The sequence below is a fragment of the Rhinoraja longicauda genome, chromosome 42 (genome assembly GCF_053455715.1).
Source record: "Rhinoraja longicauda isolate Sanriku21f chromosome 42, sRhiLon1.1, whole genome shotgun sequence".
NCBI lineage: Eukaryota > Metazoa > Chordata > Chondrichthyes > Rajiformes > Arhynchobatidae > Rhinoraja > Rhinoraja longicauda.
Window position 1 is genome coordinate 7513505 of NC_135994.1, and position 247310 is coordinate 7760814.

General features: G+C 42.3%; 2 protein-coding genes across 2 annotated transcripts; both read left to right on the forward strand.

The window, feature by feature from the left end:
- Positions 1 to 51455: 51455 nt before the first annotated feature.
- Positions 51456 to 223600, forward strand: LOC144611910 (vitamin D3 receptor B-like). The gene is made up of 10 exons (XM_078431231.1): positions 51456 to 51679; positions 108284 to 108380; positions 151315 to 151483; positions 160145 to 160275; positions 176190 to 176374; positions 179169 to 179304; positions 180690 to 180858; positions 206947 to 207095; positions 211709 to 211825; positions 215022 to 223600. The coding sequence occupies exons 3-10, from the start codon at positions 151332 to 151334 to the stop codon at positions 215285 to 215287; spliced, it is 1305 nt and encodes a 434-aa protein (XP_078287357.1). The 5' UTR covers positions 51456 to 51679; positions 108284 to 108380; positions 151315 to 151331; the 3' UTR covers positions 215288 to 223600.
- A 13990-nt stretch (positions 223601 to 237590) lies between these two features.
- Positions 237591 to 242221, forward strand: spryd4 (SPRY domain containing 4). Its single transcript, XM_078431363.1, has 2 exons — positions 237591 to 237681; positions 240973 to 242221. Exons 1-2 carry the CDS (start codon positions 237591 to 237593, stop codon positions 241509 to 241511), a joined length of 630 nt encoding a protein of 209 aa, XP_078287489.1. The 3' UTR covers positions 241512 to 242221.
- Positions 242222 to 247310: the final 5089 nt, after the last annotated feature.

Here is a 247310-nt window from a genome sequence, read left to right on the forward strand (position 1 = left end):
GACCCTTTGCTATGACACTCAAAATTGAGCTTATGTTCATTCTGTTCCCATTGATTATCCTTGAGAGGTTTCTACAACTTGATTGGAGTCCACCAGTGGTAAATTAAATTGATTGGACATGATTTGGAAAGGCATACACCCATTTATATAAGGTCCCACAGTGCACGTCAGAGCACAAACCAAGCCATGAAGATGACGGAATTGACCGGAGACCTCCGAGACAGGATTGTGTCGAGACACAGATCTGGGGAAGGGTATAAAACAATTTTTGCACCATTGCAGGTCCCGAAGAGCACAGTGGCCTCTGTCATTCTTAAATGGAAGAACTTTGGAACCACCAGGACTCTTCATAGAGCTGACCGCCCGGCAAAACTGAGCGATCGGGGGAGCAGGGCTTTGGTCAGGGAGGTGACCAAGAACCCGATGCTCACTCTGACAGAGCTCCAGAGTTCCTATGTGAAGATGGGAGAACCTTCCAGAAGGACAACTATATCTGCAGCACTCCACCAATCAGGCCTTTATGGTAGAGTGGCCAGATGGAAGCCACTCCTCAGTAAAAGGCACATGACAGTCTGCTTGAAGTTTGCCAAAAGGCACCTAAAGGACTCTCAGACCATGAGAAACAAGATTCTCTGGTCTGATGAAACAAAGATTGAACTCTTTGGCCTGAATGCCAAGCGGCACCGCTCATCATCTGGCCAATATCATACCCACGGTGAAGCATGGTGGTGGCAGCATCATGCTGTGTGGATGTTTTTCAGCGGCAGGAACTGGGAGATTAGTCAGGATCGAGGGAAAGATGAACGGAGCAAAGTACAGAGAGATCCTTGATGAAAACCTGCTGCAGAGCGTTCTGAACCTCAGACTGGGGCGGAGGTTCACCTTCCAACAGGACAACGACCCTAAGCACACAGCCAAGAAAACGCAGGAGTGGCTTCGTGACAAGTCTGTGAATGTCCTTGAGTGGCCCAGCCAGAGCCCGGACTTGAACCCAATCGAACATCTCTGGAGGGACCTGAAAATAGCTGTGTATCGACGCTCCCCATCCAACCTGACAGAGCTTGAGAGGATCTGCAGAGAAGAATGGGAGAAATTACCCAAATACAGGTGTGCCAAGCTTGTAGCGTCATACCCAACAAGACGTGAGGCTGTAATCGCTGTCAAAGGTGCCTCAACAAAGTACTGAGTAAAGGGTCTGAATACTTATGTAAATGTGATATTTCAGTTATTTCTTTTTAATTACTTTGCAAAAATTTCTAAACACCTGTTTTCATTTTTTTATTATTGGGTATTGTGTGTAGATTGATGATTAAAAAAAAAGAATTTAATCCATTTTAAAATAAGGCTGTAACGTAGCAAAGTGTGGAAAAGGTGAAGGGGTCTGAATACTTTCTGAATGCACTGTATAAAGCAGTGGTAGTCAATATCAATACTTCAGAGGGAGGACATAGAGGCAGTGGTGGAAGAGGTTTAATCAGCTAACATGTGGTCAAGGTCAGTAAACGCATCCACAAACCCGTCTCCCAACAACTCAGCCACTCACCTTACATGCCGTTCTGTACGATACATGACCATCACTCACGAAAGAGCAATTTCTATCAACCACATGTCTACTATATCATTGAAATGCGCCACCACACCCTCACACACTCACAAATACCCTCACAATAGTTCACAGTTGTTCGAGCATCATTCTCACACATAGCAAGACACTGACGTACTTCATTCCCCTCTCACACAGAGCTGTCTATTTGTCCCACTGGCAAAACTGGTCAACAAGAGACAGTAGCATGGTGGTACTCAGCTGGGAAGGAATGGCCCAGGGACAACTCAATGTTAACTCCAGACCTCGGGGAGTCTCATGGCATTTGTTTCGCTGCAGTCTCTCTTGCAATTCATGGATTTATGAATAGTGAAAGGCCTGGATAGAGTGGATGTGGAGAGGATGTTTCCACTAGTGGGAGTGTTTAGGACCAGAGGTCACAGCCTCAGAATTAAAGGATGTTCTTTTAGGAAGGAGATGAGGAGGAAGTTCTTTCATCAGAGGGTGATGAATTTGTGGAATTCTTTGCCACAGAAGGTGGTGGAGACCAAGTCAGTGGATATTTTTAAGGTAGAGATAGATAGATTCTTGATTAGTATGGGTGTCAGGGGTTATGGGGAGAAGGCAGGAGAATGGGGTTGGGAGGGAGACTTGATGGGCCGAATGGCCTAATTCTGCTCCTGTCACTTATGACCTTATGATCTACAGTTGACCTACTTGTCTGTTTGGAACTGAGTCCAGGCCATTCACAACCACAGTGTGCATCTGATGGTAGTCAGTTCCAGTGTTGGAGGCTCTGTGCTGTGTCTCAATTGTCTCTGAAAGCATTATCTCCTCTTCAGTGGTAACGGGGCATCAACTATGGAACAGGTAGCTGCTTTAATCATTCTAATCCCTTTGACTACTAAAATATTATCCATTTACAAAATCTTTCACAGCAGTTAGATGAAAAAACGTCTGTCAAATTAACATTTAGGCTGCAGGAAAATGACAATTATATTCTCAAAGCAGGGCCTGTAAGAAGTCGTCAAAGCCATATCTTTTGAGTTCTTTCAGCTTTTGAGTGAGTGAATGTTTTTTTAATGCTTTCAATGCATTTGTATGCAGAGAATCCACTGATCTTTCAGAACCAGCTAAGTAATGGAGCAAACAAAACAATATTTTGTATTATTGTTATTGAATGTCATTGAAAATTTAAAGGTGTAATATGAATTAATTTGTTCACAGAGTTTGCTGCCGTACAAGGTAGTTTATAGTAAACAGGAGAAAGAAGTTGGTAATTTACGAATAAGCAACTTTAGCTTCGCATGATCCAAAACGTGTTAATTGCACCAAATTTCAAAATCAGGGTTCAATACTATACTGAGCATGTAGCAATAAAAGAGGAACATTTACCCCTACATTCTCTCCTCTGCTGTTAGAATTCCTTTTCTCTATGGTCCAGAAATAGCAGGTTAAAAAGCATTACCAACTAACTCCATTATATTAAAAAAATTCTTGAGACATCTGGCTTTTTAATATTTGCCCTTTTAAACCTTTGGTTATTCCATTGCAGATCGGAAGATAAAATGACAGATATTCAACTTCCTTAACATTGCCACAATACCAAATAGAAAATGACTTCAAATTCAGATAGATATTTTTTGTTTAGTTTAGTTTAGTTTGGTTGAGATTCAGTACAGCATGGAAACAGACCCTTTGGCCCACCGAGTCCACGCCAACCATCGATCACCTGCACCCTAGTTTTATGTTATCCCATTTTCACATCCTGCACACGAGGGGCAATTTACAGAAGCCAATTAACCTACGTCTTCGGAGTGTGGGAGGAAACTGGAGCACCCAGGGGAACCCATGCAGTCGCGGGGAGAACATATAAACTCCACACAGACAGCACCCGAGGTCAGGATCGAACCCAGGTCTCTGGCGCTGTGAGGCAGCGGCTCTACTGCTGCGCCACCGTGCCGCCCTTGTATTTTGTTTTCCAGTGTTTGGTTCAAATACAAGTCATGTCCAAAAATTCTGATCAATACCTGGAGTTGTTTAGATTGTTCAAATGCTTTCTATACTTTCTATTATCTCAACATTTATCAAATTTATTATCTCAACATTTATCATTTTGTTATGAGATAATCGGCTCTGACGCCAATGTGGCTGCAAGTGACATTAAAAGCTACAGGTAGTGTAAGAAAATAACTGCAGATGCTGGTACAAATCGAAGGTATTTATTTCACAGAGTGCTGGAGTAACTCAGCAGGTCAGGCAGCATCTCAGGAGAGAAGGAATGGGTGACGTTTCGGGTCGAGACCCTTCTTCAGATGTGAAAAGACAAATATCTCAACAGCCTGCAACACAAATAGTGTATACATTTTATGTTAAATGTGCAATGAAAAAGCTTTGCACATTCTTCTTATTTGTTGCATAATTTTTCTATGCTGTATTTTGTTTCTGTGCCTAGAGATTACTTTCAAATAGTTTTGTTTTATTTGTTCATTTTTTTGGGACATGGCTTCACCGGCAGTGGCAGCATTTATTGCCTATCTCCAATTGAGAAGGTGGTGGTGAATAATCTTTTTGAACCACTGCACTCCTGATGAAAGCGCTTATTGTTGTTTAGCAGGGAGATTCAGAATTTAGACTTGGTGACATGAAAAACGTGAATATATTTCCAAGTCAGGAAGGTTCCCGTGTGCTGCTTGGAGGGGGACCCGCAGATAATGGTCTTCCCATGTATCTCTGGCCGTGCTCTTCTTGGTGTTCAAAGCCATGGGTTTGGGTGGTACCATCAGAACAGACCACTAGCTTTTGTTTTTAGAGATACAGCGCGGAAACAGGCCCTTCAACCCACCGAGTCCACACCGACCAGCGATCCCCGCACATTAACACTATCCTACATACACGAGGGACAATTTACATTTATACCAAGCCAATTAACCTGCAAACATGTACGTCTTTGGAGTGTGGGAGGAAACCAAAGGTCTCGGAGAAAACCCACACAGGTCACGAGGAGAACGTACAAACTCTGTACAGATAAGCACCGTAGTCAGGATGGAACCCCGGTCTCTGGCGCTGCAAGCACTGTAAGGCAGCAACTCTACCGCTGCGCCATTGCGCCGGCCTCTCTGTAGGGTTTATTTATAAATTATAAACAAAAGCAAACCTGATTAGTCTACATTGGTGCTCACACAGCATATAGCTTGAAAACAATGTGCCTCCTCACACAAAACCATTACACAAACCAACCTCCCTTCCATTGATTCCATCTACACCTCACGCTGCCTCGGCAAGGCCAGCAGCATATTCAAGGACCAGTCGCACGCTGGCCACTCCCACTTCTCCCCTCTCCCATCAGGCAAGAGGTACAGAAGTGTGAAAACGCACACCTCCAGATTCAGGGACAGTTTCTTCCCAGCTGTTATCAGGCAACTGAACCGTCCTACCACAACCAGAGAGCAGTGCTGAACTACTATCTACCTCATTGGTGACCCTCGGACCATCATTGATGGAACCTTACCGGCTTTATCTTGCACTAAACGTTATTCACGTTATTCCATTTTTGATGTATCTGTACACTGTGGGCGGCTCAATTGTAATCATGTATTGTCTTTCCATTGATTGGTTAGCACGTGACAATAAACTAACCTCAAATCAATTTCCAAATCCCTTGTTTTCATTTCCTTTCCATTGATTCATAAAAATTGCCAGGGCTCTGGGAATTTTGGAGCACTCTCCAAGTCATCCAGTGAAGTCCAGCACGCCAGTACCACAGCTGTTTGTGTGCCCAATTGGAACCTGCAGCCTGCAGGCTGTAAGTTCTCAAGGTCACTAATCCAACAGTTCATATCTGCACACTTTGCATTTACCGAGAAATGCTCATAGCCTGGCAACCTGCTAATGGAGTACTGTGTAACTCAGTTTGCAGCAGAACATGAAGGCCGTCCCATCCAAAAGGGGCAAGTGGACATCTCCCCTCACATGACAGTAATGTAGTCCATTATGATCCACTGCTTTCATCCTCTTTCTCCTCCTCCCCACTCCCCCTTTCATCCTCTGACCCCCTTCTTCCTTGTTCTCCCTCCCATCAGTCGCTCAAATGCTCCTGCCTTCCTTGCAGCTCGCTCTCCGAAGGCAGCTCGTCAGACCACCATGAGTACAATGGATTTCTGAGGCAACTGAAAGCTACGACCACAACACAACTTCTTGAATGCTGGCAAAGTGAAGTTTCCAGGGTCAGAAACTACAGCAGAACGCCCAGAAATAAACTAGCTCTCTGAAATGAGAAACCAATAACTGAGCTGTGAGTTGTGCTTGAATCCTTTAATTAGCAGTGGTGAAAATATTTACTTGCAGTTAGTGCTATGTTATGCCGTGAGAGCTCAGTGTAGTATATGACAATCAAAGTGTAAGCATAACATACAAATTAGAAACAGAGCCAGCCATTCAGCCCAGGTAGACATCTTGGCCAGCATGAACAAGTTGGGCCGAAGGGCCTGTTCCACACTGTAAACTATGCCATTTCATCAAATGTTTACTTCAAGATGCAACCCTGGTAGAGAAGCTAAAACTTAATGAGTTTCAGCAAACATTGAAGGCAGCAATCAGTCTTTTGCCCAATGGATTAAGGGATCTAAACAATGCTTGCCAAAGCTCATTAAAGGGGTGGTGCATCAATTTGGTGGATAGCAATTGACTTAACAACCCTGACCAAACTAGTTGTTGCATAGGTTTTCAATACAAATTACAGGTTTATCTTCCTGGAAACATGATTGAGCAGCACCATATTATCATGCACTACATAATCCACTTTCTGTGAAAAACAAAATCCTGTTGGAAGTCAGGGACTTTCTGTGTGGGTCATTAAGCCCCCTGTTTTCAATCCAGGTCCTCCATGTACATGGCAGACTAAGACACTGAGGAACCCAAACATATGTAGCATTATTCAACAGCATTCACTGGACATCAGTGTCCTTTGCAACCCCTAATTTGATGACTCTCAACCTTGACTGCTGACCTCAACATTCCCCAAACAGTCAACTGGACCCTCTGAGTACCACTCCCCAACCCCACATACCCATCATAACCTCCTTCTCAATTCAACTGGCAACCTTCTCCTGACTACTGACACCCCAACATCAGGTAATCTTCATTCTGACCATCATAATCTTTGTCCTGGACAGCACGGTGGTGCAGCGGTAGAGCTGCTGCCTCACAGCGCCAGTGACTCGGGTTCGATCCTGACTATGGATGCTGCCTGTACGGAGTTTGTACGTTCTCCCCGTGACCTGCGTGGGTTTTCTCCGGGTGCTCCGGTTTCCTCCCACACTCCAAAAACGTACAGGTTTTGTAGACTAGTTGGCTTTGTTAAATTGTAAATTGTCCCCAGTGTGTGTGTAGGATTGTGTTAGTGTGTGGGGATCGCTGGTCGGCGCGGACTCGGTGGGCCGAAGGGCCTGTTTCCGCGCTGTATCTCTAAACTAAGCTAAACTAAACTGACCTCTGCATGATTGGTGCCAACCCAATCGCTAAGTACTGGCCTGCTCTTCACTGGTCACAGCCCTGGCCCCAGACTTAACTGATTCCTACGTGTAAAGTTGATTCAGTAGCAAGTCCATGGGTATGGCTGTCTAAAGGTCGCACAGGTTTGTAGGCTAATTGGCTTGGTAAAATTCTAAATTATCCCTAGTGTGTGTAGGGTAGTGTGCGGGGATCGCATGGCCTTACTGGTGTGACCCAATTCCCAGCCATGATCTTTAACTAAACCTTTCAAGGTAATGGGAGTGTTTCTATGACACTTTTTCAAGACTTACCGACACCCTAGCAACAGTTATGCTGAAACCTCTCCGAGCACAACATCAAAAATACATAATTGCTGTGGCATAATTGCATAATTGCTGTGCCTTTATATGAGTCATCTGGAAAAAGGAACAAGGACATTAAAATAAGTGTTCTCCATGGTTCAGGTGTGAAACAGGATGAGGACACAAGGCCAGGTAAAGCAGCGCTGGCTGCCACAGGAGAGGTGGACAGGAGGGCAAAGAGACATCCCTCTTCCCACCCCATCTCACAGGTATATCTTTCCTCGACTGAACATTCTCCACCAAAGTTGCATTGCTGTGTTACGAAACACGTTGCCCCTCCCTCACCCCCTGAGTTATCCTTCAATATGCCACCCTGTGACACCCATAATGTTAGTGCAAGAACTCTGCATGTACTGCTCCACAAAAATTGGGTCTAATTGGCACTTGAGTGCTAAACCTGTTTTAACAACTCAAGACAAATTCAAACGATGATAATCAGTAATTAACTTGTATGTTCAATGAGGACTTTCAACATAATATTCCTTCAACACAATATTTCACAATATTCCAGCACCAATTTTCAACCTTTCACCAGAATAACCCCCAAGATATTCTCGAATGACTGACTCCCCATAGCCGCTCCACAAGACACGTCAGCACTGTGCTGGAATACATCCCAAGATGCGTTGAGTGAACACAAAATCTGCCATGAACTGTGAGCCACTGGTTTCCAGTGTGAGTTTCTTGCTCGTTGCTGCAAGTATAGAAAAGCTTCAAATTCCAACCCTGTTTCCCTGAAAACCTTATTCTTTGGTGAGCTTTGTCACAACCCAGTGAAAGTTTGATCTTCTACTTTAGCAGAACTGGGCACGGTTCTTCGTTGTGGCACGACTCTCTGCTGCATCCCTCACGTTGGACAATTTCCCAGCCTGAGGGTTATTCAATTACTTTTGGCAGTGAAATGGGATGGATATTAATTGCATACCTCAACAGAGTGCTGCCAATAGTCTGTGTTTCTGCTTAAAGACTGCTTTAACATAACAAAAACAATGCCAAAGTTCAGTTATTTGTGGTTGACATGACACTAATGACATGTCCTCCCTGAAAGACTGCACATAAAGGTTATAGGTGCATGGTTGCAGTGGAACACTGGAAGAGAGGCCTGTTAAAAACAAATACTTTGCTGAGATATGGCTGAACAGAATAGCATAAACAAATAGAGGGAGCAGATAGCAATAAAAAAGATGCAAATTCAAAAGCAAGATACTGCAAGCTCGTCTTCAAATTTCCAACACAAATCCAACATTTTGAATTTAGCCATAGTTGGCCAGGCCAGTGGAGTGCTGCTTTTCCATTTTATATTAGATCAGTTAGTTAAACTATACAGAAGAATGTGCAAGTACCATAACTAACATATGGCAATAAGACTACAATTGGTCACCAATGGAATCTCCCCTTCCTCACAGATTTTCTTATTCCACAACGTGTGGCGTGCTGTCAATTGTAATCACATGCCTTCATCCCGATTCTCTGATCTACACTTGCCAGCAGCTATGGCTTACAAAATCAGATCCATTTTATACCTAAAATGCCTGCCAGTGAACAGCTCCATTTCCAAAATCTTGAGGTTAGACAAAATATAGAACACATTTGGCTGTACTGGATAAGTTATTTGTGCGAATGATGAGCTACATTGTAAAGGAAAAGCTAGTTATTCCTTATTCCAGGCAGAAGAAAAAGTGCAAGGGCCGCAACAGGCTAGATTGGGAATTCAACTGTAGCAGCTGTTCAAAAGTCTGATAACGGGGAAGAAGGCGTACTTGAATCTGATGGTACATGCTTTTGCATTTTTGTATCTTCTGCCTGACGGGGAAGGGGAGAAGGGAGAATGTCCAGGATGTGAGTGGTCCTTGATTATGTTGGCTGCTTTCAGAATGAGCCTCAGTATCTCAAAGAGAGAACCAACCAAGATCCTCTCTATTGATCTCTGTTCATTGAAGCTTATTGAAAGGTGTACAGACACAAGCACGAGATAAGGTAAACGTTAGGCCTGACATTCAGCAACTTCAGAGGAAGTGAGGAGAAAAGTACAAAACTGAGTCGTGGGTAAAAATGGACGGCATGGTGGCGCGGCGGTAGAGTTGCTGCCTTACAGAACTTTCAGCGCCAGAGACCCGGGTTCCATCCTGACTACGGGTGCTGTCTGTACGGAGTTTGTACGTTATCCCTGTGATCACGTGGGTTTTCAGTTTCCTCCCACACTCCAAAGACGTACAAGTTTGTAGGTTGATTGGCTTGGTATAAATGTAAATTGTCCTGAGTGTGTGTAGGACAGTGTTAATGTGCAGGGATCGCTGGTCGGCATAGACTCGGTGGGCCAAAGGGCCTGTTTCCATGATGTATCTCTAAACTAATGTTAAAAAGTAGTGAATAATTCTTCACTCGGCTAGCGATCTAAACGTTTCCCAAGTATTAAAAACAGAAAGCAGTTTCCAAGGAAATGACAATGAGACTTTGAACTGCTCTCTGGGTGTGAGCCACGTCAGCTCCAGCCATTGACCTTTATTCCCAGGAAGTAGGCTGCTGCCGACAAGCATCTTGCTAGCACAAGGGTAGGATCCTAATGTGACAACCAGTTCCGATTAATTAATTACAATTAAAACAGACTCTCATGGAGAATCTCTTGAATTGAATTTTATTTTAACACTTGCATGGACAGCTGAGAAAGGGTAACAGGGTAGGAGTGGGGAAATCTGAGAGCAGATTACTACTGTTCTGTAAGGTAGACACAAAATGCTGGAGTAACTCAGCGGGTCAGGTAGCATCTCAGGAGAGACGGAATGGGTGACGTTTCGGGTCGAGACCCTTCTGCAGACTGTATCTGTACACTGTGGACGGCTCGATTGTAATCATGTATTGTCTTTCCGCTGACTGGATAGCACGCAACAAAAAAGCTTTTTGCTGTACTTTGGTACACGTGACAATAAACTAGGGATGCCAACTGTCCCGTGTTAGCTGGGACATCCTGTATTTTGGGCTAAATTGGTTTGTCCCGTAAGGGACCGCCCTTGTCCCGTATTCGTCCCGTGGGCCGCTTTCGGCCGGGACAGTGTTGGCTAACGGAGTGTGTTCGGGGAGCGGGCCCGAGTGTGTTCACCTAACGGAGGTTGCGTAGCAAGCCACCTCCCGGCCCAGGCGGCTGCCATTGGTGGAGAGGGAGCACGTGGCTGTTGGCTGGGTGAGGTCACGTGGGGCACGGGGCGGTGACGTCACCTTGCCCCGTATTTGGGAGTGAGATAGTTGGCAACCCTACAATAAACTGAACTAAACTAAACTCAGCAAATGCATTTGGGAGGATCAATGAACCTTATCCGTCACCCATTCCTTCTCTCCCGAGATGCTGCCTGACCTGCTGAGTTACTCCAGCATTTTGTGAATAAAAACCTTATGGAATCAATTGGTTTTAGCTTTCCCCACATACCATACTCGCATGTGGCGAGGTTAAAGTTAATCATATTTATCTTTCTGAAAAGGTGGTTTAAATTTTTCAGATACTTCCAACTTTGTAACCTGAATTGTTGTTTAAATCTCTTGGGTGTGGAATCTTAGCTTATGTGATCTGAATATCCAAGCAGTCGAAAGGGATAATTGTATAAACTCTTATGGGGTTTTAGACCTCTGTTCTACCTTCTCTTTAATTCTGATCTCTCTACTGGGATTACCATTATGTCCACGACAATAAAATCATTAAACTCCCTTGTCAAATAGTTTTAGCAATGGCAAAGACATTGTCTGTTACTTCACAAATCATACTGCAGGGCTTTTGAATTCTTCAGATAGACATTAATAATATTGTATATTATTTACTCAATCTTTTTTTCCCACAGTTGATGTTTGGTCAACAGGTCTATGAGTTCTATTGATTTCCATAGTCCCAAATGATATCATGCAGAATTTCAACAGTGAATAATACAGTTGGTGTAAATATTGATAAAACGATTTCATTAATTCTTTGAATTTGTTCACGCAACATTCTTTACTGATGTCTATATGTTTGAATTCCTGAGCTCCCATCACTGTATCTAAAAATTTTAAAAACAGTTTGATTTGAAGAATTCATTTCCTCATCCTCTACAATATTTTTTAAAGGGATGATCTACCTTTTTAATACATGACCTAGTGCTCTCAAATCTAAACAACGTACTTGGCTTTCTCTTATTGTTATCACCAGTCTACCTTCCCCATTAGTTTAGTTTAGTTTAGTTTAGTTTAGTTTAGTTTAGTTTAGTTTAGTTTAGAGATACAGCGCTGAAACATGTCCTTTGGCCGACCAGTGATCCCCAGCACACTAACACTATCCTACGCACTACGGACAATTTACAATTTTACCAAGCCAATTAACCTAGAGACCTGTACGTCTTTGGAGTCTTGGATGAAAATGGAGATCCCGGAGAAAACCCACGCAGGTCACGGGGAGAACGTACAAACTCCGTACAGACAACACTCGTAGTCAGGATCAAACCCGGGTTTCTGTTGCTGTAAGGCAGCGACTCTACCGCTGTTCCACCGTGCTGCCTCAAGCTTTGCTTTCTTATCTCTTTCAACATTTTTATCACGAGATTTTGTCATTTCCAGGATTTGGGTGTCACTCGCAAGGCCAGTGTTTATTGCCCAATCCCTAACTGCCCTTGAGAAGGTGGAAGTGAGCCAGCCCTTTGAGCAGCTTCAGTCTATGTGGTGACTGTGTTGGTGGGGAGGGAGTTCCAGGATTTACAGCCATGACAACGGCACATTTCCAAATCAAGATGTTGTGTTTCTTGGAGGGGAATTTACAGGTGGCGGGATTCCAATTCTTTTCATGAGGAAAGGCACCCTTTCTCCATATTCCTGAAAATTGTTTTTAAAATAATCCTTTTTACTATAGTTTTATTTCCTACCTCAATTTCCTTCTCCACATGCAACAGTGACTAAACTTCAAAAGAAATATTTGGCTATCAACCTCTGTGGAACATCCTGAACTTCCAAAAAGTGCTATAGAAATACAAGACTTTCATTGTTCTTTTCAATCCTCTCTGGTCTTTTCATGGACTCAGCATTTACTCTTACAAAGTCCTGTACAAATGTTTCTCATGATCAACTACAATCCCCAGATCACCAACCAGTTCTGAGTGACTGCTCAGTATTAAATAATTCCTTTGTTAGCAGGAAACAGGTGGTGCAAGCAAAGTATTTATTGTGCAGGATGCCAGTGTCCTTTCCCTCTTGATACCATTGCCCATGTTACACATGCAAGCCAATGGGTTTATTGTACGATCCTTCACGTTGTTTTCCCTCCTTGGACTATTTCAACCTTCACTTGGCAGTTTCCTCCAGGCAGAGCCAAACTCCCACTTAATTCACCCTTCTCCCATTAAATTTAATGTAATAAAGTAATAAATTTAATATCCCTGTTGTTTGCTCCATCGTTGGTTACCATGCCTTTGGTCTCTAAGCCTCATCCTCTGCTTCACAAAACCCCTCAGCACCATTCCCTGACCACGGAGCTACACCTTTGGAGAAAGTGAATGGCACTCGAGGAGAAGTTCTTCCTCATGAGAACAAGTTCAGTCAGAACGAGTGTGTTGCTGGACCTCTGCTCCCAGAAAAAGCAGAGAGCCCTCAAACCATCCTGATGTGGAATGGAGTTGTAAAGAAGGTGTACGTCCATGGTAAAGCTGAATCTGTGTAGGAAGGAACTGCAGATGCTGGTTTACATTGATGATAGAAACAAAAATCTGAAGTAACTCAATGGTTCAGGCAGCATTTCTGGAGAAAAGGAATTGGTGATGTTTTGGGTCAAGACCCTTCTTCAGAGAAGGTGGTTGTGATTCCTTTGAAGTGGTATAGTCTGTCTGGTGATGATATTCCATTACTGGCACTTGGGCAGTGCGGACAAGGCTGGCATTTGGTGCCCATTCTTGATCGCTCTGAGAACCTGGTGATGAGCTTTCTTCTTGAGCTGCTAAGTTCTGTGGGGTGAAGCTGTTATGCAATTTATTATCAACCACAGAAAACGCTGGGGGGGAAAAAACTCAGCAGGTCAGGCAGCATCCGTGGAAAGACAAACAGAAAACGTTTAAGTTTTGCAACCCTTCGTCAGAATTTGGAAACATTTCTTGTACTCAATGCCACGTCCAATGAAGGCAAGCATGCCTTGCGGCTTCTTCATCACCCTGTGTATCTATGTCATCACTTCCAGGTAACTATGTATATGTACTCTGAGGTCCCTCTGTTCAACAACACCCATCAGGGTCTTGCCACTCACTGTGTATGTCCTGGCCTGGTTTAACTTCCTTAAATGCACCACCCAACAGTGGTTTAAGTAAAATTCTATCTAACATTACTTTGTCTATTTTCGCAGCTGATCAATACTCTGCTGTAACTTTCGACATCCTTCTTCACTGTCCACTAATTTTGCTGTCATCTGCAAACTTCCCAACCATTCCACCTCCTTCTCATGCAAAATCATTAATAAATATGTCAACCAACAGGGGACCCAGCACTGACCCCTGCGGCACACTGCTGATCACAGGCCTCCAATCTTATAAACAACCCTCAATACTGCCCTCTGCCTCCTACCACCAAGCCATTTTGTTTCCAATTGGCCAGCTAACACTGGATCCTCTGTGACCTAACCTTCCAGATCAGTCTACTCTGTGGGACCTTGTCAAAGGGGTTGCTGAAGTCCATGTAACAACATCCATTGCCCTGTCCTTGTCAATCCTTTTGGTCATCCCTTCAAAAATAAACTCAATCAAATTTCCCAACTACGAAGTCACACAGACTGACCTTTATCAGTCATAAAGTGCTGGAGTAACTCAGCAGGTTAGGCAGCATTCTCCAGAGATGCTGTCATACCCGCTGAGTTACTCCAGCACTAAGGGTCTTTTTTTGTAAACCAACATCTGCAGTTTGACATTTCTACAACCATCATCAGTCCTTGCCTTTCCAAATCCAAATAAATCCTGTCCCTCAGAATCCCTTCCAGTAACTTTTCCATTACTGCTGGAAGCATCACCTTCTCAAAGAATTAGGTAGCATCATAGGTAGTTCTTCAGATGGTTGCTTTATTAGTTGGAGGGGAGGAGAGGAAGATAGAGAGTAAATCTGCAGCATCTTCCCTCATGAGAATAAGGTGCTGTGTAGAATCCTTTAGGGGACATATTCTACATAGTTAACAGAGGGCTTGATAATTGCAGCACTTTTATCATTTCATAATTCCCAACCTGTTTATATAATTAAAGGCTGGTTTAACTGGATTAATCTGCTATAATCTCTTCCTGTTCTATCGAGCTCATTGAATGTGAACCTGATCTGCTGAAAATCCTCACATTTTCTTACCTTTTCCTCCGCATTAGTGAAAACATAAAAACTTGCCTAAGTTTAGGTAGGAATTCTAAATGTACTTATTTCTTACATCCAATTTATGATTTGTCTGTACACTTCAAGACTATGGATATACACTTGTTCAATTGCAGTGGCAAAGTGTAAAGGTTAATCCTGCCAGTCACCACTAACCAGAAAAATCAATCCAAATTATTAATTAATTGCAAAGTAGACCTAACTTCCATATGTATGGGCACCATCCTTTACGAGGTGAGGATTTAAAGAGAAACCGATCATGGTTCATCATTTTTAATCCTTCGCTGCCCCTATATAACTTATCTCACTGCAGTTTATTTGTAAGTGAGAGTTTGTTTCATGGCCTCAATCACTGAAAAATGCTTACTGAGATTTGTATAGACGATGAAGTGCTGTGTTTTTCAATATTGTGTTCTTGAATTTTTGTGTTTTTAGATGTAAATTGTGGAAATGCAGTTGGTTATTATGAACTGCATATTCACAAAACAACACATCCTAGCCTTGAGAACCTGGATTCCTACACAAATCACAAAAGCTATTCATGGTCTGAGTATAAAATGTGTGTGACATGCGTCTTGTGTCAGGTCAGAGGTCCTGAACTTCTAAAAACCCTCTTCCTCATTTCACTAATCATACATTGAAAGTGGTGGTGAATTTCATCATCAATGTTTGCCTTTGCTGAGAGGTTGTCCCCGAGGTATGGGATGTAAACCATACTCTTCTGGGTCTCGCAGTGAACCTTTGTAGCCAGAGCTTAGTGTGGTGTAGCAGGGGAAGGGAGGGCCTTGGCTTACATACTTTAAATGCAAGGCTGGAATATGGTTCTGTATCACTAAAGCTAGGTGCATGCTCCCTCATGTTGCACATTTTCATTGCAGTTATTTGAACTGTGCACACCACAGAAACCTCCACAGAACTGTGCTTCAGTTGTCTCGTGTCCTTTAAGACTTAGAGCCATGATGTCAATTAGCACAGGAAATCATTGTGCGGTGGTAAACCATAATGATTGCTAACTGTGCTTTCACAAGGGAAATAAAGGATTGTGTGTGTAAGATTGTGTGTGTACAGAGATATTCGCACCAGTAATGCCACTGAGTATTGTATCTCAGCTGCACTGGTATTAAAGGCACATGTTAATCGTATAGTGTGATTTCAACACTCCTATTCAGGGGAAAATGAATTTGCTGGGCATAATATTTGATGCTGGAAGTTGTCCTATATCTAAATATGATTGCACCTCAAAGCAATAGTATGTGAGGTACTTTGAAAAAATTCAGAGTCACAGGATACGACACTATACAAATACTAGTGTTTTATATTTTTCTAGAAAAAACACATACACATACGCGCGCACACACAAAACAATACACTTTGCAATGTAAACCTGTCCAATGAGCTGCATAAAACGTTCTCAACTCCATTGCAACATTCCAATTGCATGTTATATGCCAATGAATTACATGGATTTAGGGGCGCTTGTCAAAAGCTACAGCCAACAAATGCATCTCAAAGCCAAGATGTAAACATACCCACAAAGAAGTCGGAACACTACCAAAAATAGTATTGTAGAAGGCACCATTTAAGTGGTTCAAAATCTGCAATGTTTTAACAGACCAAAATTGTACTCCATTATATTTCTGGTTTGCAAATGTTTCTCATCATTGACCCTTTCCTGTGACAACTCAGAAGCTCTCTTCTTTTTCAAGCATGTAATTAATGTTAGCCTGTACTCTTTCCCCCCCTGGAAGAGTTTATATACCCCAAGGAATGTGTTATGAGCATTTCTGTACAATTAAGATTTTGTCATGTTTTTGTTAAACCTTGACCCCCTCTGCTTCTGCTTTCCTGCTTGTGCTTTTCCAAAACATCTCGAAAAAATGATGTCGCATTTTTGCTGCGGTTAACAAAAAATGCTTTTTCGATACATAAACTGCCGCTTGCTATAATTTCATTCTTTTTCACTGCTTAAAATGAATGAATTCCTTCTTATACTTTTAAACCAGTTTCACTTGTAGTAAATTAATGCGATATGTTTGATTAGTAGGACTAGATGTTACAATCCCTAAGGTTTGCACTACAATTGACTGGTGTTGTTCTTGGGGGTGACCACTAGGTAATGTTGCTACCATTCCGACACATCTTCAGTTGTGTACCTCAACGTCACTGGGTGTTTCGGCCTTTTATCACAAGACACCGTCAGTCGAGGTAGGCCCACTGCAGGGTGATCAGACCTGGGTGTGTGTCTTATGGTTAGCCTCAAGATGGTCACGTGGCAGCCCAGACAGTATATTTTCTTCTCAGCCACAGCCAGTGACTGCTCCGTTCGGCGGCATTTGCAAGTTCTTTGATTGCCCTCCTTTGGGCCTCCCCTCTGACTCCAACTTCCCTCAGGAGCCTTGCAGTGAAACTGGCTACAAAGTACATTTTGAATGAAGTGCATTTTGTTTCTCATTAATTTCCTGTGAACTCTGCACCTCTCTCTCTCTCATCTTTTAGATGCTCTTGAAGCTTACATCTTTGACCAAGATTTTAATCACCTATTTTAATATGTAGCTTGGTGCCATATTTGGTCTTTGACTGCTCTGGTAAAATGCCTGGGAACAGTTTCCTGCATTAAAGGTGCTCTATTAATTAAGATGTTGTTAATGCAGAGAAGTGTGAGTTAATCTTGGAAGTCAAAACAAGGACAGGCATAATCAAATGTAAGAAGTTTAAATGGAGGGCAGGAACTAAGATATCTGGGGTTTATGTACACACATTTTTGAAGGTGGCAGGTCAAGTTAATAAGCGTGTTAAAAAAAGTATACTGGATCCTTGCCTTTATAAATAGAGGCATGTGTATTAAAGTAAAAACGTTCTGCTAAACTTTTACAAATAACTGGTTTGGACTCAGATTGTTGTATTCATTCCTGAACACCACATTTTGGAAGGACATCAAGGCTTGTGGAGAGTGCAGAGGAGATTCAGCGGAATTATACCAGGGATGAGGGATTTCAATTATGTGGAGAAACCGGAGAATCTGGGATTTTTCATCTTAGAACAGGGAGGTTTAAGAGGAGACATGATGCAAAGATGTGAAAGATGCTCCATTGTGGTTCTGCTTGTCAAAAGGGAACAGCTTTAACAACTGAAGGTATTTATTCACAAAATGCTGGAGTAACTCAGCAGGTCAGGCAGCATCTCGGGAGAGAAGGAATGGGTGACGTTTCGGGTCGAGACCCTTCTTCAGACTTTAGCTTTAACAACTGTGTCTGCGGCTCTTTCATGCAAGGGATATTTTTTAAGAGATAATGAATCAGCCTAATTTCCACTACCATCTTGAAAGATTTATTTAGTTAGTCATATTCCCTTCCCCTTTCCCCAAAGCCAAGCAATTTTTTTTCCTTTCCAAAATTATGATTAAATGTGCTTTTCAAGATGGCGGCGGCGGTGGACGCAATAGAACAATGGTGCCAGGAAGCGGGCAGAGTTCTTAACTCCCACACCCTCAGTGGCAATCCAGGTGTTTGAGTTTGGCTGCAGGAGGCACCCTTGGGCACAGAGGCTGAAGATTCTAAGATTCTATCACCAATGAAAGAACCATGAATACCAAGTCAGTCAATTAATGTAAGCATCACAATTTTAGATATCTGGGTAAAGGTGGCTAAACACTTGACACACACTGTTGTTGAACTTTAATGCAGAACCCTTCTTATGAGGCAGTTCCTCAGGATTGAGGATGACTTGCTTCCACTTCAGTACAGTGAGTTCTGAGGTGGTTGATGAGGCCAAAGCGGGAACCACAGACTCTGCCATAGATGCGCTTGATGGGGTTGGTGACGGTTAGTTTGTGAGATGGTGCACCCTTTTCCTGCTTATCCCGGGCTTCTAGTTCTCAATATCATCCCAAATGCTTGTCCTCTACTTTGAACGGTCATGGGCCAGCTATTCCCAGAGCTTGGCTTCATGGAAGCTTTGATCACATCCTGGAATCTGTTTACTGCCCCCTGTAATATCCTTCCATAACTGAGCTCAGAAAAGAGTGTCTGTTTCAGAAGATAGACGAAAAATGCTGGAGTAACTCAGCGGGATAGGCAGCATCTTTGGATAGAAGGAATGGGTACGTTTCTGTACGAGACCCTTGAGCCTGGTATCAGGTGTATGAGTGATTTGGCCTTACTCTAACCATCTGAGAGTAAACAGAGTCTCAGTTCTGGGGGGTTGTTGGCCTGGTAGAGAATGCTGACATCGATTAGCTTATCCTTCCATTGACTTAATGGCATTTTTTCATTGTCTTGGGATTCCTCCTATGTGGTCCAGTAGAGACTGGATTCCAGATCACTGGTGCTCAGTAGACTGTAAGGTTTGTATCAAGTGTGAGATGTTGATCTTCAAATATCCTTTTCCTCAATTGACCAAAACCTGTGCTGATGCCTTGAAGACAGTGGTGGATTTCATCATTAGTATTTCCCTTCGCTCAGAGGTGGCTCCTGAGATATACTGGGATGGTTTTAACATAGAAAGCAAATTACATTCTTTTACTCTTTCCAATGTCCATGTCACAACGAGCCGTTCCTTAACTCTTCATATTAGTTTCTGAATTTAACGAAGGAAAGAGAACACCTTTTTTGGTTGATAGACACAAAATGCTGGAGTAACTCTGTGGGTCAGGCAGCACGGTAGCGCAGCGGTAGAGTTGCTGCTTTACAGCGAATGCAGCGCCGGAGACTCAGGTTCGATCCTGACTACGGGTGCTGCACTGTAAGGAGTTTGTACGTTCTCCCCGTGACCTGCGTGGGTTTTCTCCGAGATCTTCGGTTTCCTCCCACACTCCAAAGACGTACAGGTATGTAGGTTAATTGGCTGGGTAAATGTAAATGTAAAAATTGTCCCTAGTGGGTGTAGGATAGTGTTAATGTACGGGGATCGCTGGGCGGCACGGACTTGGTGGGCCGAAAAGGCCTGTTTCCGGCTGTATATACATGATATGATATGATATGAAAAGGAATCGGTGATGTTTCGGGTTGAAATCTTATTTCAGGCTGAAAGTCATGGGGGAGGGAAAATGAGGAATGAAAAGGTTCAGAACAAATCAGAGCTGGCACTGGTGACCCAACCCAGCGGTATGAATGTTGATTTCTCCAATTTCAAATAACCCCTGCATTCCTTCTTTCCCCACCCCTCTCCCACCCTAGTCGCCCTGTTAGTTCTCCTGTTCGCATCCATATATCCCTTCATTATCACCTCTTCCACAGCCAACAATGGACCATTGTGGGCTCCACTGTTCCTTGGTCATTGGTGCTGGCTCTGATTTGTCCTGAATCTTTTCATACCTCTAGTTTCCCTCGCCCCTGACCCTGAGTCTGAAGAAGGGTTTCGACCCAAAATGTCACCTATTCCTTTTCTCCAGAGATGCTACCTGACCCACTGAGTTACTCCAGCACTTTGTGTCTACATTTGTTTACTCTTTTCAATATCTATGATCCTTTCCTTAGCTCTTCATGTTGGTTTCTGAATTTAACAATGGAAAGAGAACACCTTTTTGGTTTAAATGTTTCCAAGTGAATGACGCAATGAAACATTCCAGTGAACCACTGCACCTTCCATTCAGGACACATGGTTTTGAGCCTCCCACTCACACCTAGTGGGATCTCTGGTGGAGGGAGCAGATTTGTCACAACAGAAGTGGCGTTATACATTTCTTTCCCTACCTGAATCTCGCTGTATGCAATTTTAACTTGAAGATTAAAATCATCCAGCTAGTTTGAATCTACCACAGACAGAAGCCAGGGCTGGAGGAACTGTAGTTAGGTAAGTTCAATATTTTGTTTTGCGGATTTTCTTGTATGTAAAGGGGGCCAGAAGTGAAAAGTGAAACATTTTATATTTGTATCATTTCCTAAATCCTGTGACGCCAAAAATAGATTAATCTGGGGAGACATTTTGAAATTTGAGAATTACACTCTGATAGTTTGTACCTTTGGATGAGAGTAAAATTCATCTGCATTAACTGGAATGGTCTAGTTTTCTGGAAGAGCAAACAAGCAAGATGTCTGTGACAAAAATTGAGCACTTTTCCCTGTACCTTATGGGTTTCCCTCTTCACGACACTTTTGTTTAAAGTTGCTCTCTCCAAAAGTAGCATTGGAAGTGTTTCTTGATTTCAGGCATTTATTAAGTCAGGACACTGTTGGGAGTAAAGTGTTACAGTTTTGAGAACAAATGGCATTGACTTAATCCAAGTAGGCAGTTTCTTTCTTTGAAGTGAGCAGTCCCGGAATTACAGCAGCAGTCTGTGCTTCTAATATAGGAAAATAAGAACAGGAATAGGTTGTTTGGCCCTTGAACATTCTGCCATTCAATGAGATTATGGCTGATTTGTGAGCTATCCCCATAAGCTTGCCCCTTCTCCCATGTTCCTGAATACCTTTAGTTAACAAAATACCTCCTAATTTCAGATTTAAAATTGACATAATATTTCAAACTTCTCCCATATAAAACTGGTGCCTAATTTTACATAAAAGGCTTAGTCGCAATGGTTGGACTCTGTCCCTAGATTTAGACTCTCCAAATAGTAGAAATAGTTCTATCTACCCTATCATTTCCCATTAACACCTTGAAAACTTCAATCATTAACTGCCTGGAAAAACAACTCCAGTTTGGGTAATTGCTTCTCAAAATGTGAACTTTGAAGTCCTGGTAAATGTATAATGCACTCCCTCCCCTCCAAGGCTAACACGTCCCTTTCAAAGGTGTGGCACCCACAATATTCCAGATGTGATCTAACCAAATGCTTTGTACATTTACAATCTCTATTTACATTTCTTATCAAAAACCTGCAAATTTCCACCTTCGGGCTTTCAAAATTGTTTGTAGTGAGTCTGAGCAGAATTATACTGCTGTTAATCTTTATTTCAAAGATTAATTTTCAAAACAAAGTCAGACTCCTTTCTAAATTCTCATCTTTGGAGAATATTTTGCCCATTTATGAGAACAAAACATACTTGACAGCTGTCAAGTTACTCATAATTGCCCATTTCCCCCTATCCCAATATACGCTCAGCACTTTCCTCATTTGTTTAAGACTGCCACTAAGATGGATCAATGTTATCCTGTTAAAAGCAGACACACGACTAAACTTTATGTAATCAAATTGGAAACAGCAATATCCAGCTAAAAGTTCAACAATCATTCAGCCACCACAGCTACATCCTTTCACAGATTATTCTTTGCATCATCTAACTTCTTACTGTTTCTAGTCCAGTACTACTGTGAAGTTCTCTCTGAATGTGAAGCGATTGAACTGGGGAGGCTGGGGCTGGGGCTGGGTGGGGCTGGTTTGATTCAAGTCTCAGAGGCCCGAGGTGACACTCTTCTCAGGGTAGCTTCAGCTTTAGCAACTGTGTCTGAGGCTCTGTCATGCAAGGGTGTTTTAAAGAGAAAATCGATCAGGCTAATTACCACTATCCAGAAAGACAGAGAGGAAGGTAAGGAGGGGGAGGAGAACCAACTTCAACGTTGAAAAGTGTACAAGTTTAGAGGTTTAGTTTAGTTTAGTTTAGAGATACAGCGTGGAAACAGGCCCTTTGGCCCACTGATGCAGAAGTTATATAAGAGCTGTAATAATGTTCAAGTCACAATGTTATGTAGCTTGCAGAGAAATTTGGATTTGATGGTGTTCCCAAGTGCTGCTACCCACAACCTTCTCGGTGATGGAGGCAGGAGATATTGAGAGTACTGTCAAAGAAGCCACAGTGAGTTGTCAGAGTGCATCTTGTAGATGGTGCACTTTGCAGCCACGGTGTGTTGGTAGTAAAGGAAATCCATTATAAGGCGGCGGCAGATGAGATCAATGGTTCAATGGTTTCTTTATTGTCACGTGTACCAGGGTAGAGTGAAATACATTTTCTGCATGCAGCTCAGCAAGACTATCCCCGTACATAAGCACAATCCCCCGGTTAGTACCAAGTTTGACCAAACAGATTGCTTTGTCCTAGAAGGTGCCAAATTCTTGTTTAGGAAAGAACTGCAGATGCTGGTTTAAATCGAAGGTAGACACAAAATGCTGGAGTAGCTCAGCGGGACAGGCAGCATCTCTGGAGAGGAGGAATGGGTGACGTTTCGGGAAATGTCACCCATTCCTTCTCTCCAGAGATGCTGCCTGTCCCGCTGAGTTACTCCAGCATTTTGTGTCTGCCAAAATCTCATTGTCAGGGCTACACTCGTGTTGAGAAGTGGAGCATGTTCCGTTACACTCTGTGCTTCACAGATGGTCGAAAGGCTTTGAGATATCAGGAAGTGAGTTATTTGCCACAAACCTCATGGTCTCTGACCTGCTTGTTGTATGTGATGGTACTGTTAGGTTTCTGATTAAGGGCAACTTCAGGATGTTGAAAAAGGAGGGTTTTACTTTTCATAGAAAAGATTTTTCTGGTAATGGGAGAGTCTATTGTCTGTTTTTTTGTGTGTATGAATGTGTGCGTGTATGTGTATATATATATATATAAATGAGAGAGAAAAAAAAGGTTCAGTGTGTATATATGCACATACTCACATATATATATATATATGAGTGTGTGTGTACTTGTATGTGTGTGTGTGTGTGTGTGTGTGTGTGAACTTTTTTTTCTCTCTCGTTTATCATATTGTTTACAGAGTACTATGTTTACATATTCTGTTGTGCTGCTGCAAGTAAGAATGTCTTTGTTCTATCTGGGACATATGACAATAAGACACTCTTGACTCTCTTGACTCTAGAACCGGAGGGCACAGCCTCAGAATAAAAGGACATACCTTTAAAATGAAGACAAAGAGGAATTTCTTTAACTAGAGGGTGGTGAATCTGTGGAATTCATTGCCACAGAAGGCTGCGGAGGCCAAGTCATTGGGTATTTTTAAAGTGGAGATTAATAGGTTCTTGATCAGGAAGGGCGCCATAGGTTATGCGGAGAATGCAAGAAAACGGGGTTGAGAGGGAAAAATAGATCAGCCATGATTGAATGGTTGAGTAGACTCGATGGGCTGAATGTCCTAATTCTGCTCCTATGTCTAATGGTCTTAGGCATGCCATGGGCAGGTAGTTTGACTTATTGAGTAGAGGTGATCATTGCCTGGCATTTGCATGACGTGAATGATTTTTGCTACTGATCAGCCCATGGATGAATTTTCGGATTTGCTGCATGTGATACGGACTGATCCATTTTCTGAGGAATATCGAGTAGATTTGAACATTGTGCAATCATGAGCAAACATCCCCATGTCTGACCTTGATGAGACAACTGAAGATGGTTGGACCTCTGACATTGCTCTGAGGAACTCCTGCAGTGCTATCCTGCAGCTGGGATGATTGACCTCCAGTTCCTCTTTCAAAAGTCTGGAGCATCATTTGGCTGAGTGTGGGAACAAGTAGATTTCTCATTGAGCGCATTTTCAACTGTGCCCCAGGAGATCAGCAGCAAATACATTGTGACACAGCTCAGGTTGGAGTGATAAATGATTTAGGCTGGTCTACGCAAAGTATGTAGGAAGGAACTGCAGATGCTGGTTTAAACCAAAGACAGACACAAAAAGCTGGAGTAACTCAGCGGTCAGGCAGCATTTCTGCAGAGAAGGAATAGGTGACGTTTCGGGTCGGCATTTTGCGTCATCTGAAGAAGGGTCTCGACCCAAAATTTCACCTATTCCTTTACAAAATTCAAAATATAAAAACAAATAAGGAATGCAGTGCAAAGATAAAAACATTGCCCCCAAAGACCCAAGTGCAATCGCTCGGCAGTTTACAGTTGGAGTTCGTAGTGTTCAATAGCCTGATGGTTGTTGGGAAGCACCTTTCCTGAACCTGGATGTTACAGTTTTCAGACTCCTGTACCTTCTTCCTGATGGTAGGAGTGAAATGAGAATATGGGTGGTATGGTCTCACGGTAAAGATGGGTCAAATATAGAACAGTACAGCACAGGAATGGACCCTTCCACCCACAATGTCTGTGCCGAACATGATGCCAAATTAAACTGATCACTTCTGCCTGCACATGATCCATATCCCTCTATTCCCTGCACTTCCATGTGCCCATCTAAAAGCCTCTTAAATGGCACTATCTGCCTCCACCTCCACTCTCTGTGTTGAAACAAAAAATGCTCCGTACATCTTCATTAAACTTCTACCCTATCTATGCCTCTCGTAGTTACCCGGGTAAGATTAGCAGGATTTAGACTCATCGGTAATGGAATGACAGTGTTTTTCTAAGTCAAGATGCAGTGTGGCTTGGAGAGGTATCTGCATTTGGTGGTTTTCCAAAGTACCTGTTGCCTTTGCCCTTTTGGGCGGTGGGGATCGTGGATTTGAAGGGGTGCTATTATTATAGTTGGGGAACTATAGTGCATTTGTAAATGGCACACAGTGCACTAATATTGCTGCATTGGTGGGGGGCTGCATATTTAGGGTGGGGGGCATGGATGTAAATGAGCAGGCTGCCTTGTTCTGGATGACATTGCACAGTTGGAGTTGCATTCATTTGGCTGAATGTGGAGTGTTCCATCGTGCTCCTGACATCTGCCTTGTAGGTGATGGAAGGATTTGGGGCGTCTGGAAGTGAATCACTCACCTCAGGTTATCCATCCGTTGTGTAGTGAACTGGAATGAGATATTCAACCAGTTGAATATCTCATTCCAGTTGAGTATCTGGTCAGTGCTGGCCCCTAAGAGATTGTCTGAATATCAAAATTAAATAGAAAGATAAGGGCAGCACAGTGTGCAGCTGGTAGAAACATTGTCTCACAGCACCGGAGACCCGGGTTCAATCCCAACTTTGGCTGCTATCTGTGCAGAGTTTGCAAGTTCTCCCTGTGACAACGTGGGTTTCCTCCAGGTGCTCCGGTTTCCTCCCACATCCCAAAGATGTGCAGGTTTGTAGGTTAATTGGGCCTCTGTATATTGCCCCTGGTGTGTAGGGAGTGGATGAGAAAGTGGGTTAACTAGAGTGGATGGGTGATGATGGAGCGTGGACTTGGTGGGCTGAAGGTATCTAATCTATCTATCTATCTATCTATCTATCTATCTATCTATCTATCTATCTATCTATCTATCTATCTATCTATCTATCTATCTGTCTGTCTGTCTGTCTGTCTGTCTGTCTGTCTGTCTGTCTGTCTGTCTGTCTGTCTGTCTGTCTGTCTGTCTGTCTATCTATCTATCTATCTATCTATCTATCTATCTATCTAGCTATCTATCTATCTATCTATCTATCTATCTATCTATCTATCTATCTATCTCTCCCCCACCCCCCCCCCCAACCCCCCAACCCATTTGCAAAGCCCAAATGACACAAGTTCATGCTCACCAGTTATAGGAGTAGAATTAGGCCATTCAGCCCATCGAGTCTACTCCGCCATTCAATCATGGCTGATTTTTGCCTCCTAATCCCATTTTCCTGCCTTCTCCCCATAACCCTTGACATCCATTCGAATCAAGAATTTGTCTATCTCTGCCTTAAAAATATCCACTGACTTGGCTCCACAGCCCTCTGTAGCAATGAGTTCCACAGATTAACTACCCTCTGACTAAAAATGTTCCTCCTCGCCTCCTTTCTAAAAGAGCACCCTTTAATTCTGAGGTTATGACCTCTGGTCCTAGACTCTCCCACCCGTGAAAACATCCTCTCCACATCCACTCTATCTATGCCTTTCATTATTCTGTATGTTTCAATGAGGTCCCCCCTCAAACTTCTAAACTCCAGCGAGTACAGGCCCAGTGCTGTTAAGCGCTCAGCATATGCTAATCCACTCATTCCTGGGATCGTTCTTGTAAACCTCCTCTGGACCCTCTCCAGTGCCAGCACATCCTTCCTCAGATATGGGATCCAAATTTGCTCACAGTGCTCCAAATGCAACCTGACCAACGCATTATAGAGCCTCAGCATTACATCCCTGTTTTTGTATTCCAGTCCTCTTGATATAAATGCTAGCATTGAATATGCCGCCTTATTACTGATTTAACTTGCAAATGAACTTTTTGGGAGTCCTGCACCAGTACTCCCAAGTCCCCAAGTCCCTTTGCACCTCCGATTTCTGGATTCTCTCTCCACTTAGAAAATAATCTATGCCTTTAATCTTATTGCCAAAATGCATGACTCCGCACTTTGCTACACTGAATTTCAACTGCCACTTCTCTGCCCGCTCTCCCAACCTGTCCAAGCCCTTCTGCAAAGTCCTCGCTTCTTCTACACTGCCTGCCCCTCCACCTATCTTAGCGTCAACTGCAAACTTGGCCACAAAGCCTTCAATCCCCTTTTCCAAATTATTAATATGCAAACTCCCCTGTGAAACTGCCTTACTGATTCCCTGCATTCACTGGGGAGCAGATCAAAACAGTGGATACAAATCCTCCACCTGGATTATTCAGACAACATTAATTACAGGTTTGTTGGAGCACCTGCAAGTTACATTCAAAAGATCTGAAGACTGCCATTCAAGGCTTGTTGCAAGTCGGGATGACAGCCTTTTGCGGCTGTATATTAATGGCTCAAGGAATAACGGGTAACCGCAAAGCTTTACGACAACTATCTTTCCTGAATGTACAGATGGAATGCAAACACCAAAAAAATGTAATGGTTCATGCCATGCACCCAGGAAACACCTGGCATGCTGAGACAAGCTACTGTTCCCACCAATTTTGCTCACCACACCAAATGACTGGAAGTCTCTTGGGGGTGGGTGTGGTTGGAGTAGTGGGGAGGGGGAACAAGGTTTATCCCCTCAATCCATGGCTTCTCACTTTGATCCAGCTTCCTGCTCATACCATAATGACATCAGGAAGAGGAGACATTTCATGTGCTGTCAGAGCACACATTATAGCTCTGCGATTCATGTGACACCTCTCCACTAGCTCAAGCCATGAACTGAAAGGCTACCCATGTTTAATTGCATCTTTACCACTGTTGAAACTCAGAATACTAAGTAGCAAGTCACCGTGACACCAGTGCCTGGCAATGTCCATCTGCATCATCAGGAACTCTCACCATTTACCCTGATCATCAGCAACATTATCAATTGCCCTTTATCTCTAACAGAACAGGCGTTACTGCAGTGGGCGTCTCCGTTTTTATTTTACAAAAATGTTGTACAGCATTCAGGGTTTGCAGGGAAGTTAGCTCTGGCTCCAAAGATAATGAAAAAAAGCATTCAATGTACCTGTATGAGGGCAGCCCTCACGAGGCTGAACAACAATATCTCATTCGGCATGAAGAAGCTGCTGACCCCATGAGCCACCCTGGTCTCGCACTGTATTCTAACACTGTGCGTCATTTTCCAGTGATAGCTATCTTCCTGTCACAAGGGATATCCTTGACTTGTACCATTTAGAAAAGCATTCACCAGGGTATTTTAACATAATGTGCCACATGACACCCATCCTTAGAACATACCTTTCTTTTCCCATATGCTTATTTATTCTCTCTGTTAGAGCAACCTCCTTAACAGCACTCCAGGGAGACGATTAGGCAGTACCACTCCATCTTCAATAGGAAATGGGGATGAGCACCAAATGTTGACGTCCCACTGATGCCGACTAACTGTGAAGTACAATGAAGAACGAGATATTCCAAACCCCATGGTGACACAATTCCCTTGTTGCCGTCACTTTGGTACTGATCATCTCAGTATCGCGTTCTGTACGTCAGGAAAGTTAGAAGCAAGCAATTTAATATGCCAGCCATTTTTACATATACAATCAAGAGCAAAACTACAGTGCCCTCCATAATGTTTGGGATAAAGACCCATCATTTATTTATTTGCCTCCGTACTCCACAATTTGAGATTTGTAACAGAAAAAATCACATGTGGTTAAAGTGCACATTTTCAGATTTTAATAAAGGCCATTTTTATACATTTGGTTTCACCATATCGAAATTACAGCAGTGTTTATGCATAGTCCCCCCATTTCAGGACACTATAATGTTTGGGACACGTGGCTTCACGGGTGTTTGTAATTGCTCAGGTGTGTTTAAATGCCTCCTCAATGCAGGTATAAGAGAGCTCTCAGCACCTAGTCTTTCCTCCAGTCTTTCCATCACCTTTGGAAACTTTTATTGCTGTTTATCAACATGAGGACCAAAGTTGTGCCAATGAAAGTCAAAGAAGCCATTATGAGACTGAGAATCAAGAATAAAACTATTAGACTCATCAGCCAAACCTTAGGCTTACCAAAATAAACTGTTTGGAACATCATTAAGAAGAAAGAGAGCACTGGTGAGCTTACTAATCGCAAAGGGACTGGCAGGCCAAGGAAGACCTCCACAGCTGATGACAGAAGAATTCTCTCTAAAATAAACAAAAATCCCCAAACACCTGTCCGACAGATCAGAGACACTCTTCAGGAGTCAGGTGTAGATTTGTCAATGATCACTGTCCGCAGATGACTTAATGAACAGAAATACAGAGGCTACACTGCAAGATGCAAACCACTGGTTAGCCGCAAAAATAGGATGGCCAGTTTACAGTTTGCCAAGAAGTAATTAAAAGAGGAACCACAGTTCTGGAAAAAGGTCTTGTGGACAGATGAGACGAAGATTAATTTATATCAGAGTGATGGCAAGAGCAAAGTATGGAGGAGAGAAGGAACTGCCCAAGACCCAAAGCATACCACCTCATCTGTGAAACGCAGTGGTGTGGGTGATATGGCCTGGGCATGTATGGCTGCTGAAGGTACTGGCTCACTTATCTTCATTGATGATACAATTGCTGTTGGTAGTAGCATAATGAATTCTGAAGTGTATAGACACATCCTATCTGCTCAAGTTCAAACTCAAGCCAGCGATTCATTCAACAGCATGACTATGATCCCAAACATACTGCTAAAGCAACAAAGGAGTTTTTCAAAGCTAAAAAATGATCAATTCTTGAGTGGCCAAGTCAATCACCCGATCTGAACCCAATTGAACATGCCTTTTATATGCTGAAGAGAAAACTGAAGGGGACTAGCCCCCAAAACAAGCATAAGCTAAATATGGCTGCAATACAGGCCTGGCAGAGCATCACCAGAGAAGACACCCAGCAACTGGTGATGTCCATGAATCACAGACTTCAAGCAGACATTGCATGCAAAGGATATGCAACAAAATACTAAACATGACTACTTTCATTTTCATGACATTGCTTTGTCCCAAACATCATGGTGCCCTGAAATGGGGGGAATATGTATAAACACAGCTGTAATTTCTACATGGTGAATCCAAAATGTATAAAAATGTGCTTTATTAAAATCTGACAATGTGCACTTTAACCACTGTGAGATGCAAATGTGAGTGCTCACAATCACGATGCTCGAGACAATCTAGAGAAACATGTATAGTTTATTTGCAAGTCTGCAGAGTTCGGTGCCTCCCCTGTCGAGACACACCGAGGTCGGGAAAATCCCTTCTTTTTATTCACTTCATTTTACAATTGTTACACCTTTAATTCCTCCCCTTCGGGCTCCTTCCAATCGGAGCACTGAGGTGCACAATCTACCGGCACCGCCCCTGTTGCCTTCCACATCATACAGTAATATTCATTTATTTCATTAGGCAAGCGCAGTACAGAGTAGTTCATGCCCTCCCTCTCCCCTAGTTCTCTGATTATTTTGCCCTTCCTCCCAGTTCTCTGATTATCTTCTAACACTTGTCCTTGGACTGTCACCATTTGTTCTTGCGGTTTTTTTCTCTAGCCGAGCACTGTCTGGTCAGTTATTTCTCAGGGTCCCTTTTTTTTAGTCAAGCATGGTCGAGTCAGCTATTTCTCAGGATCCTTAGTCTAAATCAATTATCCCTTTTTACCCCTTTCTCACAACCACGTATGATTTTTTTCTATTACAAATCTCAAATTGTGGAGTACAGAGGCAACTAAATAAATGATGGGTCTTTATCCCAAATATTATGGAGGGCACGTATCTATAAGAAATGGTTCAATGTGCAGTCCCTTTGTCCCTGTTTTTTCCTCAGCAACTGCTTCTACACAGTGCTTCCTCTGCAACAGGTGCCAAGTTTCTCTCTTGAAGTGGATGAAGTTGAAAAGAGCCATAAAGTGCGATCTTGAGCTTGGCAGTCAAAACTCCAATCAGTCTGAAGAATGGTCCCGACCCGAAATGTCATCTGTAAATTTCCCTCCAAGGATGCTACCTAATCCATTGAATTCATCCAGCAGTTTTGTTTTTTTTCTCGAGATTGCAGCATCTACAGTCTCTTATGTCTTGCGATTTTCAGGATGTCAGGACCTAGATGGCCTGGCTTTGAGCTTCACCTTTTCACTACGAGTGGCCCAGGCTGGCTAGCTGATGGCAATGGTCTCAGGCACTGTCAGAGTGGCCGTGGTGGGAGCATGAATGCTGACATCCATGGTTTTGATCCATCACCATAAATTGTTTTATTCCATGAAACCACTGATATTCCCCCAGGCTGGGGGATCAGTTGGCAATCTACAGTTCATAAGCTCAAAAGACACAGGAGCAGAATTAGGCCATTTGGTCCATCGAGTCTATTCCGCCTTTCAATCATGACTGATCAATCTTTTCCTCTCAACCCCATTCTCCTGCCTTCTCCCTATAACCTTTGACACCATTACTAATCAAGAACCTGTCAATCTCTGCTTTAAAAAACCCCAATGGTGTCCACAGCCGTCTGTGGCAATGAATTCCACAGATTCACCACCCTCTACCTAAAGAAATTCCTCATCCCTTTTCTAAAGGTACATCCTTTTATTCTAAGGCTGTGCCCTTTGGTCCTAAACTCTCGCACTAGTGGAAACATCCTCTCCACATCCACTCTGTTTAGGACTGCACAGTAGGACTGTCACCATCTTAACGCCGTGCAATCCAGGACCAGAGATATGAGTTTGCATGACCACAAGTTGAAGTCAAAACTCCAGAGCTTCCGCTGCAGCACTTATACATTCGTTGGGCAGTTTCTGCTGTATGACTTCAGCCTCAAGGGAAATTACGCATGGTCAATCCTTTCCAAGATAAAGGTTTAGTTTGTGAGGCCTCACACGAATGTGACCAAAAGTGAGGAATGTATTTACATTTGGCTTCTTCCTGACACGATATCCTCCCTCATTTAAAGCAGGGTATGAAAGGACAGGTGAAGGCTGCGACTCACATAACAACTTCTACCAACAATCGTTATTGTCCAACCACCACCCCCGCCCCCCCTCCCCATTTTCCCCATCCCTCGAAGAAGTTGGCATCTTCTTTTTAATCGGATGGTGGTCTTTGATTTTGATGCACTTCTTGCACCAGATTCTTCAACTGTTTACCATCAAATGGAGCTGTGCAGTTTACATATTTCTACTGTGTCATTGAAAGCAATTGGGTGCATTTCACTGTCATTGCTGCAACTCCTCCTCCAACAGCTGCATTGGTATCAGACCTGAAACACAACTGTTTAATGCTGCCCACCCTGGTGACATTATCAAGGTACATATTTCATGAAACAGTGGTCAATTGAAAATGAGGAAGAAATTACCATTCCAAAATTTGGCAAAATCTGGGGGTTTTTTGTGCAAAATTGGAGCTACTCCATCAATATTCCTGGGTGTGTTATGAATGGGTTTAGTGTTGAGTAAGGTTCACATGACCAGGTGAAACTTTGGCAGAATACAACAAGACATGATAGGGTTAAAACTCCATATTTGATATTTGGGGATTTGTTAAACAGAGCAGTTTTTGTGTTTAAAATGTTGAAAAGCCAGATGGCCAAATACTGAAAGGCCAGAGCAGTAAATCAAGCCTAAACCTTCCTGTGTTTATGAATATTCCTGGGAAATCTTTTTAACAATAGATGGTTACAGTATGAGACAGACTTTGTGGCTCCAAAAATCCTTAAGATAAAACTTTGTCAGATGGAAACATCCCAACCATGAAATTGAGGTTCTCCATAATTTGCTACTTTGAAACTTAAAGAAGGCAAATATACTTCGATGTGGTAAAAAGCAAAAGCCATATTTGAAGTCAGAGATGTAGTTCGTTTTGATGGTCAGGTGTAAGAGACCCCATCTTTTCAGAGAAAGAAGCAAGAAATATATCGAGAAATGATGACCAGGAAAATAACTAATGAGAGAAAACCATCTATGACCAAACTGAAGTATGTGCCAGCCCAAAAATTGGAAGAAGACTTACAAGAATAGATTTTCAACAGTTGTGACGAGTTACCTTGGCAGTAGAATTATAATGGTTGATAATCTAGTTGGTCTGTACAAACAAAGTACCACATCAAGGCATGAAATCCTGGAGGTCAACCCTTTGCCTCCTGTACTTTTTAATGCCAGAAGACATATGGCACTTCTGTACCGTGCACTCAAGGCTTGTCAATGCTCCATTTACAGCAAATAATGTAAAAACGCTAGCCAAGAAGGATGTCGGTGTCACGATTCCCACACTTCAAAGGGAACCTGGTTCTGTGTACAGGCAATTCCCAGTTACAAACTCATAACTTATGGACACCCCTATATACAATCAAGCTCATATAATGTACATACTAAATGTGTTCCTATGAATGTCAGAACTATATATATATTTTTTCCTCTCTCTCTCTTTCCTCTCTCTCTCTTTTTCCTCTCTCTCTCTTTTTCCTCTCTCTCTCTCTTTTTCTTCTCTCTCTCTTTTTCTTCCTCTCTCTCTCTCTCTCTCTCTCTCGCTCTCTCTCTCTCTCTCTCACAAAACTGTGGAGGTATGAGGTATAGTTACCTTACTAAGTGACTTCTGTGTATTTTTTTAATTACAGTCAACATCTATTTATAGACGTCTGTAAAAACAACCCATTTCATATCTTGTATTTTATCTCAAAAATCTTTTTTATCCTTGACCCTCCACAACCTATACTCTCCACCCCAAATATAGCTCAGTTTACAGCATTGATAGACTGCACAAAATATTCTGCCTCTGTAAACTAGGTCCAGTGTACTGTTAGCTGCATTAGCTCTTCACAACAGCCACACTCCTTTTGTGAGTTCTAATTTTCGTAAGTAAGAAAGGAATTGTCCTATGCACAATTTGAGATGTCTTTGGGTGTGTGACTGACGCTGGGAGAAGGTCAGGTAAACTGTGCATGAAAGTACCTGAGGCAATTTCTCAATATCCACAATTTGACTAGAAACGGTCACGAGTGTGATCTAATCAGGGTTAAATCACTCTTTAATGCAAAGCTGATCCAATTGCTATGCTGGTGCATAATGATATTCAAATGAAAATTTCAGTAATTCAGGCACAGAGTAAGCAAGAAAATGTAGCAACATAGCTAGAAAGTTGGAAGACTGACAGGAAGCAAAGGGTTATGGGTTAATGGATATTGCTAGAACTGATTAACTAAAACAAATGTTGCTGGAACTGACTCTTGGAGTCAATGTTGGGTCCAGTTTATTCTCGCTAAATACAAATGATTTGGAGTTGGTCATAACGAATCCCAATTTCAAATTATGTTGAGGAGGATAATAAAACTAAGACAAGGATTAGCAACATGGCAGGAAGAAACGTCACCCATGACCCGAAACGTCACGCATTCCTTCTCTCCAGAGATGCTGCCTATCCTGCTGAGTTACTCCAGCTTTTTGTGTCTATGGCAGGAATTTGACTTTTTCAATTTAACATGAAGTTAGGAAGGGAATCTGTAATGATTTAAATGTTTCTTAAGGGTGCAGAAGAGAGTGAACCAGAGTTTCAAATAGATAATTCCCTGAAAATGTGAGTAGAGATGAGTATTGGGTTGCATGGTGGCACAGCGGTAGAGTTGTGATCAGTTCGTTCCTGGTTTGATCCTGATAACAAGTGCTGTCTGTGTTGAGTTTGCACATTCTCCCTGTGACCTGCATGGGTTTTCTCCAGGTGCTCTGGTTTCCTCCCAGACTCCAAAGACCTACAGGTTTGTAGGCTAGTAGGCTAATTGGCTTGGTAAAATTGTGAATTGTCCCGAGTGTGTGTAGGATAGTATTAGTGTGTGGTACTGCTGGTCGGCGCAGACTTGGTGGGCCGCAGGGCCTGTTTCCATGTTGTATCTCTAAACTAAATGATGCTGTATCACTGAACTAAAGGTGGATAATGTAAATACCTGAATAGTATTTTAGATTTTAGAAATTGGGGCTTTTGCACTTCAAGAGCAAAAATGTAATGATAAATTCAAACGTCGCATAGCAAACAGCAAATAAAGTACAATGTGCACTTTTGAAACCCGCCTCCCCCCGACCACCATCAAAACCCCTTATAAAAGGGGCATTGAAGTCATAATGAACGTGGAGCATAGATTCACCAAGATGACACCGGGGAGTGAAAACTTTGAGGAGAGAGAACAAATACTGGGACTGTTAAATGCAAGTTCAGTAGATTTAAGATTATTGAGCATTTTGATACGTCGAACAAGAGAAAAACTGTTCCTTCCAGTTGGGAAGGACACATCATTAATTTAAGGAAGATACAAATAATCTCCCAGATGTTCTAGTGGCCAGAGATCCTAGGGTGACGGAGGAACTAAAGGAAATCCACATTAGGCAGGAAATTGTGTTGGGTAGACTGATGGGACTGAAGGCTGATAAATCCCCAGGGCCTGATGGTCTGCATCCCAGGGTACTTAAGGAGGTGGCTCCAGAAATTGTGGACGCAGTGGTGATCATTTTCCAATGTTCTATTGATTCAGGATCAGTTCCTGTGGATTGGAGGGTAGCTAATGTTATCCCCCTTTTTAAGAAAGGAGGGAGAGAGAAAACGGGAAATTATAGACCAGTTAGTCTGACATCAGTGGTGGGGAAGATGCTGGAGTCAATTATAAAAAACGAAATTGCGGAGCATTTGGATAGCAGTAACAGGATTGTTCCATGTCAGCATAGATTTATAAAGGGGAAATCATGCTTGACTAATCTTCTGGAATTTTTTGAGGATGTAACTAGGAAAATTGACAGGGGAGAACTGGTGGATGTGGTGTACCTCGACTTTCAGAAAGCCTTTGACAAGGTCCCACATAGGAGATTAGTGGGCAAAATTAGAGCACATGGTATTGGGGGTAGGGTACTGACATGGATAGAAAATTGGTTGGCAGACAGAAAGCAAAGAGTGGGGATAAATGGGTCTCTTTCAGAATGGCAGGCAGTGACTAGTGGGGTACCACAAGGCTCGGTGCTCAGCAGGCAGAGAAGAAAGCCAATGGAATGTTGACCTTCATAACAAGAGGAGTTGAGTATAGGAGCAAAGAGGTCCTTCTACAGTTGTACAGGGCCCTAGTTAGACCACACCTGGAGTACTGTGTGCAGTTTTGGTCTCCAAATTTGAGGAAGGATATTCTTGCTATTGAGAGCGTGCAGCATAGGTTTACTAGGTTAATCCCCGAAATGGCGGGACTGTCATATGTTGAAAGACTGGAGCGGCTAGGCTTGTATACACTGGAATTTAGAAGAATGAGAGGGGATCTTATCGAAACATATAAGATTATTAAGGGGTTGGACACGTTAAAGGCAGGAAACATGTTCCCAATGTTGGGGGAGTTCAGAACCAGGGGCCACAGTTTAAGAGTAAGGGGTAGGCCATTTAGAACGGAGGTGAGGATAAACCTTTTCAGTCAGAGCGTTGTGAATCTGTGGAATTTCTCTGCCTCAGAAGGCAGTGGAGGCCAATTCTCCGAATGCATTCAAGAGAGAGCTAGATAGAGCTCTTAAGGATTGCGGAGTCAGGGGGTATGGGGAGAAGGCAGGAACGGGGTACTGATTGAGAATGATCAGCCATGATCACATTGAATGGTGGTGCTGGCTCGAAGGGCCGAATGGCCTGCTCCTGCACCTATTGTCTATTGTCTATTGTCTATCACTGAAACAGGTAGTGGGAAATTCTTTGCGAAAAGGGCTGTTAAAAAATGCTTATTTCTCATTGACAGTTTGAACTTCAAAATTCAGTGCTAAATTAGTGTGCATCTGAAGATGCATCAGGCTAAACTCTTTATCCTTGTGTAATTTAAAAAGTTTGAGGAAACTGTAGTGGTGATTTCAGCAGGCATAAGCAAGAAGGCACAGTGCAAGTGAATCAGGAAAGCAAGTTATGCAGGTGATTATGTACCTTGTATTGAAACGGTTTCACATGCTGTTTATAAAGGGAGCATCATTGGAAGACTGAGTGCGACTAAGAACATCCTACACAGAGGTTAAAAGTGCAGATCTCTGTCAATTTATTGGCAGGCTTTCATGATATTAATGAAATCCCAGACCTGGACTGTCATTGGCACGATGAGACACATACTGCAGCTGAGAGATTTTACAGATATATCTGCTGTTGCCTGCAAAAGCATTTAGAGCAACAGAAAACCTGGCAGCATTTGTGGAGCAGTCCCTGTCCTTAAAATGGTACAAAGATTGTGATGACCACAGATTCTGTTGAGGTTCTGAAAATCAGAGCTCTCGTGATCAGCAGGCACAGATTCAAGAGCTGTTAACAAGGTTAAAGTTGATTTTGTGATGAGATCATACAAATAACTGTATAAACTAACAAGTCATTTGGTTAAATGGCAGCATCTGACAACAACTGACCTTATTTGATGCCCCTGTGTAGAACTGAGATTGTGTTGGACATGAGCTTCTATGCCCACACCTTTCCTCTCCATTTCACTTCCCGTTTCTCATCAGTTTCTGGCACAGCGGCATGCAAGCTGAGCCGATGTCTTTTGTAAAGTACAGACAAGTATTCACGACCTATGAGTATGCAGATCAGAGAACCTATAATGGACCTATAATGAATTCAATTACAAATACTAATATCCCAGTTAGCTCTAACTCTGGGTTAACGCTAACTGGGATACTAGTATTTGTAATTGAATTTCTTCCTTCGTCTTTGCAACTTGCTGTACTTTGCCTCAACCTTTTATGCTTTTTTGTATTGCCACCCAGAAATTCATCCAAGATCGTTTACACAAAATATACATTTATAGTTGTGGCTACTTATCATACTAGTTCCATGGGTTTCACTGGAGAAGGGGTCTGAAGAAGGTCTCAACCCGAAACGTCACCCATTCCTTCTGTCCAGAGATGCTGCCTGACCTGCTGGTATCACAAAATGCTGGAGTAACTCAGCAGGTCAGGCAGCATCCAGGAGAGAAGAGTTACTCCAGTATTTTGTGTCTATCTTCGAGCCAAATCTAGGTTGGGTAGAACACGCAGCTATTATTAAATTTGCATGTAGAACTTCTACACTCAATGCCTATGCCCTTTCTGATCAGTCCGCCTCGGCCTACGTGACCTCTTGATTGCCAAACACTTTAACTCCCCTTCCCATTCCCATACTTTCTGTCCTGGGCCTCCTCCACTGTCAGAGTAACAATGTAAATTGGAGGAACAGCGCCTTATATTTTGCTTGAGCAGCTTACAACCCAGCGGTATGAATATTGATTTCTCTAACTTCAAGTAACCCTTGCATCCCCTCTCTCTCCGTCCCTCCCCCACCCTAGTTGTTGTACTAGTTTCACTGTCGTCCTGTTGAGTTTCATTGTCTCTATAACTCGTAATCACCTATCCCACAGCCGACAATGGACCATTGTGGGCTCCACCTTTCCTTGATTTTTTTGTTGCTTTTTGCATATCTTCCAATCATTTGTCCTAAGTACCACCTATATCTTTGGTTCCCCTTTCCCCTGACTCTCAGTCTGAAGAAGGGGATCGACCTGAAACGTCACCTATTCCTTTTCTCCAAAGATGCTGTCTGACCCGTTGAATTACTCCAGCTTTTTGTGTCTGTCTTCCCTTTATCTTAAGCTAGGAAAAAGGTAATTGAAAAAAGGTACACTGGGTGACATGTCCTACATTACAGAACATCAATTAAAGCCTTGACTACCCCCACCCTGTTTCTATTATGTACAAAATTGGGATGATTCACTCTATTATTGCAGTTAACTATAATTTAGCTTAATTGCATGTTTCGTGCAGTAATTTTGCTTCTGAAACTCTTTATTATCATCTTGTGCAAAAGTGCTAATCTATATTTGGCATCTCTCCAAAGTGAAACGATCAAAATCAGAGGTTCATTGTGTTGAAGCATTTCCAAGAGGAGATCTCAAATGGGACAAGAAGTCCATTTGTGGACCTCAACAATAAAGTTAGTGAATACCAATGACCTCCACAAGAACAAAGACTAGCCATTGCATTCACTTCTCGTGAGATAACCTTGCTTTACAAGTAATGATCTCCCAAGTATTATCGAATCACATGATGTGAAAGCAGAATCTTGACTTTTGCCAAAACTCCCCACAAGCAAAACCTACAGCAAAAAAAGTCAAATTTGGTTTGGTTTATTTATTGTCACATGTACAGAGGTGCAGTGAAAAGCTCGTTCTGCATGCAATCCAGTCAAATCATACTATACATGAGTACAATAGATCTTCTTCTGGAACATCTTGGCACCTTAATGTAGAAAAATATTTCAAAGATTTTTGGAGAGGAAAAAGCCTCTTTGCACTCCCTAATTCAACTATCAGTCATTCTGAAAGCAAACTATTTCAGATGCTGGAAAACCCCCCAGAAAATTCTGGAAGCACACAGCAGGTCAGACAGCATCTTTGGGCCGAGAAACAGAGTTAATATTTCAGGTTGATGACCTTTCATTGGAATTGGCCTTTCATGATGTAAGGTCATCAACCTGAATTGTTAACTTTGTTTTCCCCCTTTTTTCTGTTTGCAATTTCTTTATTTCTTTCTCTCTTTCTCTTTCTCTCTTTCTCTCTTTCTCTCTTTCTCTCTTTCTCTCTTTCTCTCTTTCTCTCTTTCTCTCTTTCTCTCTTTCTATCTCTCTCTCTTTTTCTCTTTTTGTCATTTTGCATCTCCATTTATCTGGGAGAAAATAAAATTAAACTGCAGTAAAGAAAAATAGAAAATGCTGGAAACAGTCAGGTCAGGCAGCACCATGAAAGGAGAAACTGAATAAATATAAACCTTTCATGAGAATTGGGCAGTTCTGACAAATGGGCTTTGATCTGAAACATTACCTCTCTCCACAGATGTTGCTCGATCTGATTAGTATTTCTAGTATTTTCTGTTTCTATTTCATTTCTCTAGGTTCATTTCAGGTGTGGATTGTTTACTGGATGCTGGGATAATATATACTTGGAAAAAGGAAAGAAAGAATTGAATGGAAACAGTGCCTTTCATATTCTCCAGGTATTCAGCCATTTGCAATTTGAAACAAAAGTTATCCACTAACTTTAATTTAGGTTATCAATATACAAGTTAATAAGTTGACAAAATATTAGGAAAGACAATGGACTGGGACTGTGGAATGTGATTCCTATGGACTGCAAGACAGCAAATTTGCACATCTGTAAAAAATAACTCTCCCTTGCCACTCCAGCTCAGTCACATTCCAAAGCACAGGTTTCAGGAATAATAATAATAATAATAATATTCATTTATTGTCATTGCAACGAGTACAACGAAATTAAAAAATAGCCAATCCTGACGGTGCGTACAAACATATATGCAATAAATGCAAAAACAAATAAATACATAAATACAATTAAATACAATTATATTAAGTACAAGATTTTTTAACGGTGTTGCCTAGTGCAAAGGTAGTGTTCAGTTCTCGTATGGCCCTGGGGTAAAAACTGTTCTTAAGTCTGTTTGTTCGGGATTTGATCGACCTGAAACGTCGACCAGAGGGCAGATGAACAAACAGACGGTGGCCGGGGTGGGATGGATCTTTTATTATTTTGCCTGCTCTACTGAGGCAGCGTAGGCTGAACAGGTGCTCCAGGGAGGGCAGTGAGCAGCCGATGATCTTCTGGGCCGTCGTGATGGCCCTCTGAAGGGCCTTCCTGTCCTTTTCTGAGCAGCTGGCATACCATGTGGTTATACAGTATGCCAGCACACTCTCGATGGAGCAGCGATAGAAGGACAACATGAGCTTCTCCTGCAGGTTGGTTTTCCTGAGGATCCTCAGGAAGTGGAGTCTCTGCTGTGCCTTCTTTACTGTGGTGATGGTGTTGGTAGACCAGGTAAGATCCTCTGCGATGTGCGTACCCAGGAACCTGAAAGCTGGTACCCTTTCCACACAGACCCCATTGATGTAGAGTGGGTCGTAATCTACACTGGTTTTTCTAAAGTCAATTATAAGTTCCTTTGTTTTGGAGGAGTTCAGGACCAGATTGTTCACTGAACACCATGCTGCCAGCCTTTGGATTTCATCCCTATAGGCTGTCTCATCTCCTTCTGAGATGAGTCCAACCACAGTCGTGTCATCCGCGAACTTGATGATGGTGTTGGTGGGATGGGTGGGGGCGCAGTCGTGAGTGTAGAGGGAGTAAAGGATGGGGCTCAACACACAGCCCTGTGGTGAGCCGGTGCTCAGTGTAATGGTGGAGGAGAGGTGAGGGCCTATTTTGACGGTCTGGGGGCGGTTGGTCAGGAAGTCCTTGATCCATTGGCAGATGGTTTGGGAAAATCCAAGGTCGGAAAGTTTGGTGACCAGTCTGCTCGGGATGACCGTGTTAAAGGCAGAGCTGAAGTCGAGGAAGAGCATCCTCACATAGCTCCCCTGGTGTTCAAGGTGGGTCAGTGCAGTGTGAAGAGCAGTGTCGATGGCATCCCCTGTAGACCTATTTGCTCTGTAGGCAAACTGGTGTGGGTCGAAGGTGGGTGGGAGGCTGGCTTTGATGTGCTGCAGGACCAGTCTCTCGAAGCACTTTGTGATGACCGGTGTGAGTGCTACCGGACGGTAGTCGTTAAGACCGCTGATGACAGACTTTTTCGGCAGTGGGATGATTGTGGCGGACTTCAGGCAGGGTGACTGAGATGGAGTCAGGTGGAAGAGAATTACTGGAAGTTGAGAAGACATCCCAAATACACTGGGGTAACGGGTGCAATATGCATGACATTTAGAAGCACAGGGATGATCATAATGTTGACCAAAGCATCATGACACAGATGCATTTCAAGCAAGGGAAGAATATAATGGAACGGTGAAGGAGATGAGAGATTTTACCAGGAAAAAAAACTGCAGATGCAAATCGAAGGTAGACCCACAGTGCTGGAGTAACTCAGCGGGTCAGGCAGCATCTCGGGAGAGAAGGAATGGGTGACGTTTCAGGTCGAGACCCTTCTTCAGACTGATTTTGCCATTAAGGAGCTAGATAGTGTTCTCTACACACATAAACACAATTCCCCAAAGTGTGCGTTGCTTACTCAGTTCCAGGGTAAGTGATTTCCTGAGGTGGCTAGAGAGGAAGTGGGAAAGATGGAGTAAGTCTTTTGTCATGGTATATGTTGAAGTAAATAATGTAGGTGGGAAGAGGGATGACATCCTGTTGGGCGAGTATAATGATTTAGGAATTAAATTTAAAACCAAAAGCCATGTGTAAATTGGCAGAGAGACAGACACGTCAGGCTAGTTGATATGTAGCTTAAGAACTGATGTGGGACACAGGCACCATACTGGAACTGGCTAGTGTGGATCTCACCTGATTCGGACTAAAACCAAAGTCCAAGCAGAAACAGTAGATGGAAAAGTAATAAAGGGTTTGATTAGGAAAGCCCCTGTCCCACTTCGGCGATTTTGTAGGCGACTACAGGTGACTAGGCTGACGCCACACGATCGCTGGGGTGTCGCTTGCACGGTCGTGAGTCGTCTCCAAAGAGTCGTAGCGTTTTTCTGGTCGCCGCTGGATTTTGCGAATGTTTAAACATTTTCGGCGACTGTTGGTTTGACGCCAATGAGCGTAGCTTGACGTCTCCTGACGTGGGCACTGTCGTAGGTTGTCGCCAGGTGACGTAGGTTGTCGTCGGTGCTGACTTCGGTGAATTCCAAGTGTGGACTTGATCTGATCATCTATCAGTGTAATGTGTCCATAAATGATGTTAGGTTTTGTATGTTTTTGCACTTGTATTCTGTTTAAAGTTTAAAGTTTAAAGTTTGGAGTTTATTGAAATTTATTGAGGTTTATTACAATATTTTTGTATGCACTGTTGTATGTTCTTATCAACCTTTAAAAAAATGTTGTTTGAATATCAATAAAGGAAATTCTTGACATTTTGACAGAAAATTGATGTATGAAGTTATTGTATTTCAGAGTAGTTTCTCATGGCATCACTTTCAAATAGTCATGATGCAGAATGGTTGGAAACCCGACCGTACACCCCTTTTTATAGGGAAACTGGGTGAAACGTGAGTTGTCTTCAGTTGTCTTAAGTCTTCAGGGTCGTAGCTTGTTGTAGCTTGTCGCGGGTGGACGTAGGTTGACTTCGGTTGTCGTAGGTTGTCGCCTCTGTGGTGGTAGGTTGTCGTAGGTGTGGTCATAGGTTGCCGTAGGTGTGGTCGTAGGTTGTCGTAGGTGCGGTCGTAGGTGGACGTTCTACTTGCGACGATTGGGTCGCCGGTTGTCGGTGGCTTGCTGTAGCTTGACGTCGACTAGGTGGTAGGTTGTTGTAGCTTGTCGTAGACATTGTCGTAGGGGGGGTCCAGTTGTCGGTTTTTCGGCGACCTGCTAGGACAATGAAAGTCGCCGGCAGTCGCCTTAAAAAACGCCTAACTGGGACAGGGCCTGAAGACATGAGGAAGGAACCACAAGAGATGTAGTCTTCGAAAACCTTTCTGGAGCATTGGATGGTGAGGGGTGCCCTGGTAGAAGTTTATAAAATTATGAGAGGCATAGATAGGGTAGACACTCACAGTCTACCAGGGTTGAAATGTCAAATACTATAGCGCAGAGGTTTAAGGTGAGAGGAGGAAAGTTTAAAGGAGATTTGTGAGGCGGGTTTTCCACAGGGAGTAATAAAAAGGAACTGCAGATGTTGGTTTAAAACAATGATATACACAAAATGCTGGAGTAACTCATGCTGGAGAACATGGATAGGTTATGTTTCGGGTCGGGACCCTTCTTCAGACCAAAGTCTTCAGACAGTCTGAAGGAGGGTCTCGGCCCAAAATGTCACCTATCCATGGTCTCCAGAGATGTTGCCTGACCCGCTTAGTTACTCCAGAGTTTATACAGAGATTGGTAGGTGCCTGGAATACACTGCCAGGGAAACTGGTGAAAATAGATCCAATCGTGGCATTTAAGAGGCAATTTGACATGCACGTGAACTTGCAGCGAGTGGAGGGATATGGGTCATGTGCAGTCAGATGGGATTAGTTAGATTTGGCATCATGATCAGCACAGACATTGTGGGCCAAAGGGCCTGTTCCCGTGCTATACTATTCCATGTTGCAGTAAGCGTAACTATAAATAAAAAGGAGAATATGGGACAGATGGAGAACAGAAAATGTCAGGGAATAAACAGATTTCCAGAACAATGGAGTGAAAAGATGGTTGGAAAATAAGTGAAAGAAACTGCTATTAAAAATTAGTTCAACTCTGTAAAGCAATGAATACAGTGGCTGTAATAAAGTCGGAAAACTGTTGTAATGAACCAGATTTGGTTACAGAAAAAATTAGGACTGGAAATGTAACATTGTACGGCACAGCATATTTAGAAACAAATTAGGAAAGGGGGGGGGGGGGGCACAATAGTGGTGCTTTAAAATTAAAAATAGCACCATGAGAGTGGACCCAGGCAGCACGGCCAAAAGTGAGACCGAAATAGAATGTACTTGGATAGCGGTAAGAGATACAGAATAAAGCAGTTAATGGAAACCTGAAATAAAGGAGAATGCTGGAAAAGCCCAGCAGGTCAGGCAGCATCTGTGAAGAGAAATAAAATGCCATGACATCACAATGGCCAATGATAAAAGACCAAAAAAACTGCTGATGCTGAAAATCTCAAACACAAATACTCAGTGGGCCTTGTCGTATCTGTGCTGAAAGAATCAGAGCTCATGCCCGAGATTCATGACACCCCACACCACCAAGATTTGTTGTTGACATGATATGTCAAGTAAAAAAGCAACTGCAAGTTGGCATTCAATTTCTCAAAAGCTGATGAAAAGTCATCGATCTGAAACATTAATTCTGTTCCTCTCTCTACAGATGCTTCTCATTAGCTTCTGGAACTCACGGCAGATTGAACGCATTTCCCACAGACGGCTCAATAACAACTTGGCTTTGTGATACTCACAGAAGATTACAATTTATAATGACCTGGGATTCTCCATCGTGGTCCTTGGTGGTCTTGACCCACATGAGGTATCAATACAATGGTACACTGTTACAATGGTACAATGGTCCTTAACATTGATTGCAGTTCACATGGCATTGGATAAGGAAACTTCCTCCTGAACCAGGGGCCACACAGTCTAAGAATAAAGGGGAGGCCATTTAAAACTGAGATGAGAAAAAACTTTTTCACCCAGAGAGTTGTGAATTTGTGGAATTCTCTGCCACAGAAGGCAGGAGAGGCCAATTCACCGAATGAATTTAAAAGAGAGTTGGATAGAGCTCTAGGGGCTAGCGGAATCAAGGGATATGGGGAGAAGGCAGGCATGGGTTACTGATTGTGGATGATCAGCCATGATCACAATGAATGGTGGTGCTGGCTCGAAGGGCCAAATAACCTCCTCCTGCACCTATTTTCTACGTTTAATGCAAACTACCGTCTTCCCTCAGCTGGTGAGTCAATGTTCCTCCTCGTTGAACAACAATTGGAAGCACTGGAAGTAGCAAGGGCACAGGATATACAGTGCATTCAGAAAGTATTCAGACCCCTTCACTTTTTCCACATTTTGATAAGTTACAACCTTATTTTAAAATGGATTAAATTCATTTTTTTAATCATCAATCTACACACAATACCCCATAATAAAAAAAGCGAAAACAGGTGTTTAGAAATTTTTGCAAAGTAATTAAAAAGAAATAACTGAAATATAAGTATTCCATAAGTATTCAGACCCTTCCCAGCAATCTGTCACAATTTCGTGCCCACTGCACAATCACTGTAGAGATGAAGTTCTGCCTTCACAATGGGGACACCCTCCACTGTTTTGTATGGCACTAGCTATTGACTGTAGACAAGGAACTGAAGATGCTGGTTTACAAAAAAAAGTGCTTGATTAACTCAGCAGGTCAAGCAGCATCTCTGAAGCACACAAATAGGCAGCTTCTCGGGTTGGGGCCCTTCTTCACTGTATTTCGGTACATATGATAATAATAGACCTAAACAACCAAGCCAATGGACCAACTCCTGATTCACTGAGGAGTGCTGAAGAGCATTCAAGGAGTACCATCAAAATGTTGTGTCTCTCTTTGGTAAACCAGCATCTGCATTCCTTGTTTTTATACTTTGATCATAAATGGCTTTGGATATTAATTGAGAAGTATATAAGCATGACAACAATATTGGCAAACAATGATTGGAACAACAATGACAAACATTTTAAACAGTACAACAAAGTCCCCTTAACATTCTGCTTAAAAAACGACAATGAGCTAGATGCTAGTGAATCATATAGCTACAGAAAAACGGTGACTAGGATTTCAACATGGATAAATAAAATTTGAAGATAAGGAATACAACATTCATGAAGTACAGAGGAGACCATTCAAAGGAAAAATTTCAAGAGATTAGTGAATGTCAAAAATTGAACAATTAAATTAAATTATTTAAAAACATAAATCAATAGCATGAAAAAATTCCAAGAGCTCATCAATGAAAAAGGCAAGTCCAGATAGAAGCAGGATCATGAATTGGCAGGGAAAATGAAGCAGCAGAAGTATTACATCATTATTTTGATTTTCTATTTACCAAGGAGACACAAGAGACTGTGGATGCAGGAATCTTGAGCAAAAAACAAACTGCTGGAGGAATTCAGCAGGTCAGGCAGCATCTGTGGGCAGCATCTGTGGGGGGAAGTGGACAGATGCCATTTTGGGTCAGGACCCTTCTTCAGACTACAGAAGGTGAAGGTAGACTAATATGCAATATTTGTATTTGAAATAAATACATGAGAACTATTATATGAACTAATCCATCTCAATAAGCATGAATGACAGTTGCACAGATTATATATGTGCAGTGAAAAAGTAACAAAGGCACCATTACACATGTTAAACGATTTGATAGAAGGAAGTATTGTGTCAGGGAACTGGTGAATGGCCAATGTTATACCTACATTTATGAAGGAAAATAGAACATGTCCAGGGAACTATAGATCAGTCTGCTTCATATTAAAAAAAATATGGAATATGCATTTAAGGAGAAAAGCATCTTGAACTAAAAATATAATTATGAATCATGAATATGGATTTTAAAATACAAAGCTTTGCTTGGCCAATCTCATTGAATTCTTTAGAGGTAACACAAAAGAAAAGACGCAGCAATAGATGCAAAATATCTAATTTTCAAAAGATCTCCAATAAACCACCACATATTAATTTATGAATGTCAGGACGTACAGAATCAGGAGACATGTTGAATAATAATGCATAGTTCACTGACCACAAGACAGACAGCAGATTAAATGGTAACTATTCAGAGTGGTATTAGATGGTAAGGATCAGTGCTAAGACCACTTCTGTTTACAATTTATATTAACAATTTATGCTTTGGAATAAAAATTAAAATAACAAAATTTTGAAAAAATGCCACATTGAAAAGAAAGAAGAAAATTGAATATATTTTGGTCAGCATTGAGCACTGTTAGCTTGCACTAACCTTAAAACATGTCATACTTACCTTAGACACTTATCCCAGCAGAAACATGCAAAAACTGTGATGAGGATTCTTCATAGTGAGGCCCTGCACGGCAAAAGGGCCTTCCACATTATACGAGGCAGGATGTGGAACAGCCAAAACAAATCCTGCCCTGAAAATAAATAGAGCTGTCAAACTCTAAATAACATTACATTTCTGATACATTCAATGATATTAAAAAACGTTAAAATTAAAAAACAAAGAACTTCAATAAGTTAAAAATCAATTGATGATTAAAATTTAAATGAAATGATACTGAATTAAAAATTTTAAATAAGTTTTTCTATTAAAGTAATAACTTATGTGAAAATCTTTCATGTTATCAAACTCCCACGGTGGCTCCGTTCTCTCCAATAGAGGAGGAGACCCTTTCCACTTGCATGGAACTGAGTTTTATGACCAGAAGAATAAGGGTGGCTAATATTCAGCTTTTATTTAAGAAGGGCTGTGAGGAAAAGCTAATGAACCTTACAACAGTGGTGGGAAAGTTAGTGGAGGGTATTCTGAGACAGGGTCTATCTGCACTTGGAAATGCAAGGACTGATGAGGGATAGTCAGCATGACTTAGTGTGTGGAAAATTATGTTTCATGAATCTTTTGAGTTTTTGATGAGGTGACTCAAGGGCAAGGTGGTAGATGTTGTCTACATGGACTTTAGCAAGGCTTTTGACATTGTCCTGCATGGTAGACTGGTCGGAAGGTTAGAGCACATGGGATCCAGGTTGAGGGAAGGAGTCAGAGGGTGGTAGTAGGGGTTGTTTTCCAGATTGGAGGCCTGTGACCAGTGGTGTGCTGCAGGGATGGGCGCTTGGTCCCCAGTTGATTGTTATATATTTTAACGATTTGGATGAGAATGTAGGTGGCATGATTAGTAAATTTGCAGACAACGCCAACATTGGTGGTGTGGTGGACAGTAAAGATGGCTGTCTAATAGTACAACAGAATCTCGATCAACTGAGATAGTGGGTCAAGGAATGGTAGATGGAATTTAACTCAGGCAAGTGTAGAGTGATGGATGATGGGATTTTTAACTAGGCCAGGACATAAACAGTAAATGACAGGGCCCTGGGGAATGCTGTAGAACAGAGAGACCAAAGAGTATAGGTACATAGTTTCTTTAAAGTGGCAACATAAACTAGGTAGACAGGGTGGTGGACAAGGCGTGCGGCACACGGTCTTCATCTGTCAGGGCATTGAGTACAGGTGTTGGGACATCATGTTACAGCTGCACAAGACGTTGGTGAGATTGCACTTAGATACTGTGCACAATTCTAGTCGCTATGCTACAGGATGTATACAATGAAGCTAGAGAGGGTGCAGGAGGCTCACAAGGATGTTGCTGGGACTGGAGGATGTGTTATGAAGAGAGATTGGTTAGGTTGAGTCTCTCTTCTCTGGAGCAAAGGAGGCTGATGGGTAACCTTATAGAGAGGCATAGAAAATAAGGATTATCATAGTGTTTTCCCCAAAGCAGGGGAGTCTAAATTAGAGGGCTAACGTTTAAGTGAAGGGGAAAGATTTAAAGTTTTGCACACAGGACATGAGAGGAAACGAGAGAGTGGGTACACTTACACCATTTAAAAGCCATTTGGTCAGGAGGGGTTGAGGGATATGGACCAAAAGCAGGCAAATGGGATTAGCCCAGGATGACACCTTGGTCAGCATGGACAGGTTTGGCCGAAGGGCCTGTTTCGATATTATATATTATTATACATGACTGCAAAAATTTAACTGTGAGAAGTTCAGTGTCAGAGTGCAACCTGTTGTCCAGCTACAAGCTCCTGCTGGAATCCTCAGAATTTCCCCATGAATATAAGCAACCATGAAAATCAAAATGTTGCTTTCAATTATGCCAGGTAATGATGATGTAATCTGACAACTTCACCATCATTACCCTGAAAAAAACAAGCCAATCGTAAATGTGAAGAATGGGCGTCAAGTTGGCAAATGAATTTCAATGTTAAAAAATGCAACGTATTTTGGTCAGAAAAATAAGTTACATATCACTTAAAAAATAAGAATCTAATTAGGGGCAAAGAAGGGAAACTCTCTATAAGTAACAAAGGAGATCAAACCCATATAGCCACAGGGAGAACATACCATCTACACACAGCATCCGAGGTCTGGATTGAAATGGGTTGCTGGAGCTGTGAGGCAGCAGCTCCAATAGCTGCACCATGAAGAGTGTTGGGATGTTTGTTTTGATAGGTTAGAAAAATTACATAACAAGGTTTTTGTTGTTTTTGTTGTCCTTTGTATCTTAAAACACATTATAGTCAATTGCAATATAGTGAATAATGAAACGTAGGATAGTCCTTTGCTACAGGAGAGGGGAATCTGAAGAGGAGAAAACTTATTTTCATTCATGAGCTCAGCAACATTAAAATGTTGTAATATAATTAACTGCAGAATTCCCTTTCATGGGACAGTCCAGCACAAGAACAGGCCCTTTGGGCAACAATTTCTAAATCCCTCTGTTTTTCTTTCTTTTAACAGGCTCCATTAAACCCCCATCTATGACTAAGCTTTTGATCACCTGTCCTAGTACCTCTTTATGTGGTTCGGAATCAAAATTTAATTTGATAACTATCAAATGAAAAGCGCAGAGGTGTTTCACTATGTTTACGATGCTATATAACTGCAATATTTTTGTTAGATGAGCTGAGCTCTATAATGTAAACCAACTGAGAAAAACACAAAAAACGTGTATACATGCTATTTTTTTTCATAAAACGTGTCTTTAAATAATTTATAAACAACACCATCTGTCCACAACCTGAGTTTGGTTCGAGACTAGGCATTTTGCCTGTATATTTCTGTACGATTTTTAAAAGTGGCTATTGCAAAAGGGTTGACCAATGTTCCATTTTCATGGTGGTAAATCGCACTGTAGTTTCTAAAATAGTGTCGCCACCTGTACGATTACAATTATAATTACGATTACCTGTACCAAATAATTTTTGGTTCATGGCATCTGAAAAGCTTAGGATAGCCAGCCAGCTGAAATATCTAAATTTACACCAAAATTTACACCAATTCCCCGCAGTGTATAAATATTATATAATTGTCACATTTAATCAATTATGATCACATCGACAAAGGAAGAAGTAACCGTGATTACCCTCTATTGTAATGCTATCCAACTATAATGTTGTACTGCCAAACGTGCGAATTCCAGTTCTTAATTATGCATCTTGGCTTGTCGTTTGCCAGCACTCTCTTTAGGAACAGCAGAAGCATATTTATAAACAGTTTATGACTGGTTTTGAGAGTGGGCGTAGATTTTGTTGTTGGAGGCAAGGGGGTTGGACTTGCACGCCGCTTCTCTTGGAAACCCTCTTTTGATCTTGCTGGGTCATCTCCCACCAGTTTCTGAGCAGTTGACATGCAGTTGCAAAAAGCTGGCGTGGGAGAAACCGCCCCGCGATTGCAGACAAAATGATGTGGGAACTGGAGATGCTGGCTTGCACCGAAGATAGACACAAAGCTGGAGTAACTCAGCGGGACAGGCAGCATCTCTGGAGAGAATGAATGGGTGATGTTTCGGGTCGAGACCCTTCTTCAGACCCTGATCTGGTCTTCATGTCTGAAGAAGGGTCTCGACCCGAAACTTCAACCCATTCCTTCTCTCCAGAGATTTTTGTGTCTGTCCGCGCTTGCAAGACATACGCCTTTTGAGACGAAAACTACAACTCCCAGCTTGCAGAGTTGGAACTCCAACCAACTGTTTGCAAGCTGAAACCGACCCCCCAAAAAAACAAGAATGAGCGTTCGAATTCACATTTAAGGATGGAAAGTTGTGTTCTATGAAGTAAACACGCGGTTTCGATGAACTTTAAACGATGAGAAATGCCCAATTTGGTCAATTGTCTACTTTTTCTGGCGGCTCCCTTCTCGCACATACACACCCCTTCCCAGCGGGTCACGTGGACAGCCAGGCCCGCTCCGCCTGATTGACGTGGGGGGAGGCCAATAGAAACGCTGCGGCTGCGTGACGCATGCTTCCATTGGACGTGCCCCATGAGAATTGACGAATGGGAGGAGAGGTGGGCGGGTCCAGCGCTGCGGATTCTGAAGCGCTCCAGGGAAAGGAGTTTGAGGCAGTCAATCCCGGCGCGGAGGGCAAGGGGCGACCGGACTTCAGGTACCGGTGCAGACAGTGGGAGACTCGAAGGCGAACAGAAAACTCGGCAACACACACACGCACACTCCCTTCTCGACAGCTTCAACTAAGTCAGCGCTCTCGTTGCGAGTGAAGAGCGACGGTGTCAGTGGCTATCACTCGCCTCTGACAGGCTGACACTGCACCAGCAGACGGAGAACAAGGTCATGTGTACAGGGCCTGTCCACGGCAGCAACTGAGGTGAGTGCCTGGGGCTGAGCCAGGCTGGGGGCGGGTTAGAGGAAGGGTAGGGGGCCTGGGAATATAAAGACTGCGAGAAGGAACTTTCAGGAGACCGAGTGTAGAAGGGGCTGCATGTTTGGGGAGCGTTGCAAGGTTAAACGAAAAAGATCCGAACCATAGTGGCAGTGTAGGAAGAATAATTTTCTGAAGTAGTTGTGATTTTTCGTGTGATAAGTATTTAGTTAAGTTTATCTCGCTTGGTAAATAAATACCTTTGTGAAATTCTTCATTGCTCACCCGAATGTTAATGTTTACAGTTTTGATAATCTGCCTCCTGCAGAAGAATCAACAGGTGACGACCCAGCCATGTCACCTGTAGGGTTAAAATAACATGCATCGAAGTATTTTATACTCGGGCCACGTCGTTTTCAAAATCCTTTATCTGTGAAGCGTTTCAACAAGTTTATGCTTTGAACACCAATCACTTCAGTTGTACTACTAGAACAAGATTGGTATAGGCAATAATCTTCGTATATGTCTAGTGTGTATCATACAGTAATTACATTTTGAATGACGATGATTGGAAGTATATAAGAACATGACATCAGGAGTGGGACATTCCGTCTTTTGCCTACTCTGCCATTCAATAAAATCGACTAATCTTTCCTGCACTAACTCTATTTCTTTCCCTTAATATTTGGTGGTGCTGGCTCAAAGGGCCAAATGGCCTCCTCCTGCACCTATTTTCTATTAATAAATCTATAACTCGTATCTTGGACGTACTCTGTGACTGAGCCTCCACAGCCCTCCTGGGTAGAAATTTCCAAAGGTTTACTATCCTTTAGATGAAGAATTTCCCTCTCATCTCAGTCCTGAATGCTGATAACCTAATTCCAACTGCGAGCCCAGGTTCTAGACACCATGGCCAAGGGAGACATTATCCCCACATTTACCCTATAAACTTGTCAAGCCCCACCTATCACCTATTTTTCTAAACTTGAGGATATCGACCCAGATTGTATATTTTTTCTCACATGGCAAACTACCCCCCCCCCCATTCCAGGAATCGGTCTGGTGAACCCTGTTTGCACTCTCTCTATTGTAAGTATATCTTTGCTTAAGTAGAGGGATCAGACAGTATTCCAGATTCAGTCTCACAAGGGCCTTCTATGATTTCAGTTAGACATGTCTACTCTTGTACTTAAAACCTCTTGCACCAAACTCACCATTTACCTCCTTAATTGTTTGCTGTCACTCCTCATTAACTTGAAGTGATCCATATGCAAGGATGCCCAGGTCCCTCTGAACACTATCATCTTTTAATATGCCCTGATTTAAATAATATTTCTGCTTTTCTATTTTTTTCTACCATTTTCCATTTGATAATCTCACCAATTAGTGCAGACTATCCATTTCCCCCAAAGTCTCTCTGCATCCTCTTCACAAAACTCACACCAGCTTTGTATTATCAATTAATACAAATGTAGTTCTACATCACTTTAGGAATGGAAAAAATATTTGAAAGTTTAACTTCCAGTGATTAAAACCAGATTGTTATTGGATTAGGTGTCAAACCAGCTTCCTATTTGCCTAATTTTTGTTGGTATTTCTTTATAATGTATGAGTTCTGCAGTATGATCCTTGTGTTGGATCTCCAAGATTTGTGAATGAAACGCCGATCCAAAGCACATAAATCATTCCCTTGAATTATTATTTGTAATTTTTGCCAAATCTGTTTTTTACTGTATTTTACAAATTTGCCGAGAGCCAATTATGACAGTGCAAGTTTTCCAAATAGCAGTCTGTGTTTATCTGTATCCAGTGTCATTGGAGTGGGTTCGAAAGAGCTACTGTTATTTGTCTCACTTAATTTTTGTTTTTACTGTAAAGTCTTGCTCAAATAGAATTTGTTGTGGTGAATCCTGTTATTGTTCAGTGAAAGCAGCAACTATTAACAGTATAATGGTCTAGACTCAGTTGATATAGGTGTGATGCAAGGCCTGTATAAAAGTGCTTAAATGAAAGGTAGAAATAAATTGATCCATTATATAACGGGGTTGTATCCTGACTAGTGGGTATTTCGATTGATTATAATGCAAACAAAGAGATGGGTGTTCATTTCATAACCACCTGAAATAAAGAAATAATCCAAGCTTCAACTGCAGCCCCACATCATGGCGGAAAGAGAAAAAAAAATGTCTATCACTCTGCACTGAACCACATGGACAATAAAGACACATACGTCGGGCTGTTGTTTGTAGACTATCGCTCGATGTTCAACACCATCATCCCCTCCAAATTTATTATTAAGCTATCGGAACTGGGTCTTTGCAACTGGATCCATGAGTTCCTCATCAACAGAACACAATCAGTACGAATTATCAACACTTGCTCCTCAATAGCTATAAGCACAGTGGCTCCTCAAGGCTGTGTGCTCGGCACCCTGCTCTATTCACTCTATTCCCATGACTGTAGCCGGACACTGTTCCAACTCCATCTTAAAATTTGCTGATGATACCACAATTATTGGAAGAATTATGGATAATGATGAGTCAGGGTATAGGAGGTCAGTAAAACCAAGGAACTAATTGTTGACTTTAGAAGAGGAAAGCCGAAGATCCACAATCCTGCCTTCATCAACGGTTTGGTGGTGGAGAGAGTCAAAAGTTTAAAGTTCCTGGGCGTGAATATCTCTGCATCAATGTGCTGGGTTCAGGACATATCTTCAATCATAAAGAAACCCTATTAACGCCTCTACTTCCTTAGAAGATTGAGGAGATTCTGTATGCCGACAAATACTTTCTTGAACCTCTACAGGTATACGGTAGAGAGCATATTGAGTGATTGCATAGCAACGAAGAGGATTACAAAAAAGTGGTGAATACTGCCCCAGCCCATCACGGGTACTGACCTCTTCACCTTCGAAGGGCTCTACAGGAGGCGCTGCTTCAAACATGCACCCAGCATAATCAAGGATCCAAACCACCCTGGCCGCACTCTCATTTTACTGCTGCCACCGGGAAGAAGGGATAGGAGTCTGAAAACTGTAATGTCCATGTTAAGGAACAGCTCCTTCCCAACAACTATCAGACCATTGAACACTACGCACTTCAACTAAAGTACAAACTGCCTTGGTTGCAACAGGGATGTCAGGCTTTGTTTTTATTTTTGCACTATTGTTTTTTTTAATTTATTGAACTACTTGTTGTTTATTGTGGTATTTAGTGAATACTATGTTTACATGTTGTGCTGCTGCAAGTACGAATTTCATTCTGTTTTGGGATATATTGTCTATTGGTTCTTTCACAATATCATGGGCATCCCACAATGCTCAGCCATGAAGTTTATACATTTCGCGTGTAGTCACTGTTATAATATGAGAAACATAGCAGCAATTTGATTTTTACTGAAAATAACTGATTAATCAACTTCAGTTATTTAGTTTGAGGGGAAAATATCGGCCAGAACTCCAGTGTCGTTCAAGTATGCCGTGGAATCGCTTTCATTCACCAAATGGTTCAGCCGAGTCCTCCGTTTAACATCTCATCCAAACAGTGTCAGTCTGACGGTGCAGGGCTCTGCTCTTGCTGCATTGATATGTGAGCCTAGATTACAAACAGGCATCTGATCTGACCATTCAGTACGATCATCTGATCTGTATCTTGGCATTATTTGCCTGTTCTATCCTTTCTCCATATCTCTAAATGTTATTGCTTTAGAATTTTCATTTGATCCCAGACTTGACAGATTTAAGAGGGGCACAGTTCCAGGCTTTGCTCACTCATCATTTGGAGAAGTGCTTGCTGTTATCACCTCTAAATGACCTAGTTTTAATTTTTTAATCACTTCCTTCCTCCTTATTCTGAACTCCTCTTATCCGAGGAAATTGTTTCTCTCTACCTTGACACCTTAACAATTACTTTATTTGAAACACCCCAATTAGATCACAACTTTGAAGAAATATGTGCCATCAATTATATTTTAACTTATTCAGCAGTGGTATCTTTCTGGTGAATGCACACAACAGGAGAAGAGAGGATACAGCATGAGGGGGAGTACAGGAGTGACCCTTCTCATTCCTAACTGCACATGAGAAGAAACTAAAGATTATAGCATTACCTTGATTTCACAGTAACAAAATCATAATAAATCGCAATGTTTCTCCTTGTCAGCATTCAATCACATTGTTCCACTAGAGCCTTCACATGCGCACCGGCAGTCCATGGATTTTGCAGTCAATATTTCCTAGAGGGACTGATTCATCCAGTGAATATGCTGTCAAAAGATTCATTTATTGTGCACCAGTTCAGATACTCCACACTTTGGTGGGATAGGGCTGGATGATTGGGTTATCATTTGATGATGACATTTCATGGATGAGACACAAAGATCACTGGCGGAAGAATTGTCAGTGAGCAGCCTGCTTAGGAAGGGGTCGGACTTTCAGCAATGTGTGATTATGGACAGGCCATCCAAGCACAATGACCACCAGTGCATAGAGATTGTAAAAGCATGCCTCACCTAGAACTATGTTGATTTTCAGGGAATTGCAGTGATTTGCATGGATAGCGTGGTCATGGAACAAAGAAAAGCAGCAATCACGAAATCCCCTGCCTTGAGAGTGAGTGTGGAAAATCTGAATGATTAAACGCCAAATACTTAAACAGGTTGGCAGGTATCTTAACGTTATCCTGAGAGCACAATGCTGATCTGCATCAAAACGCTTTCCAGCAAAGTGGTACCAATGACATGCAACTTGGCAAGAAATTCAGCATGTCTCCAAGGACTCTGACTAATTTCTACATATGTGCTGTAGAAAGCACCACTGTTTGCTATGCCCATGACCCCAAAAATTGCAGTTGTGGATGCAGCCCAGTCCATCACGTAAACCGGCCTCCATTTTCCTTCTCCCATCCAATTGTAGTAGGGATGAATATAGGAAAATTAGTATTACGTGGTTTTGTTATTATTCCATAGGTGCAAAGTGGGTGAACTTTGCATTCATCAAACCATCCTAGGCAGAAACTTGAGTAACCTTTAAGGCATTGCCCACAAGGGCTTCTTCTCCTCTGAACTGCACAATGTGATTTGGGCTCAATGTATTATTCTTCCTGTATGTCCGAGACATGCTCTTGAGCAACACTGAACAGAACACTCCATCTCAAATCCATTATGAACGTACCAATTAAAGCAGAAATAGCTCTCTTGGCTCCTCAATCTTGCTCTGTTGTTGAATAAAATCATTGCTGATTGTAACCTCACTCCACATTCTTGACTCATAAACAGTAGCCCTTTCACTCTTTTGCATATCAAAAATCTATTTACCCCAGCCTTCAAAATATTCAATTACTTTTCCTTCTTCAAAAGGCGATGGAATCCATTCTAAAGATTCATGGCATTCTGAGAGGAAAATAATTTGCCATATTTGACTTTAAAGTCTTAGTTTCAAACAGTGACCCCCTAATTTTAGGCTCACCCACAGGAGGAAACATTCTCTCCACATTCAACCTGTTCAAGATCTTGCATGTTTCCTTCAAGTCCTCTCTCACTCCTAAACTGCAATCAATACAAGCTTGTGCAGGAAGGAACTGCAGATGCTGGTTTAAACCGAAGATGGACACAAAGTGCTGGAGTAACTCAGTGGGACAAGCTTAGTCTGTCCAACCATTTTTCACAAGACAACCTACCCATTTCCAGGTATCTGCTTCTTCCAATACATTAACATTCTTCGTCAATTAAGGATTCCAATAGTGTAGATGGTCCTCCAAATGTGATCTCCCAATGCCCTATATAACTGAAGCATAACATTTGTTGTTTTGAATTTGACTTGACCAATAAACACTAACATTCTGTTTGCTTTCCTAATTACTTGCTGGACTTGCCTACTAGCCTGCTGTGAACTGTGCACTGGCACTGCATCTCAGAGGTCCGCAATCATTCACCACTTAGATAATGTTTTTGATTTTTTTTTTCAACAAATTGAATTATGTCACATTTCTCACATTTGCCCACTCACTTAACCGTCCTATATCCCTGTGACACACCACTCGTTGCTTCTTGCCAACCAGAAAATGACCAGTTTATGCCTGCTTTCAATGTCCTGTTATCCTATCAATCCTCTATCCATGCCAATATGTTACTTCCTACACCATGAGCTTTTATTTTCTACTGTAACCTCTATTATTGCATCTTATCAAATGCTTTCTGAAAATTGAAGTTTTGTAAATCCATCAGTTTCACTTTATCTATAGCAGGGGCCTCCAAACCTTTCAGCATGATGGCCACATTATATATTTGGCACATTTTTGTGGGCCGTAGGAAAAAATAAAGAAGTGTGAGTTTTATAAATTTAATTAACTCAAAAAAGTTTATACTAGGTTAAGTTAGATTAGATTAAGAAATGTTAAACTAGGTTAGGTTAGATTAGGTTAGTTTACATTAGGTTTATATGGCAACAAATAAATAATATTAAATTTTTAAAAAGAGCTTGAAATATTGGAATATATATATGTACTGTAGGTATACAATTATTTATAAAATAGAAAAATACAGTGACTACCACAGGGGGAGGGAGAGAGAGTTCGGGGTGGGGGAGAGGGAGCAGCAGGTGAGAGCGGGAACGCGGGGAGGGGGAGGTTGTTAGAGGGTCCGTGAAGGAGCGCTGCCACTTGCAGGGTCTGCTCCCTCCCTCTCTCCCTTTCTCCACTCCCTCTCTCCCAGAGCCAGCAAAATAAGAACAAACACAAGTGTAGTTGTTGTTCAGAGGCCTCGCATCTCCGGGGTGAGCGGCGGCGGCGAGGAGGGAAGTTTCACTTGTGTTTGTTCTTATTTCGCTGCGTTAGAGGGAGACGGGGCCGGGGAGAGAGTGGAGGAGCGGTGCAGACCTCGCTGCCGCTGGGAGAGAGAGAGAGAGAGAGAGGGAGCAGCTCCCGCAAGTGGCGGCGCTCCTTCCCCAGACCCTCTGACACCCTCCCCGTGCTCCCGCTCTCATCCGCTGCTCCCTCTACTCCGACTCTCCCCCCGGGGTGAGCGGCGATGGCGGCGAGGAGGGAAGTTTCCTTGGGTTTGTTGTGCGAGGGGGCGCTGCGATCTCTCGCCTTGTCCCGGCTCTGGGTCGGTGGCGATCTGCTCTCCGGTGAACCTTCGCCGGCAACTTCTGCCTCCAGTCCCCGCCGCCTAAGAGCTTGCTGCGGGCCGGATAAAATCTCGTGGCGGACAGGATATGGCCCGCGGGCCATAGTTTGGAGATCCCTGATCTACAGCATATGTTATTCTTCAAAAAATGGAAAATCAATAAAATGTGATTTCCTTAACATAAAACATGCATTTATTTCGTGTGGCCCGCTTATAATGTCTGTAATAATAGTTTTTAATTTTTTCCCTAAGATAGATGTTCGGCTTGCAATTTCCTTGTTTCTGTCTCCTTTTTGAATAAAGCCATTACATTTTGAGTCTGAAGAAGGGTCTCGACCCGAAACGTCACCCATTCCTTCTCTCCCGAGATGCTGCCTGACCTGCTGAGTTACTCCAGCATTTTGTGAATAAATCGATTTGTACCAGCATCTGCAGTTATTTTCTTATACATTTGCTATCTTACAGCTTAAGGGAAACTTGTTTGAATTTTGGAGAACTAAAACCGATATCTTACTCGCCACATTTAAGTTCTTCCGATGAAGTCCATCAGGAACCAGAGACTTCTCAGCACATAACACCAACCATTTCCCTGGTTATCCCTGAGAAAATTGAGATTAAAGGCCCGGATGAATCATAGCAAGTCTATCTGGGAGAACCTCTTCCTCTGAGGATCTTAAATCAAGGTATCACCCAATGAACTCTTGGTTTAGTTTAGAGATACTGTATGGAAACAGGGTCTTTGGCCCACTGGGTCTATAACCAACCATCAATCACCCTTAACACTAGTTCTATGTAATCTATGTAATCCTGTTTCTCGTACACTCCCTGCACAGAGGCCAATTAACCGCACGTCTTTGAGATGTGGGAGGAAACCAAAGCGCCCGGAGGAAACCCACACTGTCACAGGGAGAACGTGCAAGTTCCACACAGACAGCACCCGAGGTCGGAATCGAACCCAGGTCTCGGGCGCAGTGAGGCAGCAGCATTTCCCGCTGTGCCACCCGGTCTTTGACTTTGAAATCTAATGTCACATCGATGAAGTGAAGAATTAGTGTGCAACAGTAGCTGACCTGTGCACCATTTTGATTATAAACTTTGAACAGTAAGTGCATATAAAGAGCATAATACACAATACGAGAAACTACTTGTACCTGCACACACACAATCCAATTTGTATTTTCCTCAAAGTTTCGTGGATCAGCTTGTGCACACAATATTATTAACACTGAAGATGCAGTTATTAATAATAGTTCACTGAGTTGGGAGGCAGGGAGCGAGTAATTAACATATAAAATAATCTTTTATTTTTCTAACACTTATCCAAGCCTGGGTATCAATAACTTGACTCCATTTTGATAAATTTACACAAGATGACTCCTTTATAAAATGTATGGGACTTTAAATGTGGATAACGATAATACAATGGTATCATTCCTCCTGTAATCTTGTACCTTCCCACCAGTTCTTTTTAATCTTGATGTTTGGTTATCTCTGTGGTCTTTGGTTTACTTACTGCAGTAATTATGAAAACCAGCTAAACCTCCATAATGTTCCTGAGGAATAATGTTTAATTACTAAGGACCTGTTCATCTAACTGCATTTTGTGTCTAGATTTGCAGCTGCTTGAATGTTCTCCATGGGGAGAGACTGTTATTTGGAGATCAGGAAAAGCAGCAAACTGCAGTCTTGTTCTGTACATTCTTTCTTTAAAGATTGTGCAGTTATGATGGTATCTTGTACAGTATGATTTCTGGAGTGTGCCAAGTGTGCTCAATAAAGAATTTTCATAAAGTTAAATCTCCTGCGATTTGCAGTTTGTGGATGTGCAATTTTATATTAGTGTTATTATATCTTGCATTGTAACGTAGAAGTCATGACCAGGGTTACTGATTAACAGTGAAATAGGATGTTCTGGACAGGAAATTATTTTATACCTGAAAATGATTTGTAGGAAAGCTTCCACTGTTGTAAATCTCATGAAATAAATTGGGCTGCAAATCTGAAGGGGGATAGAGAGAGGATTGGTGTTAGTATGGGAAGGATCAGGAGTGGAAGAGAAGATAGAGAATGGTGAGTTCTTCAAGCCCTGGTTGGAATAGTGAAGGAAATAGAAAGTACTACAGGAGAGGATTGTGCCAACATTGAGAGAATGGGGTTAGCTAAGAAGATGATCAGAAGGTGCTGGCAACGTTAGTGAAGGGAAGGGATGGATGGTGGGAACATATACAAGAAAAATACTCAAAGGAGATCCTGCCCAAAGGAAGATGGATAATTCTGACTCTGACGAAGCTTGAGGCCCCACTCCATCACCTGACAGGCTTCAGCCCTCTGATCAACCCTCTTGCTTCAGTATGCAAGACCCGCTCCATGTGAAATAATTTTGGGGATTTATTTATGTAGTATTTTGGGATTGAGGTTTGCCATCATGACCATTCATTGGGAAAACTGTAAATGAGTAGTATTTTTTAATATTTACAGATGCACAATAAGCAATCATTGAAACATTTTGGTGCCTATAAAGGTGCATTAATGTTATTGTTGCATGAAGTACCAATGATGTTTCCTGCTGCGTGATAATTTAGCAGCACCCAAGGACCAGACGCCTGCCTCTGTATCAGCCTTCCATAAGTAAAGGCATTCCCACTGCACGCTGTGTTAGTCTAGCGTACGCAGTTAAAAACAATTAACGGCGGGTCTGAGTGGTTTCAAGAGAGAGTTCCAGAGATGGACGAAGGTTTATGATTCAGAAGTGGGTTCAGGATGACAGTAAGCTGGTGGTGATCAGTGCTGAAGTGATAAGTGGTTGCAGGTTGGAAAGTGGTAGTGGACAAAATGGTTCAGTGATTGTGGTTGGTGAGTCAGCAGGAGGAAGGAGTTCATCTTTGGGGTTTTGGTGGGTTTGGTCCATTCAGCCATAGCCAGTGGGCATGAAGAGTCAAAATTGAATCTAGTGATCGGAGAGAACCTTATTTTCTTTTGACTGCAATGGATTATTACTTACGAACAAATTGATCTTGTGAATATTTTAGCACTTCAAAAGTAAAGTTCTAAACTATATTTTAGAAGCAAAATTAAATGGCGAATGGCATGCTTTGGTCATTTGAAGGAAACCAGGCATTTTTTGGAAAACTGCTCTATACAAATCAGCACAGATATTCAAAATGTATTTTAGTTGAAAACAAATTGTTCATCAAATTAATTTACATTTTCCATTAAGGAACTTAACCATTTTTCTTTGCAAGTGTTTTGATTTTGTAATCATAAACAATAAAAATCCAATAACTGTTTCAGATAAAATCTGTAATGGCAGAAAAATGTATTCTGTAGTTTAAAATATTTTTATTATTAGCAACCTTATCTTAAACTTGCAGTTAGGAATCTGAAGGAAAGGGGGTGGAAAAGAATCTCATGAACAAGCTTGCATTTAAAAAGTTCTTCATAGCTAAATAGACTACTTTTGTAACAAAAACAACAGCCAAATTTGTGCATGTTTTCCAAACAAATTGAATAAACGACCAACTAATCTGTTGTGGGTAGACACAAAATGCTGGAGTAACTCAGCAGGTCAGGCAGCATCTTGGGAGAGAAGGAATGGGTGATGTTTCGGGTCGAGACCCTTCTTCAGATTGATGTCAGGGGAGGGCGCCCCCTCTCCTGACAACAGTCTGAAGAAGGGTCTCGACCCGAAACGTCACTCATTCTTTCTCTCCCGAGATGCTGCCTGACCCGCTGAGTTACTCCAGCATTTTGTGTCTACCTTCGATTTAAACCAGCATCTGCAGGTTTTTTTCCAACTAATCTGTTGTCATTAAAGCAAAAATGTTGTGGAGAATATTGAGAGACCTCATCACTTATATTATGGGATACTTGTACAATAATCGTAACACGGAGACTAGAATTGGTTTAATATCCTATTTGTACCAACATAGTTGCAGTGCTTCTTCATGTTCTTAAGTCATAGGAGCAGAATTAGACCATTTGGCTACTCTGCCATTCAATTATGGTTGATCTATCTTTCCCTCTCAACCCATTCTCCTGCCTTCTCCCTGTAACCTTTCATACCCTTACTAATCAATAATCTATCAATCTCTGCTTTTAAAATACCCACTTGCCTTTATAGCTATCTGTGACAATGAATTCCATCATTGCCATATTTAAAAAACAGACTACATTTTGCGCTGAAGTCCCTGTAGTGAAGTATGACTGAACCCCAATCTTCCTTCTGAATTTCATGGTAAGGCTCAAAATGCATACTTGGGTGAATTACTTGCTGAAAGTTTGCAGATAATTAATTCTCTGTCAGTTGATCACAATAAATTTGGATCTTGTGGAAGCACAAGTGTGGAAGTGTGATTTATTAAAATGGTACATTGAATAAATTGTACATTTTCTGTTTGATCTCCTATGGAATTAACAAGAAGCTGGGGATATTTTTTAATATGTGAGACAATGGATGTTTGGCATTGCTCATGAGGATATGTTGGGAGATAAGTATTGGATTTGTAAGAGTGGTTCAGCTAAGAATGCTGGGAAGTAGATGTGTATGGAAGCCAGTTTGGAAGTCTCATTGAGATTTGGGAGATAGTGATGTGACTATCGAAAATGCAGTCAAGAGGGTTTTGTGTCTATTGAGAACTTGAACTGATGTTTTGAAATGACAGGAGTGATTTGGGAATGAGGATGAGTGATGCTTTGATTTGGTTAACACGAGGGATTGAGTGGTTGGAAGATTTGAGGGGAGCAGATATTATGTGTTCATGGTAGGCATTAGGGATGTGTAAATGAAATCTTGAAAGTAATTGTATAGATACAGCAAGCATTTCCAAAAACAAATTGCATGCTGATTTTCTTTTAAATTGCAAGGGGGTTGGGATTTGGGAGCAAGGCTGTATTGCTATAACTACAGGTCTCTGGTGAAACTACATCTGGAATATCATGTGTAGTTTTAGGCTTTGTAACTTATTTAATTCTTAAATGAGTGACTCTCTTATCCTAAGATAATGCCTGCTAGTTTTAAATTCCACAGCCAAAGGTTACAGCTCTTAACATGTGAACTGTGAACCCTCCTCTCTTTCTTCTAAATTCCGGTCTGGGTGGACCCATGCTATTTTATCTGCCTTCACTGGAAAACCCTTGTATGCCAGGAAACAATGTAGTGAACCTATACTGCACTGAGACAAACATTATGAATCTTTGAAGTCCTCTGCTTTCGAAGTGGATGCTTAATCATTAAGTATATTCAAGGTTGTTCATAGAGTTTTTGAATATTAAGGGAATCAGAAGGTTGATGATTGGGTGGCAACATTCATTTCAGGGTTGGCCATGATCATACTAAATTGCAGAGCAGGGTTGAAGTCAAAGATCTACTCCTGCTTCAATTTCCTGTGCTTTTAAGGTGACCGTTTGAATTTAAGGAAGGGAGGGAAGTTCAGAGGACATTCTTCAATTCATTCTAGCTAAGGTTTAAAACGGTGTCACCTGATTGGTAAAACACATGGACCACCATGAAATGCCTGAAAAGGCTGTAGAATGGAATTTGAAGCCAACTGGTTGAGCTTTACAGCAAGTTCTCATGCAGGAGAGTTTCTCCTGACTGGGAAATGTTCCCAACATTCCTGTCCACATCTCTTTCATTCTCTTGCTTTCGCTGATTTAATATTTAGCTCAGAAAGGTAATGTGACCTTGTTATAAAAATACACCGTGTGTAGTTTGTTTTAAGATAATTCGTGGAAAAGCTCAATCTTTTTCTGTTATCACTAGGTGTATCTTTCAGTTGCTAATCGGACAACTATTTCCTTTGATACAATCATGCTGATAATTAAACTAGAAAAAAGTATGCATATGCTGAGACTGCTCTGTTGCCTTGAAGCAGAATACTGGCTAAAGTGAAACATGAAATAACTAAACCACAATAGGCATCTATACAGGCATGTTTTAAATATATCATGAAATCAGTAACATTTTAATGTTTTCATTATACCAGAAATATTTTCCCTGAATGTTTTCCTCCTTTCTGATGCAAAAACATTATAATCTCTGCCTACTGAGATCTTTCCTCGAAATGGGGATGACAGTTTATTGAAAAAAAAGAGGTGGGACTGATACTAAAGTTCTGAGCAGTCCTGCCTTATTGACTTTGATTTTGTATGCCTGCATGTGCATGCCAGAACACAGTGTGTTAAAAATGGGACACAGCAATCATTTTAAAAAGCTGGCGTTCCTGTAGCAAAGAATCACTGAGTGGCTAGCTGAGATGAGAAGATGGAGTGTGGAAATTGGATTGTATAGCAATGTTCTATTTTAATCAATTTAATCTAGCTTAGATTGTGATAACGATTGTGTTCAAGGGAAATTGCAGCAATTATAAAATGGGACCAGATCCCGGTGAAATCAGAGTGCGCCTGATGTTTTCTGACCACCTGAAGAATACCAGTGACATCAGTCATTGCACAATGCATTTTTTCTGCCCATATTGACATAAATTGTAGATCAAAATTCCACACAATGACTGTTGTGAAACAGCCTTACGTGAACTAGAATTGCATCAGGTTCTTGCTTTCTCAATATTGAGAGTGATACTCATCCAAAAATGGAAGAAGTTTTCATTCCCTAAGTTTGCAGATGGTCGTGGATCAAAGGTTTCCAAGGTCACGTGTACCAATGAAGGTACTGTGATATTTGAATTACCAAACAGCCATACTAAAAAAAAAGCGCCAAGACACACAACTACATAAAAGTTAACATAAACATCCACCACAGCGGATTCCCCAAATTCCTCACTGTAATGGAAGGCAATAAAGTCCAATCTCCTTCCCTCTTTATTCTCCCACGGTCGAGACAGTCGAACCATCCATTGAAGCTCCCACGTCGGGGCAGTTGAAGCTCCTGCGGCTTGGAGCTCCCGAAGTCGGTCCCTAACCAGGGACCGCGAGCTCCACGATGTTAAAGTCCGCAGGCTCCCGTGGTTAGAACTCTGAGGTCGATCCCCGGCAAAGGGATCGCCCGCTCCATGATGTTAAGTCTCACGGTTGGAGCTTCCAAATCGATCTCCAGCAAGAGGCCGCCAACTCCTCGATGTTAGGCCGGACGGAGATACGACACAGAAAAAAGTCGCATCTCTGTCGAGGTAAGAGATTTTAAAAGTTTCTCCCAACCCTCTCCCCCCCACCCCCCCCCCCCCCCCCCCAACATAAAACAAGCTAAAGAACTCTAAAAACATACATTTAACACATACTATTAAAACAACAAAGAAGGAGGGGACAGACAGACTGTTGGCGAGGCAGCCATTGCCTGCGCCAATGAGAAGAATTTCTTGATTTTCAGTGCCATGTTTCCTGGCAGCACTCAAGACTCCTTCATACTGAGAGAGTCCACATTTGTGGACACTTTCCATGGACAGCACTACTCTGAAAGATGGATCCTGGGCGTAAAAGGCTTTTCCCTGGTTGCTAATATCAGTTCTTGTTCAAACCATACCAGATGATCTCTGAGACAACAAAAGCTATCACAGTGGAAATTGTCACTGGTCTCCTCAAGATGAGATTGGGTTGCTTTCATTAATTGCCGTAGTTAATGCAGTTTATGTCTAGCGGAGATTCATTCTGTTCCGTCTGCTGCACAGCCTTGCAAATGGCAGCAGAGGAAGAACAGCAACGTAACTGAGTCCAAGGCATTGGTCTTAAAATCAGCAGGAGGAAGCAGAGCAGGAGGACGATGAAGACTTCCAGGGGGACGTCCTCGTTTAGCATTAACACCAGTTACATCTCCTCACTGAGCAAATGAAGTAGGCATGCACTACAAGGGTCTCCCTAACAGAAAGACACTTCTAAGAAGCTTGTAAAATCATGATCTGCATTGCAAACTAACGTATGCACTACACCGATAATAGGCAGGGGTGTCTGGATGATATTTATTTTTTCTTCCCATCCTGCTGTGCAGCTCTACCTGCGCTGATAAAACATATTAATTAAATCCCTGATGCTATTACTTTAATGGCTTGCTGCATTTCCTTGTGTATGGCAACTAGGTTAAAGTATTGTGACCTCTATTCAAAATATTCATCCGTCAGAAGGGTTCAACCCTGCAGGCGTAAAGTGGTTGAGAGCTTGTTTGGACTGCATTGGTAATGGCTATTCATCATTGTAACCAATGTAGCTGACACTAATGCACATCACAACATATTGATAACATTTGCACACAATTTCTAGAGACTGTAGAAACATAGAAAGTAGGTGCAGGAGTAGACCATTCGGCCCTTCGAGCCAGCCATTCAATATGATCATGGCTGATCAGTACCCCGTTCCAGCTTTCTCCCCATATCCCTTGATTCTGTTAGCCCTAAGAGCTATATCTAATTCTCTCTTGAAAATATCCAGGGAATTGCCCTCCACTGCCTTCTGCGGCAGAGAATTCCACAGATTCACAACCCTCTGTGAAAAAGTTTTTCCTCGTCTCAGTCCTAAATGGCCTATGTCTTATTATTAAACTGTGACCATGGGTTCTGGACTTTTTAAGGAATTGGACAGGCTAGATTGCAGGAAAAATGTTCCCGATGTTGGGGACATCGGGAACATTTTTCCTGCATCTAGCCTGTTCCATTTCTTAAGAATTTTATGTTTCTATAAGATTCAAGTATTGAAGATTTAATATTTCAAGCCACGTTCAATATTGAGAAATCTCTCCTGAAGCTTCAAATTAGGTTATTATTTTCACGTATACTGAGATACAGTGAAAAGCTTTGTTTTGCATTCTATCCAGTCAAGTCAGATTATACTATACCTAAATCCAATCAAGTCAAACTCAAGTACAATAGATAGAGCAAAGGGGAAGATACAAAGTACAGAACATAGTTCTGGGGATTATAAAATATCATTAGAACATTTGAAAATGAACTGAAGACGTTTCGGTGGTATAACCATTATGTTTCCCTTGGCTCGTAACAATTGAATTTGATCATTGCAACATTCATCTTATCTGCATAAAACCAATCACTTTTAAATGACACTCTGACATTTCTGTTGCTTTCAATCCCACACGTAAATGGGGGCACGAAGAGAATGGGCAACATATAGCAGATGTTTCACCATTGCTTACATTTCTCTCCTCCTGGCAGGAGTCCCTCCATCAGAGATACTCATTGTAAGTATTACAAAAGTAGACCAAACACGGGGAGAATAATACCAAGGTAGAAATCAACTTCACATTAGAGGTCATCTTCAGTCATTGCCAGAAGTATAGCATCAGTCAAATTTGGAGCCTGTAGTTGTGGTCACAGATTGTGGTTGGGATTGTCTTGATGAACCACACTGCATTCTGTGTTGTAATCATGCCCTACATGGCTGGAGTTTTGAGGACCAGTCCTTGTAAACTATGGGTATATATGTCCTGAGCACATTGGTACCATGTCTTGTCTCAGATGGTTCCTGGAACAATGATTCTCGTGCAAATGAAAATCTGTTGGATTGTCAATGATTGAATTTTCCACCAGGAGCCAATAAATGATATTGCCATAATTTTTTTCTCATCCAGTTTATCCCATTTAAAACTCTAGCATGTTTTGTTTCCTCCCCATTGCTGCAAGAAGTTCTTTCCAGATCTAGTCACAGTGATATTGGGAAATGAGGCCAAGAGCATCCATTCTTATTCAAAAAAGATTCAGAAAAGATTTATGAGGATGTTGCCAGGACTAGAGGGTGTGAACTATAGGGAGAGGTTGAGTAGGCTGGGTCTCTATTCCATGGAGCAGATGAGGATGAGGGGAGATGTTATAGAGGTATACAAAATCATGAGAGGAATAGATTGGGTAGATGCACAGAGTCTTTTACCCAGAGTAGGGGAATCGAGGACCAGAGGGCATAGGTTCAAGGTGAAGGGGAAAAGATTTAATAGGTAAATGGCATAGCCTGAGAGAATGTTGAAGAACAGGGACACCTCGGGGTACAAGCACATAGTTCCCTGAAAGTGGTGACACAGGTAGACATTGGTGAAGGTGGCACTCTGTTCGGTTGCCTTCATTCGTCAGGGCACTGTACAAGAGTTGGAATGTTATGTTACAGTAATACAAGACATTGGTGCGACTACTTAAGAGAATTGTGTGCAGCTCTCGTCACCTAGCTATAGGAAGGTTGGAAAGGGTGCAGAAAAGATTTGCAACGATGTTGCTGGGGCTGGAGGGCTGGAGTTATACGGCGAGGCTGGATAGGTTGGGGCTTTTTTTCCCTTGATGAGGGGCAGAGATAAGGTGAAGAGTCTATTTCCCAGGGTAAAAATCTAAAACTGGAGGGCATAGATTTAAGAAAAATCTAAGGTGATCCTCAGGGGCAACCTTTCCACACGGAGGGCAGTGGGTTTGTGGAACGAGCTGCCCGAGGAAGTGATCGACACAGGTACAATTACAACATTTAAAAGACATTTGGACAGGTTCCTGGATACGAAAGGTTTAGAGGGGTATGGGCCAAATGTATCAAAATGGGACAAACTTGAGTAAGTTGGCATGGACGAGTTGGGCCAACAGGCCTGTTTCCATGCTGTATATCGATGAATCATAATGTACTACAGAAAGGCAAAACATTTTTGATGGAAAAGCATCCCTCACTGTCAGGCGTCAGGCAATAGTGCTGGTCCTCTTAGAACAGATTGAGATGAAAATGCATGACGTTAGCAACATTTTTTAGGCGAGGCATCTCAGCAAATTCAATAATGCCAGTGGCTGCTACTGTGAGCACAAAAAAATGTGGTTTTCAATGCTGCTCCTGAAATAGAACTGTTTCAGTCATGATGACGTTAATAAAACCTAATTGTTGTATAAGGAAATAAGAATTATAATTTTTCAGAGCATTGGGTTGAAAACTTCATTGTAGGTAAATTTTGTGCTGCACTATTATCATTGCCAATTTGGGGAGATCTACGCTGGAAGAAAGGTGCTAGCAAATGAAAATCCTGCTACAACTTTAGGAATTGAATTTCCTAACAAAAGTGAAACCATCCAGAAATGGGCTCAAGATTGCTCTACTCTGGGTGAAGCCAGTTTTTCAATGAACAGCATTTTTAATGGACTGGTGGGACTTTCTCAGCCAAAGGCAGATAAATCGGGAGGGCCTGAAGATCTGCATCCCAGGGTACTCAAGGAGGTAGCTCTAGAAATCGTGGATGCATTAGTGATCATTTTCCGATGTTCTATATACTCTGGATCAGTTCATGTGGACTGGAGGGTAGCTAATGTAACCCCACTTTTTAAGAAAGGAGGGAGAGAGAAAACAGGGAATTATAAACCAGTTAGCCTTACATCAGTAGTGAGGCAGATGCTTGGGTCGATAATTAAAGATGTAATAGCAGTGCATTTGGAAAGTAGTGACAGGATCGGTCAAAGTCAGCATGAATGAATGAAAGGGAAATCATGCTTGACTAATCTTCTGGAATCTTTTCAGGATGTAACAAGTAGAATGAATAAGGGAGACCCAGTGGATGTGGTGTATCTGGACTAACAAAAAGCCTTTGACAAGATCCCACACAAGAGATTAGTGTGCAAAATTAGAACACATGGTATTGGGGGTAGGGAGTCCACCAAGCTGAAGGTCTACCGTGCAGTGGTACTCACCACTCTTCTCTATGCCAGTGAGACTTGGACTGTCTACAGCAGACATGCCAAACAGCTCAACCACTTTCACTTTCACTGCCTACGTAGACTCCTTCACATCAGGTGGCAGGACAAAATTCCCGACACAGAGGTCTTGGAACAGGCCGGAATCCCCAGCGTCCACACCCTCCCACGGAAAGCCCAAGCCAGATGGGCAGGCCATGTTGTCAGAATGCCCGAGAGTCGACTGCCAAAACAGCTTCTGTATGGAGAACTGTGTCAGGGCAAGCGCTCAGTAGGAGGACAGAAGAAACAGTTTAAGGACTGCCTCAAAGTGTCCCTCAAAGACTTGGACATCAACCTCAGCACTTGGGAGTCTCTTGCTCTGGACCGTCCAACCTGGCGTAGCAAGCTCACCACAGGAGCCCGTGCAGCAGAGAACAGACGCACTGCAGAGGCCCAGAGGAAACGCACCGCGCGCAAGGCCTGGGCTACCTCCACTTCCACTGCAGCAGCCATCCACTTGTGTCCTACGTGTGGGCGTGCCTTCCGGGCCCGGATTGGCCTCACCAGTCACTTCCGGACCCACAGTCACCAATCCTCCAACTGAAAGTGAAGTCATGGTCATCTTCGAACCCGAAGGACGAACAACATTGACATGGATAGAGAACTGGTTGGCAGATAGGAAGCAAAGAGGGTGATGTTAGTTAAAAGTAAGAAAAGCAAGTATCGAGGTGGGTTATTAACTGACTAATCCACCTTTTTAAGAGGTAGTTGTCAGTAAAATATTTTAGAGGTTGCACACCTTCATGACGACTATGTATTAATTGGGTGCCTTTCATTGTGGGTTCCTACAAATATAGGATTTTGCCTTTTTAATTTTCCGCATAAATTCCTCACCCTGGCTCCGGGTGTTACCCTCTTAGTTTCTGAACATTAGCTTCAAGTCAAAATAAAGTTGTTGACATAGCGCAACATTGATTTTTCATTGCACTGGTATTTTTGCTTTAATCTTTCAAATGATTGGTTCCAAGAAAAGCCAGTCTCACTGGATGAACGAGTTCTGTAAGTTTTAAATTTATAATTTTTATACAGGCACAAAATGCCTAGAATTATTAATGCTCCCAAGGGATAATTTAGTGCAACAAATTCTGATTGGCTCAAATGTCCCAACGAGGAAAAAGCCAAATACCTAGATATTCAATTTCATCCACTGAAAAAAAAATCATTGCATTTGGCGTTACTGCCAGATAGAGACCTATAAAAAAAAAAGGATTGTTCATGAAGACATTTTGAAATGTTGGTAGGTTACTTTATATCCAGAATTCAGTGCTAAAGTGAGACCTGCTTAGATCCCTATGGGACCACACTCAGTTCAGTGCAGCTGTTGACACTGTTGTGTGTCAGCCCTCAAAGGCACACTCCCGCAGCAGCAGCCAGATCGAGGCAGCAGCCAGATCGAGGCAGCGGCGGTGGCCAGAGAGCAGCGGCCAGAGAGCAGCAGCCAGATAGCAGCTGCTCCTATCTGCCATGGTGGGGAGATGGGGGAGCAGAAGAGAACTCTCACTTCTATTGAACATAGACATGCTTATAAGTGAGATGCATGGCAGTGGGAAGTCTTGCACACAAGAGGGGCCAGGAGACCTGTTGGGGCCACCACAAGAAGAACCTGGCAGGAATTGGTTCCAGTACCTCCTCCAGGAGTGTAAATCCCTATGCAAAGGCACACAGAGTTTCAAGATCTCACAAGATGCATCAATGTGAGTTGCACACCAGTGAAAAGAAGCACACACAGTGAAGCATAGAAGTGCAGTTATTCCAGCCACACACCCTATTCATCCAATCCTCTGCTAAACTCTCATTCTACTGTTTAATTTCAAACTGCTCCACTTATATGTAGATGTCATGCTTCCACGGATACTGGCAAGGTCATTCAACATCCATCTCCTTAAGGTTAAAACAATGAGCAATAGGAGGGAGGCATTCAAATAGGAGGAAAATTCCCTCAAATATTCTTGAGTATTCTTGAGTATAAGGAGACCATCCTCTTCCTCAGAGGCAGGAGAGCCACAGAGTTCCAAACCACATCCCCAAACTGAGTTTGAGTTTAGTTTATTGTCACGTGTACAGAGGTACAGCGAAAAGCTTTTGTTGTGTGCTAACCAGTCAGCCGAAAGACAGTACATAAGGGTATGCAATACGCAAACCCCATTCCAAATTATTCCTGTGTATGCTTTGATTTGATCAATGGTAAACACTCACATTATCGTCTCTGCTGTGCATTACCAGTCGGGGGCTTTGGGTGGAGTTTGCAAGTGGAACTATTTCCTGTCTTTGAAAGGTATCAAGAGAGGCCCCTTGTTTCTCTCTCTCGCCAGAACAGCATGATTCAGAGCAGTAGGAGAGGTTTGATGATGATGACAGTGGATCATTGCACCTGAAACTCCACAGTACCAAACTATGTACTGCGGATTATACAAAGATTCTCCCATATGATTGACAGTGAGGTGGAAGTTTTTAAACTGCAGGAAGATGATAGTTGACCTGGTCAGGTGGATGAGGCCAAGGGAGAGACTTGACTGATGTGTATAAAATTGAGTAGCCTCGATAAAGAGGAAGGATTTGTTTCTATTGGCTGTGGGGTGGAGAGCTAGGGAGCATGAATTTATTGTAGTGGGAAGAAAGATTTAAAGAGATGAGGAAAAACATTTTTGGGCTGGCTGTGCTCTGGCCTTGCTACCTTAAAAGAAAGCAATTGCAGAAACCCTCATCACGTTTAAACAGTACATGGATGTGTACCTGAAGAGCTTAAAAACTGCAGGGTCCCATACCAAGTAAGAGCACATTATGCATCTTTAACCTCTCCTTACTCCAATCTGAGATTCCCACCTGCTTCAAGGAGTCCATTATCATCCTGGTGTCAAAGAAAAGCAAGGTTATATGCTTCAATGATTACTGCCCAGTGGTTCTCGCATCCATCATCATGAAATGCTTCGAGACTGGTAATGGTGCAAATTAACTCCAGCCTCTCAGGCAGCTTAGATCCACTGCAGGTTGCGTAACATTGGAACAGGTCCACTGAAATTGCGTCTCTTTGGCCGACACTCATCCCTGGAGCATATAGATAACAAGGAGACCTATGACAGACTCGTTTTTAATTGACTATACCTCTACCTTCAATGTCATAATTCCAAACCAAACTTCTCTCAACTCTGGGACCTAAGACTCAGCCACCCCCTCTGCAACTGAATCCTTGACTTTCTGACCTGCAAACTGCAATTAGTAAAGATAGGTAATAATAGCTCCTCCATGATAATTCTCAACACCGGTGCATCATAATGTTGCGTTCTCGGTCCATTACCATACTTCCTACGCACTCGACTGTGTTGCAAAATTCTATTCCAACTCCATCTGCAAGTTTGCAGATGACGCCACAGTAATGAGCTAGATCTCAAACAACAATGAGGCAGAGTACAGGAAGGAGATGAAGAGTTAGTGGCATGGTGTCAGATCAATAACCTCCCTCAATGTCAACAAAATGAAGGAACTGTTCATTGACTTCAGGAAGTTAGGTGGAATATATGCACCTGTTTGTATCAATGGTGCTGAGGTGGCGATGGTCAAGTGCTTGAAGTTCCTGGGTGTAAAGGTCACCAACTATTTGGCCTGACCCAACCACTTTGACACTATGGTCAGGAAAGCACACCAATGCCTCTTATTCCTCAGAAGTCTGAGGAAGTTCTGCATGTCCCCAGTGACTCTTACCAACTTTTACAGATACACTGTGGAAAGCATTGTATTGGTATGCGTCGCAGCTTGATATATCAACTGCACTTCCCAAGACTATAACAAATTGCGAAGAGCTGTAAACGCTGTCTATTCCATCACACATAACCGTCTACAATTCCTGCTGCCTTTGGAAGCAGTCAATATACACCGATCAGCCAAAAAATTATGACCACTGACAGGCAAAGTGAATAACATTGATTATCTTGTTCCAATGGATATATCAGGCAGCAAGTGAACAGTCAGTTCTTGAAGTTGATGTGTTGGATGTATTCCAATGGGATATATCAGGCAGCAAGTGAACAGTCAGTTCTTGAAGTTGATGTGTTGGATGCAGGAGAAATGGGCAGGAGTAAAGACCTGAGCAACTTTGACAAGGGCCAAATTGTTATGGCCAGACGACTGGGTCAGAGCATCTCCGAAACGGCAAGGCTTGTGGGGTGCTCCCGGTCAGCAGTGGTGAGTGCCTACCGACAGTAGTCCGAGGAGGGACAAACCTCAAACCGGCGACAGGGTGTTGGGCGCCCAAGGCTCATCGATGCGCGAGGGCAACGAAGGCTATCCCATCTGGTCCGAACTGACAGAAGGTCTACTGTGGCACAAGTCACAGAAAATTTTAATGGTGGTCATGGGAGGAATGTGTCACAATACACAGTGCATCGCACCCTGCTGCGTATGGAGCCGCACACAGAGGACCAACAGCATATTAGGCAGGTGGTCATAATGTTTTGACTCATGTGGTCATAATGGTTTGGCTGATCGGTGTAATCAAGGACCCTCCCACCCTGGTCATACCACCAAATTGAAAAACAGCTTATTTCTTGCTGTTCCCAGTCTTGTGAACTATTCTCTCATGTACTAAGATGAATTCTTGATCTCCTAACCTACCTTGTTGTGGCCCTTGCACTTTTTACCTGCACTTTCTCTGTAGTTGTAATACTATATTGCATTATTTTCCTGGTTTTGCACTACCTTTATATATGCACTTGTATTCTGGATGGAACACAATTTTTCACTGACAATAATAATAAAGAAATAATAAACTTCATATTTATGTAGAAAATGAACAAGTGGAGGTAAAATGTATAAAGTATTGCCCAAGCAACCTAGAAAGTTAGCTTTCTTTTACCCTCTTGGCATTGTATATCATAGGATACCACTATTATTACTGATGTTTTGTAGACAAATCATTAATAAATAACTATGAGACATTTGCGGACATGTGGTCAGATCAAATAAAAAGCAGTGTAGAAAAAAATTGCTTGTGTGGAAGTTAATTGTAAGATGTTACGGAAAATGTTATTCCATTTCCGTCTTGAAAAATATCACTGGGAACAAATCGCATGAGTTACTGTAATAGGCTGGTTAATGAAAGCATGCTGCCAGATTGTTGCTTTATTAAAAAAACACAATAAATCTGTATAAAGGGACATAAAATAAGTCCAGAAAGGTCAAGAACTTTGTTTTAGTGCTGATGAGATCATATTTGATGTACGTATGAACATTTAGTCTCGCAATTCAGTTCTTGCATGGATTCAAAGAAGAGCCAGAACTGATCACAGAAATTTAAAAGTGCAATGTGTTAGTCATGATTAATGAACTTCTGTTTTCTTGAATCTGAAACTGAGGAATGACATGATAAAAGTGGCCAAAATTTGACTGATTTGGGCACATTAAATCCAAGAGGCTTTGCAAACTCGGAGATTAAGCAGAAAGAACTCTTGTTTACTAACAAGGATAACAAAGGGAAACAAGAGAATTTTTATTGTTTAAAAGTTTAGCTTAGTTTAGATGTATAGCATGGAAACAGGCCCTTCGGCCCACCGAGTCCTCGCCAACCAGCAATCACCCATATTCTAGTTCTATGTCCACCACACTAAGGACAATCAGTCTGAAGTAGGGTCTCGACCCGAAACGTCACCCATTCCTTCTCTCCAGATGCTGTCTGTCCCCTGAGTTACTTCAGCATTTTGTGTCTACCATACCAAGGACAATTATTTTTACAGAACCAAATTAACCTACAAGCCTGCACGTCTTTGGAATGTGGGAGGAAACCAGAGCACCTGGAGAAAACCCATGCAATCTTCGGGAGAATGTACAAACTCCATATAGACAGGACCCGAAGTCGGGATCGGACCTGGGTCTCTGGCTCTGTAAGGCAGCAACTCTACCACTGCGCCACCTTGTCACCCACAAAGGGCAGTAAAATTAAGAAAAATAGCTTATCAGTGCAGGTAGTGTTACAAGCCTTAATGAATTTGAAGAAACACTGAGACTTTTTAAAAATTTAACCTGCAAAATAATATGCTCTGTAAATATAATCATTCCACTCACTTTGAAATAGTAAGAAAATAACTGCAGATGCTGGTACAAATCGAAGGTATTTATTCACAAAATGCTGGAGTAACTCAGCAGGTCAGGCAGCATCTCAGGAGAGAAGGAATGGGTGAAGTTTCGGGCCGAGACCCTTCTTCAGACTGAAGAAATATCTATTTGTTTTTGAAATGTGGATTTAAAGGTTGGTTTTGAGAGCAATTAATTTGCACGATTGTATGATAGTTGTTAAAATAAGAAATTGTTTTGTTTTTCTTGTTTCATGTTCGCCTTCTCCATGTTACTGGAATGTACTTAGAATGTCTTCAATACTTTGAAGTAAACATCTGTTAGTTTGAAATGGAAAATATAATCTTGGAACATTTTATTTCCCAGAAACGTCTCTGATCTTCCTATTTAAAAATAAAGAGAAATACACAACCTACCCTGCAGCATCTATTTTATTTTTGTGCTGATTGAAATGTTTGTCATTGGTGGTAAAGGAATACTTTCCGTATTTAGGTAGCATCAAACACACGTTTGTTATATAGCTTGGTGCAGATAAATAGAATCGCACCTTAGCTTTTTTTCCCAGATAATGTAGCTTTAACCATGTCACTAGCAGAATATACCAGTTTGATATTTGTATTTCTCATGCCAGCCATTCTTGTGGTTTTTGAGAAAGATTGTTGGTTTGTATGACGTGTGGGCATTTTTGTCCATAGGCTTGCAACCCTAGCTCTAAATTCAGAACAGGATAGCAATCCAACCTTTTAAGCCATATCCCAAATGTGGAAGGAAAATAAAGGTGGATTGATGTTGCCGAACTGCCAGCAATCCACTGCTTTTTTCCCCCCCCATTTAAACTCTCCAGTGATGTCAAAAGCAAACAACATGAAATATTAGCTATATTTTTGCGTGCTTTACAAGCCTCGTATATCTCTGCGTTTCTCTAACCCTTGAACATCCCTGACTTTTAATGTTCATCCATTGGCAGGCATACTTTCAACTGCCCAAGTCCTAAGCTCTAAATTTCCCTCATTAAGTTCTTCACATCTCTTTGTTTAAGATGATCCTTTAAACCTTCCCCTTTGAATTAGCACTTTGGTTATCTGCCTCAATTATATCACAGTATATAGGATGATAAAGAAGGTTTTTGGTACATTGGCCTTCATCAGCAGGGTATTGACTGTAGGAATTGGGATGTTATAGTTGTAAAACACTTTATAGTGTGGCCACATTTAGAGTATTGTGTTCAGTTTTGGCCATCCTGTTATAGGAAGGATGTTGTTAAGCTGGGAAGAGGGCAGAGAAGATCTACAAGAATGTTGCCAGCACCTGAAGGGCTGAACTATAGGGAGAGGTTGGGCAGGCTAGAACCTTATTCCTTGGAACACTGGAGGCAGAGGTGTAAAAAATCATGAGGGGAATGCACAGTCTTTTATCCAGGAAGGGGAATCAAAAACCAGAGGACATGAGTTTAAGGTGAGAGGGGCAAGATTTAATTAGAACCTTTTCACTCAGAGGGTGGTGGATACATGGGACGAGGTAGATGAGGCAGACAATATAACAACAGTTAAGACACTTCAACAAGTACATGGATAGGAATGTTTAGAAGGATATGGGCCAAATGCGGGCAAATGGGACTAGACGAGATGGGGCAACTTGGTCGACATGGACAAGTTGGGCCAAAGGGTCTGTTTCTGTGCTCTATGACTCTGATTAGTCCTTGTGAGGATTGGTGCTATATTTTGTTTCATAATGTTCCTATGTAACACCTTGGGATGTTTTGATTTGTTAAATATATTATACAAATACAAGTTTATTTTGTTGGGATTTGCAATAACTAGTTCCAGTTTGTGTGAGATTAGCTTTCTTCAGTATGATTGCTCACAATAGACCAGTTTCCAAAAACCACATCTTCTTCTTTCATGTCCATCATTCAAATGTTACATCCCTATCATCGTCCGTCCTGAAAAGGGCGCAAGCTTCCGGCGACAATCAGTGGGAGCCTCACTTGTACAGTAGATGATGGTGGTAGCAGAAGTAGCTCAGGACACTTCCAGTTTCCATCCCTGCGACATGGACACTTCTGCTATGGGGCCCCAAAAACCACATAACAGTGTCCTTGTTTGGCATGGAGTTCAAATGCGCAGCCTTCAATTTTTTTAATCATCTTATGACCTCACCACTACTACTCATTGAACCAGGAATCTTTCAAGGTTCTATTTTCTATGACATTTTTCCTGTTAGAGTGGTTGGTGTTTCTGTTGTAAGTGAGGAAATGGATAAGGGAAAGAAGTAACATGCTTTGTGGTCAATTATCTTCAAATGTAATCATTAAGAGGTCAGTATCTCATATCCCAATACTGCGAGTCACTATGTCTAGTTTTCTGATTATAGAACTCTGATTTTTGGATAGTCAGCTAAAGTTTCTTGTTTGATCCTGAGTACCATGAACGCAATTTCAGTTTGGAGCAGGATAAACTGACTAGCCCTTGGGATTCATTTTGAAGGGAGGTTCTCGTTTGCATTCTGTAACATCCCCGATTGTTCAGTTCCATTGTGTTGACTGAGAATGTCGATCAGACTGTATATCAAGTTATTTAACCTGCTCACCAGATAAGAACTCTCCAATGAACAAGTGAGCTTTTAAGAGCTATTGCGTATCCATTAAAAGCTATCCCCAACTTATTAAATAGTACAAGTGTCTTGAGCAAATCACAAAGTGCTGGAGGAACTCAGTGGGTTAGGCAGCGTCTGTGGACAGTTGATGTTTCAGGTTAGGTCAGACTGATTGAGTAATAGAGAGGGGGGGAGGGAAAGCTGGGAAAGAGGTGGAAGCAGGACAAAGCCTGGCAAGTGATAGGTGGATAGACACATTGTTGGAGTAACTCAGTGGGTTAGGGAGTGTGGGGTAAAAAACTGTGATAGATGGATGTAGGTGAGGGGAGTATTGATTGGCAGATGGGTTGGAGATGTGACTAGAGATGAAAAAGAGACAAAGATCCTTGCTTGGTTTCAGGGCGTTATCACTCTACCAAAATTTTCAAGCTCATGGCCTAAGAACTATTATCTTTTTGAACTGATGGATCTCAATAACACACTACAGAAATGCTGTTCCAGTGGCTCAATGTGCCATTTTTAGAAGGATGTTAAATAAGGCTTAATCTATGTAGATTAGCATATCAGATGAAAGTTGTATTTTATTTTGAAAGTTCTCAAATAGGAAACAACAGTCTTGTTCAATGGATAAAACCCCCCCCGAATAAGAAAGCATGGGGGGTTTTATCTGCTTTGCTTGTCCCCCCCCCCCAAATAATTGAAATTCCAAGTAGGTTTGAATTGAAGCAGTTAAAATCTTGTAAAATAATGTGGTCAGACTTGCTCAAATTTGGGCAGTATGCCCAGGAGACTGGCTGACAGCCATAGATCTCAATGATGCATGCTTTCAAATGGATGTCTGCCAAAAGACAAAATTGAGTTTCTATGTCTGAGGGGAACAAAAATCCCAATATTAGGTTCTTCCTTTTCTCCTTGTATTAATCTCACAATGTTTACAAGTATGTTATCCTTTAATTTAAGCACTGTTTATCCATAGTGTGTGTTCGCATTTAATTTTGATTTGTCAAAACTCCATTCTAGGAAGAGGGACAGCACCTTCACAGCACACTTAGTTATGTCTAGTTATTTTGAGGTATTCTTCAGTTTTTCCCAGTTGACCTATTTCCTGATAATAATAAACTTTCAGCAGAACAATATGTACAAATACTTTGGTCTGATAGCATGGCTATTTTACTGTTGCTGAATGCAGGATTCTTGACATCTCTGTGATTCAAGCTTTTGTCCACAAGCCACTTGCCAATGCAGAATTAAGTAATGTTAAACCAGATATCGCCCTTGACTTTGAGTTTGTTAGCCCAGGAGCAAACCTTGGGTAGGATTGAACTTCCTAATTCTACCACAATTACTCAAATTCATAACCTGCTTCTATAATTAAGTTTGACGGCTGTATTTGGGAAAACTGAACTTCATTCAAGTCCAGATAGTGCATCAAAAAATTGGTAATGGTCTATCATTGTCTCGTGCACTGAGTTAGTGCGAAGAACTTTGTTTTGTGTACTATCCAGGCAAATCACACCATATGTGAAAACATCAGGTAATACAAAAGAGAAAGAAAACATTGCGGAATAAGCTGCAGAGAAACTGCAGATAAAGAAGGTGCAAGGGCCACAATGAGGTAGGTTGGATGATCAGGATTTCATGTGAGCTCTTTTCAAGAGTCTGATAACAGCGCGTAAGAAGCTGTTCCTGAATCTGTTGGTACATCCTTCCAAGCTTTTGTATGTTTGCCCAACAGGAGAGGGGAGAAGCGGGAATGGCTGGGATCTGAGCAGTTCTTGACTATGTTGGTTATATTCGCCAGGCAGCTTGAGATGGAGTCAATGGTGGCGAAGGCTGATTCATGTGTAGGACTGGGCTACGTTCACAACTCTTTGCACTTTCCCCTGGTTTTGGGCAGAGGAGTTGTCATACCAACCTGTGATGCATCCAGATGGAATGCTTTCTATGGTGCATCTGTTGAAATTGGTAAGAGTCATTGGACACGTACCAGGTTTCTGCAGCCTTCTTGGGAAGTAGTAGTGTTAGTGTGCTTTCGTGGCCGTAGAGTCAATGTGATTGGACCAGGAAAAATTATTGGTGATATTCACACTTATGAACTTGAAGCTCTCATCCATCTCTAGTGGGGCCTGTACTCCACCCTGCTTCCTGAAGTCGAAAATTGTATTAGAGTGTCGTAAGCTCTGTACTACAATCACTTTAGTCTTTTTATAAACCAGGATTTTTTTGAGCAGTCCTTAATTTCCTGAGTACAATCCTTTATCTTTGCTTCAAATCTATATCTTTAAAAATGTATGTTTTACCTTTATATAATTTTGCACTATCATATAGAAATAGCTAAGCTGTAACTAAGCTTAGAAAATGGGAGTGAAAGATTGTCATAGAAAACTGTAATTGAACAATGCACCTCCCTTAAAGCAAAGATGGTTTTGTATAGTTTAGTACACTCCCACCTGGGGTAAAAGTAGGGGAACCAAAACTAGGCACACCTGGATATTGAAAGAAAGATGAAGCAAAATAAAAGGGGCGTACGACAAATGTCAGGCCGATAATCCAAGAGAGAATTAGGCTAAATATTTTTTACTTGGTATTCAGGTACTAATATCCTTATGATACTGATTCGCTGTGCTTAAATTCTTGCAAATGCATACAAAAAAATTTGACTGGACACAAACAGAGGGTACAAATTCTACCCTAGCCTGAGGTTTTTCTTTTGGTGTGGGATGGCGAGTAGTGATGGAAACGAAGAAAGAATACTTGATTGGAATGTTAAATCTCCATGTAGATTTTTAAAATATTTAAAATTCTGCAAACTGCCTAACTGTACTCTTCAGCAACTTGGCACAAACCCAGTAGCTCTTCATTTTAAACAGACACCAGATTGGTTAGAAATTTCAGCCAACGGGGAGAAAAGTAAATGGCCAAAAAAGGACAGTAAGCACTTCTAAACTTCTGCTTTGCAGGAAAATGTCACTTTGCAATTTACCTAGTCCCAAATTTCCGATTATCATTTTGACTGTAAACTCAACATAGTAAACTAAACATGGACTAAAATAATTTTTGAAAAAAAGAATTGAGTCTTCCATTGCATTTCCTACTATTGTGTAATGATCCTGATCTGGTAAGGGGACTAGAGGTAAAAGAGCCATTAGGAGGCAGTGATCACAACATGATAAGTTTTACTCTGCAAATGGAAAGGCAGAAGGGAAAATCGGAAGTGTCGGTATTGCAGTATAGCAAAGGGGATTACAGAGGCATGAGGCGGGAGCTGGCCAAAATTGATTGGAAGGAGGCCCTAGCAGGGAAGACGGTAGAACAGCAATGGCAGGTATTCCTGGGAATAATGCAGAGGTTGCAGGATCAATTTATTCCAAAGAGGTGGAAAGACTCTAAGGGGAGTAAGAGACACCTGTGGCTGACAAGGGAAGTCAGGGACAGCATAAAAATTAAGGAGAGGAAGTATAACATAGCAAAGAAGAGTGGGAAGACAGAGGATTGGGACTCTTTTAAAGAGCAACAAAAGTTAACTAAAAAGGCAATACGAGGAGAAAAGATGAGGTACGAGGGTAAACTAGCCAATAATATAAAGGAGGATAGCAAAAGTTTTTTTAGGTACGTGAAGAGGAAAAAAATAGTCAAGGCAAATGTGGGTCCCTTGAAGACAGAAGCAGGGGAATTTATTATGGGGAACAAAGAAATGGCAGACGAGTTAAACCGTTACTTTGGATCTGTCTTCACTGAGGAAGATACACACAATCTCCCAAATGTTCTAGGGGCTGGAGAACCTAGGGTGATGGAGGAACTGAAGGAAATCCACATTAGGCAGGAAATGGTTTTGGGTAGACTGATGGGACTGAAGGCTGATAAATCCCCAGGGCCTGATGGTCTGCATCCCAGAGTACTTAAGGAGGTGGCTCTAGAAATAGTGGAAGCATTGGAGATCATTTTTCAATGTTCTATAGATTCAGGATCAGTTCCTGTGGATTGGAGAATAGCAAATGTTATCCCACTTTTTAAGAAAGGAGGGAGAGAGAAAACGGGTAATTATAGACCAGTTAGTCTGACATCAGTGGTGGGGAAAATGCTGGAGTCAATTATAAAAGACGAAATTGCTGAGCATTTGGATAGCAGTAACGGGATCGTTCCGAGTCAGCATGGATTTACGAAGGGGAAATCATGCTTGACAAATCTACTGGAATTTTTTGAGGATGTAACTAGGAAAATTGACAAGGGAGAGTCAGTGGATGTGGTGTACCTCGACTTTCAGAAAGCCTTCGACAAGGTCCCACATAGGAGATTAGTGGGCAAAATTAGGGCACATGGTATTGGGGGTAGGGTACTGACATGGATAGAAAATTGGTTAACAGACAGAAAGCAAAGAGTGGGGATAAATGGGTCCCTTTCGGAATGGCAGGCAGTGACCAGTGGGGTACCGCAAGGTTCGGTGCTGGGACCCCAGCTATTTACGATATACATTAATGACTTAGACGAAGGGATTAAAAGTACCATTAGCAAATTTGCAGATGATACTAAGTTGGGGGGTAGTGTGAATTGTGAGGAAGATGCAATAAGGCTGCAGGGTGACCTGGACAGGTTGTGTGAGTGGGCGGATACATGGCAGATGCAGTTTAATGTAGATAAGTGTGAGGTTATTCACTTTGGAAGTAAGAATAGAAAGGCAGATTATTATCTGAATGGTGTCAAGTTAGGAGGAGGGGGAGTTCAACGAGATCTGGGTGTCCTAGTGCATCAGTCAATGAAAGGAAGCATGCAGGTTCAGCAGGCAGTGAAGAAAGCCAATGGAATGTTGGCCTTCGTAACAAGAGGAGTTGAGTATAGGAGCAAAGAGGTCCTTCTACAGTTGTACCGGGCCCTGGTGAGACCGCACCTGGAGTACTGTGTGCAGTTTTGGTCTCCAAATTTGAGGAAGGATATTCTTGCTATGGAGGGCGTGCAGCGTAGGTTCACTAGATTAATTCCCGGAATGGCGGGACTGTCGTATGTTGAAAGGCTGGAGCGATTGGGCTTGTATACACTGGAATTTAGAAGGATGAGGGGGGATCTTATTGAAACATATAAGATAATTAGGGGATTGGACACATTAGAGGCAGATAACATGTTCCCAATGTTGGGGGAGTCCAGAACAAGGGGCCACAGTTTGAGAATAAGGGGTAGGCCATTTAGAACGGAGATGAGGAAGAACTTTTTCAGTCAGAGGGTGGTGAAGGTGTGGAATTCTCTGCCTCAGAAGGCAGTGGAGGCCAGTTCGTTGGATGCTTTCAAGAGAGAGCTGGATAGAGCTCTTAAGGATAGCGGAGTGAGGGGGTATGGGGAGAAGGCAGGAACGGGGTACTGATTGATAGTGATCAGCCATGATCGCATTGAATGGCGGTGCTGGCTCGAAGGGCTGAATGGCCTACTCCTGCACCTATTGTCTATTGTCTATTGTCTATTGTCTATTTAAATGGCACGGTGGCGCAGCGGTAGAGTTGCTGCCTTACAGCGAATGCAGCGCCTGAGACCCGGGTTCCATCCCAACTACGGGTGCTGTCTGTACGGAGTTTGTACATTCTCCCCGTGACCTGCGTGGGTTTTCTCCGAGATCTTCAGTTTCCTCCCACACTCCAAAGACGTACAGGTTTGTAGGTTAATTGGCTTGGTAAATGTAAAACAAAATGTCCCCAATGGGTATAGGATAGTATTAATGTGTGGGGATCGCTGGTCGACGCGGACCCGGTGGGCCAATAGGGCCTGTTTCCGCGCTGTATCTATCTCTAAACTAAAGATACTTTACACTTTGTGCGATAGTTGCACTAATATTTCAAAATGAATAGTATGTATAATCCAATTTGCTCAATGAACAAAAATACTTAGATTTCATCCTCTGGCAATTTTTGGCAACTATTCTATTTTGAAAAAGAGGAGAAATATTTGAAGCTGTGCTGATTGATGAATTTATTACCATATTTTTTCCTTTTACTTTGTGTGTGACTGTAGCGCTTTTTATCAAAGCTACTGAATAGATTTTCTCAATCAAGAACTTGTTTGAACCAATCTGATCTAATCACTTATGGAATTTTGTGTTTTTTACAAACTTGACATTTGCAACCAATATATATTTTAGATATAATATTTGGAAATTTAATCCTGGCACTGCATTTTTCAGCATTGTGCATGTAAAAATGAATGTTACCCAAATACAGAGCAAGTTGCAGTCTTCTGAGTCAATTGGTGGCATTCTCGAAATTTAACCAGGTGCTTTCTGTCCGTGTTGTCTGAAAGTCAGCAGTGAGGAGGAGGGGATGAGGGGTGGTTGGGAAATATTGAACACACAAGGAGATTCTAATCCATTGCGACCAGACCACACTGCCATCTCCTTCGATGTTCAGATCCAGCACGCAGGTAGCTGACAGACCTTGGCTCACAGAGGTTTAGTCACTATTAATCAGCCTTGTCTGAGTTGGATCTTGGTTCATTCTCATCTGCACTCTGCTCGTGAAATGTTTGAAACCAAGGTTAGAGCATCTCTCTGTTCCTGAAGATCAGCAACATGATCAAAGTTCGCATGCCTTTATGGAGAGCAGCAGCCTGTTCAAGAATCGTATCTCTATCCAACGAGGGGAATCCTATGGCTGACAAATATGATCTTGCCATTCCCAAAGAGTAGCAACCTGCTTCCCAGGTGGCATAGACGTGAGGTCCACCTGGATCTATGTGAGACTGCTTTGAGCCAGGAAGACTTCAAGTGTCCTCCACCTGTGCTTTATGGCAGCAGCCACTGTGTAATAGTATTGGTGCTGACCTCTTGCAGAGAAGTGTGTGTCACCTCCAGAATAAAAACAATGCTTTTCTGCCTCCACACAAGCTCTTGAAGGGAGGTGGACTCTGCCAAGCTGGTTGCCATCAACGTTTGGTCAGGCAAGCCTGACATTACATCCATGTGCATCCATACCAGCCTTCTCACTAAACCTTCCCAATTGTAGTGTTCCTTCAAGTCCTACAAGCCAGCATAAATGCATGGACTTGATGCCACATTCCAATTGCTGGTCAATCTTTCTCAAACTAGATGAAGCTGTGTGTCGATCACATTGTGTGTGTGTGTTTAATGAATGAATGCTGGGGTGTCAGTGTTAAACTTATTATTGTGCACATACAGCAATTGATTAGGAGGGTGAATAGCATTTTGGCCATTATTGCAAGAGGTAAGAGCAACTGAGTCTTATTTCACGTGATTCTTAAAGAATTGCATACAACTTTGATATCCTTGCCCAATCATCTAAATCATTATTATAGTTGTAATAGTCCCAGGCACTAATACTTGTCACCCCTTGAAAATGGCAAATTTATGCCTACTCTCTGTCCATTAACCATCCATCCATGCCAGTATCTTCCCTATTCTCATAAATCCTAATTTTGTTTAACAACTTCTTGAATGTGTTGTGACAATCCAAATATATTGTATCCTTAAATTCTACTTTAACCACCCTAAAAAAATACTCTAGATTTGTCAAACACAATTTTCCATTCATAAAACAACATTGACTCTGCATAATTATGTAAGTGTCTGGAATCTAACCTTGCAAATCAATCATTATATTTGTAAATTCAAAACAATTATCTTAAAGGAAAGGCACCTAGGATTTGACCGGGACCCTAAAATATATGAGAAATTAACTTTACATAAAGCAACTTTACAAGAAGTTACAATTGTCTGATAGAGATCATGTTATTAGGTAAGAATCACAAATGGGCTCTAGATCCTAGACTACTGTTTCGAACAGCACAAGTGATTTGCTGTTATTAATTAGCGGAGTCACTTGAAATTCCATTTACCATAAGTATACTTGATGATTGTATGCATAAGCACTTTCTGGACAGCAGCAGCTAAACTTCCAAGAGCTCAATCCTAAAACAATAAATCTCTGTCTTCCTTAATCTTTAGGTTTAATCAGATTTTTCTTCAGGAGCATGACTGGATATTTTCAAAAAGTTAAAAAAATAATCAGGTAGTTGGGGATTTAAAAAGTCAGCAATTGCTGAGATTCAGACACACAATAAATAATGCAAGTCCCAACAGCCGAGACACCTGTTGAAATATAGAAAATTTCCTGGGGTTATCACCCACACCCTAATGCAAATGCTGCTTGATTGATGAGTTTTTTTTCTACAGTCTTTTGTTAAAGCTTTCTATTCATATTTCTGAAGTATATAACAGAATGTTGTTTGGCCCTAGCAGGAATGAAAAAGCTAATACTGACTCATTCTGAGTAAACAATCTGTATTTGTGGTATCAAAATGCATAACAATAAATGTAAAGTACTAAACATACAAAGGTCATAGTTATGTATACCGCATGTGTCTAGATGGGCTACCCTATCTGATTGCCTTGACTACCATACCATACCTCTACCACAATTAATTTACTGCTCCAATTCCCCCCCACCCCCCCTTTCTTATTTTCTGAATTGTTTTAGTGGGACATGATTCAACAGGGGGAAAAGTATTTATTTTACTGCCTTATCATAGTAGCCAGCCTTCACATGGACCCTAGATAATGAGTATTGGTACATTATTTGAGAAGGATATCAGTGGTAACTTTGATCTTGGTGTTGCCTGACATGCATCACTGGAAAGGAATTGGGAATAGAGACCATGGATAATTTTTTTGAAATGTTCCCTTTCATAGCCCTTTTTAAATAACTTCTTTAGAAAGTATCTTGTCATACCCATGGGCTATGTACAATTTGCACACAGCTTGTATTCATTGTAATGTGTGGAAAGGACATAAATTTAGTTAAATAATTTGTTAACAGCATTTTATAATATTTAAATTTCTAAAGACCTTGACCCTCTTTATCTGACTTTCTGTCATTTTGAATGGTGAGTGCAGGATGATTTCTTTTCCAGAAGGTTACAAACCTTGTGTTTACTTGCCCGGGGACAGCACTGATATTGTGATAATATCTCCTTCAGAAGCCAAGCAATGTTAATATAATTAACATTGTAACTAGTTGAGTGGATAAGGGAGAACCAGTCGATGTGTTATATCTGGACTTTCAGAAAGCCTTCGACAAGGTCCCACATAGGAGATTGGGGTACAAACTTAAAGCACACGGTATTGGGGGTTCAGTGTTGAGGTGGATAGAGAATTGGTTGGCGGACAGGAAGCAAAGAGTAGGAATAAACGGGTCCTTTTCGGAATGGCAAGCAGTGACTAGTGGGGTACTGCAAGGCTCAGTGCTGGGACCCCAGTTATTTACAATATATATTAATGATTTGGACGAGGGAATTGAATGCAATATCTCTAAGCTTGCGGATGACACGAAGCTGGGTGGCAGTGTTAGCTGCGAGGAGGATGCTAGGAGGCTGCAGAGTGACTTGGATAGATTAGGAGAGTGGGCAAATGCATGGCAGATGCAATATAATGTGGATAAATGTGAGGTTATCCACTTTGGCGGCAAGAACAGGAAAGCAGAGTATTACCTGAATGGTGGCCAATTAGGAAAAGGGGAGATGCAACGTGACCTGGGTGTCATGGTGCACCAGTCATTGAAAGCAAGCGTGCAAGTGCAGCAGGCAGTGAAGAAAGCGAATGGTATGTTAGCATTCATAGCAAGAGGATTTGAGTATAGGAGCAGGGAGGTTCTGCTGCAGTTGTACAGGGCCTTGGTGAGACCGCACCTGGAGTATTGTGTACAGTTTTGGTCTCCTAATCTGAGGAAAGACATTCTAGCCTTAGAGGGAGTACAGAGAAGGTTCACCAGATTGATCCCTGGGATGGCAGGACTTTCATATGAAGAAAGACTGGATAGACTAGGCTTATACTCGCTGGAATTTAGAAGACTGAGGGGGGATCTTATTGAAACATATAAAATTCTTAAGGGGTTGGAGAGGCTAGATGCGGGAAGATTGTTCCCGATGTTGGGGAAGTCCAGAACCAGGGGTCACAGCTTAAGGATAAGGGGGAAGTCTTTTAGGACCGAGATGAGAAAACATTTCTTCACACAGAGAGTGGTGAGTCTGTGGAATTCTCTGCCACAGAAGGTAGTTGAGGCCAGTTCATTGGCTATATTTAAGAGGGAGTTAGATGTGGCCCTTGTGGCTAAAGGGATCAGGGGGTATGGAGAGAAGGCAGGTACAGGTTACTGAGCTGGATGATCAGCCATGATCATATTGAATGGCGGTGCAGGCTCGAAGGGCCGAATGGCCTACTCCTGCACCTATTTTCTATGTTTCTATAATCTGTAATTAATGGCCTACATTACCTTTGGCACAATTAATTAAGGAACAAGATTTTGTCCACACATTTTCTAAATGGGAATAGAATTCAGAAATCAGAGGTGCAAAGGGACTGGTGCAGGATTCCCAAAAAGTTAATTTGCAAGTTGAATCGGTAGTAAGCAAGGCAAATGCAATGGTAGCATTTATTTTGAGAGGACTGGAATATAAAAACAGGGATGGAATGCTGAGGCTTTATAAGGCACTGGTGAAACCACATTTGGAGTATTGTGAGCATTTTTGGGCCCCATATCTGAGGAAGGATGTACTGGCATTGGAAAGGGTCCAGGGAGATTTACGAGAATGATCCCAGGGATGATTGGGTTAACATTTCATGAGCGTTTGATGGAACTGGCCCTGTACTCGCTGGAGTTTAGAAGGATGAAGGGGGGACCTCATTGAGAATTACTGAATAGTGAAAGACGGATAGAATGTATGTAGAGAGAATGTTTCCACTAGTGGGAGAGTCGAGGACATGCTCCAAAAACGTATCGTTTTGTAGGTTAATTGGCTTTGGTAAAAGATTGTAAATTGTCCCTAATGTGCAGGTTGGAGCTAGTGAATGGGGATCGCTGGTCGGCGCGTACAACGTAGGCCGAAGAGCCAGTTTCCGCACTGTATCTTTAAACTAACCTAAACTAGAGGCCATAGCTTCAGGAAAAAAAGGACTTACCTTTAGAAAAGAGATGAGGAGGAATTTCTTTAGTCAGCTGATGGTGAATCTATAGATTTCATTGCCACAGATGGATCAATGGATATTTTTGTGGATGTTGTGGCGATCAGTGAAACATGGTTGCAGGAGGGTTGCGATTGGCAATTAAATATTCCAGGATTTCATTGTTTCAGATGTGATAGAATCGGAGGGGCAAGAGGTGGGGGTGTTGCATTGCTTGTCAGGGAGGATATCACAGCAGTGCTTTGGCAGGACACACTTGAAGGCTACTAGAGATGGGCAGTGATGTCAAACAACAGATGCCTTGATGTGACTTCTATAAAAATAATTTGCTAGTTTAAAGCCCGCAAATATTGCAGGTCAATTGCAGCGAAGCAGGCAAAACTCGGAAAGGCAAGAGCTGCTCCAGGTTAGCAGCCAAGGAGTATAAAGCATTGATCAATTGGCAAATGGCTCCATTTAAAGTATTTTGTTTGACGTTTATTCCCATTGGCTGCCCCTCACCTCCTGTCCCTGATCCAGCCCTCTGATCCTACCTCTGATGCCCCCGAGATCTGATCCACCCATGCAACAACTCCTTCCCCAACCCATACACTGCCAGACCTCCTATCATTGATCCCTTCCTGTAAATGTACACCACACTTTCCTCTACATCCATCCACACCATTAAAATCCAACTGCCGCTTGTGATCTCAAATACTTCCTTATTTTTCCCTACAAGTAAGGTCAATGACCAAAGTAGTTGCTGGCACTTCACCACTGCACCATTCTATTACACTGCAATGGCTGCATGTGAACATCTGGACAAAACATTTACTAAACAATACACACTGGCACTGCTGCCTCATAGCTCCAGCAGCCCACATTTGATCCTGATCTGGGTGGAGTTTGCATGATTAAAAGGCGAATGGATGGCAATGTTAGATCATTTATAGGATTGCAGGGTATTTAGATGATCATTAATCGGTGTGGACTCGGTGGGCCGAAGGGCCTGTTTTCACACTATCTCTCTAAACTAAACTAAATAAGAGGGGGAATGGGACTGCTCAGGGTCAGCAGTGACCTTGTTGGGCCAAATGGTCCCATACTGTGTCATAAGAGTAAAATAAAATATGCTGCTGTTCAGCCACACAGTAGGAAATGTTTGAAGGAGAATCGCTGGTGTTGGTGGCAGGAGAGTGGAGAACCTTTGGTGTGATGGAAATCCAATGTCCTCTTGTTACTGAAGTTCAGTTGTCTAGAAATTGGATCACAACACATTTTGATGCAGTTTGTGACCTTATTTTTGGTGAAAGTAAAACATTTAGTGAATGTAAAACTTGCACCTAATGTGCCTATAAAGCTGCAGCATGTAAGAATTTTATTGCTCTGGTGCATATGACAAATAAACACTTTATCTCGCTAATGAAATTCAGAGAATTACAGCATGAATTGCAAAGCCTGCAGTTACGATCTAGGTCCTCTGGGCATCAGATGTGCAGTGGCTTCCAGTGCCATATAATGTGCATTTGGACATCTATTCTGTAATTTCCAATTTGTGTGCCGGGCTCGCATGATATGTTGGCCACTCGTGCAGAAGCAGACTTTCATAGTTCCTGTGAAGACTGCAGCATTATGATTTTCTAGAGCAGTGGATGGTTGGTAAGAAGGGTCCAGCACTGCTGATTAGTTTGGTTGGGGTGTCAGTGGGGTGGGGTGTAGCTTGGGCTACCTGGAGGGTGATGAAGAGATGAAGGTGAGGGGGCGTGGATTGGGATATTCAAATTTGGACCGAGGAGATTGTATGGTCAGCAGATTGTGAGATCGGACACTTGGAAGATTAGTGAGGTGAGGTTAGCAGATCAAGGGAGTGATGAGGGGTGGTATGATAGTGCCAAGTGGCGTGGAGGCACAAAGGATGCTAGGGAAGCAATTATCCTGGGAATGTTGAGAGAATAAAGTTGGATCAGTCCAAATGGGTGCTTGATGATTGGTGTGAACTCAGTTGGCCAAAGGGCCTGTTTCTGAATTCATGATACCTTGGCATTAGTCCAGCATTTGTTTTTTTTTTTACTTACTCGGCACTTTTCTAAATTTTGTTCGGAGGAGCTGGAAGACCACGACCTGTGCCTACGTCATCACGTGTCGTCCCCCAGTCCAGCATTTGTTGAGAAGACCAATTTGTCATAGGAATGTTCCAACATCCGGCAATCCTGGCATAAGTGGTAGATTTTCTGCCTTTCATCACCAGAGACCCAAGTTCAATTCTGATTACGGGTGCTATCTGCGTGAAGTTTGTACATTCTCCCTGTGACCACTTGGGTTTTCTCCGAGTGCTCCTGTTTCCTCCCACATTCCAAAGACGTGCAGGTTTGTAGGTTAATTGAGTTCTGTAAAATGTCCCAAGTCTGTAAGATAGAACAAGTGTATGGGTGATCATTGGTTGGCACAGACTCGGTGGTCCAAAGGTCCTGTTTTCACACTGTATCTCTAAACTAAATTTCCCCTGCAAAACTTCAAAGGGGTAAAAAAAATGTAGGCAAACAAGTTTCACTTTGTTAACTTTCCCCTGAGTAGAGGAAATCATTATACAATTATAAGATGTTCACCGCCATACAACTTGCAGGAAGATTCTCCCACATTGTTGAAATGAAGAAGTTTAGCACTAATTTTTGCCAGAAATCATTCAACTGTGCAAAACCAGGTGTTCACAATTCTGTTGAAGCTTGCAATGTAGTAGTGAATTATCACCTTGCAAATCGATAAATTGTACTGAAATTCCCAAAATAGGATGATCTATTCAGGTTTGAAACAAATACTTGCAGATTTGAGTATATGATGTTAGCACATTTTTGCATGTTTTGCTGAACTCACTTTGTACAAAATAGTCCAATGATTTGCAATGTATATAGTAATGACTTTTAATGAAGTGCCCTTGGCATTGATGACCACCTTAATCATTTTATGCCCTGGTCAAAACAATAGGCTTTCTTGGACTCTTATAAATGCTGATGGAATATTAAAATTGTCTGGTAAAAAAAGATTAGTAAGGCTGTCAAGGATTATGGGGGGAAGGCAGGAGAATGGGGTTGAGAGGGAAAGATAGATCAGCCATGATTGAATGGCAGAGTAGACTTGATGGGCCGAATGGCCTAATTCTGCTCCTGTCACAAATGAACTAAGATTCTTTGAAAATGCTGACATTTTATAATGTTTTAAAAATAAGCTGAATATTGTTACAATCACTAAAAAGTTTAACAGGTATGATTGTAATGTCAACATAAAATGTGTTCCATCACTTCAGCACAGCTGACCTGTCTAGCTTCCCATTTCAGGAAGACCTTAATTATTTATTTTCATTCTTTTTAAAAATCCTTATCAGGCCTTCCCTCTCTTCATCAAGTAGCCTAGTTCTGCCTAAACCAAGATTATCTGCATTATTGCAATTCTCCCCACATATTTCCTTGATTTTTTTTCTAGACGGCGACTATATAGCCCGTGCTTCTGTGATTAATTACACAGATCTGTTGTTCTGCACAAGGTAAACAAAGGCAGCTTTATTGCCATACCTGAGCTACTCGGCATGCTCAGAACTATTCACAGCCTTAAAGAAGAAATATGCATAAAGCAATATACTAACCAAAGCAATAATACAACACTACACCCCTCCCTGTGACAATCAAATAACTATTTTAATTTTCTTAATCTTTATGTCACATTGTTACTGAGTCCTTTAGCTACAAGGAAGGTTTCCATTCACATGATGCATAAAACTAAAGGGCCTGTCCCAGTTAGGCGATGTTTAAGGCGACTACCGTCAAAAAGTCTGTCGCCGCACGTTCGCCGGGGTGTCGCGGGCATGATCGTGAGTGGTTGCCAATGAGTCGTAGCAGATCTCGGCTCGTCGCGGAAAAACGAACCTGTTCGAAATTTTTCGGCGACAGTTGGCTTGTCACCAATGATCGCAGCTTGTCGTGGGCGCTGTTGCAGCTTGTCGCCAGGTGTGGTAGGTTGTCGCCGGTACTGAGGACGGATGACCGGCGACAGGTACCGGGATCAGGAGAAGACAAGGTGCGACAGGAACTGTCAAAACCCATCCACAGAAGTTCAGCTGCAACAGCCAGCTGTGGAATGGGGGCGGAGACCGCGATGCTGTCAAAGGTGGGCGGACACCTGACCATACCGACAGCAAGGTTCGCCAAGACCACTTTTTCGGTATATTTTGTAGTTGTTTGAAGTTTAATTTTTAAAACAGATTTTTGCGTGTAGTTATCCACCTTTCATAGGAATATAGTTTGTTTGAATAAAGTTGATTTTGGTGATTTAAAAAAAAAATTGGAGTCTGAATTTATTGCATTTCTAAGTAGTTTATCATGGCATCTCATTCAAAGATTCTAGTCTCATTCATTTTGACCAATGAAATAAACACTGCATGTAAATGAGAACTCTTTTCATTTATTTAGATCAATGAAGCAAACACAAAGACAAGCAATTCACTGCATTGAAAGGCAAACTCTTATCATTTCTTTCAATCAGAGAAACAAAACAAACACAACCATTGCACTGCATTGAAAGGCAAACTCTTATGATTTACTTCTATCAATGAAACAAACACATACACAAACATTTCACCATGTTGAAAGGCAAACTCTTATCATTGAAAACTAACACAAAGACAAACAATTCACTGCATTTAAAGGTGAACTCTTTTAATTTTTTTTCGATCACTGAAACAAAACCAACACAACCAATGCACTACATTGAAAAATAAACTCCTTTGGGACGGTGTGGGGGGCACTGAAAAGGGGCTTGGGTTGTGGTCTTTTGGGGGATCTCTTCCTGGAGTGGTGGACCTCTGCTGGTGGAGTGGGCTGTTTGCTGCTGGTCTTCAGATAATGTAATTCTGCCATGGTACGCTGCCTAGTTCGGAGTGTACGCCTGATACCAGGCTAGGGAACAACAAAGAGACTCAGAGAACTGCGATCCATACACGGATCCAGAGTGTAATGCCCGATACCAGGCCAGGCTGCAACAAAGAGGCGACACGGAGAACTGTGATCCACGCACTGATCCAGAGTGCAGATCACAATCCAGGGCGAGGGAAGAACAAAGAGTGGCCACAGAGAATTGTGACCCGTACACTGACCGCGAGTGTTATTCCCAATACCTGGCTTGGGAACAACGAAGAGGAGACACATAACTGTGATCCGTATTCTGACCCGAGTGTTATTCCCGATACAGAGCTGGACAGGAACAAAGAGAAGATTCAGAGAACTGTGATCCACGCACTGATCCCGAATGCAGATCACAATCCAGGGATAGGGGAAGAGCACAGAGTGGACATAGGTGGGCGGACACCTGACCATACCGACAGCAAGGTTCGCCAAGACCACTTTTTCGGTATATTTTGTAATTGTTGAACCGTACACGGATCCCGAGTGCAACGCCCGATACCAGGGTAGGGAACAACAAAGAAGAGACTGAGAACTGCGATCCATACACTGATCCTGAGTATAACACCCGATACCAGGCTAGGGAACAACAAATAAGAGATTCGGAGAACTGTGATCCATACACGGATCCCGAGTGTTATTCCCAGCACGAAGCTAGACAGCGACATAGGGAAGACACTGAAAACTGTGACCCATACACTGATCCTGAGTGTTATTCCCGATGCCAGGACAGGGAACAACAAAGAGTAGCCACTGAGAATTGTGATTCACGCACCGATCCCGAATGTAATTCCCAAACTCGGTCCAGAGAGCAGCAAAGAGAAGCCACTGAGAACTGTGATCCGTACTCTGATCCCGAGTGTTATTACTCTCTATATTACGCCAGGGAAATGCAGAGATCTGATGCGGAGAAGTGTGACCCGTCCGCTGATCCGGAGTGTAAATCCCAATCCCGCATCAGCGAGCAAAAAAAAGGAACCACTGAGAACTGCGACCCTTCCAAGGATCCCGATTGTCATCTCAAAACGCCTTCAAGAGAGCAAGAGAGAACAGCCCCTGAGAAATCTGATCCTGAGTGTTATTCCCGATCACATGCCAGGGAGGAAGAAAGAACAGCAGCAGAGAATTGTGATCCTAACATTAAAGTGCAGATGACGTCGGTTGTCGTAGCTTGTCGTAGTCCTGTCGTAGTGGACGTCCTAGGTCACGAAGACTGGGTCGCCGGTTATCGGCAGCTTGCCATCGCCTAGGTGGTAGGTTATCGTAGCTTGTCGTGGTCATTGTTGTAGACATTGTCGTATGGTAAAAAGATTTTAAGCTTTTCGGCGATCTGCTATGACTTTGACAGTCGCCTTAAAAATCGCGTAACTGGGACAGGCCCTTTAGTGACTTCAGAATGCAAGGACGCTGGCTTCTTTATTTTCTTTTTCATCCTTGAGATTTGGATTCACAGACAGTGGATGATGTTTTAAGTGCTTTAAAGAATGATGGATTTCATGTGATACTTTTCAAATAGTGTGGCCCCGTCATCGTTCGATCAGCTGAGAAGGTTGTTGGCTGCAACCTTCCCCCCATTGACGGACTGCAAGGGCCAGGAAGCGAGCGGGTAAGATCATCTCTGACCCCTCTCACCCTGGCCACAAACTCTTTGAAGCCCCTTCTCTCTGGAAGGCGACTCCGGACTGTCAAAGCCGCCACAACCAGACACAAAAACAGCTTTTTCCCACGAGCAGTAGCTCTCCTCAACCAAAAGTCTGTAGCCTCCTTTTGCTCTGGTATTTTATTTCATTCACATGTTTAAACGATAATGTTTTATTCTTAATGTTTTAATGTTTTGTTTTATTCCTAATTGATTACTGTATGTCGTGTTGTTATTTGCGAGCAAAGCACCAAGGCAAATTCCTTGTATGTATACATACTTGGCCAATAACATTTATTCATTTCAATTCAATTCAATTCAGATGGCTGCATGTCACATGGAATTACTTGCTTGCCTTTGTGGTTATTGTGTTTTATAAGAATTGTATCCCCATGCTGTGATGATGTAAACTGAATTTCAAGTCTTTCTCTGCCTTTGCTTTCATGTTCTTTTTCTTGGTTTTGTCATTGTCAAATGGTGTTCAAGTCATAGTGATACAGTGTGGAAACAGGCCCAACGTGCCCACACTGGCCAACAATGTCCCAGCTATACTCGTCCCACTTGCCTGCACTAGGTCCATATCCCTCCAAACCTGTCCTATCCATGTACCTGCCTAACTGTTTCTTAAACAATGGGACAGTCCCAGCCTCAACTACCTCCACTGGCAGTTCGTTCCATACACCCACCACCCTTTGTGTGAATCATCTATCTTGCAGGGTATCTCCAGGCGATATTCATCACATTTCACAAAACCACAGAACAACAGCACATTCAGCATCAAGATGACAACCAGCAACATTCATCTTGAAGCTAAGATGAATGTTGCTGGTTGTCTTCTTGATGCTGAATGTGCTGTTGCTCTGTGGTTTTGTGAAATGTGATAACGTTCTTCCATGGATTGCCTTTCTCAGCACTTCATCAGGACATGACCTGCAGGTTGTGATTTTTGCATTATAAGACACCCAAGTATGTTACATACTTTGGGCGGCACGGTAACGCAGTGGTAGAGTTGCTGCCTTACCGCGCCAGAGACCCGGGTTTGATCCTGACCACGGGTGCTGTCTGTACAGAGTTTGTATGTTCTCCCCATGACCTGTGTGGGTTTTCTCCCACACTCCAAAGACATACAGGTTCGTAGACTAATTGGCTTGGTATAATTGTAAATTATCCCGAGTTGTGTGTGGGATAGTGTTAGTGTGCGGGGATCGCTGGTCGGTGCGGACACGGTGGTCCGAAGGTCCTGTTTCCACGCTGTATCTCTAAACTAAACTAAACTTCCTGAAGTTATCCATCCTCCCTGAACTGCACAAATATACAATCAAGCTCCAGGACAGTAGCGTCCTTGGATGTAGAGCTGACAGTTTCTACAATAGGTAATCTCCTATAGTCATCAATAGTTTTAAGCAAATAATTGTCAGTGTCCATTGCAAACTGAGTGTCAACCCAAGGACCATTGGACATCTCGGATATTTGTATTAGTTCTTGTAGGTTTGACTTTGTACTTGCTCAGTAAGTCATCATCTTGTGTTCAAATATCTGTTTTTCCTTAATAATTGTTGAGTCTTCACAATTCCTTCCCTGTCTTCATGAGCAACGTCTATATTGCATTGCCTACTGCAAGATGATAAGGGGATAAGCTTCATAGCCAAGATCTGAGCTAGGTGTGGTCTTGAGTCTATTGTGAACGTGCCATGCGAGGGTGTGCTTTCCATGACCTGTTTCCAGTTTTGCAATTTAATCGTTAACATACACAGCGACAGAGCAACATCTGCCTTCATTGCAGATTTGATTTCACTTCAATGTCATTGTTTTGGGCACTGCATTCATGGTCACATAACTGACATTCTGTTCTGCGATTTTGTTCTTCATAACTAGTGAGGCCTAGTCTGGGCAAGATAATCAGCAGGATTTAACTTTTCCAGGCTGATATATGATATGATAATCATGCTGTTGCAGCATGATTAAAGTATCCAGTGCTCAATATAAGTGGGCCATTAGGATTGTTAAACAGACTAATAAGCAGTCTGTGGTCATTCAAATTTATTACTTTATAGATACAGACGAAGATGTAAAATGCCCCATGAGACAGACAGTGTTTCTCACTCTTGAAATCAGGTTAATGATCTACTTGCATCATGATAATTGGCATTTGACCAGGTTTGTTTCTCTGTGAGAACAGCAGCAAGATCAACTAGGCACACATCTACAATCATTCCAAGTCGTTTTCTCTTGGTCATATTGTAGAACTGGGGAACCATAAAGTACAAGTACATCATTCCCTGAAGGTGGCATCACAAATGGAACTAGTGTTTGGGTGATTGCTGGTCGGCATAGGGCCAGTGTTTCTCTAAACTAAACTAAGCTAAAATGGTTCAAAAACACGATTCGCTCCTTTGATTTAGTGGTCATTCCGTGAAACAACGAATTCTGTCTGCAACAGATTCGGTCCGTATAACAAGATCTGTTAAAATGAGGGTTTACTGTACTTTTTCTTTATCCACTTTGTCCTGATCTGCATGAACACTGAATTACCGCTCAACCCTCAATGTTTGAAAAAGAAGAGCCCCAACATCTCTAGTCTGTCCACGTTACTCATCCCAGAACCATACTAGTAAATTGTCTTGCACCCTTTTCAATGCCTTCAAATCTCACTTAATATGTGGTGCCCAGAATTAGAGACAGAATCCAGATGCAAAGGAACAATTATTTTATAAAAGCTCAACAAAACCTTCTTACTTTGGCATTCTGTGCTTACAAAGCCCAGCATCCTGATGCTGCCAACTTCAAAGATTTGTGTAACTGTACCCTCAGGTACCCCTTTTGGAATTATACTTTTTTTTATAAGCGTCTTTATAATAGCATCTTTGGTTGTCTTGCCTAAATGTATCACTTCATGTTTCTCATTAAACCTGTGTCTGCCCATTCCATCAGCTTATTACTGATAAACATAGCATTGAAGCAGACCATTTAGTCCTGTGTGTTCACGTGGATGCTTATGCTCCTGAGGGACATCTTCCCACCCTACTTCAATTAGTTCTTGCAGCAGATCCTTCATGTTTTTCTTTCCTCCCACGTGTTTATCCAGCACCTTAAGTCGAGCTATGCTATTTACCTCCACTGCTCCATGTAACCAAATTCCACATTTGGGCGATATATTTTTACTTAATTCTTCATGGATTTATTGTTGTTCACCTTAGGTTTGTGACTGTTAATAGCTTTCCCTCATGAAAATGTCTACATTTACAATATCAAATTCCTTCATAATTTGAAAAACCTCTTCTTGAGGAACGAGCACTACCTTGTTCAGTCTGCGTCGATGGATGCACTTAGTTCCAATATTATCCTTGTACATTTTTTCTCACCTGTTTTTCAGGTAGCTCAATAACCTTTTGCAGAATATTTAGACTAGTGCTGTGCACAGTGGTCTTCAAATATAATGCACAGTGTTCTGAAACCGAGCTTCTGATTGGGATTGCATAGTACTGAATCACATAGAGCATCCAGTGATCAAGCAGAAGCATTCTTTGAAATGTTTCATTCAGTTGTTTCCAGTGTTGGAGTTGACCTGCATATCAGCGAATGGTCGATATTCAATTGTATATCACAGAAAGTATCAAGCATCTCGTCTAAACACTGAGTTTGAAGAAGCGTCCCAGCTTGAAATGTTGCCTATCCATTCCCTCCACAGATGCTGCCTGACCTGCTGAGTTACTCCAGCACTGTGTATTTCCCTCAAGATTCCAGCATGTGCTGTTTCTTGGATCTCAAGCTTTTAGTCTAAGCGGAATATCAATATATTGAAGGAAGGGTGGGAAAGTGTTCAAAATCTAACACAAAATGATGCATTGAGTTAATCCTGTAACTAGTTAGAAAGCATTTGGAGGTCTACATGTGTAATGCTGAATTCCAAATGCAAGGCAAAAACAAAACCAATTCATTGCTCGGGTCTTAAAACAGTGATTTAGCTGTTTTGTGTGTTTTGCCCGCAACAGACATTGAGAAGAGTTGCGTGGACTCTGGCTCCCTGGCCCTTGCTACTGGGAAACTGGTTCAACTATGATCCAAATTGCAACAACATTTTGGAAAATGCAGAAGACATATTTAACAGAGAACAATGTTGGTCACAGGTAATTTATTTGTGGATTAATGAGAAGTGAAAGTTATTTTTAAACAGAATATTTGTTCAGTGCAGCACACATTTGGAAATGACAATCAGATGTTTGCTGACAAATTGGATTGTGTATCTCTGGTTTTCTTGGCATAATGTGATTGAAAAGCAGCGTAATGGAGTAAATCCTGTTGTGACCATTTCTGGATTGTATCACGGCACTTGTGAAATTCAACTGGTCACATCTGGACAGGAACCACACAAACCTGTTTGATCTTTTCCCTTTGTCATGTGCACCTCTGATGACAGTAATGATCATGCAACACCATTTTCCAGTGCTGTTGTCGCTGATTGTACCTCACGGGTACACAAAATGAGTGCACTCAGGCAGTCAAAAAAATCCACAACCTGCTGCATTCAGATGCTCTTTAAAGAGCCATACAGTTAACAACAGGAGATTTTAGAAGGCAGCTTCAAACCTTTTAGGAGACTGCTCTCGCACCCACGCCAGGGACAGTGGCGCAGTGGCCTTACGGTTCCTGCAGCCTTATAACTTGCTGAGCATGAGAGGGCCTCCCCCTATCCCATCATGGCAGGCTCCCTCCTATTCCTGGCAGTCTTTTCTAAAATGAGCAGATGAAGCATGGAGCCATGAACATTTACAGCATCCTGTATTTATAGGCCAGATTTGTGCGATGCCATGTGTATTAGTTATTGGCTTAAGTAAGTAGTATTTCTCACCTTGACATACTTTCTGAGGTCATGCTATTTCTTCCTATATCATTTTATTGAATGGGGGTATGACGCTTCGAGCCAAAGATGGTGTTGTGATATTGCAGGGACTACTTTGTTGTATCACAAGGACTAATTTGTTTGCCTGTGTAGTAATGTCTATATAAGAGAATGAGGTGATTAGGTGGCCACTCTGGTTCCAGGTGGCCACGGAATAAACAGCCTGGATTTAAGTTCCAGCATAATAACCTTTTAAACACGTGTACTTGTGGTCCGTCCAGGGTCATAACAAAGGTACAACAGATACCGGACCACGAAGTACAACATGGTGGCAGCGGTTGGTGATTAGCCTAGAAAGGTACAGAAAAAACCCAAGCAAAAAGGTTAACAAGAACAAAAAAAAATAGAGCCCTAAAGGAAAAAAAAAAGTTTCCAGCTCGGTGAGGGATGCTCGGATTGCAACTCGACAGGGCCATTATATGTAGGTATAATTACCTGATCAGTATTCGGCGCCGAGCTGCCGACGGGACGTTGCAAGCTGCTGGGGGAGGTGTGTGAAGGCCCACATCGCGCCCCAGCACCTGTGCAGGCCCACATTCTGAAACCTGAGACTGCTTCTCGGTGAGCCCGTCACCAGCGGAGGAGTCCGGCGACAGGAGAGTCCGACCACCCGCGGGGGATTGCGGTGACCGGAGTGACCCGACACCCGCGGAGGCGCGGCGACCGGAGGGGTTCGGCGACCGGAGGGACCGACCACCCACGGCGGCGCGACGACCAGTAAGGCCGAGAGAATGAGTACTCAACCAGGCGCGGCGACCGGAGAGCCGGGATGGCCCTGGGCCCAAGGCAGCGGCAGCGCGTACCGACAGTGAGCGGCAGTGGCCGGGAGCACCTGTGGGCGGGGCCAGCGCGCACCGCAGCCAAGGCCCGATCGCACCGCGGTTACAGCAGCTGGGAGCTGCATAGTGCGAGCCCAGCAGTGCCAGCCCGGCAGTGCGAGGCAAATCATCGCGGTGGAGCAACAACCTTCACTCATCTAGAGCCTACACTACGCTGATCTACACAGCAAGTCTGCTTCTTGAAGGGAAGATATGGACTAAAAATGAATAATTTGTGTAATTATCCGTGTAATACTCTGTGTGTGTGTGTGTGTGTGTGTGTGTGTGTGTGTGTGTGTGTTACTAAAAGCTTAATGTTTTGCATTGGAAGCTCTGATATATATATGTACATATATGTGGATTGCATACAGTTTATACATGTATGTACCTGATAAGTCAGCGCCGAGCTACCGACGGGACGCTGCAAGCAGCTGAGGGTGGTGAGTGAAGGCCCACATCGCACCCCAGCCCTGTGCAGGCCTGAGTTCGGAAACTGGAGGGACAGGCCACACACGGAGGCACGGCGACCAGAGAGACCGGCCACACACAGAGGCGCGGTGACCGGAGAGACTGGCCACACACAGGCGCGGCGACCGGAGTTGAGTGACCACCAGGAGATGAGTGACCACACGGAGATGTGACCACCCGGAGATGAGTGACCACCCGGAGATGAGTGAGTGACCACCCGGAGATGAGTGAGTGACCACCCGGAGATGAGTGACCACCATGAAGGCGCAAAAAGCAATTGTGTTTTAGTTTTGTTTGATAAATATATTTTAGCCCTAGAAAGATAAAGAAAAAAAGAAAAAAAAGTAGACAAAACAAAGATTTTATATAAGACAAGGGGGATGTTGTGATAATGTAGGGACTACTTTGTTGTATCACAAGGACTAATTTGTTTGCCTGTGTAGTAATGTCTATATAAGAGAATGAGGTGATTAGGTGGCCACTCTGGTTCCAGGTGGCCACGGAATAAACAGCCTGGATTTAAGCTCCAGCATAATAACCTTTTAAACACGTGTACTTGTGGTCCGTCCAGGGTCATAACAAAGGTACAACAGATACCGGACCACGAAGTGGCAGCCACCGTCTGTCAAGTTCTTTTATGTAAACTACATTTGCAAATGTCAAATCAACTCCGCAACTATTTACAATATATATTAATGATTTGGATGATGGAATTAGAAGTAACACTAGCAAGTTTGCGGATGACACAAAGCTGGGTGGCAGTGTGAACTGCGAAGAGGATGTTAGGAGGCTGCAGGGTGACTTGGACAGGTTGAGTGAGTGGGCAGATACATGGCAGATGCAGTATAATATAGATCAATGTGAGGTTATCTACTTTGGCGGCAAAAATAAGGAGGCAGATTATTATCTCAATGGTGTCAGATTAGGTAAAGGGGAAGTGCAACGAGACCTTGGTGTCCTTGTACACCAGTCACTGAAAGTAAGCGTGCAGGTACAGCAGGCAGTTAAGAAAGCTAATGGCATGTTGGCCTTCATAACGAGAGGATTTGAGTACAGGAACAAAGAAGTCCTTCTGCAGTTGTATAGGGCCCTGATGAGACCACATTTGGAGTATTTTGTGCAGTTTTGGTCTCCTAATTTGAGGAAGGACATCCTTGCTATTGAGGCTGTGCAGCGTTAGTTCACAAGGGTAATCCCTGGGATGGAGGGACTGTCATATGAGGAAAGATTGGAAAGACTGGACTTGTATTCACTGGAGTTTAGAAGGATGAGAGGGGATCTTATAGAGGCGTATAAAATTATAAAAGGACTGGACAAGCTAGATGCAGGAAAAATGTTCCCAATGTTGGGGGTGTCCAGAACCAGGGGACACAGTCTAAGAATAAAGGGGAGGCCACTTAAAACTGAGATGAGAAAAAACTTTTTCACCCAGAGAGTTGTGTATTTGTGGAATTCTCTGCCACAGAGGGCAGTGGAGGACAATTCACTGGATGAATTTAAAAGAGAGTTAGATAGAGCTCTCGGGGCTAGTGGAATCAAGGGATATGGGGAGAAGGCAGGCACAGGTTACTGATTGTAGATGATCAGCCATGATCACAACAAATGGCGGTGCTGGCTCGAAGGGCCAAATGGCCCCCTCCTGCACCTATTTTCTATGTTTCGATTTATGTAAAGGTCGAGACCCTCCGTCTCAACCTGAAACGTCAACCATTCCTTCTATCCAGAGACGCTGCCTGTCCCGCTGAGTTACTCCCACATTTTGTGTCTATCTTCGGTGGCTATTATTGGTGTGTTTAAAGTAAAAGTTTGGATTGATATATTGTTTTTATAGGATTCTTTTTGCATCTGAGTATGGTATGATACCAAAAATGTGTATGTACAGTAAAATGCTAATAATCTGTTTTTTCACTGTTCGGAAATCTGGCTCACCAGGGCCCCCTTTCCCATGTTCCATTTAAACACAAACTGGGCCATTCCACTCTCCCTTTAAACTCACTTTAATCCAAAATAATTCCATTTGGTTTTGTTTTCCCTGCTCCCTTTAAACTCTCCTAGTTCACCAGAGAATTTATTATACCACTGAGTAACATTTTAAAAAGGATGAATTAAAGGTGTATTGGTGTATTAATAGGAATAATATCCAATAGTCTGGATAATCTGCCAGTCTACTGCAAAATCCCCAGAGTGAGAATTATTGGAGATTTACTGTAACATAAAAAGATACCAGACACCGTACAAAATAATACTATCTGCACACAATCAGTGCCGTCTCCAAGTAACAAAAAAAGCACAAGTCAATGAAGAGCATGATTTCCTGGTAATAATGTGTTTGACAATCCTTTCAAATTGAATCATCAGTATTCTTTACCTGTAATTATCTTGAAATCGCAGAGCTTTAACTTTTATTTAGCAAACTGTTCTATATTGCATTTGCTGGCAACTGATTCTGATGCATTTCAATCATTCACTATATCAGCTAATAGTGGTTAGCCACCGTATTCAATGTTTAGCTGTTCACTGGAGAGTAATTAATAGAATCCTGGTGATCCTTTCATGTGGACAAAGGGCGAGAATATGTTCTGGGGCCAATGTAGACTGTGATAATTGTATATTTTAATTAGTATCGGGTTCACACGCTGCATGTGGACCATCAGTCGGTTTGGATGACTTGATCTAAAATATCTTAAAACAGGGTGCAGTTGAATATTACTTCCAATTAATTAATCAGTGTTGCTATTCCTGTCCTTACATGTTAATTTATTCCTAGTACATGTGCTGTTTACATTTGGCCAGTGATTTCTCACCCCCATATTTGGATACTGACATAGTTATATCCTTGAATTTGTGGAAAGGTACAGCAAAGGTTGTTTCTGGAGGTCACAATTCCATTGTATAATCCATATTTTAGCAAACTGAACCTAATTATGAAGATGTTATAAAAGCAGTTTTTTTAAAAGTAAGACTGATCAAATGCTTCTGTCCGGCAGAAGGTACAGAAGCCTGAAAGTATACACCAGCTCCTTCCCCTCTGTTATGAGGTTTCTTAACGGTCATTCCATAAGCTAGGGTATTGTCCGATTCACCTCTACCCCATTGTGGACATTGGACTTTGTGCATGGAACTGATGTGCTACAATGCTGAGAACTATATTCTGCACTCTGTACCTACCACCTTGCTCTATCTAGTGTCCTTGAGTTTGAACTGTTTGTATCTACGTATGGTATTTCTGATCTTTTTGGATAGCATGCAAAACAAAGCTTTTCACTGTACTTTGGTACACATGACAGTAATAAACCTAAAATGTTTGCAGTATATCAATGTTGCTAATGGCACTTTCCCTACATTGCAGCATTTTATCATATCATATCATATATATACAGCCGGAAACAGGCCTTTTCGGCCCACCAAGTCCGTGCCGCCCAGCGATCCCCGTACACATTAACACTATCCTACACCCACTAGGGACAATTTTTACATTTTACCCAGTCAATTAACCTACATACCTGTACGTCTTTGGAGTGTGGGAGGAAACCGAAGATCTCGGAGAAAACCCACTCAGGTCACGGGGAGAACGTACAAACTCCTTACAGTGCAGCACCCGTAGTCAGGATCGAACCTGAGTCTCCGGCGCTGCATTCGCTGTAAAGCAGCAACTCTACCGCTGCGCTACCGTGCCGCCAGTGAGTTAATACATGGTTTTGAAAAGATTGGGTGTAAGAATGCTCCAAATGCATTCCAGTCAATTTGTTCTAATAGTAATCTTTGATTTTGTAGTCTTAGTTTGTCGTAAACAATCCTAAGCCTTATTTGGAAACTAGGTCACTACCAAGGTTTGAGATAAAGGAGATAAATCAAGTAATTGTTAAATGATATCAAACACTTTAAAGTTCAAAGATTGTAAAAGGAAGACATAAAAGGCTATTTGAAGTCCTTAGGAGTTCCATTGAGAGTTATATTATTTTTAATATTAATAGGAGATTCATGAAGGGAGAAGCGTTAAGAGAATAAGATTTGGAGCTTAGAAGAAACTGAATATTTTCAGAACTTGGGCTTAAATTTAGATACCACGATATTATAATTGATCCATTCCTCTGATGGTAAAACAAAGTAGGGAAAATCTTCAATATTTCTTTGCTCAAACCATTGCATGTTATATCCTTTTTTATTAGCTGGCTATTTTGTTGTAGGTAAGGTGATGCTTTTGCAAGCCGTGTACATTGTCAAGTTCTGATCAGGTCTTGGTCACTGGACACCTATCCTGAAGAGTAAACATATCATTATTCCAGATATTTCTCAGATCATCTATCCTTGTAGTTTGGAGAGAACCACCATTATTCACAGCTGTTGCTGCATCTGCTTCAGCACTGGCACAGTAGTTATTTAAATATTTTGTATTTTTATAATCCATGTTTAAATGTGCCAGCAGTTACTGCACTGAATGATCATTGGGATGAGGTAATGGAGAGATCTACCAGACCCTTGAAGTGATGCATAACCACTATGAGAGAATTGAATTTCTAAAAAAAAAAGAATATATAAATGGGTAATTAATACAGGGCTTTTTAGCAATGTTGCATTCCTAGTATAAATAAAAAGGGGTGTCCGATTTCTGGACTAAATATTTACATATTGTAAGTATGACAATTCTGCTTTGGATTTTTAAGAGATGAAAAAAATGGCGATGAAATCAAGTTTGCTATTCGTTTCTCACTGTAGAAATTCCCACAGCTAAAGGAGGAGGAATTTTGGCTCCATATTAAGTTATGGGTGGAAAGTTGTGGGCAAAAGCTTGCGAAACCCTTGAAAATCATAGTGCTTTGAAACAAATGAGCACTCCCAGTGGCAGGAATATGAGTTACAATCATGCATTCTCAAAAATGTGAAAAAACTGATAAGAGTTGGCCATCAGTTTTAATGTCTACCTCCTTCCCACTCCCCACTTTTTCTCCCTCCTCCGCTCTCTGCTGTGAAAATACCACAGTAGATAAAAGCCAATAATTCACTCCTGGCAATGTAAACCTAGTGCATGTCATGTAAAGAATAGCTGATATCTGAGAGGAACAGAAGCAGATGTGGTGATGGATGAACCCTGTCTAACATTTCTAGTTCAGCTGCTGTGTAGATAGTGGGCTGATTCCATATGATACACACAAACTGCATTGTGTAGTTTAAGTAGCATTCACTAAAGACTAAATTATGCAAGCTCATCCTTATGCTTCTACAAAAGAGCAAGGTCTGATGTAAGTAGTTGGATTATGCAACACAGTCTCTGATAGACTAGACTAATTCAACAGCAATTTAGTTTTGTTTTTGGGAATTGCTATCTTCATAAATGTAGGATTATTATTTTGTAAGAATGTTTGAGATGATACAAAGAAATAAGGCTTACCTTTATTTTAATATACTGTAACATTCAAGTTGTAGCATATGGCAAGGCATTTAAATATAACAGTGTGACTAAAACATTGTTTTCTTTTTTGGCAGGTTTAATGAAACTGTTTTCAAAATTGTGCTTAAAAAATCAGCAACTTAAGATGAAGGTATAATTCAGCAAGCTGATGTTGCTTATCAAGTAGGGAAGGTAAGAATAATGAGATATAGAATTGCCTTCTTTCTAGATTGCTTAAGTGATGCAGAGCAAAATTGAGAGTTTGTGAACTTTTTTGGAAACGGCACAGTGTGTTAATGTACTATATCAACGTTTCTGGCATGCGTGTGCAATCCTAGTGCCATTATTAAAGATGTAGATCAGACAGATTGTAACATTGATGATTTAATGCTGGTGCTGCCATTTTGGAGCTCCAGGCTTTGGACTAAATACCTTAACCTTCCATGTTTAAAACTAGGCTCGGTAACATGAAGGATTAACTATTACGTTGGTTGATTAATTATTACTTTTGGTTGGGGTAAAATTCTATGCTATTGTTTGGTTCTTTTCAATATTCTACAGGGAATTGTCCAACTGTCCAACTCAAATTGTTTTTCTAAGGACTTCAGGGTTTGAAAACCAGTTAGTTGCTTCGAGGCATGAATGGCCTGGTGGAATACTTCTTGGCTTTAAGCACTGTTGGGAAAACGAGCATACAAAATGAGCATACAAACAAGCTGTACAAAGAGGGGGGACGAGGAGGAGGAAGAGAAGAGCTTTCAGTAGGAGACAAAATTCACAGAAAATATTTTGGAGATCAAATTGCAAGAATGCTTAACGCCCTTGAAGAAGGTGTTTGATTATAGAGCTGTAATGACAATGGTCTACAAGACCTGGATATTAGGCAGAAGCCACTTATGTTGCATAGGAAGCTGGAATATTCAATTTGAGCACAAAAAAATAGGCTAATAATCTATTGCAGTGGTGGGTGAATACCTCATTGTCAGAGGTGGAAATGTTCAAAAAATATGCCTTGGCTCCATCTGTCCACTTGGTTATATGTGAATGATCCCATTACATTATCTTGAAGAAGAACAGAGAAGTTATCCCTGGTGGCCTGGCCAATTTTTATTTCTCAACATCACTAAATCATTTTTGTCATTATCACATTGTGGCATCATGCAATGCGCATTGGCTGTTGTGTTTTCTGTGTGGTAACAGTGACTAAAATCTTAGCCTTTAGGTCAAGTAAGTATAGGAATCCACTGAGTTTTCCAAATTTGAAGAATATTTGGTATCAACCTATATATTGGCAGGGATAAGTGAGGCAATGTTTAATTGCCCTTCAGTCATAAAGCTGAATAGTAGATATGTGTGAACTCATGCCTTTGCAATTATTTTTGATCAGGTTATCTTTGTCCTTTTGGTTGTAGGTGCATATTTGTTTTACATGTTACCACAAAGTATTGTTGCAGTAGCTCTAATTTATTGTCATTTGAGACCCTCCGATTCTCTTATTTTCCATGCCAATTATTTTCTTTCAGCTCAAGTATCACTATCTGTATTTCTGTCTCCCACGGAGTACTTTGTGTGTCGTTCTACAACTTATCTTGCAGCACCTATACTTGGTTTTCTAAAAATTCATCCCGTTTCCTTCTTGGAAAAAAAGGGAAACAGACTGAGCCAAGAATTTACCTCGAGTCAGAAGGTTAAGTGTTCACATTTCCCTGCAGAGACTTGAGCACAAAATCCAAACTGGAACTCCAGTTGGATACTGAAGGGTATCTGTCCTTTTGGAGGCACTGTCTTTATCTGCCTTTTTAAATGAATATAAAAGATTTGATGGCACAAAGCAAAAAAGAGCAGGCAAGTTCCTGTGTTCAGGGCAATATTTATCACTTGTCAAACATTGCAAAAGTTGAAATGGTTTATCTGCAGATGATTTGCACAAAATGACAGTTGTACGTCCTATCTAACAACTACACTACAGAAACAGTTGGATTTAAAATGTTTTGTGACAGACTGAGGTTCTAAGGGATGTTGTATAAATCTTAATTCTATCTCTCCTAGTAAACTACTTGCTTGAACTGTTGCAGTCCTTCTGGTGAAAGTAGTCTCACAGTATTGTTAGTTAGAGAGCTTCAAGATTTAGATCCAGCAACAATGAAGGAACAGTGATATTTTTCATGCCAGTGTGGTGTGCAACTTGGAGGGGAACCTGCAGGTAATGGTTCCAAACACTTTCTGCATTTTCCTTCTTGGAGATTGGGGTTGCAGGTTTGGAAGGTGCCATCAAAGAAGCCTTGGAGAAACACTGTAATGCATTTTGTAGGTGGTGCAGCTTGCAATGGAGGGATTGAATGTTTAGGGTGATGGTTGGGGTGCTAATCAAGTGGGCTGCTTTATTCTGGATAATACTGAATTTGTTGAGTGTTGTTGGTGCAGCTCTCATCCAGGCAAGTGGATAGTATTCTGCACTCCTGACATGCCTTGCAGATGGTGGAAACAGTGTTGGTTGTTAGGAGTGTGTGCCATTTGCCACAAGATACCCTGAATCTTAACTGCTCTTGGAAGCACAGTATTTTTAATGGCTGGTTCAGTTGAGTTTCTGATCAACTGTGATTTTTGGCCTGTTGATGGTCAGGCACTTGGTGATGAGAGTTAAAGGGAGGTGTTTTGACTCTCTTGTTCGACGTGGTCATTGCCTAACAATTGCGTAGCGTGAATGTTACTTGCCATTTCTATTGTCAAGACATGAACTATTTCAGTGCCTGAGTAGTTGAAAGTGGAATGAAACATTGTGTACAAACCATATTCTGACCAAGCATCCCTAAGACTTCAAAGCGCTTAATGTTGGTCCTCTTAAACCCTCTTAAAATTTGGTAATCCTCCAGTCGTCACAATGTGAAGTTATTGTCATAATAACTGGCGGCCACGGTGGCGCAGCGGTAGAGTTGCTGCCTTACAGTGCTTGCAGCACCAGAGACCTGGGTTCGATCCCGACTACGGGTGCTGTCTGTACGGAGTTTGTACGTTCTCCCCCTGACCGCGTGGGTTTTCTCCGGGATCTTTGGTTTCCTCCCACACTCCAAAAACATATAGAAATATAGGTAAATTGGCTTGGTAAATATAAAAATTGCCCCTCGTGTGTGTAGGATAGTGTTAATATGCGGGGGTCACTGGTTGGCGCGGACCCGGTGGGCCGAAGGGCCTGTTTCCACGCTGTATCTCTAAACTAAACTAAAACTAAACTAAACTGGTACCTAAAGACCAAATATGTAATGAAACTTTGATAATCCTGTTACGCAATCAAATTAATGATGGTTACTCCTCCTCTTCATTCTTCAAAAATTGTCATAGCCCCCTTGCATTTAACTCTAGACATCCATTTCCCTCTGCTGTTGCATTATTGTCCCAATCAATTTAAGATAAGTTTAAGACAAGTTAAGATCGGTCACTTTCCTAGTCATCTTCCTTATCACCTTCCAATGTGCAATTCCAGGTGAAGGTTTTTATCCCCACCGACAGGCAAAGATAATTCACCGACTGGTTTATTATTGTTGCATCTATTTGTTTTGCCTTGAGTGATATTCTGTTTATCCTTTATATCCTTCCTCACTTGTGGCTCAATTAAGAAAAGAGGATTTATTTATCCTGCAGCCAAATTACCTAGTCATTCACATCTGAAGAGATACAAGCTTACTTTTAGAAATTCCCTACCTTGTTGTGAATATGTTAAGTCTCAGCCATAATAGAGGTTCATAGAATTATGAAGTAGATGATCTTTGGTCTTCTCAGTTTACCTTTGTCATCTCTCCTGGTTCCTGTTACTCTTGACATGCTATTTATTTGAAAAAAGAGATAGGCTGTCCACCTTTGCTGTTTTCATGGAATAGTTTCATGTAAATCTTAATATGTTACATTTTAGTAGTCTGTGCACAGTAAATAATTAAGGAAAAGGGCACACAACAAATGCTAGAAATCTCAGTTAGAAATTGGAAAATAAAAGATCTGAACAATAGGTCAAATCTGAGGGAATGTTCAATACTTTGGTCTTTACCAGCACTTTAATGTTAACCCATCTTTTGCTTTCTATTCGTGCCACCATATGCATTTTCTACTCTAATTTAACCTGTACTATATTTTGCAGTTGAATTCCCTAATGCCTCAACAAAGCAATTTCATTAATGAAGTTACAGTTCTTTTCTGTAAATGGTAGTGAATCCACCATTCAAACATTGCATAGATTAGACCAGCTGTTACAAATGGATTGGGTTTCCAAGTTAGTGTACCTTACACTAATTTAATAAGTCTAGTAGTTAGTGTAATGTATACCTGTTCAGACCTATATTTGAAGTGAGATGGAAATTTAGGAGGGTGCTTTCTGTTCAAATACTTTTGCAATATACAGGAAAAGAAAGATTCAGGAAACTATCCAATTTGTTGCTGACATAATGCTTTTTTAAATTTTCAAATTGCCCCCCAAACCATTCTGAGTGATAACTCTTAAAATGGGTAAATTCCCATGATGCAGTGACCATGACTGGCTCTGCGTAGGAAGGAACTGCAGATGCTGGTTTACACTGAAAATAGACACAAAAAGCTGGAGTAACTCAGCAGGACAGGCAGCATCTCTGGAGAGAAGGAATAGGTGACGTTTCAGGTTGAGACCCTTCTTCAGGATACCCACCCAAAATCACCCAAACTACGAAAGTCCGAAAATTGTTGAAAAATTGTAAATGAGACGATGCCATAACATATATAACATATAACAACTACAGCATGGAAACAGGCCTGTCCGGCCCTACCAGTCCACGCCGACCATTCTCCCTGACCTAGTCTCATCTACCTGCACTCAGACCATAACCCTCCAATCCCCTCCTATCCATATACCTATCCAATTTACTCTTAAATAATAAAATCGAGCCAGCCTCCACCACTTCCACCGGAAGCCCATTCCATACAGCCACAACCCTCTGAGTAAAGAAGTTCCCCCTCATGTTACCCCTAAACCTTTGTCCCTCAATTCTGAAGCTATGTCCCCTTGTTGGAATCTTCCCCACTCTCAAAGGGAAAAGCCTACCCACGTCAACTCTGTCCGTCCCTCTCATAATTTTAAAAACCTCTATCAAGTCCCCCCTCAACCTTCTACGCTCCAAAGAATAAAGACCCAACCTGTTCAACCTCTCTCTGTAGCCTAAGTGCTGAAACCCAGGCAACATTCTAGTAAATCTCCTCTGTACCCTCTCCATTTTGTCGACATCCTTCCTATAATTTGGCGACCAGAACTGCACACCATACTCCAGATTCGGCCTCACCAATGCCCTGTACAATTTCAACATTACATCCCAACTTCTATACTCGATGCCCTGATTTATAAAGGCAAGCATACCAAACGCCTTCTTCACCACCCTATCCACATGAGATTCCACCTTCAGGGAACAATGCACAGTTATTCCCAGATCCCTCTGTTCCACTGCATTCCTCAATTCCCTACCATTTACCCTGTACGTCCTATTTTGATTTGTCCTACCAAAATGCAGCACCTCACACTTATCAGCATTAAACTCCATCTGCCATCTTTCAGCCCACCCTTCCAAAAGGCCCAAGTCTCTCTGTAGACTTTGAAAATCTACCTCACTATCAACTACTCCACCTATCTTGGTATCATCTGCATATTTACTAATCCAATTTGCCACACCATCATCCAGATCATTAATGTAAATGACAAACAACAGTGGACCCAACACAGATCCTTGGGGCACTCCACTAGACACTGGCCTCCAACCTGACATACAATTGTCAACCGTTACCCTCTGGTATCTCCCATTCAGCCATTGTTGAATCCATCTTGCAACCTCACTATTAATACCCAACGATTTAACCTTCTTAATCAACCTTCCATGTGGAACCTTGTCAAATGCCTTACTGAAGTCCATATAGACAACATCCACAGCCTTGCCCTTATCAATTTCCCTGGTAACCTCTTCAAAAAATTCAAGAAGATTAGTCAAACATGACCTTCCAGGCACAAATCCATGTTGACTGTTTCTAATCAGGCCTTGATTATCCAAATAATTATATATATTGTCCCTAAGTATCTTTTCCATTAATTTTCCCACCACAGACGTCAAACTAATAGGTCTATAATTGCTAGGTTTACTTTTAGAACCTTTTTTAAACAAAGGCACAACATGCGCAATGCGCCAATCTTCCGGCACCATCCCTGTTTCTAATGACGTTTGAAATATTTCCGTCATAGCCCCTGCTATTTCTGCACTAACTTCCCTCAATGTCCTAGGGAATATCCTATCAGGACCTGGAGACTTATCCACTTTTATATTCTTCAAAAGTGTCCATACCTCCTCTTCTTTAATCATCCTAATTTCCATCACTACTCTACTTGTTTCGCTTACCTCACTAGTTAAATATAAAGGGAGTGCTTTGAATAAGGCAGTATATACACCGGGTGGCGCCACCAGCACTGGCTGCCTCGCCAACAGTCTGTCCTTTCTACTGTTTTTTATTATTTTAAGTATGCGTTAAAAGTGTGTTTTAGTGTTTCTTGGTTTGTTTTATGTGGGGGGTGGAGGGGGGGGGGAATTGGGGAACATTTTTTTCAATCCCTTACCTCGATGGAGATGCAATGTTTCTCCGTATCGTATCTCCGTTCCCACTGCGGCCTATCATCATGGATTGATGCGGCCTTTCCTGAAGGCCCCACGCTTCAAGACCGGTCGTGGGCGCTGCGCGGACTTTAACATCGAAGCTTGCGGTCCTTTGCCGAGGATCGACTGGAGAGCTCGACTGGGGCCTGTGGACTTTAACGCCGTGAAGCCCGCGGTATCTGGTAAGAAGAGGCAGACGTGGGAGCTCCGAGCCGCAGAGAGAGTTTCAACCGTACCAACGCCGGAGTTTCGATCATCCCGACGCGAGGTCTTTGGACATCGGACCGTCGGCAGCGGCGAACTGCGGATGGTTCAACAGCCCCGACCGCGGGTGAACAAAGAGGAAGACGATTGAACTTTATTACCTTCCATCACAGTGAGGAATGTGGAATCCGCTGTGGTGGATGTTTATGTTAAATTTTATTTTATGTGGCTGTGTGTCTTGTTGCTTTTTCCTTAGTATGGCTTAAGTATCTTAAGTATGTAAGGGCTCTAAACCTCAGGTTTTGTTTCCTCCTAACTTTGGTTTGGCATCGTTTCACAATGTGATAAAGAGGAAATTTTTTGCAGGTCAACTGCTCCACCCCCAGGACATCACTGCAGGAGTTCTTCAGGCCGGTGACCTAGGCACAGCTACCTTCAGCTGCTGCATGAGGCCGGAAGTGGGAGCTTTGCTGCTGATGCATCATGTTCAGTTTCATTTGCAAATCTTCACAGACATTGAAGCAATCCATACCTGCTGGCAGAAATCAGGTGTGGGTTGGTGAATGGCAAGCAACATTCACACCATAGAAGAGTCAGGCAGTGCCCATATCCAGCAGTTGTGTCTCACCACTAAAGCTGGACAATCACAGATATTGCTATTGCCAAGCTCCCCTCTATCAATATCCTCGGCGCTCGTTATGGACCAGGAACTCAAGTAGGCCAGTCACATAAATGCTGTGGCGACAGAGTAATGCCGTTCAGAGGCTGTGTATGATCTCTGCCCTCCCAATGTTTCTGAGACCTGGACTGCCAACTGTAGGCACTTAAACTCTCGAAAAATGCCATCAACACTGTATCTAAAATTCCTCCTAATTCAGTGGAAGGATAAGCAAATCAGAGTCAGTGTGCCCAGGTCAAAATTCCCAACAACAAGGCTGTAGTTACACTCAGCTAGCTACACGAACAGGCCACGTCATTTGACATCAGACTCCCAAAAATGATATTCTATTCCAAAATAAAAACACAAAATCCCAGTCTCTGGGAAGAAATTGCCAGACAGTAAGATTCAAAGCTATGCTCAAAGCTATGCTCAAACTCTGCATCAAAGAGTGATGTGATTGATCATTCCTTGATTTGGTCAAGGAGGCTTGATCATCCCGTGGCTCAAGTTCCTGTCCTCACTGTCTTCTGAGAATCTTTGGCCCATGATCTCTCAAAGGTGGAGCTTTCAGGATGGTATTTCAAACCTTGGTATGCATTGGGATCACACAAAGGCATAAGCAATGGAAGAAGCACATCATCTCACAAAGTACCCATTCACCCCTTCAGGCAACCTCTACCCCATCTGTGGAAATGTCTCCGAGTCCCACATTGGCCTCATCAGTCACCTCGGAACCCACAGACTAGGAGTAGAAGCAAGTCATCCTCGATCCGGAGGGACTCCCCAAGAAGAAGAAAACTTGATTCTGTGTGTGTGTGTCTGGATGAATGCAATTTCAACAATATTTAAGATAATCGAAACAATCCAGACAAAATCCAGCACACCAAGTTACCACCGCATCAGTTGTCTCTCAATCATCATCTATGTTATCAATGCAACAATACCAATTACTCACAAATAGCCCACTTGCTGATGTTTCAATTTAGTTCATCCAACCTTGGTCCAAACACGACATTGAGGTGGGGCCAAGAGTGATTTCCCTTGATATTAAGGATTTGTCCTGTTATTTGTGAATATGACATACCTGGGCAATTTTTCACATTGTCACATAGATGCTAGCAGTGGGTTCAAGTTTCATTTTAGAAACCTTTCAACAAACCTCTACGCTAACATGTCCATGATGGTACAAAGGGAATGTTGCACTGTCAGAAGTGTTATATCAAAGAATTAGATGTTAATTCAAGTGAAGTCAGCTTTCTAAGCATTGACAAGAAAGATCTAATGATACTATTTTGAAAAGTAGAAAAGATACCCAAATGAAAATCAAAAAATCTTGGAAAAAACAAATCGGAAAAAAATCGGAAATCGGAAATATTGGAAATACTCAGCAAGTCATGTAGCTTCTGTAAAGTCAGTGCTTCAGGCCAAAGACTCTTAATCAAAACTGGGAAAGTAATAAAGCATGTTAGTTCTAAGTTGCAAATATCATGTGGGAAGTTATAGAAACATAGAAAATAGGTGCAGGAGTAGGCCATTCGGCCCTACGAGCCAGCACCGCCATTCATTGTGATCATGGCTGATCATCTACAATCAGTAACCTGTGCCCAACTTCTCCCCATATCCCTTGGTTCCACTACCCCCCAGAGCTCTATCTAACTCTCTCTTAAATTCATCCAGTGATTTGGCCTCCACTGCTCTCTGTGGCAGAGAATTCCACAAATTCACAACTCTCTGAGTGAAAAAGTTCCTTCTCACCTCAGTTTAAATGGCCTCCCCTTTATTCTAAGACTTTAGCCCCTGGTTCTGGACTCGCCCAACATTGGGAACATTTTTCCTGCATCTAGCTTGTCCAGTCCTATTACAATTTTATGTTTCCATAAGATCTAAGATAAGTTCTCATCTAGAACTGAGATGAGGAAAAACTTTTTCAGTCAGAGAGTTGTGAATCTGTGGAATTCTCTGCCTCAGAAGGCAATGGAGGCCAATTCTCTGAATGCGTTCAAGAGAGAGCTGGATAGAGCTCTTAAGGATGGCGGAGTCAGGGGGTATGGGGAGAAGGCAGGAACGGGGTACTGATTGAGAATGATCAGCCATGATCACATTGAATGGCGGTGCTGGCTCGAAGGGCCGAATGACCTCCTCCTGCACCTATTGTCTATTGTCTATTGTCTATCCCCTCTCATCCTTCTAAACGCCAGTGAATACAAGCCTTGTCTTTTCAATCTTTCCTCATATGACAGTCCCTCCATCCCAGGGATCAATCTCGTGAACCTACGCTGCACTTTCTCAAATTAGGACACCAAAACTGTACACAATACTCCAGATGTGGTCTTACCAGGGCCCTATACAACTGCAGAAGAGCCTCTTTACTCCTATACTGAAATCCTCTCGTTATGAAGGCCAACATGCCATTAGCTTTCTTCACTGCCTGCTGTACCTGCACGCCAACCTTCAGTGACTGGTGTACAAGGACACCCAGGTCTCGCTGCACCTCCCCTTTACCTAACCTGACACCATTGAGATAATAATCTGCCTCCTTGTTTTTGCCGCAAAGTGGATAACCTCACATTTATCTATATTATACTGCATCTGCCACACATCAGCCCACTCACTCAACCTGTCCAGGTCACCCTGCAACCTCCTAACGTCCTCTTCACACTTCACACTGCCACCCAGCTTTGTGCCATCTGCAAACTTGCTAGTGTTACTTCTAATTCCTTCATCCAAATCATTAATATATATATGGTAAACAGTTGCGGCCCCAACTCCGAGCCTTGCGGCACTCCACTCGCCACTGCCTGCCATTCTGAAAAGGACCCGTTTACTCCTACTCTTTGCTTCCTGTCTGCCAACCAATTCTCTATCCATGTCAACACCCTACCCCCAATACCATATGCTCTAATTTTGCTCACCAATCTTCCGTGTGGGAACTTATCAAAGGCTTTCTGAAAGTCTGATACACTACATCCACTGGCTCCCCTTCATCCATTTTACTTGTCACATCCTCAAAAAATTCCAGAAGATTAGTCAAGCATGATTTCCCTTTCATAAATCCATGCTGACTTGGACTTATCCTTTTACTGCTATCCAAATGCACCATTATTACCTCTTTAATAATTGACTCCAGCATCTTCCCCACCACTGATGTCAGGCTAACTGGTCTGTTATTCCCTGTTTTCTCTCTCTCGCTCCTTTCTTGAAAAGTGGGATAACATTAACTGTCCTCCAATCCACAGGATCTGATCCTGAATCTATTGAACATTGGAAAATGATCACCAATGTGTCCACTATTTCTAGAGCCACCTCCCTGAGTACCCTGGGATGCAGACCATCAGGCGTTGGGGATTTATCAACCTTCAGTCCCATCAGTCTACCCAATACTATTTCTCGCCTAATGCAAATTTCTTTCAGTTCCTCTATCCCCCTAGATCCTCTGTCCTCCTGTACATCTGGGAGATTGTTTGTGTCTTCCTTAGTGAAGACAGATCCGAAGTACCTGTTCAACTCTTTTGCCATTTCCTTGTTACCCATAATAATATCACCCGTGTCTGCCTTCAAGGGACCCACATTTGACTTTGCTACTCTTTTTCTCTTAACATATCTAAAGCAGCTTTTACTGTCCTTCTTTATATTCTTGGTCAGCTTCCCCTCGTGCTTCATCTTTTCAGCCCGCATTGCCCGTTTTGTTACTTTCTGTTGTCCTTTGAAAGTTTCCCAATCCTCTGGCTTCCCGCTATTCTTTGCTGTGTTATACATCTTTTCTTTTAGTTTTATTCCATCCCTAACTTCCCTTGCCAGCCACGGTTACCTCCTACTCCCCTTAGAATCTTTCTTTCGCCATCTCTGGCTTGTATTTACTCCTCAAATCGACATCAGTACAATGGATTTGCCTGGAAATTTAATCCTATAGAACTGTATCTTTTTTCAGCTTCGTGAATGAAAAGGGATTAATTAATGACATCGTAGTGAAAGCACCCTCCGTAAGCAGTAATTATAATATAACTTAATTTTACATTCAGTTTGAAGGAGAGAAGAATGGGTCCAGGACTTGTATTTTAAACCATAAATAAGGGCAATTAGGAAGTCATGAAGGCAGAGCTAAGCAGGTAAACTGGCATATCAGCTGAAGGGTTCAGTCATTTGAGATGCAGCGACTAACATTTAATGAGATCTTTCGGAATACTCAGAATAGATGCATTCCAACAGGAAGAAAAAAAAAGATATGCTATCAGACTTGAAGGGAAAGCATATAATGCAAAAGATAGATGGCAGATCAGACCCGACATTACCATGAAACCCACCACAATCCCGACATTTGCATCAAACCTGCCCCGCTCACTTCGCAACAATTATCATCAAACCCACCGACAAAGGAGTCTGGTGGGCTGACCTCTACTGTGCGGAGGCCAGGCGCCAGCTCTCGGAAACCTCCTTATACGTACCCCTTGACCATGACCCCACAGATGAGCACCAGGCCATTATCTCCCAGGCTATCTATGATTTCATCGTCTCTGCTGATCTGCACTCCACAGCATCCAACCTCATCGTTCCCCTACCCACACCCGCTTCTACCTCCTCCTGAAAATCCTCAAAACAGAACTGCAGTAGCAAACCCATGGTTTCTGCCTGCTCCTGCCCCACTGAACTCATCTCCACGTACCTCGATTCTATTCCACCCCCCTTGTCCAATCTCTTCCCACCTACGTCCAAAACACCTCACATGCCCTTCAAATCTTTAATAACTTTCAGGTTCCAGGCCCCCGTTCACTCATCTTTACCATGGACGTTCATCTTTACCATGTCCTATATCAAGTCTCCCCTCAACCTCTGACATTCCAGAGAAAACAATGCATGTCCATCCTACCTCTCCCTGTAGTTGAAACCCTCTAATCCAGGCAGGATACTGGTAAACCTCATCTGCACCCTCTCCAAAACCTCCATATCTTTCCTGTATTAGGGTGACCAGAACTGCACACAATACTCCAAATACTCCAAATGATGGACATCATCTCAAGATCTGAAAAGAATTAGCTAGTTGGATCGTTGATATATTAATTTTAACATTAGTCTTCCCTAGATTCAGGTAAGGTGTCTTTAGATTGGAAAATAGCAAATATAACTCCTTTCGTCAGAAAGGGAGGGAGGCAGGAAACTACAAGCCAGTTAGCTTAATATCTGTCACAGGGAAAATGTTAGAAACTATTACTAAAGATGTTACAGCAGGGTGCTTTGAAAAATAAGGCAAATTCAAAGTGGTTTTGTGAAAGGTAAATCATTTGATCAATTTATTGGAGTCCTTTGAAGTAACATGCGCTGTGGATTAAGGGCAATTGGTATATGTACTGTTTTTGAGAATGCATTTGATAATGTGCTGCATCAAAGGTTATTGCAGAAAATAAAATCTCATGGTTCCAGGCGGTATTATCTGATGATAAGCGGTATTCATGAAGCTTCAGGCTCTCCATCAGAAGGGAGGGAAGCCATCCTTAGACATGAAGTCAGGGATAAGTTAATTGTGTATCGATACTCGTATGTTTCCACCACAAAGTATGGCAGGTAAGTAGGGCACAACAACCAGCTACGCACAAAACTACAGCCATTTACTGTCAATGGCAAGGAACAGTTGCAAAAATGTTTATATTAGTATGATTCTATTCCCTTCAACATCAATAGACCTCACAAACTGAACCAAGTTAAAATCCCAGTATAAATGTTCTAGGACATCACACATAGTTGCACATGACGTGTTTACAGTCACTGATTTAACACTATTGTGCCCGCAATGTAAAACTAACTCTAGAGAGGCAAGGTGAAGTTCTGCATACAGCACATGACTCAGATGAGAGCTGCTTTTAATAGATTTATCACAAAGCCACGCTTTTGATCCATAGTACCTCTGGTGACTTGTGCTACTCACTAAGAAAGAAGCTTTGCTGAACAGGATTAAGTTTGTTGCTGTGAAAGATTCTGGAGCATTCCAACCAATTGAATCTAACAGTCTGTTACAGGGGCCCCTTCCTTGACATATGTCTGTGCAGTCACAAAATAGCATTACAAGTTAATGCTCATAAGATGGATCATGAGATTCCATAAAGTTATTGTTCGGTTAATGCAGCCGGGCAATGTAAAGGACAACGGCTGTTCCAATTAATTTTTCATTGAATACTGTTTTCAAATGAACCAGATGAAACACAGTAGAGAAAACAGCTTTGGGGAATGGATCCTCTCTGTACTGAGTTATTTTCACAATTGGTATCCTTCCTCATGACTATAACCATTTGAGCTCCACATCAGGCAATCCAAAGTCAAGAGAAAGCTAATGTACATCAAGCCTCTGTTACAACATGCAGCATCTCTGTGTGTTGGCACTGTTATGTCCAGAGACGGTACTGTAATTTAAGCATGTCAGTGGTGGAGCATTTGACAGCAGATTTTAGGTACAATAATCTTAAATAGTCATTGCAGTAATGTGAAAGGGTTTTTTTTCTGAATGGGGAAACTGGTTAAATGGTTTGATTTCTTATTTGCTGATCAAATTGCAGGTTACTTTGGCTGCAGTAGTTCCAAAGGCAGAGAGTTTATTTCCTTTTGCTTTGTCTATAAATAACCATGTAATGAGTGGCCACCTCTGAATACATAAAATGTCTCACATAGTAGGGAAGCATTTTGGGGCCATTGTGAGTTTCATTTGACATTTGTCTGCTCAGAGGACCATGAGGGCATGAGACAATGACTAACAATTGGTATAAGAAAATAACTGCAGATGCTGGTACAAATCGAAGGTATTTATTCACAAAATGCTGGAGTGACTCAGCAGGTCAGGCAGCATCTCGGGAGAGAAGGAATGGGCGACGTTTCGGGTCGAGACCCTTCTTCAGACTAACAATTGTGCGCTTTCATTTAGTTTAGTTTGGAGATACAGGGCGGAAACATGCCCTTCAGCCCACCGAGTCCGCGCACGCACGCGCGCACGCGCACACACACACACACACACACACACACACACACACACACACACACACACACACACACCCCCCCCCCCCCCCCACCCCCCCCCCAAACGCCGTACAGACAGCACCCATAGTCAGAATCGAACCTGGGTCTCTGGCGCTGTAAGGCAGTATGTCTACCGCTATGCCACTGTGCAGCCCTTTCAATAAACACTCAGGATTTCTTGGTTATGATTCGCACCAACTAATCAGAGGCTTCTGTTTTATGATTTTAGAGATAGAGGAAAAGGAGATTTTTTTTTCCCATTAACTGCTTTGTCTCTATGACCTCTGAGGACCTTCAATACTCTCTAATCTTTCACCTACATAAGTCATAACAATGAGGAATTAATATAACAATAAGGGATGCACTTGTGCCATGGCCTTGTTAAAGTGCATTCCTTGCCCAATAATGTCAAAGCAAATTTGGTTTACATAGTGAACATTTTTTCAAAATGAAACATTATTAAAAGGCATAAATATTATGTACTCCTACCTTCTTTCTTTTGAGAATGCTTGCCAATTTGGCTTGGGTGGCCAATTGGTGCATTGAAATACTCACCTGCTGTCTGCCATCAGACTGCTTGATTTTATTAGAAGTAGCAGCATGTGCTGGGTGGTGGGTGTATGGAAGGAGCTGCTGGGGGAGCTAGTTGAGGCAGGGACTATCACAACGTTTTAGAAGCAATTAGACAGGTACATGGATAGGACAGGTTTAGAGGGATATATGGGCCAAATGCAGGCAGGTGGGACTAATGTAGATGGGACATGTTGGTCAGTGTGGAGAAGTTGGGCCGAAGGGCCTGTTTCCACACTCTATGACTCTGAGTGTAGTGGACATCCACAATCAGCTTGAGCCTTGGCATAGCTGGTATCTGACTACCAGGCATGGCTGCAGTCTGGGCTAGCTAGATGTGGATCTGTGTGTGGGGCAAACATTCTGAGTGGACAGCCCTGTCAGCTGTGGAATGTCATTGGAACTCCCAGGTGCTTGGTAGACGAAGGGGTGTGGGTCTGCAGTGACTCGGGTTACACGTTGACCATCACAGCCTTGGGTGCCGCATCAATGCCAACAATCACGTATTCCTTTACCATCACCTCCTCTGCAGCCAACAATGGACCATAGTGCTCCTTGGCCATCAGTGCCGGCTCCGTTCTGTCCTGTACCTTTTTATACCTCTAGTTTCCCATTTCCCTGACTCTCAGTTTGAAAAAGGGTTTCGGCCCGAAAGGTCACCTATTCCTTTCCTCCAGAGATGCTGCTTGACCCGCTGAGTTACTCCAGCATTTTGTGTCTATCTTCGGTGTAAACCAGCATCTGGAGTTCTGTCCTAAATATTACACATAATGGATGTCTTCTCCTTAGGCTCCCATTGTTCTACTTACTCGGCTCTTTGCTCTCAGCCTTTGATGAAGAACAATATTTTGCTGAGTATCTCTTTCCTCTTGCACAAGAGCAATGAGCTTGCACACAGCACATCTGTTTGGGAGATAGATAACTTGCTCATGAATGGCATTTCCCTCTTCTCAGCTATGTTGCGTGCATAGTCCTTTAACACAAAGTGGGCAGTGCGCATGCAGGAACATGTAGAAACAGAGCCTTCAATGTAACATGTCTGTGCTCGACATTAGGAACCCATTAATACTAATCCCATTTTCCAGTGTTCAGGTTAAAGCCTTTTATGCCATAGTGTTTCACATGCTCATATAAATACTTAAGTTGTTAAGATACCTGTCTCCACCACCCCGCTGGGCAGTGCATTACGGATTTAATCCACCCTCTGGGTGGAAAAAAATCTTCCTCAAATCCCCTCTAAATCCTCTACCCTTGATCTTAAACCTATGAACTCTGGTTTTGGACACCTCTACTGAGATAAAGGTTCTCACTATCTACTTTTACTGTGTCTGTCCCTCAATTCTGTTCAACTCATCAGATTCTCTACTCCATGAACACTAAATCCAGCCTATCCAGTTTCTCCACATAGTTGAAATACTCCATCCTGACAACATCTTGGAAAATCTCTGCTGCATCCTGCCCTGTGCAATCACATTCTTCCATAATGTGGCAAGACCAGTACTCTGTGGCCCATAAAGTTGGACCATCTGCTCTTGTATTCTGTGCTCCAGCTAATGAAGGCCAGCATCCCACATGCATTCCTGGCCACCTTATCTACCTGTGCTGTTGCCTTCAGGGATCCTTGGACCTGTATAACTAAGGTCCCTCTGTTCCTCGGTACTTCCCAAGGTTCCTAGCATTCATTGTGCATCTCGTAGACTTATTAGTCCTCCCAAAATGCATAACCTCGCTTTATTTTCCAGGATTAAATTCTACCTGTGATCTCTCTACCCATTTTATCAATTCATCCAGAGCAGATGACTATCCTCCTCGCTATCAGCATCACCACCAATTATAATCTGATCTGTGAATTTACTACATTCACATCCAGATTATTTATGTAAAAAAACATTAAGGGACCCAGCACTGATTGCTGGTGTACACCATGGTTCCAATCTCAAAAACATCATTCAACCATCACCCTCTGCCAACCATTACCAAGTTTCTGATCCAATGTCCAACTTGTCCTGGATCCCATGGACTCTTTAGTTTTGGAGCATTATTCAATGTGAGACTTTGTCAAAGTTCTTACTAAAGTCCGCGTAGAGTATGTCCTTGCCCTCATCAACATGTTTAGTTGCCCTTTTGTAAAATTCAATCAAGTTCATCGGATAGCATCTCTCCTTAACAAGGACAAGCCGAAGAGTCTTGATTAACCCTTGGCTCGCCAAGTGCATTTTAAATCTGTATCTCAATTTTGTAAATTATTTCCTGACCACTGATGTTCACAGACCTGTACTTACTAAGCTGCTCTGCTGTCCTTCTTGAAGAAAGGTACTACATTTCCTGTCCTTCAGTCATCTGGCACCTAGTCAGCAAAGATATAAAAATCTCTTATTAGCCCCAGTAATCTCCTCTCTTGCCCCCGTAGCAATGTGGAATGCATACCGTCATGGCCTGATGATTTATTCACCCTTCGGCTCCTAAAATATCTAAAACCTCATCCTTTTTGGTGGTAATTTGTTCCAGAATTTCACCGCTCTCATCCCTGTACTATCCAACTGCGGGATTTCTCTCCATTGTGAGAACAAATGAGAAATATTCATTTAAAACCTCAGCTGTGTCTTCTAGTTGCATGCGCAGATTTCCACCTCATTCCCCATTGTGTCCCGCTCTTCCCTTGCTTACCTGCTTTTCATTTCAATAACAGAGGAATCTTGAGGGGAAATGATATGTGTATCCATGGAGCGTGACAGCTCACGCTAATGTATCTTTGGCTTGGACTGAGGTTGCCAAGTGGCCATAAGGGGGAACCTTTCTTCTGATCTGGGCAGTCTCTGAGCCCGAGAACGTGCCCACGACCCACCCCCTCTGTCTACCAACTAGCCTGTGATTACTCACAAATCTGGCTTTAAAGATGAAGAGAGGACCTAACTGATTAATTCACAAATAACATTCTTGCTGTGACATCCATGTGTGGTGATCTTTAATAGGTGTCTGCTTGCCTGTGTGTGTGCATGTATGTGTATGTGTGTGGGGCGGTAGGATGTTCTGCTTGCACGTGCAGTGGGGGTCTCTTTGCCATGGTCGAGTGTGGGAGACTGTGTGGGTGTCTGTATGCATTTGAATGTGGGGTTCTTTTTGAGTGTTTGTCTACCTGTCAGTGTGGGTGTGGGGCTGTGTGTGTCCCTGCATGGGTATCTGTCTGCATGTGTCCCTGTGAGGGTGTGTGCGCCTACATGCTTCCATTGGTGGGTGAGGAGAGTTTATGGAGCTGTGTTAGCGGGGGTCTGGGAGTGTGTGTGGACGTGTGCCTGCTGTGTGCAGGTGCCCCTCACCCTCTTATGATTCCTGAATTTGACTTGAATGGGTCTGGGGTCAAGGCTAACTGAGCATGCAACAAAATCTTCCTTTCGTAGTCTATTGTGCCTAGGAATACTAAAGCCCCTGTCCCACTTAGGCGATTTTTTAGGCGACTGCCGGTGACTGTCATAGAGGTAGCAGGTCGGCGAAAAACCGAGGACTGGACCCCCCCACGACAATGTCTACGACAAGCTACAACAACCTACCACCTAGTCGATGTCAAGCGACGGTAAGCTACCAACAACCGGCGACCCAATCGTCGTGACCTAGGACGTCCACCTACGACCGCACCTACGACAACCTACGACCACGCAGGCGACAACCTAAGATAACTGAAGTCAACGTACGTCTACCCCCGGCAAGCTACGACAAGCTACGACCCTGTCTGCGACAACTGAAGACAATTCAAGTAAATTTTGCCTCCGGTTTTGACGCCAGTACCTGTTGCCGATTGACGTAGGTAGTCGCCAATGGAATTCACCGAAGTCAGCACCGGCAACAACATACGTCACTTGGCGACAACCTATGACAGCACCTACGTCAGGAGACGTCAAGCTACGATCATTGGCGTCAAACCAACAGTCGCCAAATTTTTTTTAACATTTCAAAATCCAGTGGCGACCAGAAAAACGTTACGACTGTTTGGAGACGACTCACGACTGTACAGGCGACAGCCTAGTCGCCTAAAAATCCGCCTAAGTGGGACAGGGGCTTAATTTGCTGTTTCCTTCAACACACTGTTGCCTTTAACTTTAAATATTATTCACATGTACTGCTCACTTTAACTTTAGATGATTTTAAATACAACTCATCCTAGGTGGAGTCTTGATACACAAGCTTTGCTTGTGAGATGCTGAAGTTTACCCAAAACACATACTTGATATTGTACCCATTAGCATGCAGCGTGGGGTTCTTTTGAGAGAATTATGGGTTTATGATCTTTTTGAAAGGCTGGAGAATAGATTTCACTCCAGCAATGGTTTGAGCTTTAACATTTCCAAAGGCTTTTAGGGTTGAATCCAAATCTAATAGAACCATGGCTGCTATTTATCCTTGGATTTGTAAGTCTTGTGGACAGCCAGTTAACAGGCGTTCAAGGAAGATAGAGAGTTAGACTTACTCATGCCACATAATTACTATTATTTGTTTGTTTATTTCCTCGAATTTTATTCCTCCTCTCGCATTCCCTTCACCTCACTGCTTGATTAAAAAGTTAATTTGGAAGTCCCATTGGTTCCTTACAGCATGCTGGAACATGAAGCTCAATTGATTTTTTTAATATGAGCGTAAGTCTCAAAAGTGCCCTTAGATTATCCAACACAAAGCCATTTGTGTTGGATAATCCAGAGTTAAATAAGTTTTTTTCGGCAGGCCTAACTAACTACACTGCTTGTGCTTGGGTGTTGTTGCCTGTGCGTGTCCTGACTGTCTTGTTCTGAGTGGCTGGGTTAAAATCCTGAAACTCCCTACTGGCACCGCTAAAGCATCTTCACCATACACACTGCAACGGTCCAAGAAAGTGGACCACTGCTCCTCTCTCAGGGTAATTAGGGGTGGGCATTAAATGCTGTTCTTACCACCAAAACCACATCCCTCAAAATGAATAAACTCTATGTTGCAAACTGATTTATTTAAGAAAATTATTTTGCTTAAAGCAGCAAATTAGGTGTAATCGTAAACCAGATTTCAGAAGTGACTGTGTGCTAGGTTTTAAAGCAGCCCTGCCCAGTGCAATGATGGTCTCAATAGATAATAGACAATAGGTGCAGGAGGAGGCCATTTGGCCCTTCGAGCCACCACCGCCATTCAATGTGATCATGGCTGATCATTTTCAATCAGTACCCCGTTCCTGCTTTCTCCCCATAGCCCCTGACTCCGCTATCCGTAAGAGCTCTATCTAACTCTCTCTTGAATGCATTCAGAGAATTGGCCTCCACTGCCTTCTGAGGCAGAGAATTCCACAGATTCACAACTCTCTGACTGAAAAGGTTTTTCCTCATCTCAGCCTACCCCTTATTCTTAAACTGTGGCCCCTTGTTCTGGACTCCCCCAACATTGGGAACATGTTTCCTGCCTCTAACGTGTCCAACCCCTTAATAATCTTATATGTTTCGATAAGATCCCCTCTCATCCTTCGAAATTCCAGTGTATACAAGCCTAGTCGCTCTAGTCTTTCAACATATGACAGTCCCGCCATTCCAGGAATTAACCTAGTAAACCTACGTTGCACGCCCTCAATAACAAGAATATCCTTCCTCAAATTTGGAGACCAAAACTGCACACAGTACTCCAGGTGCGGTCTCACTAGGGCCCTGTACAACTGCAGAAGGACATCTTTGCTCCTATACTCAACTCCTCTTGTTATGAAGGCCAACATTCCATTGGCTTTCTTCACTGCCTGCTGTACCTGCATGCTTCCTTTCAGTGACTGATGCACTAGGACACCCAGATCTCGTTGTACGTCCCCTTTTCCTAATTTGACACCGTTCAGATAATACTCTGCCTTCCTATTCTTACCACCAAAGTGGATAACCTCACACTTATCCACATTAAACTGCATCTGCCATGCATCCGCCCACTCACACAACCTGTCCAAGTCACCCTGCAACCTCATAGCATCTTCCTCACAGTTCACACTACCACCCAGCTTTGTATCATCTGCAAATTTGCTAATGGTACTTTTAATCCCTTCATCCAAGTCATTAATGTATATTGTAAATAGCTGTGGTCCCAGCACCGAGCCTTGCGGTACCCCACTAGTTACTGCCTGCCATTCTGAAAGGGACCCATTTATCCCCACTCTTTGCTTTCTGTCTGTCAACCAATTTTCTATCCATGTCAGTACCCTACCTCCAATACCATGTGCTCGAATTTTGCCCACTAATCTCCTATGTGGAACCTTGTCGAAGGCTTTCTGAAAGTCAAGGTACACCACATCCACCGGCTAATTGTCCTAGTTACATCCTCAAAGAATTCCAGAAGATTAGTCAAGCATGATTTCCCCTACATACCTAAAAAAGCTTTTACTATTCTCCTTTATATTATTGGCTAGTTTACCCTCGTACCTCATCTTTTCTCCCCGTATTGCCTTCTTAGTCATCTTCTGTTGCTCTTTAAAAGAGTCCCAATCCTCTTGCTTCCCACTCTTCCTTGCTTTGTTGTACTTCTTCTCTTTTATTTTTATGCTGTCCTTGACTTCCCTTGTCAGCCACGGGTGCCTCTTACTTCCCTTAGAATCTTTCCTCCTCTTTGGGATAAATTGATCCTGCAACTTCTGCATTATTCCCAGGAATACCTGCCATTGCTGTTCCACCGTCTTCCCTTCTAGGGCCTCCTTCCAGTCAATTCTGGCCAGCTCCTGCCTCATGCCTCTGTAATCCCCTTTGCTATACTGTAATACTGACACTTCCGATTTTCCCTTCTCCCTCTCAATTTGTAGAGTAAAACTTATCATATTGTGATCACTGCCTCCTAATGGCTCTTTTACCTCGAGTCCCCTTATCAGATCAGGTTCATTACACAACACTAAATCCAGAATTGCCTTCTCCCTGGTAGGCTCCAGTACAAGCTGTTCTAAGAATCCATCTCGGAGACACTCCACAAAGTCTCTTTCCTGGGGTCCATTACCAACCTGATTTTCCCAGTCTACCTGCATGTTGAAATCTCCCACAACCACCGTAGCATTACATTTGCGACATGCCAATTTTAGCTCTTGTTTCAACTTGCACCCGTCCCTTTTGTACAGGTCACCCCTACCCCAGAAGAGATCCCAGTGGTCTAGAAATCTAAATCCCTGCTCCCTGCACCAGCCCCTTAGCCATACATTCATATCCCCTATTCCTTCCCTCACCAGCACGAGGTACAGGTAGCGGTCAAGAGACAACCACCTTCGACGTCCTACTTCTCAGTCTTCTTCCTAACTCTCTAAACTCACGTTGCAGTATCTCCTTCCTCTTCCTCCCGATGTCGTTCGTGCCCACGTGCACAACTACTTCCGGTTGATCGCCTTCCCTCGCTAGGATGTTCTGAAGCCGCTCTGTGATGTCTTCAACCCTGACACCAGGGAGGCAACAGACCATCCTCGAGTCCCGCCTGCCGCCACAGAATCTACTGTCCGTACCTCGGACAATGGAGTCACCCACTACTATGGCTCTTCCTGACTTCGGTCTCCTGCATTGTCAAAACAGAATGTCAAGAAGTCCCATTGTTCTAGAATCGGTCAGAGGAACCTGAATGCAGATTTAGATTACGATCCTTGTGTGTAAGTACAGATGCGTTTTAAGGGCTAATATGTAAAGCACAGTTAATGCAAGTGCAGGCATTTGTGGCACTAAATCATGTCTGCCCTTAAAAAATCATCAGGAAGCCACAGCACGGCTGCAAGTGTGTTCTTATGATTTTTTGGGGGTGAAATGGTAATGTGTTGAGGAAATGAAGGATCGGCAGCATGCTCCATGATGCTGAGACCACAGCCTCAATATCCCTGTAGAGGAGGGAGGGAAATGCTCCCTTGCTGCAAGGATGCCAGATGGTCACCTTGGGTGACACTAGAGAAGAGCTGACAGGATGTAGTCTCTGGGTTATTCTCTCAAAGTGGCTTGACCAGAACAATTCCCAAGAAATTCCATAACCTCATCAGATGTGTGAAGGTGAGAATTCTCCCCTATGCCGTTTTACAATGCAACAATTGGAACCCTCCGAAAGCAACATGCAAACAACTGACTGATGACAAGTCAGAGCCCGCCTTGCCAGAGGGTACTTGCTGCAAGTTAATACTGCTCTGGAGGACTTTTGATGAAAACATTAACACTAGAGCAAACCTAAGGCCATTGCATATACTTAACCAATTGCTTGGTTTGTTTATTCACCCTGCATGACATTGCAATAGGTTGACGGGGTTAGTCGGATGCTACCATTAATTCCTTGAGAGCAAGTACTTAAAACAATTACGTTTTAATTAAATCTTAAAGGCAGCATGGTGGCACAGCGGTAGAGTTGCAGCCTTACAGCGCCAAATACCCGGGTTCGTTCCTGCCTGCGGGTGCTGTTTGCACGGAGTTTGTACGTTTGCCCCGTGACCTGCATGGGTTTTCTCCGGGAGCTCTGGTTTCCCCGAACAGCTCCAAAGGTGGACAGGTTTGTAGGCTAATTGACTTGGTAAAATTGTAAATTGTCGCTAGTGTGTGTAGGATAGTGTTAGTGTATAGGGATCGCTGATAGACAATAGATGCAGGAGTAGGCCATTCGGCCCTTCGAGCCAGCACCACCATTCAATGTGATCATGGCTGATCATTCTCAATCAGTACCCCGTTCCTGCCTTCTCCCCATACCCCCTCCCCATACCCCCTGACCAGCATGGACCTGGTGGTCCGAAGGGCCTGTTTCCGCACTGCATTTCTAAACTAAACTAAAATAAACAATTTCCCACTCTCCATCATGGAGACAGAATATCGTGTCAGATATGCCGTGATTATCTAGTACCGTGCAAAAGTTGCTCTCGTACAAAAAGCATCAAAACCCCTCCTACAGGCCAACTCTGGTGGAGGTTGTGTCAAGGATTTAACTTTAAATTACATGCAGCCATTCATTGCATGGACCTAGATAATTAAACCCTGCGTCTATGCTGGCTTCATATTCATTACTGGAGTAGGTAATCCAAGCTGATGCGTGTTTGGAAAAGCTACAAATCAAGATGGCTTGCTGCTAATGAGAAGATCCGGTTCACTGTTCCAAAAAAATTGTGTTGAGCTTAATAGAAACTCAGTAGGTAGCAAATACTTTGGGGGGATGTATCACTGGCAGTCAGTTATTGTCCATTCCTGTCTGCCCTTTGGATTGTGACGGTGAGCCATTTTCCTGAATTACTGCAGTCTTCCTGGTGAAAGTATTTCCAGAATGCCTTTGGAAAGGGACTTGTACCCAGCAGTGCCGAGGGGAATGACCAAGGGAGTGGCCTAGCCCCCGGGCACCGCCACAAAGGAATGGTAATGCATTTCTCGGAGTGCTTATTGTGTGATTTGGAGGGGAATTGAATGAATGAATGAATGAATGAATGAATGAATGAATGAATGAATGAATAAGTTTATTGGCCAAGTATGTGCAAATACAAGGAATGTGCCTTGGTGCTCCGCTCACAAATGACAACACAACATACAATTTGGGTGTTGCCATGCTCTCTTTGTCCTTTATGTTAGATTTTGAGCATTTGAAATGCAGCCTAACCAAGTACCTTCAGTGCATGTTGTTGATAGTGCATACTGCAGCTACTGCGGACCCATGTTGGAAGCATTAAATGTTTAGGGTTGTGGATGGAGTGCCAATCAAGTGGGATGCTTTGTCCTGGCTGCCTCTGATGATTGGAGACATTTAAGAACATTTCAAAAGGATTTAGTATATTTAAATATAATGATTAAAAATGATAAATGTACTTCTAAACGCTTCCAAAGCCTACAAATTAATTAAGAATATTAAGATTGAGTAAACTAAAAAGAAACTTAGCTTTTCAATCAAGGTTGGTGATCCCATTCAAATAGTTGCCCTACATTTTGCCAGATATGCTAAGGGGCTGAATATATAAGTGATGGGAGCAGAATTAGGTCATTCGGCCCATCAAGTCTACTCTGCCATTCAATCCTGACTGATCTATATTTCCCTCTCAACCCCATTCTCCTGCCTTCTCCCCATAACCCCTGACACCCATACTAATGAAGAATCTGTCAATCTCTACCTTAAAAATATCCACAGCCGTCTGTGGCAAAGAATTCCACAGATTCACCACCCTACGAATAAAGAAATTCCTCCTCATCTCCTTTCTAAAGGTACGTCCTGTTATTGTGAGGCTATGGCCTCTGGTCCTAAACTTTTCCACTATAAATATAAAGCGCATCTCATCCCTCAGCTCAGGCATTTATGATTGCCCTGGACTTAATGATGACTTCCATGCCAGTATGCACAGAGCAAAATTTAGAGACGAGCAGATGTGGAAGTTAGGGGCAATTATGCAAACTCTTGCCCGAGCAAGAGTCAAATGTACTAGCATCTGGCCTCCCGCTAGTCTCTAAGTTCCACATTGTGCGTGCAGGTCTGGAACCACCTGCTAAACAGATAAGTGTATTTCAGGCCAGTGTTTGACAGTGGGCCAAAAAATGGAAAATCAAGATTTCAAGAGAACAACTACAGCGATGAGTAAGATGCAAACAGTACAGGTCATTACAGTGGGCGGCACTGTGGTGCAGCGGTAGAGTTGCTGCCTTACAGCGCCAGAGACCCGGGTTTGATTCTGACTATGGGTGCCGTCTGTACAGAGTTTGTACTTTCTCCCCGTGACCTGTGTGGGTTTTCCCCGAGAGCTCCAGATTCCCACACTCCAAAGACATAAAGGTTTGTAGGTTTATTCACAAAATGCTGGAGTAACTCAGCAGGTCAGGCAGCATCTCGGGAGAGAAGGAATGGGTGACGTTTCGGGTAGGTTAATTGGCTTGGTAAAATTGTAAATTGTCCCTAGTGTGTGTTGGATAGTGTTAATGTGCGGGGATCGCTGGTGCATGGACTTGGTGAGCTGAAGAGCCTGTTCCGCGCTGTATCTTTAAACTAAACTAAACTAAAGTAACGTAGAAAGTTTTATTTGGCTGTTGTCACTTAGAACTCTTAAGTAAAATGTTATCTGGGTCATTATAGTGGAACAAGGCAAGACATTGCTAATGTAATAAATAAATCTGCAATCTAACAATATTATTTTACAATAATATTATTCGTTGGCTTTAATGCATTTATGTTGCAGCCACCAGTGCTTCATTTTCCAAGCTTCTATTCTTGCCCCACCAGTCTTTTTGCATCCGCTTTCTGATAAGGTTAAACACCAAAATATAATACAAATTACACCCAATGTTATTGAAAATCTGTATGAAACACTGCCTGGAAATTGTGTTTAAAGTCTTGCAAAATATAACATAAATGCCTAGAAATTCATCCCTAGTCAGTAGCACTGATGCTTTATGTTGTTGTATCAGCACATTGCACTCTACCTCCGAAGGGAATGGATTTCAGAGACCAAGAATAAAGTACTGACATAAATATATAGTGCATGTAGTGTTACTGACCCAGGATGAATTTTTCAACCATTCTATTTTTAACTCTGAACCAGATTACCTTCATCTCAATAACTTGCATCTATTATAACTTTTGGGGCCAGAACTCGCTGCCAACTTGGCTCGCGGCTGACCTCCCGAATAGAATTTTTCCCTTTCCAGATCCATCAGTGTCGACTTGTTCCACAAAGACTTTCCAATATAAATGTGCAGAGTGCAAAGCCCCTCGAAGGTGGCAGAGCCTTGCATGACGTCATTTTATCATGTGGGCTGGCTACCACATTCGGAAGCAATCAAAAACTAAATCAGTGAAGCAATAATGAAGTCCAAACTTATTTTTAAAAGATAAAATGCTTACAAACATAAAACATTTAAGCCAATTTAACTCATTAAAAAAAGTAATTGCATGCTTACCTATTTCCGTCGCAGCTGTTTATCATCATAACCTACAAAGCCCTCCATAACCTGGCCCCATCCTACCTGACCGACCTCCTCCACAGGCACACTCCCACCTGCACCCTCCGCTCTGCCGCTGCCAATCTCCTATCCCCCCACATCCGGACTAAACTCAGATCCTGGGGGGACAGGGCTTTCTCCATCGCTGCTCCCACCCTATGGAACTCACTACCCCAAACCGTTAGAGACTCCCCCACACTCACCACATTCAAAACATCGCTGAAGTCTCACCTGTTCAGTACTGCCTTCAACCACTGAAGGTCACCTCACCTTCTGTCTCCTTTCTCTGTTCATTTATTTATTTACTTATTTATCTATTTATTCATTTCCCCTATGTTCTCAAAATCTCTGTAAAGCGTCTTTGAGTATATGAAAAGCGCTATATAAATAAAATGTATTATTATTATTATTATTATTAAATTTAGTCTGGAGATTTTGATTTATTGTTTGGGGTCCTTGCTCTGACTTTGATGGTACTTCAGTCAGCTGTTAAGTATGCTACGACGTTTCACTTAAATCTCGGATAAATAGTGGACTTGTCTTTAGATCACTTAAGGTACTGATGCAATCCTGAGCCGCGGTCTTTTGGGGCTTCAACTGCCAAACACATTTATTAATCCTTAATAGTCTGAGACTAGTACTAATGGGTGGTATGCTGGCGCAGCGGTAGAGCAGCTGCCTTACAGCGCTTACAGCGCCAGAAACCCGGGTTCGATCCTGGCTACAGGTGCTTGTCTGTACGGAGTTTGTATGTTCTCCCCGTGACCGGTGTAAAAATTGACCTGGTCGGCATTGCCGTGGTGGGCCAAAGGGCCTGTGTCCGTGCTGTACCTCTGAACTAAACTAAATCATTTATACACTTAAACCACTCATAGTAGAAAATAATGGGCTTCAGAGACATAATTTATGCATAGAAAACTATGCATAACTTTATTCTCCTTTCATGATTTTTTTTCCATTTACATCAACTAAAGAAACTGTCAGTTTTGATTAACCTTCAAGTCATATGCCACAACTATGGCAAATACTCCCAAAGTAGTTACCAGATCTTTGTGAATCAAATAACGTTTTGATTGTGTATGATGCAAATCAGCACATATCTGAACAAACTATGTGAATATTTGTATTAAGCGATGTAAATTCCTCCCTAAAATAATTTATTCACTAACCTAATGAGAAATGATTGCTACATTTTTTTTGTATCAGCTTAATGTTATGATTTGTGAATAAAGTGTTTTTTTTAATTGAAGAAAATGCTAAGCTAAATATTGGACTGATGATAATCAAACGTCGAAAGTCATCGGCAAGATGCCAATAAAAAGTGTTGCACAGAGAAATAGCACATTATCACGGTGTTAGCCAATTTTGTGGTAAAGTTAACGTCAATCATTAATAACATATGGACTACTCGATGGTGGATTTTTGTATTATTTTTTGGAAGTACTCAATATAAGAACCTTAATAGATGCAAGGCATCTTAAATGCTTGATCTTCGCTTGGAATTAAACGGCACATTTGCAAAAGAGGTGGAAGTCTCGTTTCAAGGTAGGAGATGGAAGCTGGAAAACAGGATGGCAGGACAGAGCATGGTCACTAATAGTTGAACACAGGCGAGGGGGGTTTTCTAGGCAAATTGTTGGACAAAGATCAGATATGAAGAGACAGCTGTAAACCCAAAAAGGATAGAGTTGCGAATTGTGAAACTCTTCAAATTTACATTTTTAATTTAAATTGATGTCTTTAAATTGAAGTTGATGAAAGTGATTTCTCCATGACTGCCTTAGGGGAATGCAGGGCAATGTGGATAAGAGGCAATGGTTGAAATGGAATTTGAGGGCAGAGGGTAGAAGTCGGGAGGAGAATCAGAAGAAAGGAGGGAGTGGTTGGATGTTAATAGTGCATGCAGATGAGCAGCCTGATGGGACCAGTGTAGGGTTGTCCTGGGGGGCATTATCACATCCCATGCTGTGCATGGCATACAATAAAATTCACAGAGGAAACAGTCGGTGATTTATACTTTTTATAAATATAATGTCCCAAAGTGTCTCTTTTAAATCTTGCACAATTCACTTTCAGCACATTTGGCATGCTCCCTGCTGAACTATGAATTCATTATGAAGGGTGTAAATCATGACCATTTGATCCAATGTCTGCTGTTCCATATTTAATGGTCAATGACATAATTGTATGTGGAAACTATATCACCTGCAAAACGCCCAGACAGGAATTTCTCACTGAGAGTGACTTCAAGGTGAAATGGTAGTAAACACTTTTTAAAAAAAAATGCTTTTCATGCATTGTTGACGCAGAAGAGAAAGATGCTAATAGATTTTATCTGATTAAGTTTCAACTGGTTTTTAGATCCTGGTCACTTAGTCTTAATTTAGTTTAGTTTAGATTTACAGCGTGAAAATAGGCCCACTGAATACATCCTGACCAGTGATCACCCATTCACACAGTTCTATCCTACACTAGGGACAATTTACAGAAGCCAATTAACCTACAAATCTGCACATCTTTGGGATGTGGGAGGAAACCAGAGCATCGAAGAAAACCCACGCGGTCACAGGGAGAGTGTGCAAACTCCGTACAGACAGCACCCATAGTCAGGATCGAAGCCGGGTCTCGCACTATAAGGCAACAACTCTACCACAGCACCACTTGAAGAATCAGACTAGGTTAAACGCAATGGTGCCACAATTGAAGTTAAATATGTTGAGTTGTGGGTTCTTCCTATTCGAATAGAATATCTTCCTGTTTGCTATGAGCAACACAATCACTTTATACTATGGAAAATTAAGTTACTCCCAACTGCAGAATGATGTTCTCTTAGAAACATAGAAACATAGCAAATAGGTGCAGGAGTAGGCCATTCGGCCCTTCGAGCCTGCACCACCATTCAATATGATCATGGCTGATCATCCAACTCAGTATCCCGTACCTGCCTTCTCCCAATACCCCCTGATCCCTTTAGCCACAAGGGCCACATCTAACTCCCTCTTAAATATAGCCAATGAACTGGCCTCAAGTACCTTCTGTGGCAGAGAATTCCACAGATTCACCACTCTCTGTGTGAAAACAAACGTTCTCATTTCGGTCCTAAAAGACTTCCCCCTTATCCTTAAACTGTGACCCCTTGTTCTGGGCTTCCCCAACATCGGGAACAATCTTCCTGCATCTAGCCTGTCCAACCCCTTAAGAATTTTGTAAGTTTCTATAAGATCCCCCCTCAATCTTCTAAATTCCAGCGAGTACACGCCGAGTCTATCCAGTCTTTCGTCATATGAAAGTCCTGCCATCCCAGGAATCAATCTGGTGAACCTTCTCTGTACTTCCTCTATGGCAAGAATGTCTTTCCTCGGATTAGGAGACCAAAACTGTACGCAATACTCCAGGTGTGGTCTCACCAATGCCCTGTACAACTGCAGCAGAACCTCCCTGCTCCTATACTCAAATCCCCTCGCTATGAATGCCAACATACCATTCGCTTTCTTCATTGCCTGCTGCACCTGCATGCCTACTTTCAATGACTGGTGTACCACGACACCCAGGTCTCGTTGCATCTCCCCTTCTCCTAATCGGCCACCATTCAGGTAATAGTCTGCTTTCCTGTTCTTGCCACCAAAGTGAATAACCTCACATTTATCCACATTATACTGCATCTGCCATGCCTTTGCCCACTCACCTAACCTATCCAACTCACGTTGCAGCCTCCTAGCATCCTCCTCACAGCTAACACTGCCCCCCAGCTTCGTGTCATCCGCAAACTTGGAGATGTTGCATTCAATTCCCTCGTCCAAATCATTAATATATATTGTAAATAGCTGGGGTCCCAGCACTGAGCCTTGCTACCCCACTAGTCACTGCCTGCCATTCTGAAAAGGACCCGTTTATTCCTACTCTTTGCTTCCTGTCTGCCAGCCAGTTCTCTATCCACATCAATACTGGACCCACAATACCGTGTGCTTTAAGTTTGCTTACTAATCTCTTATGTGGGACCTTGTCGAAAGCCTTCTGGAAGTCCAGATATAACACATCCACTGGTTCTCCCTTATCCACTCTACTAGTTACATCCTCGAAAAATTCTATAAGATTCGTCAGACATGATTTACCTTTCATAAATCCATGCTGACTTTGTCCAATGATTTCACCACTTTCCAAATGTGCTGCTATCACATCTTTAATAACTGACTCTAGCATTTTCTCCACTACCGATGTTAGACTAATTGGTCTGTAATTCCCCGTTTTCTCTCTCCCTCCCTTTTTGAAAAGTGGGGTTACATTAGCTACCCTCCAATCCTCAGGAACTACTCCAGAATCCAAAGACTTTTGAAAAATTATCACTAATGCATCCACTATTTCTGGGGCTACCTCCTTAAGCACTCTGGGATGCAGCCTATCTGGCCCTGGGGATTTATCGGCCTTTAATCCATTCAATTTACCTAACACCACTTCCCGACTAACCTGGATTTCACTCAGTTCCTCCATCTCATTTGACCCCCGGTCCCCTGCCATTTCCGGCAGATTATTTATGTCTTCCTTAGTGAAGACAGAACCAAAGTAGTTATTCAATTGGTCTACCATGTCCTTGTTCCCCATGATCAATTCACCTGTTTCTGACTGCAAGGGACCTACATTTGTTTTAACTAATCTTTTTCTCTTCACGTATCTATAAAAGCTTTTGCAGTCAGTTTTTATGTTCCCTGCCAGTTTTCTTTCATAATCTATTTTCCCTTTCCTTATTAAGCCCTTTGTCCTCCTCTGCTGGACTCTGAATTTCTCCCAGTCCTCTGGTAGGCTGCTTTTTCTTGCTAATTTGTACGCTTCATCTTTTGTTTTGATACTATCCCTAATCTCCCTTGTTAGCCACGGATGCACTACCTTCCCTGATCTATTCTTTTGCCAAACTGGGATGAACAATTGTTGTAGTTCATCCATGCGGTCTTTAAATGCCTTCCATTGCATATCCACCGTCAACCCTTTAAGAATCAATTGCCAGTCTATCTTGGCCAATTCACGTCTCATGTTGTCCTTCTATCGCTGCTCCATCGAGAGTGTGCTGGCATACTGTATAACCACATGGTATGCCAGCTGCTCAGAAAAGGACAGGAAGGCCCTTCAGAGGGTCATCACGACGGCCCAGAAGATCATCGGCTGCTCACTGCCCTCCCTGGAGCACCTGTTCAGCCTACGCTGCCTCAGTAGAGCAGGCAAAATAATAAAAGATCCATCCCACCCCGGCCACCGTCTGTTTGTTCATCTGCCCTCTGGTCGACGTTTCAGGTCGATCAAATCCCGAACAAACAGACTTAAGAACAGTTTTTACCCCAGGGCCATACGAGAACTGAACACTACCTTTGCACTAGGCAACACCGTTAAAAAATCTTGTACTTAATATAATTGTATTTAATTGTATTTATGTATTTATTTGTTTTTGCATTTATTGCATATATGTTTGTACGCACCGTCAGGATTGGCTATTTTTTAATTTCGTTGTACTCGTTGCAATGATAATAAATGAATATTATTATTATTATTATTATTATTATCATGCCCTCAAAGTTACCTTTCCTTAAGTTCAGAACCGTTGTTTCTGAATTAACTAAGTCACTCTCCATCCTAATGAAGAACTCAACCATATTATGGTCACTCTTGCCCAAGGGGCCACGCACATCAAGACTGCTAACTAACCCTTCCTCATTACTCAATACCCAGTCTAGAATAGCCTGCTCTCTCGTTGGTTCCTCTACATGTTGGCTTAGAAAACTATCCCGTATACATTCCAAGAAATCCTCTTCCTCAGCACCTCTGCCAATTCGATTCACCCAATCTATATGTAGATTGAAGTCACCCATTATAACTGTTTTACCTTTTGTTGCATGCATTTCTAATTTCCTGTTTGATGCCATCCCCAACTCTACTACTACTGCTAGGTGGCCTGTACACAACTCCCACTAGCGTTTTCTGCCCCTTAGTGTTTCGCAGCTCTACCCATATCGATTCCACATCCTCCAAGGTAATGTCCTTCCCTTCCATTGCGTTAATCTCCTTCCTTTCCATTGCGTTAATCTCCTCTCTAACCAGCAACGCTACCCCACCTCCTTTTCCTTTCTGTCTATCCCTCCTGAATATTGAATATCCCTGGATGTTCAGCTCCCAGCCTTGGTCACCCTGGAGCCATGTCTCCGTAATCCCAACTATATCATATTCATTAATAACTATCTGCACATTCAACTCATCCACCTTATTATGAATGCTCCTTGCATTGAGACACAAAGCCTTCATGCTTGTTTTTACAACACTCTTACCCCTTATACAATTATGTTGAAAAGTGGCCCTTTTTGATTTTTGCCCTAGATTTGACTGCCTGCCACTTCTACTTTTCACCTTGCTACCTATTGCTTCTACCCTCATTTTACACCCCTCTGTCTCTCTGCTCATGCTCCCATCCCCCTGCCACATTAGTTTAAATCCTCCCCGACAGCACTCGCAAACACTCCCCCAAGGACATTGGTTCCATTCCAGCTCAGGTGCAGACCGTCCTGGAATGGAACCTATGTCCTTGGGGGAGTGTTTGCTAGTGCTGTCGGGGAGGATTTAAACTAATGCCATCCAGTCTTGCTATCAGTCCATCACATTATCCGATGTAATACTATACTTGAAATGGAGTGACCAAGCTATTATTATAAAATTTGAAATGACAACCTGGGATTTTCAACATTAGAAGATTGGGTTTTCATCAAGGATCTGTTCACATTTAAATTATACTGTGAGGGATTTCACTTGAAGCAAACACAGTAGCACACAGGTTACCTATTATTTAATGGTGTTACAAAGTTCATACATTGCAGACTTGCAATTGTTAATTGCATTGTGTAAAATGTTGTGGCTATAGCAGAACATATTGAAAAACCTCAAACCATATTGGCTGAACATATTTGATGTATAAATACCTCTAATTACTAATCACACTGGTGGCTTAATTGCATGCAAATCTTGCTTAAAATGATTCCATCTGTGAATGTTCTGTCCAGTGTGCAAGGTTTGCCAAGAAAAGTTCTTTATAATCAGCAATGCTCCAGAATCTAACCACTTTCCTATTAAAATGCATAGGGAGTGAACTCCTGGCTTCTTTGACAAAATATCTCCTTAAACCAGATGTCTTAACTGGTGTGCTCTCTGAGTGCTGATGGTATAGGTCCCAGTGAGAACTGCAAAATATTTACCATAAGTTTCATTTCTGTTTTAACTTTTAATGAGAAGTCAAAAGAAGAGAAAGTGGTATCAGATCAAAATAGATAATGAAAGAAAAGGTAACGGAGAAATACCATTCATGCATCCCCTCCCATCCACTGTATACTCAAGCACATCCAAAATTGCGTTGACTTTATCCGAACTCTGTTCACCTTTGCCTCTGTGCTCATTAGAAACATAGAAAATAGGTGCAGGAGTAGGCCATTTAGCCCTTTGAGCCAGCACTGCCATTCAATATGATCATGGCTGATCATCTAAAACCAGTACCCTGTTTTCCCCCATATCCCTTGATTCCTTTAGAGCTAAATCTAACTCTCTCTTGAAAACATCTAGTGAATTGGCCTCCACTGCCTTCTGTGGCAGAGAATTCCACAGATTCACAACTCTGTGTGAAAAAGTTTTTCCTCATCTCAGTCCTAAATGGCCTCCCCCTTATTCTTAAACTGTGACCCCTGGTTCTGGACTCCCCCAACATCGGGAACATTTTTTCTGCATCAGCCTGTCTAATCCCTTAAGAATTTTATTTGTTTCTATAAGATCCCCTCTCATCCTTCTAAATTCCAGTGAATATAAGCCCAGTCGACCCATTCTTTCATCATATATCAGTCCCGCCACCCGATAATTAACCTGCTGAACCTACGCTCTACTCCCTCAATAGCAAGAATGTCCTTCCTCAAATCTAGAGACCCAAACTGCACACAATACTCCAGGTGTGGTCTCACCAGAACCCTGTACAATTGCAGTAGGACCTCCTTGCTCTTATACTCAAATCCTCTCACTATGAAGACCAACATGCCATTAACTTTCTTCACTGCCTGCTGTACCTGAATACTTACTTTCAGTGACTGATGTACAAGGACACCCAGGTCTCATTGCAACTCCCCTTTTCCTAATCTGACACCATTCAGATAATAATCTGCCTTCTTGTTCTTGCCACCAAAGTGGATAACTTCACATTTATCCACATTATACTGCATCTGCCATGCATCTGCCCACTCACCCAACCTATTCAAGTCACTCTGCAGCCTCATAGCATCCTCCTCGCAGCTCTCACTGTCACCCAGCTTTGTGTCATCGCAAACTTGGAGATGTCACATTTAATTCCCTCGTCTAAATCGTCAATATATATATATTGTAAATAATTGGGGTCCCAGCACCGAGCCTTGCGGCACCACACTAGTCACTGCCTGCCATTGAAAAGGACCCGTTAATTCCAACTCTTTGCTTCCTATCTGCCAACCAGTTCTCTATCCACATCAACATCTTACCCCCAATACCATGTGCTCTAATTTTGCACACTAATCGCTTGTGTGGGACCTTGTCTAGATACACATCCACTGGGTCTCCCTTATCCATTCTACTTGTTACATCCTCAAAAAATTCCAGAAGATTAGTCAAGCATGATTTCCCCTTCATAAATCCATGCTGACTTTGACCGATCCTGTCACTGGTTTCCAAATCTGCTGCTATTACATCTTTAATAATCGATTCAAGCATCTTCCCCACTACTGATGTATGGCTAACTGGTCTATAATTCCCCGTTTTCTCTCTCCCTCCTTTCTTAAAAAGTGGGGTTACATTAGTTATCCTCCAGTCCACAGGAACTGATCCAGAGTCTATAGAACATTGGAAAATGATCACCAATACATCCACAATTTCTAGGGCTACCTCCTTGAGTACTCTGGGATGCAGACCATCAGGCCCTGGGGATTTATCTGCCTTCAGTCACAACAGTTTACCTAACACTATTTCCTGACTAATGTGGATTCCCTTCAGTTCCTCCCTCCCACTAGATCCTCGGTCCCTAGTATTTCTGGGAGATTGTTTGTGTCTTCCTTAGTGAAAATAGAACCAAAGTACTTGTTTAACTGTTCTGCCATTTCTTTGTGTTCCATTATAAATTCACTTGTCTCTGATTGTAAGGGACCTACATTTGTCTTTGCTAATCTTTTCCTGTTTACATATCTAAAGAAGCTTTTAGAGTCAGTTTTTATATTCCCCGCAAGCTTTCTTTCATGCTCTATTTTCCCCCTCTTAATTAACCCGCTTGTCCTCCTCTGTTGGATTCTAAATTTCTCCCAGTCCTCCGGTTTGCTGCTTCCTCTGGCCAATTTATAAGCCTCTTCCTTGGATTTAACACTATCCCTAATTTCCCTCGTTAGCCACGGTTGAGCCACCTTCCCCAATTTATTATTACGTTACACATGGATGAACAATTGTTGTTATTCATCCATGTGATCTTTAAATCTTTGCCATTGCATCTCCACCATCAACCCTTTAAGTATCATTTGCCAGTCTATCCTAGCCAATTCCTGTCTCATACCATCAAAGTCACCATTCTTTAGGTTGACGACTCTCGTCTCTGAATTAACCGTGTCACTCTCCATCTTAATGCACACACTATCCCCTGATTTGGCAATTAATTATTTTAAAATTACTGATTATTCTCTTCAAATTTCCCAGTTTCCTTCACCATCGGTGACCATAATGTTACCTATTTAGAACACACGGGCTAGACGTTCCTCACTAAACTTCTTTCTGCTCTTTTAGATGCAATTTAAAATCTACCTTCTTTAGCTATCCGAATGTCCCTTTATGTGGTTAATGTTAAATGATGTCTAATATTGCTTGCACGAGGCACATTGGGACATCTTATGATGCAGCTTAGTGGCATATTTACGCGAGTTGCTTCCTCACAGCACTAGGGACGCATGTTTAATCCTGACCTCGGGTGCTGTCTGTGTGGAGTTTGCACAATCCTCCTGTGACACCCCCTTTACTTTTACACACATACCGTGTCATGATATGATTGGCGGACCAAGAAAGAGCGCCAAATTTGCTTCTGCTTGCTACTGCTTATATACTTGTACTATGCCTATTGTAAACCACTTACTTCTGGGGAACACTTCGGACTCCTTGGGAGTCAGAGGCTGTGGACCAGAGTAAGTCCCCCAGGGTGACGAATAAACTTGTTGAAGCAAGATCGGTGTGTTGGTTCAGTATATTTACTGAGGAAAGATCGAGGGGAAAAGAATCCAGTTTAACATTGGCACTTGGAGCAAGATTTTAGTGAATGTATTTTGTTTGTCTTATGAGTAACAGGGACTGTGAATGCCTGTGAATGTTGAGAGAAAGATTCTTAATAATTAAAATGATCTATTTCCCAAAACCTTTCTCTAGTTACTTTATTCAAAGTTTGCTTGGCAACGTCTGCATGGCAATGTCTCAATTTTCAACTGAAATTGTTAAGGTGTGTCACGTCAAAACCGACATGTTTGGAAAGTTACGTCATATAAAAACAAGCAAAACAACAGAAATGTAAACTGAGTTCACCTGTACCTTGCTAAAGAGAAAAGACATTTTAACAGGTGTTGCATAGTTGAGAGTGACTTGTGACAAGCCAAGCAGTTGCACTTATGTTTGTATTTTCCCAGGTGAAGTTGTTTTTCCAGGACGTCACAGTAGAGAGTACTTTCTGCCTCCCACGTGTCTACTTGAGTCCTTGTGGACTCTAAATCAGTAGGGTTGTGGTGTGTTTCCTAACTTGCGGTGCTGTCTTTAACAGTTCCTATTTTTGCTTTTGATTGTTAATCTCAGTGTGTATTCCATTTGAGTAAACTAAACACTATTTCCATTGATGATTGGTAAAAGCTACTGGAATCATTTGTAATGACAGTAGTTCTCTACACAAGAAATTCCCTGCCTTTCAATTAAAAGAACTTTGAAAATAAAAAGTCTAAATATATTTTACCCAAGCCATGTCAGTTACCATTGCTCCCATGAGAGAGGGAAGTTTATTTTTTCTGTGCACTGATTGCCACAACTGCATTCAGTGAGCAGGAGATTGAAAGTCAGAGGATGCAGCGGAAGACTGAACGCCCAAAACTGCCTGCTGCCGGAGACTGTAAGGTATTAGGGCCAGGTGAGCTTACTTCTCAGAATGGAGCGATAGTATTGTCCTTCACAGTGATGTAGGTATGAGATGACAAGTTTAATAAGATTTGCTGACTTATTTATTTTGTGCATTCTTGGGCACAACTGAGTTTGTAAAGTGGAATAATTGGGACTAAGGAAGCAAATGGCAGCAGGATTGGATTGTGTTAGTTTATTGTCATGTACACCAGGGTGCAATGAAATTCCTAATTTGTATGAGGCTTACAGAGTAAACTACACATGGTAATAATAAATACAACGATGAGTGCAAAACAGCAGAACAGTGCAAGATTGTGGTGCAATCTGAAGTAGTAAAAAAAAACTAATGTGCAATAACGAAATAACCAAAGAGTAAAGAGTAAGAGTACGTGGCAGCACCTCCGGGAAGGGGAGGGACAAGAGGAATAAGGAACTGCTGATACTGGTTTACGGTCCAAAGAAGAGTCCTGACCCGAAACATCATGTATCTATGTCCTCCAAAGATGCTGCCTGACTTGCTGAGTTACTCCAGTGCTTTGTGGCTTTTTGAGGGAAAAGAGGAGTCTGATTGCAATGGGGAAGAAGCTGTTCTTAAGTCTTGATGTACAGGCTTTGGCAAGTTCCTGTATTTTTTCCCAGAAGGCAAAAGAGAGAAAAAGGAATGGTCAGGATGGCAGGCATCTTTGACGATACTTCAAGTCTTCCTGATGCAACACATTGTGAAGATGGACCGGATGAAAGGATGTGATGTGATGGACTGGGCTGTGTTCACCACGTTGCAGATCCAGGCAGTTAAGAGCAGAGCAGTTGCTGAGATGCATCTCATCAGAATACTTTCTATACCACATCTGTAGAAGTTAGAGTGAATCCTCATGGACATGCCAAATCTTCTCAGACATCTAAGAAAGTAAATGCACTGATCTGCTTTCTTGATGGTTGCACCAACCTGTAGGGACCAGATTAGATTTCTGACGACCGTGAAGCTGTTATTATAAGACAATAACTGCAGATGCTGGTACAAATCGAAGGTATTTATTCACAAAATGTTGGAGTAACTCAGCAGGTCAGGCAGCATCTCAGGAGAGAAGGAATGGGTGACGTTTCGGGTCGAGACCATTCTTCAGACTGATGTCAGGGGGACGGGACAAAGGAAGGATATAGGTGGAGACAGGAAGATAGAGGGAGATCTGGGAAAGGGGGAGGGGAAGAGAGGGACAGAGGAACTATCTAAAGTGGGAGAAGTCGATGTTCATACCACTGGGCTGCAAGCTGCCCAGGCGAAATATGAGGTGCTGTTCCTCCAATTTCCGGTGGGCCTCACTATGGCACTGGAGGAGGCCTATGACAGAAAGGTCAGACTGGGAATGGGAGGGGGAGTTGAAGTGCTCGGCCACCGGGAGACCGATATACACTGGATATGCAGCAAAGAATCTCACTGTGACTTGTCACATATGACAATATAGTATTCCATTCCATTTGCAGTTAACATTCATTTTTGACAAATTTCAGTTATTCCTCCTTTGGTTCAGCATCCATTTTTCTGATTTTGTGTCTATGAAGTCCCTTGAGAGACCTTTTGAATTTATCGGTGCTATATAAATGCAGGATGTTATTGAATCCTTTGAACTGATGACTTAATTCAGATAATTGTGGATTTTAAAAAATAGCTTAGTGTCAGAATTAAAACTTGAACTCTTTGATCTGTTAGTGACAAGATGCTGTTTTGTCATGGTTGATCTTGGTCATAGCCTGTAGATTTATTCACTTATATTCTCTCACACCCAGCATTTGCTGTGATCAGTTACTACATACTCAATTCCTGCTATACTTAGGGTTGTGGGGGGCCCCACATAGAAGTCTGCCATAATTTACTACATAATACAAGAGGATTAGCTTTCAAACTAAGGAATGTTGTTTGTTTAAATCCCTGAAGATTAGCATCCTATTTCCACAGTGGTCATCTGTGAGTTTATTCCGCAGTGAGTTGGCTGCCAATGGTTACGGTTAAGAAATCCAAGTTAAAACACCTTTGTGATTACATTTAAGTGAAACGATTTTAAGGTGTGTTATTTACCTATTTACATTATTTAATAATGTAATATGACTCTCCCATTCTAAGACATTTCGGTTTCTTTTGCTTTATGTACACAGATGATCTACCCAAATGATTACTTGGGTGTTAGAGAGCATTGTTAATCAAAAGCTTAATGGCGTAGAAATGCGTTTTCACCTAAACAGGTGTGCTGAACCAATGATGTGTGGGTAACCTGTATGGAATTGTGGTGGTGGAGCGGGGACATGGAATGTAATTGTAATCTACATGAAAATGTGTATGCATGTTTTAAGGCACAATACTTTGCTCACCACACTTTCATAAGAGAAACAATTTGTATTCTTCCCACCTACTGATCTATTCACGGCACTGCAATCAGGGCTTCAGCCCTGGAGTCACCTCTGCTAGTGATGAAGATGTCAGAAAGTATGCAAGTATCTGACCAGCTCTTTTACATACCATTTCCCTCAACAATTGTACTGAACGGCGGAATAGGCACGAAGGGCTGAATGGCCTACTCCTGCTCCTACTTTCTATGTTTCATAGAACCATACAGCACGGAAGCAGGCCCTTCGGCCCAACTTGTCCATTCCGACCAAGTTGCCCCATCTACACCAGTCCCACCTCCCTGCATGTGGCCGATATCCCTCTAAACCTTTTCTATCCATATATATCTCCAAATGTCTTTTAAATGTCGTTATAATGCCTGCCTCGACTACCTTGCCATTGCTATTCTTGCTATTGAGGGAGTGCAGCGTAGTAGGTTCACCAGGTTAATTCCTGGGATGGCGGGACTGACATATGATGAAAGAATGAGTCAACTGGGCTTGTATTCACTGGAATTTAGAAGGATGAGAGGGGATCTAATAGAAACATAAAAAAATCTTAAGGGATTGGACAGGCTAGATGCAGGTAAAATGTTCCCGATGTTGGGTGAGTCCAGATGGGTCACAGTTTAAGAATAAGGGGTAGGCCATTTAGGACTGAGATGAGGAAAAACTTTTTCACCCAGAGAGTTGTGAATCTGTGGAATTCTCTGCCTCAGAAGGCAGTGGAGGCCAATTCACTGGACGTTTTCAAGAGAGAGTTAGATTTAGTTTTTATAGCTAACGGAATCAAGGGATATGGGGAAAAAGCAGGAACGGGGTACCAATCATATTGAATGGCAGTGCTGGCTGGAAGGACCGAATGGCTTACTCCTGCACCTATTTTCTGTTTCTACCTCTTCTGGCAGCTCGCTCCATGTACCAACCAGCCTCTCTGTGGAAAAAGTTGGCCCCCAGGTTCTCATTAAATATTTCCCCTCTTTGTGATGTTTATTCAGTGCTATTTATTCTGTTGTGAAGATGGTAAACTGAGATCAGGTGCTGACAGACAAAGTCGTAAATATATGTGAGACAGATAGATTGCTTCAGGCTTCTTTCATGCATCTGTATAAGTCTTTGGGATTTTGCCCTCCTGAGTTATTCATTCTGTATAGGTTAGATCATCATCACTGAAGATGATGTATTTTCCATACTGTGTCCTTGATCCTTTATTTAGTCACAACAGATGGAATTAAGCCGATTCTCTCTGAAGGAATACATTAGGTCCTTTGCTGTTTATTAAAGTGCAATCCTGCATATGTACTGTTGTAGTGAATGTTTAACAGTAACAAGTCAGGCGGTAGATAGTCACCAACAAGGTAGCTAATCATGTGTAGGAAGGAACTGCAGTTGCTGGTTTCAACTGAAGATAGACAGAAAATGCTGGAGTAATTCAGCGGGACAGTCAACATCTCTAGAGAGAAGGAATAGGTGATGTTTCGGGTCGAGACCCTTCTTCAGTGGGTCTCGACCCGAAATGTCACCTATTCCTTCTCTCCAGAGGTATCGAATCATGACTTGTTCAATTTGTGAATCCAAAGCGAAAAAGTAAAACTTTAACTTTAGCTAGAAATTGTAAAGATGTAAAGAATTAGATGGCAACTAACAAACTCTCTCAACAATGTGGAACAGTCTGTGTAGCAGTAAGCAATATTATATACCAACTCTAACTTTATCCTTGAATGTACTTGGTTCTTCGAGTCCACGTACGGGGAGAAGACAGCAGCCCTGCGCAAGCCATGTAAAGAGAACACAACCTTACAAACTGCCTACCCCATCAGCCACCTCCTACCCCATCTGAGGAAGAGTCTACAGTTCCCACATTGGCTTCATTCGTCACCTCAGAAACCATAGAACTGAAGTGAAAGCAAGTCACCCTTGATAATGAAGGGACTGCTTAGGAAGAAAGATTGTACAGCAAAGCATGTAGGTGGTGGGGGTGGGTGAAGGAAGGGAGGGAAAATACTTGCCTTAAACCAAAATGTATCCTTGCGGTATATTGAATCAATGAGCATCTGAACTTTAATTTGCCTCAACCACAAGCCATGCCTACATTATGTACTATCTATATGATCTGTTGCAGTAACTTGTGAAGCCTTCTTCAGCAGGATCTCCAAATCCTGTGATTTCTACCAAGAAGGACAAGGACAGCAATGGTGTGGAGGCTCCCAAGGGTCGGGCCATTCAAAAAAAGCCATCATCTCCAAGTTCTCCTAAAGTCTATCTAGACTTGGAGATCTTTTGCTAATCCTTCAATGGTGTTGGGTCTAAATGCTGGAACTCCCTTCTGAACAGCACGTTAGGAGCAACTTCACCAGAATTTGTTGAAGATGGTACACTACCATCTTCTCAAGGGCAGTTAATGATGAGCAATTATTGCTGGCCTTGCCAGTGACACCATCTTGCGAATGGATTTCAGGATCTTATCAGCTACGGTCAACAGTTCAGGTCACTAATTCAATCAAGTGTGCCGAATAGTATTAAAAAATATACCAAAAACATGTAACGACATTTTATCCATAATTCCTGTCTCAATATGGGTATACATTTTCAAAAGATACGTTTTTTCTTGTTTACAGTTACAGGAATTACAGAAATGGAACAGATGGCAGTGAGTACTTCTGCATTTCAGCCTGAAGATGATGAATTTGATAGAAATTGCCCACGGATATGTGGAGTTTGTGGGGACAAAGCAACTGGTTTCCATTTCAATGCTATGACATGTGAAGGCTGCAAAGGCTTCTTCAGGTAAGAAACTGTGTTAAATCTGCATTCAATTTGCAAAAACACATTTTTAATTGAGTCATAGTACCATGCAAAGTGGTGCAGTAGGTTCCAGAGCCAGGGGATTGTTGACATGCATTTGCAACGATTTAGTTTTAACCTGAAAATCTCAATACTCATGAAAGTGTATGAAAGTCCCTTCGTTATCAAGGGTGACTTGCTTCATAAGTTCTAGGAGAAGAATAAGGCCATTCGGCCCATCACGGCTACTCTGCCATTCAATCATGACTGATCTATATTTCCCTCTCAACCCCATTCTCCTGCCTTCGCCCCATAACCCCTGACACCCTTACAAATCGAGAATCTATCTATCTCTGCCTTAAAAATATCCATTGACATGGCCTCCACAGCCGCCTGTGGCAATGAATTCCACAGATTCACCACTGTCTGGCTAAAGAAATTCCTTTTCATCCCCTTTCCAAAGCTTCCACTTCGGTTCTTTGATTTCTGAGGTGTGCGTTGCGATCATATAAGCAATTAATAGAAATTTTGTTTCAAAATATTTTTTCTGCTTCCTCCCAAATAAGGATTTAGTCCAACTCTCGTTTGAATGTTTCAACTGAGCCAGCATTTATTGCATCAGATCAGAGATTGTATTAAAATCAGGAGGTATCAAGCATTCAGGTTCCATCACTTGACTGCTTAATGGGACAGCAAAAGATCTCAATTTATGTCCTGAACTGGATTTTTGGTTTAATCTGATGGCTTGTTACAAACCTGCTACAATGTAGCAGGCTGGTCACACCAGATCCTAGAATTTACAATCCCTGAACGATATATATATGCCGACTGTTTAAAAATTGCTATTTTTAACAGAATTCTGTAAGGTAAGTACATTTGGCAAAACAGCAGTATTCCAGGCCTCTGGCTAATTGCCTGGTTCTTGCTGAAAAAATGCATTGTCTTCAATATAAAATATGAAGATTTATGGATATCTCTGGAAAACTCGAACTGACAATAACGTGCTTAAAATCCTGTAGCCAGAAACGCCCAACCATAAAGAAGGAAATTAATATTCTTTGCATGTTTTGGAGCAGTTAAACGTCTTCATGCAGAGAAATGTAAAAGCACAAATTTGCTATAAATTGATGTAAATCCAATCCAGTAACCCCTCGTTATAACGGACCATAGGGAGTGGAGTGGCGTAGGGAGTGGCTTGCATTATTGCCAATTGTTCGCTATAACTGAGTATGGGATTATCGTTGTATGTAGTTGAAACAAAGGACTGCAGATGATGGTTAATAATCCTCCCACAGTCCACGGCCAACGAGAAGACGCAACCAGCCACCATGGACTACCTGATGTAGAAAAGAGCAAGAACTACTTTTCAAAACAGAAATAGTTTCTCTTCCTTTTGATGTTGAATGTAACCGGTGTGGCACGTTAGTTAGTTATATATGTGTCTGAAAAAGGTTGTTTTTAGTGAGAAGATATTTTGGTGATTTTTGCTAAGACTAATACTGATTGAAGAGTTGAAATTATCTGCTTGGAATCTTGCTTGAAGAGAACATTCTTGGGGAGAAGTAAGCATGGAGTCAATGCAATCAATTTACCCACCACTCATTTTCTATTGTTTTATTTTAATTCACAAAAAATTGTGAGGTTCTGAGTTTATGTAGCTAATTTCCATGCCTGATTTTCAATTATTACTCGTGTTGAGAGATGCTGTGCATCAGAATCATCTTGCAAAAGTTATCCTGTCTTAACAAAACAGTTTTCCACATTTGTGTATTCTTCTGGAGCTGAAGTGCTCCAATGTTTTATGAATTGATTAGGTGTCAGGGTATAGTAATGTCTTTCAGTAATCTGTGTTGTTGAACAGAATTTATTACATAGTTTTGCGCATTTATAAAGACAAAAACCATGGACTACCTTCTCTCCCATCCCACAAGATGCAATTAAAAGAAAGAGGGATTTGTATAAACTGTGATGTGGAAGTTATTGGATACAAGCGTGCACGAGAGTGATCAAATGAATGAGAAACTGAGGAAGAACATTAATGCGTTCTGGAGTCAAGAGAGTCACACTGAGACAGTATGAGAACAATATTTGACAGTGATAAGGCATACTAAAGAGCGGAGTAAGGCGAGGATGAGACACAAACAGAACTGGGATATTGAAGAATCAGAGGGGTGTAAAGACACAAAAGGAAGAAAATAGCAATATCAAATATAAAAGTATGATTTAAAATAACGGCAATAAGAGGCAATATTGATTCTTGAGGATAGTCTTGGTCATACATTAGTTTCAAGCATCTGATATTCTATGAGGTCAGAGGAAAAAGTGTTTCTAAGTCCAGCTCAATGATTTGAAATGCAAGTAGGTGAGAAGATTTACTGGCTTGGATCTTTGCCAGCATTTAACGTGCTGCAGCTACTAAGGAGTAACTATTTACAGTTTGCTAATTATTGAATGAGAAATTGTGATAACATGTATCTAATCTTCTTGGAAGTTGAATGACATCCAGAAAAAAATCCCATATTGGCTGAACATATGTATGAGAACCCATTTAATATCTTTAAACCTGAGCCAAGCAGTTACTGTACACTGTGACATGTTCAAATATATACTAAGTATGATCATAACAGCAAAGGAACAGGAGCTGACCCCTTGAGGTTATTCCACAGTTCAATGAAATCAAGATTGATCTACATCCCAATTCAAGCCACCTGCCCAGGCTTGTTAACCCTGTCAGTCTGAAGGGGAGTTTCGACCCGAAATGTCACCTATTCCTTTTCTCCAGAGATGCTGTCTGACCCACAGAGTTACTCCAGCACTTTGTGTCTAACCCTTAATATACGTTTGATCTTTGACCTAGAATCCTCAAAAAATGGAACGTATCTATCCATCCACCCAATAAATTGAAAATCTGAAAAAACTCAAATAAAACATAGACTATAGATCAGTAGAGCACAGGAACAGGCTCTTCAGCCCACAATGCTTGTTGCCAATTAACATGATGCCAAGTTAAATTAATCTCCTCTGCCTGCATGTGATCCATCTCCCTCCATTCCCTATATATCCATGTACATCCAAATTTCTCTTAAATACCACTATTGTGTCTGCTTCCATCACCACCACCCCAGGCACTCACCACGGTGTAAAAAACTTGGCCCATTCATCTCCTTTAAACTTTGCCCCTCTCACCTTAAAGCTATGTCCTTTAACTTTTGACATTTCTACCTTGGAAAGAGGTTCTGACAGAACCTCCTTAACCTTCTACGTTCCTGGGAATACGAGGCCAAATTATGTGATATCTTTTCATAATTCAATCCTTGGATCTTGGTAAGATTGTGGTAAATCTCTGCCTATTTCCTTCCAAGGCCAATATATCTTGCCTAACGAGCAGCACCCAAAACCATATGAAGTACTCCAGCATGATTAAACCACCTTTTAGTATATTTGCACCACAACTCTCTCCCCATTATATTCTCATCCTGTAGATATAAAATGAGCAATTTACAATATTTTTCTTTTAACCTGACCACTTATTTTTGGTGAGTTTTGGAAATGGATGGTTAATTCTCTGTGGAAATCCACCATTCCTAGCTTTTTACTATTTAAACCAAAAAAAAACTCAGATCTATTCTTTGTTGGTACAAAATGGATGACTTCACATTTAACAGCACTAAAATCTATTTGCCAGAGTTTTGTCAAATTATACAATCAATGTCTCTTTGTAATTCCATGCTTTTACGTATGATAGTTTTCCATTTCACGATAGCACAGGAGGGCCAAACCAGCAATATATACTGTCATCTTGGAAGGGCAGAAGAGGATAAAGGAAAAATTAGTATATTTAAAAGAAGCGAGTTACTTAAAACAGATTTTGAAAGTGTGCAAGGTACGTCACTGATAGCATATTTTCCCAGGGCTTTGTACCTCTGGTTTTGCTTCTGTCTGTCCAGAATTGGAGCCTTCATTAAAATGAATTGGGCTTATTACAGAAAGCAAGTGAGTCCTCCTCATCAGCCTTATCACTGGCCCATGAGGGGAAATCTGAATTGCCATAACAACTATTATGCAGGAAATTTGACTTCCCCAATAATGAGCGGATATATTTACACAAGCACGATCGAGTATTTTGAGCCTTAATCACTTTCTTGTCTATCCTTCCCATTTAATTCAATGACTGACATGAAGGGATATTAATGCACACAGCTTAAGTTTGATGCTGTTTCTTGGAACATTATCAGTAGAGAATATCTCTCGCCATTAGCTTTTTTTTCTGTTCAGCCATTTATTTTTTCTTTATCAGACTTAAATGCGATTTATTTGCAATATACAGACATTAGCTGTTTTTCCCCTTCATCGGTTCACGGATCCTTTATTTGCTGGAAAGGTTTGTAAGACATTTGTTGTGACATTAGTGCCATTACCAGTCTCCAGACAGATAGGTGAAACCGTTTGGGATGACATGGTCTGTGGAACACTTACATCGCAAGAATCTCCCATGAATTCTCTGAAATAAATTATTTGCTCTGGAGATTGGTACACCAGAGTCGATCTGTAACCATTCCATTACGCTCTTCAGTATCATATCATTAAGCCGAGGCCACATGTGTCTGGATGATGTACTGCACTGAAGAGTCTGACTAAATTATATATTCAACGCTCCAGACGGGCTTGAATCCTCAGCCTTCTGAATCCAGGGCATAAATTCTACTGCTGAGTTAAAGCTCTTGGAAATGCTCTATGTTGAAGAGAGAGAAAAGAAAGGAAGATTAATCCAGGACCTATTGTCAAGCAGTTATTTATCTTGTGGTTTAAAATGAGATTGATATAGCCTAGCCTAGCTTTCCACATCATCATTTGTTACTGTACTCGAACCTACTTTATTTAAATTGAATTGAATACATTTTATTAGCCAAGTATGTATACGTACAAGGAATTTGCCTTGGTGCTTTGCTCACAAGTAACAACACGACATACAGTAAACAATTAAGAATAAAACATAAAACATTAAAACATTAAGAATAAAACATTATAGTTTAAACATGTGAAGTATGAAATAAAATAGCAGAGTAAAAGGAGGCTACAGACTTTTGGTTGTTGAGTAGAGCAACTGCTCGTGGGGAAAAAAATCTGTTTTTATGTCTGGTTGTGGCGGCTTTGACAGTCTGGAGTTGCCTTCCAGAGAGAAGTGCTTCAAAGAGTTTGTGGCCAGGGTGAGAAGGGTCAGAGATGATCTTACCCTCTCGCTTCCTGGCCCTTGCAGTGTACAGTTTGTCAATGGGGGGGAAGATTGCAGCCAACAACCTTCTCGGCTGATCGAACAATCCGTTGCAGTCTCCGGATGTCGTGCTTGGTGGCTGAGCCAAACCAGACCATGATGGAGAAGGTGAGGACGGGCTCAATGATAGCAGTATAGAATTGGACCATCATTGCCTGTGGCAGATTCTGTTTTCTCAGTTGCTGCAGGAAATACATCCTCTGTTGGGCCTTTTTGACTGTGGAGTCGATGGTGGCCCCCCATTTAAGGTCCCTGGAGATGATGGTTCCAAGGAACTTAAATGACTCGTATAAGAAAATAACTGCAGATGCTGGTACAAATCGATTTATTCACAAAATGCTGGAGTAACTCAGCAGGTCAGGCAGCATCTCGGGAGAGAAGGAATGGGTGACGTTTCGGGTCGAGACCCTTCTTCAGACAGCCTGAAGAAGGGTCTCGACCCGAAACATCACCCATTCCTTCTCTCCCAAGATGCTGCCTAACCTGCTGAGTTACTCCAGCATTTTGTGAATAAATCAACTTAAATGACTCTACAGATGTGACTGTGGTGTTGTTGATGGTGAGTGAGGGGAGGGGAGGGGGAGCTCTCCTAAAGTCTACAATCAATTCCACTGTCTTAAGAGCCTGCGATGGCACCAGGACGCCAGCTGTGTCACTTCCCCTCTGTAGGCAGATTCCTCCCCATCCTGGATCAGTCCAATCAGGGTTGTGTCATCCGCAAACTTGAGAAGCTTGACAGAGGAGTCTGTGGAGGTGCAGTCGTTGGTGTAGAGAGAGTAAAGGAGAGGGGAGAGTACACAGCCTTGCGGTACTCCTATGCTGAGGGTCTGCGGGTCCGAGATGTGCTTTCCCAGCCTCACATGCTGCTTCCTGTCCGTCAGGAAGTTGGTGATCCACTGACAGAGGGGTTCAGGCACAGTCAGCTGGGGGAGTTTGGAGTGTAGTCGCTCTGGCACAATGGTGTTGAATGCAGAGCTAAAATCCACATGTAACAGGTGAAATCAAACTGATCATGAGAGGAGTATCTGTAGGATATGTGTGTTGATGCACCGTTTTATTTCTCTGACGGGAAACGGGAAGCCAGTTGTGGATGTCCGTCAAATGCATAAATAGCAGTTGTATTTCTTGCTAGCTCTATTCCCTGTAGTAACTGTGTCTTGACTAATTGTGAAGAAATTTGAGTGGTAGACATCTTATGAAATTCTTCCAGCCTTTATTTGAGTAAAGGAGTTGAACAATATGATGTTGCATTCTTTGTGTTCTTCCACAAATATCAGAATTAGACTTTTGAATTTGTGGAAAACAACTGGACATTGTTAACAGTGAGATATGTTAATTCCCTGGGATAGAATGTTCCTAGGAATTCAAATCTGCCATGAGTTTAAATCATCACCAGCTGTTGATGTCCACTGTTAATCTATGACACTTTTTTATTTTTTTCTTGACAAATCGCACAACTAATAAAACGGTTTGCTGTCCCCAGCTGTTTGTCTTAGGACTCCAAATTTTTAGGTCCCACTCTGACTGTTACACTGCACGTGTTTTGCACTGTTGGGGCTAAAATGAAATAAAAATGCTTAGAAATTCCACTGCACCCAATTAGGGCCATAACACGGGCATTGCAGCAGGGTATGAAGAATCATTTTGATCCTGGATTCCCCCATGTAAATTTCATTTCAGACAGAAGAAAGGTCTCGACCCGAAAAGTCACCTATTCCTTTCCACCAGAGATGTTCCCTGACCCTCTGTGGTACTTCAGCATTTTGTGTCTATCTTCAGTGTAAACCAGCATCTGCAGTTCTTTCCTACACATAGTTGTGGTCGGGATTGGGGAAAAGGCCGTCTCAAAAAGGCAGCCAGCATCATCAGAGACCCACACCACCCTGGCCACATTCTCATTTCACTCCTGTCATCGGGAGGCTGAAAACTGTAACGCCCAGGTTCAGGGACAGCTTCTTCCCAACAACCATCAGGCCATTGAACACTATGAACTCCAGCTAAACTCCGAACTGCTTTGGTAGTACTAGGGACTTTGGGTTTTGTTTTGTTTTTGCACTATATTGATCTTTGTTATTTATTGAACTTTTTTGTTTGTTTATTATATTGTCTATTGATGAATGTGTTTACAAACCTGTTGCGATGCTGCTGCAAGTAAGAATTTCATTCTTCCGTTTCGCTACTTATGACAATAAAACAGTCAACAATGTAGAGAATAAATTTGAGGAAGATTTATATGGTGGGTTGGGGCCTGGGATCAGAAATGGGGAGGTATGGATTGAATGCAAGGAGTGTCAGAGAATTTGGGCCAAGGTTCAGGTCCACAGACGAGTGCATGAGGAGTTGGATGGGGAGAGGTGGCGATGCAGTTTGGAGAGCTGAACAAGGGTCAAAGCTGAGGGTTCAGGGGATTTGAGCAGCTTATTGGGGCTTTCGGGATCAGGACCTGTGGGCTTGGCAGCATTGCTAGGTCAGGCAGTTGCAATGATTAGAGGGGCCTCAGAAGGAGCCAGGAGTTTTAGGGAGATGGTGGATGACGGATCAGTGCAATGTAAGGGGCGTGTTGGGTGGGAGAGGAGGGATGCTGATCCAGCACTTTGGTGTGAAGATTTGGCGATCCCGTCCTGTTCTCCTGTACAATGATCAGTGATTGTCCATTCTGGGACAATATAGTTTAAGTTACCTGTAATCTGACAAATGAAGCTTTTCTTATCAACCTCTGCATAACCAAGACAGAAATTGTGTCCGGGATACAAGGGTGACATGTGCCCTCCAAATATGGGTATTATTGCATTTCACTCTTGGAAGAAAATGATATTTGGTTGCATATGCCAAAATAAAAGTGTTGTGCAATAGTTTTTCCGGACAAATATTCTTGAACTCTTTCATTCGAGTTACCATAATAGCACAAAAACATTTCTTCCAGCTTTGTGCTTTTTAATAATGGCCCTCCAGGTCCTTGTTGAAATAGCTCTTCTCAAGGTAAGCGAGGCTATCTAATGTTAACAGATCTGGTGGTGTAGCATTGACTGTAATCAATTCCTGTCAATCATTCACTGTTCACCAGAGGTCATTGGATATCACCCTTGGAGAGGAACCCTGCTTGGTTTTTTTTCACTTCTCCTTTTCCATTATTGCGTGCTGTCGCCCCCTTGATACCTCAGTTAAGACTGGAAAATCTGTGACAGGTTGCTGTTGTTTTCTATCCTGACGTTGCACAGCATATAAACTTATTCAACATCAATGCTTCCTTTCTTTTCCATGGTTGTAAAATTGTTGGCACTGTTCTTAGAAAGGAAATTAGGGTGAACTGTGCATGTGCTTTGTAATCGCATACATATAGTCTTCATTGTTAAATTTGTTTTTGTTTTTATTTTCTCCCTACCCTCTTGCAGGAGAAGCATGAAGAAAAAGGCCAATTTTACCTGTCCTTTTAATGGCAATTGTTCAATTACAAAGGATAATAGAAGGCATTGCCAAGCATGTAGACTCAAGCGTTGCCAAGATATTGGCATGATGAAAGAATGTAAGTAATTACACTTCAAACAAGAAGTTTTCAATGAAATTGGGAAACACAATTTCTGCTAATCAGCTGCACATGATATTGCTCATGGAATTGTGGTAACGATGAAGACCTAAATAGCCCATGTTGCTGCCATTCTGAACAAAATTTCCTACGGGCCTAGATGTCCAGGAAACCTAGCTCTAGAGATGAGTTTATTAACTTCCATTGCATTGGTTAATCACATCAAGAATATGGCAGTTATTTTTTTGTTGTTGTACTGTTTAAAAAAAAATTCACACCAGTCAGCAGGTTTTATAAGTGTATCTTTTGTATCTAGAATGTAGAAGGAAAACCTTGTCTCTGTTGTGACAAAACTGCCCAGCTGAGCACTGGCAATTACACTACTTTCAGTAATATATTTATTAGCTTTAATATCATTGTGTACTGCACGTCATTCTTTTCAATACAATCGATATTACTTTACATACTACGAATTACAGACATAAGCCAATTTTACAGTTGTGCACATCAGTTACATCTTTGACTGCCAATTGAAAATGCTGTCCAATTGCTGTGTTTATTCAGCCTCCACATGCTCCCTTAAGAAAATCAGCAATTACGAAGAGTAATTTTGTTTTGTGTATTGTGGTATACACTTGTATCTTGCAATATGCCTTTTGCTATTGAGCACCGTTGGCTTCCACAAAAAATATCTTTGAGAAAAATGTTTAACCTTCAGTAATCATATGATGTGAGAGGAAGAAAGTTAAGGGCCTGTCCCACTTAGGCGATTCGTAGCAGATCGCCAAAATTTTTTAGGCAGATCGCCAAAATTTTCTTTTACCCTACGACAATGACCACGACAATGCCAAGTCAGGTTGATACAAGTTACTTTTTCTGTGAAACTAGCACCTGGCTAAGAGATTACACCGCCTTCGGAAACATCGCGAAATTCCCACGCTTACCTGACCGTCAAACTGTCGCCTCCAATCTACCCGTCAAATGTCCTGATGGTAAATAAATTGGTTAAACAAAACTATCTTCTGGTATCTTCAAATGCCTTTTCTTAATTTAATATTACATGCTTCTAAATGCATCTGCAACAACATAGCAAACCTGGGGACAGCATGCGACAGCGCCCGCAATAAGCTACGATACCTGGCAACAAGCCAGCTGTCGCCGAGAAACTTCCATCTGGAATTTTTTTCCGCGACGCGCCGAGATCCGCTACGATTCATTGAAGACTCCTCACGATCACGCCCGCGACACCCCGGCGAACGTTCGGCGACAGCCTAGTCGCCGACAGTCGTCTTAAAATCGCCTAAATGGGACAGGCCCTTAAGGCATTGAAAGATACAGCATGGAAACAGGTCCTTCAGCGCGCCAAGTCCATGCCGACCATTGATCACTGTTCATCTTAGTTCTATGCATCCACTTCTTACTCACTAGGAATAATTTACACCAGCCAGCTAACCTACAAACCCGCACATCTGGGATGTGGAAAGAAACCGGAGCACCCGGAAGAAACCCACGCGGTCACAGAGAGAACGTGCAAACTCCACACAGACAGCACCTGAGGTCAGAATTGAACCTGGGTTTCTGGCAATGTGAGCCAGCAACTCTACCCGCTGCGCCACTGTGCTACCCAACAAAGACTTTCTATCAATCCATAGTCACATGTAGAGCCTTTGCTTATTTCCCATTAGTACAAATTTGAATGATCTGGTATTTGTGAAAGACAAGGAATGAGGTCCTGTGTGTAAGGGTGGGTGGTGGAATGGGGGTGGAGGGTGGGGAGCACTGCAGGAGATCTGCCACAACCACCATTCTAGGGGCTGGCAAAAGGTCAATATAGTTGTCTCGGCCACGAGTGAAATGCCTATTCTGGCGCAATGGCAGGAGAAATTTCATAATCTTACACAATACATCCAGGTGAACTTTAGATCAACGGAAATACTGCTGCTTTCTGATACTTATGCAGATAGAAAGATGTGCACATGGACACAATTAATTACACTAATTGTGACTCTATCCATGCTACCCAATACACCCTAGCCTCTCCTACACTACCCTAGCTCCACCATTGATATAGAAAACATATTCAACATCATCAGCTCCCCCCCACACAGTGGTTAAGCCTCCGAAGGAATGCCAGTGAAGAGTGTACTCAATATCACTCTTTATGGCAGATACACAATCTGGTATGTTCACAACCAATATCTCATTGTGACCACTACATCATCTTTGATGTGATCATCAGGAGATGCCACCATTACAATCTGTGCTGCTTCGTCACCATATCCCAGAAAATAGCGCTGAGCCCTGTGGAACCCCAATACAGTTTTTCATCACTAAAACTTGCATTGTCCATTATGCTTTCCTTTCTGCCACCGCCTTTAACTTTCCACTTTCCTTTGGATCTGTTGGGTTTTTACTTTTCTGATCAAGCTGCCTTGTAGGACTTTGCCAAAGATGTTGCTAAAATTCATGTGGACTACATCAAATGCATCACCTTTATTGATCCTCGTTGTTGCTTCCTCAAAATGTTCAGTCAGTCTGACGTGGCCTTCATTAAACATATCCACATTGACTATCTTTATGAATGAGGATTAATAACACCGATCATGAGACTAGTCATCATCACTGGAGATATTTATCCTGTTGTCCTGGAATACCTCCTCAGAACTTTGGTGTTTAACATTTTAATATTGGTACTGTTTGTCTGCTGTTGAATCTTGTTCCACTGCATAGTTTGAAACTGAGTTAAACAATAATCTGTCTGGTAAATGGGAGGAAAACTTCATCATCACAGGGTTCAAAGAAAACTGCACCTTTATAGCAATGGTAAAACATATCTATCTATCTATCTATCTTCTATCTATCTATCTATATTATTATACTATTAAAACTCAGATCTTGTATATGAATAAATATATATATCCCTATATCTATATCTGTGATTTCGGCTGATTTTGGCAAACCGTAGCGCCACGATTTTTGCACCGCCTTAATCACCACGCGGAACGCTGCTGGAAAATGATATTTTTATTTAATTTGGTCGCATATTTTTTAAGTTACAGAGGTTTTAAAGCGCTGCCCCCCCCCTGATTTATTGAAGGTTTTCAGGGGGGCGCTGTGGTGCGGCTGTGCTCAGTACGCATGCGCGGCATCTCCTCACTTGTATATATATTTCACTGATTTCAGCTGATTACGGCAAAACGGTAAACCGTAGCGCCACAATTTTTGCACCGCCTAATCACACCGCTGGACGTTTGCCGAAAATGATATTTTTATTTAATTCGGTCGTATATATTTTAAGTTACAGAGGTTTAAAAGTCAAGACTTTTTTTCTCTCAGTTATTTCGGCTGATTTTGGCAAAAACGGTGAACCGTAGTGCCACGATTTTTGCACCGCCTTAATCACCACGCTGAACGCTGCTGGAAAATGATATTTTTATTTCATTCGGTCGTGTATTTTTTAAGTTACAGAGGTTTTAGTAAAAATAAAAAAAATCTGCCGTTTTTTCAATGGCCTTCAGCGTGTGACGTCAAAATGCCCATGTGACAAGAGCTCGCGCAACCCCCCTCCTACTGATTTATTCAAGGCTTTCAGCGTGGTGCGTCTGTGCGTATGGGCTCCCCTCTCCTCTCTCCCCTTGCTTCTCTCCTCTCTCCCACACCCGGGAGACCCTCTCCCCGCTATCCCCGCCCCCCCCCCGGACCTTTCACTGATGCGCTCCCCCCCCCCCCCCCCCCCCCCCCCCCCCCCCCGGGGGAGAGAGAATGGTGGCGGGGTCTGAGAATGGGGACTGGGGAGGGGGACAACAGGGGTCGTCCGGAGGGGGCTTGGTGGTGGGGGAAATAGGGGTACTGGGAAAAGAGGAGGTCGTGGGGAAAGGGGGGGTGTGGGGAGAGTAAGATTGGGGTTGGGGAGGAGAGAATGGGGGGGTGTGGGAATGGGCAACTCTTCGCTAGTATACTACTAAAACTCATATCTTGTGGGTATATATATGAATTAATGTATGAATATATATGTATGTTTCTAACAGTGATTTCGGCTGATTTCGGCAAAACGGTGAACCGTAGCGCCACAATTTGTGCACCGCCTTAATCACCACACTGAACGCTGCTGGAAAATGATATTTTCATTTAATTTGGTCGTGCATTTGTTAAGTTACAGAGGTTTTAATGTTAAAACTTTTTTTTTCTAAGCCTTTTATTGAAGGCCTTCAGCGTGTGACGTCACAATGCCCCTGTGAGATGAGCTCGCGCTGCCCCCCCTCCTACTGATTTATTGAATGTTTTCAGCATGGCACTGCTGTGCGTCTGTGCGCATGCGCGGCCTCTCCTCACTCACACCAACGACATGGACGCCGTTAGTGGAGCCGCCCGCCCGCCCGCGATCACCGGCTCACCTCTCCTCTCTCCCCTTGCTTCTCTCCTGTCTCCCACACCCGGGAGACCCTCACCCCGCTATCACCCGGACCCAGCGCGCCGCCGCACTATCCGTCGCGTCCCCCCTCCCGCACGGGCCCAGCACCGTTACCGCACACAGGCCGCAGCGCAGCGGGCAGCTCCCCCCCCCCGCGCGGAACATTAACTAATGCCCCCCCCCCGGACCTTTACTTTAATGCGCTCCCCCCGTGCACCGCCGCCCGTCCCCGCATCTGACATTACTCAGGTCGGGCAGAGCTGACCGCCGGGAGATGTAGTCTCAGTCGCCTCTCCCGCTCGGGGGCTGGGGGGGGGGGGATGCGGCACCCGCCCGACTGACGACATTGCCTGTCAATGAGGGGTGACGAGGGCTCTACTGCTGTCCCCCCCCTCCCCTCCCCCCTCCCTCCTCCCCCTCCCTCCCTCAACCCCCCTCCCTCACCCCCCCCCTCCCTCACCCCCCCCTTCCTTCCCCCCCTTCCTCCTCCCGCTCCCTCCCCCCCTCCCTCACATCCCTCCCACCTCCGCCGCACGCCTCGAGTAGTCCGACCTCCGCTGCCCGACTTGAGCAGTCCTGAGCTCCCTCCTCCTCTCTGCACGCTCGGTAAGTGCCTTTCGCCGCCAAAGTCTCCACGGAGGGGAGTGGACGTGGGGGCGAGTGGGTGGAGGGAAGGGTGGGGGTGGGAGGGGGGTGAGATTGGCGGAGAAGGGGGTGGTGGTGGGCGGAAGAGAGTGGGGGTGGGGAGAGGGGGCAGTGTGGGTCTGGGAAGAGTGGGGAGGAGGGGACAGTGAGTGAAAGGGGGAGGAGAGAGGGGTGTGGGGCAAGGGGGGGGGTGGTGGTGGGGGGAAGGGTGACAGTGGGGGTGGGGAAGAGGGGAGCGTGGGGGTGGGAGGGGACAGTGAGAATGGGGGTGGGGCGAGTGGAGAGGGTGAGCCCACCCCTTCCTCTCCGCCCCCCCCCTCCATCTCCTCTCCCCCACCTCCCCCCACTGAGATTGATTTTTATTTTTTTTAACAGACGATTTATTTTAAAGAAAAAAGCAATTTCCCCAGGTCGCAATGGAAACCCTACGAGGACGGGCCCAACGGGCCCCACTTGGCCTAGTTTGTTATAAAGTTTAACGATTAACAGACTGTTTACCATTCTTTCTTTTCTTCACTCGCCCCTCCCCTGTAGAAAGCCGGTAGTAAATAAATGCTCTGCTTCCTTTTTAACCCTAATTTATTTTAAAAATCCCTTCTAGGTTCTTCCCAATCAAGAAGAATGGTCTCTACTAATGTTGCAGTAGATTCAGATGCAGACTTTTCTAACATCCAGCATGCAATGCTAGAGACTGCTCAATCCATTGAGCCATGTCCCGCTCAGTGGAGAAAAAAGCCCAACAGGGTTGAGCTATTGAATCTGTGACCGAGCTATTATAATGCAAAGCAACAGATTATATAACATTATATAACATTATATAACACTCTCTATTTCTTTTACATTTATTGTGAGGTGTAATTATGATACAGAATGAGGCTATACAGCCCATCAGGTCTATGACGGCTCCCAGCAGAGCAATCCCATCAGTCCCACTCCCTTTCTTATTTTCCCTGTGGCCCCACAATTTATTCTCTCAAGTATTTCTTTTGCCACCCACGACTTATAGCAGCCATTTTACTTACCACCGAGTCAGTGAGTCATGTAGTTATGACTGTGGTTAGGAAAGAAGAAGGCCTTTCCACCAACCTCCTTCATGTCTATCAAGCCCATCCCATTTGCCTGCATTTGGTTCCAATCCTCCAAACCTTTATTACCCATAAGCCTGCCCAAAAGTCTTTTAAACATTGTAAGTGTGTCTGCCTTTACCACCACCTCCGGCAGGGCATTCCACACACCCACCACCATCTGTGTGAAAAATGTGGCTCTCAGGCCACCCTTAAATGTTTCCTCGCTCACCTGAAATCTATGGTGCTAGGCTGCTATACTCTGGGAAAAAGACAGTGACCATCCACCTTATAGAGTCATATGTTCATAGAGCTATACAGCATGAAAACAGGCCCTTTGGCCCAACAAGGACTAGAAGATTCCCTAGAAGGTCAAAGAATGGAAGCTTGTTGCCTCAAACATGAAATGGACAGGCAGAATGGAGTCTCAGTCTCAAATGCAATATTCCCTAAAGCAAAGTTGAGGATAACTGACTCCACAAATAAATAGGAATTAGAGGTCAAAAAGTTAGAGAGTGGAAGGGCTATATGAATGAAACTGAACTATAGCACCAAGTTTCCACAAATCACCTTGCAAAAAACAAAAACATCTTGTAAAATGTTTACATATTTTTTGATTGTGTGCTATAGATTGTTAGAATTGTTGGGGCGGCATGGTGGCTCAGTGGTAGAGTTGCTGCTTCACAGCGCCAGACACCCGGGTTTGATCCTGACTACAGGTACTGTCAGTGCAAAGTTTGTCCATTCTCCCTGTGACCACATGGGTTTTCTCCTGGTGCCCAAGTTTGTAGGTTAATTGGGCTCTGTAAATTGCCTCCAGTGTGTAGGATGCAAAAGTGGGATGACATAGAACTAGTGTAGGTGTAATCGATGGTCCGATGGTCGGCATGGACTCGGTGGGCTGAAGGGCCGTTGCCATGCTGAATCTCTAAACTAAACTAAACTTGTTGGATGAGGAAATAACAGAAGGTGCTAAAGTTACATTTTATATTACAAATGTCATGAGAAATGTATTTAGTTGGTTTGTGGCAGTAGTTGGCACAGAAACGCTTGTTCCAGAAAAGAATACGAGCAATTAATTGTGGGTGATTACATGCTTGGCAGCTTTCCCAAACTATCTAACAATTAGATGTGGTTGATATGAGTGGTTTATAACATTCAAAATTTCCTTTGCTTGACATGTGATTGACATTTCTTGAGATGCAATGCCACAGGTGCACACTGGCAGCAGAGTAAATTATATAGATAGATGCAGCTGAATATAGCACTGGTAGTTGCATGTCAAATTTTAGCTGAGGCACGAAACCCAACGATTAATTTGAAAGGCCCAAAACTTCATTTCAGTAGCTGAGTCTACGAAAGCAACTTCAGACAGAAAATTTTAAACTGCAAACTCCCAACCAAAACAAAAATTCTGATGTGAGATCAAATAACTAATAAAAAAAGTTCTCTTCTATGTACAAATTCCTGTCAGAAGGCAACTGATGTGCAGCCTTACTGTTTATTGTCTAGCACCTGTTGATTTTATCTTTCAGCTATAACTTCTATGAAGAGACTTTGATTATTTGCCAAATTTAATTATGGGAATACCGTGGACTAGGCTAATATGTACAGGAGTTGTTATGAGGGTTGGTTGCAGGGAAGAAAAAAAAAATCGGGACTATCATCAAGGTTCAGAAGTAGTTCAGTCGGGGATGCAATAGCTGCCTGCAGGTGTTGGGTTGGCTTGTATTGGGAGTTTGATGGATTGGTGAATCAGGAAATCAGTAGATAGGTACTTGGAGCAGTGGGTGTACAGCGAGGTTCACAAACTTTGGGGTGGGGGTGTGAAGGCTCTGTATGGGTTGAACGAAGGCCATAAGCTAGGAGTCAGTTATTATGGTTGTAGCGGTAGGGGGGAACGGCTGGGCAGAGAGCCTGAGGAGTAGGCAGGAAATATCTCAAAGGGGACCCCGTGTCCACTCAAGCTTGCTCAGCGAGGTCCTCTTTCAGTTATGCGGAAGCAAGCTTCACACCTGCAGGAGGCTCACTGGCTGAAAATTACAGTATCGGCACCCAAATGCACACCTCTGAGCAATGGATACACTGCTCAGGTCTAGGGTCCTGAGTGAATCAGCGCATCAGGTACACAAAGGACCAGGAATGAAAACCATGAATTTTATGTAACTTACAAAATGTCTCCAAACTCTAATAGGATTTCATTGTTAGAAATTTTATTGCGTAATGCATTAAAACATGGCACTACGCAATCAAATTATGAGAACAAAATCTGTCAACATAAAATAGTAAATTAAATTTACATACAAAAGTATTGTTAATAAAAGAGGGCTTAACCTCAAACCATTAACATGGAAGTTGTCTTGAGATTTGTTCAGAGAAGGAGAACTCACATGACACATTCATTTGACTGGCATTCTCACTATAACTAAAGAGTTACGTGTCACATCTGTGAACATTTCTCCTTCGATAAGTGCCACTAAAACAGTGTAACAGTAGATCATATTGGTGATCTGCTTCATCTCAAAACTAATCCTGTTCAGATCTTAAGCTTATTCACATCAGACCAGGGTTGGCTGGTAATTAATATTTCACTTGGAGCAGAGAAAGCTGTAAAGTGCTGGCCAGGTATTTTTCCTATCACCACTGTTTCCTGAAGGGTAAATACAATTTTTGATAAGGATTTGCACAAAACAACTCAGTGGGTGAGAATTTGAGCTTCTGTACTCCTTTGCCCACAATGTTTCCATCCATTAAAGCAAATTAAGAAAAAATGTAGTTGGCAAACTCAAAAGCATGACCATGGCCTTTAATTCTGGAAAAGTACAATCTTAGAAGCCATTTTTAACAATCAATGAAATCCATAAACATAGATTATCTTTAACATTACAAGAACCAGTTTTTAAAAATCTTCTTAGATATTTGCACGCATCAGTAAAAAAATACTGTGCTATTGAAATAACTGGAAATGTTATTTATAGACAGTTTATACAAATCTTCAAGAAACATGATAAAATACGACTGCAGGTGTAAAAGTACCTCAATGATACACAGTTACCAAATCCACCATATTTTTAAATAAAAGCCAAAGACAACTCGCAAAGAAACAAAGGTGAAAAATAATTGGAAAGAAGTTTGAGTGGTCACTTCAGAAATGTTATTTAATTTATTCCTGAGAGATATACGAACAATGCTTTCTTATCGATTGTAAGTAACTAAACAATGTGGTGTTATAAATTACTATCTCTGCAGGAACGATGAGGCAGCAGCTGTTCAATTTTTATTGTCCATCTGTTTACTGTCTGGTTTGTATGCCAAGAAATGAGTAAAACAGCACGAGTGCTTCACAGTATTACTTCGCCACGCATCTTCAAATCAGTACATCACTCCAAATACAAATAATTATGCTGCCCTGGTGCAGTATGTAGTTGCAAGATATCAACCCACATATTGTTTACGTATTTTTGTGTTTAAAGTTACCTCAGAAAGTGTTAGAATTAATGTTCTCACTTATTTTAACAATGCAAACAAACTCTAGTTATTTTATTTTAAGAAAGATACCCTGGAGGTTTCATTCTCTGCAGAGGGACCATTTCTGGAATTTATAAACATGTGGCACATCTTTGAGCTTTATATTATTTTCTTTGGGGGAACTGTGAAATTTAGAGTGACGGTTGAAAGCATGCAACTTATAATTATTTTCTGGTAAATTTGGGGCTTTTTTTAAATAACTTTTCTTGCAAAATTTAGTTCGAGCAGCCAACCTTCCCTAGTGGGAAACTCAAGAACGTGCTTGAAGAATTTCAAAAAATATTTGAAGGCATTCCATTCATTTGTCCATTTTATCAACAGCTAGTTCTGGCTGCCCAATTTTAATTTGGATTTCTGCTGTGGTATTAAGATGCAATCTTTTAGGTAGGCATTCTGGACTTTTGGTTTCAGGATTACGTTTTGGATCTGCATTGGCCAGAAATACATGAATGTATACGGAACATGCTTTAATTGTCTCTGAGTTAAGCAACACAAATGGACAATCTTCAAGTTGTGGCACAGAAGTGACTGGCATAACTAGATAATGATAAATACATTTGAGCTCACTATTTCTGCTGAGAGATTGCAAAAAAAGAAATAATATGCTTTAATATGCTTCCCAAATTGTAGCTAATACATGTGCGTTTGTTTCATGGATGGTTGAAGAGCTCTAAGCGGAGAATAAAAATCATAATAGTAGTTCTTATCAGCTTAGGGAACAAAGTTTCTCATAAATTGCAGTGTAAATTGTACGAGGATATCCCTGATAACTGGGTGTTGATGTTCTGGCAGTTCCTAACATGCTGCTCAGCTGCGCAGGAGTTTGCCAGCCAACTTGAAAAAGCTTAACTAATAGTAAGTGGTGGGCAATGGCATGAATTGAAATATGTGAGATATACCTAGGGCATGTTAGTTTGAACTAGAGAGGGTGGGAACCAGAATAGTAGGTTAGAAATTGGAAGGAGTGATAGGAAGGTAGAGGTTAGGACCAGTAAGTCTCAGGAAGGAAAGGCAGGGAGAGATGGCAGAATATGGTGATGCTCATAGGATGAAGTGTGCTTATTTTAATGCAAGGAGTATTGTGGTGAAAGCAGATGAACTCCGAGCCCGGATCAGTGCTTGACGCCCTGGCTGAGATATATAAATCGTCATTAGACACAGGTGAGATGCCAGAAGACGGGAGGGTGGCTAATGTTGTGCTTCTATTTAAGGACTGCAAAGAAAATCCTGGGAACTATAAACCAGTGAGCCTACATCTACATGGTGAGCACGTTACTGGAGAATATTCTGAGGGATAGGATTTGTATGCATTTGGATAGACAGGACTGATTAGGCATAGTCAGCATGGTTTTGTATGTGAGAGATTGTGTCTTACGAATCAGAGTTTTTTGAGGAAGTAAGCCAAAATGATTGATGACATTTGATAAGGTTTCACATGATAGGCTGCTCCAGAATGTTAGATTGCATGGGATCCAGGGATAGCTGGCCGACTGGATAGAGAATTGACTTCATGGAAGGAAGCAGAGGGTAATGGAGGAAGGTTGATTTTCGAACTAGAGGCCCGTGACTAGTGGTGTGCCTCAGGGATCAGTGCTGGGGGCCCAATGCTGTTTGTAGTTTATATCAACGAATTTTGCAAGGCATTTTGCCAGGGGAATCCCTCACTGGTGATGTGTGGAGAAAATAATTAGGGCTATCAAATTGTTGCAAATCTCTCTATATCCCACTTTTGTGTTTAACAGGGCTCTTTACCTGAATCTAGAGTGAGAAATATCTTCACACCACTCCAAATAGCACAGCACTGTGCTGATGAAACTACAGTTGAAAGGGAGTATGACCATTTTGTACACATTTCTGGCAAGGGTCCTTCCTGTGACTGTTCCTGATCGGCTGATGAACGAAGCTTAAAGAAGGTGTCGATGGAAATTGGCCAGCTCACCTCTTTCTCTGACAAAGATAGGAATCTTCCATCATGCAACCACATTTAATGCCTCACTCCATGTTGAGAATCCTCTTTGAAGATGGTTAATCCAGTCTCATTGTTGAAGAATACTTCTGAAAATCTTTTTGTAGTGAGCTATTTTGGTGGTGGTGATTCTACGTTGTGGACCTGTTCCTTTTATGACCTCTATTGCTCAAGCTCTAAACAATCCTCATTTGGAAGGTCTTCACCATAAGCCAATAACTATTCCACATTATTCTGGTCTACTCCTTCAAACCCAGCCTTCTTTGCTAATTTGACGGTGTCTTCTTGGAAATTTTCCAGCATTGAGAACAGCTTAGTTGCGCATTAACTATGGCCATAATTTTTTGGATATACCATTATTTGTTTGTATGGCTGCATCTTCCGAAGAGTCATTGATGCAGTCTATGGCTATCTGAATACTGTGCCTCTTCCAAATTTGATGAATGATGGGTATGTCATTGTTGCTTGACTCCGAAATGATAAGTCTCATTAAGCACATTAGGTAATAAGTCTTGAGTATGGCAAGGGTACTCTGGTCTATGCATTATAATAGTAAAGTGATGTTTGGAGAGTTAAGTGCTTGATGTGAATTGGATGTCCAAGAGCATTTATGACAAATAGCAAGACTCTGTTGTCCAGGTTATTCCTTGCAGAATATTGTTTGAATGAAGGGGAGGGATGTGACATAATCTTGGAGCATCACTGCGATCAAGACTTTTTTGTTGGATCTCCATACCACAGGAAAATTGGCCTTGAGAATCCCTTTAAATCCCTCAGATTCTCCGTGTAATTTATTGAGAGGCTTAACCTTTCAGGCTTTGTCTATTTCCCCTGCATTGTGTCAGATAAATTAGAGGGTAGTGATGAGGTAATGCAAAGCATGAGTTAAAAAGCCTCCAGATTGGGGAACGAAGAAAGAAGTCTTGCAGTTTTTACTTGTGTTTTGCTTATATAATTTATGTTGGAATAAAAAGTGTGTCATTTTTTAATTTTAACAGTGAGAATAAAGGAAGAAGAGACGTGTTGGATAAATATTTGCAGCTTAGGAAGAAGAGCAGGGTTCAGAACAGCTGATGAAAGAGATTTATAGTTCCAAGTTGGCCAGCTTTTCCCCTCATCCTATCCAGATGTACGTTAGAAAAGACCCTAGTGTTCAAATCTGGAATGGACTTGGGTTTTGAACGGAAATGGAAAAATATTTTTTTCATTAAGAATGGTTTTGTGGTGAGGGTTATACCGTTAGAATCTTAGTTGCAACCATACCGACAAGCTCCATGTAGGATTGTTACATCTGCTGGAAAGAGAAGCTTTCCATTCCTTTCGTTCTGGACTGGAAACCATGGTACACATCAGAGTCACAATTTGCTGTGTAGGCAACATTGTTTGATAAAAAGGAAGGCAAGGCAGTCACTTTCGGAGCTTGGGAATTTCCTACAGCTGGCAAACTACAAAGAAACCAGTAATCATGAATCGATCTCAGCAAATGTTTATTTTAAGCAATTAGATTTTGTGGCCTTCAAGTCCCGGACAAAGTTACATGCAACAACATCGGTAGCAGCATGATTTGTTGTGTTATATCCTGTGACCGACCACAGCAGGTTCACTTGCTCAAGTTTAAAATTGTTTCAATAACTTGTATGAATGGAATTATTTTCATTGATATAAATTATGATGTTTCACGATGCACTTATACCAGATTCAATTTTCTCACCATGCAAGAAGCATATCTATCTTTCATACAATGCACATACCATCAATCAAATGGATGTGCTTTGACTGGTCCAGTGTGTCATTATATACTAGTGATATTTATTTTCTGCAGCTGAAACTCTGAACCATGCCTTTGTTATTTCTGTACCTGATTATTCCATATCAACCTTGTTCTAGTCTCTGTAGCTTTTAGGTGATGCAAAACCCTGCAACACCTAAATCATCTGACTGCTGGATAGAACTACATAAGCTCTTAGTTTAGCAATACCTCAATTTTTAAATTCACATTCTTGTTTTCAGATACGTCCGTGGTCTCATCCTTTCCTGTCTCTATATTCTTCTCCAGTCCTAGAACGCTCAGAAATCTACACATCCTTTTAATTTTGCCCTCGTGCTCATCCCTGTTTTTCCACTATAAGTTGCCGTGCATTCAGGTGCCACAACACCAAGGTCGGGAATACCTTCTGAACCTCTCACGCTCCCTCTTCTCTCTCCCTTATCATTTAATACGGTAGATAAGACCTCTCTTGGGCCAAGCTTTTAATCATCCGTCCTAATATCCTTTGTGGCTCAACATCAATTTTTATTTGATAATGTAACTGTCCAGAATATTGAAGGTGTTACAAAATGTAATTTGTTGCTGTGTATGTGTGTAAAAAAAAAACAAGCATTTTGTGGCAAGAATTTCTGTCAATCAATTAATTTAGTTACTTAACAGAACAATTCCAGAAAATGTTGCAGCAGGTATAGAGGGTGTAGTTCTGTGGTAGAGCATTTCACTGCAGACCAAGAGGTCCCCAATTCAAACTGAGTGTCCCTCATTAATATTTTTTTGTAGGCGGCACAGTGGCGCAGCAGTTTCTGCCTTACAGCGCCGGACACCCGGGTTTGATCCTGACTACGGGTGCTGTCTGTACGGAGTTTGTATGTTCTCCCTGTGACCGCGTGGGTTTGCTCCGGGTGCTCCAGTTTCCTCCCACATTCAAAGATGTACAGGTTTGCAGGTTAATTTGCTCCTGTAAATTGTCCCTAGTGTGTAGGATAGAACTAGTGTACAGATGATCGCTGAACGGCGTAGACTCAGTGGGCAGAAGGGCTTGTTTCTATGCTGTATCTCTAAACAGTTTTGGTCTCCAAATTTGAGGAAGGATATTCTTGCTATGGAGGGCGTGCAGCGTAGGTTCACTAGGTTAATTCCCGGAATGGCGGGACTGTCGTATGTTGAAAGGCTGGAGCGACTGGGCTTGTATACACTGGAATTTAGAAGGATGAGGGGGGATCTTATTGAAACATATAAGATAATTAGGGGATTGGACACATTAGAGGCAGATAACATGTTCCCAATGTTGGGGGAGTCCAGAACAAGGGGCCACAGTTTAAGAATAAGGGGTAGGCCATTTAGAACGGAGATGAGGAAGAACTTTTTCAGTCAGAGGGTGGTGAAGGTGTGGAATTCTCTGCCTCAGAAGGCAGTGGAGGCCAGTTCGTTGGATGCTTTCAAGAGAGAGCTGGATAGAGCTCTTAAGGATAGCGGAGTTAGGGGGTATGGGGAGAAGGCAGGAACGGGGTACTGATTGAGAGTGATCAGCCATGATCGCATTGAATGGCGGTGCTGGCTCGAAGGGCTGAATGGCCTACTCCTGCACCTATTGTCTATTATCTATTATCTATTAACTAAACTAAAACTAAAATATAGTTCTATGAGATAATATATTATCATATTGTGGGACTGTCTGTCTCAACCCAGAATCCTAAATGTCACAAAGGACAACCAAAATAAAACGCTTGTTTTGAAAGAGACCTGGGACAACTTGAAATATTTGAGATGCAACTTTTGCAATTTGAAATGCAGGCCATTAGGAAAGTTTTTTTGCAAATGCGTAAATTCTGTTTGGTATTCATAAATTTCAGATTAAATTGTTGGTTTCTTCATGCATATTTTACATGTCCAACATCAGGGTGCTTTATTGGCAATGGGTATCATGGTTGATTTACTGTCATTGTTATTTATGGAACAAATGTTGATTTGTTTCAACGGTTCCCTTCGTATCAATCAGAATCAGAATCAGAATTTTATTGTCATCCAAAAAAAACAAGTCTTTTGGACGAGATTTTGTCACCAACAGTCCAACAGTAAGAGCAATAAAATCAATTACACACACAACCACAAACCAACACAAAACAAAAAAAAGAAACATCCATCACAGTGAGTCTTCTCCAGTCACCTCCTCACTGTGATGGAAGGTCAGAATGTCTTTTCTCTTCCCCTGCCGTCTTCACCCCGCGGTCAGGCTGCTGAAGTTGCCACGTTCCGCACACCCAAGCCCCGTGATCCGGGGCAGGCGAAGACGCTGCCGCTGCACGTCGGGGCGGTCGTGGCCCCCGACATTGAAGCCTTGTCCTTGTATATGTTGTCCTTGTATATGTTGGGTATAATGTAGAGTTGATTAAGGAGACTATTTATTGTGTCTCAGATACTGAGCTTTATAATGCTGGCTCTCTGTCTGAAATCATTATCAATGCAGAGCTATAAGATCGAAGAGAGATGAAGATGGTTTTAAGCACTTATGTTTCCCTTTCTTCCACTCAGTCATTTTAACAGATGAAGAAGTTCAGAGGAAAAAGGAGATAATTTTAAAACGGAAAGAAGAAGAAGCCGTAAAAGAGGCTAAAAAACCAAAGTTGTCAGATGACCAAGAAAAGATGATTGCCTTATTGATGGAAGCACATCATAAAACATATGATGAATCATATTCGGACTTTAACCAGTTCAGAGTACGTATCGTGAGTGTGAGTTGGGTTAAGGCAGGGAACTCCAGTAAAATTGTGATTACTTAAACTATGAATAGTTCAAGTTCATTGTTATATGCATGAGTACAGTGAGGTACAGTTACGATGAAAATCTTGCTTGCAGTAGCATCACAGTCACATAGACTCTGTTTTATATCTGAAATATTTTCAGATGAATATCAAAAATGTTAGCGCAAGTAAGATTTTTTAAAAAGGTGAAGTCCATTAGAACTCTTTGAATTGTCTAATTCCACATTCAAGATTGCACTTTGACCAGGTTGTTAGGCCTTGGGGGTCTGAGGGTGGATGAAAAGTAGATTGGTTTGGGATACCGTTGATATTGATATCCCTTTGAAAATAGTTGTAAAACATTTTACCTTTCCTTTCCATTAAAAACAATTATACAATAATTAATAAGTAGAATGCGAGGGAGAATAAGCTCGGGGGCAGGGAAGGGGGCGAGGTGTAAGTTGATGCTGAGGATAAACCAAATTGGCACACACTACCCTGATATAGATTTCACAAGTGATTGGACTTAATAACAACGGTCACTTGCACTGAAAAATATAATGTTTTTTCGATAAAAAGTAAGTCAATAAAAAATATTTTTCTGTTTAAAACATGCAGGTGTAAATGCCTTACATGACTTCTGGATGACCCAAGATATTTTCCTGCCAATGGTGTACAGTTGGAGTGTTGTCATGGTTGTAATGGAGAAAATGATGGCTGAGAAATTCAAGTGCATCCAGAACTTTATAGCAGATTACAATGTCATCCCCTCAGTTGCCTCCTGATTGCCCAACCACAAAATTAATTGCACATGAATGGGCATTGCACAATTTCATGCTTTAAATAAGCTAATTCTGAGGCCAGCTTTTAGCTAGGGGTTCAGTTTCAAACATCTGATCAGACTATGACTTGTCAGAGTGGTGTGTAGGGTAGGAAGAAACATCTTTGCAGTTGGGGGGGTTGGGGGGCAGGTGCCAGGGTGGCAGGTGCCAGGGTGGCACAGGAGCTGTATTTTGAGCTTGGAAGAGTAAATATTAGATCTCTGTTCTGTAGGGGTGGGGGAGGTGGGGGGCAGGGAAAGGCATTGGAGCAGTTTGTTATGTGAGACATGGTCGAGGGATTGTTGTGGAGTCAGATGTTGTGAGGGGCAGGGTTTGCGAAAAGGATTGTCCAGATGCCTGCCTGGTTTCTTCCTACCCTACACACCACTCTGACAAGTCATAGTCTGATCAGATGTTTGAAACTGAACCCCTAGCTAAAAGCTGGCCTCAGAATTAGCTTATTTAAAGCATGAAATTGTGCAATGCCCATTCATGTGCAATTAATTTTGTGGTTGGGCAATCAGGAGGCAACTGAGGGGATGACATTGTAATCTGCTATAAAGTTCTGGATGCACTTGAATTTCTCAGCCATCATTTTCTCCATTTGCTAAAAATACTGGCCTTGCATGCTTAACCTTACACCAAAGTCTTTCCTCTGTTAACATCTACAGTTGTAAAGAATTAAGAAGTAGAAACAAGGAACTGCAGATGCTGGTTTACAAAAAAAAGACTCACAGTGCTGGAGTAACTCAGCGGGTCAGGCATCATCACTGAAGAACATGGATAGGTGGCGTTTCGGGTCAGGAGCCTTCTTCAGACTAATAACAGTGGAATTGAACTTGGAAGCAGGTTTGAGTTGTGATGGGTTGGTCAGTGAGATTATCGGGAACAGGATAGAATCAAGGGATTTATCAAGGAACTAACTGAGGAAGGAGATATGACGGCTGGATGATTGGGAGTGTATTGGTTGACAAGGTGATCACAATGGTAGTTGGGGAAGACTCAAGATAGTGCTGCAAAGCTGTGGTGAAGTGGAAAGAGATTTGGTGTGGAAGCTAAGTAAGAATGCTTAAAGGGAACCTACAATAGAATCATGCACATAGTGGGCTCTCAATTAATCCCTTTAATAACACTGAAGTAGTCACAACCCTCGGATTTAGACCTGATTAAGTGTATGTGGGTCTGAAGTGCCAGGTACAATTACATGCAACTGATGTCGGTACCCCAGTTTGTGCCCCATTTGACATCACTGCACTTGTCCGAGGAGTCGCTGTACTTATGCATATCAAAGGCACAGAGGACCTAGAACAACATTCCAAAAGTGCACTTCACAAGTTATAGGAGTAGAATTCGGCCATTTGGCACATCAAATCTACTCTGCCATTCAATCAAGGCTGATCTCTGCCTCCTAATCCCTTTTTCCTGCCTTCTTCCCCTAACCCTTGTCACCACTTCTAGCATACTAAAGTTCTCGATCACATTTAGCCATTAAACTATCATTAAAATCCTGTTGCATAATACAGTGCACAAAATGGTCGCATGATGTGGTCACATTTCGAGGTGGCTGTTTTTCAGTGGATGCATTAAACTGAAAATCTCTGTCTATATGGTGAACATAAAGCTCCAAAGGAACTATATTCATCCCTGAAGCATGGCTACCAAAAAGAGATTAATTGATTAGTTACCTCATTCATGCTTTCGGGATCTTAGTGTGTACAAACTGCTTACATTGGCCACGTTATTGTCATCTCACCAATTGTAAAATGACTTGGGTAGCATTGAAAGCATATAATGGCACGATAAGTGCAAGTTTATTCATCTTTTATTTTGTATGGCAGGCAGATTAAAAAAGCAGCATCACCACCTGAACAGCCCTTTCCTCATCCTTTCTCCTGCACATATGCCATGGATGACTTCAATTGTATCATTCCTTGTTTTCTTATTTACAGCCACCGGTACGGAGTTCATCTGAAATGGAAGCATCTGGACAGTCCTTTTCTATTGAGCCATCACAGGATCTCTGCTCTGCAGATTATTTTGGTTCCTCAAACTCATCACCTTCAGATGGTTGCAGTCTATCCATGGGTATGTTACATTTCCATATTACTGTAAAAATCTGCAGCACAGAAAAAGACCGTTCATCCCAATGTGTCCAGGCCCATGTTTGGTGTTTCATAGGACTCTCCTGCACATGTCCTCATCTCACTCTATCAGTACATACTTCAAATCCCTTCTCCATCACAAATATCTAACTTCCTCTTGAATGCTATTTGTCTAACTACTCTTTGTGATAGTGAGTTCCACCTCCGAACTAGACCATAAGGGAAAGATATTTCTCCTGGTTCCCAATTTGGATTGATTGAGTGATTTATGATAGTGACTTAGATTTATAGTTTGCAAGTGGAAACATATCTGCATCTGCCCTATCAAGATACTTCATAATCTTGAAGATCTCAGGCTTCACAATAAAAAAGATGATCACGCCAGGATATTGAATTTCACCAGTTTTTTTCTTGGTGTGTCAAATTGTCCTGGGTTCCCATAAAATATTGCAATGACTGATGAAAGACATTTGAAACTGCATTATGATGGTTTGCAACCTGCTAAAGCAGGATGGCACACTTCACGTGGCAACCAGACATCAGGAACAAACACTATGGCTGCCGTGGAGGAGAGAATAAAAACAAAGTGATACACTGGTAATGCTACCATGTACGACTACATATATGCTCAGCAGCAAAAACTTCATGCAATAGAAGTGACCCTATGACACCCCACACCCAACAGATTAGATCAAATCTCTGCAAGCCTGTGTAATCCAGTCATAATCCAGTAATCAGAAACCACTGTCTCTTTAAGAACACTTGTTACAGTTGCTTGTTATACTGTGGGAAGTCATGAAAATTGATAAGCAATTGCTGGAGTAACAAGCGGGTCAACCAGCATCGTTGGAGAACATGGATGGGTGCCATTTCAGGTCAGGACCTTTCTGAATCAGTCTGAAGAAGGGTTCCGACCCAAAAGTTCACCTATCCATGTTCTCCACAGATGCTGCTTGACCCGCTGAGTTACTCCACCACTACTCCACAACACTCCAAGCGATCGACACTTGTGCAATAATACTCTATTAAACAATGTTACAAACAGCCTTTAGTATTTTTGGCTCGCAGTAACAAAAACTGTGTCTTGACCCAAAACATGGACTATCCCTTTGCCTACATGGATGCAGTCTGACCTACTGAGATTCTCCAGCAACTTGGTTTTGCTCCAGATTCCGGCGCCATCAACCTCTTGTGTCTCCAGAACACTTTCTTTATTTCTCTGAAGTTATTTATGTACAAATAACATGTCAATATGGTGGACGCAGTTTTATAAGCGAACTGTTAATTGTCGTTTCAAATAGATATCAAGGGGTTGTAGTGGATTTGCAAAGATAATGATCATGTTGCATTTTGCTTTTTAATCTATAGATATGTCTCGGATCGCACAATCACATTTCTCCAGCTTTTTTGGGATGCCCCGGGATGGCAGTGGAAATTCCAAGGATACAGCTCTCTCCATGCTACCTCACCTGGCTGACCTTGTCAGTTACAGCATACAGAAAGTCATCGGCTTTGCAAAGGCCATTCCCGGATTCAAGTATATATTTTTTGTTTAATTCTAGGAAGTTCTGTGTGATTATTGTGTGTGAATGTTAGAGCAGAAGTGAAGGAATCAAGGGGAGCTAGCTCTCTCCAATTAAAAAAAGACACAAAGTGCTGGAGGAACTCAGCGGGTCAGGCAGCATCTCTGGAGAACATGGATAGGTGACATTTTGGGTCGGGACCCTTCTGACCTCAAACGACACTTATCCATGTTCTCCAGAGATGCCCGTTGACCTGCTTGAGTTACTTCAGCACTTTGTATCCTTTTGTGTAGACAAGCATCTGCAGTTCCTTGTTTCTAGCTATCTCCAATGTCTAGTTAAGAATGTTTGATGTTTGCCATGCTGGACCAAACAAACATCCATGCCTCTAACCCAGAAAAATTAGCAGCAAAACACGCAAGGTAGAAATTAGTTTCTGCAGGTCAAAAGAAAAATTATACTGTATTATTTTTAATCGGATTTAGTAGAACAATTTTGCACACGTTTCGTAAAATTTTGTTGCCCATTTGGGAAATCTAATTTTGAAGCAGGATTATCATTCTCCCTGACACTTTTCTTTCTGGTCAAGATCCCCCCTCCTCCTAAAATTATATCATATATAGTGCAACATGCAAAATATGCCTGCAGTGAAACTTTCAACCAAATTGGCCTAAACAATATTGACCAATTGTCACTAACTTTTCCCCTGAAATTATTTAAAGAACTAACACTCTGGGATTTGTGGCCTCCTGCAACCTCACACATAGTCCTTGACTACTTTGTTCAAGCAGATTGGGGTCATGGTCACGCTCAGCTTCCTTGCTGCAGAACCATTTCCAATGTCCTGCTGCAGCTCTTCTCTACCATATCTCACCGTTTGCTGCATTGAAGAGGTCACTCAAATTCCACACTCAAGGAGAGGAGACTTCATCCACTCTCTCCAGCCTTCAGGAACAGATAGAGAGGGCACATCTTGCCTGCATTGCAGTCTTCCCAAATTATAGGTGTTCATGGACTCTACTTATATTCGGAGACCTTACTAGCAACCTTCTGCCAGGATCACCTGGCTGTAGCCCTTTAGATTATCCGTGGCCTCTTGCACAAAGAACATGCCTCCTAAGTGTTCTGTTCTTCACCAGCCTGTTCAGATCGCTCTGACTGCCCCTCTGGGAACACTCGGACCCATCTATTCAGCAGTGACACTGCCCTGTAGCTGGAAGAATGCATCCTGTGCTGTGGCAAAGATCACATTGCTGGTCTACATGCTGCGAACTGCAAGAACTTGCAACACAGCAACAGGGCACACCGGACTGAAACAGAAAATGACAATGTCAGCACAGCTTTACGCTGGGAAATCTGACCCGTGCTATTCTGTGAAGTTCACAATTCAAGATCTGCCTCTTTATGTGACTCTCACAAGCAGCGTCGGAGTGACACACAACACCATTTCTCAATGCCAAAAAATTTCTAGGTCATATTCTCCGCTCTCAGAAATCCTATATTGGGCCAGTATATTAATAAGAGCCACACATTTTATGACAAATACAAACCACATCAACATATTTTATTTGGCATAATGTTCGGCACAGGCATTGTGGGCCTAAGGGCCTGTTCCTGTGCTGTACTGTTCTATGTTAACATCAACTGAAACTTGCTGTATCCAGTATTATTTTTGTTTCCATTAAATACTAGATCAGGTTTTCCCCATGGTGGTTTGCATGCTAATTCATGCTGCTAAGTTTGTCTACTTTGTTTTGGAGATCGGAGAGGTTTGTAGTAAAATAATTGTTTTTATAAAATAAATTATTATACAGATTGGAGGAAAGCAGTGGAGCTCAAGTCATGTAAATTTCCTTTGTACATTTAAGATAGTTTTCTGCATGATTATATTCTAGAGCAGACCATATTAGATTTGGTAATGAGCCCAGATTGAGTTAATAATCTAGCATTTATTCATCAATGATCTTATTTTGTAACAGACAACATAACACAATTGCATGCAACAAAAAGTGCTAGAAAATACTCAGCTGATCGAGGCAACATCTTTGGATCTAATGTTTTGGGCTGACAATTTTTCGCCAGACATCATCAGTTATATTGTAGATGTTTATGTGGGTTTTTTAAGAGACAAAGCAACTCGTGAAAGCAAACTATTAAACTACGATACGATACGACAGAACTTTATTTATCCCAGGAGGGAAATTGGTCTGCCAACAGTTATAAAACACAACAAGATACACGAAACACGAGTAGAAAGTCCAGGATTTGGGATGTGCAAAGATTGGGGTGGGAGGGGGAAGGGGAGTCAATCTACCCCATGACAGAAGGGGAAGGAGTTGTATATAAATGAACTGTGTGAATTTAGCAACTCCTGAGCCCTTCCAACCCTTCAAGGCACAGTGCGTAGGAAGGAACAGCAGATGCTGGTTTAAGCCGAAGATAGACACAAAATGCTGGAGTAACTCAGCGGGAAAGGCAGCATCTCTGGAGAGAAGGAATGGGTGACGTTTTGGGTCTCGGGTTGAGATGCTGCCTGTCCCGCTATCATACTCCAAGGCACAGGTTGGCTTCCTTATGAGAACAGACAATTACAAAAACTAAATTTATATCATTTTTCCATTGGAAAAAGTTAGTTGTCACTTTTTAGCATCAGAAATTTCTCTGGGTTAGTGTCAATAGCTGACCTGCAAAAGATGAAATTCAACATACCACAATAAAACATCCATGGTTGCCAAGAGGTTGGAGAGAATGAAAATCCAAGCCACAATGTAAATACAGGGGATGTGGGTGTCACTGGCATGGCCAACATTCATTGCCAATTTTATTAAAGAAACGGTAAAAGGAAGTATCAATTTACTGAAAACCACAATACCTATTGTGATAATTTCATTACCCTTTTACATATAAAGTATAGTGTTTCTCGAACAACTCGAGGTTGCTTTTCTTTAGTTGTTGTTGTGTTGAGCCATATTCATGTATAGTCCTGTTAGATTGACTTATGTCAGTGTTTAAAAGTGTAACGCCAAACAAAACACAGCAATGTTCAATGTACATCATTCGCAAGCTAGCTGAGGAAGAATTTGTGGCTAGTTACAGTGTTGGGAGCCAGCATCATTACTCCTAGTTTCCTGGTGGAACTTCGTTCAAGCAATTAATCATGTAGGAGAAATTGGACAGTGATACATTAAGCGAACAGGTCAAGCAATCAATGAGCCCATCCAGCACGCCAAGGCACAGGTTGGCATCCTTTATGAGAATAGGCAATTACAAAAAAAATAATTGTAGATAATTTTTCCTTTGGAAAAAAATTGGTTGTTATTTTTTCGCATCAGAGATTTCTCTGGGTTAGTGTCAATAGTTGACAGATTTCAATAAAACGATGAGGCCCTTTTGGGGGTCCAGTGAGTGCACTATACCAAGTTGATATTAAACAGATGCATCTATATGGATGTTTGAAAGGTTGATTGAATGTGCTGTGCAGCTGAAAGGCTTTAATAAACCGAAGTTGATTCCCTGTGGTATCTTTTAGCTAATGGAGAGCCAATAAACATAGATAATATTCATGTCAAATTCCTAATAGCTGATCTCGCGGAGATGTGTTGTGACAGGAATCCACAAGCTCATCTTGTAGTTCCCCTTGAGAAGTTGGGGAAATGGATTCTGTTTTGAGACGCTGCTGTCGACAAAAAGAGGCAGAAGACTATTGGTAGAATCTTAATGGCATAAGTGGCTCTTGAAAGTATTTCTATGGTTTATATGGCAAGGGGTGGCACGGTGGCGCAGTGGTAGAGTTGCTGACTTACAGCACCAGAGACCCTGGTTCGATCCTGTCTTTGGGTGCTGTCTTTGCGGAGTTTGTACGTTCTCCCCGTGACCTGCGTGGGTTTTCTCCAGGAACTCCGGTTTCCTCCCACACTCCAAAGATGTACAGGTTTGTAGGTTAATTGGCTTGGTAAAATTCTAAATTGTCCCTGGTGTGGGCAGGATAATGTTAGTGTGCGGGGATTGCTGGTCAGCGCAGACACGGTGAGCTGAAGGACCTGTTTCCGCGCTAAACTAAACTAAGCTAAACTAAGCTAAACTAAACTAAGATCTATTGCTTTGGAGGCCCATGAAGTACATAGAAAACTCTATTTAATTCTTCTGGGAAGGTGCAGGGTAGATCGTTTCCTAATGCAAATTAATTTTATTCCCAATAAAGCCCTGTGGCTGGGGATTTTTAAATTTGTTTTATGGTGTGTGCGACAAGGCATTCAATATCTTTTTCAAACAGTCCTCGAGAAGCCGGTGGTGAACCACCTTGTTAAACTGCTGCAGCCCATCTGACTTCCATGATGCTGTTGGGTAGAGATTCTAGAGTTTAGCCCAAGTGACAATGAAGGAATGGCGAAATATTTCTAGTCAGGATGGCATGCGACTTGGAAGAGAGCCATCGTCGGTGATGTTCTCATGTACCTAAACCCTTGACGTGGTGATGGGGGTTGATTTGTGAGCTATTAACGGAGGAAATGCAGTGTGTTTTATAAATGGTACGCACTGCAGCCACTCTGCACTGCTGACCAAGGCAGTGAATGGTTAAGATGGTGGATGGAATGCCTATCAAGTGGACTACTTTGTCCTGTGTGTTGAGCTGCTCAAGAATTGTTGGAGCTGTACTCATTCAGGCAGGTGGAGAGCATTCCATCATGCTTCAGGCTTATGCCATGTAGATGGTGGGAAGGCTTTGAGGTGTCTGAAGGCAAGTCACTCACTCCGATACCCAGCCTCTGACCTGTGCTTTTACCCTCAGACATAATACAACTCATTAAACATGATTGTTGCAGTTGCACCTCCTCGGATGTTGATGGGGGAGGATCAGTGAAGATAAAGCTGTGGAATGTGAAAGGTGTGTGCTAAACACACTATGGTAACATTTTTCTCTGGTAAACTCTCTGGTCTTTGCCTTGTAGGGGACTTGTAGGGGACTCTATAGTGAGGGGGTCAGATAGGCGATTCTGTGGACGCAGTCGGGAGACCCGGATGGTAGTTTGCCTCCCTGGTGCCAGTGTCCGGGATGTATCTGAACGTGTCCAAGATATCCTGAAAGGGGAGGGAGAGGAGCCAGAGGTCGTGGTACATATAGGTACCAACAATATAGGTAGAATAAGGGAGGAGGTCCTGAAAGGAGAATTTAGGGGGCTAGGAAGAGAGTTTAAAAAAAGGACTTCCAAAGTGATAATCTCAGGCTTACTGCCTGTGCCACGCGATAGTGAGAATAGGAATGGAGTGAGGTGGAGGATAAATACGTGGCTGAGGGACTGGTGCAGGGAGCAGGGATTCAAGTTTCTGGATCATTGGGACCTCTTCTGGGGAAGTATGACCTGTACAAAAAGGACGGGTTGCATCTGAACCTGAGGGGAACCAATATCCTGGTTGGGAGATTTGCTAAGGTAATTGCGGAGACTTTAAACTAGTACGGTTGGGGGGAGGGACTCAAACACAGATAGCTAATAGGCAGTGTGTGAGGCAGGAGGCAGAAAAGAGAAACACTCAGACCCAATATGTAGGAGAGAAAGAAGTGAAAAGAAATAAACTGAGAATAAGAAATGATGGGTCCCTTAAATGTGTATATTTTAATGCTAGGAGCATTGTAAGAAAGGTGGATGAGCTTAGAGCCTGGATTGACATCTGGAAGTATGATGTTGTGGCGATCAGTGAAACATGGTTGCAGGAGGGTTGCGATTGGCAATTAAATATTCCAGGATTTCATTGTTTTAGATGTGATAGAATCGGAGGGGCAAGAGGTGGGGGTGTTGCATTGCTTGTCAGGGAGGATATCACAGCAGTACTTTGGCAGGACAGACTAGAAGGCTCGATTAGGGAGGCTGTTTGGGTGGAACTCAGAAATGAGAAAGGCTTAGCAACACTTATAGGGGTGTATTATAGACCGCCAAATAGGGAACGAGAATTGGAAGAGCAAATATGTAAGGAGATAGCAGATATTAGTAGTAAGCACAGAGTAGTGATTGTGGGTGATTTCAATTTTCCGTACATAGACTGGGAATCACTGGATGGTTTGGAGTTTGTAAAATGTGTGCCGGATAGTTTTTTGCAGCAATACGTAGAGGTACCTACCAGAGAAGGGGCAGTGTTGGGCCTCCTGTTAGGAAATGAGACGGGTCAGGTGACGGAGGTATGTGTTGAGGAGCACTTTGGGTCCAGTGATCACAATGCCATTAGTTTCAATATAATTATGGAGAAGGTCAAATCTGGACCAAGGGTTGAGATTTTGGATTGGAGAAAGGCTAATTTTGAGGAGATGAGAAAGGATTTAAAAGGAGTGAAATGGGACATTTTGTTTTATGAAAAGGATATAATAGAGAAATGGAGGATATTTAAAGGTGAAATTTTGAGAGTACAGAGTCTTTATGTCCCTGTATGGTGGAAAGGAAAGAATAATAATTTGAAAGAGCCGTGGTTTTCCAGGGAAATTGGACACTTGGTTCGGAAAAAGAGGGAGATATACAATAAATATAAGCGGCAGGGAGTAAATGAGGTTCTTGAGGAATATAAAGAATGTAAAAGGAATCTTAAGAAGGTGATTAGAAAAGCGAAAAAGAGATATGAGGTTGCTTTGGCAACTAATGTAAAAGTAAACCCCAAGGGGTTCTACAGATATGTCAATAGCAAAAGGATAGCGAGGGATAAAATTGGTCCATTAGAGAGTCAGAGTGGACAGCTATGTGCTGAGCCGGAAGAAATGGGGGAGATATTAAACAATTTCTTTTCTTCGGTATTCACCGAGGAGAAGGATATTGAATTATGTGAGGTAAGCGAAACAAGTAGAGTAGTGATGGAAATTATGAGGATCAAAGAAGAGGAGGTACAGGCACTTTTGAAAAATATAAAAGTGGATAAGTCTCTAGGTCCTGATAGGATATTCCCTAGGACATTGAGGGAAGTTAGTGCAGAAATAGCAGGGGCTATGACGGAAATATTTCAAACGTCATTAGAAACGGGGATGGTGCCGGAAGATTGGCGCATTGCGCATGTTGTGCCTTTGTTTAAAAAAGGTTCTAAAAGTAAACCTAGCAATTATAGACCTGTTAGTTTGACGTCTGTGGTGGGAAAATTAATGGAAAAGATACTTAGGGACAATATATATAAGCACATGGATAAACAAGGCCTGATTAGAAACAGTCAACATGGATTTGTGCCTGGAAGGTCATGTTTGACTAATCTTCTTGAATTTTTTGAAGAGGTTACCAGGGAAATTGATAAGGGCAAGGCTGTGGATGTTGTCTATATGGACTTCAGTAAGGCATTTGACAAGGTTCCACATGGAAGGTTGATTAAGAAGGTTAAATCGTTGGGTATAAATAGTGCGGTTGCAAGATGGATTCAACAATGGCTGAATGGGAGATACCAGAGGGTAAAGGTTGACAACTGTATGTCAGGTTGGAAGCCAGTGTCTAGTGGAGTACTCCAAGGATCTGTGTTGGGTCCACTGTTGTTTGTCATTTACATTAATGATTTGGATGATGGTGTGGGAAATTGGATTAGTAAGTATGCAGATGATACTAAGATAGGTGGTGTAGTTAATAATGAAGTAGATTTTCAAAGTCTACAGAGAGACTTGGGCCTTTTGGAAGGGTGGGCTGAAAGATGGCAGATGGAGTTTAATGCTGATAAGTGTGAGGTGCTGCATTTTGGTAGGACAAATCAAAATCGGACGTACAGGGTAAATGGTAGGGAATTGAGGAATGCAGTGGAACAGAGGGATCTGGGAATAACTCTGCATTGTTCCCTGAAGGTGGAATCTCATGTGGATAGGGTGGTGAAGAAGGCGTTTGTTATGCTTGCCTGTATAAATCAGAGCATTGAATATAGAAGTTGGGATGTAATGTTGAAATTGTACAGGGTATTGGTGAGGCCGAATCTGGAGTATGGTGTGCAGTTCTGGTCGCCAAATTATAGGAAGGATGTCGATAAAATGGAGAGGGTACAGAGGAGATTTACTAGAATGTTGCCTGGGTTTCAGCACTTAAGCTACAGAGAGAGGTTGAACAGGTTGGGTCTTTATTCTTTGGAGCGTAGAAGGTTGAGGGGGGACTTGATAGAGGTTTTTAAAATTTTAAGAGGGATGGACAGAGTTGACGTGGGTAGGCTTTTCCCTTTGAGAGTGAGGAAGATTCCAACAAGGGGACATAACTTCAGAATTAAGGGACAAAAGTTTAGGGGTAACATGAGGGGTAACTTCTTTACTCAGAGAGTGGTGGCTGTGTGGAATGAGCTTCCGGTGGAAGTGGTGGAGGCAGGCTCGATTTTATTATTTAAGAGTAAATTGGATAGGTATATGGATAGGAGGGGATTGGAGGGTTATGGTCTGAGAGCAGGTAGATGAGACTAGGTCAGTGAAAGTGGTCGGCGTGGACTGGGAGGGCCGAATGGGCCTGTTTCCGTGCTGTAATTGTTATATGGTTATTATATGGTTATATGGTTAAATGTGCTGAAGATCTGTGGTGCCTCAAAGATTAAAGAAACACCACAAAGTGCTGGAGTAATTAACTCAGCGGGTTAGGCAGCCTTTGTGAAGAACATGGATAGGTAACGCTTCGTGTTCAGACCCTTCTTCAGACAGATTGGGGAGGGGGGTTGGGGGAGAGGGAAGAAAGCTGGAAGCTGGGGTGAAAGATGAGGACCAGGGGAACTCTATCCTTGTCCTGACTGGGGGTAGCGAAAGCAGAACTATGGGACACAGGAGACACGGGTGAGGGATCCATCTACGACAGCAGGGTGGGGGGGGGGGAACCGTGTTTACTGAAGAAAGAGGATATCTCGGAAGTCCAAGAATGGAAAGCCTCATCTTGGGAACACGTGGCGGAGACAGGAATTGAGAGCAGGGGATAGCGTCTTTGCAAGAGGCTGGGTTGGAGAAAGTGTAGTACAGATAACTGTGAGATTATAGTAGGTTTACAGTAGACGTCAGTCAAAAGTCTGTCCCCTATGAGACAGGGAGATCAAGAAAGGGTAGAGAGGTGTCAGAGAGAGTCCAGGTGAATTTAATGACAATGTGGAAGTTAGTGGTAAAGTTAATGAAATCAACAAGTTCTGCATAGGTGCAGGAGGCAGCCCCAATGCAGTTGTCGATGTAGCAGAGAAAGAATTAGGGGATGGTGCCATTGTATGTTTGGAACAAGGACTATTTGATGTAAATATGCTACACTGTTAACTTGAGGAAAGTGAGAGGAGTCAAAGGAGACGTTGTTGAGTGTGAGGACAAGTTCCGACAGGCAGAGTTGTGTGTTAGCAGAGGGAAATTGATTTGGTCTCTGTGCAAGGAATAACTGGAGGCCCCTGAGACCTTCCTGGTGGTGGGGGGGGGGGGGGGGGGTGGAGATGTAAATGGACTGGACGTCCGTGGTAAAGATGAGCCAATGGAGGCCTGGAAATTGAAAGTTGTTGAAGGTGAGATGTCTCGGATGTAGGTTGTAACCAACTGGACAAGCAAGGACAGGATGGAATCAAGGTACGTTGAGTTGAGTGGAGCTGGAGCAGACAGAAACAATGGGTCTGCCAGGGTGGTCCTGTTTTTGGATTTTCAGGAGGAGGTAGAAGTGGGTAGTGTGGGACTGCGGAACAATAAAGTTGAAGGCTATGGAGCGGAGATCGCCAGAGGTGATGAGATCCGAAACGATCTGGGAGATGATGGCCTGGTGTTCGACTGTGGGGTCGCAGTCAAGGGGTAGATATGAGGACGTGTCCAAGAGCTGGCGCCTGGCCTCAGCACAGTACAGGTCTCAGATGCCCAGTTTCAAGTTGTCTGTTCATGGATACTCTCAGTGCTTCTAAGTGTTGTTTAACACTGAGGAGCACTGATTCATCAGCTAAGGGAAGACAGTAAGTGGTAATTTTGTGGTGGTTTCTTGCCCAACTCCCAATGTCTTCCTGTATACCACTTTGCTGCAACCTCTGGTGAGGGATGTCCTGTTGGAACAAGATGTGCACAGAGATTGTGATAGAGGCTTGGCAGTAATTATTCTGTGAATATAACTACATCAGGCTGCTCTCTGACAACTCTATGGAACAACTCTCCCAATTTCAACACCCTGTCCCCAAATGTTTGCAAGGAGGACTTTGCAAAGTTGACTGACATGCTATCACCACATCCAGTTCGATTGCCAGATCAGTACCAAATGGTCTGCCTGGTTTTACTTCTAATCTGTTTTACTCCAGCAGTTTCCAGAGCGCAGATAAGAGTCAATCATGTTGCTGTGGTTTGGAGTAATTTATAGACTAGGTGAGGTGGTGGATTTCCTTCCGTGATTAAATATCTGTGACCTAGATGGGTTTTTACCACAAACTAGTCATTTTATGGCAACATGATTGAAATTACCTTTCTTTATATTTAATTACAGATTATTTAATTAACAGTTGAAATTCCTCATCTGATGAGCATTAGCATTCTGAAGAAGGGTCTCGACCCGAAACGTCACCCATTCCTTCTCTCCCGAGATGCTGCCTGACCTGCTGAGTTACTCCAGCATTTTGTGAATAAAAAGCAGTTCTTTAGGTAGTTATTTCATAATTTTACTTTTATCCCAACTAGAAAGAGGGTCTCAATGAGAAAGAGAAACTACCAGTGGTGAACAAAGGGGGTCAAGGAAAAAACTCAATTATAGAGGAGAAAATTGATCAAGAGAGAAAACCGGTCTGAGGGCCTGCTTTATCTCGCTATTAAAACCTATGAACCAAATGGCTGGAGTTTTTGCAGACATCTTCACCTCCTTACTGAGGTCTGAAGTTCCCACCTGCTTTAAAATAGCATCAATAATACTAATGCCCAAGAAGAGTATTTATTCACAAAATGCTGGAGTAACTCAGCAGGTCAGGCAGCATCTCAGGAGAGAAGGAATGAAGTACGGTGACATGCCTCTGTGACTACAGACTGGTGACACTAATGTCCGTGGTGATTAAGTGCATTGAGAGGTTAGTTATGGTGCATATCAATTCCGACCTTAGCAAGAACCCGGACCCACTATAATTTGCCAAATGCCACAATAGATCAATGGGGATACCATCTCACGGGCTCTTATCCCCTCTCCCTGCAATCCCTCTTTCTTTCCCCCTCTCTCTCTCTCCCTTTGGTCTTTAAAAGGGCCTGCTCTTTACAATTCTCCTTTCCATCCTGTGTTAATGGAACATTAGGTTTTCCTTTTTTATCAACAAATATTTTCTTTACACCTTTTGCTTTTCTGATTTCCTTCATATTTTTACTTCAATACTCCTCATGGATTTCTACAGAGTTGAGCTCTCGGCTTCAGTCTCAAGATTATCTTTTGTTTTGCGTTATCCTACGCTGTCATATCCCTGACATCCATGGTTCACCCACCTGGTACGCTAATGACATCCTTGCCTAATCTGGCCTGTTTGTAACCCCAGAACAAATGTGGTTGACCCAAGATTGGCCTTGCATGGAAAGTCAAAAATGGCAGTAAATGTTGGGACTGCTGGTGATGTCTGGTTCCTCTGTCCCTCTCTTCCCCCCCACCCCCCCTTCCCAGTTCTCCCACTGTCTTCCTGTCTCCTACTGCATCCTATCTTTGTCCCGCCCTCTCCCCTGACTTCAGTCTGAAGAAGGGTCTCGACCCGAAACGTCACCCATTCCTTCTCTCCTGACCCGCTGAGTTACTCCAGCATTTTGTGTCTGCTCTAGATCCTGAAAAATTAATACATTTAAAAAAGCACAGTGGGCTTTTGCAAGAATATGGTTATCAGATTTGAGGCTGGGCCTAGTGATTGCGGCCCGGGGAATGGGAGACCAATGGATAAAGATGTTGTGAATTTGATGTGTCACGTGTTGACACCATGTTTCCACTAGTGGGAGAGTCTAGAACCAGAGGCCGTAGCCTCAGAATGAAAGGTCATACCTTTAGAAAGGAGTTGAGGAGGAATTTCTTTAGTCAGAGGGTGGTGAATCTGTGGAATTCATTGACAAGTCAAGGAATATTTTTAAGGTGGAGATTGACAGATTCTTTATTGGTATGGCTGTCAGGAGTTATGGGGAGAAGGCAGGAGAATAGGGTTGAAAGGGAAAGATAGATGAGCTATGTTTGAATGGGGGAGTAGACTTGATGGGCCGAATGGCCTAATTCTGCTCCTAAACTTGTGAACCATGTGGGAGAGGGATGGGGGTTTTGAAGAGTCAGGTTATGGGGAGAAAGCAGGAGACTGGGGTTAGGAGGGAGAGATAGATCAGGCATGATTGAATGGCAGAGTAGACTTGATGGGCCGAATGGCCTAATTATGACCTTTGAAGTCGGGGGCCTAAAGATGAGCAGAAAGGCCTCTCTCTCACAGAGCAACTTTGTATTAAGAGCGCCCAATACAGGTATACTTCAGAACAATGTGTCCATTTCTCAAGACAGCACTTAATACGTAGGATGAACAATAACGTGATTACGAGCATATCCTGCACAGAAAATGCGGCATCAACTCTGGCAGGTTTCATGATGAGAACTGTTCAGAGTGGCATGATTCAATCAAGAAACCATCATAATCATGTTCCACACAGGAAGTAAATTAACTTTCAAGTGTTTTGCAGAAAGTTACAGCACAACATGATCAAATTTCTGGGCATCAGTCATTTGAATCCACAAGTGAAAGTGAGAGTACTTTTGATCTCAAAACTGCCGTCTAAAGTCGCAAGTGTCAGACCATACATGAAAGCAAAATGCTTCAAATCAAAGTTAAAACCAGAAAAAGCTGGAGGTGTGTGCTCTGATAAGGGTCATCACGTAAAACATTAACGTTGTTTCTCTTTCCACAGATTTTGGTCAGGGGGAGGGGGGGAATAGGGGTATGGAGGGGGGAAGGGGGTGGAGGCAGGGCTGCGGGGAGTGGGGGTGGGGGCAGGGGAGGGACAGGTGGGGGTGGGGTAGGGGGGGATGGAGTAGGTGGGGGGAACGGTGGGTGTAGGTGGGGGTAGGGGGACAGTGGGGGGCAGGAGAGAGTGGGGGTGGGGAGGAGGGGAAAGTGGGGGCGGGGAGGGAGGGGAAAGTGGGGGTGGGGGGAGGGAGGGAGGTGGGGGTCAGGAGAGGGGGAGGGGGGAATAGGGCTCACTCAGTGACGACACCCTCTCCCCTTCCCTGTCCCCCCTCTACGAGGAATGGGCCCAAATGGTCCACTTGGTCTAGTCTCCTCTAAGGACAAGACATGGAAAATGGGGTATGTAAGGCATGGCACAGTGGCGCAGCTGGTAGAGCTGCTGCCTCACAGCACTAAAGACGCGGGTTTGATCCTAACCCCGGGTGCTGTCTGTGTGAAGTCTGCACGTTCTCCCTGTGACTGTGGGTTCCTCTGGGTGTTCTGGTTTCCTACCACATCCCAAAGACGTGTGGGTTTGTAGGTTATTTGGCTTCTGTAAATTGCTCCAAGTTTGTAGGGAGTGGATGAGAAAGAGGGATAACATAGAACTATTGCGATCGGATGATCAATGGTTGGAGTGGACTCGGTGGCCGAAAAGCCTGTTTCCATGTTGTATTTTAAAAACTACAAAACACTTAAAGAATCCAAGAAATAGAAATAGGATACTCTGTTCAGCCCTTTTGTGACTGTTTCACCATTCAGTAAGATCAGTGCTGGTCTTTAACCTCTCCACCACTTTCCTGCACTAACCCCATATCTCTTGATAACTCTTATCAATCTCTTGAATATTCTCATTGAGCCTCCACTGCCTTCTTGGGAAGAGAATTCTGGAGATTCACCATCCTCTGGGTGAATAAACCTCTTCTCATCGCAGTCCTGAATGTGAGACCTCTTAGTCTGAGAGTGTGACCCGTGGTTCTAAATCCAGTGGAGAGGAAACATCATTGTTGCATCTGCCATATGAAGCTCCATTTCAATTAGTTCATATCTCATTTTTCTAAACTCGAGAGAGTAATGGCTCAGACTGCTTAATCTCTCCTTAATCCCCCATCTCAGGCACCAATCTAATTAATGAACCTTCATTGCACTTTCTCTTGGGTCGGAAGACCTGACCAGTACACGATATTCCAGACGTAATCCTACCAGGTCTCTGTGTAATTGGAATATGCTTGCAAATCCTCTTGCAATGTGAGTTCAAATCCTCTTGCAATAAAGGCCAACATACTGCTTACCTTCCAAATTGTTTGCTGAACTTGCATTTTAAATTTCATGAATTCTGTGACAAGGACATCTGAAAACTTGTCTTTGAATCTCACACCATTTAAAATATACTTTTGACTTTCTATTTTTCTACCAAAGTGAATGACCTCATATTTTCCGCAATATATTTCATCTGTCATCACTCTGCTCATTTGCCTAACCTGCATCCTTCCAACAACCCACGTAGCCAACTAGTTTTATATAATCTGGAAACAGATATATTGCACTTAATCCCTCATCTAATCATTAATAAAGATAGCAAATAACAGTGGTCGTAGCATCTATTCATGTGGCACCCTTTTGGGGGAGTGGCTAGGAGTAGCCTTAATGTTGAAGGGATGAAGTAGTGTCATTGACAAATGTACATAATGACAAGAATGTAGGACAGAGTTTATGGGTAGAAATAAGAATAGCAAAGAATTAAGACTTATATAGGGTTGTGCAATGACTTTCTGTTGGCAGCGGTAGATGGCAAACTGTGTGAATTAGGAAACGTAGGGTGGGTTAATGGATTTTTAAACTTTTTTAAATCTTGATCAGAATAAACGAACTATCGTGTAACTGAAAACTAGTAAATTATTGGAGTGTGTAAAGGATAGCTTTCAATAATATGTTGACCAGCTGTGAATGACTTTTAAAAAAAGAAACAGCATAAAAATTAAAACTGAGCGGCAGAGAGTTTTTTACTGACAGTAAAAGACGATAATACAGATATTAGAAGTGGGTTATAAGCTTGTAAGTGACACATATGAAGAAAAAAAAGGTGATCAGGAGGACTGTGGACTCCGTAAAAGGACAATGATGATGTTGTAAATGAAAACAAGAAAGTGATGGATAAATTAAATTTATTTTATATCAATATTTACTGCAGAGGAAAAGATAGCATCCTGGCCAACCCAAGTCAACTAATATTGATTCAGATAAAGAGACTTGACAAAGATAAAGTCAGCAAAATAACAGTGACAAAAAATCTCTGAGCAGATGGTTTCTATCCTAGAAATTTAAAAGAAGTGAGAACGGGACACATGCTCGATCTATAATTTTCCAAAGATCTCACAATTTTGTTTTAGTTTTAGAGATACAGCATGGAAACAGGCCCTTCAGCCCGCCAAGTACATTCCCACCATTGATCATCTGTTTACACTAGTTCTATGTTATCTTAGTTGCACATCCTACACACTAGGGGAAATTTACAGAAGCTAATTAACTTATAGACCTGCACGTCTATGGAATGTGGGAGGGAACTGGAGCACCCGGAGGAGACCCATGCGGTCAAAGGGAGAACGTGGAAACTCCACTCTGACACCACCTGAGATCAGGATCGAACCTGGGCCACTGGAGCTGTGAGGCAGCAACTCTACCAGTTCTGCCACCGTGCTGCTTAACTTCAGTAGTCAGGAAATTACTGGAATCTCTCATTAAGGATCGAGTGACAAAGTACCCTGAAAATGATTAATTGTTTAGAAAAACCCAGTAAAGTGTAGTAGGCACATTGAACTTGAGTTTGGTGCAACAGTTGACCTAACTAGATGACCAAACTAGTAGGTGAAAATATGTAAATGGATGCTTTTTATATAGATTTTCAGAGGCATTTAAGAAAGTCCCTCATAAAGATTAAAACGGAATTGCAGGCAGATGATAACAGCTAGGAAATTGACTGATTCAGGATAATGGACAGATACTCAAATGACAAATGGTGCACAGATGGATCTATGTTGGGGTCTGGACTTGCTGTATTTAAATGATGGGATAGGAATTCATGTAGCTAAAGATTTCTAATGATACAAATATAATGGCATTGTAACCGGTGCAGACAGAAGCATTAAATTGCAATGAGATATTATAGATTCAGCAAAAATTATAGCAATGTAGGCAAATATAAGGTCATCCACTTAAGATCTAAGATTACTAAAATAGGATGCAGCCATTCTTCAAGTTATGAAAGGGATGTGTTTCTGGTAAATATTTTGTTAAGTAAAATTTCATCAATCAAAAAGGCTGGGCAAAATGTATTCTACGTATTTTGGTACAACATATTTCTATGGATGTAGAATGGCATGCAATTCATTATAACAAAAAAAACTTTGTAAATCAAAGACCATGCCTCAAAGAATCAAAGGAGTTATAACTAAAATTCCTAAATCAAACATTCCTAAATTGAGTATTTAATATACTTTGCAGAAATTAAATTAGAAATGGCGATCTATGAAAATAGTTCATTAAAGTCTTGAGGACAGATAGAGGGAAAAGGCATAATGAATTGCTGGCCTGTGTATCAAGAGGACTGGAGCATAAGTAGGTGGAAGTTATGCAATTACTATAAAAAGCTCTGGTTAGACCACACTTTTAGTTTACTGAAATCAGTTCAGGGTCTTGGAAAGGTGCAGCATAGATTTTACCAGGAGAGATTGGATAAAGCTGGAATTTAGAAGTTCAGGGAGTGATTTGTTTGAAGTTTTTTTATATTAAGCTAGGATAGATAGAGAGAAACTATTTCCAGTGTTTGTGAAATCCAGGACGAAGTGGCATAATCCATAAATTAAAGACAGGCTATCAAAAAAAAAAGCACAAATTGCTAGAGTAACTCAGCGGGTCAGGCAGCATCTCTGGAGAACACGGATGGTTGATGTTTCGAGTCAAGATCCTTCTTCAGACTCTCAGGGAAGTGACAAAGCAGATGTTGTATCTGCTGGACTTGCGTGGGAAAGTGCCACAAGTCAAGGAGTGGTTGGTGGGACGGAAAAGCAAAATAGCAAGTACAGGGGAATATGATCACCTGAATATGATGATTATCCTCCAAATAATGCACTATCCAGATGGGAAATATATCAATGGTGCGTCCACCTTATTGAACTAAAATCTTCAGTTTTGCTACCAAAGAGCAAAGTCATCATACAACAATTCAAAATGACAGCTCTCCACCATTTTCTAGATGGTAGCTGTGAATGACCAATAAAAGCCATTTGAGAATTTTTTAAATCACTTCTCCGGAAAAAGCAAATGCTTCAATGCTTCTCCTTGTTGCTGGTTTGGCAGGCGGGATGTATTTATACAGGACCTCTGATGCTGAGAAAATAAAGTTTTATTTTAGGCATAAATACCTTAAGTGTTCCAGATTACAGGTTTTCTGTAAAAAAGGATGCTGACAGGACAGAAACATATATTTGTTGTTGATACCTCAAGGTGGTTAGTAAGTTCTTGCAGGGCAAATGAGTCAGGGACATAATGCCTTAAGGTTCACATTTGTTTCTTTCACTCATTTGTGCACTCAGCTTTAGGAAGCACTCATGTTGAAGTATATGTTAGAATTTAGTTTTATCTGGAATCTCTACGGTAGATGATGGCGCAGTCCAGTCGCCGTCGTGGTAGCTCTGCGGGAACTGTGCGTTTTAAACTGGTATGTTTACTTTAAAATTACCCCTAAGTGCTCTAGCGTGTGCTAGCACTTAGCATTAACCAATGTACGACCGGGAAACGCTCGTAAAATTAAACTCGAGCGCTACCGGAGCACTATTAAACAGAAAACTACTCACCGATATACCGATAGAGATCATCAAAGGAGCGCACCGCGGCAGCAGCAGTGGGAAAGTAGGTCAGTGGGAAAGTAGGTCAGTGGGAAAGTAGGTCAGTGGGAAAGTCGGAAAAAACACCAAGGGAAGCGAGGGGGGATTCGGAACAGGCTGAGAACCCAAGCCTTACGTCCACCTCTGCCCAGCATACTTCTGGCCAATGTCCAGTCCCTGGAGAACAAGCTGGATGACCTGAGGGCAAGGATCAGATTCCAGAGGGACATAAAGAACTGTAACATCCTTTGTCTGACCGAAACATGGCTGACCCCGCTGGTGCCTGACCAGGTGATCTGCCCATCCGAGTCCTTCACTGTTTTCCGGGCGGACAGAACGGAAGAATCCGGGAAATCCAAGGGTGGAGGAGTCTGCTTCTTGACCAATAATAACTGGTGCAATCCTGGAAATATTAAGACGCTTTCTCGTTCCTGCTCGCCGGACCTGGAACATCTAACTATCTCATGCCGACCATTCTACCTACCCCGGGAGTTCAGCTCGGTGATCATCACAGCCGTCTATATCCCACCGCATGCGGACCCTACACCGTTGACCCTACACGATGTGTTGTGTCAACACCAAAACAAGAACCCTGATGCGGCTGTGCTGGTGGCTGGAGACTTCAATAGGGGAAATCTCAAAAAGGTCATGCCCAACTTCTACCAACACATCACGTGTGTCACCAGGGGGGAAAGAACTTTGGACCACTGCTACACTCCGTTCAGGAAAGGCTACAAGGCCGTTTCTCTCCCTCCTTTTGGAAAATCTGACCACGCTGCCATTTTCCTGCTGCCGGAGTACAAACAACGGATAGTACGGGAAGCGACAGTGACGAGGGATATAAAGCGGTGGGCTGACCATTCAGAGGCCATGCTGCAAGATGCACTGAGCGAAGTCGACTGGAACATGTTCCAAGCAAGTTCCAGAGACGTAAATGAGTTTGCGGAAGCGGTTACGGACTTCATTGCCACAATAGCCGATACCATCATCCCCACGGTAAGGGTCAGTATCTTCCCTAACCAAAAACCCTGGGTGGACAGATCTATTCGCGTGGCCTTGAATGCTCGCACCGCTGCTTACAACTCCGGCCTGGCATCCGGCAACATGGGCCACTACAAGGGAGAGTCCTACCAACTGCGAAGGGCAGTGAAGGATGCAAAAAGGAGGTACCGGGACAAGATGGAGTCACAGATGGAGCAGCAGGACACCAGGCGCCTTTGGCAGGGGCTACGGACTATAACTAGCTACAGGTCCAGCACCCCCTCAACCGGAAGTGCCAGCTCCTCCTTAGCTGATGACCTGAACTCTTTTTATGCACGGTTTGAGACGGGTAACACCACCAGCTCGCCGTCTAAAAACAGCACCGAAGGGGCGCTGGCTAGCGAGGCTGGAGGGGGATCCACCCCCGGGGATGTGCACACATTCTCGGTGTCCGAGCATGAGGTGAGGTGGGCTCTGACGCGTGTGAACACGAGGAAAGCTGGAGGCCCAGATGGTATATCTGGGCGAGTACTAAAGTCTTGTGCTACTCAGCTTGCTCCAGTGCTCACCACAATATTCAACCTCTCCTTGGCAAAGTCCGTGGTCCCTGCATGCTTCAAAAGATCCATCATTGTACCGGTGCCAAAGAATGCCTCTCCAGCGTGTTTAAATGACTACCGACCGGTGGCCCTCACCTCGGTTGTCATGAAATGCTTTGAGAGGCTAGTCAAGAAGCACATCTGCGCCCTCCTTCCTCGCAACATGGACCCACTACAGTTCGCATACCGTCCGAACAGGTCCACGGATGATGCGGTCTCCCAGGTTCTACACACCGCTCTCTCTCATCTGGACAGCCAGGGGGGCTATGTGAGGATGCTGTTCATTGACTTTAGTTCAGCATTCAACACAATAGTCCCCAGCAGACTGGTTGAGAAGCTGATGGAACTGGGGCTTAGCACCCCTCTGTGTGCCTGGGTCCTGGACTTTCTCACTGCCAGGCCCCAAGTGGTCAGGATGGGGGAACACACATCTAGCTCCCTCACCCTGAACATAGGATCCCCCCAGGGCTGCGTCCTTAGCCCCCTACTGTACTCCCTGTACACACATGACTGTGGGGCCAGGTTCAGCTCAAACTCCATCATCAAGTTTGCTGATGACACTGTGGTGGTGGGCCGGATCTCCAACATCGATGAGAAGGCCTACCGGGAGGAGGTGGCTGATCTGGCACTCTGGTGTCAGGACAATAGCCTCCTCTTGAATGTCACTAAAACAAAGGAGCTGATTGTGGACTTCAGAAGGGCTAAACATCCAAGGACGTACACGCCACTGGAGATAGATGGGTCTACTGTGGATAGGGTGAGCAGTTTTAAATACTTGGGAGTCCGCATCACAGAGGATCTGACATGGGCAACGCACATTGCCGCACTGGTGGGTAAGGCTAAGCAGCGCCTTTACCACCTTAGACAATTGAGGAAATTCAGAGTGTCTCTGAGGATCCTTCATTGCTTCTACTCTGGGGCTGCAGAGAGCATCCTGTCTGGCAAAATTACAGTCTGGTTTGGGAACTGCTCTGCCCAGAACAGGATGGCCCTGCAGAGAGTAGTGCGTTCGGCAGAACGCACCATGGGAACTACACTCGCCCCCCTGCAGGACTTACACATCAGGAGGTGCAGATCCAGAGCAAGCAAGATCATGAGGGACCCCTGCCACCCCAGTAACGGACTGTTCCAGATGCTACGATCAGGCAAACGCCTCCGCTGTCACGCTGCGAAAACGGAGAGGATGAGACGGAGCTTCTTCCCACAGGCCATCATGACTGTCAACTTTTATAACCCCAGAGACTAAATTTTTGTCGACACTAATAGTAACTTATTAACTTTATTTATATGCTGTAACTGTAATTCTTTTTGTGCACAACCCGCAGGCATTGCCACTTTCATTTCACTGCACATCGTGTATGTGTATGTGACAAATAAATTTGACTTGACTTGACTTGACTTGAGTTGTAAGATCCGTATAGGAGTAGATGACAGGTTTACAAGCCTGGAAAGAAAACTAAGGCAAGGTTCTCCATTGTCATTGAACTTAACTCTAAGTTGGTGTTTGTTCCAAGTGTTTCTGAAAGTATTCTTTTTTAAGTGATAATTATATTGTTCAATAAGTTTGGAGATCAAGTGTGTGCCAGATGTATGATGAGATGACCAGTGGGGTAGAGTTAAGTTTTGGATAAACCTAGGGATCTCAAAAGTATTAATTGATCCATAAATTAATTACTTCTGTTTTTATGTCAACTTGCAATGCTGGGTTTGTCTTATTCCTTTCTAGTTTTATTTCCAACAATACAAGATCTAAGACAAAATTTGAAGGTGGATTTCTAGCTTAAAAATAAAAGGCTATCAACACATTAGAACTACAGTGACTTGCCACTCATTGCCTTGAAGGAAGAAATCGATCACAGACGCATGAGTTTTGCGATATCAATGACATTAAGACTCACGGCATTATTGAATTTACAGACCTATCATAATCCAAGCTTTTCCTTATAGGCCCTTACACTACATAGCTTACAATCTTTGTCTGAAGAAGAAATTGAACTATAGAACACAGCTGATGAAAGCTAGGTGCAAGAACTGTTTGTACAGGCAGTATTCAGAGCCTAGTGTTTTAATTGGAATAAAAACTGCAATAAAAACTGTACACCTTTAACTGGGGGAAAGAAAAGCAAAGCTATGCAGATGTTGAAAATCTGAATTTAAACAAAAAATGCTGGAAACACTCAATAGCTCAAGCATTTGTGGATACTGGAAGATAATGTTACAGGATAGTGACCTTTTGCTCAAACATAGAACATGGAACAGTGCAGCACAGGAACAGTCCCTTTGGCCCACAAAGTCCGTGCTGAACATGATTCCACGTTAAACTAATCTCCTCTGCCTCCATGTGATCCATTCCCTCCATTCCCGGCATAACCATGTACCTATCTTAAAGCCTCTTAAACACCACAATCGTATCTATATCTGCCTCCACCACGAACCCTGGCAGCAAGTTGCAAATTTGAAACATTGACTATTTCTGTTTTCACAAATGCTTCAATAGGCAATAGGTGCAGGAGGAGGCCATTCGGCCCTTCGAGCCAGCACCGCCATTCAATGTGATCATGGCTGATCATTCTCAATCAGTAACCCGTTCCCACCTTCTCCCCATACCCCCTGACTCCGCTATCCTTAAGAGCTCTATCTAGCTCTCTCTTGAATGCATTCAGAGAATTGGCCTCCACTGCCTTCTGAAGCACAGAATTCCACAGATTTACAACTCTCTGACTGAAAAAGTTTTTCCTCATCTCCGTTCTAAATGGCCTACCCCTTATTCTTAAACTGTGTGGCCCCTGGTTCTGGACTCCCCCAACATTGGGAACATGTTTCCTGCCTCTAACGTGTCCAACCCCTTAATAATCTTATACGTTTCGATAAGATCCCCTCTCATCCTTCTAAATTCCAGTGATAAGGGCCAAATGTGGGCAGGTGGGATTAGTATAGATGGGCCATCTTGGTCGGCATGGACGTGTTGGCTGAAGGGCCTGTTTCCGTGCTTCCTGACCTGCTTGACGTTTTTACAGCATTTTCTGTCTTTGTTTCAGATTTCTAGCATCTGCAGTGTTTGTGATTTTCTCACCCAGCCACTGCAATATGTCCTAATTTTCTATTGTTGACAATATTGTCATATCTCAGTGTTCTCACTATATTCCAAAGGCTAGACAAAAGAATATTAGGATTATAAGAATGCTATGGTGGCACGGTGGCGTAGCGGTAGTGCTACTGCTTTGCCGCGCCAGAGGCACTGGTTTGATCCCGACTACGGGTGCTGTCTGTACGGAGTTTGTACATTCTCCCCATGACCTGCATGGGTTTTCTTAGAGATCTTCGGTTTCCTCCCACACTCCAAAGATGTACAGGTTTGTAGGTTAATTGGCTTGGTGTAAAATTAAAAAATTGTCCCGAGAGTGTGTAGGATAGTGTTAATATGCGGGGATCGCTGGTCGGTGCGGACCCGGTGGGCCGAAGGGCATGTTTCTCTCAGGGTGCTGTATCTCTAAACTAATCTAAACTAAACTAAAAAACTGATGATGAGAGAAATCAGAGAGCTATAAGAAGTGCGTAAGATCCAAAGACATGCAAGTAATTACATTTAGAATACCAGAGGGGTGGAGAAGCATGGAAAATCTAATAATTGGCAGTTTTCCTTCACTAAATTAATGAAAATTTCCTAGCTTCATGACAACATCTTGACCATCAGTTTGGCTGGAGACAATTATGGGTCCAAATCTCATTCAAAGCTTCTATCCTAGTTTGATCCCACACTGCAGTTCTGAGGGAGTGCTGCGTTATCAGACTGCCACCTTTTGGATGAAATACTAAACTCCAGCCCTGTTCACATGTTGGGATAGGTTTCAAAGACCTAATGGCACAATTGGCACCTATACCTTGGTCGACATATCTCTCTCAAACAGCAATATAATAAGTAAATTAACTCATTAATTTCATTTGCTGCTCTTTGGACATTCCCATGCGCAAATTGGTTCTCACATTTGCCTGCGCAACAACAATGTCTAAATATACAGTAGTAAAGCACTGGAAAATTAAAAAAAGATACGATGTATTTTTTACGTTTTTCATTTCACCTCAGGGACTTCGATCAACTCCAACATTGATCAGTGGAGTAAAGCTCGTTATTCCAATGATCTTTCTTTATTTGGGAGTATTCTGGGCCTTTTTACCATTGGCAGTCTCAGTTCTATTTTGTCTGCCGTTATTTTTAATGCCAGCTGTAAGAAGCTCATTGATCGATTTAAGCTACAAAATGTTCTTCCCATTCTTGTAAATTATGAATCCTGCAGGTTCTCCCCTTTTTACTCAACTCTTAGGTTTTTAATCATCCATTTCCAGCTCCCTTGTTTCATTATCAACCTGATTATCACTGCTGGTCGCTTGATCACATAATGGCTTTTTACATTGTGCATCAGTGCACTCCTTTCAAAATTGTCTTTTTTTTAAAGCCTGCCTTGAATCCTACATTCTGACCTACATTCTGACCTTTTCATTATTAAGGTTGTCACAAATTCTAACCTGGCACTGTGATCATGAGTTTTACTACAGCTTGTTACAATTCCTGGAATCTAGTTTTAGTTCCACCCATCCCACCAAGACCAATCTGGACAAAGTCACCATTGACAACCTTCAGTTCTCCCTCCCCATCACCATGATGATGGCTCATTCTTGTTTTCCCCGTCTTCTCTGCGGCCTTCAACATGTTTGGTCACTATCTATTCTTGTCCTCTCTCGACTAAATCTATCTGCGTTCTGTAGCCTTATTCCCTCTCGGGTCATCCACTTTTCCCACTCTGGTGCAGTGTGCATCGTAAAACTTTGGTGCCTTCAAATCTCCACCCCAATCAAACCTCAAAGTCTCATTAAAAGGTAATAAGCAAAACCACATGTCACCTCTTCTAACTCAGGCTAGTGTCCATTCTTTTCACATTTAGCGATATGCTTTTGGGTGCTCTGCTGTATTAAAAACCCAATTCAAGTCTAAGTGTACGTTCTTGTAGGTTGTATGAAATCAGTGGTCACTTCTGAGACCCTGCTGTGTGTTGCTCTGTACGCAAAACTGCCTGCAATTCAGCATTAACAAATATTAACAATGGTGACGTGAGACTCATTACATAGTTTTAGTAGAGCAAATTATTTGGATTTTAATAAAAGTGCTGGAGTCCGGCAGCGTCTCCTGGAGAACATGGATAGGTGATTTTTTGGATCAAGACCCTTCAGAGTCCGAATCTACCCGAAACGTCACCTATCCATATTCTCCAGATATGTTGCCTGACCCGCTGTGTTACTCCAGCACTTTGTCTTTTTTTTTGTTGTAAACGAGCATCTGCAGCTTCTTGTTTCTACAAACTATTTGGATATTCTATTCAAATGGTGGTAGTAGAGACGTGTATCTTGATATCCAGGTTTGGGGGCTTGGTTATCTTTTAGAATTATATCTGCATATGCTATAACATGACATGACCACATGATTGTGGACATGTGCCCCAGAAAAGAAAGGTGTTGGCACCCTTTGACTGTTTGTTCCACTGGTGGCTTTTATGATTGGAGTTTCTATCAGTGTAATGGATCTTCCTTGTCGGGTGGATGTTCAGTTCAGGATGATCAAAGATTGCAAGGAAGCTCAGTCCAGAAGCTGCTTCTGAGTTTTTACAACATTGCAAAATAAAAGTAACTAACTGTTTTAAAATTGGTATTGCATTGAAAGATGGAGGTATTGATCGTTACCCCAACTTGAATGTGCAAAACAATCTTGTTCCCATTTCCCTTTAAAAGAACATGAGTAGTGGGCATATATAATATTTATATTTAAGTGTGCAGACTATAGTCTATTCACTGTGCGCAATTACATTTTGCAAATGATCTTGCTCAATCTTTTAGAATTATACCTGCATATGCTATAACATGCGAATCATGAGCGCAAGAATTGGCTGCTATTTATTGCATTATTGACGATCGCAAGAAAGCTAACAAGTCAGCAATTTTTCAGAATTTGCAAAAGCTGCCTGTAAAAGTTCCAATGAATAACTTTGTGTTGCTGGCACTCTAACTTACAATGACCACGAAAGAGCAATCAAAACCTAACCATCAACAGCTGACCTGTGTCCTGTTCACCTCAAGCTCTCCTTTTTCATTCTCTTCCATTAGTGAGCACTGACAGGTGTTTAGAGAAACTGACCAAACAGTCTTGGCAAAAAATTAAATCACGTAATGTTTTTTTTTGTGTGGTATCACAATTCCTGTTTTTGTTCCAAGATGAGATGAAAAGCATGGAAGCATGAAAAGCATGCACACGGCAGTCCAATGTCATACAACACTTGTGCACTCTTATACTTTGCATTCAAGGTTTGCAAGTAATGTGGGCCTAGCACACTGAAGTAGCCTTAACCAGTAGATCGAGGCCTGCTTTGGCAATTGTTAAAGTGGACTCGACCTTATGCTGCGGGCACCTGCAATTTCTATAGTTTCTGTTCCACTCACAGCTGGAGAGTTTCAACTTAATATCTGGATTAAGCAATATTTTTGTACTCGTGTTTCAGATTAACAAATCATTCTGCAGTTTGATATGGGATATAAAAAGAATTGGTGCTCATAGAATATTGGATCTTGTATCCACATAAGCAAAAGGCCAGAGGCTTTGGGCTTGATGCTACTGGTTGCTACAATCAGTAAAAGGAAACAGAATAATAGATAGTAGATCACAGGAGAAGTATCAATAAAATATAATGTACAGCAGAAGTGCCGATGCATAAATATTTAATAAGGAGAGAACTTATTCAATCTGCAGGGAATTGTCTGCGGATGACCAAATTTCCCTTCTGAAGTCAAGTGCAATTGAAATTATTATGCTGCGATCAAACCAATCCTTCACATTAGAGGATATGTCATGGAGCTGTGGAAATGAGTTCAAATATAATATAAATGACGTCACCAAAGGTAAGTAAGGACATGGTATTTATCCTCCATCTTCCATGTATGAGTGCAATTTAGCTTCATAGCTTCTGGTAAAAGCACATGCTAAGCACTTGCAATGATGTTATAACGTGCAGTGCCACCCATGCTCTCCTCCCATCATTGGCCATTTAGAACGGAGATGAGGAAGAACTTTTTCAGTCAGAGAGTGGTGAAGGTGTGGAATTCTCTGCCTCAGAAGGCAGTGGAGGCCAGTTCGTTGGATGCTTTCAAGAGAGAGCTGGATAGAGCTCTTAAGGATAGCGGAGTGAGGGGGTATGGGGAGAAGGCAGGAACGGGGTACTGATTGAGAGTGATCAGCCATGATCGCATTGAATGGCGGTGCTGGCTCGAAGGGCTGAATGGCCTACTCCTGCACCTATTGTCTATTGTCTATTGTCTATTGTAATGCCTGAGGGCATTCACCATTCTTGTTCACTTCCCACTGAGTAAAGGTTGGTGTTTAACCTATCATTGTCAAATGTCTCCAATCATTTACAGGAGTTAGTTAGATTAATCAAACATAATATTAAATATTCTGTTAATTTAACTTGGCTTGGCTTATTTTCTCTGTCGCATTTTAATACATGTGCAAGAGACCCGAGTTTAGTTTTAGTTTAGTTTAATGTCATGTGTACCGAGGTACAGTGAAAAGTATTTATAGACAATAGACAATAGGTGCAGGAGGAGGCCATTCGGCCCTTCGAGCCAGCACCGCCATTCAATGTGATCATGGCTGATCATCCACAATCAGTACCCCGTTCCTGCCTTCTCCCCATACCCCCTGACTCCGCTATCCTTAAGAGCTCTATCCAGCTCTCTCTTGAATGCATTGTTGCATTCAATGATATTTGTTGCGTGCTAACTAGTCAGGGGAAAGACAATACACGATTACAATTGAGCCATCCACAGTGTACAGATACATGATAACGGGAATAATGTGAATAACATTTAGTGCAAGATAAAGTCCAGTAAAGTCCGATCAAAGATAGTCCAAGGGTCTCCAATGAGGTAGATAGTAGCTCAGGACTGCCCTCTAATTGTTGTTTCTAGTTGAGGGAAAACAGGCATGACCCCTCTCAATAACCACTCAAAAAAATGTATATTATAATGCAAAGTTATGTATCGATGCTCACTCATTAAACGTACGTATGCATGGATCTCTCCAAAAGCGGCAAAGTTAAAGTGTTGCCCAGTTCGTAATAAATAATGAATTTGATGCAGATTTGTGACCAGTCTTTGCTCATCAAGGCAAATAGACAAAAGGTATGGGGTCTAATTTCCAGTAGTAACAGCTGCCAGCTGTGAAAGCTTTCAGCCCTAAAGATCCACCCACTTGCTGTGGCAACACAGATTCTTTGATCTGAACTGGACCATGGGTAAAACCCAAGCCACATTTGTGGGTGCTGGTCTAGGTAGGCAAGTACCTAATTCACACCCAAGCCCCCAATTCCCATGGGATAGTTCATGATTATGCTTGATGTGGGCATAATCATTTCTGCTGCCCCAAACCCAATCTCCCAAACAAGTCCTTTGCATAAAAAGGGATGGAAACGACATTGCTTAGGAGTGCTTAGGAGTCCTCATTTGTGTGTGTCCCATGAACATGCAGTGGAGGAAAATGTAGCCATGTGCTTTTTGGGTCACACGGTAATAACAGTGATCAATCTTGTGCTGTGTTTGAGGAGAATTTCCTTTGACCATTGCTTGCAGCGAGATCATAAAGGCCTGGAATTGAAATAACAAGTGCAATGGCACATAAATGAGGCAATGCACCGTGGGCCAAGGAAATTGTTCAAGGCTTGTTCAAGTGAGAGAGTAGGACCAGAGAATAAAAGGACGTACCTTTGGAAAGGAGATGAGAAGGAATTTCTTTAGTCAGAGGGTGGTGAATCTGTGGAATTCATTGCTACAGATGGCTGTGGAGGCCATGTCAAGGGATATTTTTAAGGTGGAGATAGACAGATTTTTGATTAGTACGGGTGTCGGGTTATGGGGCGATGGCAGGAGAATGGGGTTGAGAGTGAAATGTAGTTCAGCCATGATTGAATGGCGGAGTAGACTTGATGGGCCGAATGCCCTTATTATACTCCTAGAACTTCTGAACTAAAGTTGAGCTGGTTGTCAGGGTGAGCATCGATGTGGGAGATCAATGGGGGGGGGGGGGCTTAGATTGGGCCTGGTGGGTGGTTGGGTTGATCAGGCAGCTGAATGCTGGGGTGGGGGGATGTAGCAGTCTGGCAAGAGTGCTGGAGTGCTGTGAAGATCTGCTTCAGCACTGTCCTTGTTTTATATGGGGATCTCAAATCCAAGGATCACTTCCATAATTTAGCACATCAGATACATAAAGGATCCTGAAGAAAATTTATTGTCTTTCATGGTATGTGCAGTAAGTCCCATGATTTTCCATTGAAATAGAAATGCATGGTGCACATAAACATTGCACTACAAGATCAAATTTCTTGGCACATTTCTAATTTCAATGTAAATACAAGGAGGATGAAATCTCCCCCCACTGAGACTAACCCAAAGTATGAGAGTAAAATAGGAATAGGCTCAAATTAAGATTTAGCACTCTCAGATTTTGCATCAGCTGCAAGGTATGCTTCGTTTTGTGCATTGACCGCAAAATAAGGGCTGCTGTATGGAGTCGACGTGTCTGAGAATGGCTTTTGTGCAAAATGCAGTTTTAAATTAATGCTTGCTGTCGCTTAAAATCACATCTTCATTAGTTGTCCCCTTAGTGCCAAGGTTCCACTTGCTGATTATTCTTGAGTTTACCAAAGGTACTTCTACAGAGTAAACGCAGTTTTCTGTGTTATTCAGTTAGCCTAAACAAATCCATCCTCAGAGTTGACCAATGCTGTATGCTCTCTTGCAAAAACCAGTGCAGAGGAAATGCTGGTCCTTAACTGAAGAATTTACTGGAATCTATGAGGATGTGTTCTTGAGAAAGCTAGGGAAAATCTGGCAGAGAGCATATTGGTTAAATTGCTTGAGCCGTGTGGTAAAAAGCTATGATCCGAACTGCAAGGGAACTGGCAGGACATACAACAGCCAAGGGCATCTCTAGCTATTTCCAGGCATTTGACATTGGACTCTTCCTGAAAAGAATAGTGATTAATTGCATAAATACTTTTATCGGCCAAAGCTACAAATGCGCAAATGCTTAATAGGATTGTGCTCAAGCGCTCTGATAATGAAACCAGAAATCTCTCAGAGCGCTACATGGAAAGTAGCATGGGGCTTCTTGTGCAGCGACCCTGATTATTTCAATTGCATGGACAACATAGCCGCAGATCCTCTCGTTGGCCTCACGGAAAATCTGCCAAGTAATAGTTCATTGATAGCTCCTTGACCATCAATAGTCAAAGACATGTTTGCCTTGACAGATCACAACTAGTCCAACTGTTCCCTTAAAAGATGCTGGTTGTGTGACACTGGACTTTGTGTAAATTCTACCTTCCTCAGTACCCACAGGTTAGTTAAAAGGAACAAGCCAATGGAGGTTAAGTAATTCCTTCATTAACTCCCCCTAAATGTTTCCCAAAATCAAGGGGAAAAAGTAAACAGAGGACACCAATTACTTGAAGGTGTTACCTCATCTCTGGAGCATCTGACCCCAGAGGTATTTCAATTCATGGAGTGGTTAATGAAAGTGATAGCTATTGCATTAGAATTGTGTTTTTTAAGGGAGGTTTTACAGAGTTAGTGAACTAAAAGTCCTTACAGGTTGTAATTTATGTGATGTTCTTAGTGGGAAATCCTTAGGATTCACTCAGTTCCCGCTAAAAGTTGTTCTTGCTGTTGAAGGATAGCTTTGAGTTTATTGTGTACCATATGAAGTAATTTCAGAAGGCTTGAGTTTGTTCACTGGCTTGAAGACTGAAGACATTTTATAACACCTTCTTGTGACTTCTGATTAGCATTTGCAAGGATGCCATGCAGATTAATCCTCACACCTTCTGCCAAGTGCTTCTCTCTACTTGTGATTGCTACATTGCTACATCTGTATGTAGCCTCCAGAGATGCCCACATTCATAAACACCACAGCTTTGTTATACTTCAATGATATGTAGAAATATAAGACAGAAATAGGTATTTAAACAGCCTTTTAGGGCATCCACTTTTTTTGAAATGATTTCCACACTCTAGACATGTCTCTCTGTCCACTCACATCTGAAGGTGTAATGGTTTTAGAACAAGGCTTGGCCTGGGTTTGCCAGCTGTAGATATGCATCTTAGTTTCACTTTTAAGGTGAAAACTCGCTGGCTTTGTGCAATATTGGAGCAGCAGCATAGGTAGCACTGCTGGTCAACATCATCATGGCACCATTTTGTGTGCGTATGCAATGTGTGGCTCGATTAGGCTTTACTCATGCCAGCTGCAAGAATATAAATTAGTATTTGATAAGGACTATTTGAGTCTCTACCGTAATGAGAAAGAAATAAACTCTGCATGCAAAATGATGTAAAGTTTGTGTTCTGATTTTTTTTCCAACCAATGTTTAATTTACAGATTTTTAGATAAATGATTTTGAATTGAAAGTTTTTTTTAAAAGGTATCCTGAGAGATTTCACTTTTGTATTCTTTCTAGCTGGCCATTCACTGGAGTTGCTGGAGCCACTGATAAAATTTCAGGCTGGCCTAAAGAATTTAAATTTGCATGAAGAAGAACATGTTCTTCTCATGGCCATCTGCCTCCTTTCACCAGGTATGGACAGCAGCAATGTGTCAAAACAAAACAAATTTGCCACTGTAAATGCAAGACGCAAGTACCCGTGACAATAATAAACCAATAATAATAAAAAAATAAGGACAGTCTTCCTTAGACGTTTGGTATCCATGAAAATCACTTGTGCTAATGAACACCAATCTGTACTGTCTTTTCTGTACTCGTCTTCGGATTGTATATGGCTGTACAATTTGTCCTTGGTTAAATGAGTCTAGAGTATCGAGCAAGAGAGTTGTGAATCTGTGGAATTCTCTGCCTCAGAAGGCAGTAGAGGCCAATTCTCTGAATGCATTCAAGAGAGAGCTAGATAGAGCTCTTAAGGATAGCGGAGTCAGGGGGTATGGGGAGAAGGCAGGAACGGGGTACTGATTGAGAATGATCAGTCATGATCACATTGAATGGCGGTGCTGGCTCGAAGGGCCGAATGGCCTACTCCTGCACCTATTGTCTATTGTCTAAGATGTCAGCCAGGGTTCCAGCTCCTGTAATTGCCCAGGAATAAACTGTTACCTTCATGCTGGTGATCTTGCCTTTGAGCTGGAGAATGGTAAAAATTAATCACTAATCTGGACAGAAAAGAAATTAACTCCCGATCTGCTTTTCCTGCACGGACCTCCAACAATGCCCCTTTTTCATGTAACAAAAAAAAAAGAACATGCCACGTGACTAACATTACTGAGTTGCCTTGCTTAATTTAAAGCTAATTTTCTACCTCCGACATTCCAGTCTTCTCGTAGCACTTTGAAGCCAAGGTTTCCCAACTGTGTCAATTTTGTGTCTGTGTAAACCAGCATCTGCAGTTCCTTCCTACATGTCTCCCAACCATTTATTTCTTTAAAAAATCTGACTTCAGTGTCAACTGTGGGGTAACTTTTCCAAGCCCACTCACCCCCTCCACCCCCCCCCATCCCAGTCAAGAAGAATTCAACTACATGTACTGTTTAAATGAACACAGTTGATGCTGCAGCAATTAATATGAACGGTGGCTGAAATATTAAATTACCATTTATTATCTATAACAGTCGAGTGTAGGTATCCTGCCTGAAATGTAATTCACACTTGAAAGCCAAGTTGTCTGAATTAAGAACTTCATTTACTTCTGTGCTAGCATTACACTTGGGTTTACCCGTAATGAAATGGACTGAAATCCAATAACACAATGACAATAAAGTTGCAATTCTTGAGGATTGGCACTGAACACAAATCTTCATCCAAACCTTTTTGATGTTTTTACACTGCTCAGTATGTTGACTGATTAGTCAAACTTTTGCCCAGCCACAAATAAAGATGCTCAAATAAAGCTGTTTACCTGTGGGAAAAGAATTCCAGTATATTCTCAGCTATCAGCATCCTAGGGGAGTGTGAGGGTCCAGGTTTCATGCAAATTGCCCTCCAAACAAAACAACACAGATGTATTCTCTGCATAAACCTTTAAATATGTAGCAGAGCTATATGTCATCTCCTGATTCCTTTAACTAACAATGTTTTTGAAACTAAATTCTATATTTTAGGCCTGAATAATATTAATGCAGTAAAATAAGTCAAATGAATGTCACAATGACTAGACCATAACACGCACCCAAATCATCAAAGGGATATTGTTGCTAATCAGCCTACAACTTCACAGTCCTTTTGTATAAAATAAATAGCCTAACAATGTCTTTGCACACTTATTTGGCATTATAGCTAAAGTAAAATTTACTACTCGAGCTTAAGGTAAAAACACATCAATGTTATGTAAATTTTGCAGAGATCTTACGCATAGCCTAACCTAGGCTGGGCTACCACTGAAACTAAAATCACTTAATTCTAAATGTCAAAGGGACAGTGCAGTTTATCCAGCTTTTCCAGCTGTCTGAAGAAGGGACCCGACCGGAAACATTGCCTCTCCCTTCCCTCCACAGATCCTGCCTGACTTGCTGAGTTACCCCAGCCCTTTATGTTCAATGCAATTTATTCACTGTGTTCTGGATACTCTTAATGGCATTTCATCGTGTTCAACATAACATTCATGAGTCAAAATCAAATACTGAGGAGATTTTGGCTTACGAGCCTTCTTGAACAGATTCTTTATGTTCACTTGCTTACATACCTTCCTTCTCTCATGCAGAAAGTATGAATGATGCAGGTGAAACTGCATTACCAGCATGCCAAATTCAATTTTACATTTTGGAAAAAAATGTATTGAATTACTTAATATGTTTGGGAATTTTTGCTGGGTGCATGAGAATTCCAGATGCCTAAATGAGAGTTTGTATCATATGTAAATTGTATCTTTCACAACCTTAGTCTCAAGGCCAATTTGGTATTTTCAAAGGATCATCATCATGATTATCACATAATTAAAGAATCATAAAAATGTTACAGGGCAGAAGAAGCTAATTCAGGCCATCAGAGCTATGCTGATCTCTCGAAAAGCTAGTCATTCTTATTCCCATTCCCCTACTCTGGAAAGCCCAACACCCAATTTGTGCTCAGCAAGATAGTGCAGACTACAATGTGATCATGACATGATAGTTGTCTCTTGATTAGTGCTTTTTTGATATACATTGATCATATCATATCATATCATATCATATATATACAGCCGGAAACAGGCCTTTTCGGCCCTCCAAGTCCGTGCCGCCCAGTGATCCCCGTACATTAACACTATCCTACACCCACTAGGGACAATTTTTACATTTACCCAGCCAATTAACCTACATACCTGTACGTCTTTGGAGTGTGGGAGGAAACCGAAGATCTCGGAGAAAACCCACGCAGGTCACGGGGAGAACGTACAAACTCCTTACAGTACAGCACCCGTAGTCAGGATCGAACCTGAGTCTCCGGCGCTGCATTCGCTGTAAAGCAGCAACTCTACCGCTGCGCTACCGTGCCGCCCTGGGTGACTACACTGGGTGACTACTCTTCTCTGAATAAGGTCATGCAATCGTTTATATTCGCCTGAGAAGACATGGGGCCTCAGTTTAACATCTTGTCAAATTACCTTTGGCAATGCAATGTTCCGTCAAAATGCACTGGAGTGCCAGCCCAGAATATGTGCTCGAGTCCTAAGAATCAGACTTGATTTCACAACAGCCTGATTCAAGGTTACCACTATATTCCTATGCAAGCTTATGCCACTGTGTAATCAGTCTTGTGAGCTTTTTTTTGTTTTTGTCTACGTTTTCAGATCGTTCTGGAATACAGGACCGTGCTCGAGTGGAGCGCATTCAAGATAAGTTATCTGAGACTTTGCAGGTGTACATCCGGGTCAAGCATCCACCCCCAGGTAATTGGTTGCTGTATCCGAAGATGATCCAGAAGCTGACAGACCTCCGGAGCCTGAGCGATGAACATGCCAAACAGTACCGGTCTCTGTCCTTTCATCCTGCACATAACATGCAACTCACACCACTTTTGCTTGAGGTCCTCAGTAATGATGATGATGAGAAATGAATCACTGTCTTTCATTTCTAACTTGATAGGTTTGCACAGGGTGACGGGCTTGGTGGTACATTCAGCATTTCCTTTGAAAATTTAAACTTCCAGTGATGAAGCAATTCTAAATTATTGGACCACTGATTTAAAGAGAGAAGAGGTGGGGTGGTAGTTGCAAAGTTCTGAAACAGTTGCCACCTGCACAGGTGCTGTACAATCAAAGTAATAATAGTAGATTTCCCCCTCACCGATATGTACAGTTTACCTCAACAATACAAGAGCAATGATAAGAAATATTTTGAATATTAAATAGATATATGAATGTGCATAAACTACATACATCTGATATATTAACTATTCACTTAATATGAATGCTGTGACCTATCATTGGCTGCAGCATTTAACAAGTATGTGCAGTTATTGCCAGGAGGAAAGTTTACCATGAAATGAAAATACAAAAATGGCAGATGCTGTAAATCTGAAATAAAAACAGAAAATGCTGGAAAAGCTCAGCATGTCAGGCATCATCTGCCAAAAAAAGGAGCTGAGTTAAAGTTTCAGGTGCAGAAACCTGAGCCAGAACATAAAATTACCCTTTTTGCCATCCTTGAATGTGTTGCTCAGACATTTTGGAGAGGAAAGATTTATTTTTACATAGACATTGTCAATATTTAACTTTTTAGAAATCGCAAAGCATACGCTGAATACAGCAGAAGCATTTTTAGTGCTCAAGGAAGAGAACCAGCATTGTCTATCGTATTAGTGATGGTATGAGATCTAAATATAGGTCATCCCATACCATCACCCTATTTCGGGTGTAGTGTGCGGATGTTGTCTAATTCGGCTGCGCAAATGCCAGGGATCAAAAGACCCCCCCCTCCCCGTCAGGACTTAGATCTTACAAAGGAAGGAATGACAGTTCCCGTATCCTAGCGTGAAACCACTGATCTTAAGCCATGAAGCACATATCGTAAGCCAGGAAAACCACCACTCCGATCACAGAAAGCCGCTGGAGGCCAACTGTACTGTTCCATGCCTTGGGTATTGTGCACAAGGTAATGTGCAGCACACCACTCACTGAAGGCCTGTTGCCTGCACAAATGTGGGGACGTTGGTGACCCGGCACGCCCGTCTGGGGGGCTTAATGAGCAGTGCTTCCCATTACAGTTTTCATGGTCAGGTAGGCGTTGCTTGTCAGCCCAGGGTTGGGTTCTCAGCCAGCCGCTTTAGCCATCTTGCCACATACGAGCCGTTTCCAGCAGGATCCTATCGAGGAGGTACGGCTCGTTGCGTGCTAGAACCCTTAGATACAGTGCAGCTACATGTGGTCTACGACCTCAAACATCTAGCAAGCAAGACACACTGCTGCACATCTGCCGCCTTCGTGAGTGAGAACCACAGCCACTCCCACCAGAGTGTGCGCCCCCCCCCCCTTAATCAATACAAGACTACTACAAGAATTAAGTACAGCCTTGGAAGCTTGTACTATTTCATCATGCCACAAAAATATACTTGCAGCTAGGTCTGCAAACGTCAGGAGATGATGATCACTGGAGGTGATTGACAGAACATTGATGTATTGGTCAGTATCATGATCTACACTACTGAAGTCCAAATTAAAGTATATTTATGTAATATATAAGAAAAAAAGATATTTCCAATACTAAATTGAAAAATTATAGCTGAAAGCTTGGGAGTCTCTTCATGTCCCCTCAGCTCCCCAATATAAACACCCTTTGGAAGAAGGACTAGTTTTCAATAATTCTTTCATTAGACTAGATGTAAACAGATTGTACCAATTGAACTTATTTTTAAATCAGTTCAAGTACAAGAACTGCGCAACAATATCCTTTTGCATTGAGGCTCTTCCCCAGCACTTTCTCATTCAGTCAGGGGAAACTTGAGGTTTTACACTTACATTAAATCTGGATTATACATTACATTTCCAGATGTTATTTTATTTTTATGGGTCTCATTTAAAAAGTTCAATCTGGGGCTTCCTTATTTTCAAGAATCTATCCCTGTGAATGTTGGTTTTTAACAAGGATATTTTGGGTTCATTTTCCTGGTTTATATTGAGTTGTGTGATTCCAGTCATGGGAGGTGCATTTGGCCTCAATGCCTCTTTTGAAGGAGAGGAAAATCAACATAAATGCCTGCTCCCTGATCAGTGTATGCTTCTGCTGGAAAAGCACGAGTTACTAGGTGAAGACTCAAGTTGGCCTGGCAGTGATATCTTTGTGGTAGAATTTCTCTGTTGATGTTCATTGTTTGGATTAAATAGAAAAAAAACTATAATTTGAGTTAGGTAGTGAAAGATCATAAGAATCAAGAATCAGGAGCTGAATTAGGCCATTCAGCCCAACGAGTCTGCTCTACCATTTAATCATGGTCGATCTATTCTTCCCCCCTCAACCCCAGTCTCCTGCCTTCTCCCCGTGACATTTGACGCCCTTACTAATCAAGAATCTATCAATCTCTGCTTTAAAAATACCCAATGACTTGGCCTCCTCAGCCATCTGTGAGAATGAATTCCACCTCATCGAACTCGGTCTCTCGTCGCTGAGGCAGCAGCTCTCTACCAGCTGCGCCATTGTACCGTCTTAAAATTTATTATATAAATGCTTGTGACAATAAGAAACAGCAGATACTGGTTAATACGAAAAATAGGCACAAAATGCTGGAGTAACTCGGGCGGAAGGGTGTGTGGAACCGTTACCCCCTTGTGACACCTTCCACTAAGGGGCAAAAATGATTTGAAAAGAAGAATGCTCATTGCTCCACTCTCCAGTTATCGGAGATTTCATTAATATTTAGATAATTCTCTTCTGGAGTTTAGAATGAGATGGAAATGCTGCAGTGACATCAGGCTAACCTGTCAAACAGATTGTGACCTTATTGTCTATATATATATTGCACAATATGCACACGCTCTATATGTACACAAAACAGTTGTAATACGAGGTTTATTTGTGAATAATTCACTGTCTATCTCACCCTATCAATCAGCCAGAGTTCCTGTGCAGCCTCAGGCAATTTATGCACTTATTCTCTGGAAGCAAGTAACATTGTTTCATACTCAGGAAACCGCATTCCCTTCAGGTTTAAAAGAAATAGAAATGTTTAAAGATATCTGTTTTTGACCATTGTGGTATATTTACGTATACTGTGCTGAATTTAGACTCGGGGAGTTGAAAATGTACAAATAGGTACCCTGGTGATCTGAATCTTACTAATTTGCAAAAGACAATCCTTTCCAGCCAGTGTCTCTAACTGGCTGATGCTTTTATGGGTGTCCTGCATTTGCTCTAAACTTTATTTTTGAAATCAATTACAAATGATAGATGTATTGATTCTTACTGCCTTAAATATTGTAAAGGGAATCTGAAATGAAATAGAAGATTGAATAGTACGTATGAATGGCATTAAGAGATTGCATTTACTTGAGTAAATGAAGCAGCACTTATCAACAAATAGGCAATTTTTTAAAACGCATTATCAAGATAAAAATCTTTAGAGTTCTATAAATAATTCTAATGTGTGTCGTACAACTCTGAAGAAATGGTAATTCATAATTGGGTGAAAGCAGTTGCTGGTATGCTCATCACACTGGAGCTGTTCATCATTCTTGCAAATGCAGTGGTGACCATTTTCTGATCATTTGCAAGAATTCAACTGGTTTATCCAGCTCTGATTCATACCCGTGCCTCTGACAAGATTTATGCAGTATAGTCACACACAAGATGATATTGTTCCATACGCAGTGCTCCTTTTTTTTGACTGACTTTAATGCACCATTCTCCCTGAATCTTATATTGCTCCAATCCCCCCCACTCCCTCGTCTCACTGCAGATCTCACCTCAAGACCAAGACTGCAATCCTCCCTGTCACTAACCCACCCTTCCCCAATTGACCTGACCACCCTCTCAATCTTCGTCCTCACCGATCACCACTATTGGTGGCCTGCTGCTGGATTTACATGAATTTCTGGGCCATAGTTAACCAAATTTCAGTACAAAATGGCGAGGAGACCTGCGTGAGCTATCCGATACCAGCCGAGAATAAATTGCTACTTTTTCATCCAATGTGCATTATACCTCGAACCGTACGTTCTGGGTTAGGCGAAATAAACTTAATAAATAGATATAAGGAAAGTAAATTTGTATTTTGTAAATGTACAGTTTTATCTTGTACAAAAAAAGAAAGGTATATTTTCTAGAGGGTTGTTATTATTGGAAAAATAAGAGAGTTTTATTTTGATGACAGCAAAATAATAAATTTTATTCCCACCTCCAAAAGCTACAACGGCTCTGTTTGTGAGCCCGGTTCTGTAGATGTAAAAATATAGAATGTTATCCCTGATTTAGAAGAGGCTTGTTCAAGGTATGTGTAAATAGCATCCTGCTGCACTATTCAGGGCTTGCTTAACCACAAAGTTATTGGTTTCTGCTGAGGATGGGCAAATCTGCAGTTAATTGTTGTGAAGTGGTGCTTTTCCTTTCATGGTCGTGTGAATATGCATCTGTTCCTAATGAGCAAACTATAATCTGCCCTCTGCATGTATCCTTTCCTGTCCTTCCCCCAAATGTTCAACAAATGTGTCTTTATTTTTTAAAAATAAGAGAATTTTATATTCCATTTTTAAACTCGGGAACTGCACAAGTTCTTTTCATATCTTGCGTCAGTTAAGACAAAGTAGGAATTTAAAATTGGCTCATCTGCACAATGTTCCAGATGAGTTGTTCTGCCAGGGTTTTTTTTAATGTTAGTCCGTTGAGGGATACCTATATTGCTTCATTCCACATTCTCCAGCCATCACATCAATACAGCCCAGCTCAATGAGTTCTGCAGAAACCATATTCTGTACATGCATATTAAAGAAATGCTGTTGCTTAAATTAAACTGAGGGTAAATAGGAGACTCATTCAAATTACCAAAAGTTAAGTGCAAGGTTGTGTTCAGAGTTGTAATGTGGGGAAGAGGTTTCCTGGGATTGCAGGAGGCTAAAATTCTGAAATCATTTAAGAAGCAGTTGCATTGTGCATCGGGGATAATTTTGAGTCTTTTTTGCGCAAATAATTTAAAAAAAGTCAAATTGCATTCCTCGTCTCGAAATATCTTGTTGACATATGCAGAATTTTTTCAGCGCTTCCAGTGACTGTTACTTGTTCATTGCTCCTTGCGTAGGCTGTCTTTTTCAACATTTAGAACAAATTCTAGCCTCACTCTCGGAATAATTGACCTCTAGACAAAATAAACAATAGTCTCTTAATTTACAAAGTGCTGGAGATATTCAGCGGGTTAGGGAATGGTGGAGGGAATGGACAGGTGACGTTTCGGGTCTGAAGAAGGGTCCCGATCCAAAACGCTCTGTCTATTCCATCCACAGATGCTGCCTGACTCACTGAGTTCCTCCAGCACTTTGCTCAACATTTCAACACGTACAACTCCTTGTATTTCTATTAATTTACTTTGCCTTGTGCTCATTTTTTTCAAGTGTCCTTAACTGAGCTTTGACCTAAAGTTACCTCCCAGTCTATATGAATTGAAAAATATATTTTCTGTTTAGCCATTGCCATGTTAATCAGAACTAGTTTCTCACATTATCTGAGTGAATACTCACAACGTCCTAAGTTCTGTTTCAGGTACTTGGTACTATGGGCATGTTTGATATATTTAATACCTGGTGCATAAAGACGAGGAAAACTAGTAACCAGGAATAGGATGGATTTTGTCATTGAAGAGAAGGTCAGGTGCCATCTTCAGGAACATTTCATTTATTTCATGCTGTTTCCTGGCGTCTGTCAGATTCCCATTCTGATATAAAGTTGAACATGAAGCAATTATCATACATTCACTAAACGATCATGAACATTTTGTGAATTGTTTAACTGTCGTCCAAGGCAATGTCTTTGTAAATTCATACTCCCAACTTGTACTTTGGCTATTTCACGAGAAATTCACTTGCATTTTCTCTTCAACCGTATACTGATTCGAAGAATGTATAGCATGACTGACTACATGAAGAATGTAGTTTAGTTTAGAGATACAGTGCAGTAACAGGCCCTTCAGCCCATCGAGTCCATGCTGACCAGTGATCCCCCATACACCAGCACAATCCTACACACTAGGGACAATTTACAATCTTTAGCGAAGCCAATTAACCTACAAACCTGTACGTCTTTGGAATGTGGTTACAATGCAGTTTCTGGAGTTTTACACTAGAGTAGAAAATGCATTATGTAGCCCACTTATAATATAAGATCTATTAAAGATAAATAATCACTGCAGAACCTATTAAACTAGAATTATACTCATACGTAAGTATGTGGAAGATGTAGATCACATCCCACTGAATAGATATTTTGTCCTTCTGGGGAGGGGATGGTGTTAGGGAATATGTTTTTCGTTATTGATCTATCATCTGCATTGGTGAAGACAGAAACCCTCAGCTTCCAATTATGCACATTCATCTTCATAAAATATGAAACATCTCTTGGTTTTGTACTCACTGGGTGCTCCAGAGGGGAAGGTTTTTAGGACAGTACTATGATACGTGAGAAAGATTCACGGTGCTCCCAGTTATATTGTGACAAGTGCCTTAATTTAACCATTATATGTGGAATATTGAGGTGTTTCCTACAATCAACCTCACCCATATATTGTTAGATGCCAAAATTGCATGAAATTGTTGGCACATATGCAAACTAAACCTCATATTCTTCTCTGAGAGCATTTCATCTGCACTGTCTGCCATCTTAACTAACTGCTAGACTTTGGCTAAGCAGTACAGTTTTATTTCTTTCCAGCTCTGCAACTGACCAAGCCAGTCTGTTATCATGGAACTAATTCAGATAGTTCAGTTCAGATAGGTATAGGATATTCTGTGGCACCTGCAAAAAAAAAGAGCAGTGTCAGTGGTCTGGGCTACATTTATTTCTCCATCAATATTATGAAAGCACAGATTATCTAAGCATTTATTCATTTTCCCTTTGTTGAATTTAATTGTTATATCTATCTAAGCGACTATGGGCTCAAAATTAGCTCCTTAACTGTAGAGTGCTTTGGGTCATTTTGCTGCATATTTCAGTTGTGCCTAGAAACCTGCCACCCAGAAGCATGGCTGGTTCTGGGGAGATTGTGGACAGGGAATGGGCCATTAGGTTGGCAGAGAATCAGGACCAGGGCAAGCTAGCTGAGAAAAATAAGTGACGGAGTAGGTGGGTGAATGATCAGACAGAAAGATCAGAACTGGGGAAGGCATACAAGAAAGATGAAAGGATTGGGAAGGGGAACTGCCACAAAGAATGGAGCTGTTTGGGGAGAGACTGCAAGAACGATCAAGGCTGGGAAGGGTGGGATGAAGATCAGACCCTGCTTGATGGGCCTGGGCCTGAGGACTGAAGTGAGATTTGGGGATGGTGAAGAGTTCAATGAGTAGTTTGGGTAACCAGAAGGATGAAAATGTTGGAAATTACAAGCGTCCCAATGCAGAGCTGCAGTGGTAAAATCCAGTTGTCCCAGAGTGCTAAACATTGGTGGCTCCTGGAACAATTTGATCCAAGTTCCCTCACCATGCTCCAAAAGGGAAATTGATATTCATCCTCTGGCCAACTGATGTGGGAATCATGTCGGACACACAAAGGCAACGTGCTCAGTTCAATTTCCAGTCTTGCAAAAACTACTCAGAAACTACTGATATCGCAATTTATTCTGCGTATAGTCAATTTTCAAATGCATAACGCTGAAAAAATGTCCAAATTGTAATCCTTTTCTGATCTTTCATGCACACTTAATGCAGGAATCACTGACAGTTACAGGCTTTAACTTGATCCTAATTCATTTGTTAACACACAGACAGCACCGGAGGTCAGGATTGAATCCGGATCACTGGAGTTGTGAGGCATCATCTCCACTGTGCCGCCCAGGCTGTTCCACAGTGCCACCAAGTGTTATCATTTTTTTCAAATGAAATGATACGTTTTTACATACTGTTGTTGAACAAGTTGTGCACACCTATGATTGGGTCAGGATTTGAAGGCGTACTATTATGTATCTGCTCAAACTAAGAACTGACGTGTGTTTACAAAAGTGGGAGTGTTCTGAGACTAGCATTTTCACCATTGAAATAATGCAAGCTTTGTAGTTTCAGTGAAACGTTGTAGGTATAGCGATCCAATGAGCATATGTTTTACAAATGATTTTAAGGTCGATTCTCACCACAGGAGATTCACCCAGATCAGTTGATCATGAAGTGTATCGGGAAGAACTGCAGATGCTGGTTTACAGCAAAGATAGACACAAAATGCTGGAGTAACTCAGCAGGCAAGGCAGCATCTCTGGAGAAAAGGAGTAGGTGACGTTTTGGGTTGAGACCCTTCATCAGATTAATCAGATCTGATGACCCATCAGATGAAGGGTCTCGACCCGAAACGTCACCTAATCCTTTTTTTCAGAGATGCTGCCTGACCTGCTGAGTTATTCCAGCATTTTGTGACTATCATTTGATCATGAATCCTGGTTACACAGAGGACTTGTTTTCTATGTTGGTCACATACATAATCACATGACATTTTGGACTGCTGCCAGATGAAATTACTCAGCGTGATTCTAAAGTGAACCGATCCTCATTCAGTACTCTCAACCTAATTAGGTTTTAACAAAGTGCTGAAGTAACTCAGCGGGTCAGGCAGCATCTGTGTAAGGGAATGGACATATGATGTTTCAGATTGGGACCCTTCTTCAGACAGATGTCTCCAGGTTTTAATCGCACTGCTTCCAGAGCACGACCCAGCTTGGCACTGAACCTGACTCAGGGTGGTTCCTTTACTTCCTGTTCATCGCTCACCATTCTCAGAACTTGACTCGCCACTTGCCACATCATCTCCTTTCCCCCTAACCCTCAATCCAACTCAGCACCAACTCCAACTCTCTGATTGGAGGCCCCAACTAATTATCCTCCCCCACCTCCCAACTGTGGACCCAGACTCTAATGATTCCAGTGACTCCTTGTCCTACTTCGTTCACCAATCGCACACCCAGCTAACTGCCCCTGATGCACTGATCACAAGGCCTTCATATTTCACCCACCCCACTCCTGTCTATTTACTGAAAATCAACTATTCAGTCAAATGCTGAAGATGTAAAGTAGACCCCAGTCTGGCGTTCGGCTGTCAGAAAGCTTGTGCTACCACAAACTCTTCAATCTTCCTGTCTAAAACTAAATATTTGAATGAATTAAAAATTCTGATGATTGTTCAAAAATAAGGATGTTATCCCAGAAAATGTGGAATAGTTAGAAGATGCTATGTGAAGTTAGTAACAAAACCTGTAATATTAGACTGATACATACCTTACAGCATTCACTCAATTCCTTAAAGTTTTCATTGCAATGTGTTCTAATAAGGATGACACACAGGTGTCTCTATCTTTACATTCATTTGGAATACAATCTGATAAAAGATCACCTGCCACCCAATCCCTCAAAGTTCCTATCAGGCTACATGTTTTAAATGTATTTGTTCTGGGCACCAGATATAAATGAGATGCCATAGTTGAATCTAAATCACAAGAGATTTTTAAGCCTTGCTGTAGTTTAATGCTTGGAAGGATAATTTGCTCCATGGGTACATGCCCTGAAGATCACAAGACTGTTAATACAAAGTAAGAAAAAAGATGATTATCAACCTGAAAAACAGCTCTTGAGTAATAACTGTATATAAGAAAAAGAAAATTGCTGCAAAGCACTCTTTAATTTGTGTCATAGATATGTTATGCTAATGCACTTTAAATAAGAAATTGAAAAAAAATCTATTGTAATCCATATAAAGTTAATTGATTTAATGTTATTCAATCTGTGTTCAATATTGTCAAGCTGGTTGATGATGTACGAACACTACAATTGTCATAAGCCATCAAGGTTCAGTTTTATAGGTTTCTTTGATTTTAAGTATATGTTAAAATGTGTTTGAGTAAGTTGATAATCGCATACAGCAAATAGACATTCAGTTTATTAACAGGTGAAAAAATTCCTTGAAACTAAATGCTCGGAGAAACAAATATAATTAACTCAACTTGATCGAAGAGTTGCATTTGAAAGTAAGGTGGATTTCACTGTTATATTACTAAAGTGGCTTTTGAGGGTGATATTCTATTTACTGGTGTCAACTGCTAATGTAAGTAGGGGAGAGATGTGGTGGTAATGTGTAACGTGCAAAGTATCATTCATAGAATTTTATATAGGTAAATTAGGTAAAGACCTTTATGTGCCGTTTTAACATAATAATTACTCCTATCACAATGTTGCCTTCAATGAAAGAAAGTAACTTTCGAACACTGACTGGAGAAGACAAAGCTTTGCGTAATTCTGCAAAGAGCTTGAGATGAGGTGGCAGTCTTGTGATGTTTAAAGAATATCAAAATGGACATACCATTCAAGTTGTTTGATTTCTTTGCTTTGACTAAGCTGGACTTGTTGAGTATATATTTTTTAAATATTCCCAATTGTGTTTCTTGGGACCTGTCCTTGTTTTATTTAAAAAGCTATATGTTTTGTCAGAAAGATCTTGAACTGAATCGTTAATCAGGTCAATCTAATATCTTTTGTGACTGTCTATGGTTCATCCACATCAAGCTAAGATCGAAAAGTTATGTCTATTAGTTATTCTCTTGCCTTATTTTTAATCCTTAGTAAATGCTAATTTGCCAACAAGAATTAGTGCAGATTTATATTGAATTAACCTGAAATTTCCAGTCTCTTGATGTTAACTTGTTTTATTAAAAAAAGCACTAGAGAAAATGTTTGCAGATGACTATTTGGTATAGAAAATGAAAGCAACACCAGACAAACCCATTCATTGCCATCAGAGGCAATCTAAGAAGTCGGTGTTTAAAGTTTAAACTAACTCTTGTTTATGTTTAAAATAAAGTCCATTGGGATTGGGGGGGGGGGGGGTAACGAACATCAGAAACTAAGATTATACATTGGGAGGGACGCTGAAATAACAGATTTGATTTGTGCTTTTGGTGGGATAATTTGGTGATGTGCCTGTCACACTACTGAATGTGAAATATTTCAGTAAACGTCTGTAGAAATATTTTTCCCTTTTAGTTTAGTTTTCTTTAGTTTAGTGTAGAGATACAGCACAGAAACAGGCCCTTCGGCCCACCGGGTCCGCGTCGACCAGTTATCCCCGCATATTAACACTCTCCGACACAAACTAGGGACAGTTTTTACATTTACCAAGCCAATTTACCTACATACTTGTACGTCTTTGGTGTGTGGGAGGAAACCGAAGATCTCGGAGAAAACCCACGCAGGCCACAAGGAGAACGTACAAACTCCGTAAAGACAGCACCCATAGTTGGGATCGAACCCGGGTCTCTGGCGCTGCAAGCGCTGTAAGGCAGCAACTCTACCGCTGCGCTACTGTGCCGCCCTTAATATTCAAATAAGTCAAATAATAAGTCAAAATATTTTTCATATTTCAATTATTTTTCTTTGCTGAAAACGTACATTTAATTTGTTCAAAAATGTCCTCGCTCGTTAGAACTCAAAGGCCATTGCCCGCATTAGATCTTAATATTCTTTACTTCAAAAGCACCCAGTCGATATTTTCAGAGTGGTTGGAATCTGGAATGCTCTACCCGAGGGAGTGGTGAAGGCAGAGACTCTCACTACATTTAAGAAAGACTTGAATCACCAAGGCAGATATGGCTATGGACCTGATGTGGGTAAATGGGATTAATATAGATGGGTGCAACAATCGGCAAGGACAAGATGGGCTGAATGGTCTGTTTCTATTCTGTATGACTCTGTGATTCTATATTTCAAAATATTTTTTATATTTCTTTGCTGAAAACCTAAATTTAATTTGTTAGAAATTGTGATAAAAATGTGAATTTCTGTTCTAGTGCATTAGTAGTCCTGGTATTTCCTCATTTCTTTATCCAGGAGCTCATGAATTTGAATGGGAATAGTCTGTTATTCCAGTGTACCTGCCTGCCCTAACATGAGCTTCATCTATTTTTATCAATCTACATCATAAAGCATCAATCCTCTGAATCTTTCTGCTCTATCAGGTGGACATCGAGAGCTCGCAAATTCCAAAATTATGCTGTGATCACTGCAGTGAGTTTTAAAGCACAATTTGCTTGTCTGACCTGATCAATTACAGTGTTTGATTTTAAAGATTGTTCAAATCAGTGTTCCTGAAACATTGAAATTGATGAAATTATTATTGGTCACAAGGAAGCTCTACCAATGAATTTCCCAACAAGCTACCAACTAATAAAGATACTTCTTTATGTATGCCCTATACACATCAAAAAAACTCTGCTATTCTTAAGTGGCTTCCGATTAGTTTGAGAACATGCTTGTAAAACCATGAATTCTGGAAAAACACCAGTCTGTAAGCTTTTACACGTATCCAGTATCAGTGCAAATGTTTAGGAAAGAACTTCAGATGCTGGTTTAAATCGAAGGTAGACACAAAATGCTAGAGTAACTCAGCGGGACAGGCAGCATCTGTGGAGAAATGGAATAGGTGAGGTTTCGGGTCGAGAGTCTGAAGAAGGGTCTCCAGCATTTTAGCTCCAGCTGAGTTACTCCAGCATTTTGTATCTACCTTCAGTGCAAATGTTGCTTTTGCAAGGAAGAGCAATAGACAAACAGAAAGAGGTAGCATGTAATTTAACTTGCAGCACACTATCCACTGCCGGTAAGTGTCCATGAAGAGAGAGGTTGACCCTATCCATGAGAAGAATGTTAAAAAGCTGTGTAATAGATGGGATAAGAAGATGGATTTACCAGTAACCTACCTCACACATAATGTGAAGGATTTGGATATCTGCATATGTCAGCACTACCCATTGTATACTGTTTGTAAATACACTGACAAACCATTATTAACTACTTCATTGTGCATACAAGCCTTTTGGTACATACCAAAAGATTATACGTTCTTTCTCTGAGATCGGATTATTGACACATCAGCTGCCATACCAAGGAGTGTTTCGGCAGTAAACGAGGCCTGCACAAATTGTGCAAGCTGAATGTTGAAAACCCAGCTCCTAAAACTCATCCAACCCTGGAGCAACATGATTCAATATTGCCACTGATAAACAACTGTACCTTGTGGATTATTTTTTTGCTCTCAGTCTGAACATAACCATTGAATCCATGGATCTTATGTTTAATATGTACACTCAGAGAACCCACTGAACTCAGCTATTACTACAGGTGTTAACTTCAGCTACCTCTGGTTATTTCCAATCTTCATAAAATAATAGTCTCTTTTTAAATGTCACATAACCCCTCATGAGTTAGTTGTTGTCCTTGTCTTAGATCTCTTTAGTTTCTCACAGTTGTTAGGTACTTTTGCAAACTGCATAAGTGATCTCAAGTAAGTATTAGTTACACCATTCTCTGCATCCCAGTTATTTTTGGCTTTTTCCTGTTCGCTGTTAATCTGTCAATTGTTAAGCATGTCATACTCCATTATGAGTTTGCACTTTTAGGAAGGATAGGTAAAGTATACAATTCAGTAGACCGTTCTTTATAACGAGAAGTGATGGGCAAAAACATCTTCAACTTGAGCCTAAATTCCCTAAAACTCAATTTAGAGTCTGAAAACAATCAGAAAGGTATGATGTTAAATGTTCCCTTCCTGCTAACATTATATTGTGAATTTTCATTTAAAGTAACCCAAGTTTACAGGATTTCATAAAATGTGATTCCGGTGCTTAATAACTTAAACATTTGGAAAGAATGCATGGCGTTTGAATCAGATTCAAAATACCCAGTTCTCTCGAGCCTCTGAGAAATTAAACATTACCTCAGCATTAATTAATGGAGTTTATACCCTTTGCGGTCATTTATATTGAGGGAGATGCCACATCATCAAACATGGAAGAATAATCAGGGATAATCCTCAACCCTGATGGTTTATTGGATGAATAATTATATTGTACTGAGCCAAATAGACCAGGTTGAAACCTTGGTCTCTGTTAAAGTAGCTGCACTCATCAGGAATAATTGTGACATCACTTCAATTGACCGTTGAGAAGGGCAATAAATTAGTTTGATTTCTGATTCTTTAGTGTGTGTGAAAGCGAGTGAGTGAGATGGATGTGTGTATGTAAAGGATGAACTACCAAGATTCCCATTGTTGAATAGTCTACTGACACTGCAAACTTGTATAAAACACCATTACAAGTTAGCACTTTCAGGAAGGGTGGGGAAGGTGGTAATAGTTTCAGAATAATACTCGACAGAATGTTCTGAATACTAAGGATTGATGAGTTACAGCATCCTATTGATTGTGAGTCTGACATTAGTTTTAAATTTATAAATGCAAATGTTGGAGGCTTTTAAGCTCATGTACTCCCTCGTCTGCAAATACAACATAAATTAAACAAAAACATTATTTATCATTTTCAATTTTCAAAATGTCTCCTTGTGTATTCTATATTGTTGTTTAGAAAAAAATCAAAATAGTGTAGATGCTGGAAATCTGATATAAAAATGGAAAATGCTGGGAGAAAGATCAGATGAAAATCTGTGGAGAGAGAATGTTCAAGACCAATGACTTTATATCCCGTGTTTTCTTCAGCATTGTCACTTTAACTTGCAAATGTTAGTTGTTAATACAATGTGTGAAGAAGGTTGATTCCTAGCACTCTGCATTCGATGTTGCTTTTACATACTTCTTTCAAAAAAGAGCTTTCAATTGATTAGTTTCTCACTTGAGTCCTCTGATTTGAGCCAAATTGGTTTTATTCATTTTAAATTGTTTTGACAAGTGTCTTTGTATTTCTTTCATGTGTTGTTTTACTTTATTGTATAAATAATTATTGTACAGAGAATGTAATTTGAAACTAGTAAAGATATATAAAATATATATCTGTCTCTGATTTTGATTTATTCATCTTTTAAGGATGCTTTTCCCTTCCTTTAGGTTTCCTTTACTTCCTATTTGGTCTGTTTGCAACAATGTTTAGGTTTGGGGACACTGTTTCTCGGTGTGTGGCAGCTCGCCAGGAAAAGTCCTTGTTTTACACCTACTCTCACTGTTTTTAAATGCTCAGCCCACTGATCACAGCATTCCCAGCAAAGCTGGAGTCAAGATCATCTAAAGAATTACATATAAAAGCTGATTCCTATCACTCAAGTACAACAATAATACTCCATGTATTGATTGAGCTTTTATTCAGTTTTTTTTAAAACTACCTGTCGCACTACATATTTACCACCTTGCTGGTGTGTGTCATTATCACAACGTGGGAAATTTAGGGCTGAAAAGCTTTGCAGAGCTACTAGCAATGGCAATCCATTCTTTCACAGAATGGAATAAGACTGCATTTCTTTAATCTTTGGTTCTGGTGCCTAAGCTGCATGTGGGAAGCGAGTGGAGATTTCTAAGATCTTCGTAAACAAGATTATGTATTCCCTCTTCAGATCTTCAAAGGTTTCTGTGGTCAGCAGTTGGGTGTTCATCATCTGTGTCTCTCTGTAGACTTTGAAAATCTACCTCACTATCAACTACTCCACCTATCTTAGTATCATCTGCATATTTACTAATCCAATTTGCCACACCATCATCCAAATCATTAATGTAAATGACAAACAACAGTGGACCCAACACAGATCCTTGGGGCACTCCACTAGACACTGGCCTCCAACCTGACATACAATTGTCAACCGTTACCCTCTGGTATCTCCCATTCAGCCATTGTTGAATCCATCTTGCAACCTCACTATTAATACCCAACGATTTAACCTTCTTAATCAACCTTCCATGTGGAACCTTGTCAAATGCCTTACTGAAGTCCACATAGACAACATCCACAGCCTTGCCCTTATCAATTTCCCTGGTAACCTCTTCAAAAAATTCAAGAAGATTAGTCAAACATGACCTTCCAGGCACAAATCCATGTTGACTGTTTCTAATCAGGCCTTGATTATCCAAATAATTATATATATTGTCCCTAAGTATCTTTTCCATTAATTTTCCCACCACAGACGTCAAACTAATAGGTCTATAATTGCTAGGTTTACTTTTAGAACCTTTTTTAAACAAAGGCACAACATGCGCAATGCGCCAATCTTCCGGCACCATCCCCGTTTCTAATGACGTTTGAAATATTTCCGTCATAGCCCCTGCTATTTCTGCACTAACTTCCCTCAATGTCCTAGGGAATATCCTATCAGGACCTGGAGACTTATCCACTTTTATATTTTTCAAAAGTGTCCGTACCTCCTCTTCTTTAATCCTCCTAATTTCCATCACTACTCTACTTGTTTCGCTTACCTCACATAATTCAATATCCTTCTCCTCGGTAAATACCGAAGAAAAGAAATTGTTTAATATCTCCCCCATTTCTTCCGGCTCAGCACATAGCTGTCCACTCTGACTCTCTAATGGACCAATTTTATCCCTCACTATCCTTTTGCTATTGACATATCTGTAGAACCCCTTGGGGTTTACTTTTACATTACTTGCCAAAGCAGCCTCATATCTTTTTTTCGCTTTTCTAATTTCCTTTTTAAGATTCCTTTTACATTCTTTATATTCCTCAAGAACCTCATTTACTCCCTGCCTCTTATATTTATTGTATATCTCCCTCTTTTTCCGAACCAAGTGTCCAATTTCCCTGGTAAACCACGGCTCTTTCAAATTATTATTCTTTCCTTTCCACCGAACAGGGACATAAAGACTCTGTACTCTCAAAATTTCACCTTTAAATATCCTCCATTTCTCTATTATATCCTTTTCATAAAACAACAATTTCCATTTCATTCCTTTTAAATCCTTTCTCATCTCCTCAAAATTAGCCTTTCTCCAATCCAAAATCTCAACCCTTGGTCCAGATTTGACCTTCTCCATAATGATATTGAAACTAATGGCATTATGATCACTAGACCCAAAGTGCTCCTCAACACATACCTCCGTCACCTGACCCATCTTATTTCCTAACAGGAGGTCCAACACTGCCCCTTCTCTGGTAGGCACCTCTACGTATTGCTGCAAAAAACTATCCTGCACACATTTTACAAACTCCAAACCATCCAGCCCTTTAACAGAATGTGATTCTCAGTCTATATACGGAAAATTGAAATCACCCACAATCACCACTCTGTGCTTACTACTAATATCTGCTATCTCCTTACATATTTGCTCTTCCAATTCTCGTTCCCTATTTGGCGGTCTATAATACACCCCTATAAGTGTTGCTAAACCTTTCTCATTTCTGAGTTCCACCCAAACAGCCTCCTTAATCGAGCCTTCTAGTCTGTCCTGCCAAAGCACTGCTGTGATATCCTCCCTGACAAGCAATGCAACACCCCCACCTCTTGCCCCTCCGATTCTATCACATCTGAAACAATGAAATCCTGGAATATTTAATTGCCAATCGCAACCCTCCTGCAACCATGTTTCACTGATCGCCACAACATCATACTTCCAGATGTCAATCCAGGCTCTAAGCTCATCCACCTTTCTTACAATGCTCCTAGCATTAAAATATACACATTTAAGGGACCCATCATTTCTTATTCTCAGTTTATTTCTTTTCCCTTCTTTCTCTCCTACATATTGGGTCTGAGTGTTTCCCTTTTCTGCCTCCTGCCTCACACACTGCCTATTAGCTATCTGTGTTTGAGTCCCTCCCCCCAACCGTACTAGTTTAAAGTCTCCGCAGTTATTTTAGCAAATCTCCCCGCCAGGATATTGGTTCCCCTCGGGTTCAGATGCAACCCGTCCTTTTTGTACAGGTCATACTTCCCCAGAAGAGGTCCCAATGATCCAGAAACTTGAAACCCTGCTCCCTGCACCAGTTCCTCAGCCACGTATTTATCCTCCACCTCACTCCATTCCTATTCTCACTATCGCGTGGCACAGGCAGTAAGCCTGAGATTATTACTTTGGAAGTCCTTTTTTTTAACTCTCTTCCTAGCCCCCTGAATTCTCCTTTCAGGACCTCTTCCCTTATCCTACCTATATTGTTGGTACCTATATGTACCACGACCTCTGGCTCCTCTCCCTCCCCTTTCAGGATATCCTGGACATGCTCAGACACATCCCGGACACCGGCACCAGGGAGGCAAACCACCATCCGGGTCTCCCGACTGCGTCCACAGAAACGCCTATCTGACCCCCTCACTATAGAGTCCCCTATTACTACTGCTCTCCTCTTCCTTTCCCTACCCTTCTGAGCAACAGGGCCGGACTCCTTGCCAGAGGCCCGGGCACCATCACTGCCCCCAGGTAGGCTGTCCCCCCCAACAGTACTTAAACAGGAGTACTTATTTCCAAGGGGTACAGCCACCGGGGTACTCCCTAGTCCCTGCCTCTGCTCCTTGCCCCCCCTAACAGTGACCCACTTGTCTACCTCCCGTGGTCTAGGAGTGACCACCTCTCTGTAACTCCTATCTATAACCTCCTCACTCTCCCTGATCAGACGGAGGTCATCAATCTGCCGCTCCAGGTTCCTAATACGGTCCCTTAGGAGCCCCATCTCGTCACACCTGGCGCAGATGTGGATGTCTGGAAGACTATCAGACTCCCAGATTCCCCACATCCGACACCCAGAACAAAAAACTGCCCTGGCACTCATACTCTCCAAACAAAGCCCCGTGCTCGGTTACTAAACCTACCGCCCGGCCGCTGCTCCAACCGCTCCAACCGCCCACCCAAAAGAACTGAGTGATCTCCTGGGAGAGGCGAAAAACCGGATAAAAAACCCAGGCCAATTTGGGAAAAAATCCGGCAAATTCCTCTCCGACCCCAAGCTAGGCGATCGAAACTTGTCCGGGAGATCACACAGGTCTTACTCCTTACTATCCCCACACAATCCCCACACACTACTTCCCAAGCAACACAGCTTGGTGCTGCTTGCTGCTGCTTGATACTGCTGCTGCTGCTACTTGCTGCTTGCTGCTGCTAGCTGCTAGCTGCTGCTGCTGCTGCTGCTGCTGCTGCTGCTGCTTGCTGCTGCTTGCTGCTACTGCTGATTGCTGCTGCTGCTACTGCTGATTGCTGCTGCTGCTACTGCTGCTGCTGCTGCTTGCTGATTGCTGCTGTTATTATTATTATTAATAATAATAATAACTTAATTTGTATAGCACTTTTCATGCAATTGAATGCAACCCAAAGTTGCTTTTCACAAAAACACAGGTCTAAACAAAAATACAATTTAAAACAGTAAGGACATAGACAGTTAATAACAGAAAAAGCACAGATTTAAATAAAAATATAAAATAAAAAATTGAGTGTGTAAAAGGACAATAAAAAAAACATTGAGGTCAAATACAGAGAACCATATACCATATGAACACGCAAGCTGCTGAAGGGTATGCTGAGATAAATATAAAAGAATAAAGGTAATTTTTACAATGTCATCAGAAGAAGTAAAGTCAGTTAAAAGCTTGATTGAAATGCTCTTCTCTTGAAGGAAGTAAGATCATGCCAGGTTAAAAAATGATCAAGATGGGCATTCTTTTGGGAGGGAGCGGATTGACCAGTTGAGGAGGGGGGGGGGGGGGGGGGGGGGGGGGGGGGAGGGGGGCAAGGACTCAACTCAGGAGGATAAAAGAAGATTGCTTCGAAACTGACGTCCCAACAACTGGATTGATCATGGATCTGCCACAGCAAACATTAATACAACTCGTGGCCTCAAATGTTATTGAACCAATGATGGCTGAAGAGGGAGGTTGAAGGCATTGAGGTGAGATGGGTGATACAAAAGATGTTATAAATACATAATTGGCCTGGCAGCAACCGACGGATGCTGTTGCCATCATTTGCCTGGCAGTGATCCAAATAGATTGTTGCCCAAGGAAAAGACCCCCCCCCCCCCCCACCCGACCCCCATGTGTTTCTGGCACCAAAATAGCAACAGACATAGAAATGTAACTCACACGAGGAAGCGCCGCCCAGTTGAATTTATAGCTTGACACGAAATGACCTGAAAATGGTTGTTACCATATTCCATTTCATCTGAATTGCACCTTCAATTGTACTGGGCCGAAATAATCAGCCCTGTGGAACCAAATCTCTCATCTGCTTTAAAACCAAACATGACATCAGAATGCCTTGTTTGGTTTTAAGTGCAACTACTTAAACATCACCTATAGAAAGGTATGAAACAGCCACTTGGCAGAGAAGTACAATCAAATGGAATCATAGAATTATTAAGGGACAGAAGGCCATTCCATCTGTTTGATTGCCAAGTAGAAATGCCTCAGAGCGCCAATGATCCAGGTTCGACCCTGACCTGATGTGCTGTGCATATGGAATTTGCACATTCTCACTGTGACCACATGGGTTTCCTCCGCATGCTCCGGTTTCCACCCAAAGACATGTGGGTTTGTAGGAAAATTGGCCGCTGTAAATTGCCCCTTGGGTATCGAGTGCAGATGAGAAAGTGGATTAACATAGAACTAATGCGAATGATGGTTGGCAGAGACTCCGTTGGCCGAAGGGCCCTTTCCATGTTGTAACCCACAATATAAAACACAGAACAGTACAGCACAGGAACTGGCCTTTCACCCCACAATGTCTGTGCTGCACATGATCCCAATTTAAACTAACCTCCTCTGCCTGTACATGATTCATGTTCCTATCTAAAGACCTCTTAAACGCCACTGTCGTATCTGCCTCCACCACCATTCCTGGCAGCGCGTTCCAGGCCTCCACCACCCTCTGTGTAAACAAAAACTGCCTCGCACATCTATATACTAAAACTCTCGTTTGTTTGTTTGTTTGTTTGTTCCTGAACTACAGCCAAAACGGTACACGATAGCGCGACAATTTTAGGCCCACCTTACTCGCCATCGTCCCTTTGGTGCTAATGGAAGAAGTTTCATTGAAATCGGTGTTATATTTTTAATGTTATTCACATTTTTAAGTTTAAATCTATCTCCTAGGGAGGGAGAGGGGAGGAGGATAAGGGGGGTTGAGGGGGATGGAGGGGAAGGGAGAGGGGGGGAGGGAGGGAGAGAGAGGGGGGAGGGAGAGAAAGGGGGAGGGAGAGAGAGGGGGGAGGGAGAGAGAGGGGGAGGGAGAGAGAGGGGGAGGGAGAGAGAGGGGGGAGGGAGAGAGAGGGGGGAGGGCGAGAGAGGGGGGAGGGGGAGAGAGGGGGGAGGGGGAGAGAGGGGGGAGGGGGAGAGAGGGGGGAGGGGGAGAGAGGGGGGAGGGAGAGAGGGGGGGAGGGAGAGAGGGGGGGAGGGAGAGAGGGGGGGGAGGGAGAGAGAGGGGGGAGGGAGAGAGAGGGGGGAGGGAGAGAGAGGGGGGAGGGAGAGAGAGGGAGAGGGAGAGAGAGGGGGGAGGGAGAGAGAGGGGGGAGGGAGAGAGAGGGGGAGGGAGAGAGAGGGGGGAGGGAGAGAGAGGGGGGAGGGAGAGAGAGGGGGAGGGAGAGAGAGGGGGGAGGGAGAGAGAGGGGGGAGGGAGAGAGAGGGGGGAGGGAGAGAGAGGGGGGAGGGAGAGAGAGGGGGGAGGGAGAGAGAGGGGGGAGGGAGAGAGAGGGGGGAGGGAGAGAGAGGGGGGGAGGGAGAGAGAGGGGGGGAGGGAGAGAGAGGGGGGGAGGGAGAGAGAGGGGGGGAGGGAGAGAGAGGGGGAGAGGGTTCTGCACCAATGCAGGAGAGGATTGGGCCCAACGGGTCCACTTGGTCTAGTCTCCTTTAAACTTGCCCGGCAGTTGTTGACCTTTCCACCCTAAGGGATGTTTCTACCTATCTGTGCCTGTCATAATTGTAATAACTTCTGTCAGGTCGTCCATCAGCCTCTTTCGCGCAAGAGCAAACAATCAAAGTACAGCAATTCCCCCAGTCCCGGCCTCGGGATCTTCGACCTGCTGAGTGTTTCCACCATTTGTCAGTGCTGTTGCCCCACTCTGCCAGAAAGAGATCTCTATCCCGGAGAAGCATTGAGGCTCTGACGCCGTGCACCATATCCCTCTACACCTGTCCGATCCATGCACTTGTCCAAGTGTCTTTTAAATAACATAAAAAGAAGAAACAAAAGATCACTGTAAAAACGAACGGATCAAGCCAAATCACAGCGGCGACCCAGCGTATTTTGTACCATGACACTGATGTATTCCACACGGATATCTCTAAACCAAACTAAACCAAGCAAAACTAAACTAAAACAAGCTAAACTAAACTAAGATAAGCTTAACTAAACAAAGCCGAGCTATGCAAAACAAAAGCTATTTGTAAGTTGGTGTCATTGCCGCTTTATTCCCAGCCTTGCCTTGCCTGGGCCGCCCGCCCGCCCGCCCGGTGACGTCAGACGCTGCCTGCGCGTGGGTTTGAGTGAAGATGGCGGCGGGGAGGAGGACGGTGTGGGGAGGAATGGCAATGGTCCGGCTGCTGCAGGGGAGCCGCTTTCCGCGCGGCCAACCCAGGCGCTGTAAGTACGTTAGTGCTGGAGGTGCAGGAATCCCCTCACACCTGCACAGTCCGCGTTTCCGGCTGTGTCCGGCTCAGGGGCCTGCTCTTTGGACGTCCTTTTGGGGTCAAGGCGACCTTTTAAGGTCAGGCCACACAACAGGCTCCCCAGACACTGGTGTGACAATGACAGGTTCCGTTTGCTTTTCAAAGACCTCAAAGTGCTGGGAGTCTTCAGCATCAATGAACAGAGAATTAAATGTCAAACGTTCATTACTGTTCATCGTCATCTGCCTTTATTGATGCTGGTTAAATAATAAATGTCGACCAAAATGCTAAGGATAACTCGCGTTCTTCAAGTAGTGGCATGGGACCTTTATTAGACACAGAGTGCTGGAGTAACTCAGCGGGTCAGGCAGCATCTGTGGAGAACATGGATAGGTGACGTTTCACAGAGTGCTGGAGTAACTCAGCGGGTCAGGCAGCATCTGTGGAGAACATGGATAGGTGACGTTTCACAGAGTGCTGGAGTAACTCAGCGGGTCAGGCAGCATCTGTGGAGAACATGGATAGGTGACGTTTCACAGAGTGCTGGAGTAACTCAGCGGGTCAGGCAGCATCTGTGGAGAACATGGATAGGTGACGTTTCACAGAGTGCTGGAGTAACTCAGCGGGTCAGGCAGCATCTGTGGAGAACATGGATAGGTGACGTTTCACAGAGTGCTGGAGTAACTCAGCGGGTCAGGCAGCATCTGTGGAGAACATGGATAGGTGACGTTTCACAGAGTGCTGGAGTAACTCAGCGGGTCAGGCAGCATCTGTGGAGAACATGGATAGGTGACGTTTCACAGAGTGCTGGAGTAACTCAGCGGGTCAGGCAGCATCTGTGGAGAACATGGATAGGTGACGTTTCACAGAGTGCTGGAGTAACTCAGCGGGTCAGGCAGCATCTGTGGAGAACATGGATAGGTGACGTTTCACAGAGTGCTGGAGTAACTCAGCGGGTCGGGCAGCATCTGTGGAGAACATGGATAGGTGACGTTTCACAGAGTGCTGGAGTAACTCAGCGGGTCAGGCAGCATCTGTGGAGAACATGGATAGGTGACGTTTCACAGAGTGCTGGAGTAACTCAGCGGGTCAGGCAGCATCTGTGGAGAACATGGATAGGTGACGTTTCACAGAGTGCTGGAGTAACTCAGCGGGTCAGGCAGCATCTGTGGAGAACAGGGATAGGTGACGTTTCACAGAGTGCTGGAGTAACTCAGCGGGTCAGGCAGCATCTCTGGAGAACATGGATAGGTGACGTTTCTGGTCGAGACCTTTCTTTGACCTGAAATGTCACCTATTCCTTCTCTCCAAAGATGTTGCCTGTCCCGCTGAGTTACTCCAGCACTTTGTGTCTATCTTTGGTGTAAACCAGCAGCTGCAGTTCCTTCCTACACAGACTTGACATGGCCTTGGTTTAATCTCATCTCATCAGACAGCACTGCGGCACAGCTCCAGAAACCCAGGCTCAATCCTGACCTCGGGTGCAGTCTGAGTGGAGTTTGCACGTTCTCCCTGTGACTGCATGGGTTTCCTTTGGGTGCTACGGTTTCCTCGTGCATCTCAAAGAAATGCAGTTAATTGGCTGCTGTAAATTGTCCCAAATGAGTGGTAGAATCTGGGCGTAGTTGGTGCGAACAAGGTGGGTGGGGGGGAATTAAAATGGGATTAGTGTAGGGTTAGTGTAAATGGGTTGTGTCTGATATGCAAGAATTAAGTGAGCTAAAGAGCCTGTTTCTCTAACTAAAAGGTAGACACAAAGAAACTCCGGGTCACAATTTGCAGTATTTGACAAAGAACAACATAATTGTTCAGTTTTGGCAGTAACCCTTTAACTCGCAGTAGTACATCCTGAAACCATAGCCAAAAGCCTTTTTCACTAACAACGTGTCGTCCTCTCAACATGACGCACACCCCTTCCCCCCATCTCTTCTTCATCTTGCGTTTCATGTGAACTGGAAGCAGTTGTGAGTTTCTTCTATGGCCTGGGCTTCATGTTTCAAGAACAACTGGCACAGGGTGACCTGAACCAAATTGAGGTGCTTCAAATGGGACAGTGGGTTCCATGTTCTCACTACACATCAACCTTCATTGAGCATCTGTTTCTAAACCATTCCCTGAGTTCAACGTATGTAAGGAAAATTTGATTTAAATAAAAATGCACGAGGAAGCCATTTGATAGTGCTGTCTCATGTATAATGCTATTCTCCCAGATTCATTATGTTTGGCTTGTTTCTAATTCCCACGAGGGTTTAGGCACTATCTCAAAAACCACCTGCAGTGTGGTTCTCTCTCTCCACCACTCCCCCCCCCCCCCCCCCTGCAGTTTGAACCCCATCCTCCCTCAGTTCATTATTAAACCTGAGAACAGAACATTTAAAAGGAGTAAGAAAAGGCACTAATTTGCACTGACTAACAGGGCATGTTCATAAGTTCTAGGAGCAGAATTAGGTCGCTCAGCCATCGTCTACGCTGCCATTCAATCATGGTTGATCCATCCTTCCCTCTCAACCCAATTCTCCTGCCTTTGCTCCATATCCCCAGACACCCTTAATAATCAAGACTGTCAATCTCTGACTTGGCCTCCACACCCAGCTGTGGCAATGATTTCCACAAATTCACTACTCTCTGACTAAGAAATGTCTTCTTATCTCCTTTCTAAAGGTACGTCCTTTTATTCTGAGGCTATGGCCTCTGTTCCTAGACTCTCCCACTAATGGAAACATCCTCTCCACATTCCATTCCATGATCTCCATTTCTTTTGCTCTGTTTTCACATCTTCACACTTCCTTATCTATGTATCTCCCTCCCTCCCTGACATCAGTCTGAAGAAGGGTCTCGACCTGAAACGTCACCCATTCCTTCTCTCCAGAGATGCTGCCTGTCCCGCTGGGTTACTCCAGCATTTTGTGTCTATCTTTGGTTTAAACCAACATCTGCAGTTCCTTCATACACATCCTCTCCACATTCACTCTATCCAGGCCTTTCACTATTCGGTCAGTTTCAATGAGATCCTCCCTCATCCTTCTAAACTCCAGCGACTACAGGCCCAGTGCCTTCAAACGCTCATCATATGTTAACCTACTCATTCCTGGGATCATTCTCGTAAATCTCCTCTGGACCCACTCCAACACCATCACATCCTTCCTCAGATATGGGGCCCAAAACTGCTCACAATACTCCAAATATGTGAAGTATTTGGATGTGTCTTAAGCATTTTTTTTTTTTTGTGAGGGAGCAGTATGTAGCATTGTTTTTATGTTTACAGATCTAAATTTCAAACTGGATGAGAAAACTGCTCACAATTCCTTGGACCTATTCAAAAAAGAGACGGGAGTCATCTACCGCATGATAGGCATTGACCCAACCAAAGCGCCAAAGAACCCTGAACGCTTCACGGACTGGGCTGTGGTCTTTGCTGATACGCCTCTGTCATCTGGGAGGCATTACTGGGAAGTAACAGTGAAACGGTCCAAAGAGTTCCGAATCGGTGTGGCAGAGAATAATATGTCTCGAGAAGAATGTATTGGTGCCAATAACTGCTCCTGGGTCTATGCTTATCTCCAAAAGAAGTGGTATTCCATGGCATCCAATGAGATGATACCAGTCAACTTCTTTGGGAAGCCTGATCGAGTTGGCTTTCTCCTGGACTGTGAAGTCAAGAAACTCAGTTTAATAGAAATTGAGAAAGCTGCTGTTGTTAGCACAATAATGACCGAGTTCAGGGCCCCACTTGTTCCAGCCTTTGCGCTTTGGGATGGAGAGCTCCTAACACATCCAGGCATGGACATACTGCAAGGCATCTGAATGAATCCCTCCTGCCTACCAGATATCTGGCCTTTATTTTGTTCACGGTGTGTCTGTCAGTCATTTTTAATGAAATGATTGCCTTTTAACCTAGCCCATGTCGAAGTTTCATTTCTTCTGTGTACACAGTGTTATCCTTTGACTTCACATAGTGTCTCGACAGCTCAAATGACTGTGTCCTGTCCAGCTTTGGGTAATGTGATTTCTACTGCCAAAGATATCCGAAACAGCTTTTGTTTACAAAATGGAAGAAAAAGTTTGAAGGAGAATTTGGTCCTTGTTAATAACGCAGCCAAAGGAATACTTTGGTGCATGTCCCTTGTTGGCTGGACTTGTGACATTCTCTTGGCTTTAGGTAATTTAAAAAACAATGCAAGAAATGCCAAAATGAATGACGAAAAACCTTCATTAATTTGCTTCCGTCTGGCTCCTCGGCCTGGATTAAGACGGGAGATGAGACGTAGGTGACTGGAGCTATCATCATGAGTATTCTATCTGTTGTACTGCGGTATTAAAATTTGTGCAACAACAGCTTATGTTACCTTCAAAGTAACAAAACATTCATTGGGGGAAGTGTTTAGGATGGTTTGCCTGTGAAGCTGGAGGTTATTGTTACTTTCCAGGATGATTCTGGAACAAGTAGTAGTCTTGGCAGAATAGAATAGGAGACGCCAGTGAGAGGCACAAAATGCTGGTGTAACTCAGTGGGTCAGGGAGCATCTCTGGAGACTGATGTCTCAGTCTGATGAAGGGTCTTGACCCCAAACGTCACCGATTCCTTTTCTCCAGAGTTGCTGCCTGACCCGCTGAGTTACTCCAGTATTTTGTGTCTACCTTTGGTGTAAACCAGCATCTGCAGTTCCTCCTTGCACACAGTGTTATATGTGATGCAGCTCGATGTGGCAGAGTTGTGCCGACTTCACGGAATCCAAAGTTCAAGTTTGTTGCCAATTTTTTGTTTAATCCCTGGGTCAGACTGCTGCACAAATGGTGGTAGTTCAAGCCCATTGAAAGATCGTCAAGTCGAGTTTATTGTCATCTGCACAAGTACATTGAGATACAGATACAATGAAGATCTTGCTTGCAGCAGCATCACAGACAAACACACACACAGACACACACAGACACACCTAAATTATACATTAATTACACGATAAAATTCTAAATGAAAGAAGACTGCAAAAAAACCACGATATTAGCGTAAAAGCATAATTTTGTTTAAAAGTCCATAGTAGTACAAGAGGTGGTCCATCATGTTCTGTTGCAGGGGTAGGATTAGCGTTGTGCTGGGCGGTTCAAGAACCTGATAGTTGTTGGGAAAGTAGCTGTTCCTGAACTTGGTGGTGTGGGACTAAAGGCTTCTGTGCCTCCTGCCCAACGGCAGCAGTGAGAAGAGGGCATGGCCTGCATGGTGGGTGATCTTTAATGGTAGATGCTGCCTTCTTGAGGCAACATCTCACAGATGCTTTCAAAGGTGGGGAGGGCTGTGCCCGTGATGGACTGGGCCACGTCCACCACTTTCTGCAGCCTCTTGCATTGCTGTGCGTTGGAATTGCTGTACCAGGCCACTATGCAACCAGCCAGACAGGTAGTCAATGGGAATCCAACGTCCCTTTTTAGCAGTGAGTTCCAGACCCCCCTCCGCTCCCAAAGCTGGGTGAAGAAAGTTTTTCTTAACTCCCTTCTAATCTTTCACCAATTAACCTAAATCTGTGTCCCCCTACTTACCAACCTCCATGCCAAGGGAAATAGGTCCTTCCTGTTCACCCTTTCAGGGCCTCTTATAATTTTACAAACCTGAACTAAAATCTCCCTTCAGTATCTTTTGTTCCAAAGAAAACAACCTTGGCTTAGCCAATTTTTGGTCGAATATAAAATTTCTTGTCCTGGCAATATCCTTAGAAATCTCTCTAGTGCCATTATATCCTGCAAACTGGCAACCAAACCTATACAGTCCTCTAGCTGAAGCCTAACTGATGTTTAATACAGTTCCAACATGATCCGTCCTGCTCTTATATTCCAGACCTCAGGCAATGCATTCCGATCTCCTGGGTACCTTCTTAACCACCTTATCATCCTGTCCTGCCTTCTGTGAGCTATGAACATGAGCTCCAATGTTTCTCTGTTCTATCTACTACTTATACATTCAACTAAGGAGGAGGTCACTTTTGGCCCATCAAGTCTATGTTCGGTCACAAAGCATTCCCATTCCGCCCAGTCATTTCCCATGTAATTTGATCACTTTCCCATCAACTCTCCGCAGATTGTACTACACACCAGGGACAATTTACAATGAATGATTAATCTACCGACACGTCTTTGGGATGTGGGAGGAAAGTGAAGAGTCTGGAGATAGTCCATGCGGTCACAAGGAGAACGTGCAAATTCCACACAGACAGCACCCAAGGTCAGGATTGAACCTGGATCATTGGAGCTGTGAGGCAGTGGCTCTACTATTTGTGTCACCATGCCGCCAGTATTTCCTTGCTTGGTTTTCCCTTCCAAGACCAGCATTTCACACTCTTGGGACCGAATGTAACTTTTCCCTTGTATTTCCCTACCTTGTCATTACTCCATCATGTCAGGCAAGGGCTGAGAGAAATGTTGCAACAGCAAACGTTTAATGGAATGGTTTCATTCCAGTCTGTGGGACAGATGAGGTGTCCTCAGGTATGCCAAGCTGTGACCGTCATTGAGTGCAGATGCTGGTTTACACTGAATATGGACACAAAATGCTGGAGTGACTCAGCGGGACAGGCAGCATCTCTGGAGAGAAAGAATTGACTCGAAACGTCACCCATTTCTTCTGTCCAGAGATGCTACCTGTCCCGCCGAGTTACTCCACCATTTTGTATCTACCAAGTCATTAAGATTCATACTTAAAAACAACATGCTCAAAGTAAAAGTGATGCCCTGTATTCTGACCTTAATTGTATATTTTAAAGATGAATCGCAATGATCCTCTTTCCCTTCTTGCTTCTGTTTATAAACGTAACTTGTTTTAAAGCAGGATTTGTGTCCAAAGTTTTGGTGGTGAATGCACTGAGCCATTCAGACCTGGAAAAAAAGATGGGCTTTAATAAACACCTTGGTATCTTCAGCTTATCCTAAATAATCTCCCAATGAATAATTCATTTTGTGGAATGCATTCACTTCTGTTGAATTGGCAAATATTACGATCGTGGACTCGAGGATCATTTCCAGAAGAGCCCAGTTATATTGAGACGTTGAGCATGACCCCCTCTCCAGTGATAACTCAATGCTCCCCTTTGATCACTGACGCAGGACAGCACAGTGGCCCACCTGGTAGAGCTGCTGCCTCCCATCCCCAGAGACCTGGGTTTGATCCTGACCGCGGCTGCTGTCGTCTGTGTGGAGTTTGCACCTTCTCACTGTGACCGCATGGGTTTCCTCCGGGCACTTGGGTTTCCTCTAGGGTTGCCAACTTGCACAGGAATTGAATCTACCAGCTCATGACTTTTATAAATTCCTACAACTACAACATTACCTTCAGAAACATAAGGAATGGGAGACTATTTGTAAAAAACCATCCAAACGAGAGGAACTGTTAATGTCATTTTCAGAGGAAGAGACAAAAAAAGGAGTTATATCGAAGATTTATAAAATAATACGACATGAATCTAATGATAACAATATGGATGTCAAAGAAAAATGGGAGTTGGAAACAAATATTATAATAACAGATGAAAAATGGGAGGAATCATTCAAAGCAGGACATAATTTAACCAACAGTCCAACATGGAGGGAATTTGATTGGAAGGTGAAAATGCGATATTTTAACACTCCATCTATCACATCCAAATATAGTTACACATCTGAGCTGTGTTGGAGGGATAGCGGAATGGATAGTGGATCGTTGGAGGGATAGTGGAATGGTGGGGGGCTTCACACATATATTGTGGGATTGCCCAAAGCTCCTGGATTTCTGGAAGAGTGTTCAAAAGGAAATTGAACGGGTGTGGGGCATTAACATTACGTTAGATCCAGCACTCTGTATACTGGGTATACTCCCTGATAATATGACAGATGGACAGTCAATTTATCTACTGAGAATTCTACTTTTGATAGCAAAAAAAATGATAAGTTTCCTGGTTGAAGCCACAACCCCCCAGCATAACGCAATGGAGAGACAGGGTAAAAAATGTCTTTATCATGGAGAAAATCACAGCAAAAATACAGTTGACAACAGACAAGTTTGTTAAAAGATGGTCACCATTAATACAGGCGATGCTAGAACTCTAGCCACCTTTTTTTTAATCGTATATATTTTTTTTTTTATTACACCTGTTGATCGTTAGGTTAATATCACAGTTACGGTAGTTAATTCATAGGTGGTACGAGAGGTAAGGTGTACGATGAGTGATACTCTTGTTTAGGTAATATGTCAATTATTATTACCAATGAGGAAAGTAGTTATTAACCATGTTCATAACAGACATGAAAAGAAGAGAATATACGTGAAAACAGGTGTAACCGAATATATATCTCCTTCATGTTGTATGTATTCTGTACTGTGTGTGTTGAAGAAATTTTAAAAAGTGAGTAATAAAACAAAAAGAAATGGACTGCTTCTCACAGGCCTGTGACAACTTTGGTCTCTCCTTTAGCACCAAAAAGACTGAAGTTATGAACCAGCCCGCGCCTGGAAAGCCCTACCAGGAACCACACATCACGGTGAAGGGGCAGAATCTACAGGCAGTCGACAGCTTTACCTATCTGGGCAGTACACTCTCGCGAGTGGTGAACATTGACGCTGAGGTCAACAACAGGATTGCCAAGGCCAGCGCTGCCTTTGGGCGACTCCGTGGGAATGTTTGGGAGTGGAGAGGACTCAGCCTTACCACCAAGCTGAAGGTCTACCGTGCAGTGGTGCTCACCAATCTTCTCTATGCCAGTGAGGCAATACGGGGAGAAAAGATGAGGTACGAGGGTAAACTAGCCAATAATATAAAGGAGGATAGCAAAAGTTTTTTTAGGTACGTGAAGAGGAAAAAAATAGTCAAGGCAAATGTGGGTCCCTTGAAGACAGAAGCAGGGGAATTTATTATGGGGAACAAAGAAATGGCAGACGAGTTAAACCGTTACTTTGGATCTGTCTTCACTGAGGAAGATACACACAATCTCCCAAATGTTCTAGGGGCCGGAGAACCTAGGGTGATGGAGGAACTGAAGGAAATCCACATGAGGCAGGAAATGGTTTTGGGTAGACTGATGGGACTGAAGGCTGATAAATCCCCAGGGCCTGATGGTCTGCATCCCAGGGTACTTAAGGAGGTGGCTCTAGAAATAGTGGAAGCATTGGAGATCATTTTTCAATGTTCTATAGATTCAGGATCAGTTCCTGTGGATTGGAGGATAGCAAATGTTATCCCACTTTTTAAGAAAGGAGGGAGAGAGAAAACGGGTAATTATAGACCAGTTAGTCTGACATCAGTGGTGGGGAAGATGCTGGAGTCAATTATAAAAGACGAAATTGCTGAGCATTTGGATAGCAGTAACAGGATCATTCCGAGTCAGCATGGATTTACGAAGGGGAAATCATACTTGACAAATCTACTGGAATTTTTTGAGGATGTAACTAGGAAAATTGACAGGGGAGAGTCAGTGGATGTGGTGTACCTCGACTTTCAGAAAGCCTTCGACAAGGTCCCACATAGGAGATTAGTGGGCAAAATTAGAGCACATGGTATTGGGGGTAGGGTACTGACATGGATAGAAAATTGGTTGACAGACAGAAAGCAAAGAGTGGGGATAAATGGGTCCCTTTCGGAATGGCAG

What these genes read in the sequence shown, in the direction of transcription:
- LOC144611910 (XM_078431231.1), top strand. Translation starts at nt 151,332, where the DNA reads ATGGAACAGATGGCAGTGAGTACTTCTGCATTTCAGCCTGAAGATGAT. An exon ending in TGGTTGCAGTCTATCCATGG is followed by an intron (nt 179,305 to 180,689) that starts GTATGTTACATT and finishes TTTAATCTATAG; the next exon opens with ATATGTCTCGGATCGCACAA. An exon ending in CATCTGCCTCCTTTCACCAG is followed by an intron (nt 211,826 to 215,021) that starts GTATGGACAGCA and finishes CTACGTTTTCAG; the next exon opens with ATCGTTCTGGAATACAGGAC.
- spryd4 (XM_078431363.1), top strand. Translation starts at nt 237,591, where the DNA reads ATGGCGGCGGGGAGGAGGACGGTGTGGGGAGGAATGGCAATGGTCCGG. An exon ending in GCGCGGCCAACCCAGGCGCT is followed by an intron (nt 237,682 to 240,972) that starts GTAAGTACGTTA and finishes TTATGTTTACAG; the next exon opens with ATCTAAATTTCAAACTGGAT.